General features: G+C 37.1%; 16 protein-coding genes, 1 long non-coding RNA gene and 2 other non-coding genes across 24 annotated transcripts; 10 read left to right on the top strand and 9 right to left on the bottom strand.

Annotated features, from left to right (window-relative positions):
- Nucleotides 1-31,986: 31,986 nt before the first annotated feature.
- Nucleotides 31,987-33,741, bottom strand: LOC110382360 (SOX domain-containing protein dichaete). The gene has a single exon (XM_021342971.3). It carries the CDS (start codon nt 33,384-33,386, stop codon nt 32,649-32,651), a length of 738 nt encoding a protein of 245 aa, XP_021198646.1. The 5' UTR covers nt 33,387-33,741; the 3' UTR covers nt 31,987-32,648.
- Nucleotides 33,742-56,000: 22,259 nt separating this feature from the next.
- Trnar-ucg (transfer RNA arginine (anticodon UCG)) lies at nt 56,001-56,073 on the top strand. Its single transcript has one exon. It is a non-coding gene; the product is annotated as a tRNA-Arg (tRNA).
- Nucleotides 56,074-59,111: 3,038 nt separating this feature from the next.
- On the bottom strand, nt 59,112-60,320 carry LOC110382421 (transcription factor sox-2). The gene has a single exon (XM_021343022.3). It carries the CDS (start codon nt 60,041-60,043, stop codon nt 59,375-59,377), a length of 669 nt encoding a protein of 222 aa, XP_021198697.1. The 5' UTR covers nt 60,044-60,320; the 3' UTR covers nt 59,112-59,374.
- Nucleotides 60,321-62,998: 2,678 nt separating this feature from the next.
- Nucleotides 62,999-63,117, top strand: LOC126053552 (5S ribosomal RNA). The gene has a single exon (XR_007510375.1). It is a non-coding gene; the product is annotated as a 5S ribosomal RNA (ribosomal RNA).
- A 7,941-nt stretch (nt 63,118-71,058) lies between these two features.
- On the top strand, nt 71,059-81,514 carry LOC110382351 (transcription factor SOX-14). Of its 2 annotated transcripts, none has more exons than XM_049852386.2 (3): nt 71,059-71,519; nt 79,207-79,528; nt 79,811-81,514. In XM_049852386.2, the coding sequence occupies exons 1-3, from the start codon at nt 71,317-71,319 to the stop codon at nt 79,976-79,978; spliced, it is 693 nt and encodes a 230-aa protein (XP_049708343.1). In that variant the 5' UTR covers nt 71,059-71,316; the 3' UTR covers nt 79,979-81,514. The 2 variants fall into 2 exon arrangements, with proteins under 2 accessions (XP_049708343.1, XP_021198633.1); XM_021342958.3 differs by having other exon boundaries at nt 71,061-71,519; nt 79,207-79,513.
- A 16,588-nt stretch (nt 81,515-98,102) lies between these two features.
- On the top strand, nt 98,103-98,787 carry LOC135117008 (uncharacterized). Its single transcript, XR_010276575.1, has 2 exons — nt 98,103-98,297; nt 98,560-98,787. It is a non-coding gene; the product is annotated as an uncharacterized LOC135117008 (long non-coding RNA).
- Nucleotides 98,788-100,911: 2,124 nt separating this feature from the next.
- LOC110381967 (peroxisomal ATPase PEX1) lies at nt 100,912-113,112 on the bottom strand. Of its 2 annotated transcripts, XM_064035198.1 has the most exons (13): nt 112,862-113,112; nt 112,256-112,474; nt 110,978-112,085; nt 110,512-110,752; nt 109,856-110,009; nt 108,734-108,902; nt 108,264-108,412; nt 106,550-106,737; nt 106,076-106,135; nt 104,103-104,289; nt 102,940-103,098; nt 102,317-102,435; nt 100,912-101,894 (listed from the first exon to the last, which is right to left on the bottom strand). In XM_064035198.1, exons 1-13 carry the CDS (start codon nt 112,952-112,954, stop codon nt 101,807-101,809), a joined length of 2,934 nt encoding a protein of 977 aa, XP_063891268.1. In that variant the 5' UTR covers nt 112,955-113,112; the 3' UTR covers nt 100,912-101,806. The 2 variants fall into 2 exon arrangements, with proteins under 2 accessions (XP_063891268.1, XP_063891267.1); XM_064035197.1 differs by lacking the exons at nt 100,912-101,894; nt 102,317-102,435; nt 102,940-103,098 and having other exon boundaries at nt 104,151-104,289; nt 106,063-106,135.
- Nucleotides 113,113-113,757: 645 nt separating this feature from the next.
- Nucleotides 113,758-120,476, top strand: LOC110381127 (G2/mitotic-specific cyclin-B3). 2 transcript variants are annotated; one of them, XM_021341344.3, is made up of 8 exons: nt 113,758-113,925; nt 114,137-114,446; nt 115,020-115,291; nt 116,080-116,293; nt 116,752-117,006; nt 117,304-117,459; nt 117,845-118,019; nt 118,307-120,476. In XM_021341344.3, the coding sequence occupies exons 2-8, from the start codon at nt 114,147-114,149 to the stop codon at nt 118,468-118,470; spliced, it is 1,536 nt and encodes a 511-aa protein (XP_021197019.3). In that variant the 5' UTR covers nt 113,758-113,925; nt 114,137-114,146; the 3' UTR covers nt 118,471-120,476. The 2 variants fall into 2 exon arrangements, with proteins under 2 accessions (XP_021197019.3, XP_021197012.3); XM_021341337.3 differs by having other exon boundaries at nt 116,077-116,293.
- A 304-nt stretch (nt 120,477-120,780) lies between these two features.
- Nucleotides 120,781-133,403, bottom strand: LOC110381142 (uncharacterized). 2 transcript variants are annotated; one of them, XM_021341356.3, is made up of 4 exons: nt 133,027-133,403; nt 126,714-126,813; nt 123,823-124,004; nt 120,781-123,601 (listed from the first exon to the last, which is right to left on the bottom strand). In XM_021341356.3, exons 1-4 carry the CDS (start codon nt 133,131-133,133, stop codon nt 123,274-123,276), a joined length of 717 nt encoding a protein of 238 aa, XP_021197031.1. In that variant the 5' UTR covers nt 133,134-133,403; the 3' UTR covers nt 120,781-123,273. The 2 variants fall into 2 exon arrangements, with proteins under 2 accessions (XP_021197031.1, XP_021197041.1); XM_021341366.3 differs by lacking the exon at nt 133,027-133,403 and adding an exon at nt 132,784-132,997.
- Nucleotides 133,404-133,838: 435 nt separating this feature from the next.
- On the top strand, nt 133,839-138,842 carry Mppe (Metallophosphoesterase). Its single transcript, XM_021342457.3, has 6 exons — nt 133,839-133,964; nt 134,217-134,432; nt 135,088-135,250; nt 135,569-135,820; nt 136,280-136,505; nt 136,744-138,842. Exons 1-6 carry the CDS (start codon nt 133,948-133,950, stop codon nt 136,935-136,937), a joined length of 1,068 nt encoding a protein of 355 aa, XP_021198132.3. The 5' UTR covers nt 133,839-133,947; the 3' UTR covers nt 136,938-138,842.
- Nucleotides 138,088-140,478, bottom strand: LOC110382283 (phosphatidylinositol-glycan biosynthesis class W protein). Its single transcript, XM_021342869.3, has one exon. It carries the CDS (start codon nt 140,235-140,237, stop codon nt 138,927-138,929), a length of 1,311 nt encoding a protein of 436 aa, XP_021198544.3. The 5' UTR covers nt 140,238-140,478; the 3' UTR covers nt 138,088-138,926.
- Nucleotides 140,479-140,636: 158 nt separating this feature from the next.
- Nucleotides 140,637-144,619, top strand: LOC110381838 (uncharacterized). 2 transcript variants are annotated; one of them, XM_021342261.3, is made up of 5 exons: nt 140,637-141,150; nt 141,355-141,380; nt 141,477-142,023; nt 142,150-143,913; nt 144,424-144,619. In XM_021342261.3, the coding sequence occupies exons 3-5, from the start codon at nt 141,639-141,641 to the stop codon at nt 144,477-144,479; spliced, it is 2,205 nt and encodes a 734-aa protein (XP_021197936.3). In that variant the 5' UTR covers nt 140,637-141,150; nt 141,355-141,380; nt 141,477-141,638; the 3' UTR covers nt 144,480-144,619. The 2 variants fall into 2 exon arrangements, with proteins under 2 accessions (XP_021197936.3, XP_021197927.3); XM_021342252.3 differs by having other exon boundaries at nt 141,239-141,380.
- Nucleotides 144,619-176,818, bottom strand: LOC110381852 (adenylate cyclase, terminal-differentiation specific). The gene is made up of 6 exons (XM_021342277.3): nt 176,660-176,818; nt 149,285-149,399; nt 146,324-146,536; nt 145,925-146,164; nt 145,472-145,675; nt 144,619-145,280 (listed from the first exon to the last, which is right to left on the bottom strand). The coding sequence occupies exons 1-6, from the start codon at nt 176,668-176,670 to the stop codon at nt 145,128-145,130; spliced, it is 936 nt and encodes a 311-aa protein (XP_021197952.1). The 5' UTR covers nt 176,671-176,818; the 3' UTR covers nt 144,619-145,127.
- A 6,089-nt stretch (nt 176,819-182,907) lies between these two features.
- On the top strand, nt 182,908-199,302 carry LOC110380971 (TBC1 domain family member 20). Its single transcript, XM_021341140.3, has 9 exons — nt 182,908-183,155; nt 183,329-183,457; nt 183,979-184,085; nt 184,505-184,642; nt 191,325-191,527; nt 191,940-192,156; nt 192,522-192,631; nt 192,980-193,180; nt 198,329-199,302. The coding sequence occupies exons 1-9, from the start codon at nt 183,005-183,007 to the stop codon at nt 198,354-198,356; spliced, it is 1,284 nt and encodes a 427-aa protein (XP_021196815.3). The 5' UTR covers nt 182,908-183,004; the 3' UTR covers nt 198,357-199,302.
- A 415-nt stretch (nt 199,303-199,717) lies between these two features.
- Nucleotides 199,718-207,463, bottom strand: LOC110380981 (phospholipase A2 group XV). The gene is made up of 6 exons (XM_021341151.3): nt 206,988-207,463; nt 205,874-206,248; nt 204,220-204,447; nt 202,220-202,391; nt 201,699-201,821; nt 199,718-201,238 (listed from the first exon to the last, which is right to left on the bottom strand). Exons 1-6 carry the CDS (start codon nt 207,073-207,075, stop codon nt 201,010-201,012), a joined length of 1,215 nt encoding a protein of 404 aa, XP_021196826.1. The 5' UTR covers nt 207,076-207,463; the 3' UTR covers nt 199,718-201,009.
- A 606-nt stretch (nt 207,464-208,069) lies between these two features.
- Nucleotides 208,070-211,766, top strand: LOC110380987 (uncharacterized). Its single transcript, XM_021341163.3, has 6 exons — nt 208,070-208,255; nt 208,339-208,453; nt 208,529-208,614; nt 209,140-209,275; nt 209,682-209,806; nt 210,079-211,766. The coding sequence occupies exons 1-6, from the start codon at nt 208,244-208,246 to the stop codon at nt 210,208-210,210; spliced, it is 606 nt and encodes a 201-aa protein (XP_021196838.1). The 5' UTR covers nt 208,070-208,243; the 3' UTR covers nt 210,211-211,766.
- Nucleotides 211,767-211,934: 168 nt separating this feature from the next.
- On the bottom strand, nt 211,935-229,734 carry LOC135117030 (cilia- and flagella-associated protein 43). Its single transcript, XM_064035343.1, has 31 exons — nt 229,556-229,734; nt 225,914-226,077; nt 225,719-225,817; nt 225,436-225,598; nt 224,989-225,199; nt 224,747-224,875; nt 224,358-224,551; nt 224,065-224,167; nt 223,740-223,991; nt 223,397-223,532; nt 223,033-223,196; nt 222,482-222,635; nt 221,667-221,882; nt 221,174-221,385; nt 220,965-221,111; nt 220,440-220,621; nt 219,771-219,987; nt 219,194-219,314; nt 218,889-219,007; nt 218,412-218,579; nt 217,942-218,115; nt 217,282-217,409; nt 216,605-216,799; nt 215,989-216,114; nt 215,493-215,598; nt 214,868-215,026; nt 214,404-214,517; nt 213,982-214,125; nt 213,473-213,625; nt 212,984-213,120; nt 211,935-212,557 (listed from the first exon to the last, which is right to left on the bottom strand). Exons 1-31 carry the CDS (start codon nt 229,618-229,620, stop codon nt 212,419-212,421), a joined length of 4,791 nt encoding a protein of 1,596 aa, XP_063891413.1. The 5' UTR covers nt 229,621-229,734; the 3' UTR covers nt 211,935-212,418.
- Nucleotides 229,735-229,974: 240 nt separating this feature from the next.
- Tweek (tweek) lies at nt 229,975-275,455 on the top strand. Its single transcript, XM_064035069.1, has 62 exons — nt 229,975-230,157; nt 230,276-230,505; nt 232,358-232,501; nt 232,768-237,885; nt 237,968-238,113; nt 238,199-238,710; nt 238,886-239,066; nt 239,285-239,446; nt 240,088-240,213; nt 240,531-240,630; nt 241,349-241,405; nt 243,150-243,242; nt 243,529-243,623; nt 244,053-244,131; nt 244,434-244,511; nt 244,798-244,892; nt 244,941-245,019; nt 245,409-245,525; nt 245,871-246,019; nt 246,547-246,727; nt 247,049-247,216; nt 247,351-247,536; nt 247,952-248,163; nt 248,462-248,591; nt 248,829-249,059; nt 249,326-249,608; nt 249,802-249,936; nt 250,411-250,578; nt 251,017-251,194; nt 251,488-251,682; nt 252,043-252,189; nt 253,013-253,231; nt 253,620-253,742; nt 254,121-254,264; nt 254,620-254,719; nt 254,853-255,070; nt 255,303-255,407; nt 256,433-256,718; nt 256,942-257,058; nt 257,288-257,367; nt 258,009-258,232; nt 258,549-258,683; nt 259,803-259,942; nt 260,323-260,485; nt 260,871-261,035; nt 261,545-261,701; nt 262,121-262,358; nt 262,597-262,804; nt 263,012-263,271; nt 263,468-263,615; nt 263,692-263,771; nt 264,061-264,178; nt 264,643-264,800; nt 265,226-265,421; nt 265,897-266,093; nt 266,500-266,640; nt 269,580-269,738; nt 270,342-270,524; nt 270,868-271,059; nt 271,673-271,803; nt 272,102-272,250; nt 272,549-275,455. Coding segments are annotated over exons 1-62 (14,895 nt in total). The 5' UTR covers nt 229,975-230,155; the 3' UTR covers nt 272,733-275,455.
- A 1,115-nt stretch (nt 275,456-276,570) lies between these two features.
- Nucleotides 276,571-287,367, bottom strand: LOC110381166 (ubiquitin-like-conjugating enzyme ATG3). The gene is made up of 7 exons (XM_021341398.3): nt 287,141-287,367; nt 286,109-286,297; nt 285,356-285,469; nt 284,777-284,938; nt 280,044-280,202; nt 279,152-279,279; nt 276,571-278,839 (listed from the first exon to the last, which is right to left on the bottom strand). The coding sequence occupies exons 1-7, from the start codon at nt 287,210-287,212 to the stop codon at nt 278,686-278,688; spliced, it is 978 nt and encodes a 325-aa protein (XP_021197073.3). The 5' UTR covers nt 287,213-287,367; the 3' UTR covers nt 276,571-278,685.
- Between the last annotated feature and the right edge of the window lie 991 nt (nt 287,368-288,358).

The following is a 288,358-nucleotide window of genomic DNA, read 5'->3' as shown; positions in this document are numbered from 1 at the left end:
ACGAGTGTGAAGTACCGTTTTGTTGGTTTTTATTATTTGGTGGGTGATTATTTTTGGTGGGAAGTGTAATGTTGAATGGTGTGTTGTGTTTTTTTGTATGGGAATATGGTTTGCTGTCATCGATTGCATTGTCACTATTACCGTATTATGTATCTGCATTTTACTGGATTGCTAGGCCCTTAAATTTTTTGATAGAAATAACTTACATCAGAATATTAATTCGCTTCAGTTATTTTAATGATTGCATTGCCATTTAGTTCTTTTCTGTTTACTTTTCCGCTCTTGTCATTTGCTCATATATTTTGGGTGTTCAGCAGTCATTAGTTACCAACTTTAAAACTTTAAAGCAATTAACAACAACTATATACACGGTGTCTATACAGAATATGTATAAACCAATATTATCTATTTACGACATGGTCAATATTTTAAATCAGCCAATACATAATCACAAGTCCACCAAGTACTCAAAATCTAGCAATAAAATAAAATCGCTACAAGCCAGTTTACACCACACTTACCCGTCGCTTCCCACTCGTGTGCTAAACGAAGCTAAAACCGTATTGTTCTGATCATAGTTTAAGGTTTAAGTTACCATCAATAATGGATGCACTCATTTTATTGAGGGTAGTGTTACGTAGTCTGTTTATAAAACGCAAGTTTTTGAATCAGTTTTAAGTACATTGCTGACTGAGTACTGGCTAAGGCCCAAGTACCGGCAACATAAATGTCAGTTTTTCTAAAAATAACTTTTACTTTGAAAATTCATAGTAAACAGTATGTTTTACGAACTTGTGGGAACTTTGGCCTACGTCATTTTAAACCAAACTCGGTTTCGGAGATATACTCCCTGATAAACACAGGTCTTATAGAATGAATAAACGCAGCAATGTATCACCTCCATCTCAAAACTCTCACCCACCAGTCGCCCACAATATGTTCTATAAGGGAGTTGCACTAATCCGTTTTAAGGGGTGAAGATTCAATTGGAACTGATTTCGATGGTGCTCCAGCGATATTTGTGTGATACGCCCCTTATGTTTGTTGGTAATCGATTAACGTATCGAGAGAGAATCGAGTTTTTTGGAAAAAAACCGAACCGAAAAGTGACAATAATCGGTAGGTTAGGTGTAAGGGATCTGTGTGGGATTAATTTGTTTTGTCTCCAAAAATTTCATTATTTCCCCGTTCATATTAAAAGCGGAAAACTACGGTTGGAAGATCATCAGATAACCAGCGGACGGAGCTACATAAGAAAAATCTGAAATCAAAGTCCGGACTATAGAAATTAAAGCTGTATTTAATGTCTTTAAAGTTAAAGGCATCCTTCAAAATTATGTCCATCTCCAAAAACATTCTACAAATCGTTTGCTTAGAACCGTCGCACGCACCTGTCAAGTACCTTCAAAAACAATGCCTAAGACTAATGTCCCTATTCCACGTACTCGCAGTGTAAAGTACGTTTTACCGTTCAGCTGACTGCTCACTACTGAAACAGAAGTTTGACACATATTGTGTCCATCTCTTTGTGTCCAAACGACTTTTTTAAAACCCTTCGTTCCACTTTGGTCAGCAATTTGTGGCAACTTTACAAATAATGGGAATGTATTAGGAGATAATGTTGGTGAGGCCTTTGTGTTATTTGGAAATTAAGGTAATGATGTACCTACAAGTAGTAGGATTGAAGGTAAAGTTGGTGTGTCATTACAAAAGGGCAAAGATTACACAATTGTTTGAACTAATAATGAAGGTTCTAATGTTCAGAACATTTACTGTATTTCCTGAATCCAGATCTGATAAATCGTGAGCAGAACATAAGATTGGTTAGGTCAAGAGATTGCCATCGAGGTTCACTGTGAGTTCTCGAAAACCAATATGTTTGACATCTAACCAGTTGAGAATACAGCAAACAAAGTACTGCCGAAGTAGGTAGGTACCTAATTAGCAGCCCAACAACCAAATCCTTCATATGACTCACAAAATTCATTTTCATCGGACCTCAAGCAACAATAGCGGTCACTTGGTTGATTGAACCAAGAAAAGGCTTTCACGCTGTTGTACGTGCTGCATTAGCATCTGTGGCGATAACATCTGAATGACAAAGCCTGTGTGAGCGTGTAACGCGGCTGAGCTCGGCTATCTTTTGTCATTACAATCACTCTGACACTGGTGAAGAGAAACAGTAGGTTCGTTAAAATTATCTGTTGTAAGTTAGCCCTAAAATCTCTAGTAGTACTATCCGCTGGTCTCTGGACACAGGTCAATACCACATACGACTTTTCCCCATCGAGTATCAATGGTAGTTTTGTACGTTCTCACAGCTTGACTTGCATGCCATAAAATCCAATAGTAAAACGGTGTATTCATACATAAGAATCGAAGTGAGTTTTTGCTTTGGAATTTAGTTAAAATGAATAGTTTAGTATCAGTACACTCATTAGTCTATCAACGAACTCTCAGTCTACTTTCATTTTGGACTATCTACTTCTAGCTCTAAATCTCTTGTTTCAATGCCTTCCACTACTTGTACTACTGTATATTTTCCACAGCGACCTCCGGAATCTTGTCCCTTTGTTCTACCAGCTACCCGAGTTAGCGTCGCCATCCTCGTTACAGACTTTGAAAATTAACGAGTGACTTTGTCCACCGACGTCTCAATTCTCTTCTTATTGTTTGTTATATATAGTGGTATTGTTAGAACTACATGTTCTAGCTTGTACTGTACTTCAATGGTGTTTGGTATTCATGTCTGATTGTCTGTTGTCTTGTTTGTATTATTGATATTAGTTTTGTTGGTTGTGATTGTTGGCTGATATTGTTGTGATGCTTGCATGTGATCTTCCTCTCTTTTTGCTCTTATAATTATCATAGATCTCGCATATGTTTGACTTCCTTCCTTGTCTCTAAAAGCAGCTGACACAGTGAACTCTACTTCTTTTTCTGCCCGATTTTAAACAATACTATTCAAATCGAAATTTCTTAAATAATTCACCGTTTAATTTGTGTGCTCATGATCGCTGGATCACGCGCACAATAGCGCTGTTTAGCTGTCATTCACGGCGTGCACAATAGGGATGCGCTTAAAGTATCCGTTTTGCAACAATGCATCGAATAGTGTTGTTTGTGAAAAGGTCTGACGATAAGGGTGATTGCTATGGAGCGTTCGCAGAATATTAATTGTTTCGTTGATTTTGATGGCCTGATTAGATGTTGATGTGTTTTTGTTTTTCTGTGGGTTCTTGTGTGATAAATTTACTTCACCAGCTTTTCTCTTTATCAATATTTGCCAGAAAAGTAAGTAAATCTTCGTCGATAATAAAGTTGGTACTCCATAAATTGATTTCGACTCCAAAAACTTTAGTTTTAGTTTTCATCAAATACATCATCATCTGCCTCAAAATGTGAATAATTTTTCATACCCCAACCAATAAAGATTTAGTAATAATTTTGAATGCAACTGTTTTGCCAACAGTACGTACCTATGGGAAGAGGATTAGAGTATCCAATGTCGGCGTGACGTCATGAATGTAAAATTAATACCGCGAGACATAACGCGGCCTGACATACTCAATCGTCGGGAACGTATTAGTATAGGGAGACTGGAGAGAGAATGGAATATGTTTTGTTACTATAGTAGAGATAAAACAAATAAAGATATAAGAGGCACAATCGATAGAAGTTAAAGAAAGAAACAGAAAAAGGTAGAATAGGAGCAGGCTAGAAATGTATGATAGCTATGATTTGAATGTGGCAAATTACAATTTTTTATTGCATTTTGATTAGAATAATAAAGGTATATTCCGTTGGACCTAAAAGGAAAGGAAAAAGGAAGCAACAACTCGCAAAGAGGCCACAATTTAAATAAGTAAAGCAGTTAACAATAAAAAATAATCACTTCAAGTAAATGAACCCATCACACAAGCCAGCAATTTTCGCTACTTTCCTACAATGCCTGCGCGTGACCCGAAGCGCGCAGCAGGCGCTCCCCCGATAAGGAACATTCGAGAATTTACGAGAACTTCCCATGATGGCCGCCGGCGCGAATTATGCCGTGGATATAGTGATACCACGCACGCAGCCACGGAAGGTGTCCACTTGAAATTATTGTGCTAAATAGATTTATATTTTTGCTAGGTGTTTGCTGAGGATTTACTTGCATTCCTGGATTATATGCTACTGTAGGTTTTTGCTATGGTAATCTAATGGGAAGCGGGTGTGTGCTTACGGTAAGTGAATTGAAACAAGTGACTTTGTTTTTTGATTATTTTAATATCTTCTTCTTCCTCCTGCCCTGTTTCCAAGTTATTTGGGATAGGCGCAATACGTACTTACCTTTCATTTCTCTCTGTCAGACGTCATACCACCCTCTCCCTTAAGTATCTGAAAACGTAAAAAAGAAGTATTATTGTTCAAATCTTAGTTGTTAGCTGAAACTACTATTCAATGTACGCTGAAAAAAAGTTTTAAATTTTCAAGCTCAGTTCTTTCAATAAACATACAAACTTTTATCAATATTAGTAAGCATCAAGCCGAGAATGCCTTTACTATTAAGTGACAGATGATAATGCGAGGATTTGTACTGTGCGAGTCGTTTGTGATGGTGATTCTGATTATTGTGGTGTTAATAAGTGGCGGCAGTTAAATTACTTCTAGACTACTACTGCATGTAAAAATAGAGAAGATTTTTTATGAGGACAATGAAGTATCTTAGGAGATAGTTTGTCCAAATAACTCTACACAGTGCTCAAAAACATGCAAAAGTTACGAAAGTATTCCAGTTACTCTTTGTAAAACATTGATACTTAGTCAGTCATCCAGTTAGCCTGGAAGCCGACTCCAACGTGGTTAGAAAGGCACATGATGATGATGGATACAAAAACATTAAAATTGAAAAAGAAATATCAGAAGACATTAAAAATACATCCACCAAACATCAAGGGCAATTTAATTTCAATCGATTACAAATGTAATTACAAAAGAAATATCGTAATATTCAAAGAAAACAATAAGTTATCTAATTGAAAACCTAAAAGCTTAAACTACACTTGTTTCACAACAATGAACGAACAAAAATGCAATCCCGTGCCATGTCAGTATAAATCTAAGAGAAAAATACTAACTTGGGCTTTTATTACCCGAAACAGACCAATACCAAAAACATTCTAACATTACCACCCTCACACAAAGAAAATTCTACTCTATTACTAAAGCTGTAAGGTGCAGAATGAGGTGTTAAGTTACTGTTGTGGCTTTTACGACAAAACTTTTAATAAATGCATAATTAATCACTTAAATGTGGTAACAACCCCAAAATGGGTTTGTCCATACAAGGCAATAAAGGAAATGCTACTTAAATGTCTTTTAGCATCGTTGTATGCGGTTAAACTTTGCCATAACTGAAATATTGTTCAGAATATCACGCTTTCCTTTAGGTATAAAAAGTTTGGCATAGATGGCCCGTCTATGCCTCCTACATTCTTGGTCCTTAGAAGATAAATAGACCTGTTAAAATCGTGGTCAATAAAAATTCGTCCTTGAGATCAGATAAATCTTTCAAAAACAATTATGAGGTTCTCATTTAGGACGTTTATATTTCTTAGGTAGGTCTAGTTAAACACTAGTATAAAGCTGCATCCAATAACTCTGCTAACTATTCTAAGAGGAGCAGGATAGTGCTTTGAAATGAAAAAATGCTTACTTTTTGTCTACAATTGCGATGATGTAGAGGTAAAAGAACCAAGAAAAACTATCTCTTGGCGAAGATTAAAAAAACAAAAGAATGCCAATAAAACCAAACCGCATAACAGAGCCATAGTCTTAAATATTACACCTTACCCTTTGTTTTGCAATCCACCAGAAAATATACAGCGAGCGAAACGCAAATCACTAAATCACGGGCACCCATCAGAAAGCATCTTTGTTTCCAAACGTTAAGAGAGATCCTATAACGTTGCGGTCAAAAAAGATGCTCTCGAAAATCTTCTTCTGCGAAACCATAGAACCAACAAACGGAAAAACATAGGAAACTAATCTTTATCTCCCTTAACTTAAGGTGTGTTCACAAACTATAACCCTGCAAAATACAATTGGCATAACTTTATCGAAGTCTGCCAAATGAAGTCATACGTCATACGCGTCAATCTCGAGTCGGTCGGTTAACCCGAACGAGCCGTGGAGACGCGACGTTTACGACACAATATTTCAATATGCTTACGAGGGGTTATCTTGTTGTCCGTTCGTATAATCCAATGTGTGGGTTTGTGGGTGTGTAATTAGGTTTCGAAATCTCAACAAATATGTTTGGGGTGTGATGAATTTATATTTGACGAAGAGTTCGTGTCAACGTGTTGACGTTTTGCTGATTGAAGAACACCTGAATTTTAAAGGCACAGAACTTTTAGATTTCAGAATGTTGAAGAATTTGAGGATTTGCATATTAAGATACTAGAATCAACATTGTTTAATAAACTTATTTTTAATTTTATCTTGAATTTTACTAAGTATTTCTATGTATGCAATTGCAACCACAGCAAGCAAAAATGGGGTACAAATACCAGTGAAGAATATCTAATAATGCAACGAGCAAATGCCATTGACCAATCAGAACCGCACAAAAACACACAGAAAACTTCAAAAAATTTAGCCCAAATTTCCAAGAATCAAAAGGACCATCCAATCAGTCGAAATCCCTTTACAGGCAAAGTTCTACCGATTCCCAAAAGCGTATTGAATCTGGGTTGTACTATAAACAGCGAAAGGTCCAAGCTATGGCCCGTCAAAGCCGTCCAGGGCAAATGGGCACTAAATCAGTGCTAATCCGACCATGACATCCCCCGCCCCTCAACCGTCTTTGGTCCTCACAAAGGGAGGCAGGCGTTAAACAAAAATCCTGTGACGAAAGGCTACTATTACAATTTTAATCTTCAGTTAGGGAAACTGTGGTTAGAAATCGAAATAAGTTAGAAGTAGAACATAAAGTTAAAATGACCGGAACACGTTCTAAAGAGCTCGCACCTAATTCAACAATATTATCATCAAAATAAAGAGTTTATGTACAAAAATCTATCAGGCAAATCCCGTCATGCTGCATGGCAACTAAACTTACCTTGACGATCAACAAATCTTAACCGCTTACCAACGGTTGAAGCCACGGTGCGACTCGAAGATCGTACCAAGAAAAACACTCAATGCCGGCATAAATCTATAGTCGCATTGTACCCTGTCCGCGGACAACGGGCTTATAAACACGACCAAAGCTGCCCAGACACGTCAGGTGGCCGTAAATACCGATAAATGGCCGTAAATGGCTTTAAATAGCTTTAAACGGGGATAAGCTATTTATCCCCCAGTTGCCGTTAATAGAACGAGCTATCGGTGTCATTAATTTGTTCGGTAATGGCTTTTGATTCGCGGATGTGAAATTGTTGGGCTTTTTGGTCGTCTGTTGCGAATTGTGAATGGAACTGAGATGGTGTGGAGAAAATGACTGCATTGCTTTCTAGGGATGTACTAAAAGGTTTTGACGATTTATTCTTACGGAAAATAGACAAGAAGAAAAAAGAAACAACATTTTCATTGTAAACGTTTTTGTCTTAAAAAACAGTATTCCCAAAGATTTTTTTTTAACTCCAAGTAATAGCTTTCTTACATGACGAGATATCATCAATTGCTTCATCCCAACACCAATATTGGGTCCAATGTTTGAAACCACAACAATCCACCATGTTTGTTAACCAACACGTTCGATAAGTTTCATTATTTATCTGCCATTGTTTGGAACACATAAACACAGTGCTTTATGGGCAAAGAGTCAGTTTCCTAACATCTCTTTAGAGGCTATAAACTGTTTAAGGTTGCGGGAGAATTAAGTTTTTAGTATTGGCACGTTGTGATTTAAAGGGCGTTTTAGCTGGATTAGATTGTAAAGTAACAGTTTTGGAAATGGCTACAGTAAAGCTGCCTAAAGAAGCTTGTTAATAAAGATAAAATATTGTGTTCCTTAAATAGACCAGTTTTTAGGATGTCTTACGAACTACTGCCCAGCAGAAGTTTATTAAACAAACGTGATTATTTCACGCCATAAGCCATATATCGAGAACAGTAAAATAAAAATGTACAGTTAAAAACATTTTTATCTTACCTACCTATTGCTATTAAGTCTTACCTATTTTTCTCTCACAAATAAATTAACTTTTTCAACTTCACAGGACTTTCCCAATAGTTCCCAATACATCTAAATAGTGAGTAGCAACATGTTCTACAAACATCGCATTGTGCAGGGCGCGACGTGTCAAACGCAGCGGCCATCTTGGAAAATGTCGTGATTTCCTTTTTCGGGGCAGTTCTAGTGCCGAGCAGTATTGTCGTATTATAGACTGCATTATGAATCAACAATCATGGTTAGGGTAGGGTGTAGCGGAAGATATGCGGTGGAGAAGCGATCTTTTTTTAAGTAGCTTGCAGCTGTACTTTTCGGTAGAGTTATTTGAAATAATAATGAGTGAGTGACTGCAGAACACTGTAAATACGTCTGAATGGATGAAAAAATACACAAAGTTTTTATAGTTACGAATGGTTAATCGATTGGCGTAGTGAAGTCTAGCTCATCAAAATATATAGGAAGCGATGCTCATACATAGTTGCGACGTGAGTGCTAAATATGTAGGTAAGAGAAAATAAAAACATTTTCTTTTTACCAATTGATTACATCTGTCAGAATATTGTAGTATGTTCTTACTGCCACATCGCATACCAATAGCTATAGCCCCGCTTGTACTATACTCCCAGTCGAAACCATTACTCCCAAAATGACAATGAACTAATGTCATAATATTTGAAGGAAACCTAAAGGCTCCGCTTTTTCTAGCCTCAGCAGTGTCAACACGGCACTTCCTGTCAAAAATACTGATTAAATAACATTTTTGTATGTACATATTCAACAGGCGCCGGTAAATATCGTCTTCTTTAGGCGACCATTTATATAGTACAGCTTTGAATAATATAGATTGTTAGAAATAGCTTTCTATGGACAACGATGTTATGTGGTTTTGTGAAAGTCGTTTTATTTAGATTTGTTGTTGATACGTGGAAAGTTAGGGATATAATATGCTTGTTATATGGTATTATACTGTTGATAATATAGTATTCTTATAATAGTATTTAGTATGTAGTGTTAGGAAAGCCCGGAGTGTGCACGTGGATAGAAAATAAAGGACGATGACGAAAGAAAATGACGTATGAATTGTCTGAAAGATGATAATTACTGGAAATGATGTTATTTATGAGAGAACATCAATCGAAAATACGGAAATAGCAGGAGAAGGTCAAAAAAACCACTGGAACATGAGCTTATCGAAACTTAATTAGGTATGTAAAAAACGGTATGTAAAAGACGATTGACGTTGCAAAATCTAAAAGATTAAATATAATAAAGACAATAATCAGAGATAGTGACTTCGCCTCAGTTTCGTATGTGAGGGCTGACAGACAAACACACCCACGTGGGTGTAAAGTGGCTACTACACACAGTCCTTGGTTTGTTTAAGTAATGGACTATGGCGGGATATGCGAAGAGACAGCGAAATGTGTGGAGAGGATATTTTTCTTTAAGGGTAAAGTTCTTAATTATTATTAGTTTTTAAGTTCTCGATAGTTTTTATTATAACTTAAGCATTACGTCCAGGAAGAAAGCCAATAAAAAGAAAACTATCTTCAAATTGAACTGCCTGTACAAGATTTTCAGAAGTTCTACAGATACAATTAGCTAGGCAAAGATACAGACAACCTTATAAAAAAATCATTTGTAAATGCACTCCTAAAAAACCTAGTGCTCGTGATTGAGCTTTGCATTTGCGTTATCTGACCATTAAAACCGACAGTTAATAAACTTCTGTATTCCCAACAATATCCTAAAAACCATGGGCAGTTCGATATCCTCAAAAAATATTAACAAAGTCCTCTCCACACCCCTATTCTGATTTCGGTGGCGCGTACTACAGAAGTCGTCGTATATTTTGTAAACGTGTGTCCTTCTGAGAAGCGTCACACTGCCTCTAAGTAGGGTTATCATCATTATTTGGCTAAATTAACACTTTTAACCAAAGCCAGTCCACCCCAGTTTCCTGTCTTTTAGGAGGTATTTGTTCTATTTTTGTGTGTACTAATTTTCACGCTATTTTTGCCGTATAGGGTGAGCGGTCTCAGCATCAAGTATATTCAGTTTTAATGTTGGTTGAAAACAAGTAATAGGTACCTAATTTTGACGAAAACATGAAAGTTTAGATCCCAATGTTATTTACACATTATTTATGACATAATCATAAGAAACACAAAGATGCCGACGAATTCTTCGAAGCATGATCTCTTAAAGCATCTTTTCAAAAGCAACTAAGCTTTGCGCACCAAAAAGCAACTAAGCTCAATTCTCTAATTGTATAAAAATTTCATTATTCTCCCCAACTATAGGTAAATCATAATTTCTGCAACAAACCGCAAACCCAGTACAATTTTAACCCTCACCAACAATACTATCGTCACATCATCCAAAAATTCACAAAACCCCAGAAACTGAGACTCTAACAGACAAACAAATAAGCGTTAACTCCGCAAGATCTAATTCCTCTCTTTATCCGATCAATTAGCGTAGTAAGAACAAGCCTAGCGAGGCACCCGTGTTTGCCCAGTAATTCCTTAACAACTGATGTTAATAAACGAACAAACACCATGTGTAATATTGGGAGCTAACGCTTTTGTTTCTTGGAAAAATGGCTCTAAAAATGATTGTGATTTTGTTGGTTTGGGCTACTTGTAGATGTATTAAAAATGTCTTTTTTTTTATTACGGCAATCCATAGTGATGATGACTGATTAAAAGTTGAGCAACTGATGTAAACAGGCCTACTTAAGACTGCTCTTATACAATTTTGATAGCAATGATAATCTAGATATCGCATTCTGAACTTAACAAATCATCTATTATGTGATGCAAATGGGTTGTGGTATAGTTTTGATTTGAACATTTTCGTAACATCTAAAGTCGAAGAAGCTAAAATCTGAAAGCGACTATCAAACAAATCCAAAATTAAACTGCCACCTACAAAAATCTGACCAACAGATAACAAAACAAGCAAATTAAATTTCAACAATAGAATATAATAGCCAAATCACCCACTCATTCCCACGGCCATTTTCTAATATGGCCGACTGACAGATGTCATCAAATGTCAATACGGCTAAACAATGGCGGCTTTGTGATATGAAACATGTTGAGAAATACTTTGTATTGTCATCTGATAGCATTGATTGGTGATTATCCATTGCTGGCTATGTTGGGTGGGGATTGAGGTATTTTGGTTTGATAAATCGTTGAGTAAAAATTAACTAAGAAAAGTAGGTATAGGTAGATATCATCCGTAACAATTTTGACAGTCGCTAAGGGTAGTCAGAAAGTCTGACAACCAGTCTTGACAAGGGGTATCGAGTATTCGCGAGAGACCGATGCGCCTTGTACAATACTGATCAGCTACATCTAGCTCAGGCTGAAAGCCGACTCTAACATGGTTTGGGAAAAGCTTAGGCAGATGATGACTTCTTACTCTTCAAAATACCAACACCTCAAACAATTACAGCCACATTCCAGCTTGATGGATCGCATCACTAAATCTTTACTCGCCACGTATAACGCAAGAACTAAACGCAATCGCTACAATGCGTTTATTGAAACGCAACAAAAGAATGCTTTACACGTTAACTAAACGTGACGTATTGTTAAGTACTGCGATTAATTAAACGTAGCTTGTTACGTAAAGTTTGTTGAAGCTGTGTAAATGTACTACGAATCAAAGTTGGTTTTGCGTCTTACTAATGTTCAAAACTATATGCTGAATGCCAGCGATCAGATATCGTTATTATTTGAATGTGATCCCTTCTGTTCTAAATAATTAAGTCTCCGTTCAATCTAGTCCTTTTTCGTGAGTGAGTGTCAGACTCTTACTGACTGGTGAGTTTACACCATGTTCCTTCTAGAACCCTTTGTACAAAGGTCGCGGTAACTTTAGCGAACAATCCCGCTTTCTCGTGTAATTTGATCTTGACTCCACGTTTGACCAAAACTTAACTTTACTCCTAGATAGAAGATAGAGAATGTAAGATTACTTGATCATCATGAAACAGCCAACAATATTAGATCTTCCCTTGCTCTAATTTCTCAGCTTGACTATTTTATTAATATAGTAGAAAACTAGCTGTTGCCCGCGACTTCGTACGCGGATCCTGTCCCTTATGCCAGCGACTACGGGGTCAGCAAAATCAAAGATCTAAATAGTCTGATATTGAATTTTAAGGGACCGAAGAGAAACGTTCTATATACTTAATTTTTGTACTTTAACAGCAAAAGCACAGCAGACTAAACAAAACGCTGAGAACTGAACCGCAATAGACGTGACCATAGGGATAAAAGTAGTGATTCTAATTAGTCCGCATTTGTGTGTGGCAAAAATATTACACAAGTATTATTACGTAAAAAAACATTAAATATGTAGATGACAAAGTCGTGGTGACTTAGTGGAAGTCGTGGTGGTTTAGTGGGTAGAGAACCAATCTCTCAAGTATGAGCGTGCGTCTTTGATTCCAGGTCTGGCAAGTGCCTGCCAATGCAACTTTTCTAAGTTCATATGTACTTTCTACGTATATTTTGGATACCAATGACCGTCATTTGGAGGGGATGTTAAACTGTAGGTTCCGGCTGTCATTGAACATTCTTGGCATTCTATAGTCCCGAGGTCTGGAAGAGACATACAATATAATAATGAGATATAACGCAACAAAGTCGGAGAGTGGCGGCTCGTGACGCCACGTCTAGGTATGTAAAATTTGTACTAAGCAGTGAATTCAAGCGTTGTTGTATCTTTGTTATTATTTGTTTGTGAAAAGAAAAATACGTGTCTAAAAGACGGACTAATTACTTTTTTGATTCACCATACCTCTTTCATAACATTCATTTCTATACATTTCAAGTGTAGTATTGCTCCTGAAGTTCCACATCAGGTGTTCCAGATTTTCGATGTTTATACGTCAATAGAGAGTGCATCAGATTGAACCACTTTTGCTAAAACGTCATGTCTTCATATGCTATAGTCTAGCTGGGCTCCTGGAGTTCCACATCAGGTGTAGGTGTGGTTCAATTTTTATAAGTCAACAGAGAGTGCTTATCAGGTTGAACAACTTTTGCTAAAACGTCATACCTCTTTAAGCTATAGTCTAGCTGGGCCCCTGGAGTTCCACATCAGGTGTTTTAGATCTTCAATTTGTGTAAGTCAATAGAAAGTGCTTATCAAATTGAACAACTTTTGCTGAAACGTCATACCTGTATATGGTATAGAGAAGCTGGGCTCTTGGGGTTCCACATCAGGTGTTCCAGATCTTAAAATTTATTATCTCAGCTGAAAATGCTCATCACATGAAACAATTTTTGCCATGGCACCATTTTTGTATCTCTACTAGTTTTGTTGGTCTGTAGGAGTTCTGCATCAGGTCTTCAAGTTTTGAAGATAAATTATAGCCTATATGTTGACCAGGCTTAATACTGATACAACAAAGAAAAAATCATTGAAATCCGTTCAGTAGTTCGGAAGATTAGCGTGTACAAATCTAAGAAGATGTATACAAACTTTCATCCCCTATTTTATCCCCTTAGGGATGGAATTTATCAAAATTCTTTCTTAAGGGTTGCCTACACCATAGTAGCTTTATGCATGCAAAGTCTCAGTCCGATCGGTTTAAAATTGACAAAGTTTCATACAAACTTTCATCCCCTATTTTATCCCCTTGGGGGTAGAATTGATCAAAATCCTTTCTTAGCGGATGCCTACGTCATAACATCTACCTCCATGCCAAATTTCAGCCCGATCCGTCCAGTGGTTTCAGCTGTGCGTTGATAGATCACTATGTCAGTCAGTCACCTTTGAGTTTTATATATTTAGACATTGACACCAAACAAAGTCTAATATTTAAAGATGTCATAGAGTGTTGACACTAATTGAAACTTTATATAGATCGTGACGTCACAACCGCCGGAAAAAGTTTGTATTATTCATTTACAAATAAATATGACAGCTTCATCCAACTAAATCAGAGCTTAACTCTAACTATAACGTTAAATTTTATAACGTTACTTACGAGAAATGATTTCACTTAATAAGAATTGTGAAAATATTGTTAATAAAAGTCCTGCGTTCTTATTATCACTGTTGAATTAAGTGTATGTGCACACTATAATTTTTTTAGTCGACCAGTAGTTTGTTTTGGGCTCATAAATCAGTATGAAGATGTAAATAGCAAAGATTATGTGTGTATTTGCCGGTATCAAACCAACTGAAAACTTTTATTGAAATCAAGATTTTCTCCAATACAGTATTTTTGCCAATCATCGGGTTAACTTTCAGCCGACTGTTTACTCTGCAGTATTGCGTTTACTCATAAGAATTGTGAGTGTATTGTTAATAAAAAGTCCTGCATTCTTATTATCACTGTTGTATATAAAGTCTAGGGCTGTCAATCAAGTTGAATAATAATAAATAATAATAAGTGACGTGAAATCAAAAGTTGTCCAAAATCGCATCGGGCCGCGATGACCCAAACTAACTATGTCGACCAAAATCCCCGGCTTTGTTTTGTCGTCACGACGTCCGTCACAATGCGTTAGAATACTGAAAGAAAAGAAGCAACCCTAAGGTGTAGGGTGACGATGATTTTGTTTGTTATTAGAGGACAGTTTGGTTGATGTGTGTGATGTGTTGACTTAATTTTGAATTGAATTAAAAGGTTTGAAAGTAGAAAATACTGAAAATACGATATTTGAGTATGTTAAATAAAATATATTGCAATCTCAGTCATTTTCAACCCGAAGTTGCTAGTGACACGTTATATTTTAAAACATAATTATTTCATTCATTATATTTACTCACAGATATACGTAAATAATATCAGAGAATTTACTCACAGATTTTAATGGCATAAAAAGTCGGGTAAATTCTTTCTACAGCACTAAGAAAAATGTCCCAAGAAATCCCCAATTCATACTCACACTACCAACCCTCAAACGCTGACCCGTCCAACTTCTGTTTTTGGACAACAATAGTCCTAAAATAAACTATCATATAATATCAATAATGTGTACAGACACACGGACACATGTATTTTAAATACGTATTATTTAAAACCAGTTAAAGGGGCTTTTTCCTTTGTCGTTACTGTTTCAGAAACGTCCGATTGAGATTCCCATGCATTTATTTGGGGTAACAAAGCTATCGATTTGTTGGGGTAAGTAAATCATGTTGATTCTAAATGTTCGTGACGTGTTTTCTTAAGTTTTGACACGGCTGACGTTTATGTGAATTTGATTTTAAATAGATTTGAGTTGACAGCTCGTTTTGTTAAAGAGGTGTAGCTTAAAAATTGACAGTAAATGCAAACTGCTAAAGATATTGTTCGTTATCTGAGACATACGATAGAAATTATTCTAAGTTAATCATCTCAGGATTTTACTGTCAATAAAGTTAAACGGGATAACCGCCTACGGAATAACCGTCCGTAATTTTAAGAAAACCGCTACCTAAGGACAACTTGCAATAATGTCCTTTTCGGACAATAATAGTTTGCAATTATTTTATCTTCAGTTTGCACACTTGTTCATTAAGAACCTCTAACACAATCACTATAAACATTATTACTATAACCAAAAACCACCTTTATGGCCACAAGGCCATAAAAGACACACATTTAGGTTCCAATAAGACCTATCATTGTGCGAAAGCCATTAAAATACCCTTCAATCAATTTTTACGAGCGATATCACATAAAAATATTTAACTGTTTGTTTGCACATCATATTAGACATTATGCCCAACAGTGGGGTACATGCGATGTAATGTCATCCTTATATCTCGGCCCATAAGACCGTTATAATATATTTTTTAATAAATTGTGGTGTAAACGACCCTCGCAGCGTTTGTAGGGTTAGATTAATTAGTGCTAATATTTATGTAGTTTTGTTTGAATTGCAAAGTCGTTAAATAGTGTTGAGGTGTTTAAGTACGTGGACGATTAAGTTAAAAGAAAAAAGCTGCAGTAAAAAATAGTTTTCATGACATGAGATTGAGACAGGTTTTTTGACCACTTTGGAAGCTGAAGACTAATTTTGCTCAGAATCTACAGAATACAAATTCACACGTACGAGTATGGAGCATGACCATATCGATTTTCCTTACAGTCATTTTCAAAAGCATTCCAATAAAACAACTACCATTAAAATAACAGATGCATACCCATAACACCCAGTAGCAAAAACATATTCATAAAAATTACTTCTCAAACCATCTGATACATCTACTTCAGATAAAGAAACCAAACCATTCTCATTTGTCTTACCAAGCTCGTAATAACAGAATTATCGGCCACCATTGTTCGGTAAAGGGCAAGAAACAAAAAATATTATCCTTATCTGATCGACTGCTACATTAAAACGATACACGTCTTAAGACGATGACCATTACTTGTCATATTTACAGAGAGGGATTTTGAGTAATGATAAAAATAACATGTTTGATGTTTCAAGAGGAAGATATTATTAACTGCACCTGCAGTTAGCTACCTTTATGATTATTCAGATACGTGTAAAGATTCTGGATATCCGAGGAATAAGGAAAAAAGAAGGTTCTCTGTCTGACAAGAATATTGATGAAGAACAATTTGGTTAGACCCTTCGTGTACCAGAATTTGGACCAATTACTTCTTCTTCTAAGCACAGATGCTCAAACAGTCGTTTATACTGTAACAGTCCACACAAAAATCCTAAGAAATGAAAATTCTCTTAAGTTAATACAACCCTGCCCAGATCAACAGAAACCCTCACACCTACAAACCAGTCTAACTTCAACGTCACAGCTCCAACTTTCTTCTAAATCCCCAACAAACAAGACCTACAGTGAACAATGATATATGGTCGTTAAAGCATTCGTTTGAAGCTCAATCTTGATGCTGATAACGCTGCCTGGAGCAAGGAGTGTCCCTTTGTGAGCACGTCGATCACTGATCGATTGAAACGGATCGGAATACGTATTAAGATAGTAGCGTTGTACTGATATTTAAGAGTATGTTGTTATGAAAAGCCTCCGCTTTCGATTGTGTCAGGTTCCCTACTTAGCCAATCTGGATGGTGTTATTCAGAATAGTTCCTTTGATATGACTTAAGGAAATGATAAAGCAAATGCTGTAGTCGATTTTTATTTTCGACAAAAAGTGAAGCTTCTATTTAGTCACAAAGTCGCTAGTGAAATCGGATTCAAAATAACAGAAGCATGACAGTCCAAAAAAATAACATAACAATACTCTTTCATCTAATTGAATAAAATCACAATCTAATTTACAAATTAGCATGCCGCTACATTTGATTCACGGCAATTGTATCCTTTACAAGTTCACAATCTCGATCTTACATAAGTTTGACAAAATGACAGGCACGTTAGTGGTTGGTCGCTAAATGACATTGTCGCTTGTATGCTTTTGTGGCAAACAGCCCCATTATAACGTAGCCGATGCAAATCGACGGATAAAAGCAAAGGCTTTGGACGACACGATTGAGGAGATGGTGCAATGGATGAGGATGAAGCGGGTAATTAATTTTCTGAAAGTAGCTTGTGCAAAAATTGAGCTAGAAGCAATGTTAGAAAATGATGCTGAAACAGAGGTTCGAAGAGTTAAACTAATTAAGATATTTGAAAAGTGTATACGATTGTAGTAACAATTCACATTTAAGTCAGTATGATTATATTTTTATACCATATTGCTATTATACCTACTATCATTCCGCAAGCAGAGAAATACAAATAACAAAGACCAATAAAATGTTGATGCCTCATATTCAATAACCAGGCTCATCGCTACATCTCAAAACTCAAGCCACAAAACTTTGAAGAAAAAACAAATTTTATTTTTCGAGGCGATTAACAGGGACCGCTAAAAATCTATCATATTAACACATGGCGAAGTATTTAACATGGGCATCGTACTATTGCCATTGACGACAATATATAATTGTTGGCTAATAATAGGTGGTGTTGCGTGTCTCTGTGGACATTGTACAATGTCGCCTATTCAAGCTTCGAGGATGTTGGCGGTTTCAATTATCCTTTTCAAGAGCGTGATGATCCTTTCAAACTTCGCTATTACGATACTTTGTACGTTTTCATCTATAAATGAGAAACCTGCTTTCACGTAACCCTTTTCAATATTAAAGGCTTCGAGTCTTTGTAGTATCCTTTTGTTTGGTCTATAATCAGCGATAGAATTATTGCGACCATTTTATACACATTACATTTATTAATAGTATCAAAGCCTGAGCCTGGGGATAAATGTAATAACATTTATCTACATTGTCCAAGTAATCAAACATATCTCTTGACGTTTCATCTCATAATGAGCTGTCTGATGAATATTCAAATCGAATAACAACAAAGTTGACAAAGTATACGAAGCGAATGATGTGCCAAAAATATTTAGAAATTATTTCCACTTATGAATCTTGTGAATAATCGAGTTTTCGCACAATGTACGTCAAGCTCATTTGCTTAATTGCTTCAAAATCGCAACAACAATATAGATATCAGTTGCCAACGCTAATATTTTCCAATAGCCTACACTTACAGGTACTGACAATAGCAAGGCGATTCGTCAAGCCCAAGTTTACGTAACTTTACTAATAACGACATTAATAACAAGCGTATTTTTTGACACAAATTGTCGAACACGCTCGTCAAATATTGTAGCAAATTACAAACATTCTAGATCGTCGGTCTTATAATTTGGACCTTATGCTGTTGTGATAATGACTTTTCCAAAATTATCGGCGATACATTTAACGTTGTCAAGGCATACTTCGTTAGTAATTAGTGCGCTAACTCGGCCGACACGAGCGTCATTGTCAAGTGCTTTATGACATCCGCGTTTAGCTTTTCTGAATAATATTTGTGGATTTTTCAGTTCGTGTATACCTCATTTGTAGTTGGTACAAAGGACACAATATTTTTTGACGACAATAGTACCTTTGAGCGGAGTTTTGTAATCTTTAACAAACTATTTTGTTTGAGGTCAGGTTGCATCGCTGTCTCTTTCAGCTGACGGCAAATTTTTCAAAGTTACAAAATGCTGGTCATTTTGCATGGAAAGCAATGGAAGACAAAATATGACACATTTTGGAACTCAAAACCAATCGTCTCATTGAAAACTTTCCACACGTAATAAGGTGATTCATAATGTAAATGAAAGTAAACACTAGTAGCCAAAACTAACAAACGTCCAACTTCAGATCCAATCTCCAAAAAAATACTCCAATCACTTTCGCAAGTTACTTCAAATGCAAAACAACAATCCCTAAAAACCCAGCACCCACTTAAAATGTAAATAGCTGACCAAGCTTTTAAGGAGCTACATCTATAACTGTTAAACAATCAATCTTCGAGAGACCCTTTTTGCATAGACTTTGAATTTAGGGATAAACGGTCCAGTCACGCCCGTCCAGTCTCTTGGGTACGAACAGTTTAATGCATAGTTGGAGATTGTGAGGGTGTGAGGTTCGATTAGGATCACCATTGTGATAGCCTTGGGTTGGATGAGCCAAGTTTCCTGAACGACCATGAGTGTGTATTTTGTTTGTTGGCTATCAAGTGTTTGGTGCTTAAGTGATAGTATATGGAACCAGTAGGTGATTTTTGAAAGTAGTTTCAGTTCGTTTTCTACGATTCCAAATGAATTGCTAAGATTTATGAATTCATCTTTGTTCATAATGAAACTTAGCTTAAAGGTCCATCTGTGAGATGGACCTTCCTAAGCAAATTGTTCTTACAAAGGATAAATGCATATTAATATCAACAACTTCAGAAACATGCATCTCTTGTTTCACGAACACAAAATTATTGATCGACCACAAGGCTAGCAGAATCAACTAAACTTAGTTCTAAGCGTTCAATTTCACATTTCCTATTAAGTGTGACTAAGGAAACCTAACCAATGAACCTATATTTGTATATAAACGTGATCATGAATGTATTCACCTCTCTAACGCAAAGGTAGATGAAGCCACACAATACACTGTACGCTTTGATTTCAAACATAATTAGCAAGTGTAACAATATTTCCCTAGTTTAATAGATGTGGAAAGCAAAGGTGAAGAGTTACATAAATGTGCAAGGGTAATTAACAAGAATTGAATATTTATCTAAGAAGAATTTCTTTCTTTAAGTGTACAATAAAGTATAAATAAGAAGTAGAATATGAAGAATAGTGAAGGATTTGTAAAGGACAAGGAAAAGTATAAAAGTATTAAACCATATATCATACATAAAAGTATAATGTAAATGGTAAAAATAGGTATCAACCAAAACTCATATTTGACTCATCGCTCGACTCATCACCATAACCAAATATTATCTCAAGTCTCAAGTACCCAAAATAATAACATCAAATACAATTAATATCACTTGCCAACACGTCCTCAATAAAATAAATACAAATAATCATAAAAATGATCATTAACACGAAGTAATTTCGAAACAACCGGAGAGATTAATTCGGCGTGTCGTAATTTTTATTGCGATTCTCACAAGCTCCCCTCCGGGGTCATTTGCATAAGAATCGTGGACCCCCTAGTTGTCAGACTCAATATGCGAATGTCTGTTTATCTGCTTAATTGTATTTGCCACCATATAATTGATGCTGGTCGATAGGATTGTTTAAGTAGCGTGTTTTATATTCATTGTTGTGATTGAGCTCGTGGCTAAGTTGTTATGTTGAGGTGTACTTTCCGCGGCTTGAAGATGGATGAGCCACTGTTGAGATGGCGTTGCACCTTGGAAATCATGTTAATCCAATAGTATTCCGACGTATTAAATTATTACATTGTGGTAAGATGCTAGAAAGTCTTACAGCCTGTCTGACCAAGGAATGTCACTGGTACTATATGTGGTAACATATTAGTCTTATCTTAAGTAGCTTTAATCGTCAAGTAAATATACACAATATCATAAAAAAATGCTATCTCTGAATATGTATATTTTTTATAGAAACCACTCTGTAACATTGGTTTATAAATATCACATGGTTTTGGTCTTCTTCTTTGTAATCCGAGGTTTTTACGTCATACGAATGTGGTATCCTTTCGACGTGCCGATATTTTTACGCGTAATCGGATTTCCGGGGAGTATTTTTATGTAAATATATAGTATTTGTATCTAAATAAGTATATACCCACATAGAATTGTTTACTCTGAAAATAGAAACTACGTCAGCTTGTACGAAATTATTGCTTGTGAAATAACATGATTTGATTTTGAAAATTTCATAAACATATTTTTAAGCTTCCTGTTTCAGTCCAGTATATCATCATGAAGAACTCTTTCTTAGTAAAACCTCATAAAAACCACTTTTAGTATTTGTTTGAACAAAGATTCTAAATCCAGAATTCTAAGACCTGGAAATGAAACTTAGAACAGTAGTAGCTTTACTTGCAGATTCCTTTTTTCATTCTTTAAGTTAACTCATCTTCTACCAAATTCGATGTCTCAAATAATTCGCGTTGATGAGAGCTAAGAGAGAGTAGAGAGAGAAGTTCTCTTACTATATTCAGATATATCAACCTGGAGACGATATTAATGTACCAACACTCTTTCTAATCCAATTTACTTACCCCTTAGCCGACCATATTCTAGACCATTTCAAGCCTAACCAAATTGCCTTCATTACCCTCAAACATCACGCTAACGATGCGTAGAGGGGGGTATACCGCAAATTGCTCACGAATGACTTGTCACCAAGTGTCCCGCTTGAGTGCTACTGAACCAACCTATGTGGGTTTAGGTTATATTATGAGGCCAAAAAGAATTGGCATGGTATATTGTGGATGGAGATTTGGGCCATTGATAAAGAGACGATTCGCAATAGTTTTTTGTTCGGTCCTCTTTTTGGCAAGCAGGTTAGGTGTCAGATGTTGTATGTGTGGTCCTGAATACTCTCTCTATCTCTTTGAAATCATTCTTTTACGATTGAAGATCTTAGTCATCACTGGATGGTCCGCTTATTGCAAGGATGTGTCTGCTATACCTATATAGGTACTTTCCATCGATATCTTGTTACACTTGTCATGACGAAACAAACTTCAAAAACTGTGACATTTTGAAGATAGCTTCTGTACTAGAATCATTAAATTCGCCTTCTAAACCAAAAATTCACAACAAACATACAAACATCCACCATACAGTTCCGAAAGCAACCACTCAAACCGTAACAGAAAACATGAACACTTGAAAAATTCATAATTTAATTCACAATATCGCTTACAAAACACAATGTGGACCAAACGAGACCACTCAAAAACCATTGAATTTTCAAGCGAACACACATAGGTATCGCCATTGTTAACTCCTATTGTTCCTGGCTCGGTATCATTCATGTATTTATTATATTATTAAAAAGATATACAACGTATATTAGAGGTCTGTATAGAGGTCCAACGGACCGAAAGAAGCGGTGCTATCCGGTTCTCAAGAGGAAAGGGATGTGCGCTATTAGAAAAAATGGTTGGTATAAGGTTGGCGAAATTATGACTTGAGACAATGATGTTTTTTACAAATTTAAAATACATAAGGCTTTTATTCTCAAGCTTAGAACAAAAGCGAAGAAAGTTATTATAGAAACAACAAAGGGTTTGCAATCAACACTCGGGTAATAAAATCAGCTCAATAACTTTCCCAAGAAAATATTATTCGATCAAAAGAATTATTAAATTCTAAATCACAATCAAACACTTAGCCATTACAACGGATACAATACATACTACAGCAAAATACCTCATATTTCATACAAAAATAACTAAACAATTAACAATACAGCTCATTGTAAACGATAGCCTGCATTCAAGAGCCGCACAAAGAGCGATCATAAAAATCATTCTAATTATATTTACCACAATATGAGCACTCGATATATTAACTTTTTGAAAAAGAAAAACAAAATTAATGATTGCGACTAATTCGCAATAAAAATGCCACATGCGAACAAACATGAGTATGGGGGGACAATTATTACAAATTACGCACACTACCCTTAAAACTCGAGTGAGATTTGCATTGAATGGTATTCACGTTTTTTGTTGGGTATTTTTTACCCTTGCACTCAAAAAGCAACCTTTCTGTCCTAACTTTAAAACACACTATGAACATACACAACAGCAATAACAAAAATCATTTTTCCACCAAGCACCGTTTCAAGGGTCATCTTAACATCTCACCGCAAAACCAAACCTAACCCAAGCACACAAAGCTGAAAATCATTTACAAAAACTGTTATGAAATCACTTGAATATTAAAAGTCTTGGTAATTATTCAGGAATTCATCCATCATTAATCACAGCGAAGGGGGAAGGAGGGAAAACGTTGTAAAAATGATTGTTGAAAAGATAAATCATACAAGACACTTTTGTGACGTTTATAGCCATGTGGACGCGTGACGTCACATCCTGATGCTGATATATGAATTAAATACAACGTTGATGCAATCATTAGTGATAATTATTATGAATATTTATTTGTACCTACAATAGCAGAAGTTGTTGGTGTCAATGCATGTAATGGTATTGTTGAAGGAAATCTGCAATTCTTCGCGGAGGTTGAAAGAATATAAAGGATGTTTTATTGCTTGTGTAACGTGTAATAAAATAGTTTTTATAACATCAATAGGTTTAGCTTTTGTGGCATGAGAGGTAAGTTAAAATAAGACTTGTGCCAACAATATATTGTGTCATTCAAATTCTACATTATGTTCGTATTTTACGCTCGTGTCAAGACTACTAGTATATTCAGATTTTATATCAACGTACATTACCAATAGACACATGACTTCATTCTTATGTCCATTAAGTTCAAAGAAATAAAGCAAAACTATGTCGTCGATAAGAACGTGCTAATGACTTTTAACTATACCTTTACAATTGTCCGTCGAAGATATTCAGAACTGCTTGATTGAAATAAAGCTCATACTTCAATCATGACTCAGCCAAGACGTTATGCAAACGCAGAAAACAATTAAAGTACAAATTCAAATACACTTACAAATATAATTGTCGATCAACACAATACAGATTACACTACCATTATATTTATCGATATAATAACTGCTGTTAAAATGCACGTAAGAGCCTTTGAAACTCCAAATGAGTCCGGGTCAATCACTCATTCACTCCTGAATGAACTTGGCAACATTCTAGACCCGAATTTGGTGAATACTATTCATCCTAAAACATTGTAACAATGGGATAAATAACCATTGGAACACCGTATACCCATTAACCCGACGCGTAACTGTCAGCCGAGAACTTTAACAATTAACATAGTCCAATAATAGAAACTATAGCACAATGGACCTCACTACAAATTAATTTATTCATATACAAAGGTCAGCAGCCGAAAAAAGGTAACACACATGAATTTGAACCCAATAGCTTTGGAGACAGAGTCGAAATTTATATGGATGATGTACTAGTTTATGGTGGTACGTAAAAGGTTGGCCTGAGTTTTACAACATAAGCTTTTAGGGCTATTTTTGTTTGTGACATGTAAGTAAGGGAAGCGTTTGGTATACTTTTTATTATAATAATTGTGGGACACAATAATAGGACTGCGATTTTTCATTGCGACACATTTGCGGAGCTAATGCGATTCGCGACAGTTTAATCGTTGTTAGCGACAAAAGCTTTTGGTCGCGCTCAATGCATTTGTTATTGTGGTTGTTTAAATATTGATTGAATAATGCATTTTAATTGAACTTGCATTGCTTTGATATTGCATTATATTATTCGCTCTCGTGGTGGCCTAGTGGGTAAAGGACCAACCTCTCAAGTATGAGGGCGCGGGTTCGATCCCAGGTCAGGCAAGTACCAATGCAACTTTTCTAAGTTTGTATGTACTTTCTAAGTATATCTTAGACACCATTGGCTGTGTTTCGGATGGCACGTTAAACTGTAGGTCCCGGCTGTCATCGAACATCCTTGGCAGTCGTTACGGGTAGTCAGAAGCCAGTAAGTTTGACACCAGTCTAACCAAGGGGTATCGGGTTGCCCGGGCAACTGGGTTGAGGAGGTCAGATAGGCAGTCGCTTCTTGTAAAGCACTGGTACTCAGCTGAATCCGGTTAGACTGGAAGCCGACCCCAACATGATTGGGAAAAGGCTCGGAGGATGATATATTATTCGCTCTCATTTCATTCAATTGTTTTGTAGGCGTACTTAATTTTTTTATTTCATTTAAAGAATGAAATGGAAACTTATGGTCTTTTGTTAAATCATCACTTTTAATAGCCTATTAGCCCACATCCAACACTGCCCGCCACCTTCTTCAAATCGTCTGTTCCCCATACAACAAGATATGCAGCTTAATCTAAAAGAAAACTTATTATAATAGTTAGTACATGATGTTTGAAGAAAATATAATTATATTTAAGAAAAAAATCTCAAAAAAAAACAAAGCGAAACAGTGATAAAACTTTCAATAAAATTGATAGAACAAGCAGCATTTTCACCTTAATAATACAGCCACACTCCATGAAAATATCAGCCAAGCTCTTCAATTTCATTACACATCTTTGCGACAAAATCAAACACATACAGAGTCTTGGAGAAAATCGATGGCATTAAATTCAAAGCAAGTCTCGAAATAAGGGGTTGCCGTACAATATAACGTATGCCTTATTTGTATGTACTTTCAATAGGTATTTTATTTTTATTTCTCTCATACTAAGGGTTAGAGCATATAACGAAACGGAGCCGACATGAGCACAAACTTCATGTGAAAAGTCTGCCAATTGACAAAAGGCTAGGCAATGCAACTAATAAGTAGCGTTAGCTCACTAGCATTTTCGATTGAAAACTTGAAGCAAATTACACGTCATCATCATAGCCTTTTAATCGTCCTCCTGCTGAGAACAGGCCTCCTCTCACACAGAGAAGGAGTAAGCGACTCACTTGCTTGCACATTTCAAATATTAAAGTTCAGGTTTCCTTTATCAGGGAGATATTTTCCTTTACTATATACACATATAATACACAGTTTACACATATGAATACAAAATGTCTTGTGCCTAGTATCTTTGCCAAGGGGTAGAACTTCGTATCTTTGGAAAGCAATGACGTATCCAGTTGCTTAAACACTCTAAGTAAGAAGTAGGGGAGTAATCCACGCTCGCGTGTTCGTCTTCTCGGAAAATAATGTTAATACGTCGTCGTTTTTTTATTATTTCTTATTTTTCTCTTTGTGGTATTAGTTGCAATGGTTTTGCGAATTGTTTTCTATGTGTATATGTTTATTTTGACTGTTTATGCGGTTTACTACGGCTGGAGTCTTGTAGACTCCATTTTTATTGTCGCAAACATTTTTATTGTCGCCCTGAAACTGTTGATTCTAAGTTTCATGTTATTTAAAACAATATTGTTCTCAGAAGTACTAAAACAGCACTTTACCTATCAGTTATTATCAAAAACAGAACCCCGAAATAAAGATTGCAAAATCTCATTAGTGCAAAGTTTTAACAAAGCTAGTTTAACCTTATCAAGCGCTACTGAAATTCAATGAAAGCTGTCCAGGTATGAAATCTAGAATTTCTTAATCAATTAAAAATACACATCTGAATAACTACAATACGCTAATCATACAAAAAATATTTCTTAACCAAATTAGCCACAAACCGAACAATTTTAAACAAATATCTTTGTACAAGGCAACGGGCACAAAACCTCCGCATTGTGCAACCTCTTTTGATAAAATACAAAAACCTTCATCTTTGCCTAACTAACTATTTAAGCTACACAAACTTTAATTAATCTTGACAACGCCATTGTACATACAAATATCATTTATCAATATCAATAGGTATCGACGCGAGAAATTTCCGAATCACGATCGAAGTCCCATTATTGCAGTTTATTTTATAACTGGCAACACTGGCCGTCAATGCTTTTGTCTTGACGACGTTTTGTTTGTGCAATTGACAAGTGAAATGTTTGCGAATTATTTTGAAATCGGATCGTTGTTTCTTTTTTTGAATGTTTAAACCGTGAGTTTGATTGATGATGTTGGTTGTATGTGATCGGAGTTTTGGGAAAGCTGTGGTTGGCTGTGTGGTCTCCATGATGCTGTTAAACGGTAGAGCCAATTGTCGCTGGGATGTTCCATGTCACAATTTTCAGTGACTATGAGTGGATTCTTAACTCACTGAAGAGAATAAAATCTTAGTATATCTAGTACATTATGCAAAGTAATTACATATTAATACCTAGTCAAGTTTTAAATATGTTTTACTTTATGTCCTCTCAAGAATATCTAAGTTACATGACCCTCATTCAACTCCACGGTGCTCCATCTTCGTACACTAGCTACTTCAAAGTCAAGAACGCAACTACATTTTTCGTCAGATTTTTCTAACAAAAGCAGGGGCTAGATTTCAATTATTTGCCAATCCGTTACCTGTACAGTGGTTCTGACTCGATTGCCTCCCGTCTGGCTGTGCGCCGGAATCGAACTCGGGTCCGCACAATGAAATACATCTAAATAAATAACACGGACTTCGCATTGTGATGCCGTCTCCATACAAAATATATTTTCCCTACAATACCCGCGCTGGGAATGGGGAAAATGGGGCACACTCGAACGGGAGAAAATGCTAGAGCGCTGGCAACATTCGGGCTTAATTCGTGATTCCATTTTCGAAAATTTGAATATTATTGGGTATTTTGTGGCGGGAGCGACCAATTATAATGCGTGGTTTTCGTAAAATGGAAAGAATAACGTTTGTTTTCTATGGGAACAAATATAATGACCACCATAAAATGCTTTGATACCCTAAGTTTTGTAACCAGAAATATCTACTGAACACTAGAAAAATAAAGTCTAAAAATGTAATAGTACCAGCGATTTTAGTCACGACTTCACTTTAAATTGTATTCGACCACCAAATTTAGTAAATGATCACCAACTCTTGACGACCAAATTAATGTATTATTTTTGCCTAAATAAGTCACTGTGATTGCCATAAAATGTAGGCTTATTACCAAATAAAGTCTTATGATGCCATATTATGTTATGTGTCCGGCTTGCAATGCATGCATGAGTGTCAGTATGACGAGTGACAGGGGAAAATGGAAGAAAATGACATATTGCGCCGACCCCAAATAAAATTGGGAACAGGGCAGGAGAAAGAAGAAGAAGAATGTGTTTCTCAATACACTCCCTCGAAAACACGCTCTTATCGCACTGTTTACAGGCATGCAATAGACAATTTTCCACCCTAGTGCAGGAAAAGGGTCCCCATAATGTTATAACTCTTATTGTATCAGGCCGAACTTATTTTTTTGGAGTCAGTTTACTTAAACAGGATACAAGATGTAAAAACTTTGATTTTCATTTTATATTAAAACGCTGGTATAATTTTGATCATTTACTACTTTTGGTGATCATTTACTACTTTTGGTGATCATTTACTACTTTTGGGATAACAATGATTTATTTGGACTCATTTTGCTTAAATATTTGGTGGTATAATTTTGGTGATCATTTACTATTTTTGGCTTACACATGATTTATTTTGGAGTAATTTCACTTAAATAGGATAGCAAAGTGTTAAAACTTTGGTGATAGTTTTACATTAAAATGCGAGTTTCATTTTGGTGATCATTTACTATTTTTGTCTGCTATTTGTTACTATATCTGGTGATCAGTTAAACATAAGCCGTTTTCTATTTTCCTACCGAATAGCATTTTTCGTACGATCATAACAGTTGTCAATTTTAAATGAAAGTAAACATTTTAAGTATCAAGACATTATTACCAAAACAAACGAAAATTCACGAATAATAATTAATTAATTGAATAAAACACTAAATATTAATAAAGCAAACCCTCTCAAAACCCCTTAAATATCAAATTAACACAAAATCTTCATTAATTGACAAATTAATTTACTTTTCGACAGACGAATCAACTTGACGAATTCGTCGCGAAAATCGCCGAAACCCTTAAAGGACCGTAACTCTAAACAATGACCTACCAAACTAATGATTAATTCAAAAGTCGTTGGATTCCTTTCAGATTGTGGCAACGGAACCGGCGGTGACATCCGCTTGTTATTTTATTGCGATAAATAGTCTGTTAGCCATTAACACCCTATTTTATCTATATGGTTAATCACTGTCAGTAGTACCTAATATGTACTTACAATCTCCACGTGAGATGAACAATTTTTTTGTATAATGTTTTTAAGACCTTCAAACATTATGCGGGATTCAAAGGTAACTTATCTATAAGTAATGCATTCGCTTTTATAAAAAAAATACTTATAAGTCTGTCTTATCATCATCTCATATGCCTTTTCCTAAGTGTTATAATATATCTACAGTGTTATAATATAGTGTAAGTATCTCTAATAATACCTACATAATTCATACCAAGTCTTCTTTAAAAATTCAATACCGTTATCACACTTTACGGCAGCACTATTCTACACAAAGTAGATACAAAAAAACATACTTTCACAAAAGCCCGTATCATACTTTTCAAAAACGCTACTCTTCTAATCCGCTACCTTTACAGCCCCATAATAAACGCTGAGGACGGTATAAAATAAAACAATTGATTTGAAAAACGCCCCCGCACATGAAAGGGTTCCTTCCTAATTATTAAATTGAAAGCCTTGTTCTATCCCCACTATCTGAGGGATGGGATAGAATGGGACTTTGTCAATTGAGACTGATGTAGAGGTAAGGTATAGTGGCAAATAGAATTAGGTGAAATAACTGACTGTTTTTATACGGACCTAATATTGATCAAAGTTATATCAATACTTATGAGCACTTGAAATAAAGTTTCGGTCGTTTTTGTGATGTGTCTCATTATTTAATTTTAAAAAAATATCAACTTAAGGTTTATTTACTTAGCGACTCAAACAACCAATACTTGAATCGCTTTAATAAAGACAATTTAATTTTGGGGCTCGTTGGATATTTCTTAAACATAATGATTAAAAAATATTGAGCCTCACACGTATTTAAAAAATAGTAAAACATGACTCCTGTATAATTCACCTATTTCATTTCTAAAAAAGCAATATTATGTGAAGAGAAAATAAAGACGTGGATTGATCCTTCTTTTAAACACAGTTGCGTTAGTGGACGCGTATCGCCATCTATCGGGTGGTGCTGACAAACAGATAACGCATGTAAGGTTTTAACGAAAAAGGTAAACATAATTATTTAGATTAATCTGAGTATAGTGTGATAGTATTAATAACTACTACCAATAATGACTTTATTTTCGTAATGAAAGATTTCCATCTTACAAAAAAGAACCCCAAAATGTAATGTTAATATTCCTAGACATAGACTAATAAAGAAACAGACACGACATAATCGACACTTTGTATAAAAGGATTAAAAAACACACGACACAATAAAATATGGCACAAACTATATCTTTGTAAAGTTATCAATCTTTTTCTTACAAGTTTACCGAAAAAATAATTTCGGCATTGTCAAACCCAAAGCCGGTTCGTACACGTTAAAAACCTTCTTTAAAATAATATTGAATGACTTAAATAAATATACGTAATCATGATTAATTATGCAGTGCAATGACACCAGGCTTGTTTTTGTGAATTACCTGTAGGTGTGGACTTAGTATAGCTTTGATACGCGGCGACTCTTGTGGCTAAGTTCTTGTCACAAAAATCGTTGTGTCTTAGTGTGTATGTGGCTATGGATATGTTGAGTTTGTACTTTTAAAGGAGTTTAATCCATCAATTTAGCAGTTCTGGGGATAGTTAACAATAAGCAAACTAACTTTACCTTGTTGCATAATTGTTGTAATCCTTTCGCAAATGCATAATAATTGTTGAAAATGTTTAAAAGCATCACTCTTTGCTTAGTTATTGTATGTATGATCCTCCATGATTTTACTTACGGCTGCTCCATATCTTCTTCAAAATTTGTTGCAATATTGTAATAAAAACCCCATTGAAACAAATATTTTTCAGTTTAAGGAGTCTAATTTAATCAGTATCTTAATTATTTTATGTAAATAAGCTTTATGTTGATAATATCCTTAGTTTTTAAAATTCAAAAATCATATTGTAAAGTTGCTTTTGCTGATGCCGTCGGAGTTGATAACTCGATGTTGATATATTTAAATTGGAGTATATTTTTATAAGTTTGAAAAGTTGTTCTTTTAAAAGTAGTTTAGTAATTACATTTTCTATTTTTATTCAAATATTTAAGAAAAAAAGTAATTATTTTTAATTGTGTCATACTTACTTAATTACCTTTAAAAAAATGTATAACTTCAAAAGACCTATAATAAAGTTGCTCCACGTACGTACCTTTGTGTGTTTATCATTTAATATCAATCATTATACCTATTCCCAACAACAATCAACCTATAATCCCAATTATATCAACAACAACCCACAACTCACTCTATTTTAAAAACTTAATTAAAATCATTTTGATACCGATTATCGTTAATAGGAACTGAATGTCATTTAATTATATAACAACGATAAAGTTCAAGTGTTGTCGAGTTCAGGAAGTCGAACAAACTTAATTAACTCTAAGCCTGTCAGAATATCTGAACACATAATCAACAGTTATTGAAATATGTCCAAACTGTTTTGGAACCTCATAGTAATGTTTGTGAATAGTGTGAAGATTGGAGAAATTAATTATGAATATTTATATCATTCGAAAGTTCCGTAGTTGAAGACGGAATTCTTCTAAGCATCCATTCCTTTATTAAAGTCAATGACTGCTAAAACCAATCAACAAAGTGACTGTTAATTCAATTAATTCACTTCAAACTCCAAACACGTCAAACAAAATTAAAAGGGTGTCAATTAAAACGATAAAGTAAAATAAAAACAATTTCGTGTTTATTTTGTATGGCATTTAACAAAGTTATTTTCTCAAATACTATAATACATCGTTGGTACTGACATCGATAATTCAATTAATACACTATTATATACATTTTGAGATGTACCTACTAATGACTTAATAATAAGACAACTAGATCTTAAATTTACATCTAAAGTTGGAACCAATAAATAAATTATTTAGGAAAAAGTAAAGCGAGACAACCCTGAAGTCACGGCTAAGAAACAAATAACTCAACGAACGTTACGTTATTACTAAAACATAATACAGGGCTGACACTACACGACCTAACTATTCGGCTACATGAGACACCTATTGAAAATAATCTCTTTTTGGTACCAATCTCACTTCACATAACTAACGAACCTGCTACATTACCTTAAATATTTATAGATGCATCAAAAACAAAAGAAATCACAGTTCAAACTGAATTTGCCCCTCGCGGGTCTACACCAACATATTTACAAGCCACTTGATATGATAATCACTTTACATCATCAATCGTAACTCTAGGAAATAAATAATGTTCATTACATTGTTGTTCACAGTCTGTTGCACTTAAACTGCTGGATCCGTCTCGTGCGGGGTTGCCGAACCTCGAAGGGTGGGACTCCTTCAAGGAAGGCAGGTTGGTCTTCAATATATGACGGAGACGGGCCGCCTCAGCTGGTCGTCATGCGGGCTGTGCTGCGTGGGGGTGACGGGCGACACCGGCGACGACGGCGCGGCGCCGTACTGCGGGAACAGCGACGAGGGGAAGGGCTTCGGCGGCGCCGCCGGGGATGTGTACAGCGACGAGTAGAACGATGACACCACGGCCGCCGCTGACGACGACACCGTCGGCAGCTTCTCCGTCGGCGCCATCAGCTTGGAGAACTGCAGGTGATCCAGTTGGTGTGGGAAGTATGGTGGCACGGCGGAGTATGACAGCGCATCCAAGTGGCCCACTCCAGGAGCTGGGCCGGCGAAGTATGGCAACGGGAAGCTCGGGAAAGCACCGGCACCGGGAGCTCCTCCCTGCGTGGGGGGCTTGGGCTTCCTGCGGGGCCTGTACTTGTAGTCCGGGTGCTCCTTCATGTGCAGAGCCCTCAATCTCTTAGCTTCGTCGATGAATGGACGCTTCTGCATCTCAGATAACAGCTTCCACTCTGCACCGAGCCTCTTCGAGATCTCTGAGTTGTGCATTTTCGGGTTGTCCTTAGCGATCTGGCGCCTCTGCAGCCTAGACCACACCATGAACGCATTCATGGGTCTCTTGATGTGTCCCTCGGACTGCGGCGAGGTCGCCGGCAGCGGCTGCGGTGCACTGGGGTACTCCGGTAACATGCCCGGGTGCATGGAGAACGCGTACGGGTGATGACTTAAAGTCGACATAGCGATTAAACTTTTAATTACTTAGTCGAGAGTTCTGTTAGAGCATTAGCTCTATGGTAATGTATGGCACAAAGCGGTGAATGAGCACAGACGAGGAGGTGATTGTGTCACGTCGAAGACGGACGATAGACTGGCGAGTCAGTATCGGGGCCTTGTGGGTATCGGAGCGCGGGAGGTGGGGTTTCTGGGCGGTGTGGCACGGGCCAATGGGCGGTGGGCTCGCCCCTCCCTCGGCTGGCGGCGTCTCGCTCGCGCTCACAATGGGCGCGCGGCTCTCGCTCCGACGCGACAATAGAGCGGCGTGCCGTGGCGCGGAACTGGTGTGCAGCTGTTCGGAGCCATGTCAGCGACTGAATGCGGCTCAATGCATGATGTAACTCTAGTAATAGAATACTTTACACACTTGTATTGTGGAATTTGGTTGTGTACCAAATAAATGGTTGATATAAATAGACCACGAGTGAACGTTTGAATGTCACCTTTTTTGTGCAAAACTCGACAAATTCGCTGTAATAAAACGTATGAGCTTTTAGGGGATAAGCGATTAAACATTTTTTATTAGCCGGTGAACGTTTAAAGCTCATCCAAATAAAGCGATTCGCTCTCGATGTTTATGTTGTACTTATAATTCTCGTTTGAGATGTAATCCTCAATGAGTATTAAATGGTATAAGACTTGTATTGCGCCATTATCATAAAAGGGACTATCTTTATGATCTTGGTTTGAAAGAAACCAGTATAAATCAGCTGCTCATCTCAGTGAAGTTTTTACAAATTTCACTATATTTAACAAATTATAAGTCGTCGAACCGCTGACAATTATGATTATGGATGATGAACTACATTAGTCAAGAGAATATTACCTAAGTATCTGACAAAATATAATTTCGTTGCAGAGAAAGATGATAGGTACGAGTAGGATAATTTCTAATGTCTATCTAAATCTTTATCTACTGGCGAATAGGAAGGTAAGTATAGGAAAGTCGTATTTTATCGAAATAAATTTAATTACAATATAATTCTATAGCCAAAGACTAATAAAAACGGGGTTTCATATTTCTTCATTTATCCGATCGTCTCCTTCCAAAGGACCTAATAATAAATGTTTGGTTTTGGATATAATAACAGGCTGCTGCGTTATGTCAATTATTACTTACCAACAATATCAAAGTCTTACAGGACTTTCAAACGTCAGTAAGTGACATCACAGAAGCTCCGTTTTATTTGTCTATCTATCCATAGCTATGCTGACACTTCGCGGATTACAAGCTTCAGCGATCGCAACGAGACATTTGCCCTTGACCATGTTTCGGGGATGTTAGCTTATAGATAGGTACTTGGTGTAGACAGGTAGGTATACCTAAAGATACCTACTGTAGGTACCTACTATATAAAATTTGGTTTGTTGATACATACAGGTAGGTTAGTAAGATGTAAAGGAATTTAAAATGGGAGTCACACGAAATAACTTTTTGTTTTTACTTATTTTATTGTTTTATTAAGATGTGTGTGTGTGATAGGGATGAAATTGATGTTTTGCTTTTCATCCGATCATCAGATTGCAATTTCACGGGGGGATACTGTATTTTACATTTTTTTGTTCCGATGTTGCTCTCTGTTGTTGGTTAAGGAAAAACAGTAAAATAATACTTTGGCTTGGTTATATGTCAAATAAGTAACATAAAGCCAGTGGTCAAAATGTTTTGGAAGTTTTTTAACTCTCCATGGTTATTAAGCATACTTAGTATAAATTCCGATAACTTATTTTGTATCGTAGTAGGTTTACAAAATCCAATAAGATTTCAAAATAACGATTTCCAGTTAGATTATTATATACCATTGGTTATAGCTTTTATGGAACACTCATTATGTTTTTAGCCTATCAACTACTATAAGTACACTATATCCATATGGTCAAGCTCCTGAAATTCAAAGATTCATATTGAATGGCTTAAAGCGTGCCGTAAGTATTTCGGTAAACCTTTTTTCTCAATCAAATAAATAGGTAAAAGTAGATGGAGAAAAATGTTTCAGGTACGGATATGTCATCAAATAATACTGAACTTTTAATTTAGAAACGCTGATAGTCAAACATATCCAAGTAAATAACCTTCCGTCGAACAAGCCTGTTTTCGGAGATCAATAGATTCTATCTACATAGCTGAATCCTTATGTTCTCTACTAAATCAGAAACCAATACCTAGCCATCCTAAAAGTATATCCTATATAAGTAACTCCACTATTTTAAGTAGTAGGAGTCCTGAGTGTTAAATCAAAATCCCATCAAGTATACTTAAACTCAATTATAGTTCTCAATGTCCCATAACCTGATAATCCATTCAACATATAAACGGAAACACTAGCAAATGTTTCACACGTTTATGTTTAAATCGATTATTTATAAGATAGTCGTAAAGTGATCGTTTCACGCGCGAATCGGACACGCTTTGTGCTATTGTTTCAGGAATTACAGCGACACTATACTGTGCAATAACTAGGATTATACTTATAAACACATTCTACAATCATAAAATGACTTTTTCATTATCAGCCTGTATACACTTTTAAGACTTAAGTATTTTAATTGCTGCGCAAATATCAACCTTAATGTCTAAGAGATAGGGTGCAGTTTGAGTTGTCGGTTGACATAATACAGGATGGCCTTTTGTCTCAACGAAGATCTAAAAGTACTTCCAAGAAATCTTTGATAATAAAATAATAACAAGCTTGAATGTGAGTAATTTCTATATTTTATAGGCGAAACTTTAGTTTGTTCGCGTTTTGTACAAACTTTATTAGCTATCAAAGTTTTTGCGATTCAGCTAAGTCGTAAATCGAAATGGCTAATGGAAATTAATAATTTCCTTTTATAGACAATAACAGTTACTTAGCTGGTTTTAATTGCTGCGAAGACATTTGAGACGAAAATAAACACTATTGTCGTACTCAATTATAGTTAAAATTTAATATTTGTTTACGAAGAATTGAGTTGTATGGAGTGTTGAAACCTAAAGTTGGTAAAAGTGCTTAAATCAAAGCCTTGTGAGATACCTTTCTCTTATTTACCAAGGTTGTTCTTTAATCTGAAAATCTGTATTGGTAAATACTTGTAGGTATGTGTAAATTCATCACAGTCATTAGTAGTAGTTAACTCAGTATAAAATAAAATAATACGATGGATACTATTGAACATTAAATTGATGCATACCTACTTTAGTAGTATGTATTTGAGTGACAAGCTATAAGCAATAAGAATAGGATTTTATTTGCTGTAGGTACGTAAACCAAAAAAATATAGGGTTAGCATTAATACTCAAACAAATTCAATATTATATAGGAAAACTTATAATTCTTTCCCCATGTTATAGAAAGAAACCCCTTTTCGAAATGTTAAGGAAACTGAAGATTAGGAAGCGAACCGAACCCTTCTGGTAGTTTCGTCCGTTATGATACTACTAACGCCATCTATTGGTGTAAGGCGTAAATGGCGGACTAAGTGAGCTTTAAGTTTTTGAACTATTTTTTTTTTATTGTTGCAATGTTTATGTTTAACCTTAAAGTTAGGGGGGAAAAATATATTTTTAATGTATGTTAATAAATTAAATTTAAATTAAAGTAGGAGTGGGTGGTCATCAAACGGTACGCTAAAAGCTATCAATGTTCTTACAAAAAATATTAAAAAGACTTTGACATGATATTTAGAAGAAAAAAAATTTTCAACATTTTCCTAAACAAGCGTCAAAGGCTATTTAACTTTTTTGTAATAACACCTATCATAGGTACACCTACATACTTTTTTTCCTAAGGTAGCTGCTTGGCGTGTGCTTTTCAATAAATATTAGCGAAAAAGTATTCAGGCAATGCTGTAAAATTAATCACCTAGCCATTTAAAAAGTTATTAAGTAGTTTACTTTATACTACACTAATTTCTTTTTCAAAAACTAACACGAGCCTATAATAAAAAATCCTAACTCCCAATAAAATAAAAGTGAGTCTTATTTTTATAATATTATTGTTTAAAATTAAACAATGACACACAAAACATGAAAACAATAAAAATTAACAGCTAAGATGTTTTACTAAATTATTTAATGAGTTTTGTCAAATAAAATAAAGTGAGTACAATAATGGACATTATTGAGTGTTAAAAAAAATACTTTTGATTTGCCGTCAAACTATTTCAGGTAGTATTTTAAGTTTAAAAAAAGAGGATTAAGTGATATTTAAAGTTCACTTGAACAGCTTTTATTTGAGTGCTTTACTTTACATACTTAGGTATGTAGTAAATTGTCTGCAAAGTTTTTGAAACTACCGAACTGTCTTATCAACAATGAAATAAACATAGGTACCTATTGGCACCTTTACCTCTTTTTAAGCAATCTGGCAAAAAAAAATAAGAATATGATATCCCCGTTTACTTTAACCCCTTTTAGCGTTCATAAAAAAAATATATACCTACCTCTACTTCAAAAATTCACACCCAGAAAACTAAAAAAAAATATGTCACCATATTTCCACGAAAAAAAAAGGCTACACAACACACATCTACACTAAAATTCCCCCAGCAACACACCCAGTACATAAACACCATTAATTAAAACCGCAACAAGAAAAATACATAACGTGGATAAAAAAAATATTTTCACAAAGGGCCGTCGCACCTAATTACTTAATTCTCAACACCGACTCAATACGGGCGCCTGCAGACATGACCTGTATCAAGGAGTAAGGAAATATATGTGGAGATACCATAGTGCAGGTAGGTCACGCGCCTTCTTGTAGGTCAAATTCGTACGGTGATTGATCAGTTACGAGCGAAATAATGCGGTGTTTGTGTTCTTTGAGACGATTTATGGTAGTACTAAAAATGGTCAGGTCCAAACAAGGCGTATAAGGGCGAAAACAGTAACGTTTCTCGTCCCTAGCTCACCCGCATGTTGGCAACGCTTCTTACTTAGGCGATTTTCCGTCATGGCACCTCCGCTAGTCATTTTGTTATCCATGACCTGAATTTACCCATCTCACTCTACCACATGAAAATAGAGAGGGAAATATTAGCTAGTTAGTCTCCGAATGCCGTTGAGTCTCGAATAGTGACAAAAGCGGGGTGAGCACAATATAGGCTTAAAGCCTATTCGCTCCATCTTCCTATTTTAATTTACGCAAATTTCCCATGACACTTCACCCGACATACCATTATGGTTTGTTTTTTTAAAAGACGGGTGGCATCGGGGTTGGTTGATCGACGGTTATACTAATAAAATCGAGGCAACTGTATTAACAACACTAAATTATTTTGGTAGCGATTTACCAAATCCCGAGAAAACTTAATTGGGATGAAAAACAGTACAGACTGGTTTAATCAACCCGTAGAATTTAAATTACTGTATTTACAGAATTATAAAGAAGTACCAAAACTCACCCTATTTATGCTAGAAGTATTCCCAGTACTGGTGTTATATGAGAAGCCAATTACATGGACGGCCTGCTATAGCTTGCTATCTCAAATAAAACATACAACATGGAACAATAATAACAACGACAGAATATCATGCTGCTACAATTGTAATAAACCCACCCATAATTGTACTATACCAGAAAACCAACACCCTTAAACCGCGATTCTTAACCTCCGATCATCACAGTGTCACCGATCCTTCCTGCATCCTATATCCTATACGTTACTTCATCTGAAGCTATTATCTCTCGCCAAGAATGCACTCAGTTAATGACCCCCAATGATAATGGTTCATTGTTGCGTCCGCGCAGGCAATCTCCATAGTGCTCGCATTGTCGCTACGAAAATTCATTTATAGATAGGTTTTTTAATAAACTAATGAACGGTGTGGGGTGTTTTTTTTTATTTTATTTTGGTTGTTTGTTTGTTCTGCGGTTTTTATGAGGTGTCGTATTTTTGTCTGCTGATTTTAATAGATTTTAGAATAGAGTCTATATTTGTGAGAATTTTGACAGAATTTTATATTTTTCTGTAATACATAATCTGCTGTAGTTGCTTTAGAACTTTTTACTTGTTCCGTAGCGACAATAAGAATAGCCAACTTATTTCGGTGTCTAGCTTTAACATAGTTATTAACTGTTTAAAGATTGTTCACTTTATGTATATCGCATGTATTTACACCTAACTATAAGTTACAATGCTTTCCTAAAGACTCCTATAATCTTCATAGCTATACACACCGTAAAAGGAAAAAACCATTTGGTTTTTGTTTCTGTACTTATAGGTACCTTTATACACTGTCATGACAGTCGCGTGTTTAAGTAATATAATAATTATATCCATAAAACTCAAAATGGGATACGATTCAAAATCTTCAAGGAAAACAATGAACAAACAACCATCATTAAGAAACAAAACACTTTAAACAATACTAAAACAAAAACTTCTAAAGCTAATAAACGCCGACAAACAGACAAACAAACGAAAAGACAAAATGTCTTCATAACCGCAATAAACATTTTTGTTTTCAAAATAACGGTTTGTAATACAAAATTACATAGGATCAAGTAATTCTACAGCACAGCATACAAGGAGTTTGGTCATAAAAGTGTGTATTGTCATGTCAAACAATGACTTTTGTCAGATGTCAAAACAAAAAGCAACCGTTTCGAGTCTTTAGGCGGTGGACGCAAAGACCTAACCGTTCGATTCCCAGAATGAGTTTTGTCAAACAATTTGTTTTAATAACTGCATAATATTTGTTTTGGAAATGTATTAGTGGATTCGTTCCAGAGGTCAAATATTCTGTTAAAGGGAACTTTGCTGAAGAAACCGCTTTGTTTTATGATATAACTTTTACTAGCGGCTTCGTTTGTGATATTAAAAGTTTGAGAATACTGTTAGTGGTTCATTGAAATGTGATGATGATGTCCTCCTAGCCGATTATCGGCTATGGCGGCTGTTCTCATGTAAGGAGATTAGCCAACTACGCAGGACATATTATAGTGCACGAGTATTTGCGCAGACACAGGTGCACTCACTATTCCTTCACTCTCATAACCCGATGGGACGGCAATCCGACACGACCGGTAAGAGATCAGGCGCAGGACCGACATTTACGTGCTCTCCGATGCACGGGTGTATCAATCACCAGCTTCCAGACTCCGGGCTGCTTTGTGAAAGTCTTCTAAAACCCACAAAGCGATTTCGGCCCGACTCGGGAATCGAACCCGAGACCTCGTGCTCAGCAGCCGCACTTGCGACAGCTAGACCAACGAGGCAGTTAAAATGTAAAATTGTTTATTAATGTAAACTATTCAAATAGTTAAAATGTATTAACTATTTGAATAGTTTAATTTGTTCCCATTAACGAAACAATAACCAGTTTATGATTGAAGCACTGAGCACAGTTGACAGTTTTCTTTTCATTCGGTTATTGGAAATTTCTCCGATGCGACAATCCCTCTAACTTAAATAATATCTCAAGATTGAATTGTGGATTTTTATTTACGTAGAAAAAATCCTAATCCTTCGTTAAACTAAAGAAATATGTAAAACTAACGCAGCATACGTATGTAATTATTTTCACACCACTATCTTAGCGGGTGCCAACGCATTTTCTAGAAACACAAAACATGGTGTGACTTAATCAAAAAATATTTTAATTAAAAAAATACATCTCGCGTCTAACTATCAAAGTTACATCTCTTTGGAACTCCGCCATTTTTGCGCGACACAACTTTCTAATTAACTCAACGAGACAATGGAAAGAGCGACACATACACACAGAGGGACTGAGGGTGACGAAACGGTAATATACCCTTAATATATATAATTGAATCCACAAGCAAAAATCTACCTTAACTCTAGGACCTAAGATTGAAAATCGCCTGACGTGACGCTTGTTAAGGGTTGTCGTTCAAGAGAATTCGTCAAACAAAATTTAACTCTAAGATATAAAACAAAGTCAACGTCTGTGTGTTCAGATATCAAAGTTTGTAGGGTTGCCAACAAGTTCGTTATGCACTTAGACAATTATTGTACGCCCGCGGCCGAGTGAGACAGCCCTAGGTCCTTCCGCTGTCGCGCCTTGCGAGCTACTCTTAGTTAATAAAGCTCACTCATTAGGGATTCGTATAAAAGAGGTTTCTTTGAAATATTTTTGAAGTGGACAGCAGTGAAATATTGGTACTCGGATGGTGGACATGGGGTACTAAGATTACGTATTTTAATTAAAGCTTTGGTTTTTCTCCGCTGTTCAATTCTGTATTTGACGCAAACCGTTATGTTATATCTTTCTTACTGGAATTTAGAGATAAGCAATATCGTTTTGTTGTTTGGACAATATATTCGTTTTGTCACAAAATGATGGGAAAAAGTATTCACCAAATCCGGTTAAGTCAAAATGACTATCCAAACGAAGTTTTAGACGACATCATACTTAAGCAAAAGTACAAAATTATACCTCGGCAATAAGTAACACAATAGCAAGCAACATTCGTCGAAATATTTCTCACATCAAAATAAACATACAACTCATAAAATTAATGCAAAATCCAAACAACATTACAGCTTCGAAATTTCTAATCCGTATGCAAACAAATTGAAATTCTAACGCGATCCGCTTAGAAATGTGGTCAAATACTCGCTGGATGGACGGACCGCGTGTATCTATCGAGGCGAAATCCGAATGTAACCGGTCTAAAATCCGCCGAAATCCGGTCGGATCCGGCTGGATCCGGCTTCGGCCAGAATCCGGTGGATCAACATCGCGGAACCATTGTCGCGTACAAGTGCACGAATCAATGCGGCCGGCGTTTAGTTTGCGATATATTGGATTTTGAAGTGACGTTACATTTTAGCCAGTAACTAATTAACACAGATATACGCTGAAACGTCAATATTTCCTACTATTTGTGGGAACTGGTTATTGGCAGTGAGACAAATTGGGGCGCTGTAACTGTAAATTCAGTAATTAGCTGTAGTTTTATGTTTTACAGATTTGAATGTTGTGTACTTAGAAGCTCATTAATTATTCGACTTATTATTAGTACACGGATTAGTTACACACCTGAAATTATTTGTTTTATTTAAGCGTGATTTTTGAAGTACCTACTAACTGACATAATAAAAGGTACTTTGGATATGTTCTTACACTCTTGGTACAATTTGGTCCTCTATTCACGCACCAAAATAAGAATAACTAAAAGAAAATGCATTGTGCTTAAGCACTGTGACTGATACCAATACATTTTATTTTTAAAACCACACAGAAACATTTTCAAATTAAACCACACACTTTGAATCACAAAAACCATTTCTAAACCAATCACAAGCAAGCAACAATATGTAATTACCAAGTTCCAATTATCAGCGAACATAAGTCAAACGCAATCGTATCGACTAATATAGGCGACGAATCAAACGCGCGACACAATAGTCGCGCGACGTTGCGACAAAATTGCCTGTTTTCACACGTTCCTGCTAATGATTACATGTTGGTAAACGATGTTTAGATGTGTTGGGGTGCGTTGTGTCACGGGAATGGTTGATTGAGACTTATTCATGGAAGTCCCAAGATTAATAGTCAAGCTTCTTTATGGAAGCCTTAAGTTAGATTCTTTGGAGTAAACAATAGCTTACCTATGTAAACAGAATGATTTTGATCCATTTTCAACCAGCGTTTTGTCGACAGAGAGGTGCGTAAGCCTTAGTTTCTTAATATCTTAGATTTTTTTTTCATATCGCGGTTTTTTTATATTATTTTTATACTTTATAGGTACTGCCATTTCTTTTTACTCAATTCCGTTGAAGTGCGTTTCCTGATTGGCATTTGTGTTTTCATAGGAATCTATAATATTGATTTGATCTATTAAATCGTTATCATACTAATTAAATTGACAGAGACTCTTGTGTTCATGTCCATATTTTTACCATTCTACACTAAATAACCATCGAGAACCCAGTTTTTGCTGCCACCAAAATCCCGTACCGCATTACACGTAACAAAGGACACACACTCACCGTGGGCGTACGCAATAACAAATAGCTACTTGCGGTACAGACGTATGATCAGATTCGTCGGCGCAAATTAGCTCTCCCGTTTGTTTCGGCGCCCATTGTCGCGTCTGTGCCTTTGTGTCGCGGGTGTGCGCCCAGCCTAATGCCTGGTTTCTTGTTACTGTTACTGTTTTTAAAACGGTCCCTTTTGTTGCGTTTTAGTGGTTATTTATTTGGTTTGTTTGGTGGTTAATTTAGTGGGTGTTATATGTTTGTGTGTTTAGGTGATTGTTTATTTTTTTGGGTAGTTTTGAATGCTAAGTTCATGTAATTCCATTGTTCGTCGTAAATTATGTGGCATTTTTTTGTATTGCGATTAACAGTATATGTTTGCTTTGTTATAACTTTAGAAGTTATAATACTTTCAGTTATATCTGAACAACTAAACATCAGTATTTCAGTTATCCAACACTGTCCTGCACTACAACAAGTAATTCCCAAATTAGATATGTATTTCCATAATGCAAACAAATGAAAATAATTAATCAAATCTGCAATCGAATATCATACGTAGACGCTACATGCTACGCGCATTGATGTGAGAAAACCATATTGCTACGAGCGTAGCGCTACGAACGCTACGATTACTCGCTACGAATAATACGGACTATTACTACGCTTACTGAGTATATCAGTCATTTGTATAAAGATTAATTAGTTTAATTTTATGTGTCAATCAGGTTTAGTAGAAATAGTTTTGATTTCGGACATCGAAATTTTTATTTTTAGAACGTTCATTAGATGGCAAATAATCTAATTTGCGGTATAATTATATAAGTCTTATTAAAAATGTTTGCCTTTACAATTAACAAATCAGCACTATTTTTGTCTGTTTAGTTACTAAAAATACCTTTCATTTTATCCCCATCAAAAAAATATAGTATACATTTTCGATTTCAAACACCACAAGTACTCGCATATTCCCACTACCTCAAAAAATAAAGTCTCACACGATAAAATAATATTACACACTCATTCGACAATTGTTTAATTGTTTCGAGAATCGACTCGGTATAATCGTAATATCGATTACATGTAGTACTCGAGAGCTCTCGAGTCGAGCACGTTGTTCCACCCCTATGCGAGTTGGTTTTGTTTTCACCCCTATTGTTTGATTTAGTGAGATTCGAAGATAACAGTTTTACTAAACTTTTGTATGTATTTAAACGTGAATAACAACAAAAGTTAGTAATATCAACCTTATTTGTGTATCACTTAAGTCGATTTTCGCATGGCACTTCAAACTTTGAAAAGTCTTATGACAATTTGACTAACAATTCAAATAGAACTTTATGTTATTACAATTAGAGTTGATTTTTGTTTGGTTATATTCATATTTAAAGTAGTTGATGTATACTCAAAATAGCATTGTTTTGTCGGTTTCTTTGGCCATATAATGTTATTTGTTTTATTTAGATGTGCTGATAAGATTTTATTGAAATGTAAAAGTATTTTTTTCTTTTAAAAGAAAGACAATGTGAATGTTTATAGTGAAATAAAAGGAACTGGTTTATTGAGTGTTGCCACTTGTTTAAATTTAAATGTTACCTGTTGTAAAAAGTTGTAATTGTTACTCTATGGTTTGATTTATTACATTGAATTGTAGCTTAGTTGTTAGCAAACAGTAAAAACGCACTTTTATTCAAGGATTTTATTTATTATTTGTGGGAATTTATTCGTTCAACCATGTAATGCGTAGCCTTCCTCGTTAAATGAGCCTAAAACTGACAGATTTTTTTCAAATTGGACCCTTAGTTCCTAGGATAAGTGTATCCAAGCATACAAACAAACAAACTTTTCAGCTTTCGTATTTCTTCTTGACCGCTTCTTCATTCTAGCCATAACACTAGGTAGCGGTAAAGCGGTTGCATTGCGTATCTTGAACTTGGAACAGAGCTAATATAATTATCTTAATTTCTATAAACCTGGACTATTAAGTCTGAAACCAATAACCCGCATTGAGCAAGCGTGGTGATTAACGCTCAATCCTTCTCCGTGTAAGAAGACGCCTGTGCATAGCAGTGACGACGAATGTCAATAGAAGATTATGTTTTTAAGTTTCCAAAAAGATTTTTACACCCTGCATCCACTAAATCTTCTTAGCATAGTTCTTCTTAAGCATAGATCCTTACCCAACTTGCTTCTCACCTTATTTTTCATGAAAGCTAGCCCAAATGGCAGTAGTTTACGGTCAGGCGGAGTCCATTCGGGGAGCAAATCGAATCACGCGGCAAATTTAGCGCTAATTGAGCACACCCGTGGGAGCTGCCGCTGTGAGACGTCCGACTACTAGGGTGACAATGTGATAAATGTGGGATAGAATTAAAAAAAAATACAAACATTCGAATTAATTACTTCGATCTACTTTGGAAGACGGCTGAAAACAGGATTAGCTTTACACAACATTTTGATAATATCAAAAAGTCAGCAGCTTCTATAGCGTCGTAAATGGATTTCTAAAAGGATAGTTCTGTCTCAAATATTTTATCCAAATCGATTTAGTGGAGGAGACAATATAACTTTCTCATTTATAAAACGACTTATTAGTAAAGAAGTCGTTCAAGTTGCAACTTTTAATAACAACCCATTTATCTCAATAATAGCAATAAAGATGTTGCTACCGAAACGAGACACTATAATGTCTTGTGATCACAATACCAGTAGCTAAAGATAATCACCTTAAATAACGTTCATTAAAACTACATTATTTTAATACAAAGTAATTGAGAAATCATCGCAGAAACTGCTACATAATTATTATTTATTAAAAATAATAAAACAAACGAGAAACAGTACGAAAATGCAATTATCTTGAGTTAACGTTCGTTAAAATTGCACCGTACTTTGATTGGTTCGACAGAAATTGTTGCAAAATTATTTTTTATTTTACACAATTCCAATAATTGGATTTTTTTTTGGTACTGATTAAAGTTTAATTATTTTTGAGTTTATTGCTACATGTTTTGAGTGATTTAAAAGAAATATTACAAGAAACCTTTATTGTTTGTAAAAAAACTTAAAATCAATCTTAAAATAAACTAGTCTGCAAAACAGCACTTATCGAACGCCAAAATTTTCAAGAGACAGCCCCAAAATGCCTACCCTTCACCTTCTTATGTTTTTTTTTTTTGGAAGAAGAAATGGTGCAACAAACTCCCCAACAACAAAGCAACAAACTGGGTTACATTATCTGTTTGCTCTAAAATATTTCACAAGCCATACCACAAAAACCAAAGCCAACTTTCAAACACAAAGTACCAAGATATATCCACACAATACCACAACGCATACTCACCCTACACTCCCTGGCTCCCTCTAGCGTCAGTACCAAAACAGAGCCCCATGAGAAACACCAAGCCACTTGGAGATGTAATCGCGCCAACTTTTTGTTCTACCAATTGTTTTGGGTCACTATAGTGCCATAAAAGGTGGTACTTCAGCTTGGAGTACCATTTCAAGTGCCACCGATACCGTTTGCGAGTTTAATTAGGGGTGACTTAAGACTGACTTTGTGTGAATTTTGACTTGTAGGTTTGTGTTGTGAATTTTATTTTATGATTGACGTTTATTTTAATAAAACTACGGTACTTACTTTATTTTTAGGCTAAGATTCTTTCAGAGTACATAGCTAATCATTTTGTTTTGTCATTCTGGAACTTTAAATGTCCCTGGTTTGCTAAACAAATATTTTTAACCTACCGACCTTTAACCATTACAAAAGGAAGTACTTAAACTACATACTCTTTTACTTATAAACTTTACTGTGTATTTCAACAACTATTCTATCTTTGGATTTGTTTACTAGAAATAAAATTATAACAGTAGCTCCATAGTATACATCAAATTCCTATTTCTAGTATAACATTAAACAGACGAAAAGTAATTAACCGACTTCCCAAAAAGGAGGAGGTTCTCAATTAGGCCGGTATAATTTTTTAACTTATCGCCATTAATACACGACTATACTCAGTATGCCTCTACTATGCTTCACAATAGTGCTGAACATTAACAGCAAACAATTTACAATACAAAAAAAACAGTAACAAAAACAAAAAAATACACAGCCGTCATTCAAAAAGGACGCGTCGGAAACTGAAAGATGTGAATATTGAAATACCGATACAAGTTGACGCGAAATCGTGACGTCACAGATAAGCCAACTTTTGCGAACAACGTATATTCAAGCCTGCTGGACGGTAGGCTGTGTTGTTAATGTTTTAATACTGTGGTGGATAATGAATATTGTTTTTCAGGTGGTTTTCAGTGTGTTGTGGTTGCATCTATTTTTCAAAGGACTTTGAAAAAGGATGATTTTGTTGAGTATTGAAAAATTCGTAACTAGATAAGTAACTGTGGCATTTCATAAAAGCTGAAAGATACTTATGTGAGTCCAGTGTACATAATAATACGTAACATAATTATGCATAGAGCCATTATTTTAATTACCATGTAGTTGTAAAATATGGCAATCTATTTAGGTAGCAAAACTACTACTTCACTTCGATGAGGTTGGCTCCTATCAAAAAAGCTACCGCAAAGTTGCATTGTCGTGACAAACGAATCGCTAAAACGGCGCTCGTGCGAGTATTTTTCAATATAATCACCAAAAATCGATTTCAAGTCTTGAAATTGCAACTAATTTGGCAGTTTTAAAGTATGAATGACATATTGTAGTTTAATTAGCTTTAAATGTCATAATTTTCTGCTAATTGGACTAAAATATTAATTTGGACTCAAATATGATTAGGTAGTACTCTCATTTACTGCAAAACTTATTCACATAGTAACTTATGATAAATAGTCATAACATTGTCACAATCCGCTAAATATCTAAGTAGGGGTTACTTAAAAGCAATAAATCAATTAAATCGGCGTATTAAGTCGACGATGAAATCATTACCAGCACAATAAATATCATGCGAAAAAGCCATCATTATGACAAACAGACACACCCGCACACATTTTTAACAGAAAACTTCAAAAAGGAAACCTTTGTTAACATTCACCATTCTTATTAAATAACCACCACATTTCTATCAATCAAGCGAAAACCAACCTTAACACATCCCATTAAGACCTATAAGAACTGCTTAGAAACCTTTGCAGATTTCTATGCCATTTACTGGTGATTAAGGTCATTTTGATCCTTATGTAGTGGAAATAAGGGAAAGAGAAGTGTTTGTGTAAGGTTGTGGTGTCGACAAAGACGGCTTTCATTGGGCGGATGCAGGTTTTTTGACAAATGGCCAACTGGACGATTTGTCTCGTGTAGGGCGGTGATGCCAAAGACTAAGTTAAGAAGTCAAAGTATTGGAAAGAATGGCAAGACATTTATTGACACAACCATACAACATTACCTGCTTAGCCTTTTCTCAGCTGTGTACTTCTTGCTTCCAGTCTTAATAGATGCAGCTGAGGTACCAATGTTTTTTTAGGAAACGACTGTCTATCTAACCTGGGTAATCTGATTCTCCGAGGCAAAACTGGCTGTCAGACTTTCGAGCTACTGACCACCCGTAACGTTTGCCACATAATGTACCTCTACCAAATTACCGATTTAACACACCTACCTAGCTACCTTTCAAAATACGGAGAAACTCTTCATTACAAGATTGTCACCGATCCACGTACCAACTTAGTTAATAAAATCATTATTACCAAACACTAAGTGCTCTCTGAAGCATCAACAATTTAGGCACAAACTGACCAACTCACTCCGTCCCTTCTCTCTATATCCCATCTATGCGAACCGGGCAAGCCCAGTAATGGTCATAAAAGGATGTTAGGATATTATATCATTTTTCCTCGAGCACAATACGGAATGTGTACACCGCCATTTCCGGGCCCTAATGCGTTCCACATTCATATTGTGTAGTATCTAAGACTTTTTGTTGCTTTATTTCTGTGGTTTTCAGTACCATATACAAAAGAACCATTTTTCATAGAATACCAACTTAATGTTAATTTTCTTTCATAAATTCGGTAGTTTGGAGTTTTGAGCCGATTTTCTTTTAATTGAATGGTTGTGTCACTTTCAAAACCGACTTTCCGCAAAGCAGGAGGTACTCAATTATGTTTGTATTTTTCTATCAAATATCCTTCAAAAATCTACCTAGAAATATCTTTTATCAGCATCATAACAATTTCTCCGTCCAGCTAAAAAACCAGTCACCTTATTACACAAAAAAAAAACAATAAGTAACTCTACAGCATTCAATTCAATCTAATTTCAACAAAACTGAGCAATAAAGTCACAATATAGCCACTAAAATTTTACTATATCCACATTGTAGCGTCCAGTTTAACCGTTCATTTAACTAAAATGCTATTTATTGGCCATCCCGCAGTGAATGGGTTAAGACAGAGTTGCTTCTTCCAATTCAATCACTTTGTTTGTGATTGAAGACTGTATAGTACGTTAGGGTTGGATTGGCTTAAAAACCTTGTTTAATGTTCTTTTTCAAAGAAAACCTTATTCAAAATTTTAATGTTCATCATCATCAGCATTTTTATCAGGATACTAGCTGACCCGGCGAACTTCGTACCGCCTAATTATTGGAGGCATATTTAGTACCTAAGTCACAAACGACACAATACTTTTTTTTCCTTCTTTGCACACCGTTTAGACCTACCCTGGACTACGACAACCAAAATCAGCTCAATCGGCCCAGCCGTTCTCGAGTTTTAATCAGACTAACGAACAACAATAAATAAGGAAAGAGGCATAGAAGATATGCCTCTTTCCATAATGAGAAGGAATGGCTGTTAACTACCACGCTTATAAATACAAAATGTACTGCAACTTCTCCCAACTAAATGAACGCCTAAATAAAACCTTATAAAAGTAGTTTCGTATTTAAGAGCTACGAAATTACAGACAAATATACTGCAGTCTTTATTAGGTACACTCCCCTTTTTGCATCGTTGGTAAAAAACTCCAAAGACGCCATTTTCTTAAACCGCAGTATAAGTACTGAATCTTAACCACTCGTAGTAAAATCCTTGGAAGCCACTTTGTCCCTGAGTGTCCCTGAGTCCTCCCTAAGGGATAATTTGCATTATACATTGAACTTCATTGTCTGTATCACTTAGATAAGTGACGAGGGACTTAAGCGTTTTATTGGTCACTTAGGAAGCTGTGGAAAGTTTATTATTTTGTAGTAAGAGTATGTGATTGAAATGTTGTGTTATCTGGTCAGATTTTTTTATTTATTTTCATTTATAGGTATTATAAACGCGAATGTAACAAAGTCTGTCTATCAGTCTGTCTATCTCGCCAAAACGAATAAATTTAGTTGACTAAAGTACACTTGATTGGCGCTTGTTTTTTGTGTACTTTGTGTAGCTATGTACTACACATTAACACTATTACCACTACTTACATATCTTTTATTATACAAAACTTGTAGAGGTATAATGCTTGTGTGTAACTTTTCAACAGTTACTAAAAATAGCCATTCATTCGCAAATAATTCAATACGACTACCGCTACAGCCACAAAAGTCAAGTAAATAAAAAAAGAATAAATAATAAAAAGCCTGAAAAACATTTTCTATAAATTACACTAAAAGCCAACAGTAAGCGGTTTCGTTTCAGACAAACTTCAGTGAATGATAAACACAATATTTCACAAAAGTATGTTTATTATCACAGTTGGCGACCCATTAACTGTGATATAAACATTTTTGAAAGTATTTTTTGTTACCAGCTATTAGTTTACCCGTGGTTTCACCCGTGTAGCTCTAATAATGAGGAATATTTTCTTTTTGAAAATGAGTCATAAAATGTTATCCACGACACTAACAGTTTCCACTCTTAACTTTTATTCGACCAAAAGTATGTTTGTTCTCATAGATCAGTATGAAGATGAATGGTAGTACACACATTAAAAAAATACAGGTACTTAATCGGTATCATACCGACAACTTTGATTGGAATTTAATTCAAAAATATATAATATATAGAAGCATTAATCTATCTATGAAAATTCACTTTGAATTAAGCATCTGGTTGTGAATATTTACCAAAAACGTAACAGACCTATTCACAAATCATCTAAATCACACATTAACTATCAGTTTCAATAAAGGCGTAATACTTAAACGGCCCATTACATACAATAACTACATTAGTGTCTCAAGCCCACTGGTACGAAAGCTGCAATGACTCGGAAAAAATTATACAATTTTCCAATCGATTTGATGGTCAAATGGGTTTCCTATCACCCTTGTGAGTATCGTGCATGTTTAGTGTTTATTACTAGGGGGAAGGGACGTGATAATTGTCGATTTGTTCAGTAAATAAGATAATTTATGATGGGCTGGTCAGAAAAATCCGGTAATTTGCAGTATATGACACACGCACCGAATGCTCGGTATTTAGTATTTGCAGTAAAACTAACAAAACTGTAAACTACGTAACCTCATATTATTTTACTTATCTCTACACAAGAAGGTTAGCTTGATTAAATTAATAAAAGTACAAAAAATCATGTCTTACATTATTAATTTTATCTAAAGTACAAAGCAAACATTTCTTTATTTCTCAAACCTTTTACAATCACTCGTGTCTTTATAAATCAATAACAAAATAAATTGTTACAAATAACGTTAGCACCATTAATCAACAACAACAACAACGCATCAAATCAATAAAACCGTAATTATTTTGACTGGAATTAGTGTTTATTTTGTCCATGTTTGAACATCTGGCGCACTGGGCGCACTGTGTTTAAATTTCATTGTCTGTGCTTTGCTGTTGTGGGGTATTTTTTATTTGTTATCTTGTAATGGATGGGTGAGCATTAATCGAGTGAAATAGAATGTTTAAGGTTAACTTACAATGATACATATGCAACATACATAGAATCAATATGCAGAGAAAGCAAAAAAAAACAATGTGATCTAAAAATATCAGAGGCAAAATATCGTCAAAAAATTTTACAATAATGATACCTGAACCCTCTACAAAACGAGTAATCTATTTTATCTAGTTCTATTTTTAAACTAGATCAAAATATTTCTTATAAGTAATTCTTTAATTTAAGCTCAAGTACTACAAATGATTCTATTTATCAAAAACCAAATGAATTTTCAAGACCTCATAATAACTAAAATATTATTGTCATCAAAACTTTCATAACAAATCCACCATCTTTAATATATGTCACGGGTCATGAACCATATTTATATGAGGAGAAGACACAGCCACCCTTTTAGAGGTCATATAAATAACAGCACGTTACACAGGATGGCACAAACATGTAAACAAAAAATGATGCACGGAGGTTCTTGGCACTCCACATAAGTTTTCAGTAGGGCTGCCAGATACGAAGAATTTTATGATATCTTAGTCCACATTTTCATTAAACTTAAATAAAAAAATACCTACTCCACATTTTTAAACTGAACTTAAATCGATGGCAATAACCGATCTGTTCTTTTGCTAGTGATTTTATAATGTTTAAAATACTAATTAATAATTTTCAAACATAAATAAATAAGGCATAAATACAAATAGAACACTTATTGATTACCTGTAAGATTCAGCCAAAACATAGAATAATTACTACATAATGCTTTCATTGTTCTTCATTATATTCGATTGACTACTTATTTTGTGATCAAACTCCTATTTTAACCATAAAAGAAGAATAAAATCTATAAAATAAAATCTTCAAAAACTCAGTTATCCCAAAAATATTAGCAAAACCCTGCTTACCCTCTCCACAGCCCTAGTTCCGAGTCATTTGACCCACCGTTAATACGTTTCCGTACACAATTCATTTTGTACACAAGAGCAGCGTTTCTGCTCACTGTGCGGGCATTAGACCACGCATTATAAGGGGACAAAATACTTAAGAGCAAGTTAGATATAGCAACCAATTGTGTCCCTATTAATGGATTATGTTAATGAATCGATTTTTGGAAGTTGATGATATTTGGATATAAAATATTGTTCTGTTGTGATGGGTCTTCTGCTTGTGATAAATAAATGTAATAATGTTAGACTATTAGAAGAGTTTACTGATAATATCTGAAAATATGTTGAGTTATGCTCCAAGGATTGTATAAATCGTTTACCTTGTTCCACAAAGTTTTTGGAAGTGAAATCTTGGAAAGTGAAATGCAAAAAATCCACACTAATATATCAAAAGACAAAAACATACATGAAACAACATAGGAGTGTATAACTTAAAAAAAACGACAAAACCTAAAAATTTACAAATTAAAATAAAAAAAAAACCTAAGAACGTGCAATAAAACATGTAGCAACCATTATCCTTCAACCCATAACTACACACTGAAAACCTTGCACAAAATAATATTGTACCTATTCATAAACATTTCACGCCTTTGCCAAACGCTCGGGAACTTGTTATGGACGACAAACGAATAAAAATACCGTGTAACTGGCAAACTTAGATACAAGCATACACCCAAATGTTACGGTTATGAAGCATTGAAATTACTAGATATGACAACTCTAGGTAACTATTTGAAGAAAATATGATGAAGTTATCAACAACTAGATTCGTCGACCGCGCCCTGAAGGATCCTAACACGTTTCCAGGGCACATATTTCCACGCCTTTGATCATAATTGGCCCAATCGTTTTAGCATTAAAAAAACTTCCACATAATTTAAGGATACAGTTAAATGGAAATAATGTAAATCTCATTGCTGAAAATAAATATTTTAATGGTATTCATTGGCTTCTCAATGTAAAACGAAGTAAACGTAATGAGTAAAACCTAGTATAGTTCAATCTACCAAATGCCATTCGCTGCTGAAACTGGCAAATGTGGCGAAAGGCAAGGAGTAATTACCAAACCTTAGTTCACAATTTGGCCTAGATTTTTACACTAGAGCTCCTCTTTTTTAATCTATGGGCGGATAAAGTTTCAAAAGGCGGAATTGTATGCTGGCAACACTAACAGTCAAATCGTATCTTGCAAACTCCTTTACATCGGAGACCGTCCCACATTCAGCATACAACTTTTGGCCCATTTGTGACTTGTATGAATATACACAGATATCTTAGCGACAAACTTATTTTTTCACCCCTGGATCTACACATCACCCTTTAAGGTTAAGGTAATAAGGTTCATATTTGTGTGGCTGGTGGTGTTTTGCCGGAATAAGACAATTTGTTTCCACCATACATGGAAAAAGCTGGATTCTCATGCTGCGATTCATCCATCATTCATTCTTCATGTGCGGTGTGAAAGACGTCTGTGACGATTATGACGTGCGCTTCGGTGTGACAACGGCGAATGCTGGCGTCGACGCCTTTAATGCCTTTGTGTTAAATGCGTTTTTTGATTGTCTGCGCTACGTTCTAAGTTTGTTGTGCCTTGAACAGTTTTGTCTAGGATTCTAAGTTCAAAACGGTGCTTCTTTTAAACCTGCACAAGCGAGTTTCAACTTTAGTCTTACATTTATAGAATCGAAAGTAGTTTAACTTAACAAATCACATAAAACCTTCTAAATTAAACGCTAAAGTGTAACGAAGCTTTGATAATACGCAGCAGTTATTCGTCAGAATTGCATCTCGTGAACTGTACCAAGCTAAAGCAAGTCGTTTTTCTTTGGCACAAGGTTGAATTTCCCTCGCTCCCACAAGGATAGTGCTTAAGCCCAGTGAGATAGGTGTTAGACAGTTGTCTAGCATTGTTCTTAGCTCTTACAGAGATGTTTTGGTTGAATACGTCGCATGATATTGAATGACGTGGCTCTGAATGTTTGTGAAGGTACCTTTCAAAAGGATATGCAGTGTTTTTGCTTGAAAAGCTGATATGGTTCAGCCAAATGCTCAACAAATGATGTGATGTAATTGTTGCTTAAGTCTTGCGAAAACGTTAAGTAATGGCTAAGTTTTCAAGTATTGCATAAGTCTTTGTCCAAGTTATAAGTCAAAAGTAAACAAAATAAAAGCAAAACGTTTACAATGAGGTTTTCTTGTTCTATTGTCTATGTTGTAATTTTTGTAATACTTAGGTATTATTTGGATTTTTTGGAGCTAACGAAAACTTCGAGACTTTTCAAGGATTGGTCATAAAAGCTTTGGAAGGTGTATAAACCTATCCAAATACGTAAAAAAATGCTTAGAAAAATCATCCTCCTGAAAAAGGCAAAGTATGAGTATGGGTATGTTGAAATAACCTCGAGAAGCCGAAAATACTACACTTGATAAGTAAATAATAAACCTAACCATAATGTATAGTCAACCAGTTACATGGTTACGAATTACTATTGTCATCCGTAATATTCCGGTATTCTGTTGCTGGGCAGTGACGGATTTCAGCAAGTGCCCCCATTGAAAAATAAGCGCAGAGCTCCTTATATCTTAGAAACAACGAAAATGAAATGTCAATTCTTTATAATATAACTTTTGGAAAACTGAGAATAAACATCAGAGCAAAAGTAACAACTAGATAAATAAGACTTATTCATTGGAACAGCTTTTCATAAATGCAGCTCATCCTGACTAGGACAGCCGAATGTAACCAATAGGCAACTATGTATTTAGAAATCTATGCCAATAGCTAATTTGTTCCACAGATATAGATTAGGACTCTATGACCCACCTAGCAAGGACCGTGTGGCCTAATGGATAAGGCGTCGGACTTCGGATCCGAAGATTGCAGGTTCGAGTCCTGTCACGGTCGTAAACAAAATTCATTTTTTTTTGTTGTGTTTCAAAATGACGAAAATGCTTTCACGAGGTTTATAAGTATAATGGTCATAAGTAGATTTTATTTTCCGTCTATATGGGATAAAACAGATGTCACAAAATGTTCAATATCATCATAAAATATATTTTTTTAAAAGAAGCACTTAAAAACCCGCGTACTTTTCCCTAATCAATCTAAATAAAAGACTAGATTATTCTAATTCTCACACAAAACCACGTCACAAACCCTTAATTGACGACTTCGAAACTCCGCTGACATCTTTGAAAGTTTTCAGCAAATCTTTGTAAAACTGACGTAAGCTGAAACACGTTTTTTGTTTTAGAAACGTGTTTCGGAATCACGCGTATCGACCTCTGACGTCACGTCAATATTTTTACGTCAGGTTTTTTTTTTTGTTCGTAGTACGCTGGCTAGCGTATTCTGGAAACGTCATTTTGGCTGTTTTTTTATTAGTTGTTGTTTTTGGGTTTGAGTTTAGCTTGTAAGTATAGGTAGGTATACTAGGTATGTTTAAAAAAGTGTTGATGGTCAGGGTTGGTAATATTCGAATAGTTCGAAAGGGTTACCACGGTTCTAATGGGTTTTAATCAGTAAGAGTCTGACACTCCCTCACGCTGCACCCACAGTGGGAGGGGTCATTTGATGATTTTCCAATAAAAAAGGGTTGGTAATGCTTAGTTAATGTAGGTATTATTGTATTGTGCATTTGAATTTGACCACTTGAAAAAGTACTGTAACATCCAAGATTCGAAATAATAAAGCACAGACACTCACTGTACTACTCTATACTACTTTTAAACTTTAATAAGCAGAAAACAGAGATAAACTCAAATAAAACTCATAAGAACAACAAAATAGAAAATACTAGAACACAAAATTACTAGAGAAAGGGCCATTTCTGGAATATTCCGCAGTTAAATGTCAAGTTGTTTATTAAGGGGTTAAATTGTAGAAACAAAATAATCAATTTACCTGTGAGGTTTCTTTAATTACTATTTTAGTTACTACTGAAGACTTTTCAAAGTTTCAGCCTGATATAGAGCTGATAATACCAACTGTACTGACGGTTCATTTGCATATATGTACATTTAAAAAGTTGGGTGAAGCAAGCTGAAAACGTTTTTCATGTTTACTATTTCATCAAATTGAATGTGAATAAATTTGTTTTACCTAAGTGATTTTCTTTGCTAATCAACAAACTATCATGGCATTTTTGATTTCATGCTACTTACATAAGACAGCAAAACAACTATGACGTGTAAAATGCCAAACCAAATATTAATAGCCATTAAAAGGACTACAATTTCTTCTTTGTAACCTAGTGTTAAACTTTGTATTTTTTATATCCTAAACCCTAACCTAACCTTTTTTGAAATCCTAACACTGTATTATTTATCTATTGTACCGCCAGCTCTATATAAATCTTCAACAATCAAGTTTCCAATTAATGGAAAGCTTATTATAGAAAAATCGTTTCGCCCCGACACTGAAGGGGCGTAACAATAATAAATTTAATTTAATTAAACACAGCTTTGTAAACCCTGTGATCTTTCTTCGATTAAATTGCTAATAATCATTCAAAACCTACGATATCTTATAAATGGAAATTCGATAATTTGTGATTGCTTATTATTGTTTGTCTTGGTTAATTTATTTTGGTATAGAAACTTGGGTACATAACGGCCTACACAATTCTTGCGTTTTTGGAAGTTCTGTAGAGGTAAGCCAACTTTGATGATAATATTCAATATCTTGTACCTGAATTATTAAATAACTTCAGGATCTTATTGTAGTATAGGGAAATTCACCTTGGGAGTTGAATTTTGAATTTTGATTTACCTGATTGTGTACAAGCTTTGACAAAGATGATAGCCAACGATTGCCACGTTTCTTGGTATTTTCTTTATTTTAACCACACCAATTGGCTAATATTTATTTCGTAATTAGGTATTTACTTTCGTGTTTGTCGTTACATAAAACACAACTTTATCCAAAATGTGAGAGAAAATCGTTCAAACATTTGATTCCAAAATATTCGCCAAAAACAGCCCTACCCACAAAATACCAAAAAAACAATGATTCACAAGATTATGGTTGCCAAAAATACTTCCCGTACGAAATGAATCAATTACATTATTTTGACGAGACCATCAATCTGAGAAGTGTACCGTCATTGGTGGTACATTATCTCTGGCGCAGCTTCCGACGCGAGATGTCGCCGAAGAAGGCGGGTGAGCTAGGTGACGGGGGAAAAATTGTAAAACAGATGTTTGTGCTTGATGGGGTTCGGTATGGTTGTGTTTTGTGGGTTTTTGATTTATTTTTGTGATGGTCTTCTTAAGTAGTGGGGTAAGTATCTAGTGACCCGTTGTTTAAGATACACAATAATTATGATAAACTAAATTATAGCAATCTTAATATTACAGGAGAACTTTAACGTGGTCTGGTCATCAATAACCACATTATATAAAACAATCGGTCAATAATGTAAAAACTGTATGTTATATGCTAATGTAATCCCTGGTTAGAAATTGCCTGCTACCAATTTTCATATTTCAGGTACCTAACCAATAAGAAAAAACTCAGTTTAACCCTCAAAAAGATACTCAAGTAATCAGATTGCCGTCGCTTACTGATTGTGTCATTAAACCGTTCTATTTAGCATACAATCACATTTCGTTTATATTATTGTTTGCATATAAAAATGTCCTTTGAACATCACTATTACCACAATAAAACACCATGCGACACATTATTATATCATTTGTCTACCATTAAGTATTCCATACGGAATTATGCAGCGAAAATTATGCCAGTTCAATGATAAAAATGTGGTAACCTGTTCGTATTTATTCCTCTAAATATTATGTGTTGTTATGAGTATAATTTAGCTTTTATAATGTCATTTGGGGGAAATTAATGTTATAAATAGCCCATTTTGACTCATTACATACAATGCCATTGATTCATAACTATCGCTAATTTTGAATACCAAAACTTCAAAATAACATAGCCAGTTGAGTAGAAAAACTTTTACTACAAATAAGAATGTTCTAAAAAATAAATACAGTGCATCTTAACATGTGCTTTGAACTGAAAACGAACGTCTTTGAGACATTAAGAAAGCTACAAAATTCATAGATTAGGTAACTAAAGTGCACTAGCTTTACTTTTAAACAAAACTAAAAAATCACAAGCAACGAAAGGTTAGCTGTACTTTCTACGGCTTAAAATTACATTATGGCCTCAAAAAACTTAAAAAAACAAAAGACGACTACTGCACCCCAAACGGGTAGTGATAAGAGATCCTTGTGACGTCACCGGGCACGTAATGCAGGTCCTGATAAGCCTTCACCATCATCTGCTGGTTCACAACTGCAAAAGGCCTCGGGGATATACTCTCAATCGATGGCAGAGGCCTCAAATCCAAGCTGGGCAACGGTTCCTCCTTAGGCCTCATAGAAGTAGGCACAAACGTCGGCTGAGGTATCGAAGGCACCGTGTAGCTGATCATATTGTTATACACAAACTGATCTGGATACGAAAGCGTTTGATAACTCGGCTCTGGTCGCGGCTCCACTTCCACAAAAGTTTCCCTGGTCGTGTAAAGTGCTGGATTGGAAAACGCTGCTGTATCCAACCTATTCTTCCTTCTCGGACGGTATTTGTAATCAGGATAATCCTGCATGTGTTTGATCCGTAATCTCTTTGCTTCGTCAATGAATGGCCTCTTCTCAGTTTCATCCAAACTCTTCCATTCTAGGCCTAAGCGTTTTGATATTTCTGAGTTGTGTAGCTTAGGGTTCATCATCGATATTTTCTTCCGTTGCAGTCTTGACCAGACCATGAAGGCGTTCATTGGTCTCTTTATGTGGTAGGGATTGGAGTGTCTTGATAACTTTGGTAGATGTCGCGGTGATTGCTGCTCCAATTGATATGCCATTGATGTAACGTCATTTGTCTTCAGGCGAAATTGCTGATAAAGGTGTGCCGTTAGCCTTAGCTATCAGACAAGTTTTTGCTGCTTTTTGTAGTTCGCCATTGCCGAAATTGTCCACTTCAAACCACAATACCTTATTATCAACAACGTCTTCACGTTCTTCACTTATTTAGCCAACATGATCACCATTAAACAGTCTTGAATGCGATACAGAATTTAGAGCATCATAATACTCATCTCCGACACGTCCGAGCATGCACTGATGGTCGGTATCAAAGCGGGTTATGCCTGAATCGTGTGATTAGACCAACAATGGTCCGGTCACAATTGGAATGGACAATTTTCCATGTATTATTTGGAGTTGAATAAAGAGCGGTGACAATGCATTGATTGCTCGCAAATTGTCAAATGATACTCGTCGTATGTTTTGTGTAAGCCGCGCCTGCTCACCCAATGTCTATTAACTGTACGGTGGACAAAAGCTGGTTCGAATTGATTTATTTGAAATTAGAGGAATGGAGTGTGAAATGTGCTTTTGTACTGATGGAATGGAAGACAAGAGTAAGTATTGATAGTCGAATCAAATTAGATAACTGTAATAAGTGATTGTCATTTTGGTGAGTTTTTATTGCCATAATTAACTTCATTTTCATGAAATTAAGTGCCTATGCCAGCACCACCTTAATTTTAGAAATAAATAGTTCTGTAATGTTATCAACCGCCCATCATGATATTGGAAGCTCAATATGAACAGCCATGAGTCTCATATTTAAGAAAATGTATAAATTAAAACTTTTCCGTTTTCCGACGCTTATGATAGCGAATCAATTTCTTGAGACATCTTCCTGTACTATTTTCAGACGGTACCTTACACGTGGCTTTCATTACGTGTAAGGCTGACGCTACAGGACTGTTATCTTCTTACAGTCTTTTAAAAAGGACAGAACAGAGACGACTTGCTCTTCAGAAAGTTTGTAAAGGTCAGAAGGTGAAAAAATCTGTGCTAATGAATATTTAAAATTGTGGCGTTGTGGTCAGGACTAGGTAACTGGTTTCAAAATCGTCAAGTTTTTGCCAAACCTTAGTTTTGATGTTCTTGAAATTATTAACCTTTTGAACGCCAATGTCGGCTATAGCCGACATGAGCAAGCGTGCCCTGTGCGCCAACGACGGCTATACTCGACAAAAAACAGGTCGCAGAAAAATACAAAATAAACCTATTAAATCATTACTTTTATGTATTTTTTAGTAGATATTTAAAATTAAGATTTTCGGGCTTGGCGTACAGGGCATAGGAATACCGATATGGCGCGGCGGTGAAAAGGTTAATGGCTCAATAAGCTCCTATTTATACACGGATCGTTGGTTAAGGCACATATAGCTTAGGTACTTCGTTTTCTTTCATAGTATATTTAAGTTTACATAAACAATCGTGCTCATATTTAAGGGATTTATTTTTCTATAGTCCAATTAGAATACCATGCTCTCCAACCATACGCCATCTTTGTATTAAAATAAACTTCTTCAACCCCACTACCATCAGTTCACCCTAGTTCACCCCAAGACATTCGTCCCCAACAAATTTTACACTGCGTTATTCGTACCAAAAAAGTTCACTAGATGTCGCTACTAGCAACGTGTTTGATCCACGCCTTGGATTTTGCAACAGTAGTCGAATAGAGAAACTAAAGTACTTTGTATGCGATTGTCCATTGTGAGGCTTCAGAATGAATTTTAGGAGCGGCTAATCCTTGCGACATAATGGTGCTTTGGTGGCCATTGATCAATTCAACTGGTTTTATCGTCAATTCATTACAAAAGGCTTGGTTTAAGCAATGGTAAACCTACATAATTGTGATACACTCAATTCAATTTAAATGCTGAATTCAGCGGCATAGTTGATAGTACTTATAGTTAATTCAAAGTAAGCTTTATTCTGTTTTTCTATTTATTTATTTATTTATTTAGGCACACCAACAACTTATTTACAAATACTTTCACATATTTACGTTTACAATTGTAATAAGTCCTACGTAAATATGTTAATTACAGGTGCGCACAACGTTCAAATTAAAAATAACTAAACCAAACTATGCATAACAAAAATAATAATAAAAAAAAGAAGAAGAATCGATAAGAGGCAAATGACAAGGTACTATTCAAATTGGTCAATTTTGTGCAAAATTTAATTTATATGAGGCATTTACATTGCGCTTAAATTTATTATAGGGATCATGGAAAATGTCAAAATTGTCCGAGCTCCCGCACAAAGAGTTATATTCACTTATTATATATTTAAATGACTAATAACAAGTAAGTAGCGAAACCCTAATAACTTCTTTTTTGTAAGTAGGTAGGCTGAGGCCGAGTTCTACCATTTTTCTTTCACGCGACCTTCATTTTCAATCATTTTATTTATTTCTCATCATCAAGTACAAGAGGTACCTACACGTATCACGTACTGAGAATATCGCTAGAAATAAAAAGAACTGAATTTGCTCTCACCTTTTCAAAATATTTTGAGTACAGCGCCATCTATTCGTGTTTTGTATCACTAAGTACAATGTCGGGAAACAACTTACCTTAGTAACTCTAAGTGTGACCAACAGATGGCAGATTATTGAAAGTTGTATGTACTGAACTCGTAGAGGACGCTAGTTGTATAAATTCAGAAGCTTTCATGTATAATAATTAATTTGATATGAAAAAGGAAAACAGTTCAACTCTTTTTAGTTCACCGAATCTTTTGAAGACAACGAATACTAAAATTAAATGTTAATTCTTAATGAATTAGTTAGACAACGACAAGTCACTTGATTATCATCATCAGCCTAGCTTTTTCCCAAGTTTTAAGGATGAATATTTCTTTAATTAATAAATTTTCGGCCACTTTAACTTTTTCAATAATAATTCGTAGAATATCGTATGATTATGTAGCTATCTTTTAATCTTTTACTCGTCAACGTCCATACCACGTTGAAAGCACCGGTTCTCGTCCGATCACCGAAGTTAAGCAACATCGGGCGCGGTTAGTACTTGGATGGGTGACCGCCTGGGAATACCGCGTGACGTTGACTTTTTGCTGTAGATTAAAACTATACTTACTAAAACTCTTTTCTTTTTGTTTGCTAGCTTACCTTTAACCATAATTACAAAAGCACAAAGACTCACAAACAGGCCAAGGGTATTTTCAAAACATTGAAACTCATCCCATATACCCTTTCTCTGGATTTTCTCTTTCTATAGATAAAACTACGAACCAAAGCACTTGATTACTCCGAACTACAGATCTACAATGAAACATTTTACCATTTCTCGATTTTCACCTTTCGCAGTGACTCTGTAACCAGAAATTCACGTCAACAAATAAAGCAGTTGCGTACCACCAGATAAATCCCGTACCAACAGGAGGCGACTTTGTAAATCACGGACCGACATAAAGGCGAGTATTTAACGCCATATTTATGGTAATAAGACCGTTGCCGCCATAATGGAAAATACAAAAAGCGTTCGCCCCGACCGTCGTAAGGCGGGCGGAGATAATACTTTTACATGTCACGATACGACCGCGATACGATGTCTTATGATTTTATTTAACACTTTAAAAATTTTCGTTATTTTTTCTACTAAGAACAGCTCTCGTCATTTAACATTGTCTCTGAAGTCAGCCATTTAACAGGCACCACGTTCAATAGTGTTTGGTAGGGAGTAAAAAATTGCCCCTTATTCAGTGATTACCAATATTTTCAAATCGTAATACCTATCATTAAAAGATCAGCACACACTGTAATCTTCATCGATTTTGAAAAAACCTTAATAAGTTTTTAGATTGACTGGAGGCTGGAAGTGTGCTTTCTAACTAGAATAAGAGCATTGTCAAAACGTCTTCAAAGGTAGCCTCTCCCTAAATGTGAAACATTAGGTCTTTCCACCGCCATTTGCGTAGCAGGCAAGTTAGTGTCCAAGCATGCCTTTGGTGTACTTGAACTTTGAACTTAATATGAAATATATCAATTTGAAATATTAATTTTATTTTTTACGTAAAAATAATATTTAAGTAAATATTGATGTTAGCTATTTGTATATAATTATTTTATTTTTACGTAAGTAAATAAACTTAATACTCGCCGAATATTTCAAAGGTTATAGCCGTCGGCATCACGTCACGACCCATTTAAAAGTCGTACACAATAAAAGTCCGTTTTAGTCTTAACTTATTGTTATTGCAAGTTTTAAGCCTTAGTTTTATGTGAGGATCGGCGGGCCTGCATCTATTTACTTTATATAGATTTATTGGAGGCGAGCCAAGAAATGACTTTACTTGAAACTTAACGGTTTAATGATGAAATACGGACAGTTTGCGGACGATGGACGATAAGATGGTGTGAAGGAACAACAGACAGTGTTTTGTTTTACCTTAAAAAAATCTTTCTTTAACTTGCTTCGTTCGTTGCAGTGGTTGCTAGCTTGAGAAATAGGTTTGGAGAAGTGTCAATGGTATCATACACATCACACATAAACGCATAAAAGCACATACTTAACGTATTTCTAAGATTTTGTTGTTGTTTTGTATTGTTTCTATCAGTTCGGTTTGCTATATCGTTTTAAGACAAGTGAGCCAATTAAGACTTCTAAACATGATGTCCCAATAGAAAACACTATATGCCATCACATTAGCATACCTTTTTCAGCACATACTTAATAATAATATGTCCCAACTTCAATAGATCAGTCTTATAAACCTAAGCAAAGCCTTCAGAAGTGAAGGCAGTCAAAGCACGGACGGACAAACAAACAAATATAAATAATGCCGGCGAATAGAAAGGACTGAAATGTTATTCCTCCGCTCGGTATAATAGAATAGAGGTTAGCGCACATTGGTGGATATCCCGGGATATTTCTGACGATAACTAAAAAATTGGCATTAAGTTGAACATAGTTTGAATTGCTTTGTAAAACGGCCATTTTGAGGTTTGTGAAATTTCCATGCGTTAAAAATGAAACCATGGCTTTTAGAGAGTTAACAATTATAAAGAGGCTTCCTTTGATGATTAATAACTTTTTGGTAGCTAACCAAGCTACGTAGCATGATGAAAAAGATAAGTACTGCAAAAATTATAACTCCACATTTTAATTTAATACTAATTTGTGCGAATCCTTATTAATAAAAATGCGAAAGTGTGTTACTTTATTTACTAGTTGTTTCACTCACGCAGATGTCTGAACCCATTGCGATATAATTTGGCATAAAGACAGATAGTTACTATAATATCTAATGTACTTTTAAAATAAAATATTTCTCATATCTTCAGACCACAACCCCTTGTGTGAACACAACAGCAGTCCCTTTTATGTCGCTATAGATGCGATATTTTTATTTCCTAGCCGCTCAATACTGGCGCGATCCACTCCGCATAATACTTGTTTAATATTACACTATGATAACATCTTATGGTGTTACATGAACGTTAACGGTGTGAGGGATAAAATTGTTATAGAGTTAAATTAATAGGGAAGTAGAGAGAAAGTAGAAGTATGTGGATGTTAAAGATATAATGATTGACATAATTTTGTACGCCAAGGCGGTTTATTATGTACAGGTTTTTATTTCTTGGTTTTCAGTAAAAATCGCTTTTAAAATTCCAGATCATTGTTTCAACTCGTTAGCTGCTACGTTGCTACAACGCTACGAGACGCTACGGTATGACTACGATTTTTCGTAGCCGATGTTATTTCCTTAGTTTCTTGTTGGTTTTAGGGTGTACTCTCACTCTGTAGTTAAGTATATTTTTCCTATTTACAATTAAGTTATATAAAAGTAGAGCAAATAAAAACCATTTGATAATATACTATAGATTCTGTCGAGGGAACTTCTTCAAACGCAGCCTTTATGTTATTCTGATATCATCATACCTACTTTATTCTGTATTTTTGCAATTTACTTGCAAAAAGAAGAGTAACAAACATAATCCATACATCAATAATCACACCATTACTTAAACAATACAAACCAAAGAAGCTTGATACCAAAACCAATTACTTCCATAAAACAATAAGAACCAGCAACCATTGGCTCACGTCTACCCCCGCAGCTACAATATACTGAGGCACACGTTACGCCCAGCGGTGGACAACACCACTAAACACTTTATTGTTTACGATAGTATACCCTTTCTTGGTAGGAGGGTAGCCTTTATTCGGAGTAATATAGCCTTATTTAGCATTGTTAGGAAATGGTATTGCTGTGAAAATAATTTTGAAGGTTTTGATTGTGTTATTTTAGGTGGAAAACAAAAATCCTTACTACTACTATTGACTATTTGTACAACCGAGTTACGCAGAAGAAGGTGTAATAGTTAAGAGGCAATATTAAAATAAATTTATATTAGGATTATAGAGATTATAAATTTCAGATTGAGAATGAGATCCCAGAGCAGCCTGACATTACTTATTCTCTCACTAATTAAACTTATGAAATACAGTGAGTTTAAATGGTCATTAGGATTTTGATCAATTAGATGAAGATAGATCCAGACGTTATTTATTTTCTACATTATTTCCTGACTAATTAAACATACTTAGAGGTATTCCACGACATACCGTAAGTTCAGGATTTCGTTTAATTTTGGTCTATTAGATATTAGAATATCTTTTCCACTGAAAATCCAAATAATGCCAGTGAAAACCAAAATAGTGTTGTGTGGGTGTCGGTATCGAGTAACAAAATTGTCGCGTAGTGATGTGCGCGCCGCTGCACCAAACGTTATTATATCGACGTCGAGCCGTACCGCGGGGTGATCATCGATGATTCGTCATTGCAGGAAATTAGCCTTGTTTTGAATATTTTGATGAAAGTATCCTGATCTTACAGGTAGCTAAAGGAAGTCATTTAATACTTAGGATAATAATTAGGAGTGTTCAAGTCATTTCAGAGCAATCATTTAAACAAAACATGAATTAAAAACTTAATTGAACACAGAACCACTTGATAGATTACTAAGTATAACATAACTTAATAAGATCATATCGTGAGGATTTCTATAGGTTTTTTCATCTTTTAGGATATTAAGTAGACAAATGACTGACCAACGAAAATTAAAAGCCATTTCCTCAAAATCACATTATAAAAAACCTGATATAGGTACGTAACAGTATTAAAATCGAAACACCGTTTAGCCGACGTGCGATAAAGGTGGGTATTGTGCCACAGAGGTGGCTGCTGGCCGTCTGTAGCCCGGGGCGAGCGCAGCCATGCGGCAAAACGGTACATAACGCGATATTGTCGCAAACACGACGGATTGTTTATCGTACATGTACGTACAGAAGTGTTGGAAAATGGGGGGGAGAGCGTTTGTCTTTTGTTTTTTGTAAAATAGCTTTCTAAGTGGAGAGATAAAAATCCTGCAGAAACTTGGAATTAAAAGTCTAAATTCACCAATCAAAAACATGAGGACAGATCAGTCGACTAGCCGTAGATATTGACCGAGGTTAATTATACATACTCCTTCAGGGGCTACAGGATTCTTTGAAATAGTTACCGCGGCCCTGCTACATAAATGGCTTAAAAAAGAGCATAGTAGGTTTTAGTCAGTAAGAGTCTGACACTTTCTCACACTGCACCCACATCGGGACGGGAAAGAAAATCATGACATGATTGACAATGTCATGATTTTCTTTAAGTAATAAAGTTATACTAAATTAAGATAACCACATTCTTTTTTCAACTTACTAGCATCTCCTATTGCGTATTTATTAAGCAGAAGTTTAGCAACAACATATACCTCAAAAAATGTTACACCTCGCTGTTCCCACCAGTACCTGACCTGAACATAACCGAATCATGTCGTCCGCTCTGTTTCAATTTCACATGCGCTTGCCAATCAAACGCCTGACACCGCCATAATGACATTCTCTATAAATTACATCACTATATACGGCTTTTATTTTTTATTAAAAACGTGGGGCGTTAAAGGGTTGGTTAAACTTTATTTTTAATTAGTGGTCCGTGTAGGGTTTGCTTTTTTACGGCCTGTTGTGTTTTGGAAAATTATTCGTTGTAGTTGAGTCATTACATCATATTTTTGTTGAAAGGTTGTGGATGTGTGTAATGATACTTAAAGCAGATATAGTGGAAAGATAAATAGGTACTATGGTAAAGTACATTTTTGGCCTATTTGAATAAAGAAGACGACCAAGAACGACGAAGAACCGATGTATGTGGCAGACAAGATATAGCTATAAGCAATGTTACCTACTTGGAAGATGATGTCAGGGTAGAGAAGTATAATAGAAGAAAAGCAATTGTCGCTTGTGCTGTTATACCTAATATTTTTTACATACCTAGTTATAGTACTACAACAGAAACTTTTCCTTGCTTCACACTTTTCAATTTTATAATCAGCAAGTATTTAATATTGGATATGCGTTTCCATTCTCTTGTCTTCTGCAGAATAGATGAGTCTTGTACTAATCAGACTTCATCCATCCTCGGCTGCGTGTCACTAAGGCACTATCCCGGTAATTATAGGTTTTCTGATGAATCTGAATTCGTAGGTAATGGTTACATTATTTGCCTCTATTATTTTGCATTGTTTAGTGCCCCTTTTATAATACAAAATTATGTTATCTTACATTGAATAGAGTTTCCAAAGAGTTTTTTGCCGGTTCTTCTCCATAGGATCCACTATTTGAAACCTACAAAGGCCCTTTTGAAATAACAACTTCTGTCTTTGGTCTTGGACATTACCTTCACAGCACCATAACATAATGTTTACAGTTTCTTCAAATACAGCATTCACCCACAGTATCCACACACCCAGTTTGAGGAAATGTCCATATGGCCACAATTATGAACAGAGACACAATTAAGTACACCATGCATTATATAAAATTATCTATCACTCACTCCCTTCCTGTTCATGTCACCTTTCAAGCAATTTATCCATCTTTTCCTAGGTCTTCCTCTAAGGTGTTGATATCATAATTTACACCAACTTTTGCCCCCACAAACACAGCACACACCTCTTTGATTCACCCACAGTATCCACACACCCAGTTAGTTTGAGGACACGTCCGTATGGCCACAATTATGAACAGAGGTGACCATTAGAGCGCATTCAGGCAGGAATTGTTTGTGCCGCGGCTTGTCTCATGCAAATTGGATACCGTAGCCGTCTGTACTCGGGATCGTGTGTTCTCATATATGTACATGTATCTATGTATTGTTGTTTGTGTGCGTTTTGGGATAGGATGGATGAAAATTTCAGGGTGGTTGATCCTTGCTATTAGAGTACCCGAATACTTCAAATTTTAGTCAGCCGAAAGTGTATTTGGGCCCATAAGGAAGTGTGAAGATGAATGAAAGTAGGTACGCACATTACAAAGATGTATGTACATCAGTATTACAAAACTTTGCCAACTATCGGGTCAACTGTCCGCCGACTGTTTAGTCTGCAGTGTGTGTAGATACTTTGAATATAATGAATGGGAAAGTAACTCTATCTGTTTGACGCACTGTCATGCCCAAAGTGTAGAAAAGATTTTAAAAAAATCAGTCGTCCCTGAGAAAGGACATAAGGTTCCATTTGGGTAAGGTTTATCCGGGTTGGGAAAGTAGTTCCCTTGAAATGCAAATGGAACCGCGGGGACCAAAAAGTGTGGCTATATAACAAAGAAATTAGATAGGTTTATTATCATAAAAAATCCCAGTGTAACTTGATAGACGCACTTATAAATGTAAGTAGTCTTGTGTTTTGAGAGCTTGATTATGCTATAGGAAATCAATTTTACAATAATTATTTGTACATATTAACAACAACAAAAATTGTGCTGCAGTTTTATTGAGATCTTCAATATTTTTTAAACATACATTCACCAAATTAGTTGTTCTGTTTGAATACACAAACACCTACGAACACCAAGTTCACATTGAAACACAGTGTTTATATTTGTATTAAAAAAAAAAAACGAACTCTTTTATTATTAAAAAGAAAATTAAATGGGTAAATAGAAAAAAATATATTAAAACTTCAAGTTCCTGATTAACTGTTCTAGTTAAATTATGAAAGTAAAATAAATAAATCAGATACATTTAAGTAATTAATTTCTTCTGCGAAATAGCGTTACAAAGGTTATTATCATATACTTTCTTCTGTGTCCTGTACTTTCATTTATAACATCTTGGTTAATATCTCCACAAAAAATTATTCAACAGATTTTCATAATCAGTAATTAACGAATACTAAAAGAGTAACAATTATCTTGTATTTGGTTTAAGGATGCTTATCACCTCAAAAGATTAAAATATGTACTTACATAAAAAATGTGTTACCTACCTACTGGTCTTAATAAATCTTTTTTAATTACCTTATACTACTGATTTTTTTTAATAAAAAAGTGCATTTCTGTTATAGTCACTTTTGATAATTTTCAACAAAAAATAAGGCACCAAGATAAAATACATAACCGTCACTACATCGTACTGATGTATTTCTACAGGACGAAATAAGTAGCCGTAATAAAATAAGTTCAAATATAATTAAAACAGGTAGAATTACATAACATTTAATTCAAAAACATACTTTGAATAAAACACACTACATGACAATATAGGTAATCCATTCCAAACACACTTAACATTACATTCTAAACGATTAAACGTAATTACATCGACATCTTCAAAAACCAATAAACCATCAAAGCGATCAACAAGCCGCCTCAACATTCTCCCGCCAGTGTGAACCCGGTCTAATGTCAACAATTAATTTGTGCAAATCACCGGCCGCGCTCTGCGAATCGAATCAACATTCGATTGCGGCGCGTTCTTTTTGCCCCAAGATTGTGGTTTAAAAAGAAATTTAATCTTGCTAATAAACATGCAAACACGAACGCCGCTGCTACCTGTTGAAGCGCGCGAGACAAACGATTCCTCAGCCAATCACGACCCAGCGGCCGCCCACGGACGCCCTCCATTGGCCACTCACTTTAGAGGGGGGAAACCCAAGGGGGGACAAGGCAGAGTTCGCCGTTAACATGACACTAGCAAGAAAAGCGCCGCATTGAGCTTTCGACGAGCTTTTCACAACGCGCGCGGGATTTAATCGGTTCGCAATATTTTGAATGTAACGCATAAATTAAAAATTCATAAAAAAATACTACACTGAATACAAAACTGATATAAGTTCGTTTTCGAAAATAATGCGCGTGCAGTACCGGTGTGGCGTAAATTGATTTTTTTGTAAAAGTTGTTTTTTAAAGCCGTCAAAATTGATCTAACAATGTCTCTGGGTAAACAGCCCAATGACCATATAAAGAGACCTATGAACGCCTTCATGGTGTGGTCGAGGGGGCAACGTCGGAAGATGGCGCAAGACAACCCTAAGATGCACAACTCGGAGATCTCCAAGAGGCTGGGAGCGGAGTGGAAGCTGCTGACTGAGATGGAGAAGAGGCCGTTCATCGATGAAGCTAAGAGATTGAGGTGAGTTAGTGGAATATTCTTAAGGATACATAAATTTTAATTTTTATTGCATCATATTTTTCTTAATCAGCTACTTGAAAAAAATATTGGAGCCATTACAAAGAAAAAGGAAAATTTTAAATACTGTATTATGTGAACGAATCAGGAATGCATTTTCTATTGCTTTATCGTACTTTTCAACGTTTATTACTACCATTTCTCTAATATTCAAAATTCGGCTTTCAACTATGAAATAATTTATTCGTTTTATGATGATTGTGTAGGTATTGTACAGTTTATCACGAGGAAATAGTAATTACCTATCCTTAACTAAATTTAAAAAATTAAAAGATCGCAATGTCTACCAACAAAAAAAAATAACATGAACTTCAATTATCTCTATACTTAATTGGAAAAAAGCTAAGCAGGTGACTGTAATCATCGTGCGATTATTTTGTAAAATATAAGAACCTAAGAATAACACATAAGTGCTTAAGATTTTTCATCCATTCAACCGTGACCTTTTATTATTTAAGAAAAGAATACTTTCCTTCATATGATCAAGCAACTATCTATTTAATTATGACGTTTTAACCCTTTACTACTCACGCTTGAAACCGAACAAATATTTGTACACAACCCCAACTTTTTTCAACAAAAAAATCCAGATAATTAAACTAACTTAAAGAAACCACACACAGTTAACCTTTCATTTGTTAAGCAAACAACACTCTTAAGTATTTAATTTCTCTTCGCATTCATTATCTTTTTAATTTCATATCTGTGGGCAAACATTTAACAAAAGCCACACACCTTATATTGCGTTATCTGTGGAACAAAAAATTAGTATTTGTTTAGGTATACCATTTCTCTACGCGGAGGTTTTAATTGTTTTAGAATTATTTTTATTAAATGCACTACTTGTATTTATTTCTTCAGTGAATATTCATACATACTTACATCTTTGATAGTCTAGTTCCGCCAGTAGTTTTACCCAAATGTCATAAGAATTACTCCGTTCACCTGGATAAAAATTGCCTAGCCTAAAACGCTTACTCGATGAATGGGTTATCTCACACTGAATTATTTTTTCAGTAGTTACTGAGATTAGCAGGTTCATGATATGATCCTCTTTATCGGTGTATAGGTAACTGTATTGCCATTGTTTTACAAGGTTTTTCTTCGGCATGCATTGCTTGACAATTTGTTAAGCTAATTACGTGCGAAATGCATTGTAGTTCCGGTTCGGTATGAGACAAACTTTTGGTTGGCTTATAGTTTGATAGGACTCATGAATCGGTATGAAGATTAATGGTAAGGCGCGCATCACAACGATCGGATATAAAAGCCGGTATCGGACCGACTAAAAAGTTTCGAGTTACTTAACAATTAGGTACCTCCACATTAATCTAACAGCCAACCAGGAATGTGGAAATAATTATGGTATCATTGCCTTTTTTGTAAACCTGAACTACACTTAGGTAAATTCGTAAGCTTCAAAAACATTGATACCTGTAGCCACATACCATCTGTCACTAACATAGCTGCTGGCTGACTATTTCCTGCATCCGGATAAAACAGGGTAAAAAAGTAGCTTAGGTGTGCTATTTTGTATACCTACGCTACATTATTTTTACATTTAACCAAAATCTATTCAATAATTATTAAGGGAAGTATTTAAAAACATCCCCACATTCAAACTTTCACGTTTATAATACATATTAGTTTAATTAAACAGACCGTTTAGCGACACAATTAAATGTGTGAACAGGCGCCGCCGGATGTTTGACGTTCTTATCTCTTGATAGTTAGATATAGATGTGGGCTTTTCTTACTGTGTTTGATTATTTTATGTTGATGATATAATACTGCATTTGATGGTAGGTTTTTAGAGTGTCAGTAGTTTTGAGTCTAGATATTTTTGGGTTAAACAACAGGCTAAATAAATCAAGCCAATTCCGGAAAATTGTTTCTGGATTATTTGATAACCAGCTGCCGGGACTTTCTTGCTGCACCTGGGTATACGAATATACATATGTTATGTGCAAGATACATAACTGTAAAGTTTCATCAACATCCGTTTCGTATTTTTTGCATGAAAGGGAAAACATCAATTTAATATTTATAGGTACCTTATGATATTGTAGATCCAAAATCGTTTTATATGTATTTTGCTCAAATTATTATAATGAAAATAAATCAAATTAAATTTTAAATCGATAAGTTAAAAAAAGAGATTTTGATAATCTCTTAAGGTGCAGCCTGTACCTACTTAGTGGAAAAGATACTTTTTTCCTTATCTATTTTTTTCAAATAAACCTACTGTAGTATTTCCATGGAATAATACACTACTTATCTTTCAGCATTATGGTACCTATCAGTTTTTATTGTGAGTGAATCATTCATTCATTCTTTACAGTCTGTGTGTACTTTTATCTTGAAGTTGTTTTCTCACTCAATACTTGAGTATATTTTTTCCAGTAATTGATGCACTTATTATCTAACAATATTAAAGATAATATTTGTTCTTTATTAAAATAACAAAGTTTACAACGAATAAGATATCTGTTGATCATTCCTTAGCTGCCCATATTCAAAGTCAAAATCAGTTATTGAAAGTACGCTAGTTAGATAAGCCAATTTTCACATCAATACCTATCTACGTATTTACAAGGGACAAGACCCCACAAAAAAGCATCTCTTTTGCCACTTTCCAGTGTTATGGCTGGAAAGAAGACAGTGATGAACAAACTTCCCAGCAACACAGCTATCTATTACAACATATTTTAAAATTCCAGCATTTAAATAAGCGTATTAATAACTGGAATTCACTTAGTATTCTACGCATATTGGGGAACTAAAAGTAGCGAAAACCACTCAAATCGGAATTAGAGTCCAAAAATTTTACCTTAACAAAACCTGGTCCTTTCGTTCGCATAAACACAATCTGGAACCCTTTGAAAAAAGGAACTCAACTACGCATCACAAATTGGCAACAAATCAATTTAATCTGTCCATAGAGGTCGGTGAGAGGCGACAATTATCTGTTATTCATTGTAATAATATCTAGCATTGTTGGGGAGCCTTATCTGGGGTTGCCAGAGCCATAAAAATGAGCTTATGTCTCGAGTCTAACTCGGGTCGAATATAGAGCTGATGTTGCGAAATCGGGCTTAATTGTCTGGTGACTTTTGTCTGGGTTCTAAAAGGGTTTAAATATTTTTGTTATTATTGGTTGATGTGTTTTTTGATTGTAGATTTGAAAAAAAGTTTACAATTTTTTAAAGCTGCGTTTCGGAAATCAGTTGATCGTTTTAGAACTTCCTAAAAACCTTTTCATTTAACAATTCTTATTAGCTATATTTTTTCTGTCTATCTCTTCACAGAGTATTAAAATTACCCTAAATGCAGACTTTGTTTATCTTATCTATTTACCCGTGTGTTTAAACTTTCGAACGCTGCATTTTCTTCATCATTTTTAATGCCTCTATATATTTTCGTTATGATAAAAAAAAATGGTAGAATTTGAATTGATGAAATGGAAAAAATAATAAGTAATCTATTGAAATTAATTCCTTTGTTACTTTGTTCTTTAATACAAATATTTTCGCATTAACATTTCTATATAAGATAAATCAGTAAGAATTAATTTGTTAGGGTACAGTTTATTAGCGGGGCGCGCGACTGGCACACCCCGCGTCACTATTCATTTGTTGCCCATATCTTACTTAAATGTTAGGGACTTCACGACAAAACTAAGTTAAATAGAAGTCGATTTTAATCTTGAGCGAGCGACGGAAATCTGATACCTACACAAAAAACAATCTTTGAGTTTGTGTCGTCATATTTTTCACATCATCATCATGATTTTTTAATTTTTGTGATCCAGGAAAGCTATAGATAACTAATTAATCGAGTTCATTTTACTCCTGAAAGGTTTGATCACATAATGATGAGGCAGAAAACCACGGTTGGCCCTGTTTTATTATAATTTACCTACACTTTTCAACACGGGATATTTAAACACAAAATAAATTTACCTAGCAATAAAATTGTTTCTTAGTTTGCATTTGCATTAAGTCGATTCAAATCCTGCTAATTATATGTGAAAGTTTCTACGTCTAGATGATTGATCCTCAATCACGCTCAATCTTTGTCGTCTGCACGGAGTTTAATGATGACTGATACTGATAAATCAGACTTTTATGCGTGTGGTATAATTAGTGCTCTCAGGAAGCGATTGAAGGAAACGACATAGTTTTAAATAGTTCGATTAGATTAAAATATCAAAATCTGGCACACAAAACATTTATTATATTATAACAATTTAAAGGCGTTAACGTAACATCCGATTCGATTGTTACAAATCCGATAACAAGACCTCCATACCCACGTGGTTCAAACAAATGTGTGCTCAATCACCTTTATTCATCATTTATCGACAACATACACGTTATCTTTAACAAATAAGTTAAAATAACTGTAACTTACAATAACCGCTTTGTACAGTGAGGTGACGCTCTCATCGACAATAAAATCAATTGATAAAGAATATCTTTTCAGTGAATGGTAGTTACAGGATTGTGGGCTGAAGTCATAGATTGAAATGGTGTATTTGTTAAAGAAATATTGTTTGTTTTAAACGTTTTTATGCGATTGTTATACGCAAGGTTACCTATAGAGACGTAGGTTACTTATAGCTACGAAAATATTCAAAGTTTAAAAAAATGGCTTATAAGCTATTGGTTGTAATAAGCATTGCACCTTTGAATAATGCTTTAAATATTGGCTCATTTACCCTCATTCTACTTTAAAGCATAAGTAATTACTTACAAAACCTACATAAAATACTGATTTAAGGTTAGGAACAGATAGGCAAATCAAAGGCAGTCCGTAGATGTTGACATTGCAAAGTGTTCCTATTTTTATCAAGTTCATAAATCCGTATACAGATGAATGGTAGTGCACACATTACAATGATCTGGTCTCCGGCCAGCATAAGACCGACTGAAATTTTTAATGGGCTTCCCGATTACTTTCAAAATTAACTATCAATCAACCACCGCGTGCAATTACAATTCCAAATTCACCTACAATCCACCTACAATTTAATCTGCCGTGTGCGAGGGGTTTAAAAGATAGATTTCACGTTGTATCGTGGCAGTTTTTAAACACCTTTGACCAGTCATTGATCTTCTCTTGTTACAAATGGCCAATTTTCCGAACAAGATTCAATCAACACCAAACCAAGAAGCTACTTATAATAAAATTCAAAAGATTGCTCAATAGCCCCAGACATTTCTGACCGTTATTGAGTCCTCAGATTATACAGTCCGATCAAACAAGTGATAAAAATAAGTATGGAGGCAAACAGGCGCGCCTTACACCATTGTCTGACCGATAACAGTGGGAAGACACCATGGCGTCCCCTTGCACTGTCACTTACATCAATACTATGGCTTATTGATTTTGTAACTATATTATTTGATAGAATTTTGGAGTTCAAACTGGGTTCTCTAGTTTGTAGTTTGGGTTTTCGAAAGCTGTTTTTTTTTCGGTTTTCAAATTGAGTCCTGTCTGTGATTGGCACATCTTTGGAAGTCTTTAAGGCAGCCGAAGCCAGAAAGTTTAACAACGAGTTTTACCAGGAGGTCTTGCTTATCGGGTTGCCCGAGTATTGAGTAACTGGTTGAGGAGATCAGATATAAAGAGGCAATTGGTCCATGTAAAACACTGGTACTCAACTGCATCCGATCAGACTGGAAGCTGGCCCAAACATATTTGATACATGCTCGGCATATGCTAACTAGTTACGGCAGCTCTGTTTTGAAATTGCGAAGATGCAAATACGGGATCAATTTCAGCCGACGTATTGAAGAATGAGGATGATAAACTGTTTAAAAATTAATAGTTACTGACCCCAAAACATTAATATGTAGCAGGTTCAAGATACAAATAAGGGCAAACATGATTTTTATAAGAACTATCTCGTCCCTTCTTCGAAACCCCCCAAAATTCTTAAAAAAAATATATCGATTCAACGTACAATCACACAACACTATCTAAACCAAAAAGCATTAATAAAAAACCCAATAACTTCTTATTGACGTTCCAAATTCAATAAACACATAAAGCGATCGTTGATATCGAATCATGTATAAATATATCGATATTTACCGAATTCGATTAGTTCCATAGAAAAAATACGCCAAAAACGTGTTTGATAAAAATGCTCCGATAAGTTTTTTCTTGACCAAAGATATTGTGATATTTTCCTTGACGATATCGTGTTTATTTGGTTAACAAACTGTAATGAAAGAAGTGATAGTGTGAGTTCGATGACCTCAGGTTTTTGGTTCCAAAGATAGGACAGTTTCTTTCAATACTGATAAATGTGTTTGGTGTGAATAGGCTGGCTACTCGTCTATGGAAAATTTTGAGATAGGATAAATAGGTGATTTTAAAAATTGATAATAGTAATCGAAACTTGTCATAAAATTACGTAAAGCCAACAATATTATGACAAACAGGCAAATAAGCTTTTAACTCTTCCTCATATACTTATATATAAAAAAAACATGTTACAGTTAGGTACAATCTCACTGCCAAGATAAATCTTTTTTCATTTCAAGGGTGTTGCGAAGTTGAGATTTCCTACATGTTGCGACATTCATACAAAAGACCATCTACAGAGCGTCACCTATTGTGCTGCATCGCTATTAAATGGCTAGAAGTACTGTCATAGTCACCGTGATTAAACATATTGAAAAACATTGGATCACATTATGTCATCATCATTGCCTATCCTGAATCATGACATGCGCATTTAGCCATCAATGCAATCAAAGACCTACAGCTAATAAGTCAGACAAATGTAAACACAGGCATTAATAGCAAATTAAATAAAAAAATAAATCTAAATCCGCTGCACAATCAGACTCAACAAACAGTCGCATTGAAACCTCAGCGCAATGACGAACTATCATCCGCCCGGCGTGGTCCACTCGAATAATTACAATCGACTCGCTGACAATCGCGATTCTATCACAAAGCTCGCATAATCGGACGCTGTGTCGACTCATTCCCAACACCACACGACGTAAACACACACCCACACACACCAAAATCAACTCTACTCCATAACAATACAATCCAATTTTGCTTACATTTGAAATGCACATAGTGCAGTCGTATACACAGATACCCGATTGTGACTGGGACAATGCAATAATCCGCGCATTGTTGAATCGACATTGTTGTTTTAAGGGCGGCCAGGCGTTCGCGACAATTGCACGCTTTATTGCATAAATAATAATGTTAATATTAATGTTATATCGCCCAGCGGCGTTTCATTGTGGCATTTTGACGCTAAACTTATAGTATTGTGGGGCGAATTGAGTTATGCATTCGATTTCAGAGGCATCGGATATCTTCCGCGTTTGTTTTCGCTGGTAATACTCGAAGTGTTGATGTTTGCTCGAGAGCGAGGCCGCGACGTGAGGGCCAACAATTGTGACGTGGATAACGTTTATTCAGAAATCGGGCTCGCGGATTAAAAAGAAAAGAATATATGTGGCATAAAGTAGCCTTTCCACCTGATTGTAAAAACTTACTATATTTTTTTGTGCCAAGCAACAACAATGATTCAATAGGACAACAAAACATTTAGCATAAGGTCACGATTTTAAAATGATTTTCTTTTTCCTAGGGCACTGCACATGAAAGAACACCCCGACTACAAATACCGGCCACGACGAAAGCCGAAACCGCTTGTCAAGAAGGAACCAAAGTTCGGTTTCGGCATCAACGGCCTGATGGCACCGGTACCGAGACTGGTGACTCCTTCGGTACCACACCCGGTGCATCCACAGCTGCATTCGATGCCTCATCACTTACTGCCGGATAAACCTGAGTTGAGCAGAGCATTGTTCCCGCCATTGCCGTACCCGTTCTATCCCTTTGCGAAGCTACCTTCAGATGATGGGAAGTTGGCTGCTGAGTTGGCGCATTTGCAGGTAATCTTCAGTAAGGTATTGATTTGAAATTTTTGCAATTACTATTGACAACTTGTCTAACTCACCTCACCCTTTTAAATGCTGTCCATGTTCTGTCTTACATATCTCTTAGTTACCACTCTACCTTGCTACCCCACATTGATGAAACATCTAGCGACTAGATTTCTTTATAAAGGGACTTCAAGTTTTTATTCTAATTATTTACCTGAAATATAAAATAGTATGTATTTGAAATGAACTCTTGGGCGGTGTTGGCCTAACATTATTATGTATCTAAAGCTCTCATTTCTTCCGCAGGCACTATACGGCGGTGCGCTCTACAGCAGTGCTTTGTACAGCAGCGCCCTCTCCCCCTGCGGCTGCCCCCCTCGCCGGACCCCCTCCCCTCCCCCCGCTGACGTCAAGCGCCCCGTCGCCTACGTCCTCATGAAGAGCGACGAGGAACCTCCTCAGCACGTTATCTGAAGGCCGGTCGCGCTCCCGGCGAGGGTCTGGCCCTCGCACTGGGAGCGACCTTCCACCTCCGTACAGGAGCGCGAGACCAGCTCACCTGACAGTGTCTAAGACTGAATGGAAGGACTTATTAGAACAAACTCTGTGAATAGGGATGTGACATCGATTCGGCCTTTGAATTGGTTTCGGCGATAAAGTGATTTCAAAAAAAGAACAGTGTTTTTGTTTTTACCGGCCAGATACAAATAGCTGCGAAGTATTGTATGTGAAGATGGAATGGTGCTGTTCGTGAGTATGCAATGATGATGAACTTTGTGCAATCAATGTTACTGTTAATGTGCAATGTACCTTATTTTAGTTTCTCGTGAGGAGCACCTCGCACTTTGAATAGATAACATATCATAGAATTTACTCTTCAACTATGTACTTACTAGACGTTAGTTAGGCGAATTAATGTCAATTTTATAAGAAAGGAAAGGCAATTGGAGACTTTCAAACTGTGTTACCCAGATTTTCTGTCTTGTGCACCAGAAAAACAATATGTTTTGTAACATCTTTTATAGTTTACCTCGTTAAATACACCCCGTTTTATTTGTTATTTATAACACTAAAATACTGTATCATTTTTAGTACCGTCACAGGATTTGTCTATAAATAAATATATCTCAAACCTAATGCATCAAATGTATGTAATCACTAATAATTGTAGTGCAATAATAAATGTAATAAAATATAATCAAAAACATTCATAATAAAATAATTGTAAGACTTGGAACACGATTAAAGTAATTCTCACCTGTAAGACTATCACTCTTCTTTATCGATATCTTCTTGCTTGTCTATACCACTTATCGATAGTGCATGGAAATATCGATATTGGAGCGTCACATCACTATAATGTGAATTATAGTTTTTGTAAATAGCACTTGTATGTAAATAAAGTCGTTATTTTGGTTATAATATTATGTATAGTGAACTTAATATTTAAGCAAATAATGTTCGTTACAAAATATTCAGTTCGATTATCAGGTTACCTACTTATCTCGTAAAACAAAATGTAATCCAATCTCGGTATATGTTTCTTTTTCTAATTTGTTCATTTTTATAAACAGTAAGGAATCTTAAAATCTTATGCAGGAACACAGGTATTTTGAATTAATTTTAGAATTTTTTGTTTATACTTTTATTTAGGGCTCGAAATACAAAAATAGGATCTACTTATTTTAAGTTTTCTTTAAACTTTTTTTGAGAGCAATGTATGACAAAGTTATGTAGCGTCTTGTAGCATCGAAATAATTTTATAAGTTTTATGTACTTAGTTCTCCCACCGATAACTGTTTCTATAATACATGTGTATTATTGAATTGAAGTTAATTGCTATAACTTAATAGTTATTAAAAAATGTTTGTAAATTAATTATTAGTGACTTAATTATTGTTGATATTATGTTATTGTTGAAATTTAAGTTTTATAGGTTTTTAAAGTTTTTAGTTGTATTCGAAGAATGTTTGATTTTTATAATGATACGAATAATAAACGATACATCGGAATAAAGTACTTTCGTTTATTTTCCTTCCGTTTAACATAATCTCTCAACTTAGTTGACAAATTAGATACTTAATAGGTAACTCAAGTTATTGAGAAAATAATTAACTCTTAGGAAGAGAGTTAATGATTTTATTTTGACCCAGTAGGTAGGGTACAAGAAAAACAAAACTTTTCAAAATTATCATAATATTCATAAGTTGAAGAAATAATCTAAATTCCTTATTCATCCATTTGGCTGATCAACCTTTTTTACGTGCGAGATTACAAAGAACAACACTATCGAAAAGCTTTCCACAGTTTCCATGGTTACCAAAATCCGCCATCTTTACAACAGAGAACATTTCTTCCATTCATCAAGTAAACAAAACAAAACTTTACTCCTACTTACAAAAACAACTGAACTTCACTTTAATAAAGTTTCCAAAAACAATTTGACAAAGATTGGACCTCCTCTCGCCATGTGTTCTAGAACCACTTGAAGAGTCAGTGGCGCATAGTTCTTTAAACAGAGGGGCGAGGGATTAAATATACTACATACTCAATTATCAGCGAATAAACACCCAAGTGAGAAGGAAGGGGACGGAAGGGAAGGATTTCACGGTTTTTAGTTTAGTGATTTAGAAGGAAATTCAGTTGTTTGAATGATATGGCCTTCTTTTGTTCGTTGTTTGAGATCTGAGTTTTCATATTATGTACATTATTTCTGTAATTTAGTCATACCAGTAGACGGACGGTTCTGGCTTTCCTCGAGGCGACTGACCCCCATTACTGATGCCTTGGTAGGAACCAGGCAACCTATTATGTGAAATGGCCAGACCAAATCCGGTTACCAGTCCTGTTGTTCCCGTCGACTCTCTTTGGGAAAGCAGAAAGTAAGTACCTATGTGTTTCATAATTCTAGTCCCTTGAGAACTACTCCACGCACTTCGCTAATGAGCCTTCCTATATAAATGAGCTATCTTGTACTCAGTGGTTTTAAATTCTACCAGTAGTCCCTGTCAATTGATTCCACCTGAATTATCTTATAAAAGAAAACGTTGAATAAACCTTATCTAACACAAGTGCCTACTAATAATATGTGACGGAAGACCTCGTAAACAAACATTCTAAATCTCGAACCAACATGAAATTTTTACTCCCCAAAAAATTCAAAATTAAATCACTGCAAAAACCGTTTAAAAGTCATCGATGCGCGATAGTATCCAGTGCAACTTATCGGCAATTAATATTTTATTCGTGTACAATAAAAAGACAATAATCACAGTTTATGTATCGGCCGGGGGCGATTAGAGGCGCGATCGCCCCGGGGTACTGCTACTGGGAAAGGGTGACTGTGAGTTGGGAACTGAGGTAGGAACAGACTTGTTTAGAGTACTACCTATTTGTGTCGGGTTTAATATTTTTTTAAATAGGTTTTATCTTAATTATAAAAGAAACAGTGAGGTATGTGTTATTATCGCAAGTATGTGAATCATTATATCCGTTTAAATCTTGAAAAAATACCCAAACACATAAAACAGACATGTTGTTAAATAGGTAAGTGAAACATATGGACTTTAGGAGTGTGTAAAGTATGATATGACCAACGATAGTATGACGATTAAAAAAATGGAGGTAGAAAATATTAGCTACGCCCAAATACATTGGGAACAGAACAATAAGAAGGCGAATTCGGTAACTAGAATAAGTTGTAAATATGTACAACTAAACAGAATGAGAAAGCCATACTCTTGCATTTAAAGATTACGATATTATTATAAACCCTGCAACTGTGTTTTTTTGGAGAATACACATACAAATGTACAAAAAATCAGCACAGACTTATCCCACTTTTCACCGACACCATGGGCACCCGTAACCCCACAAATAAACACCCTTTAGCTGCTAATTGCGGAGGTGGCGCCCTCTATTACATTCACCATAACTCCATGGCTTTACAGATCGCGTCAGATTTATAGCCGACAACGTTTTATTGTCCAAAATGTTATGGTTTTTCGAAATTATTTGTAAAAATTTTAAGGATGCTGTCAAATAAGGTGGGAGTAAAAATATTTATCAGGCAAGTATGGATGTATTTTCTGACGAGCAGATATTTTTAAGTAGATAATTAAGACGAGCTTAAAACTTGTCTTACAACGTTTTCTTTATAAGTACGCTAACACAAAACTACAGTCCTGACTGGCGAGCACTTTTTCTCTAAGTGGGAAATAATTACATGATCCTGGTTATCAATGGAGCCACTTTGTGCTATAAAGTTTGAGTTTAAAAACAGGCAAAAAGAGACATCAAAATAATCCTTCTTTTTAAAAGCACTCTTTGAATGAAATTGATTGAAACAAGAATAATGTTAAACTAAGATTCATTCTTTGCACAACATATTTATAACATTTTTCCGTTCCCTTATCTCCTATAAGGGCTGACATTTACATAAATATGTTTAGCTACAAACACGGTTAAGCTTTGGAGATTAAAAATAAAACTAGAAGAAAAATGCAATCCGCCTCCGGCCACAGACGGACAGATTGAAAATTATACTCAGGGATATTATATCAAGCAATAATCTACAACCTGGTAGGATTCTATAGCTTTTAAAATAAACGTACCTATTAAACTTGTATAGAAGACTGTCTCCCGTAAGTAAATGATTTAAAGTGTAGGATTCATGAATGTCTGGTTTTATTGCAATGAATTAAAATTTCATAGCTTTTATCTACGGTTAGTATACCATAAATCCATATACACTATATCATAGACACTATGTTCAAATGTACAAAGTTGAAAATACGTTGTTATGTAATATACCACTTCAGCAAATTGCGGTACCAAGGCGTCGCGACACATAACAAATATAGGTATAAGAATTATAAAAATAATATTTTTGTTTTTTACTATAGTTATATCCTACATGGTAATGAAGTCAGTATTCTTATCTTCTTTTTCCACTTCGTTCTGTCCTTAAGGTTACACTCACACTGATTGGCAATCTATTGTCTTTCAGCACCTTCTCCTTATGGACATGCCTCTATAAGAAAAACACAAAATTAAATATTCCAGTATCATTCAATTTCATAAAACAACCAGTTCTCAGCACACAGTAAGTACAGCGAACAATACTGACAATGACAGTGATTCGTCAGTGGAATCTATCGAGAGCGTTTACCCGACATTCAGGGAGGTTCAGATCAACTGCTAGTAGCTATTCATGTTCAATTCATGCGAGAAAGTGAGATGTTAGTGATAGATGCTATTTTAGACCTGTCAGTTTTGAAGATGGAAATTAAATGATTGTGAAAAGATGAAGAATGAAAGAAGAAAGGGAATACATTTATTTTCAAGAACATGAGGGATATCTACTGCCAAAAGGAAATGGGTTGATTTGAATGATAAACCATTCAAAAATAATAAAAACCAATTCATAACAATTGCACTTGAGAAATATACTTAGTTACGATAAATGGTAGTTTCTACGTCTGTAGTTTATGCTATTGCCAATGAAACATTGGTATCTTTACATAATCACGTAAAATAAGCTTTCTTTTGTGAAATTACACTTGATCCTCGTATTTACCTAAGACCAACAAGTCTCAATTACTTTTAGCGCCAGAGTGTTGTAAACCAAAACCCAGTAACCAACCCAACTCCACCAACATAATAAAGACATCATAAACAAACGAAAAACATTTCAAAAAAAGAATACACTAACAAAAAAAGTTCCGTCAGCGGGTGTCATGGCGTCGGGGGCGCATAATGGCAATTTTTCGTATACACAGCGTCAATGCGATGAATGCGAGATGTCGCGTAAACGGCCGCCGACGTGCAAATTTGACGCCTTTGTGTCGGACGGCCGCGTGCGTGACCTGCATTTTAGCTTACAGTTGGTTACCATGTCGTTATGGACAGCAGTCGCCTTTTGGGAGGGTTTGACAGAACGAGTTGCCTTGGACACATCATTTTGATGATTTTTATATCTGTCAAATGAGGTCAATGCTAATTACTTTCTTATTTATTAAGAACGAACAATCGGAGAGATCTACGTTGGTGAAGGATGGTCTTTTGATTTAACAAACGAGGAGCCAAACCAATTTGAAATGTAGCTATTAGGTACTCGTATTAGGCAACTCCCTCGTTGGCCTAGCTATCGTAAAGCGGGGCTGCTATGCACGAACATATAGATAACAGAATTAGCTGTGAAATTCCTGAAAATAATCGTGGAAATAATTGATGAAAACAATTAAAAAGTGACCTCCAAATAGCAACTGTCACCTATTGCCATGACCACACGTAATAAGCTCTGGCTTTCAATCATAGCGATTTCTGTAGTCACTTTGTCGGGTTATTTGTTTGTGCCCCGAGCGGCCCGTACTCACGGAATGCGAATCAAAGGGCTCGGGTTCTACTCCCGAATGTTGCCAACTGATTATTTGATGTGTATGTGTTCAGGATTGTTATAAGTTTTCGAAGAACTGTTGTGATAGAACTTTTAGTGGTTTCTGTCGAAAATAGAAGCCATTCAAACTATGTAAGTATTCAATTCATCTTATTTTTCATTCTGATTTGTCCCGAAGTAATTTGAGTTCAATAAATTGTTTTCCACTTCCATTCCTCTCTTTCAGCAGTCATATTAACATCTACAGCCTTCTTATGTAAGTGTTTAATTAGCACACAGAGTGCATATTCTTTTAATCAAAATAATAGCATTGACTTACCTACCCTAATGTTTCAGATATAAAGTTCAGACAATATTTAAAATAGTTTATATATTTAGGAATATTTTACACTAATGGAATTATATATACAGAAAAAATACCAAGATCCTTAATACACCTAAATAAAATACTCAATATGATATTAGATTCTTACATCAAATTGTGTAATACGAATGTAAGACCTAATCAAAACAAACTAAAAATTGATAAAAACACGAACTATTCTCAGCACCCCCAGCTGAACATACAAAAGAAAACACCTAACACGAACAAGCTTAATACCAAAAAAAAACTAATATTCAAACATTGGCCGATAAGTTTTATTTGCTTTAGCGTCTACAATAATCTTCAGAAAGGAAGCGGTTCACGATCCGATACGATAGTGTCATACAAAGGACCTTATTTCCGCTGCAACTCTGCCTATGAAAAACCACATTATAACCTCTACACACCAAACCAAAACCCACTCAAAACTCAACCTTATTTTTTACGTAACAAGGTCTATAATAATGGGGTGTGAAAGTATGGTTAAGTTTGCAAAGGTGTATATCGTAGTGAAAATAAAAACTGAGCAATTGATAAGTTTTTGTGAGGGCGTTAGGTCGACAATCAATGGTTGGTTTGAATAGAAGTAGTGATACTTGAGGTGTGATAGATTTCTGCCTACGCGTGTAATGCCTTTGTGAGGATGAGACTTATTTATTAAGTTAACCATGGTAACTAAAAAAATATTAGATATTATTTGAGACGCAATATTTTACTGGTTCTAGCATTGCTCATAACGTGTAAATAAAATAATATAGAACAGCCAGCGATTCACATAGGTACGTACAAAAATTACAAAATAAAACCTATCTACTAAGATCATCCAACCCTTCCAAATTAAAAAATCTGCTTTAAAAAGCTAATTTTCTAACTGATTCTGACACAAAACTTTAACGCGTCTTATATACCTACTCACCCATCTTCAAAGCTAAGCTAAACGGAAGAGAGGCGACAAAAACCGACGTGGAGCGATAAACCAGACAATAGAACCTAGTGTCCCTAACAATACTTCGTTTGTGATGATTCTTCGCATAATGGCGGGGTGCAAAACGCCCTGTTATTCGATAAAGGATCTTTTATTACGAATTGTGGGCGGGTAATTGAGTTACTGCCTACACTGTTTTGTTAGTTCTGTTTATTTTGTTAGTCTGTGGTTAATTAGCTGATTGTGGATTTGTTTTGTGTTATGTTGTTGTGGCGTTGGTAATATAGCTTTCAATAATAATTACTATTTAATTTTGGAACTAGTTTTGCCCGCAATTCTACCAGCTTGCAGACATACCTTGTTGTGTGGTGTGGCCCATACCTTCCTGGCTTTCATTCATTACATAGTCAGAGTTACCTCTTACCAACCTCAAGTTAAAATCTTTGCCATGTATGGCTAGATAACTATCTCAAAGAAGCCCAGTATGATAGATAACCAGCATATTCTAAAACGAAAAATATTCTCACCCCTTAAAAATATTTCTAGGTACTGAAAAGACTTTCCAATAAGTATATCATATGTATACGTTATACGACGTCACTTCAGAATCCTATAGTCCCGATACAAAATAATATAAAGCGCGCATTGTGCGATCGCTTTGAGGACTCGTAAGCGTTGTCGCACGAATGCGCACGATCGTGCGATTAACTGCGACTACAAAAACGCACGACAAAGAGCTCATAAGCATATACGACAGTCTAATCGGATGAGCGTATAAAAGTCTCGTGTTCATAGTCCTATTTGTGTATCCCATTGCTTGTGGACCGAGATGTTTGGGGCACTGGAAGTTGTTGAATATTGGACATGTTTAAATTTATTTGTGTATTATAAAGAAAAACGTTATTTTTTAAGAATAACTGTAGCCTTAGAGTCAACTCCGGACCACTTGATCTTTTGACACATTTAATTATTAAAGGTATCTATGTTTGTACCTGTTTATTTTGGCGCCCAACGTGGGACGAGTCATTCTCAACCACGCAAACAACAAACTTTAAAATCAAATTGCCATTTATTACAATTGCAATTGTTACTGTGCTTATTCTTAATCACAGTCTTCATCATTAGGAGTTGCAATGAGAATTAGGTTAGTTACAGGTTTACCTGTGTTTTTTTACAGTTTAAGTCTGTTCTGAAAATACAATTTAAGTCTGTTCCACAGCTTTTATTTCATCTGCCTAGCCTTTTCCCAAGTATGTTGGGTCGGCTTTCAGTCTAAGCGGATGACAATACATAATATGTTTTTCGAAACCCTTATGATTTTCTTTTATCTTGATTCCTGTACTAGATACACAAGATTTGCAAACTCTAAGTAAGTACGCTCAAGCCACATCCAGCAAACAATCATGAACAAAGTGACCACCTTACGCCGCAATGGATGTGAAAAGAGCCATTCTGTCCGAATAAAAAACGTCCCGGACCAGTTGGGGACGCAACTTAGCTTTTTAAATCTCTTTGCGATTACGTATCGTGAATAGCAAGGGAATCTTTTGGAGGCCAGCTTGACAGATGTTGCTATATGGATTTTGGTTCAGTATTAAAATACTGTAAGATTATAGAATAGTAAGAATTGTATGAAGTACCTATATGTTTTATAATTAAAATTGTTTTTTTTCTCTAAGAGTTCAAGTAACATTCTTCTCGTTTGTGTTTGCCAAATGAAGTTGAATAAATACAAGCGTCGTTTGAAAAGAGACATTGCAATAATTCAACCGTTCCCAAGTACAAACCTTTTTTTCCGCAAAAAATGAAAAGAAGACATTCCCTATATTTTTTCGCGGGCCATACAAAAATATCGGAGGTCAAACACAAACAAAACATAAAGGACTGAACGATAGAAAAGCAACAACAGACAATATAGACGGTCGGTTTCCCCTGCCAAAGAATGGCACATAAATAATAGCGGTAAATAAGAGTAAAAATATTGAAAAGTGTCATGGCGGGCAGAAAGGCGCGCGAAACTTTATATCCTTGGGTTTCCGGCCGCCCGCGCGCCAAAATGGCAGAACGGATATTCGTGTATCGGGATTCGGTACGCGATCGCTGTGCTGCAAATAAAAGAAATCGGTTTAGACAATGTTCTATTTGTTTGGATGGCAAGACGTTTGTGTGATTCTTTGGGTTTGTAGAGGTAGAGTTGAAGTCTTGGCGCCCAACGTGGGACCGTGTCTTGGTTTCGTAATTTAGTTAAAATGGTAATTAGAAAGAGCCCTTAAAATTACTTTAATTTGTGGTTTCTGGCTGAAATTTTTAAGTGTGATAAAATTGACAATGGAGTTGTGATAAAACTAATTAAAATCAATTAAATAAACCCAGCATAAACTTGCCAATCCCGGTTTTTATAACTGGAACGTAGATAGGTACTCAGACCTTTATTTTGAACCCAAAAATAACTTGATTTGTACGACGAGGAGCTCGCGGCTTACCCCTCTCTGTTTCGGCCATATTGATTTCTTTCATTTTCTTTTTCCACCCAAAGCGGACCATTTTTATTCCTATTTGTCCGCCATTCACATGCTGCAGTTCGTCCAAATTTCATTTGGATAAAACTCCTATGCAAGCGGTTTATGTTTCAAACTTTGATGAGAACACTGTTTTAATTAAAAATGTAGTTTGCAAACCGAAATCATAACCTTCTTAATTTAATATCCGATACTGGCCAAAAAACATTAAAACTTATGAAACAAAACGCCATTATCTATGCCCCGTTCGTGTCCGGAACCGCAGGGGAGCGCGGGAGATTTGAAATTGGAACCAAATAGGCGTTAAATGGCGGCGTGCGCTGTCATAACGTCATTTGGCGTTCATCAGCGAGCGAAACAGCATCTCAGTTTGGTGCACGTTTTATTAGCGTAAGGAATAGCGGGGCACACTGACTCGGAAATTGAGATTTGCATCGGGGAATATACCGGGGCGGTGATTGCATTTTCTTTGCGAATGCAGCGTCATTTAATTTCGCTGGAGGCAGCCGCTTGGTCTCGCTAAATTGTGTCCTGTCTACTAGTAATTCTGTCGTCTTTGGGTGACATAGTTTAGTTTATATCTGACTGCGCTTATGAAATGCAATTAAGAAAGCTCCGTTTTAAACTATACTAACTTATTCGTGTAAATTAATAAAAAAAATTACAATAAACAGCATATTTTCACTTTTTACTTCAAAGAAAGAAAGAAGAAGAAAGAAGAAAAAGTATGTATCAGCATGACTCTAAAACATGAAATCTCAGTCAAAACTGTTCTCTGTAAAATGCCAAATTACCATTTCAAAACACAACCTTACCATTTAGAATTCTAGTTTACATTTTCAAGAACTAAAAATAACAAACTTCCACTCAACTTTTGAAAAGTTCAAAAACAAAATATGAAACTGAAGTTGGAAATCTGTAAAAATATGAAATTGAATTCATGAAGTGGCGTCGGTTATGAATTGCGCTCAGTGTAACATTCGAATGAATCGTGCGCAAAATAGAACCACAATTGTGACGATAAAGACGATTTCTGTCTGATCCGACACACCTTATTAACGTGGGAAAGGAAATATTCAGAAGGAGCAAAAAATTAAATATAGACTAAGGTAAAGAATCCATGTTTGATAAAGTGATTTTCGAAGCCTGAGAAATTGTAATTTTGTTTTCTTTGGATCTTATCTTTCTTACTTCATAATGTACGGGCCGTTCCCAATATTCTATCTATCTGTTTTTTTGCTAGCTAGAGATAGGCTGTTACTGTACAAGACGTGGAAATCACAGTTATTTCATCAGCCATCTTTATATACTTTCTGCTCTGAAGTAAGGTACCTAATGACTTTACGCTATTCAAAATATGACTAAGAACAGCAAAAGATTCTAAAGTGCGTCGTACATTTTGACAGTTTGGTTTTAACTTTTGACGATAGCTCTACTAGGGCATTAGAACTATGATTGAATATTGCAAATTAAGTCTCAAAACTTGCTTGGTCTGATAGAATATTAAAAGATTCATTCTCTTTACCGAATTGGATCTTCTTTACGTAACTGCTGTATGCTATTACTTTTCGCATAAAACGGTGAGACGGCGAGGTTTTCTTATAAATTACATTACGTTCCGATCGATTCTCTGTCTCGTGTGCGAACCTCGCTGTTTTCTTCACAATCTCTATAATAAAAGGAGATTTTTATTGATTCCTTTCTTAATAATGGAAGCTGGTAAGAATGAGAGTGCTAAAATGCATCACAGATAAAATCTCTTTAAATATTTAAATCGATAGTTTAATAGGCATTCCAGTTTGATTGTTTACATCTGGTTACAGCGAGTCTAAAAATCAGGAAAATAACTTCCTTCATAAAGATTGCCAATTCTGTCATGTGTGTTGCTTCCAGTCTAACCGGATCATAGACATAATATTAGTAAACAGGACTGCGCATATAAACTCAAAAAACGAGCCGAGTGAAACAGTTAGTACGGAGGCTGTCTGTCTCTTTCTAATAGGGTGACTATGAGATTAAGCTATGTGAGACAAATCCGAATTTGCTAAGATTATTAAACACAGATTAGTATTGAAGTTTTAACTTACGCAGTTTGTGACCTTAAGATACTAATAAACGCTTTTAATAATTAGCCGAAATTAGCAGTATAAATGCTGGAAGATTCGAAGTAAAGACTGTTTTTTTTTGTATTTCTACTTCATATATAGACTGCTGAGCAATTTATGTCGCCTTTCTTCATTTTTTGGGAAGCTATAACAATAGTACAACAGTTTTAAAATCCATCACCCATATTTTGACTCGTTACAAGAATTCATGGGCACCCTAGTTGTTTGGTTTACGAAAATGTTATTATTAGCTAACCTGTGGAACGATATATTGCAACCACCATAGGATTCACTTTTGCAAGTAGAAACGCAACACTTTTTCACTATTTTAATAGTTTACATTGATTTAATACAAAAAAATATAAACAAAATTTTAAATGCTGATTATGCGCCAAGAATGTTCAGGGTTACCGCTAGAAAATAAAAAAAAGCAAAATAAAAATTTATGTTGTTTATGTTTTAATAATAAATACGAATAAATTAATGCGATTGTTATTAATTTGTTGACTTACAATTGTTAAAATAAGATAAAAATATACCTAAGTGATTCAATTGTTTTTTGGGAAGACAAAACTTTTGATCACAACATTTTTTTATGCTGGCAAGGTGTTAGAAAGAGACAAACAGCCTCCGTTCGAACTATCCCTCTCGGCTCGGATTTGCCTCTGTGTATTATGCAACCAATTTAGTACCTTATTGCGTTAGAATAGAGTTCATTTTGGTAAATATATATTTTGAGCGTGCGCAATCTTGTTTAGTAATATTATATCTATGAACCGGATTCAGCTGAGTACCAGCTGAGTTTTTTTTCCGAAGTCAAAAATCATCAAATGACCCCTCCCGCTGTGGGTTAGCAGCGGTGAGGGAGTGTCAGACTCTTACTGACTAAAAACCGTCGTGTTCCGTCATAGGCCTTTTATGTACCAGGGCCGCGGTATCTCTTTCGAACAACCCGCAGCCCCGATAACCCGCAGCCCCGGTACTTGCCTGACCTGGGATCGAACCCGCGCCCTCATACTTGAGAGGTTGGTCCTTTACCCACTAGGCCACCACGACTTAGGGCTATTTGCATCACTTTCCAAAAATGGTTTTACTATTGAATCACACGATTTTTCAAGAACCCGTAGCGTGGGTGCTCTTCAAAATAAATCCTATACCTATAAAAAGCAAAGATTAAATAAAAAAACTCACTCCCCAGAGATTGAGCAGACGGGAGGTATCCATTTTGTATAAATTAAATTGAGTTCAATCTTACACCTCGCCTGAAACCAAATGCCTAGCCGCCGTGAACAGGAGCATTTTACCGTATTTATTTAATCTATGGACTTTTTTATTTGCATGATTTTTTATCTGTTTGGCTGAAATTTTGTAAGAGTTGTTTTTCATACCAAAGATACAATTATTTACGTAGAACTTACACACCATGAAGTCTTTACTTCAAATCGAAAATAAAAATCAATGAAGGAAAGAACCCTACGGCGTAATATTAAAAGTCACAACACTAACGCCCCCACAAACACAATTACACCAGCCGTCGCCACTTAGCTGAACAAACTTAAAAATCGTCCACAAAATCAAGCGTAAGACCCTCGTTATAACATTAACAAAGCGTATAATTTAACTGTCTGTTTGTGTAACCGCCACGATCTCAGATTAACGCGCGATAAATAAATACTTAACGTTTTAATCCATTTGCGGGAGCGATCTAATTCACTGATATATAAGAAATGAGAAGAATGGAGCCACAATGCGGTGACTTGGTGAGGTAGATGGGAGCGGTTTTGATACTTTCGAAGAATTTTTATGCCTCTTCATTAAAAATCTGGGAAATAGTGACTTGTGGCAGAACAAGTGTTTTTCTTACGAAATAGATTTTCTATAATTATTGTTGAAGCGTTGTCACTCCATCTAAAGTTTATTTAATAGTAATATTTACATTGTTTTTAGGGGCTGTCTTTTGTAAACGTGGCCGTCATAAAGTGCTGATTTTCAGCCGACTTTGAATAAATCTTTTTGAAAAACTTCGGCAATACTATGAGATTTACAAAATGTAACCAAAAGTATCAAGACTATACTCCCTCACAAACCATTGTTCGACCACAAAGGTGTCAGCGATCAATTAATACGGTTTATTGAGAACTGAGCCAACATCCCGCTGAAATGAGACAAAGCTACTGGAAATAATTATCTGTTGTCAAAGAAAATAACGCTTTCAGTGTTGCTATTTACTTACGAGACAAAGACGGTGGAATAATATCTGTGAGAGATAAGGTTTTGTGTCGTTTTTGGTGAGAATTATCTGATTATGAAACTAGCATTGTTAAGTTTTTCTTTCTTGCAAAAAATACAGCAAGGATTCTAGGATGCCGCTAAAGAAGTGGTTTTAATTTAGTTTATCATATGCACATAGAGAAAATTAAATAGTAAAATTAACCTAAAAGTATTTTCCAGCTACAATTAAATATTCCATTCTCTATAACTATGTTCTATCCTAATGAATACTAATTACTACATCATACTAAAGCCACTCACGAATATAAAAAAGCGGAACTCAAACAACTCACTTGACGTTCACCAGATTTTTAAAAAAGAAAGAAAAAATTTGCCAAACCAGCCACCAAGAATAAGAAGTAATAAGCAGTTTTCTTTCGCGCCAAAATTGTCTTCCATAATAGCGTCGGCGGGAAGATAGCGTTGCCGCCATAAAAAGAGATAAACGACCGTTCTCTCTATTATTTTTGCTCTTTAACAAAGGGAATGTGTGCACCTGCTGTTGTCTCTTTCTTACTCACTGCCTTTACATTCTCGTTGTCTCTAACGCGAGTGAAAAACAAAAATTTGTCCCAGCACCCACCCCCAGCGCTAATGTTCGCGGAGTGGCGAAGGAAAGCGGCCACTCTGCCTCCTTTATAATTTACTTGAAAACCTAATACGTGTCAATTAAAATTTTATTAAAACCACAAATTGAATGTACTTGAGTGTGTATGTTAGAGTTTATTAATATTTTAATAATGTTGCTGCTTTATTACGAGGTTAGGTTTATTGCTTCCGATGAAATTAACGTTTTAGTTTATTTACTTAAACATTTTATATTGTGCTCTTGTAAAAAAAATATTATTTTAATCCAATATAATTAATTAGTATATCGCATACTATCCAAGACAGTTGAGAAAATCATTAAAAAATGTTCTTCGGTCGGGTTTTTCAAGTCGGGCTTTTCCGTTTTCTTGTGATGTTTTTTTAGAAAATGTACAATCATTTAACAGTAAGGAAGCATATCTATTATTAGAATTCAAGGAAAGTTAACCCTTCAACAGTCACTTTTTGTGATGCAAAAGGACTTCTTCCAAGAAAAGCAGCAGAAAAGTATTTGTCTGTTGAAGTTTTCCTGTAGACTGTTTATATGTATTGTCCTCATCACCAAGAACGAACCAGCAACCAGCCAGCACCAAAACCCATTAACCTAACACATACGACCTCAAAATTCGAACTCTCATAACTATAACACTGGCATAAAACTGTGAATAGACTACAAAAAATTTATTACTTGTCTGTGTGAGTGCGAAGCATTGTGTGGCGAAGTGGCTTTGTGTCGCTATTCTATGTCAACAATGGCGCCCTGTTTTGGCGGGAGAAAAAGGCGGGAGCGCCGTTATCAGCGGCGGCCATTATGGTGGCTTATCAGAGACACTTCCTGCAAGACTTCGCCCCTTTTTCTTTTACGGTCACGTCTGGTTCAGGTGAAGATAGTGCCTTCAGTTTTGAGGTTCTCTGTTTAATTTTTAAGTGTTTTGTTTATTCTTTGTAGGTTGTAAAGGAGCTGGTTTTTTCTTGGACGAAAATGCATCTGTGGAAACCATTGAATAAAATGTTGTGCTAATAATTTGTTTGAGAAGAATTTAAATCTTTCTCTGTTATATTATATATTTTATTTGATGGTGTTTTATTTTATCAAGACAGAATGAATATCCAGTAAGACTAAAAACAGACAGACTAAAAATCAAACCTCGAAACGCACCATCTAATCGACCCAAAATAAAAAAATCAGATACGTAACGTAAAGAAAACCTATAAATATTTGATTATTCGAAAAAAGTATGAATAAAGTTCAGCGCCCCAACCAATAAAATATCACCTTATACGCTTTGGGGCTCCACCGATCCTTAAATGCTCACTAAATACACCATTCGGGTTGTCAAAATGTAATATAAAAGTGCTTTCAATAAATAAGATAATTTAGGGGGTGCGGTGGTGCGCGGGGGAGGGGCACTGAATGAGCTAATTAAGGCACCAAACGAAAGAAAACGCGAAGAAAAGCTGAGAAAACTCGAGGAAAACAAGAATATTCCGGGCAATGAGAGGGGACGGATTTGGGTGATGCTAGTTAGTAGCGTTATTTTATTGTATGTGAATACAGAAAAAGTTCTGACAACTACGTAGTGTTAAAATGTAACTAAGGATGTTTTTAATTACAATTAAAAATAAAATGCCTTATTTTGAAATGTGGTTTGGATTATAAAGTAACCTTATTAAGCAATCTTTGAAACCGAAGGTTTCGTAACCATAATAAAAAACCAAGTTCGTATCTTTCAAGTCAAAAGCCCAGAACATTATGGGCCTTACTACAAAAACTTTAAACCCTGTTTTACACTTGTCTAATAAAATTTTGGCTGCAAAATGAACCATATGTCAAAGTCATAATTTGTCATTTTTTTAGACAAGCCATAAACTGACGTTTAAAAGTTTTTGTGGTAAGACGGCATTTGTTTGCTTTGCACTAAGTAGTAATGTTTCGTAGCTTTCGTAGCGGCCTACGAACGAGCCTACGCTCGGCGTAGGCTACGGCAGCCTACGCGATGTTTGACTACGTTAATTAGCTACGCCTTACTACGCTCCTTTAGTTTCAGAAAGACAACTTTATTAGCTTTTATCCAACTGTTCGAGTTTAGTTTTTGCTAAAACATAGTCTTATATCAGTCAACGTATTATAAATGCCGACTTACATAATATATTACGCTGCTATTCGATGCTATTAACAGATCTACTGCAAAATTACAAGAACAATTTTCATTAACTTTTAAGTTTTGACCGACTACCAAACATTTTTACATTTACATTATCGCCTAATCCAAAACTCTTGCTTACATCTTAGTGACCACCGTAAGTTATAGTCTAAACTAAAAGAAAAAATTCTTAAAAATATATTTCTCCTCCCCCCAAGTCCGTCCCTCTCGAAGAAAGCGTCCGTGTCCTCGAGTCTGAATGGTCCGCTAACAAACTCTTTCACAAAAACACAATAATTACTTTAAGCCGAATAAAAACTGCTTTCTTTGGTGCGGACAAGGGCCCTAATTTCACCTTGCCACCTCGCCTGACTCGCTTTAGACCTTGCGCACAAAGACGCTTTATTTTCCTTTATTTATGAAATGATTCGTCCTGAATTTAGAAGGCAACGAGCCTTTTTGTAATGCTTTAAGGATGTTGATTTTTCCGGACGACTGGTTGATTGATTTATCGGCGCGTTGGCATTTGTTTCTGTTTTTAAACTTGTTTTAACTGTCACACCGGTCAAAAGACTTATTTTAAAATAAGCAGGTAGGTATAGTCTGATGTCCGTTCTTGGTGCAGTTGATAGTTGTTTTCAGTCTAAACGGTATTTTCCCTTGAAAACCATCAACTGCTCAGAAGTGAAAGGGGCCCTTTCACTAATCTTCGATGGTGCTCTCTATATCTGTACCTACTTACATTTAGGTCCAGTCTTCAGCAAAGGTTTTTGCTGAAGGGTTGCTTAAGTAGAAACCTACCAAATAAAATGTAATCTGACTGCACAATTAGAATATAGGTACCTCTACTTAACTGAACAAGAAATATAATTTACATACCTACATAATTTAAATTAATTTAAGTAACTTTTAAACCAGGATACAAGCAGCCACTTATTTCCAAGATAAGTTATCTCTCACAGAGGCGTATGCAAGTGAAATATACTCCAGCAGTTAATACAGATTTAATTCATTAAACAACTCGTTACAAACGCGTGTTAAGCTATTAAATACCGCTCAAAGTTTACAAGATGGCGAACATGGAAGTTAGTTTGTGGAGCGCGGTTTTTGCTGGATGTGACTTCTGGTCGACAAGTTTTAGAAGAGATTTCTATGACTGAAACAAGTGCACATAGAAATGAAGCAGTATTCAATTTATTACATTTGGTAAAAGGTAAAGGTGTTGCATTTGATGAAAGATCAAGCTCTGCTTACGAAATGGTTAACATATGGTTTACTTTCCAGGTAGGGTAAACTGGGTACGGTTGTGCCAGGGTACGGTAGTGACAGTCGCAGTTGTAACGAAACTATACGTAAAACGGGGGAGGTTGTGAGGGAGAAAGACGTGGCTCACAAGCCTAAACACGTTCCCCAGTATTGCGTTAGCCGGCGCACGACGTTGACGTAAGCAGGAGCCCACATTGCTTTTCAACAATCAAAAGTAAGTATTTTTGTTCGATTTCGTTTCCTAATTACTGTTATTTTTATACAGATAGATTATCTTGTTATTTTTTTCTTTAAAAGTTGAATATTAATATTTAATTACAAGTGATTTCTTTTTACGTAAAGTATTTGGCAAAATCATGGCGATTTTTTGTTTTCAAAATGATGCGTTGGGTACGGTTGTGTCAATTTTTTTGGGTACGGTTGTGACGAATATCTTTACATATAATAAATCTCATATTATTGTTTTTTGCTTTTAGATGTCCAGGATACGTTTGCGGAAGACCGAAAGAGCGCAGTGTGATATCAAAAAATAAAAAGATGCCGATGAAGAAGTGAAACAAGGGATTTCGTACGTGTAGCTCAAGCTACAAGCCTTTCTACAGCTACAAGTTTGAACAGAGCAAATGTTGTTTTGTTGATTGTTAAAACTATGTTTGTAAGCTTATTATGTTAAACATTTCTACAATAAAAGATATTATAGACCATTTTGATATATGTTTATGCATGTCACAACCGCCCTTGGTATGTGGCCGGTTGTGACACTTTCCCATTTTTTTTTAAATTGATCTTATGAGTAATACATTGTATTAAGGAACAATATATGAGTGTTTTTACGTACACAAATGTACAAATTGCGATACAAGTTCCTTTCCTGCGAGCTAATTAGTCAAATATCAAAATTATTGGTGATCAAACGAAAATTGGCACAACTGTACCCAGTCTACCCTATTTCTTAATATTATAAAATATCTAATTTAGCCATTTGCACATCTGAATTTGTATCGATTTATGTATCGTACATGGCGCAAGTACCTACGTTTTTTTTCAATTCACATCAACACTTATACATCCCTTTACTAAAATCGTAGAATAAAGCGCCAAAACACGTTTCGCACTCATACCTATACCTACAGCGGTACTCACCACATAAACATAGTCAACAGTACTACCTACCTAGGTACTTGGTATCGCTACCAAGTAGCTAATAGACGGCTAATCTTTGACTATTTGTAACTTCTTCCTATCTTAACCTCAAGTTGTGTACCTACACCACAGTCAGCAACATATACAAACCCTTTATAACCATATCCAGTAAAAACCTATAACACATCTATGTACCGCGAAAATTTCGCGCCAACCCGCGAGCGTCGTTCCAAATCACCGCTCAATCTAAATTATTGTGCAAGTTACGAACTAATCTTAATCAAAACTGCGCCAGCGGTTAAGTTTTTCAATAAAACATGCTTATCTCCCGTCGCGGTGTTAAACAGCTAATTAGATACAGCGTAGAAAAGTTTATATGTAAATAACTTTGGTAAGTTAGGTGCAACATTATTTTACACAAGAAGGTTGAGGTTTGTTAGTACATATTTGGGTAATGAACGATTAATCGCTTATAAGTCGCTATGGAAAAATAGAAAATCAATTGTCTCGCGTATGTCTACGCTCCACATACTTAGGTACAACGGGTTAAGCGTCAAAAAATATTTTAAATTGCTTAAATATTGTGAATAAATAGGTATTGTTCAACTGGTGTCTATCTTTCTGTTTTTTTTTTTATATGTTTTATAGCCTCATTTTGCAGGCTACATAGTTAGGTAAGTAGGTGTGTTGTAAATAGCATTTTACAAATCAATCAGACCAATTTCTTTGTAAATCATATCGCTACTTCTTATCGTATCTTCTCTATGGAATAATTCAAATATGAACTTGAAACACGAAGGAAAAGCCAAAAGTTCAGAGTTGTGACTTGTGGGTGGACTAGCGACATCTATCGGGAACTAGTCGAAATAAGTTCCTTACACTACGGGACTTTTCCCGCGATATTACTTTGATTTTCAAGCTGACAATGCCTGTAGAATAAAAATGAGAACAATGCTAATAAACACCTTTTTAACCGACTTCTCAAAAAGGAGTAGGTTATCAATTCGAATGTTTGTATGCATTAACAAATGAAATGATAAATAAGCCACATACAGGTATATTCTTTTTTACAGATAATTTCATTGAACCATCAAGCACCTAAACTCATTTATTTGATTATTTATAAAACTGTCGCTATCAATAGATCTACACTTTTTTCAGTCTACCCAACTCATGATGACTACATTTCAGCACACTAATCGCATTCCAATACAACTGCATTCCACTAGGCAATCAATTAGATATTATCAATATTCAATCTCCTGGCAGTGCTCTAATTAACAGCCGCTCGACGCCATCTTAACGGCGCCTGATAAAAGTTACCCCATCAACTGGCAACATTATTATTGCTATCTGTGAGTTTGTGCGGGAATCTGCTGTAGTGAGCACTATGAGCAGTTTGAGGTTTTAATACAAGGAGGCTTTATAGGTTTTGTGATATTCGTTTTGCACTTTTGTTGAATAGTCTCGAATTGCCAGTTAGCTTTTTTTTTGGCTGGAAATAGAACAGTCTGACCGTTTTTTGGTAGTCAGTACTAACATGGTACAAATCGTGGTATTTCCATTGAAATCTGTTTATATCTCTAATCTGTATAAATAATCAATCTTTTTTTTGTTATCATTTGAATCTTCAGTATTTTCGTAAATTAATTCTGATTAAAATGTTGCGAAATGAAACCACCAAATTGTAAAATAAAATACCGATTTATTTCTTTCAATAAATTAAACATAAAATTCGCAACAAAATATACAAACAAACAAACTTAAGTATTTCCGCTTATTTATTAACCCTAGCACCTACTATTACTAGTTTACATCACAGCTTAAAGCACTTACTAAGTTAACAACTTAAGAGCCTGTACACACCACGTTTTTTAAAACGCACGTTTGTAGCTTTACAAAGGTAGAAATAAGATCACGTTTCAAAAACGCGCGACGTCAAAAAACACGGTGTGCATAAACCTTTACTTTCCAACATTTCAACAAGCTTAGATAAAATGTAGATCTAAAGAATAAATATGTCTACATCATCTACAAATATATTGATAACTGATTTTGTATAGTAGCAATGAATATTTGTTTTTGTTACTATTAACTTGAAAACAAAATCGAACCTCTTTTGAGAAAAAGGTGGACACCAAAAAGAATATTACAATTTACATTACCTACGTCATTTTAAGCTAGCAGTGAATATTTTATCACATTTCATTATTTTATTAGCACTTCACATAAATCAGCTAGCTGTGCAAAGACTACACGTTTCTACAATACTTTAACAATACTAGTATACCTAAGTACGTTAATAGGCACATGGTAAAAGCATGGTAAAGGTGAAAACCGATATTATCATCTTGGCTAAGTGGTAGGCCCCGCCCGGTTGTCATATGAACTTCTGTGTAAGTTTTTACAGGTAGTCAGATCCCAGAAAGTCTGACAACCAGTCATATCAAGTGGTATCGGGTTGCCTTTTTCAAGTTTTATGTGTACTCAGCTCTTAGTTTTTTTATTCAAATCTATTGAATTGGTCTATTGCAATACTACGTTATAAGGCGTTTTATTTTATTGTTTAGTGAATTTATTTTAAGCTAGCGTGACTCTCTGCTTCTGCTGGAATTTGGATATTATCTTCTGTTCATCTGTCAAACTCTCGCCTCGGAATCTCTTATATCTGAAAAAGTTTACATACATAAATAGCGTCACCTGTTTTAATTTTTAATAATTTTTGCCCAGCAGCGGGACAGTAAAGGCTAATAAATTAAAAAAAAAAAAAAAAAAACAATATTTTTCATGAAGTAATAAAAGTTAATTTTACAATGACTCAAAATACCGACAAGAAAATACCAAATTAAACTACTACTACTATAAAGAAGAGGTCTTGAATCTTTTTTAAAAACCTCTTCATTCAGAAAAGAGAGTTTAATGAAAGATTTTTTATGAAATAAATGTAGAACTTCTCTGTTGTGTTACCACCGATATATACTGATATTTTTTTTGCGTCCATAGCACAATCTTATCAATAACCTAAAATGGCTACATGGCTAAAAGACCATGCTGTGAAAGGTGTAGGTACCGACATAAAGATAAACTCACATCATATCGTAGAATAGTCTCTGCTGTATTGACAGAGAAGGCTTGGTCTCAGCTAAGGCACTCTCTATATCTTCCTTATACACCACTACAGACTCCATCGACTTTTCTTCATTCGCCGTCTAAAAAATGGTACATAATGCATGTTTGTTTAAAGAGCCGTTGTCATAAGAACCGTACTGATTCAAAATGAAATAAATTCAAAAAAATACTTATTCTATTACTGAATATTCTGACTTCATCATCAGCACATTCGAATATTGTATTGAAGTGTCATTCGATTCGGAATAGCTTATAGAAACTTTTTTTAGAAGAGGACCAAAGTTTTAAATCGTTTTAAACAATTTGTTAAAAATGTCTTTCGTTTTTGCGAATATCTCTAAACTTATTAACATTGTAGTTTTCACTGTACAATAATATATGCCCACTATTTACAAATAAACGAATAGTTTAAAAAACTATAATACACGCTTTTATAATGAAGTTTCTTAGCCAGTCATGTACATATTGATATCAGAAGGCAGAGAGTGTGCAAAATTTCATTCTAATCAAAGACTTGGAAAAGGAAGTGGGTTTAATTAACTTTCCTTGCGATACGCGTGTTAAAAAATACTTCGTCCTCTTACCAATTGCGTTTCCAGCCTAGTTAGTTGAGCAGTAACCAGTATGGACTTGAGGTCTGCCGGCGAGTAGCCTTCAGTCCGAGCCGCTAAATCTTGCAAATCCACTGCCTCGTCTACTTGGACGCTCTTCGTTAATGTTCGGAGAACTTCGTGCCGGCCTCGCTGATGGAGAAGAGTGGAGTTTTAGATAGGACGAGATATTACTGTGTAATTTTGCTGATTAATTGATGTAGTGAGTGACGAAAAATGACCCGAAAAATATCGACATCATTCATTTGTGAAAACGTGAGTATACATACATAAAATAATGCAGACCTAAGTTGTAATGCAAGAGAAGTGTTGAGAGACGTCCACTATTGTACATAGGACTCCCGTTTCTGTTAAAGACTGGTTGGGGGCTGCCCACGTCCAGTGCCTACCTGACGTTTGTCAGACGGCGCGCAGCAGCGCGGGGTCCACGAGGTCGGGGCGCGACGTGGCCGCCAGCCGAGCTAGCAGCTGTTCACTGTGACACAGTACTCACTTGGTCAGGCAGCGCGCAGTAGACGTGGCGCTGCAGGCGGCCGGCGCGCAGCAGCGCGGGTCCACGAGGTCGGGCGCGACGTGGCCGCCAGCCGAGCTAGCAGCTGTTCACTGTGACACAGTACTCACTTGGTCAGGCAGCGCGCAGTAGACGTGGCGCTGCAGGCGGCCGGCGCGCAGCAGCGCGGGTCCACGAGGTCGGGGCGCGACGTGGCCGCCAGCCGAGCTAGCAGCTGTTCACTGTGACACAGTACTCACTTGGTCAGGCAGCGCGCAGTAGACGTGGCGCTGCAGGCGGCCGGCGCGCAGCAGCGCGGGGTCCACGAGGTCGGGGCGCGACGTGGCCGCCAGCCGAGCTAGCAGCTGTTCACTGTGACACAGTACTCACTTGGTCAGGCAGCGCGCAGTAGACGTGGCGCTGCAGGCGGCCGGCGCGCAGCAGCGGGTCCACGAGGTCGGGCGCGACGTGGCCGCCAGCCGAGCTAGCAGCTGTTCACTGTGACACAGTACTCACTTGGTCAGGCAGCGCGCAGTAGACGTGGCGCTGCAGGCGGCCGGCGCGCAGCAGCGCGGGGTCCACGAGGTCGGGGCGCGACGTGGCCGCCAGCCGAGCTAGCAGCTGTTCACTGTGACACAGTACTCACTTGGTCAGGCAGCGCGCAGTAGACGTGGCGCTGCAGGCGGCCGGCGCGCAGCAGCGCGGGGTCCACGAGGTCGGGGCGCGACGTGGCCGCCAGCACGGGGCCCCGCGCGCCCCCCTCCGCGCCGTCCAGCCGAGCTAGCAGCTGGTTTACTACTCTGTCTGTTACTCCAGTTGAGTCGTGACCGCGTCTGGTCAGAAGAAGAATCCATCTCATTATGCCATTGCATAAGCGTAAGCTACACTCCCATCACTACTTTTATATACTCCCCATATAACTTCTCCCCTTCGTACGCCTCCTATATACTCCCCGTGTACTACACCGCTGTACTCCCTTATATTAAACTTCCTTCTTCCTAACATTCCTAAACTTCCTTTCTTCCCCATAGTACTTCCAAGTACTCCTTTGAACCCTTTGGACTTTACGTACCTTTATGTACCTGAGTATAAGAATGCGAATGTATTTGAGTTTCAGTAGGATACCCAATTACCCAGAACCTTTTGATCGATCCTGTGCTTAACCTTCTGATCGATCGAGCCGTGCAGCTCTTAGGTACTTAGCCACGAGCTTGCAACGTCTGTCCCCAAAATTTTTGTTCTCTCTGAGTTAGTGAATCCTTACTAATATTATAAATCGGAAAGTGAGTTTGTTTGTTTGTTTGTTTGTTTGTTCCGCTTTCACGCCGTAACTACTGAACCGATTGCTTTGAAATTTTGCAGACGTAAAGTTAGAAGTCCGGATTAAATAATAGGGTACTTTTTATCCCGAAAAAAATAGATATTCCCGAGGGAAAACAAAAATATTGTTTGCTTGATGGATGGATTGTAGATGGCGCTGTGTGTCGTTTAAAACAAGGTAATATATTGCAAACGAATATAAACATGTAAATTTAGAAGCTAAATGATACGATAATGAATCCCCGAAAATGAGGAATTCCCGAGGGATGATGTACAATTTGTTTAATCGTTTAAACTGTTTTTTTTTACATCTACTTATATATTGCAAACGAATATGAACATATAAATTTAGAAGCTAAATGATACGATAATGAATCCTCGAAAATGAGGAATTCCCGAGGGATGACGTACAATTTGTTTTATCATCTTAACTGTTTTTTTTACATCTACTTATCCTGAAATAACTATAATTCAACGAATTACTAATTGGTATAAGTATTAGTTAAGTTATTTAGTTCTTGAGGTAAGCGATAGATGGCGCTGGGTGTTTTTAAAACGTGGTAACGATGTGTTTTTAAAATACGTAAGAAGTGGAATGATAGCTTTTTAAAACGTGGTGACGTTGTTTTTTTTAAGATACGTAAGAAGTGCAATGATATCTCGCGCTTTAACCTGTAGCTCATTGTTCAATCGCGAGCTTCCCGATAGCTCGATAGATGGCGTTGTGCTTTTCTGTATCGCGGTGTTAAGGTTCGCCGCGAATTAGTCTTAAGGTGTTTTGAAATCAGTGGGGCCCAGCAGCGCCAGGGCCAGCCGCGGCTGCGGGTTGTTCGAAAGAGGTACCGCAGCCCTGGTATGGTATATAAAAAGCCTAGGACGGAACACGACGATTTTAGTCAGTAAGAGTCTGACACTCTCTCACCGCTGCTAACCCAATGCGGGAGGGGTGAACCGAATTCCACGCGGGCGAAGCCGCGGGCGGAAAGCTAGTACAATATAAAAGAGTACCTATTTACGAGCATACAAAGAACGTCTTATGAAAAGTGTGTCTATAAATTCCCAGATTAGTTAAAACAAGGTGATACTTCAAACTAATATAAATAAAAAAATATATTATGATCAACCACTACCATTAGCACAAATGAATTGCAGAATGTGATTTACAAGTAACTACCACGTCTTTACCAGAAAATCGTTACGTTATTAATTTTGCAAATGAATGGAGCCTTAAAACACAGCAGTTTATTGTGAGGTGTAGAAAATAATGAAGCGAGGTGGACACTTACAATAACAACTTACTTGGGCGCGAGACTGTCGAACTCGTCGAAGAACAGTATACAGGGCCTCTTCATGTCTGCCCTGCAGGGGAAAATAATGTATTCAAAACACTGTACCAATAGGGCTGTTTGGATTAGGCATTGTGACATAATTATGAAGTTAATAATCAGACTAATTGTTTGGGTCATTTTAAGAATTTTATTAATTGATCATCCCAAAATGTCCCAAAATGTTGCTCTTCCGTCAACCATATTCAAAATTGGTTGTTTATCGAGCATCATCAACTACACTGAATAAAATATAAATGCTATTGAGTAATAAAAATTTCTTCCACGTAGCATTTGTATTTGGGTACTGTCAGATTTTTATTTCAATATGATTTAATAGACCCCGAACGATCAACGAACAATCTGAGATGACTCAAGGAGCCATAGACGTTTTATTCGGTCGCCCGGAGTGGTGAAGTTACTAAACAATATGTAAAGGCAAACTTACTTGTCAAAAATATCCCTAACAGCCTTCTCACTCTGTCCGATATACTTGGAGAGCAACTCAGGTCCCTTCACAGTGATCATGTTCATATTCGTGAGTCGGGCCAAGCACGAGCCGATGTGGGACTTGCCGGTGCCGGGCGGCCCGTATAGCAGGATGCCGCATGATTGAGACGGGAATAGTGCTGGATACTGGTGTGAAGATATAGAAATGTGTTATATATTGATAAGTCGGGTCAAACACGAGCCGATGTGGGACTTGCCGGTGCCGGGCGGCCCGTATAGCAGGATGCCGCATGACTGAGACGGGAACAGTGCTGGATACTGGTGTGAAAGAGATGGAAATTTGTTATATATTGGTAAGTCGAGCCAGACACGAGCCGATGTGGGACTTGCCAGTCCCGGGCGGCCCGTATAGCAGGATGCCGCATGATTGAGACGGGAATAGTGCTGGATACTGGTGTAAAATAGAAATGTGTTATATTGTCTTCAGAAGTTGCAGGGTTTCTATGGTTCCTATCATGGGTCTAACTTTTCCTCACGATGTTGGGTTCGGCTTCCAGTCTCCCTGGGTGCAACTGAGTACGTGTGTTTTACAGGGAGTAGGAAACTGCCAATCTTACCTTCTCAAAATGTGTCCCTCTCTCGCCCCCGCGGTCTAACTTTTTAACCATAAGTTTAAAAATATGAAAAACATCTCAAAAGTGGATCTTCATAAAGCTATTATAGGAAAAAATACCCGAAATAATTTCCGAACTAAGTTTGCAATTTTACCAAATAAGCCAGCATTTTTTTTTCAATTCTTTTTCTTCTTTTAAACGTATCTTTTCCAAACAATAAAATCATTATCAGAATCGATTAACGCAATCCAAAATTACGACCGAAAACTCAACATACATAACCCGTCTCTAGCTTCAGAATTTCCCGCATTAGTTCAAAATTTCCAACTAGATGGCGTTGATCGATTTAAGCAAATGCTAGATCGCGCTATGGTTTCGTTACCAACATTTATAAAGGTTTCCGATCTGATTATTTTCTGGAGCAGTTGATAGTTCCTGTCAGTTCGTACAAATAACGCTTTGAAATAGACGGACTTGAAACTGCTCCAAAAACGACGTAGCACTATAAATCAATTCCATATTGTAGACTTTTTCCTGGTTGAGAGAGCTGTAAACAGCCGCCTAACCTGAACAATAACATTCATCATCATCATCGTCAGCGTTTTTATCGTGTCACTGCGGGGCACAGGCCTCCTCTCATACAGAGAATAATTGAGCGTTAATCACCACGCTACGGAACCGTGACCGTGGCCCGACACTCTCTTGGCCTGTTTTTTTTTTAATTGAAGTTTATCTATCTGGATGATGTGATTGGTGATTAATTAATATTGTATGTGGATCCTTATCTGATCTTGGAAACACACATTGTGGTAACGATTCCTAGTAGGTAATTTTGTTATCTGTGGAGATTTGTCATTAGCGGTTGATTATTGTATTGTTAAATATGTGATATTGTATTAGTCTGTAGGCCTTCTTAAAATTAAATAAAATTAATAAATACCTACCATACGTTGCATACGTCAGAATACTTTAAATAAAAACAATCCCGAATTTAGCTGTAATGTTACTTTGCCAGTTGCCTGTTTAGTTGGCTTCGAAAAAATGCCTTGTATTTCAAGGCCTACAAAAAATGATTTTATTTCATTAAATAAAACTCACCATAATAGGCCAGAATATGCACTCAGTGAGCTCTTGCTTGACTTCCTCCAGACCTCCGACTGGTCCCCAGATATCGAACTCGCTAGCCTTCTCCTCGTCTTTCGTTATGTCTTCTACTAAACGAGGCTTGGGCTCATTTGGGTTCGATTCTAGAACAAAATAAACGTTGCATGTGAATTTTTAAGTAAAACTGGATTTTTATAAAAAAAAATACTGGAATTTAGTTTTAATGGAAACTGCCAAAAATAAGACTTAAATTCAGTTAAATATGTCAGAAAAAAAATCTGTTTCGCAAGAGCAAGTAAACGATTTTTAATGAATAGGTGAACCTATAAATATTTTGGGTACTAGTATTTCACAGTTCTATAAAAAAATATATATTAAAACTTATAAAAAAAATGCTTTTCCGTCAGATACTATATGCAAAAATTATAATTTTTAAGTAATAAGTACTACTTGAATCCACTTACTTTTCTTCTTAACAGCTTTAAATATCTTCTTGTTCAAATAATCAATGATATCCCTAACGCTAAAGCCGGCGGTATCCATGGCCAGTTTGATGACGTCATCGTCTTCTATCTCAAACTCCTGCCGTATCTTGTCGTTGAGAAGGTGCTTGAATAATTCCGTTCTTTCTGTCTGTAAACGGAGAAATGTATTAATCTGCTACATTGAGGTTTCAAATGCGATAGGAATTGAATATCTTTAAAGGCAAAAAAGTTACGCCAAAAAGAAGATTAAAAAAATAATCTATAAACATTATTTTGTCTTTTATCCACACCAGTTTTCCACACCAGTATCCAGAAAGTTTATTACTGAATGTATTTTTTTTTTAATTTTAATTCTCAAGAAATAAAATAACCAAATAAATTGACGACCCCTTGTATGCTTATAGTTAGATCCATCTCTTATTCTGAGATATACCCCTTGCCACACTGTTTCATTTTTTTTTTTTTTGTATACTACGTGTTCTTTTTCAATGAATGTATGTGTGGCTAAATAAATGGTTATTGTCTGGTTTTAATTTATTGTCCTTTACATATTTTTTGACAATTACATAAAAATATCGAATTTCATTTCAGATTAGCGGCAGTCAAGTTAAATTGAATTTCATAAAGGTTCAAACATTTGGATTTAATACATATGTTGTTATACAGGAATGAATTTTATCCAATGCGCAAACTTTGACAATTTATAGTTAAATAAGTTTTGTAGATACGTATATTTTTATTTTGTAGTGTTTTAGTACAAAAAAGAAAAGTTATTGATATCGAAAGATGTTTATTTTGTACCCGATAGTACGGTGTCGTCATAGTATGCACGGCGGCAACGCGAAACCGGTTTACTGACGGAGCTCCGCTCGGCGCGCGTAAGAATAGTTGGTATCCATATTTTGCTGATTTTAGGGCAGACAAAAGAATGAAAAAATTTTTTTTACTGATGATGCAGATATGTTCTGTTAACGATTCTGGACCACCAGTTTTTTTTTTGCGCACTGCTTAAAATTCATTCCTGTATTGTAATGTGCGTTCATAAAATAAATAAAAATAACATTAAATCTCTAGGACCATTAAATCAACATAAAACCTCACCTTCTCCAACTCGGGCACGTCAAACTGTGCCGTAAACAGCGGCTTCCCGCTGAATTGGCGCAGCGTGGGGTGCAAGTCTTTCATACTGAGTGATGTCATTAGCACGCATACTCCTGAACATGTTTGTAGGAGGTGCTTTATTACTACTGCTAGTCTGGAACCAAAAAGTAAAAAGGTTTAAAATCAAAAGGTGTAAAGGATGCAGGCGTAAGAAATGGTATTGATTTTTTTGACAATACGTAATAGGACACAGCATTATTTTATTTAATATATGACTATATTATCATAAGTTTTGGTTCATAACAAATATATCATAACGTGTTATACCTACTCTATACTATTTGTTAGAATTTTCTTGAGGAAGTACATTGGGAAACTTGAGCAAAGACAAACAAAAGGACGAAGTAGTAAAGTGACATTATGCAGTCATATGACTTTGCAAAGAGCTGCAAATGAAAGGGCACAATAAGCTCGCAAAGTGAACGAAGGGTAGTGTTTCTTTGGTCAACTTTCCCATGTACTTATTCAAGAACCTTGCGTGTACCTAGTAGATAGGAGGTATTAGAACATACAATTACTCGGCATCATATGCATTATGAAATTAATTATAGCACGGCCTATGTATTAACATTTTATATGGATATAAAAAAACATACCTCTGATAATAAGCAATATCCTGAGGCGAAGCGCCTTCCATATTCGGCGGCACTAAAGCATCCACATCATCACATATAAGCACAGCTGGACTATGTTCCTGACACATCAGTATAGCCTTCCCAAGCACCTCAGTAATGTCCTTACGACCTCTGAGAGAACGGCATTGTAGTATGTGCGACCAGACAGTCAATTCTTTTTGGATTATCTGGCAGAATGAAGATTTTCCTGTGCCACTTAGACCTATGAAAAAGTTTTTTGGTAAGATTTGAATAGTTCTTGCGTGAAGGCTATGTGCTAAATATTAGTTTGCAAATCTTGAATTTTAAAATGAGCTTGTTTTGGTATTTCTCATTTAGAAAATACGCAATATCCAATTCAAATATTCAAAAAAATGTTAGCCTAGCATTTATGTCGAAAATAAATTGATGATTACCTAATACAAAAATATTCCATCTTGCCACTTACCAGTAATTAAAACATTACTCTTGATCTCAGAAGCACCTTTAAAAGTGGCCTCTCTATGTATCTCAAAGTTAACATGTGCCAAAACCTTCTCAATCAACGCCTCCATAGATTTCATTGACCTACAGTAATTTTTATAATCATAATCCATCTTAGACATGACAGCTTTTGGTAAAGCCATATCTGTCTCACTAGAGCACTTAGCAGCTACCGTACAGTTCCTAAAAGACCCTGGATCTAGCATTGTAAACTTCAACTTATCCGGTTTTACCTTGAACTGTAAAAATCCTGGTGTTATTTCTGTATTCTGCTTTATCATACCATTGTTTATAAGGAACCGCTTGCCAGAATGTGTGCTTTTTATAACGCAGTTCTTGAATTTTTCTACCACATCCATTTCTGACTGTATCTGATCTGAATATGTTATTATGTCTATGTGTTCCGGTTCTTCAATATTGTCAGCTATTAGAGTGAAGATTATTCTCATTCCGTTCTCAATATTAATTATAGCATTTAAAGGTTTTGGTATAAGTACTGTAGGTATGTTTTTGTTATGTACCTCCCTGCACAAACTTCTGTATATCACAGAGTCAATTGGAACTATTTCTACACACACATCATTAATTGAAACATTATTATTCTCACTATCATCATCGCTCTCATTTAAAATTGATGGTATATTAGTCATTGTAGCAAGTATTATAGTTAAATTCTTATACTTTTCATCTATAAAGTCTTCATGTATGAATACAGTGTATGGGTGTATCAAATTCTTTTTGCCATCACTGTCTATGGGTACTGCTCTTAGAACTAACCTTTTTGCTACATTTAAATATGGAGCTAACATTCCTTTGTTTATAGCACCTATGTTTTTAAACTGTTCATTATCTTTGGGAACGGGAACATTGACTGGTGTAGAAGGGAAAGGATGTATGCTGTTAAAAGCATCCATTTTCACAATAATTTGGCTATGGTTGACAAGAATGCCTGTCTGTTTTGGTGTGAACACTATTGGTAAAGACGCTGAGATCCAAACTACTGTCTTTTGATTAGCTACAACTAGTCTCAATTGGTCTAGTATCCGCATTTGTAGTAGTTCTACATTGTGTTCCTGAAAATTAAATACATTTTAAGTTCAGATATTGACACTTCTACATAAACTTGAGAACATTTTTGTATGGCTGAAAAGCATATCTATACTGAAATTTTCATGATGACTTGCAAATTTTAACTATCAACTTTTTATGTAGTTATGTCACAATTTAAAAAGTTACAACTTACTAATATTTCCTGGTCATCAGGACTATCAGTCTCCACATACAGCTCATTCAGCACCTTAAGATCTGTGTACGGAGACACAAAGACATCAGCCCCCTCCTCTAGCCCCACCATCCTGCTGTATATAGGATTGCAGGCTATGTGACCTTCTGGAACACCACTGTTGAACACCACCCATAGTAGGATCTGCTTGTCTCTGCAGAGAACTTGGACGCATTGTGTCTGGAAGGAGCCAAAACATACTGATAATGTTTGTGTCTACACTAAATAAGTACCTGTAGTGTAATGCTTAAGATATTAAGCAAACTTATTAATAGAACAGAATAGTACATTCATAATATTAATTTAATACTTGTAAATGATGTTCTCTATCCCAAGGCAGGGATAAGTTGGTTATAATTAACAGCTCTGAATAACGAATGCCAGTTATGGATGTTCAGTTCTTATAAACACAAGCATAAAGAACAATAGATAGCATTTTCCCAGGAGTAAACAACATTCTAACCTCATTGAACAATCAAATTACCTTTTACGCAATCTATTGTTTTAGTACATAAAGACTTATGTCAAAGCACCTTTGCATAAATATTATGAAGTCAAAATTCTCACCTGTTCATTATTTGTGCTGTACTTTGGACTGATATAAGCAAAGCAAGTCTTTTCATGAGTAAACGTTACTTTAAGCTTGACGCCTCCCAACATATTGTTTCACACGTTGTGGCACTTGCATAAGATGCGTTAAGTCTGTAAAAACAATGCTTTTGTTATCACTGAATTAATATTTTTATTGGAAATATCACAACAGGGAGTACAATGACCACAACTTATCAATCGCGTTACAGTGATAAATATACCTTGATCTTGAGCATACACGCATTTCAGCTGATTGTAGAATATCCTTAGTTACATACAAAACTTCACTATATTTGACCATTAAAACTATACTTTAAGAAGTAACATAAAACGAAAATCATTTTGAAGATAACAATGACACTAAATACGTTTATATCAGTGCATAAACTATCTTCAAAATGCCTTTCACAGTCAGTCAGTAATGTTCCAAATTTTATCGAATTTGGAATGGAACGCTTTAGAAACTGCATGTTTGACATTAACGTTCCTTTATCCGTAGGCACTTATTTTCGGGATTTGAGAAATCATTCAGCAATTAATATCGTTGCTTCATAATTGAATCATATATCATTAAAATCTATATCTGGAGTCATTTCGACTACCGGTGTTACAATTTCTTGCCTAATATTAAAACCACCCATAATTTATTCACCATTACCTTCAAGTAAAAGTAGTTCACAAAGTTTGACTAAGAAATTTGCTGTTTAATATAATGAAAGTAATTGAGGACAACAAAAATAATTGTACTATGAGCGAAGATAAAAATAAAATCAACATAATTATTTAACATCTCAAACTCCAGAAGATATACTCCTAGAACGGAACGTAGTTTTGCATCCTCCCTCCCCATTGGTTTACCGTTGGACCAATAAAATTTCAAAGTAGTTCAACGGTTTTTGAAGACGTTTCATCAGTCCGGTGTCTTGTTGAATTTTATCTTAAAATTTGGATAAAAATTATCATTTTGAAATTAATATCAGGCCGTGCAACTTCTAAAGTAACCACAATTCAATCAAAACGGCCACCGCCGTTTAATTAATGTGAGTACAAAATAAACGTTAGATAACCGTTTGACGCTGTCGGTCGACGTTCGCTTGTTTTGCCTCCATTTTCAGTCGTTAGGAGTGTCGATTTTGAAACGCTTGTTTACGTTCATCGTTATATACCCTTTTGGGACCGTTAAAGAATTGTTTAATCGTGTGATTTTTACAACGTTAATGAGTGCACGTGATAATTGTGGGATTGTTTCAGTACTACCATAATGGCGCCAACAAGGTTGGCATCGAAGCCGATCGGCGTCAATGAGAACTTGAATGGTTTACTGGGGCATGGGATAACGACGAGGAGTAAGCAATTAGCTTCTCTGAAGACTCATAAGGACACTTTGAAGGGTCCAAATAAGAGGAAAGCCGATAGTCCCTTGAAAGATGTTACTGCAAAGCGGGCGGCGTTTGGGGACATCACAAATGCCTTCAACAAGACCACCGCGTTCCAGGATAAGGACAAAGTCATGGGGCTGAAGAAGGTTACTGTGGAGAGCAAAATGCTCCCAATCGTTAAGGTTTTATTCTATTTTTTTCAACATTTTTTAGTAGAGGGTAGATCCATTCCTTGTAATGATTTTCTTGTGTGTTAAAATGATGGTATGAGTCGTTAGAATCCATGTGGTTTAATTTCATGATCATAACAATTTAATTTGCAAAGGTAATATGGGTCAATGAACTTTCCCTCCAAAAGTTTTTTGCATGATGTGTGCTATTTTATCTTTGTATTTAGAACAAAACTTCTTTAAAACTAGAGTTCTAAAGTAAAGAGATAGCTTCTCTTATAACTGGGCCACATGATTATGCTCAAAATTAATATTAATTGAGCTAATGGGGCCAAGGTCATCTAAATGTTGTGCAGAGATAACAAAGTTTTTAACTGTTATTGCCTCTTACATTTTGTTTACAATACATGCCACTTCCTGCCATATTATTCTTTCTGTATTTGGTATTATTTTTCAATTTTGAGTTACTTTTTGAAGACAGATATTATTATTGAATACATGTCCTTCAACAGTAGTTCTCATCTTGTCATCAACACTTAGTATGTTTTGAAGACCTGGTTGGTAAAGGAGCATTTCCATTTTCAGAGTATCAAACCACAGACAACCACATTGAATGGTAAGACCTCCAAAGCAAAAACTCTGCAGCGCGTGGCCACCAATGCCATAGACGCTGTGCAGAAGCACTTTGCCAAGGATCCTCCTAAGCCAGTAGCAACTCGGGCACAGAATGGCATCCTCAAGAACATTGAACAGAAAAAAGACAAGAGTCTTAATCAGAACCAAAGTCAGAACTCTGCAAAGTCTGCAAGGAGTGATGTATCTGAACCATCACTGTATATGACAGCTTTAGAAACTACGTTAGTTTTATTTTTAACTATTTATTTTTGCCATTACAGTTTTCTAGCAAACATTTCTATGAATCAACTGCATATTTAAGCCCTTGTTCATAAAAATGCTACTCTTTGAATTAATCTGTAGTTCATAATGTTCATCTTAAAGATATATTTTTTGGGAGATATTTAACACCTGCTTCTTTTATTTATTTTAAAAGGAATCAAGTATAGGAACAAATAAGACAGTTTATGCTGTTAACACCATAATAGTCAACAGCATTTGTGTGTATCTCTGAACCCAGAAATTACAATTGTTTACCATTGTTACAGGAAACAAAACTTTAATGATAAGAACTAAATTGCATCACTGTTAGTTACATTGCATGTATTTATTTATTATCAAACTTGCATAACTTTTTCCTTACACATCACAGTTTTCAAATGATGATGAAATATCAGTGTAGTATTTTAGCATGATGATTTGTTTCCTGGCTGCCCAATATTCCTGACCTCAATTCTATGACCTACTTACCAACAGCACTCAATCAGTTACATGGTGATTTTGTTACCAATTTTCTCTAGTAGGCCCATCTTCCAAGTTATGCTACAAGTACCTGCCTACATTACATTCAGTATAGGTTAAAATAGTTTTGTTATTCACATTTTTAATTAGCCTTATTATGCATATGTAGGCAAAAACATCTCAATTTATTGTCAAACTTTTGTCTTCTGTTTTTATTTGATAGTATAATCTTACAGTAACTACACTTGAATGAAGTATCAAGTATTAATAGCTCTTCCCTCTTTAGCAGCCCCTCAGAAACCTCCAAAGAGGAATACAAGACAATAAGTGAGAAGCTAGACAAGGTAAACCTTGATGACACAGTCCGTTCCCTGGACGAAGAGACTGAGGAGCCTCACAAGACACCCTTGGATGTCGCAGACTTTGACAAGGAGAACTGGAATGACCCCTTCCAGGTCTCCAACTATGCTATGGATATATTCAACTATTTGAAGAGCAGAGAAGTGAGTAATGGTATCTGATTATAAGTTTATGCATACCCAAACATGTATGATGTAACAACAGATTTTTGTGTCATAATTTTACTCTTTTTACCTGTGTTGATGTTGACACAGGAAGACTTACTATGATTGTCTGTCATAATTTATCCTTTTTACCTGCGTCGCCGCGTCGGTGAGCTTTTTACATACGCCCGAAATGTTCAGGTCAACTTTAGTCCTTTCTTCTTACTGTCCTCTATGAAAAAATATATGTCAGATGGATAGGTAGGTATAGTAGGCACTCACAACAAAATTCCGAGCCCAAGAAGCCCAAAACCGTCGCGCACCTCCGCCAACCACTGATACCTGAAAATGGTCAGTCGTAACCGCCATAAAGTTTTGCGAAAACGTTACGTGTATTACTCACTGACACATTCATCTTGTACAGGTATTGTTTGCCTAACTCGACACCTCTATTTCAGCGCCTATTCCCCATCGATGACTACCTGCAGCGGATGAAAGGGATCACGGCGTGGATGCGGGCACTGCTCGTGGACTGGATGGTGGAGGTCCAGGAGAGCTTCGAGCTGAACCACGAGACTCTATACCTGGCCGTCAAGCTGGTAGACCTGTTCCTGACCAGGTCCACGAAGACGCAGCCAGAGAAGGACCACCTCACGAAGGAAGAACTGCAGCTGCTCGGAGCTTCTGCACTGTTTATTGCTTCTAAGTTTGACGTGAGTTTCGTTTCTTGTTCTTCATCTGAATTTATGACTTGTCTTGTGATTGATTGGGAGTGATTAACTTCATAACTTATCCATTTACTGGTATGCATGTTAATTTATACTCAGGCCATCCACATTAACTGTATGTCTCACTAGTCAATGGCGCCGTTAAAGCCGCGAACAATATTGCTATAACTTCAAAATATTTACTAAAACTTGCTAAAAAATACTATTACCGAACCCCGCGCTAGCAATGCTATACCTAAAACTGTAACACCATCCCTTAACTTCTATTGTTCTCTTCAACAGGAGCGCATCCCCCCTCTAGTGGATGACTTCCTGTACATCTGCGACGGCGCGTACACGTTGAGCCAGCTGCTCAAGATGGAGATGAACATCCTCCGCGTCGTGGACTTCGACCTCGGCATCCCGCTCTCCTACCGCTTCCTCAGGAGATACGCCAGGGTCAGTAACTATGTGTACTCAAGATACCTTCTAGTAATATGATTTAACGATTTAATGGTATTTTGTCCACATGTGTGCAGAAACTGTCTTCTCAATGTTGCTGAAATGTTGAGTGGTTCTTTGTTTATAACACGCACTTTTTTCAAAGATTTAAGGCACTTCGCGCACTTGTCGTAATGTAAGCTTATCATTGGCGCGTTCAACAAGAGCAATGTGAAAATTTTCAAATACACTAAGCCAAGTCGCAGGGACTCCGCCTCTTGTGCGAAATGCTTTATTCTCACAGAAATCAAATTGTGCAGTTGTAATTTTTGTTTTCGTAACATTTTTCTGGCGGTTACACAGGGCAGTTTACCACTCATTCAAATCTTCTTTTTGCCTCCAGTGCGCTCGAGTATCGATGCCGACGCTAACCCTAGCGAGGTTCGTGCTCGAACAGTGCCTACTGGAGTACAATCTTCTGGAACATTCGGACAGCAAGATGGCCGCCGCCGCGCTATACCTCGCGCTCAGGATGAAGTCCATCGGAAACTGGTCGCCTACCCTACAGTATTATACAGGTTAGTTACTACTTTTGATTTCAGCTACTGATACTTCTACTGTTGTTCGAAAGAGTCCGCGCCTCTGGAACGTGGCTGGAAGGCTCCAGAAAAATCATGGCAGGGTTTTAGTAAGAGTCTGACATTCACTTCTGCTTAACCAGCAAGAAAGTGCAATTTGATGATTGTCTACTTCCTAACTAAAGCTATCGGTACTCCTAGTATGCACTACTAATTATTAAGCACACCGAAAAACACATATGAAATCTCTACAGAACATTTTCACAATTAAATTTCTGGTATCGCAGGATACACCGTGAAGGATATCCTCCCCATCGCGATCGCACAGAACGCGACGCTACACAAGAAACCAAAATCCGCCATCAGCACAGTGAGGAACAAGTATTCGCACACGATCTTCTTCGAGGTGGCCAAGGTGGCGCTGATCGACGACGCGGCGCTGTCCAGCTGAGGCCGGCTGCGTGGCGCTTTACATGCAGTGCAGGCTGTACTCAGGTGGGTCCCCATTCTCTCATAGATGCATTTGTAAAGTTGAGTGTATATTATTCGGGAGGCTAGTGGACGGACGATGTCTGACTCAAGGCGGTGTACATAGAATTCGCGCTTTTTCTGTGTTTTCGTATTTATGTAATTTTATTTTTTTGTTGTTGTTTAATTTTCTAGCTTCATTACAAAGTTTCTTATTCTTAATTGTTAACATAAATAACTTTTACGCTTGTGAATGTATTCGGTGTCTCGTGAATTGATTAACATTTTGATTTTTCACAGTGAATTGTTTATGAATTTAATCGGCAAGATAGTCTGTGACTTTATTACTAATCTTTTTAATGAATCGAATTGACACTATATTTTACAGTTTATGATTAGATGTAATTTTTTATAATAAATTAAAGTGATCTTGCGTCAGACTGAACTCGGTCCGCGCTGCCGTAGACTAAGAAATCGCAATCGATAACTTGTGTTACTTAATTATTGTTATGTGCTGTCGTGTTTGAGATGTGTGAACGCTTCTAATGTTGCGAGTAGCTCGTTCACGAGAAATGAATCAAAACGGACCAAAATTCGGACCCTTGAGCGAGCTACAGACGGCCATCCAAAAAGACCAATAAATGTAAGGTGCCACATTGGCTCATTAGTGCTACATTGTATTTGTAAGTAGTGTGACTAGACAATTTCCCTCGGGCTACACCCCGGGTAGGTGAAACACTGCCATTAGATGAACGTGTAGTGGAAAAACTAGAACAATTAAGAGTTTGTGTTAACACACGAATTGTTAGACTATGGTGTGAGTTGTTTATGCGAAGTTTATTTACTTTCGGTAAATTAATGTAATAAAGACTGAAATGTTTGTTGACATGATCGAATGGAACGTCAGGCTGACCTGGCAAATTTGTTTGTCAAATATGTGCCATATATCGCTATGGCTGACGAAACTCGGAACATTTGACTAAGAGGTGAAGCCTCAATAAATAACACCAGTTGAACGAAACTAAGTTTCCACAAAATAAAAGCATTTAAATTAATAAAAAAAAACTGAAACCAAAATCTCATCATGTCCCGTCTGACCTCAATAGAATTTTTACCAAAAATCAATGCCTAATAGTATCCACATTCCAATATTGTTTTACTTCCGCCTCGCTGCTTATTATTTAATTTAGAATAACGCTGTCTTCCTATAGTGAATTATAGGTGTTAATCGGCTAAATGTATTAAAAATGTATATTTATCTGAACTGTACAAATATTGAACACTTTGATAGTTAATTTTCCCGGACAGAGATTTTCGCGTAACTAATTTTGAAAGTTGTCAAAGTGTATATTGTGTACATGAGCGCTTTCGCTTTTACGATAAATATGCAATGCTTACTTAGGTTTCTCTTATGACTAGGATTTGTTGAATCTTTAGGAATCGTAAGCCTTTGACTGTACAGTCGCGATCATAAGTGTTATGCATAAAATCAAAAGAATCCATAATGAATTTAACTACTCGTGCTTTAATCATATCATTAAGAAATAGTTTTAACGGTTCTAGAATTTATATTAGGGTGTATTCTATCTTTGCTGTTATTGACACTTATGTCCCGACGGTACTGAGGGTTCAACTAGCGCCGGATGTGTAAACGTTTTTATACATAATATTATGTATTCTTCTTGGCAAGCTTTGCTAATACTCTTTTAATTATAACTATTATTAATGGATTTTGTAATGTTTTAATATAATTAATTTACATAGTAATTATTGTGAGATTATTCGCATCATTTGTCATATGTTTTGTAATTTATCACATTTTAAAGAGTACAAAATATTGGAATGTTATAATAATGTTGTTCGTTTAATAATAAGTTTTAGAATAATTGTCACTTTGAAAACTGTTTTCTTCTTGATAACATTTGTCGTCTAATTATACAAGGTTAATGTAAAACTGACGTGTAAATAAAAGTGATTTTGGTTTGGTAATATGATTTTGATTTGTTATATTGCAAACCCAATATGTGTAATAAAATTAAGTAACTCAACCTTTACAAACTAATATCCTTTAAATTAACGATTTTGTGTGTTAGTTTCATATGCTAACATTATTTCACATTAATACAGTTTTTCGCAAATAGTCGAAGGTAAAGGTTGAATAAATTGATGTCAATGATGACCCAGGGGGTTTGTGTCATTACCACCGCACGCCAAGGCCACGCAAGCCAAAAGGCCTAGACTCAAAACGAAGAACTGAGTCTAACAGTAAAAACCATATAAATAAAACCAAGAAAATTATTCATGTTGTGATTTAATCACACTTGAAAACAAAGTAGTTTTTTCCAGCAGTCAAACCTGACGTCTTGACTAATTACATACAAAAAATTACGATACAATACCTACTTATACATAGGTACTCTCGGGACAAGATATCGTGGGCATATACCTGGCCTAACTTAATATTAGCACAAACTATATTAACAAAATGCATGAACGGGTTACGATAGCAACCGTGAGGTATTCCAAAAAACAATTTAAAATTATGTCAGCATCAGTAGATTGTAGAAAACTGTTATAATACATCAATTTTGTATTAATCACAAAACAAATTTCTGGCTCATTGATATAGAAATAATTATAATTTTAAAATGTAAATGAGATGAAAATTATTGGGAAGTTCTATATGGAGGTCTTATCAATAAAATTATTAAATTAAAATATAATTTGCAGTCTGTTAGAACAAGTGATACAGGAATTGCTTACTGGCTCTGCTGCATCCACATTGATGATAACCAAAAACTATTGTCACTAATGTTTATGATGATGACTGATATGGTCCAGGCAACATTTTTAAATGTAAATTAAATAACATACCAATTGAAATTCTATGGTAAGTATAATAATACAAATAATTTAGACAGAATACTCGACCAGCAAGATAAAGCTACAACTCCATATCCAATTCAAACTTAGAATTATTTTTTTCTTCAATAAAATGTTGCCATAACTCCCATCAATGCGGATTTAATGAATAACTAAAGTTTCTACAACCTTGTCCCTAAATAACAATTCCCATAGATCTATAACCATGTAGACAAAAGTTGGGTCATCTAGAGCTAAAAATATGTAGATCACATTTCCTAAGATATCAAATAGTCAGATAAGGCGATGTTATTTCTACGGTAGTTATACATGTTACGGTAGTTCGGAGGTTATTATTGAAATTAAATATTGCACATCGTACGGACATGAGCGAGCATGGCCGGAATTCGTTTAGAAGTGTCTTTGATTCAGGCAGTTGCTGAGTTATTTGAAATTGCAGCTGTGAATAGTAGAAATATGAACTGAATTAGATTCTAGTTACAACAAGATGTATTTCAAGATAAACAAATACCCACTCTACTGAAATGATTCAAAATCGTTAAGCATCACTTCATGTCAATAATCTTCTTTTTACTTGTCTTGCCTTTTCTACCTGCATAAATAAGACACTTCTACAAAACCGTAACATGTAAGTTCACCTATATAACTAGTACTTGCCCTAATTCATGAGGTGGCACAATAAGACTGTTAATCATTCACTTTGTCAGTAATGGTGACTGTTTGGTTATAAACACATTATAACTTAAATTTAAATTAAGATCGGCGGATTAATTCAATCATCAATGCGGCTTGCATAGCTCCCGAATGCAATTTTATGAAAATATAAGTATAAACAAGAATTATTTGTGCTATTGATTTAAGTAATGATGATTAAAAAATTATTAAATATTCGATTACAAAAAAGTGTAATGATCAATTAATGTTCCAGAAACCATGCAAGCCACTCCACATTACGACAATAAACCTGAAATCACAGAAATATTTGACAATATCAACCAAAAAAAACCTTTCAATATTTTCTTACCAAGTGTAAAAGCACGCAACATATTGCCGCAACGCGAACGAGATACATTTAAATACCAATGACTATAAACATAACTACGAAGTTATCGCTTCTGCAATAATACCTACACGCTTTCGAGTGTTCACTAAGCTAACTTATCGATATAAATTATATACATTACGCGTTCTATACACTGAACGCTTCTAGTTATATTTACAATAAAGTTTTGGATGCTTTGGCTAACAATAGGGCACTCGCTTAAGTCTGTCTCGTCAAGTTATTTGGTGTGCTGCTAAATAAAATATCGATTTAAGGACTTTTAAATAAAGGTAAACAATAATAGTGGTGTGACATAACATCTTAATTGTTGTTGTTGACTCCAGCCAGCCTCAAAACAACATTTTAGACATTTTCGGGTAATTGAAAAATAATATAATATTCTAAAGTGATAGGAAATGATATTTAGCAGAACACCAAGCCATAAGAGACCGCTTTACAGTTCATTCCTATAAAACTACGTTAATAATTTCAAGTTCGTAGGAACCAACGTGATAGGCTACTGTATTGGAACAAATACACGAATTTGAACCCTATGAAGAGTAATACTGGGCTTGTAATAGCTCGCTATACCTCCACGTATAATATTAGAAGCCGCATCAGTATCACAGAGCCATTCAAACCCGTAGCTTAAGAATTTCAGTCGAAACTTTAGCGCAAACACTATCCACGACAAACATTAGATCTTAATGGTAATTTTATAAAAGCTACTATTCTAAACGCTATAAAATATAAACGTCCACGTAATAAAATTGGACAGTAAATCCGGACAAGTTGGCAAGAGATATTTCGATAATTTGCGCGAAAACTTCAACTGTGAATTCTGTGGTGGATTACAAACTATTAGCTGGGGTTGGAGGATTTGTGGTTCTGGGGGACATCTGTGGATTCGTGGGAGCACTCGTTCATGGGTTGCACTCGAGGGGAGACCGGCCTGAAGGTGCACTCGAGGGAGTCGGAGTCGGGGGTGCCGGGCGTGGACGGCGTGAGTCTGTCGGACGTGCACATGCGCTTGGACAGCGGCGAGTCGGCCTCGTCGCAGCGCCGCTTGTTGGGCAGCATGTTGGGCCGGCTCACCGGACTGAAGCTCGACGCGCGGATCGCGATGGGCGATAAACTCCGCCGCGTCGTGTATTTCCGTGTCGGGGAAGGGGAGACAACAGGTGAAAACCTGGAATTGATGTTTGTAGTAATATCAAACAGGGTAATTTTAAACATTTGTGAGTATTTGAGACAATATAGGAGAAGGCTGCATAGCCAAACAGACATTAATTCCTGATAAAATCCAATGTCTTGCTTTCCTAATTTTACCATATGAATCTGGAATTTCATTCTATCTGTTGGTTACAATTCAAAGAAAGAAGCAAGTTGAACCGTAATTGAGATGCTTACCTAGGTATCCTAGTAGGTGAATTAGCGAGTCCGGCCACCAAGGTCAGATCCTCACAGGACTGCCCCATCTGCATAGCCGTGTGTATCTCTCTCTCGTGCGCCACCTCGCGCGTGTTGCTCACGTCGGCGCACTCTTCAGCTCGCAGCTGGTTCACTCGGGGAGCCATCCGCGCCCATGAGCTCTGGGGAAGAGAAATATTATTTTAGAAACAAGTGTGTCAAATGGAAAATGACTTCTTTCTTTGCTATTAATAGCTAAGGTAAGACACCTCATGCGGTTCGATAAAAAATTCGTGTCTGCGCAGAATTTCATAGATATAGGCACCGTGCGTAAACTATAGATGGCGTTATAATCCCGACAGTAGAGACACCGTGCGAGTAAAAAAAGAAACTTTCTAGACCCATTGGTTGTCACTGTCTAGTCTGTAAATGTGATTTTACAATGATTAAAAATATAATATATAAAATACAATGATTAAAATTATAAAATATGGTTTTCTACCAATAAACAATGATCGGCAGCGTGGTCAAAATATATCAAAAGGCCAAAAGCTATTCGAGTCGGGCCATGTTTTTGATGTCATAGAAACAGTTGGCCAAGAACAAGAAACAATATTAACTGGCAAAATTGTTGCTTTGACAAAAATTTCAAATGTATATGATGTTAGGATAACAGTAAGTACCTTTTTTAAATTAATTGTTATTACAATATCTTTAGAAAATCATTATTTCTATTTTTAATTTTTATCTCTGTCCTTTCAGCTTGATTGCAATAGAAACATTAAAAGTGCAACTTGTAAATGCAAAGCAGGTCTATCAGGACAATGTAAGCACGTCTGTGCCTTAGTGCATTACGTAAATTCTGCAGAAAGTGCAGAATCGAAAACCAGTTATGCACAACAATGGGGCAAACCAACGTACCGACAGTTACTGGGTTATGATAAAGGAGTGATAATGGCAGAGTTATTTCCAACTCCACAAATAAGTATTAAAGTATTACGTGTGTTTTACAACTGCATTTGTCCATTTAATTCTTTTATCCCTAAGCCATGGCATGTGAGTACTATTAGTAGGGAAATAGTAAAATTTTACACCCTTGGAGTTGTTTTTGGATGTATTGCAGCATCCAGCAATACAACAATACATTTTGATAACTTAAATTAGCAAAATTTAACACGAATATTCAGAATTTTTTTCATGGTTTGATAGTACAATTTTTGACACTTGAGGGAAAGTTTCGGATATAAGTCACGAGATGGCAGGGTCATCGCTACGCACGGTGCCTATAGAACATCACCATTCACCATACGAACGCATACGAACGAAACGCGAACAAATGCTTTGATTTGAAGTATTGATATGATTACACCAAGTACCTAAAGAATAGTGAAATTTGGCACACTCAGTGCCGAAATAAGAGTAGGTATAATAAGATTAAATAATGTATTCTTGCATAAAAGGTGAATGCACTAAAAAATATACATAGATACGGCAAGTTCTTGTTATGTAAATATTTATTTTCAGTGTATGCACGTTATATGTTTTTTCTTTGAAACATTATTACACGTGCGTGAATAATTTGTGTCCTTTGAACTGCCGCGTCAATCTTCTTTTGACAAAGCCTTGCGCAAACGACAGCCAGGGCTGTTATGTTTTTATCGGAAATTTACAGCGGTTTGCACGCAAAAAAACATACCGACATTTTTCTTGGATGATAATGAAGTAAAGATCTCGTACCAGTGGCGGATTAACCCTATAAGCACAACAAGCACGTGCTTGGGGCCCCTGTTCTCCAGGGGCCTCCATCCTCTGCTGGCGTTTCATTTTATACCTACATTTTATCGAGATTCATCCACAATATATCCGAAATCACAAGGCGCGAGCAGTTCGGGAGTGACCCTTCATACACCCCCGCCTCTAAACTTGATTGGTCGCAGTGCTGTTGATTGTTGTACGATCGCAGTGATTTTTTTTTTCAATTGTGCAGTTGTTATACAATTTTTTTTCGGCTTCTACTCATCGTTGGGCAAAGAATTAATAGGCAACGATAGCGTTCCGAAGTCGCTATCGTACAGTCGTTGGGAAGCTCACGCTGTAACTACGAGTGCAATATAACAAACATATCCGAAAATTTTGGATGCTTTAGATCAGTGGTCCTGGTGGTGATAGGCTGGTGGTGCCTGGAGGCATTCCAAGTGGTCCGCGGACCACCGGTTAAGTCCGCGGACGTTGTTATCGATCTTACGTTATCCATCTTACTTGTCCAACAGAAAGAAATGAAGGTTTGAAATGTAGCCCTTTTACGAAATTTTAGTTCTGAGTCTTAAAACATAATCAAAACATTTGTCAACAAATTAAAAGTTAAGTACCTTTGGGCTACATTGTACGTAATTTTGGTTCTGAGTCTATAATAAAAATAATTAAAATTTCGCGCTCGCTTCGCTCGCGTATTCAGAAACGATGTGCCTTCGTTTTTGCATTTGTCAACAAACAAAAAATTAAGTACGTTTGGGATAAATTTTACCTCCGTACGAGTCCGAAAAAAATTTCGCGCTCGCTTCGCTCGCGCATTTGAAACTACATGTGCATCACGCTCGCTTCGCTCGGTCAATTTCTTCAACCTTCTATTTCCATTTAAGTAATAGGGGGTCTACACAGGCTCTGTGCTTAGGGCCTCGGATACTCTTAATCCGCCACTGTCTCGTACCTATGTGTTATCACGAATGGTATGGTCAGGAACTCAGGATGTTATAACGCAGGTCAGCATCAGGTGAACCCAAGTAATTGTGTTAAGTATGCCAATACTCTACATTGATAATTTTAATGAACTTAAACGACTCCTATTGAGCTCATAAATTCTAAAAATTCATAAAGAAATAAGTAATACTTACAGCTACATTGACGGGCGAGGTGACGGGGCCGAAGGTGCCGCTATGCCTGCGCGTGCGCGTCAGGTTGTTGTTGGAGAACATGCTGAATATTGACGTGTTCCTGTAACAATACACGCATCTATGTTACATTTCAAAATAATCCAGATGTACCTACATGCCTAGACAAAATTCAATTGAGTATTTAGTGGAGGTTTCAGGTATGTTTTTTTTTGCAGTTGCATATAGCCCTTGAACCCAGCAAATTCCATCAGGTGTCACAAGCGACCAAAAATCTAAAAGGATACTTTACATCTTTTAAAAACATTTAAAAATATTCTCATCATCAGTCAATTTCAAAGGAGCCATAATGTTACAAAGTAACATTTAAAACGATTCATTTGAAGAAGCAACAGAGCATTGTACGTAAATTCTCGAGACTGGACAATTTGCATATTCTATTACAGATATCGATTCTACACCCACATCGGTACAACGAGTAACCAATGGACATGTCGATTTCATGGAAATTTTGTGCAATCTTGCACGCTACTGCAGGGGAATTGGTATCAATTGAGAGCGAAGCGACGCGGGCGGTGCGACGCCGCACTCAATTAGACTATAAAGCAGAGGCTTTCCGATAGCGCGCCAATGATCCGAGTGGGAAACCATGGCATGGAAGCGTCTAAGGAATGAACGAAATATTTTTCGAACAGTACATTGAGTGTAGGTACGACGAAAGTCGTGTTACTCCTAGGTACCCCTTACGACATAAGCCAGCTGGATCTGTCTCTTCGACTATCTTGATAAGATTTTAATTTAAATGAAATGTCTGCAATTCGATCTAATCTGAGTTAGAAACTGATATGTCTGATCCGCTGCAATTTATCAAACTGACAACTGAACATTATGTTTCCTCCAAATTAAGTCCCCATGTCACGAACGTGGAAATCGTCCCCCCAACGGGATTAAACTCCGCAGCTAGGCGGAAATCATTGCCAACAGCACTGTCCAATACTGGAGTGTATAACGGCTTATTTTATTACAAGATGATACAGATTTAGAACACGCCAGAAAAGTCGCCACTTTATGTACCAGCCTACGTATGGGTAGGTACTACAAAACCGCAGAACACTATTACCCTAAAAACAAAGACAGCATACTAACAGACTTAGTAACTGCGCAGCTATGAGGTCGACGACCGGGTAGGATTATAATCTATCGCCTAGAAAGACCTACTGACTTTGGAAGATAATTAACGCAATAAATATTATAAGTGCTCAAGAGATGCTCTTTTGAAAATGACTACAACTTGGACCGTCACAGAACCCTTTCAAAATAAACTACCCACGTCAAAAGTTTTGGCGAACAGCAGATTTATACCACTGAGAAAAAATTCAGCGACATGATCGTACGACAAATCGCAATGTCGCACGACAATATGAATAGTCGCATGTCAGCATCTTGCGTCACGGTGGGAGGATAGCCAGAAAACGTATTGGCGAAGTATCCATGACTAAACTTTTTAGTATCCTACCAGACTTCTGCGTATAAATTTTATAGCATTCGATTAAGATTTTTTTATTACCCCTTAGGGCAATATAAAGCGAGGGCGATACTATTTTATGAAGGAACTCCTAGTGTTCTTAAAAATTTACGGATGACCCAATTTTTGCAGCGATCGAGCCAATGTTTTGGCGAAGACTTTAAACGATATAATTTGTTTCAGTACTTTTATAACAGGCGTTTTCACTCCACTGAGAGCTCATTGTGGCACCATTGCTTTTCATTGCATTTCACTACCTGCTCATAAAGCATGTATAATAAAACTTATATCAGGCCTCTGTCACTCGACGTACTTGCGCGCGATAAATGCCTACCGCTCGCTGGGTTACCGGTAGCCCCACGCGGCTCAGGGCGCACAACAGTCACACGCGCCGCGCGCGCTCCAATATTATTATATTTATTTCGTGGCATGTTATGCTGTTGGTTTTTATTAGGTTTTTTAAGCTACCTAACAAACTGATGGATTATTTTGAGTTGTTTTGGTTTATATGCAACTATTGTAATATTTAGAAACATTTTATATTTATGAACTTATCTAGTAGGTAATTCTATTTTTTTTTTTAATAAATTAATACTTATCTACTTTATGATTTTAACAACAGAGATCATTAGGTACTTATTTTACTTTAGATACCTACTTAGTTATATGAACTGTATTGTGAGTTTTGTAGCTCAAAACACATCTCAAGTGTAAATGGGTATAGTTCTGGTCCAACTTAATGACGACTCGGAACATTACGCGTGTCGCTACGCAGAAACCAATTTTAGGTATGTATCAACACTCGACGGAGTTGTACCATATGGGGTATGGCACTTGTGCTCGAAAAATAGTTGGAAACCGCCTTTGATTTTGACGAAAGCTTTACTTAAGTACTTACCTATGCTTACGTATTAGGTAATATTTAGTAATATGTACCCATACTCCATTTTAGTAGGCAATACAATAGTTAACTAAAGAAAAATATTCTTGATATTACTTTTTATTTAAAAACTCAGTTTTAAGAAAGGATATCTTAAAATAAGGGTAACTTTGTTTTCCTACTTAAATATTAATAAATTGTAAGAAGCAACCCTAAGCACGGCCACGGCACGGTTGCGGTCACTGAACTGTGCGCTATCGCATTGGAATAACAATCAAGCGCTCGAGCTTTTAAGGTTCATTTTATAACGCAGCTAGGAATTTGTAGGTAGTTGGGGAACTTGTAGGTGCTTATAACAGTAGGTATGGACTTTTTTGTATGGAGTGATTTATCTGTTACGTAGTAACTATTATATAATCTGTGCTTATATTCCGCAGGTGCGTTTGTCGGTAGGCTTATGGAATAAAAGCTCTTGTAGCCGAAAGTGTCGTGCCATCAAATTACTTATAGGTGTTATAAACAAACCTTTACTGCAAAATAAAGAATTATTTGGAGTATTTTGTGCCTCTTTCACACGCGCTCATTAATTACGATATGCGAGGAATCTACGATAATAAACTTTAACAAGGGGATCGTCAGCGCGAAATTGCGCCGTAATCCATGGCACTTTTCTTGGCATACCCAATTAAACGAAAATAGATCTAAATAAACAGCGTGACATAGTTGCTTATAAAACACTTATATTCAGTTACCATAACATTATACAGATATCGGGTCCGTCGTGAGACAATAATAACAGACAGTGTTGCGTGCTCCAATAACAATTACTGTTTATAATACTATTTCATTTCAACTATAGTCGTTCGAGTGTTTTATCTATCACGATCTTCGTATGACATGCCTGCTTGCATGTTTTGAAGGACCACTACAAACGAATTTCGTGTTTTTCAACTTCTGATAAATAAATAAAACACGTGGCTTTCAATTCTGTGTAGCTCGCATCTTGACGCGAGGTATAAGACTCAATCGATGTAAACGAGCTTCAAAGAGAATAATGAATTCAATGCATTATGCTATGAAAGGTCGCTCGGTCTCACAATTCATTCTGAAATTATATGAGATCGGATGCCAACGCACTCACAAATTACTATGCAGTCCTATTCAGAGATGTTTATCGTGAGGGATAGAGAAGACTCCGTAGAATTAAGAAAAATGAAAACTAGTAATTCAAAACGCCACGCAACATACGTAAATGTGAGCCACCAATTTTCCCGATTTTCTAGAACAACTTTAGACTGACGGGATTAAACACTGAATCCACGGTAAATTGACTGTGGTCTTATGTTGTGACTTAAATCCTAACACATACCTATTACATACAAAGTCTTAACATGATGTTAGAAACTGACGTTCTATGATAACTGCACATAACAGACTGATTATCACATTTTGTCACAAGAAAACAATTTACAAACAGGTTTGTTCTGCAATTTAGCGGTGCTTATTGTAGTAATTAAGTAATAGCTCAAGCCATGATCAGAGGTTCTCAAAGTGGCAACATGTGAACCTTGATCACAAGTCACTACGCGTATCTCACGATACACCATATTACGCTGGCATATATCGCGACAACTTAATCGCATTATATAGACAAACAAAAATAACACCATATTTTTATGTACAGGTGGTACTTCGTCAAATGGTCAGAAGAATAACAGGTGTACGTTTGAAAAAGTTTGAGAAACTCTGACGTAGGTGATAGGCCAGAGTTTAATTGATATATTGGATCCTACATCGTTGAAAACACGGATTACTAATTGTCAACATGTTGTTGAACCATATTGATACAAATGCAGGAAAAAGTAAGGAGAACTTTTAGATAAATGTATAACAAAAACAACTTGTAACATGCAAACAAAATGCAAATAATTTTACATTATTTATAGCAAAATAATTCATAGTTTTCGTTTGCTAAATCTCCACAATTCTGCTAAACACGATTCTTCTAATCATCATCTAGCTAGGCTTTTTCCAAACTATGTTCGGCTTCTAGTCTGATTGTATGGAACTGAGTTACTCAACACAGTTAACCGATACCCTTGGATAAAACTCATTCTTATTAAAAAGTAATAATAACATAATAAAAAGCACTAGTAAATACCTCATTTTAATCAGAATTTACTCTTCTAAAAATTTGCCATTATTCAAGTGAAGCTTAGTTTGCTGTATGCAGACACAAAAAGATTATAACTATTTTAAGAATTAATTAATATAAGTAACTAACTGGTTTTTGTACCTACATTACACCTAAAATATGCTTACCAAGTTCAATGATAATAGTCTTGAACATACCAAGCAATTTATCAGAAAATGTGATATTTATCTAAAGAAATATATTTCAGATAGCATTGGGAGATAGTGTTCAAAAGAAATTGTGCTCTTACTAATAAATAAAGTTATGTTTTGCATGGTGATTCATTTACACTACTGTAAAAAGAGGAAATTTTTGTTTGTTTGCTTGTATGAAACATCAGAAATTAATAAATTAAGACCGAGAAAGGTTACACTACCATGATATGCCCTGATTTCTAAAATCAAGTAAAGCTGCAGTCAGAAGCTAGTATTTTTTGATCCAAGATATATTTCAAAGCAAGCATTTTAGTCATAATAAACATATTTTTACAGATTATTTACATAGAAGCTTTTTAAATCAACCATATAAATAATTTATCTATTAAAATATGGGCCCACCATATGCATCATAACATGTACCCAGAAATGTCTTATACATGCAATAAATTCATAGATTATATTATGTTATTGATTCTAAGAATATTAGTTAGTTACCATAGCAAGATAAGTGGGTGGTACAATAATATCATGACTGGTTGATTTTCAGATTATTTACAAGTATTTTATTTGTGACAAACTTGTTCTGGGACTGTGTAAACAAAATAAGAGTAAAATTTTGGAAATCAAATAAAATTATAATTAAGGATCCATCTTTTACTACATTATCATTCATATTCCAAATTCGGCTTACAATAACACTCAATTCTCCCAGTGATTTTTAACACTGAAGGAATATGAATCAGTCCAGTTGTTATTGAGATGAGCATTTTCATAGAAACAAACTCTTCAGCTTTATGATGTTAGTATAGATTTTTAAATACCTAGGTATATCAGTACTGGTTTTCATTACATTTGGGAAGATTTTCCACTGCTTATTTATAAAATCCAGTGACATTGAAACTGTTCATAAATAAGATTATCTTGTTACTGTACAAAACATTCAAGTTGTCTATTATCAATCACTACATAAATCAACAAAAATAGCTTGGAATGCATTAATTTCAAGTATCATTCAATGTAGGTGTTGATGAGACAAAGTGCATTTTAATTACCACATTTTCTACCCATATGGAAGTTTATAATTGGGTACTTGTATATTCTAATGGGGCATAATACATTATCACATACACACAAACCTCCTTAAAACCAGCAATCACTGATATTCAAAAATAGAACTTATAAAAATATTAACACTATCATCAAATGAAACTTAATTAATTGAGCTTGATATAAAAATGTGTGGCAGAAAAAAACATGAAACACAAAAAATAATAGCAATATAAAATTGATAGCTCAGCACTACCTGTAGTACTTACACATTGTCAACACATCACAAGTCAACACTGAAAAATGACGCCAAGCACTGCACTTGTACCATAACAATATACAACCAACCAGTAATGATAATATTATACTATACACCGTGAATAATGCACAAACATCGCTAAATACGGGCACAGCACCCACTGGCGACCTCAGCAGCTGTCAAAAATAGGTAAGCAGCGTAGCAACAACCGTATCACCACCGTTCGAGGCGTGTTCTATACTGATTACTTTACCTGGGCGCTACGTTCGTCGTGGGCGATGTGGCTGCCGTAGAGGCTGCCTCATTGATTAACGGTGCACTGCTGCACCTTTTTAATATGTTAGGAGCATCCACATCCATTATCTTAATGCCACCATTCGTTCACTGACGTACTATGTAGTTATATGCATCGGGATTGCCGAAACGATTAGCCCCCTACTGTTTATGTAACACTGTAAGTGCACTTACAAATAGTCTAATTAACTAATCACTCTACTGTTACAACTACATACATGTTATTTATTACGCGTAAATGAAAGGATAACACAAAATAAAATGAAAATACGCTACTCGGAAAGCTAAAAAGTGGCTCGAAGCTGACCTGTCAAATCGCCGCAATAGAGAAGCGTTCATACTTTATTTTTTATTTTGATGCTATCCGATTCTGTAGTAAATACTAGAAGCATATGAAACAAAATAGATGAAAAGTATGAAATCGTTAGCATTTTGCAAAATAGCGCTCGCAAATGCTAATTGAGTAACACAGAATTAAATTTATCGTAAAATGATTGTGAAACTGTTATATTTTTTCTTTAATTATGAATGCTTCTAAACTAATGTCAACAATCATTCAACTTGGGCGCTCCGTTTCAGTCAGTTTTTGCATAAATAAAGCTTTATTGTAACACTAATATTTTGTTTCAATTTAAGTGTTATCGGGTGTCTCAATTTTAAAATTTCAACGTATGTTGTTCTGTAGTATTTCATTACTATCTTTATTTTCATAACAACGTTAAGATTCAGATTTTTATGCTGGCCCAACTGGTAAGTAAACTTTTCGTAAAATGGAACTGCTATACTTTGTTTTGACTTTTGGGTTGCGAATATTTTCAATTTTTGAGATGAAAGCTAAAGTTAAATTATAAAAATAACAAACGAAAATTTACCAGGTAGAATGTATTTAAGGCGAAGGTGAGTATATGATTATTTTGTATTCGTGATTTATTTTGAACATTTTTATTTATGATTCATATTTTTTGAATGCGATCTTATCTTTTTTCGGAAATTATATATTTTCGTAAATGAATGTGCCTTAGAAATAGTTGGGATATATCCTGACTAGCTTATGCTAATTCAACACAAAAGTTTAACAAAATTTACTTTATGTTGTAGCTAAAAACATGAATTTACGCATGACTAACTTTATATACTTTTCGATTCCAGTACCACTGTGAAATATGTGTTGGCGGCTGTTCTTGGGGCCGTGATCTATTGCGAATGGTTCATCTACCTCGTGGAGCAGCAGTACTGGGTCGACCTAGAGTGCCAGGACCATGACACCTCTTGTACTAAGATACTGTTCATAGCTGACCCTCAGATTCAGGGTGATGAAGCTGTCCCACCTCCCTTAAGCTACATCTTCAATTGGGACAGTGACCGGTAAGTCCAACCGTCCAAACAACTTATCTTTTACCTTATTCTTGAGTAACACTCACAATTCCTTATCATATTTGTCCTTCTTTTATCTGAGAATTTAAAGTAAGATAAAATGTTATGCATCACTTTTTATCTATTACCTAAAACTTCAATGTCTAGTAACTGCTAAAAAGGAATACCCAAATAATTTTTCACTGTAAATGATTGACAAACTTTCCTATCTATTAAGGAAAATAATAAGTTCAGATTAGAACAGCCTATCAATAAAATATTAATAACCAAGACATTGGTATTAATATTACTATAGCATGATCAATTTTGAACAATTATAAACAGTTAAAATTGATATTATTAAGAGATTAAATAGAGCACTGATATTAGTTTCACACACCAGAAATCTTTACCCTTATCCAGCCTAAGATGAACTTAAAGTCTTAGTGACAATTTTATTCTTCTAGTCAAACATAAACTACTACATAAACAAGCTCTTCTGTAACTTATTACATAAACAAGCTGTTCTATCTGAATTAGTGCTAGCTTTAAATTATTCAATGTCTTCAAGGATGAATGTTCAACCCTTTTTTATATGGCATTTCCTGATCGGCGGCTGTGTATAGCTAGTCCAGCTACTGATAGATCCCTTCATAAAATATTTCAGGTACTTAAGATCAACGTTCAAGTCAGTTGTGGATTACTTCAAGCCGGATATCCTGGTGTACTTGGGAGACCTGATGGATGAGGGGTCCATAGCCACCATGCCACAGTTCCATGGCTATGCCAAGAGATTAGCTAACATATTTGATTGGGATTTTCCTGCAGTGGTTAGTATTGTGGCATATTTCAATTTGAATATCGCAAACTACATTCATGCTTTCTCAAATCAAGGAGACTAAATCTGAAAAGGTGCTAATAAATTATCTAAAGAGAATATTCAAAATTAACTTTGAAAATGTAAATAATTTTATGTAACCTTTGATGATAAATTGATAAGTGTAAAAAATATTCATCTTGTTTTATTCATCAATCTGCGGTATTTAAAAAATCTTCTAAACGACATTGACGTATTACAGTGACTTCCAAACAGTGGCAGTGCATACTACTAACTATGTATAATTCATAAACATTTATTAATTTCACAGCAAGTCTGGTTACCAGGAGACAATGACATAGGCGGAGAGAATGAGCCGATACGTCGCGACAAAGTAGAAGAATTCGAGAAAGTGTTCGTCCAGCCCTCCATAGTAACATACTCCAACGTGTCCATATACAAAGTGAACGCTATCACATACACATTCCCACAAAAAGCTGATGAAGTACCGGGAACAGATAATAATTTCAAAATTGTGGCTTCACACTATCCTGTTACTATGAGGACGATGTTTAGTAAGAAGGTGAGGCCATTGTCATTATTTTTAACCAAATAACTTGTATTAAGAAGAGCTCGTCAATTAAGAAGTGCTAAGTCAAAGCCGTGCAGATTGTTCATCATAGAAGTTAAGCATCGCTTGCCGCAGTCGGTCCGTGGATGGGTGACCATCTTGTCATAACGAGTTCTTCCATGTTTCGGAAGGCACGATAAACTGTCAATTGAACATCTTTGGCAGTCGTTATGGGTCGTCAGATCCTGAAAGTCTGACAACCAGTAACCTCCACCAGAATCAGGAGGTATTGGATTGTAACTAGGTTAAGGAATTTGGATAGGCAGTCGCGCCTTGTAAAATGGAACTCAGCTGCATTCGGTTAGACTGGAAGCGGCCCCCAACATGTTGGGAAAAGGCTTGGCATCAAAATCTGTTAACTAATATTGCATTATCAAAATCCTCATTAAAACACCATATTTATCTCTTCAGATAATAAACGCAATAAACCCGAAAATATTCTTCTGCGCCCACGACCATGAGTCTAAGTACGTGAAACAGAATAAGGACCTCACCCACCGGGTCACCACATGGTTCAACATACCCAAGTCGACACTCACCATTACGTTCAATGATGACACGTTGTATGAGATATATGTGCCAACTTGCTCTTATAGAATGGGCACCAATTATATTGGATATGGAGCTGCTGTGCTAGGTAAGAACGCTTTTGAATTTACATTTACATATTTTAATAAACTACTGAACTGTTTTGAGAAATTCTTTCACTATCCCTGGACAATATAGGCTATATTATTGTAGTAAATATATATGCCTAAACCTTCCTCATGAACTGACTTTATTAATGAAAGAAAACCCGCCATTGCCGTTTGAGTATTTTATTTTACAATATATTTTATAGCATTAGAATTCATAAAACTATTTTCTCCTTTCAGAAAACAACCAAAAGCACATGAGATACACCGTTTTCTGGTCTCCACAGAGGTTTCCATTTTTATTCTTTTACCTAGCAATACTGGTGATATTATTCCTCTACTGCCTTGTATTCTGCATTGCCAAACTAATCTATAGGAAGTCTAAACCGACTGCAAAGAGCGCGGATATGTCGCCATTGTTAGAACGACTTTAGCATTCGCCCCAACGAATTGAATATAAATATAAAATGTATTTCAGATAGCTTGCCCTTAATAGCGCTTTAATATTTGCAGTCAGTGACTTTAAACATATTTAAATACTAAAATCGCTTAACTAATACGTAAAAAATCACGGCCCATGATAAAAAAAGTCGTTGCAACTACAAATATAAATAATTTAGGTACTAAATGGAAATACGTACAAAAATGTATTAATGACAAGTGAATTGATGGTTGAATTGAATTAGTAATTTCCCAGTTTAAAATTTAATAGTGACTAAATAAATAGATATGTAGTTATATATAAAAATATTTCCAGTAGTAATAATGACTGTGCATCGTGCTGTGAGTAGCAAAGCCGTTATTTGCGAAAGATTATTATGTAGTTATTAAATTAATAAAAAAATACTTAAGGAATTGAATTGAACAATATGTCTTATGGAATATTTAGTCTTGAACTATAATATATTATTATGCTAGCAGTACTAATTTCTGAATTTAAAGAAACATGGACAAAGGCCCTCATTTAACAGCTTTAATTTACTAACAGTACAATTAGGAATTAATTATTATTATGTACAACATATAGAGTTTCTTATCCAGTGATTGCATAGTTCTTTGGATTTTTATGCTGTTTGTGGCCAAATTAGGGTAACAAAATATTTTATGTTATGTTTAGTAGCTTTTATCTATATGGGCTGACTTAGACATAGGTAGTACAGTCCATCAAATAACTTTGCATTTCTGAAGATATCCATTATACAGGCGTCGATAATAATTATTATATATACCAACGATTTATAACATGACAACAGTATGCTCCCTTCTATACCTATCTTCAATATTATTATGGGTATATAATACACATTGAGGATGGCTCATTCCAGTCTACAGTATTATGTTAGTGACCGCTAGTACTTTTTAGATTCTAGATTTTAATATTAAACCCGTTTTGAACGATATGCAACTCTTGCAGATAATAAATGACATAATTATGTAACTATACTCTCTTGTTTTATACAATATTTTTTTGATATTAGGTACTCAAGGGGACTGCTAATATTTTCTATATTTTCCTTAGAAAACTGTCATGACAATAATTTCAATATACTCTTTATATAAGTTTGGTGGAAATGAAAGACTAGGTATTAACGAAATTATTAAATATTTTTTATTCATTAACAGTCTATGTAGAAAAATATAAACGTTAACAAAGTGTATGTACATATGGAATGTGTGTAATATTGTTTTACAATAGCATTAAGCATAAGAATGACAATTATGTGCATATAATTTATATTTATTACACTAAACTTATTTCTAAATAATTGCCAGTTTCAAATTTCTCTACCAAATAAAAACCACTTTTGAGAGTCACACTGAATATTCCTAAGTAATGAAACGGGCCAAATAGCTTAAATTGCTATATGTATAGATTTGCTTAAAATTAGGAATTGAATACCTAGTGATTAGTTTGAATACTGTACAACAATGCAATATCTTACCATTCTTGGCATTTACAAAACCCTTGCATTTAATATTTTTCAATATATAAAAACTTATACATTAAAGTAAATAAGTGTTACTTAACAGTCTTGCTTCATCCATATTTAAATAAATATAATAACACCAACTTCTAATATTTGTTATATAAAATTATAATATACCTATAGGTAAATTCATAATTTTTGTATATCCTTATAGGATTACTAAGTTTTATAAACAATTTGCTTCAAATAGGCTCTGTCAACTGTCCCTCTATATGCATTTGTATTAAAATGACTTTATTTATTTTTTCTAGAACTTGTTAAATGTTGTTCTAAAATTGTATTAATTAATATATGCATAATGAATTGCAGTAATATTATGATGATTTATTAAAGGTTTTCTGTTAAAACTTGCATTTATTTCACAACATTACTTCCAAGCCAGTATTTTGTCCAGTTTACATATATAGAAGCCTAGTTGGGATTTTATATAGTTACTTAGATTTTTAAACCTAATTTCTTCAAATAAATTGATATAATTAATGTGACTATCATATAAATATTTAACACCACAAAAGTGGCTAGACTGGGTACTAGTAAAGTTCTCATAGACAGATTAACGGCTCCTGTCAATAAGTTAGCTATGAGGAAATAGGATAATCCATTTGTATTTATATGGGACAGTATTACCGGGACACGGAAATTACTTCCCTTTTCCTCAACTAATACTGTTACAAAGTACAGTATACATGACATTGTAATCAAAAGAGTGTCTATGAATATACAGTATCCTGCATTTGCTAAGGTTCGTGACGATGGCCGAACAAGATCCACTGAATATGTTAAAACCCACATTATTATAGACCCATAAATAAGCTTTAATTGTGTTTCATGTTTTGTGCTATTCCTATCAAGTAAGATGTTTTTTACTAGTACACCAAATATGTAGATAGATACATAACCTAAACAAGATGATATCCCTTCACGGTTTGCAGAAATAAGAGAGTTTCTTGGGCTATCTCCAAACACCCAGCCTTGAAGACCAAGATATAATGCAAATTCATGTACAACTAACAATACAGAACATAAAAGTAATGAATGGTTGGAAAAATAAAGTATAATAGTTGATAAGACTTTACAAACTGCAATCGTGAAGAAAAAGTTCCAATGGACGCCATACTCTGTTACATGTTCCTGATAATCTAATTGTTTTACAGACACAAACCTCCCTATACCAAGAATTACTAACACAGCTATGGTTTTCATATTCCCTTTTACAATTTTGCTAAAACTTTCTTTATGTATATCTTTATGGACCGCTCCACTGACTACAACAAACAGCCCAACACCAGTATCCATTAAACTGTGTCCAAATCTTTCAGTTTTAGCTAGAGGTCTAGGGAAATCTTGAAAGTCTACAGCTAAGATGCATAAAGCTGTAATAAGATACGTCAGTCCTCTTAGACACGATATTAATGGTACCCTGTTATTTAGAAAGACATTTTTTGGTGCAAATTTTTTGGCTATATTTGAACATCGATATATAAGATTGCTTAGCAATACAACGAAGATGATGCAATTCAAAGTGTTAATGTATTCTGGTAGTACGGTGTGTGCGATTATCATGGGTAATACGATGACAACATACTCGTAAATATACTGCCGGCCAAGTGGGAACTGCGATTTGATCGCTATGTAGATAGAACATTGTACAGTGAATAATATACAAGCAAATGTGTGCAGCGGTGTAGAGCCGTGGTTATTCTGCATGAAGGATTCATGGTACGTCTTATATTCACTCGCATTCATTGTAGCTTGATCACCCAGCGCTGATAAGCGTTATCTTCGCAGAAGCTATCATGTAAGCGTTTATATCACTTAAAGTAACTTCGTCTTTACATAAACACATTACAGAAATGCGTGGTTTTATTTATACGTTTTCATTTATCCCAACTTGAAACAAACAACTTAAAACAATAAGTCTATTCTATCAATTATAACCTCTAAACCAAAACAAATCGACATCACTGTCAGTGTCAAATAAAGTCAACTTTTTTTTTAATCTTGGCAACTCGCTATAGAAAGTCAACTTAGAGAGTAAACAGGTAAAAAATAAATTGCGATCGATTTGGTAGTCTACATAACAATTTGTTTTACATCAAAACTTCCAAAAACCTCCTAGTAAATCATTCTTCCGTAAAAACGTTTTTTTGTCTTTGATTTAAATAATTACGTCCCGTGATCACATCAAATTGATTGACAGCTAAAGCTATCACATGAATACCACGATGGGGTACCAATACCAGAAGAAAATGATTAAAATACTTTAAATCATCAAGATGTATCAACAAAATTTTATATAAACATTCTGCACCATCAAGAACATTTTCTCATGCGACTGCTTTGCAAGAAATTTCAGCATGCTCGGAAACACATCGTCAACGATCTCAGGGACACCAATATTTTTAGCAAAACATGTAGAAGAATTGCATTTCAAGCTTCAATACTTATACTGGGAGGCGTTTTCATTGCCTATTTGTACACATTATCTTTAGTTTTCCAACATTCCGTAGCGCATTTCTTAGTAGTCAACTTTTCTCAATTCGGAATCTCTACTTGCAATCAGTATTACAGTATTCTACAGTTCCTCTATTTAATGGTGATTTTAGTGTTTTCAGGAAATAAAAGAAATTTCCTCCATTGTTCCAATTATTCATTGAAGGTATCCAGTGCACATATTTCTGTACCAAATTGGCGTATAGGTACCTAGATTGACTCGCTAGATTTCATAATTTGCATTAAAATTTCAGAGCAATTCGGAACAATTAACTAGAAAGTCCTTGAGAAAACGCGCAACAATTATGGCTGTCAACTGCTTATGGTTTTTCCTAGACAAAACTAAAACTTGTTTTTTAACTATTTCTAGGTTCGTTATGCAGATCGCAGCATATCGTAAGTTTCAGTCCTTCACTCATCTACCAGCAATGTACATAAGCAACTGCTTACAATTCAAATACCTACCTACCTATTAACAAAATATTTTTTCAGTTACTAAACCTGAGGACAAAAAGAAACTTTTAAAATCAAGTCACGCATACGGTTTCAACGATGTTGAATTTTCGTTTAGCGAATTAAATACAAAACATGAAATGTACTTACACCATTGAAACGGAAGCGGCATTGTAAGATATAAAAATTTTGTTCATATTAATGAGCATTGAGAAGTCAAAAATGAACAATAATGAATCACCATTAAGTCAAAATGACGAGAAATTTCTCGCGGGCGCTCAGTCTTATTCTTCCGTTCCACGTGCTTCACGAACTCCTCTGCAGAAATACGAAGATATAGAAACGAGATCACAGAATGATCAGTGCTGCGCGTCAAGCAATAGCAGACTAAGAAGGAATAATTCTACATTTAATAGGTTTAGTTGGAGTCATTTGTTCTCCTTTCTGCCTGCGTGGATGAAGAATGCAAGTCCTACTGGTCCGACTGGTTTTGATTCGGCCGCGGAATCCAAGTCTAAAGTAAATGTTCCAAACCAAAACACGACCCATGTCCAAATGTGTCATAAATGTACACCAGAGAGTCTGGGTAAGTATTTTAAAGTTCAATCCTAGAAGAATAAACAATCTTCTTTCATAATGCAATGGTTTTTACCATAGTTAGGAGATGACTCTTCTATATAATATATAATCTTATATTTTTAACGTTCCGCAGGACAACAATCATTAAATCATGAATTTTCATACAGAAAATATCCTAAAAAATCTTCATTCGAACGCATTATCTGCATAAAAAATTTTGATGATACCTCCACTATCGATCAAAGGGGTTGTTGTAACCCTATGACTACGGGCACCGCCTCATCAAGATCTTGTAATTCGAAACTAATTCAAGTTGGAATAGCTGAAGTGCCCGCACATAGAACAAAGCGTAACGCATGTATATGCAAGCAAGAAACACAGAAGGCGCCCGAACCAGAAAATAGCTCTTGCCAACAGTCTCTATCAGAAAAAGTGTGGGAATATTTACAGTCGTTGATCTCCTCTCACCGAAACGATTGTCCACGTTGTAAAAATAAACGAAGCAACGATGGGCGTTGCCCAAACCTAAAGCTAACCCCTCCAAGCTCACCATGTGGAAGTCCTAGGCCACCTTGTCAGAAACCTGAACCAACATGTCCGAACTACAAACCACCATGTCCGAACTACAAACCACCATGTCCTTACAAACCACCATGTCTGCAATCAAAACCGAAACCCAAGAGCTCAAACTCTGGTTCCTGCTGTATCAAGCGTTCCACTGATTCCAGTTTATGCAAAGAGTCCGTATTAGAGCTAGTTAAAGAATATGTTAAACAAATTACATCTGAACACAAAAATACCTGTCCACTTTGCAGTCAACAGCCTAAATGTTGCCAACCCACAGTACCGTCTTGTTTGCGATACATGCTGGAACAAGCCTGGGATTATATTAAAAAGACTTGTGAATATAATTTTAGTAACCCAGTTCCTCCTCCTCCTGCTCTCCCTCCTCCTACAGTGCCTCCTTGCCCGAATCCGGGAATTTTAAAATATACAACTTCTAAATCGGCGTGTGGTTGCGGCATCTCTAAACCAGACAGTGCAGACAAAAAGGCAACTCAAAAGTGTATTTGTTCGTCGTCGCCATTGCCGCCAATGCCGCCAAAGCCGTGTAGATCTGAGATGGAGGATACTCACGAACGTAGACCTTGCTGCACGCCATGCTGCAGGCACAATCCCCCAAGTATACAGCCGTCGCAATCATATAATGGATCCCATGATAAATCTTCCTGTTTGTCTCAATCAAAAGCCAAAAACCAATCGATATATTCATATAATGACTTTCAAACATATAATGACATTCTATCATATAATGACCTTCAATCAAATAATGACCTTCAATCAAATAATGACCTTCAATGCTATGATGATCCGTTTTGTAAAGTGAGTTTCAGTAGGTGCCCCTCTGCAAGTATGTTAGAACGTGAAATAATTGGTTACCGTAGTAGCACCGAATGTGGAAGAAATAGGAAACGTTCAAACGGCATGCAAGGTTTGAGCCTAACTATGGCCCCAAAAGACCACAAATTCTGCACTTCCCCCAATGATTGTAAACATGCAAAATCAGCTCTTGAGAATACGGAAAAAGAGCAGGTTGCAGAGGACTGTGACGAGACTTGTTCAGGACCTTGCAATGTTCCAAAATGTTGTGATATTGATAATTCCGAGCAAGAAGCGCAGCCTCCTGTGCTGGAGTGTTCAGGAAGCTGCTCGGGACGGCAGTCGCAACACAAGACCGTGCTGAGGACAGAGCGCGACGAGGAAGCCGAATATGAAGCCATGCTCGAAAAAAAATTTGCAGAAATGGTTGCAAAAAAACTGGAGAAGGCACAAGAAGTTTGCGATGAGGGATGCGACTGCTTGACTTGTATCGCAACCGCTGTTACTTCTCACAGAGGTATTGTCTGATATTTATTTATATATCTATTGGAGAACATGATAGTTTTATTTCTACCTAGCTTGTGGCAGCTGTTTCACCTGCTTCTCGAGGAAATGTTTACCAGCACCCGGTTAATAAGTAGCCTATATAATATTCCAATAAACATAGGCCTTTTTTAATGGGTAATCATTAAATGACCCCTCCCGATAAGTATCCAGGATGAGGGAGTGGCAGACGCTTACTGACTAAAAACCACCATGTTCCTTCTTAAGGCCTTTATGTAGGTACCAGAGCCGCGATAACTCTTTTGAATAATCCTGGCAGGCTTTGGCCCCGGTGGGCTCTACTGGGATATATACATATGAATACCTAAGCTTTATTAGGTACTGCCAAGTTTCATCTAAATCCATTAAGTCGGTTTTTCGTGAAAGAAAATCAAAAATCCATTTGCACCTCGTCCTGGCTCAACGCCGAAGGTGTCGAGGTTCTGTTCTCGACAGGACTAATCATGTCATTTGTTTGTTTTAGGTCGTGGTGGATCGGATAACCAGAAAGATCCACACAACTACAGATATTATTATTGAGATAATTTGGCAAGAAGATCATAAGTAATCCTCAAAAGCGATTGCTACATCTTTGGGCCGATTGCTTACATATTTTATAATCTCAATGATTAAGAAAGACAGGTGGTAGAGTGCGTAATCTTTCAATTAAACCAAATAATTCGAATTTTCATTTTTTTTTATTTCTCTTATCTTGTTTACGCAGAGACTAGCTTACAACTAATTTGTGACTTATTGTACAGAAACATAAATAAGTTTTAATTAAAACTTAACCTTAAATTATACAGTTGTGATGGTACAATAACAATCAAGAGTCGATTGGAGAGTGAGTGAAACGATAGTACCTCACGAGTGTCTACACCAGTTTGTTCTAACTTAAGTTTATTTCAGTGGCTCTTAACAAGAGTATCACTACAATTTATGAGCCATTAAATGCTTGCAACTTTACAAAAATATTATGACATGAATATTACAGGAGTTTTCGTCATCAATCAAAAAATCGACATAGATTTTTAGGATGACATAAAATCTAAGTATGTATACAAAATCTACTCAACAGAATAGTCAAGAGCCACTGAATAGAAATGGCTAATCCAATAGATTATAAAAAATTGGCAAATTAGATCTGGAGCTTACTGCCAAGGGTTGGCGTCTAAGAAGGGAGGTGGTTTAGAAGTCGAAGTCGTAGGGACGTTGGGGGCGCCTCTGGACTAGCGGGATGTTCACCTCTTCGGCGGAGCGGAACACCTGCGGCGCCGGCTGAGCACGTTGCGCCGGCCGCTGCTGCAGTTGCGCTGGAGGCGGTCTCCTGGGCTGCTCCTCCTGACACAATACATTACAGTCAGTTTAGGAAATTCGTAGCCTTGTTTGCCCAAGACGAGTTTCAGTCCATACACGAAGAAAATAAGATCAAGAAACACTCAACCACGTCTTAAAGGATTAAAAAAAACATGGCCAACATCAATTTTACTTCAGAAAATTTTGAAGGATATTAGTACTTTAAGTGTATTTACCTCTTCTTCTTCTTCCTGTTCGTATCTGTCGTCCCTGTAGACCTCAGCGGGGTAGTACCTGTCGGAGTACTTGAGGGACACGTTGGGCTTCCTCTGGACCTCCTCCTCGTTCACCGGCCTGTACAGGTACTCGTTCACGAAGTGGTACTTCGACGACTTCTGACAGATGTTGTCGTGTGTTGGTGGCATGCAAATCAGGTGGACCTGGAATCAAGAGTTTATTGATGTCAATTCGTTTTGTAGAATTTAGAAGGGTACTTTTAGGCAGAGTTTAGAAACACAGTATGATTAATTCTAGACGTTGCTGGTAGCATTTCCAAATTATGCATTTAGCGAAACTTCGAAAGATCAATCAGTTCTTAGAAAAATCCTTTTGCTTGACGTCGAACTCTTGATTTTTTGTTGCCGCCTAAATTATAAGGCTTTTAAGATGTTTCTCTCTTGATAGCTTACCTGGTGGAACGAGAATCCGTCGGGACAGACCCAAGAGTGCTTGACATTATCCTGGCAGTAGTGGAAGACCTCGCAGTTGAGCTCCTCGTCGGCATAGTACCCAGTCTGTTTGTTCACGCAGTTGAACTTGGACTGCTGCAGCAGTTGGGAGAGGCGGTCTGGTTCTTCCTTCTCTTCTTCCTCCAACTCCTCCTCAACGTCCTGGACTGGACGCTGCTGAAGTTTTGCGGGGCGTTGGTCCTGAATTTCAAAGACGGGGTTTTCATCTAATTTGACTATGTTTCATGTGTTATGTTTAATAATGGTCAACCAAACCATACAGCGGTGGGTTGTATAAGGTTCAATGTTGATTGGGAAAATGTTACAGACTTGTGTAGTTTGATGTCTATTCGTAGTTACCTTCCTATGAGGAGCACGCTGAGGCTGCCTAGGTTCCTCAACATACTGCTGCTGAGTGGGTCTAGGCTGCAGCACGTATTGCTGCTCTTCTTGTTGCTCCTGTTGTCTCTGGTAGCCCGCCAGCTCTGCGAGTGAGGGCGTCGGGCGGAACCCGCTGGGTAACGCGTTGTAGGCTGTGGGCGTGTATGCACGTGGCCTTAGGTTGCGGGATTCCTGGAAACGTTAAAATGTGGCTTTAGTTGTGAATAATAAATATCTTCGAAGTTGTATGATCTTTGGGAAATAAAAGAATAAATGAAGAATGAAATCGTTATAATTGCCATTGAATAATACTAACCTAACCTAACTAGGTACGGATTCATAAGTCCCTGAGGCTCAATACTCGGCCCCTTCCTATTCCTATCTAACAAATTATGACACTTTTACATGTTCCTACATAATAAACATTAAAAACAAAAGCAGTCTAGAGACAATAAATTCACACGTGTACACGCATTAGCAGCTAATTTTTCCGGCCAATTAAACTCGCACATAATTAGTTTTTTATTGCATACCATTGAATAAAAAACTGGAAGTAAGTGAAGCAGCAACGGCAAAATTACATAATTTACGCAATTACCGGTGTATAATTTGTATTATAAACAGTTTCAATTGTTGGCGACGCGTGCAAAATTCGTTGCAGACTTGCAACAATTGTAATGTTGTAGGTAAAAAAAGGTAATGTGAGGTATATAAGCGTGCAATCGTGCGAGACGACGGCGTGTGCTATCAGGTATTATATCACTGTTACATGTTACCAGATCCGGGAGAGAGGACTTTTACTCGTTAATGAGTTCGACTTAATAATTTAATTGTAGCGGTTGCATTTGAAATTGCTGTTCATTGCTCTGGGCAACGTAATCTATAATTTATTGATTGGGAGCTAAATTGTTTTGTTACAGAACTAATTATAAGTTTACAAAACGTGTAAGACGTAAGTATTAGAGTGTAGTAAATGTAAATAGATGTAATGTAAGCCGAAAATCGATCTCAGTGGCGTGCACTTGGAGAGGCCTATGTCCAGCAGTGGACTGCGATAGGCTGATGATGATGATGATGATGATGATGAAATGTAAATAAACTAGAGTAGGTACCTAGTAAATGAACGTAAGTATGTATATTAGGTATCGTAAATTACAAGATAGGTCCAAGGAACAGAACGGAGGTACGGACACAAATTACAATTTATTAAATGTCTGGACCTCGATTGCTTGTTGATAAAAACTTTGATATGTCTGTAAGAAATCAGCTTTAAAACTAACCGCGTGTTTCCTGATATTTGCATGCAATCTGGCTCGTGTGTCTAAACGAATTCAAACGAATACATTATAATAGGATGTTTGCATATTTCTCACGCGATTACGCAAAATAGACAGCGAACGTGGAATTGTAGCTTAGAATACATCATTAGGCTACCTAATATTCATTTCCGGAACGATAAGGTAGCGATAAAAAATGGATTTGGAAACTTTCTCGCCAAAATCGAGAAAATGGCGTCTTAGGCACACGGCGACATTGTTTGGAAAATGTAGAAAAAAAGAAGAAAAAAAAGTAAAGAGCAGCTTTCGACTTTCACTCTCAACGGCCTTGCTATGCGGACGTTGACACTAAACAGCGTTAGAAAAATTGCATCGTGTAACACGGCTATATTGTAACATTCGAATTTCGTATTCGGTCACGACTCGTGGCTATTTGGCGGGAAAACCAATTTCGTTTAGTTTTTGTTATCAGCCGATTTGCTTTTGTTATTATTATCAAGTTTAATGTTATTAACAGTGCTTTTAAAGGTTGTTTGGACCATTTTAACATTAAAAGCCTTCTAATAAACTCATTAATTTTCATTACGATGTTAGAATGCGAACGACGACTTTACGAAATGTTTTTCATTTATTTATTAGCAAAGATAGCCTTCTGTTGTGTTTCAGAAATAATGTTCTCGTGAACTACTTACATAGACCTACTTTTAATGTTTTGTAATTTTAGACGAATAATTACAAACATATTTAATTATTCATTTAACGTTAGAAATTATTGAAATCAAATTCGTATTCAATGAACATATAATAAAAATATTGAATGGCCGAGAAAGATTTTGTGCTCAAATCAATAGTAGCGCACTGAATCACATTGTATATGCAATAATGCAACCGCATGATATCGTCTCATTACCGTCATCCATCACTTTAATGGTTAATGTCTAAACCATGCAAAAGAAATTGAAATCATTTCGCAACTCACAAAAAAAATGTTTCACAACTCCCGTGCCCAATTTTACCCGAACTACTTTGGGTTCTCCTATGCACCTGGATCAAAAGTAGCCTATACTCTTCCCCGATAAATGGGCTATCCATCACTAACACATTTGCCCCACTGCTGGGCACAGACTTTCAGTTATTAAATTAGCAAGGATATATTCTCAAAGTGGACCTCGTGAGTCATTTAGGTGCATTTAGTCCAATCTCATTTTGATCTAGATAAAGAAAGCGACAGACGCAAGGCTAAGTCGTGACTCCGAAATCCGCAAGTGAGCTGTTAACCGATTGATCGAAAGATAGCTGCGATCAGCTGTTAATTATATGTTGGTAGTGCTACTGATGCATATCTCAGAATTGGAGTGACGGAAGACATTCACTGTATAAACGAAACTAATTAAAGAACGTATGAACAGGTAGTTAATGAAAGGCTACAATAAACACATGATGTGTAAGCAGACGTAGAACAAAATAAAATAAACAACTAGCCCGAATAAAAAGTAGCTAGCCTTCATCGTTAAAAGGACTACCTTTCTAACACTGAAGGAATTTTTGATCGGACCTCAAAAACAAAAGACAGCCCCCAAAACGCCCACTCTCCATTTCTTCCTATATTGCGTTAAGAAGGAATTATCTTACAAGTAGAGGCTTTTGGATTTTCGGTCCTTACCTCTTGATCTAAAGCTAGTTCATCACTGTCGTCAACTCCAGCATCAGGTATGCTGTCATCGTCTTCTGCTGCGAACGCCACGCCGAGCAGTAGCAACGTCAACAAATATCTCCACCTGGAACAATAGTCAGAGCCTTATGAAAAACAAGCTTCATACATTTATGATTGCTAATAGGTGCATTGCATACGCGAATACTTTCCTACAACATCAACTTTCCTTTATTTGCAAGCTCATTCTAGTGGCTTGTGATTCAATTAATGTTCGTACATCGCTAGTTCCTGTATCCATCTCACTATTAGCCACAGCGAGCACATGTCGGAAGAGAATTGAATTAAATTTCACTTTCGTTCGACGTTAACTTTATAAATCTCTGAAATAAGTGTAAAGCATGTACGGTAAGATCGGATTCTCGTTACGTAATGGTGGCAATTTCTCCAAAATGGACGCTGCAGTTGCTCAGGCGCAGGGCAGTTATGTAATACGCGATTTAATTCGATGACAGCGGAACTGGTTCGCACACTAAATGGTCAAGCAGGTGTAAGCGACCACAAAGACCTCGATTGCGTATACGCTCCAATTTACTGAAGATTTTAGCGACTCAGTGACAAGATAATAATCCAACGCGAACGCAATTATGTTATATTATATATTTTATATTATTATAATATCGTTAGGTAGGTTTGACCTTCTCGACTTTATGTCGGTTTAATAGGTATCCCGTTCCGCAGCCCGCGGAAAAAAAGATATCTATGTCCCCCCTAGTCTGTTATTAAGTATATTGTATGTATTATTTATTATATGGTGTATATGTATTATGTAGTTGATGTGTTAGTTTGCGTTGTTCTTATCCTTCTTCTTCCTCTTCTGGGCTGTGATGATGACGAATGTTCGGTGTTAGATGATTGCTGTGTGTTCTGTTCCTGGATGGCTGTTCCCGCTTGCGTGCTTGGTGATGGATGCGTGTTTTGTGTGTCTGGTGTTTGTGTGTCAGTGTGTGAGTGTTGTTCTTCTACTGTTCGTACGAATACTGTGTCTCCTAATACTTTGCTGAGTATGATAGATGAATGTATGGCTGCTTGTTTTTGGAGTATGTGAATGTTAATTGAAGCGTCTAATTGGTCTATGTATTTTTTTATGCTTTTTGCAACGATGCCCGTTACGCCTACTACTATCGGAATGACAGCCGTTTGTGTATTCCACAGCCGGCTGATTTCGGTTTTCAGAAGATGGTATTTGCTTAATTTTTCTATTTCTTTGGCTCCTATGTTGTAATCTGACGGTACGGTAATATCTATTAAATATGTTTTGTTACTAGTTTTATCTGTGTATATAAGGTCTGGTCTATTGTGTGTAACAGTGACATCGGTTTGGACGGGCATTTCCCACATGATTTTGGCTGTTTCGTTTTCTTTTACTTGTGGTTGCACTAGTGTTTCCTTCCACCAGAGGTTGGCAACTTCTATTTTATGTTTTTTAGCAAGACACCAGTAGACGTATTGGACAAGATTATTATGTCGTCGAACATAGTAGGTCCCCGCTAATTTTTCGCAACCAGATATAATATGCTGCGTAGTTTCGTCTTTAGTGACGCAGAGGCGGCATTTTCCGTCTACTGGTTCTTTCAATATATCGCGCTGATGTTGTTTGGTCATAACGGCTTGATCCTGTATTGCAAAAATGGATGACTCTATAGTTGGTGGAATTTGTTGTTTTTTAATCCATTTAAACGAAAGTTCTCTATCTATATTAGCTTGATCTAGTACTTTTTTGGGAAACTGTCCGTGTAATTGCTTACTTCGCCATACTGTATTTTGTTGTTTAATTATTGCTTCTTTGATTTCTTTGTCTGTGTGTTGGTTTCTTTGTGTTAAGTGTAGCTGTGTTTCTATTTCCTCTGCTTCTTTTATTATTGAGTATTTAACCCTATTTTTATCGTGTTTCGTTATTGTTTCAATGAGATGGTCCCTATTTGTATTGAGGTATTTTTTATATTTAAGTATTTGTGTTTTGTACATATATTCTACATTTAAAAGTCCTCTCCCTCCTTGTGCTATTGGTAAGTAAAGCCTCTGTACGTCTGCTTTCTGTTGGTGTGCCTTATTTATTGCTAATAATTTTCTAGTTTTTATGTCTATTGCTCTAAGATCGCTGCTTTTGTAGTTTATTATTCCGAAAGAGTATAGTAACACTGGAATTGCATAAGTATTGATGCCTTTAATAAGGTAACGGGATGTGAGTTGCGTGTTTAGTAATTTTTTAACTCTTCTATAATACTCTTTGGTTATTTGATCCCTAATAACACTATGTTCTATTTTTCCTGATTCATGAACTCCTAAATATTTATAGCTATCACCTATGGCAAGTTGTTTGAATGTATCCCCACTTAATAAAATATGGCCCTCTCCTATTGTGCTGCTTCTCTGTCCTGAGTCTATATGTAATATATTGCATTTATCAAGCCCAAATCTCATCCCTATGTCATTTGTAAATATCTCTATACTGTCTAATAAAACTTTCAGGTTGTTTCTACTGTTTGTGTAAATCTTTAAATCGTCCATGTAAAGTAAATGATTGATCCAGTAACTATCTCGAAGTTTGTACCCTTTTAATTCGTATTTGTTAAGTATGTATGAAAGAGGATTGATTGCCAAACAAAATAGTAAAGGAGAGAGGGAGTCGCCCTGAAATATTCCGCGTCTGATGTAAATCGGATCCGTGGTTATGGAGTTTTGGGAGCCTCGCGCTGTCATCACTACTCTCCACGAAGGCATTGAGAGTCTAAGAAATTTCTTGACTACAGCAGGACATTTGTAAATGTCCAGGATCTTAAGGAGCCATTCGTGAGACACGCTATCGAAAGCCTTTTGGTAGTCAATCCACGCCATGCTCAGGTTCTTGTGTGAGCGACTTGCGTCTTCTAAAATGGCCTTGTTAACCATGAGGTGGTCTTTGCATCCCCTGGCACCGCGCCGACAGCCCCTTTGTTCTACTGCCATTATGTTGTTCTCATGGCAGTGATGGTAAAGTGTGTTAGCTAAGATGGAGGTTAACACTTTGTATATGCTTGATAGACAAGCGATAGGCCTCCAATTTTTGGGATCTTCAGTGTTTTCATTTTTGGGTATCAATATTACCTGACCCGTCGTAAACCATTCCTCTATCGCTTCCCCCCCTGTAATTAAATTCGTGAATAATTGTGCTAAATATTTATGTGCGCTAGTGAAATATTTTAAATAATAATTTTGTATCTTATCTATTCCCGGTGTTTTCCAATTAAGTAACTTCTTAACTGCAGTTTTAACTTGGTCTTCTGAAATCTCTTCTTCATTTATTGTGGTAACCTCATTTGATGAAATTTCTATTTCCGTAATCCAATTGGCCTCCCTATTATATTGTACAGGTTGTGATAATATTGATTCCCAAAATTGTTGAACACTTTCTTTACTAGGTATATTTACATCAGCGTTGCTTTTAGCTCCTAAACTTCTATATAACCTATGTTCATTTTCTTTAAATAATTTATTTTGTTCTTGTTTTGTATTCATAATGTCGTACCTTTTTAGTCTACCTGCAAGTGCTTTTACTTTTTGTTTGATGATTTCTGTTGTGTTGTCGTGGTCGTTTTCGTTTTGAATGTTGTATTTAGTGTATAGTTTGTCTTTTATTTTTTGCATTCTACGAGTATTAATTTCGCGTTTAATTTCTAGTAGTTGTCCTAATTCTTTCCTAAACTTTTCTATTTTAGTTTTTATTCTTCTTTTCCAAGGTGGTTCTGATTTTTGTTTTATTGTGTCTTTCGGTTTAAAAGGAGTTTGATTATTGTTAATTATTAGAGTTTTGGCGGCTGCATAAATGACATTGTTAATTTCGCGAAGACTACTGTGGGTAATTAATATACTAGGCAAGTATTTATTCAAAGTATCTAAGTTTCCTATAAATTTCCTATTTATTTGTGCTTTGGGAAGAATTAAGCGTTCTGCTAGTGGTGTTTCTTTCGTTTCTGCTAAAACTTGTAAGAAATGTAAGATGAGTGTATCCTGATCCTCATTTACTTCTACACTACCGGTCAGCTGGTCTATTGTTTCTACTTGTTCTAGTGTGTGTTGTGTGTGCGGGTTGTGTAGTATGTTTTCTGTTGTTGAGTGCATTGATGTGTGTGGCGTGTCTTGGTCGTTATGTATGTCTTCTGGGGTTTCTATTGTTAGTGTTCCTTCTGCTTGTTTCTGTATCCTATCGATCAACTCCTGGGAAATAAGTTTCTGTTTAATTACGCTACGAGCCTGATTTGAGAGTGTGTTTCCTGTGAATCTGTGTATTTTTGGGTTGTTGGGATTTCTCTCAACAAACAGTGACTTAAGCCTCTCTATATACCCTGAACCTCCTGAACGTGCCCTAAAGTAGCAAAACATCAACTCGTGCAATTCCTCTGTCGACCACTTTCTTCGTCTATCATTGTTATTTACGGTATTTGTGGTCGTTGCCGATGAGCCGGCAGAGTGTGTGAGCTCAGCTCTACTCTGCAAAGCTTCACCAGCCCCCTCCCCGCCCCGATGGTCGGCTGTAGTATTTTCGGGTCCCCCGACTCTCGCCCGCCTGTTCAGCGAAGAGCCGCTGACGGTCCGTATGCTGTCACGTCCAGCGTCAGCTCCAGACGTGCCCCGACGATCACCCTCGGGCAGCGGCCCTATGCGTTCTACATTATTAAGTCTCTCCATATTACTGGGTTACCTGACCTTGTTAGCCACGTAAGTTTTCATTGTACGTGTGTCCGCCCCCCACGTGGCTCGGTGTTCAGCTCGGACGTAAGGCAGGATTTTGGGGGGCTTATTATATATATTATATTATAATAATATAATAATTATTATTATATATTATTATATTATTATTTTTTAAAATTTTGGAATATTAAATAATAAATAAATCAAATATAGGGATCATAAATCTTCGGCAGAAACCATTGTGTCAAGCAAACACCCTTCGCGAGGCTATGCCCCTTATTGCGAAGTTGATCTCAACCTCAATTCACCATCCAAATATTTTTTTTTTACATTGCTCTGTAAATCTGATCCCAAAATTATTATCTGATTTGGTTTTGAAAAAAAAATATTTGGATGGTGAATTGAGGTTGAGATCAACTTCGCAATAAGGGGCATAGCCTCGCGAAGGGTGTTTGCTTGACACAATGGTTTCTGCCGAAGATTTATGATCCCTATATTTGATTTATTTATTATTTAATATTCCAAAATTTTAAAAAATAATTTTGGATAAGATGTTTAATTATATCACGTTAGGTGAGAAACTTTGATAACGGTGACTTATCCCTTCATCTGACACGTTAGCGTCCGGCGAAGTTGTAAGTTGTCAATACAGAGTTTTTCTTCGCTTGAAAAGTAATCCCTTCAGGACGGGTGTTCACTTTGAATATCCTTTGCTATTAGAAGCACGTTTCGAGGCTTTTTGCGTGGTTTTGCCGCGAAAAAGTTCACGATAACATGTTTTCTTACAGTGCAGTTTGGCACACTTAAGTAAATAACTGACATGTTATTGTAAACTATCCCGTTGTGAGGGACGTGTTTTTAATTTCCACGCATAGGTCAGTTTTCGGTTAGATGTAGGTAGGTAACATTTGTATGATTGTCCGCCTATAGTTGCGCTTTTGTGATAAAGTTTCCACTTTATCCTAAGGGCGTAGCTCGTGTAACGTAGTTAGAAACTCTTTCATTTGTAAGGTTTTATTCGTTAGATATTTTTGATACTGACCGGGCAATCATTTCAAATGTATTCGATTTGTTCCATAGAATAAGTTTTTTATATTGAAGGATGTCACTTCACCCCCGAGTCAGAAAATAAACCAAAGTTAAAGTTCCTTTTAATGTTTTAATTGAAAATCCTGAAGATCCTCGGTTCCTGGCGCGCCACGCGCTACAGTACTGACAGAATGCGGTCCTAAGTTGTTCACATTTCTAAGAAATTCCAGCAAAGGTCTACAGCTTGTGATTAAGTAATTTATGTGTGAACTTGGCTTAAGCCATGTGGAGTATTTGTAGCATGTGTGATATTTCCTGCAATGAGCAGCAAAAATCGGAAGTTTGCACTTTCTAAAACATTTAAATCCACTGATATATTTTATTTGCTTAACTCAGACGGGTATATATTGCGATATTCTGTCAGGCATAACACGACGATTTAAAATATCCATGAAAAACATAAACCGATCAAGCAGTCTCATCCAGATCAGGTTAATGTAAGCCGGTCATATTCTCCATTGCATAAGTTGCCCAAAATGAGAGATTCTGGTCATAGCAGGCCGGAAAAAGAATCGTTGTTAACCATACAAGTAGGGCTGCCATTTCGAATTTCGCCAAACCCGGACAAATATTTAAAAAAACCCGGACATTTGGCGTAAATCGCATTTTTTCCCCGGACGAGTCCGATTTTTTTGTTTAATAAAACAAGACCTAATTTTTAATATTACCATATTACTTAAATTCAATGAGGCCCTTCCTTACATGAAAAGTCAGGGCCGTCTCTAGCTCATGTAGTACCTAGTATTGAAAGATTGTGACTTAATGTATTTCGAAGGTCATAATTAAGGAAGCTCATATGGAAACTAGGAGTTACCTTCTTGATAGGTTAGACAAAAAATGTTGAAAAATACAAACAACTGTAATCTGAAGTCGCCGCGAGCGCGAAAATTTTTGAGTTTTGGGTCACTAAAGCACCTAAACTTGTATAATAAAAAAATCCGCAAAGTGAAGAAGCCGCAAGCGAAGCGAGCGCAAAATTTTTTGAATATTGGGATATTAAAGTAGCTAAACGTAAAAAAAAATTTGTCAAGAAAAGAAGCCGCGAGCGAAGCGAGCGCGAAAATTTTGGAGTTTTGGGACACTTCGACTTCTGCATTATTAGGCGCCTGGGTAATTCGCATACCCAGGCACCATAGGTTAAGATGGCCCTATGAAAAATGTCCGGGTTTTCCCCGGACACTTCTTGAAACCCCGCCCGGACGGCCCCCGGACGGCCTCCAAACGAGGACAAATCCGGGGAAACCCGGACGGATGGCAGCCCTACATACAAGGAACGTAAAGTCCGAACCTTTTAGTAGGTCGTCAACATAGTCGTCAGTTATGGCTCATACTTTAAGTTAAATGTTGCATTACGCTGGCGTAACCTTTGGGTGTGGTCCCTCGCCATTTACTCATGTAATTAATGTGACGAAAGCTGTGCAGTGCTAAAATTTATATTTTTCGATGTCAATACACTGGTAGGATATAAAGTTATATAATAAAGCTTGTTGTTGTCACATGTTTTACTGCTATTTCTTTATGAGGTGAGGTATGAATCAGTTGTACCTAAGTATTTATATAAATAGATACGGATGTAGGTAACCAATTGATTGCCTTATGAAGTAACAAATTATGATAACAAAGGTTTGACAATTCACTGGAAAATCTTTGAACTTTGAGAATAGCCCTTTGATCCGCGGTATAAAAACTGTAAGCTACTCAAACGAACATTTCTTTAATATGTAGTTTCGCACATTTTTTAAAATTAACAAGACACGTATCAATAACGGAAATCATTAATCTAGCAATTAATTGAATGCTAGGCTCAATGATCTTAGATATTCACGTTTTCCCGATAGATCTCCGTAATCGTGTGTAAAAGCTGCCAAGTATGGATATGAATAAATCAATGATCCATATCGGTGCATGTGTATTTCAATATGTCAGTTCATTATGAAATAACGAGGTAAATACTTTAGAGTTACATTAGCTTTTGAGCTGAGGGAACCTTAGGTCTAAAATCTTTAGGAAGCTAGCCGATCAGAGTAACATCCACATTTAGAACGAATCCATGTTGGATAAGAAGTTTATCTAATCCTGTGCCTATTCATCCAATTCTTCATGAGATAAGTCTTACCTACGTATATCTAATTCAAAAGAAATATAATTCACAGCTTGACGTATCAAATAAAGCAGCGTTTCCCATTTGGTGGGTCGCGACCCGGTACCGGGTCGCGAAAAAAAAATACCGGGTCGCAGCATTGCCTCCATATTTTAAATAAGTACCTCTAGTAAGTATCTAGCATCACACCCACTCTTAATAACGACAACAATTAAGTATAAAAAGTACCTTTTCAGTTGCCGAAATTAGTAAAATCTGCGTAGCTGTGTACGTTTTCTATTGCATTATTGTCCTAGCAGGTAATAAACTCGACCGTTGGCATGTGGCTAACCAAGCAATAAATTTTTAATGCCTTTTGTCACAACCTATAAATGTGAAGCAGGGTTTTCAACACTAGTGTACCTCAAAAATATATATGGAAACAGACTTGAAGTCGAATCAGAGCTCAGGATAAAACTTTCAATATACTTATATGCGTTTTATTTTGCCTAATACGAAGCGAATTTGTGTTTAATTCCTCGTTAAATTTGAGAAATTCTCGAACAAACACTACTTTTATGTCCCAAACTCAAAAATGTTCGCGCTCGCTACGCTCGCGGTTTCTTTACTTTCCACTTAAATTTTTTATCACATGCAGCTACTTTTAATGCCCCAATACTCAAAAAAAATCGCGCTCCCTTCGCTCGCGGCTTCTTCACTTCACAGTCACCTTTTATTATATATGTTTAGGACTTTTAGTGATCCAGAACTCAAAAATTTTCGGGCTTGCTTCACTTTACAGTTGTTTTTATTTTTCAACAATTTTTTAGTCTACCCAAAAGTCTGGCAAAAAGGTAGCGTCGTTTTTAAGTTATTTTATTAATTAGAAAGTAACTTCTAGTTTCCATATGAACTTTCTTATTTACGGTACTACTTTAAGTCCCAAAATTTTAATACATAAGCGCCAGCACCAACAAAGAGTTATTTACGTTTGGGCTACATTTTAAGTAATTTTATTTGAGTTTTAAAATATAACAAAAAATTTCACGCTCGCTTCGCTCGCGCGATCAGGAGCTATGTCCCCGTGTTTTTGCATTCACCAACCAGCAATAACTTATGTACGATTGGGCTACATTTTACGTAATTTTTGCTTTGACTTGGTCACTATAAAAAAAAAATAGTGTCGTATGGGTTTGAATTGCAGTTGGAGGGCGCCGTAGAAATCTCGCCCAGGGCACTGGTATAGTTAAAATCGGCACTGCTAATACCTATTTCAGTGGGTCCAAAATCTTAAGTGGGTCACGAAGGAGGAGTATGAAATTTACCGGGTCACAGCAGAACAAAGTTTGGGAAACGCTGAAATAAAGCAATAACGATTAAGCTAGCCAATAAGCTGACTGACCCACTGACATAATTCTTAATAAACATTTTATTACAATTGCTATTGGCCAATATCGATCATAAGGAAGCACTTACAGCGAACTTTCGCATTTAACAATAAGATCTTGACCTTTTATTCGCAATATAAACGTAGTTATAACAAATTCTTTTGTTTTATTTTATTTAATAGTAGTATTTGAGTAGGTACTGGCCATTTCCGCGTTGGTTTAGCCCACGTAAGTCGGTATTGTACCTCCTTTACTAACCTACTGCTATTGTTTTTGCCACTCTGGCATAGGTGCAGCCAGATATATAAGTATGTTGGTAGGCTGCCCCTTCTATTAAATGTTCAATCTATGAGTTGCTACTGAAGTAACGACAGCATGGTCAGTTTTGGGTTCCTTTCACAATATTAATTTCAGTTAAAAATGGGAATAAAACAAAATGTAATAATTTCCACATTCAAGCTTTTAATTTTGTGATTACTAAATGAATTGTTTGCTGAAATATTTTTTACCAATTAGTGTCTTTATATTGCGTAGGATTGATGAAATTTTATGATCTTGCCAAATTGTTGAGCAGGAAAATGATCAGTTGTTTGGCATGTTATGACTAACGTAATTAAGTAATAATTAAGAGATATATTTTATTGCCTATCAATCTCTGTATGTCAAGGGATACAGGTGTCCGATAAACACAAGTTTGGTAACAGTCAAATGTTATTCAAGACATGGCAACATTCAAGGCACGTTCCTAAGTTTTTATCCTCCTACAAAAGCCATAATTTGCTAACATTACGCCGATTGTTAACGTAACAAACCAATTCAGAACTACATATTAAATCACTCAACCTGTCATCGAATTCGTCAGACCAGTAGACCGTTTCAATTCCGAAAAACTGTTACAGAACCAAATAGACCAGAAAAACGTCTTTTGTACCTACGTCAACAACACACAAATGCGAGCTGCTTTCTCCACTAGATTCTTCGATTATTTAACCAACTGGAGCCGCCATGAGCACAGAACACCCCGAGGGCAGCCAATGCATCAAACAGTGATACTTATTCATGCACTTATGCATTTTTGATCACTTCGCTAATAAAAGTGTGTGCATACGACAAAATTGTCAAACATGGTGAACAAATCATTGTGGGGAGGTACCGCAGTGGCGTCTCCTGTTGGTTGAATGCTCCAAGAGCAGAACCATCGAATCGTGAAATGGAAGCTTGCGCTGACTCTCGTGGACCATTGGTCGAGTGGTCGCAATAGGTGTTGGTCTAACAATGGTAATGCTTGCCATTTGGTCCGTGACGAGATTTGGCTAATACACCTGTGTGTGCGCAATCTTAGGGGTGACTCATTTGGGGAAATTCTTGCTGATTTGTTAGTGCAAGGGATTCTTTCATACCACGGACTTCCTTGTCAGTTCTTCTTGAGATCAACTCACTAGAACCGCGCATCTCGCTATAGCATATCCGTTTGAAACAATCTGGCGGTACATATCGTATATGTCTCGACTATATCTGTTAATTCTCTTTCCACTGCTACATAGGCTTAGGTGTTTCGAATTTATGAAGTAAAACATCAACAAGAATTCCATAATTTTTCTCATTACCACTAGCCCATCTACAACGATTATTATACTGATTACATGGCTTTGCAGTTCTCCTTTTATTAACCGACTTCCCAAAAAGGAGGAGGTTATCAATTCGGCCGGTATGTTTTTTTTTTTTTCTATGTATGTACATCGATTACGCCGAGGTTTATTGACCGATTTACGTGATTCTTTTTTTGTTCGACGCGGAATAGCTGCCAGATGGTCCCATAGTCATCAGGTCAGGATCTGATGATGGAAACCCTGAGAAATCGAGAGCAACCTTCAAAAGTTGTAGGCAAACATAGGGTAAAAAGTTGACACTCAGATGTATGCCTGAAAGCACTATTCAACAGTGAAGGTTTGGAGCTGACCTGATGATGGACATCAGAGAGGGTCGAGGGAACTCGACAACTGAATATGTAAACTACCTCGTGTTTGGGCTTATAATATTTGTATTGACGAGATCTTTGCAACAGTGAAGGTTTGGAGCTGACCTGATGATGCAGACCAGAGAAGGTCGAGGGAACTCGACAACTGAAAATGTAAAATACCTCGTATTTGGGCTTAAAATATTTATATTGATGAGAACTTTCTACTTATATGGATAGTGACAGCTATTTGTATCACTGAAAAGCTGTAAATAAAAAACTTTTTTACAAAAAAATTAAACCGACTTCCCAAAACACTAAAAAGCCAAAAAATAACTAATTTTAGGTGCATCGGCCTAGAAGTCGGTGGCAAAATTAACTTAGGCACATCCTTGATTAGACACCGACTTATAGGCCGATGCACCTAAAATTAGTTATTTTTTGGCTTTTTAGTGTTTTGGGAAGTCGGTTTAATTTTTTTGTAAAAAAGTTTTTTATTTACAGCTTTTTACTGCGTGACCGAATGGTTCTCAAAAAGGTCTCGTGTTAGAACGTCATTTTTAAATTATTTCCATTAATATTACAGCCTGTTACTCTATATCGTGATCTCGTTCAACATGGTCAAGTCTAATTTACACGATATAACAATGTAGTCACACCAAAGTCTAGCTATTGTTATAGTGAACGAGCTCGTGAAGTAATGTATCACTATCACTCGTATCCGTCCATCGAAGGTCAGAGCTTGGCTAAGCTTTTCTAAAGCGCGGGCGCACGCTTGGATTACATTGTTTTCAGATTTGTTCAGGGCTGTCATGAACTAAATAATAGCGTAGTAGGCAGTAGGTCCTTACCTACTAGGTATGATAAGTATAAGATTATCACCAAACTGTCGATTCTAGATTATAATTTGCAGATTTAACTTTAGCAGTACTTAATTTGGGCAGTTCTTAAGTCAAAACTTCCTCCGGCATGATGGTGGGATAGAAAACGCAATAAAGCGGTAAGAATGTGTTATTGTGTTATCTATTACATAATACAATGGGTTATATAACGCATTATAGAAAATATTTGCAGAGTCAAGAAATATGATGCTGATTGATCAAGCTTTTGCTGCATAATCCGAATAAATTATGTTTTTGCAAGCTAAAATTGCTTTGTCATTTTATAATTTCTCCGTTATGTCTGTATGCATGAAACTTTCAATCCGTGATAAATATTTTTTTATGTACCTACATACAAGCAAAGACTATAAAAATACTTTATGTGTCGTCATATCTGTAAGCAAAACCAATAGTTTATTTTATAAGAATCGGGTAATAATCTAAGCGACTGGCAACCCTAACTTCGGTATAGTTCGGAAGGCTGCGCGCGCGCATATCGTGCCTTCAGTTTCATTGTCAAGTATAACGCAACGCTCCACGGATCCGTTTCGTCACTTTTAATTACATTTCGTGACAATGATCTATTTTTGTATTTTTTACAAATATTTTTCGACCGTTATGCAAATATTTTGCGTTTTTGGAACAATTTTAAGTGGATTGATCACGATTGAGTCATTTAAATTGTTCGGTCAATTATTGGAAGTTTGTAATACCATGCCGTGGTATTACCTATTAAAGTTTGTTCTTTTTTAAAACCCATATTTTTCTTTTGATAAGGCATTTTTATTAAGAGCTAAATGAGATAGGTGTACGTACGTATCTACTCAGACGCATCATATCATTGCTTTTAAAAGACGAACTCTATGGCATTTAAACGGAGTTCTTACCTAAGTGCAATGACCGGTAACCTGGCTATACCAAGATATCCTTATTAGTTATATTACATACTTGTCAATTTCTATCGTCTAAAGTACTTGTGCAAGTTAATACCTAAGTAGTACCTATCAGAGCTAAAAATTAACACTGTATCATAAAAAATGTGATTTTTGCGTTTCGTAACAGTAATTCGCAGTTTTTTAATAACTTACGGAAATAAGTGTTACAAAATTGCAACACAAAGAAGTTGCGAGTGATTTTCTTGTTTTTAAGGTGTGTACACACTTGTGTAATGAACGAAACCCGTTTAACTCGTCAACGTGATGTGTAATCGACAAATATTATGTCAGAGGCTTTTTATTACGATTAATTTGGAACAAATAAACAGTTCATTGCTCTTTTAGAAGTTAACCTTTAACAATTATATATAAAGTACCTAAACATAACTAAGCTTACTTCATTAAAATTAAGCATAGACACTTAATTTTATAAATTGCTTGCAGCTGTGTAAAATACGTGTAAGAAGGCTTTAAATTGGCAAAACGTATATCGCTGACCTGCTTTATTTACTAATTGGAAAGCTAAGATTAGATAGATATCTACTTAAGTACAACACATGAACTTTGGAGGTAGATGCTGGTGTTAGGTTTCATGAAATGTGCCTATAACTATTATACCACAGGTAATTTACTTCAACCATGTAAATAAATAACACTAACGTGACATTGGCTTGTCAAACACGGATTCTCCAGAAGTATTAGTAAAATATCTCAAGTGGCTCTGCAGCTACCTGGAGGCAAGCAGCACAGGTGTTGTGTGACCAAAAAGTTTCATAGCCCTTCAATATCTAACCTACCTATATTTTTTTTAAACTCTTACACGGATATTATTCTAACTGCCATTTTTATGTAAGTACTGGATAAAATACTGGTAATCTTTAATATACTGTCCTGTAACGTATAAACAAGCTGCGTCACTCCCTACGATTACGTTGATTAAACAGAAGCGCGTCATTCGCATCGCGTGTTGATATCATATTGTGTACAGATTTCACTTTCTATTGTGTAATAGACTCCTTGGTTAACACTTATTTGCTGTCAGTTGAAAGAAATGCTGACAGATACACGGAAATGAGATTACTGACGCCGTGCGTGATCGAGAGTAGGGCAAGTCTAGGGAATTCAATAAATCATATCGACATATTTCTTTGATTATGATATAAGGTCTAGGAAAAGAGACACACATCGTGCTGGTTCCAATTTTGAAAGCGATGTGTTTTTCTTACAGAGCTATCCAAAAAGTAAATACTCTATCAATCGTGAATTATAAATTCATAATAATACGGTTGGGAAATGAACAGCTATTTATAGATATTTAAAATTTGTATATTAAACAAATATTTTGCTAATTTCAATTCTAATAAAGCTATCAAATAGCATTAATATTCATGTAAATCGCATTCATTTTGTTAAACGGAAGGAAAGTGGTTTGACAACACTAATTTCTTTATGCAGATGAGAGTGCATAATTTCAACGAAAATAAACCAAATCAAACCACACTACATTCGCAAAAAAACTTTCGTTATTGATAATTTTGACATGTCATGTTACATACTAATACCTAACATTACCAACTGGCTGATAGTAATCGCTAATGTTATTTCAAATTCAAATTGGTGTTTAAAACACCAGATATTTAAAAGTAGGATTAATGCAAATATTACCAATAATGACTCTGTGATCCAGATAAAGAAGTGAGCAATAAAAAAAATATCAATAAAAACAAATCAATTTACTGGTTCGTCACTACCACCAGTGTGACCCCGGCCTAAGAACTTCGTGTAAAACTATGTAAGAAGATTCTAATGTGGTTATGCGAATTAGTTGTCATTACGTCTAGATTGTATTATGTGTTCCGGCAGCTGAACTCAAATGATATTAACTAATTTAATTATTCGCAGTTATATGCGAAACTGCGATTTTTGTGCAGTCGTTATTCGGATATGGGACTGTTACGTCAGAAATATCTCATTATCTAAACATAGCTTACATTTGGGCTTAGAAAAAGATGCTATTAAAGAACCTAAACTCTAAAAAGATCTTAGAAGCAACCTCTAGGAACTGGGAACTAAAATAACATCAAACCTACTTATATCTGTCATAACAGCAACTGTCCAACTAGCAACTATTAAATCCGTGAACCAATTAGCATATTATGCAACAGACAGATCTAAATCTCGTGTCTCAGAGGTCAATTAATCAAATTAATCACGACGCATGCGACACGATAGAATATAAACACGACATACTTACATTGGTACCGCTACAGTTGTACGCAGCATATGTGCGCAAGATCAACGACTCGTGTGATCTATTTACTACGAGTTGAATGCGCGGGCGCACCTATGAGTGGACTGGTCACTGCACGTGTGGTTTGGGGTATTAAGGTTGTCAGTCATTTTGAATGCGTCTTTATAGTCAATGGGTTTTGAGTTTTACTATAGGGACACCTCTTTTCATACCTATGTGAATAAATCACTGGTTAAATAGATTGAATGGACCAAGAATATCCTTGTCATGTTGACCTAATTTAAAACGACTTTTAGTCTGAGAACAAAAATAATGTATCCACATTTTGAAAACACAGTCTGGAATAAAATCTGAGATGAAGATAACTTATGGAAAGGAATAATATTTATGCTGCATTGATCCTCAACTTTTGGAGATGAGAGTGTTAGTATCTGTGGTACATTTATATTTCTTCTGTATTAGTTATGGTATCACTCTGTTGTCTATTGTCAAGGTTCTCTCTCCTCGCCACGTTTGTTTGTGTGTCCTTTGCATATTAAATATTAAGTAATAAGTAATAATGTACGTCCTAGGTTATATTAAAGTGAAAATAAAAGATGATTAAAAACAAGATATTTATTTTAACATGGTAGCAGAGCGTGGTTGCTAAAATAGAAAAAGATGGCTTCGAAAAATTGTGATATAAATATTCCCATATTCGATGGCACGGATTATAGTAATTGGAAAATACGAATTCTCAAGTTTCTGCAATTTAAAAAATGTAAGGATGTCGTTATGAGAGCGAAAACTGAAGCCGACAAAGTTGAGTGGGACGACAAAGATGTCCAAGCAACGAATTACATATATAGTGCAATAAGCAACAAGCAGTTGGAATATGTAAGTGAACTTGATTCAGCCTACGAAATAATAAAGAAATTCGACCAGATGTATTTAAAGAAATCTACAGCGTTACAAATAGTGTGCAGACATAATCTCGAAAATATAAAATTGAAAAATTACTCTGAAGTGTCTCTATTTTTCGATGCGTTTGAAAAAGCTGTAAACGAGTTAAAACAAGCAGGTGCAGTGGTATCTGAATCAGAAAAGCTGAATTATATGTTAAAGGCACTACCAGCGAGTTATAGCTATATAGGTGATCTGATTGATGTCTTGCCGGAGGGTGAAAAGACAGTAGACTATTTAAAAAGCAAAATAAAGTTAAAACATACAGAAAACGTAAGTGAAGTTACAAATGATACATCAAATACTTTTAAGGCAGAAACCAAGCCATCATATAATTGCTATAATTGTGGAAAACCTGGTCACCTAAGCCGAGATTGTAGATCTGTAAATGTATACCGTGGTCGAGGACATAGTTTTTATCATAACCGAGGACGTGGTGTTTCAAATTATAGAGGACGTGGTTTGCCAAATTATCGTGGACATTCATATAATCATAATAATCATAGAAGACGAGGTTCAGGAAATTATCACCAGAATAGTCCGGAAAATCCAGGTAACAACTTTCACGCTACTATTGTACACAATACTTGCACAACGAAGGAGAATAAGCCAGAGAATGGTCAAATAACCTGGTTATTGGATAGTGGCTGCACAGACCATATTATTAATAGCGACGAGTACTTCAATACTTATGAGACATTAACTAAACCTATTAAAGTTAAAATTGGGGATGGAACAATATTAGAGGCTACAAAAATTGGCAACATTAAAGTTTATTTTTTAGTCTGTGGACAGAAATCTGAAGTGACTTTGACAAATGTATTTTTTGTAAAAGAAATGAGAGCAAATTTATTGAGTTATTCTAAAATTACTGATAAATATTCAATTACATCAAGAGGAAAGTTGACAAAAATTTACGACAATTATGGAAAGGTTATAGCAATTGCAATTAAGGATGAAAGACTATATAAGATGAAAAGTTACATGTGTGAAGAAATATCGCAAGTAAATATAACTAAAAAGGATATGACAATAAAAGAAAAACTACATCGTACTTTGGGCCATATAAATTTTAATAATTTGGAGTTAATGTGTAAAAATGAATCATTAGAAGGATTACCTAAAGAGATTGAATATGAATATTTAAAATGTGCCATATGTATTGAAAATAAAATGCATAACCTACCATTTCAAAATAATCGCCGAAGAGCAGAGGGTATATTGGATATAGTACATACAGATTTGAATGGGCCACATCAGACAATGGGATATAATGGAGAAAAATATTTTTTGAGCTTTATTGATGATTATAGCAAATTGGTCAAAGTTTATTGTATTCGGTCAAAGGACGAGGTATATGACTACTTGGTGCAATATGTTAATGAGGTACAGAACTTGACAGGAAAGACAGTAAAGGAACTACGGTGTGATAATGGAAGAGAATATATTAATGCTAGATTGTTTCAGTTCGCGAAGGAGAAAGGAATGATTATAAGGCCTTGTCCAGCATATGTTCATCAGTTGAATGGAACAGCAGAACGGTATAATCGAACACTAATGGATATGGGTCGATGTCTTTTAGCGGAGGCCAAAGTGGAAAGAAGATTTTGGCCAGAAGTAATTAAAACAGCTGCTTACCTTAAGAATAGAACCTTAACAAATACTATAGAGAGAAAAACTCCATATGAAATATTTTTTAGAAGGAAGCCATCTGTTCAAAATTTAAAAATGTATGGAAGTAAAGTTTTTGTAAGAATTCCGGAAGAACGGAGAAGATCTAAATGGGATAAGAAAGCTGAAGTTGGAATTTTACTTGGTTATACTGATACTGGATACAGAGTGTTGATTAAAAACAGAGTTATTATTGCTAGAAATTGTGATATAATAGAGGAAGATGTTAAATTATGTGGTATTGAAAATGAGGAAGAAAATAATAATGAATGTAATACAAAAGAAATTGAAAAGGATAATAAAAAGACTGAGGAGGAATCAGATAAGGTAGAAAATGATGAAACAAGTGTAATAGAAAGTAAAGATAAAGAGCAAAATAGACATTCAGCAAGACAAGTCAAACCTCCAGTTCGTTTTGACGAAGAATTCGGGTATTATTGCATATACTGTAACTATTGTGATGCTTCGGCACCATCTAATTTTCAGGAAGCAACTTCATGTAATGAGGCAATGCAGTGGAAAGAAGCAATGAATCGAGAGATGGATAGTTTAATGAAAAATAACACGTGGACTCTAGTTAACAAACCTCCCAAGGACAAAAAGGTAATAGATGTAAAGTGGGTGTACAAGAAGAAGAGTGAAAATGAGTATAAAGCAAGGTTAGTAGTTAGAGGTTTTCAACAAACAAACTGTATAGATGACACATATTCTCCTGTTGCTAAAATGCCGACACTTAAACTATTATTGTCTTATTGTTGTCAAAATTCTTTAATTATACATCAAATGGATGTGGAAACTGCTTTTCTTAATGGTAAAGTATTATCTGAAGTATATGTGAAGCAACCAATTGGCTATGAAAATGGTACTGATAAAGTCTATAAATTAAATAAATCATTATATGGTTTAAAGGAAAGCCCCCGGGCATGGTATGAATGTTTTAATGATTTCTTAACTAATTTTGGTTTTTGCAGAAGTAAATATGACTATTGTTTGTATGTTAGAAAAGATAACAATATAACTGTTTATATTCTTCTATTTGTAGACGATTTATTGATATGTTGTGAAAGTGTAGAAGTTATTACTGACATTAAAACTAAATTATCTGAAAGGTTTAAAATGAAGGATATGGGTAAAGTAAAAAATTATATTGGTATTGAGATTGAGTACATGTATAATCAAAATAATGTCTTAACTTTGAGTCAGAAATCTTATATAGAGTCATTAGCTAAACGGTATAATATTGAAAATTCTAAATTGTTTAAAACTCCTATGGAAATTAATTTAAAATTGACACAATGTGATGTAAATGAAGATGTTAAGTATAGAAATTTGATTGGTGCACTTTTATATATTAGTTCAGGTACTAGGCCTGATATATCCTACAGTGTTAATTATTTAAGTAGATTTCAAAACTGTTACAATGAAACACATTTTAAGTATGCTTTGAGAGTATTAAAATATTTGTATTTGACAAAAGATCTTAAGTTAACATATTGTAATAATAGTAACACTGATATTGTAGATTGTTTTGTGGATGCTGATTGGGCAGGAGATATTTTAGATAGAAAGTCTACTACTGGATTTGTCATTAGATTATTTGGAAATATTATATACTGGAAATCAAAGAAACAAAGTAGTGTAACAAAGTCTTCAACATTTGCTGAATATGTAGCCTTATCAGAAGCAGTAACAGAATTAAATTTTCTTGTTTGTTTAATTAATGAAGTCTTTACTAAAGTTTGTACACCAGTGAACATTTATGAAGATAATTCAGGAGCTGTAGCTATTTCAAAATATGGAAACTTTACAAAGAATTCTAAATATATTGAAGTTCATTATCATTTTATACATGAAAATGTTAAGCAAGGAAGAATTAATGTTGTAAAAATAGAGTCTGAAAATAATATTGCTGATATCTTTACAAAAGCTTTGGGAAATGTTAAATTCATTAAATTTAGAGAAATGTTAAATTTAAAGTAGTTAAAAGTTTGTTAAAATTGATTAGGTATGACATAATATGGTATGGTATGATAAGAAACTTTGTGTTAATGTTTAGAAATATAAATGTAAGGAGGCGTGTTAGTATCTGTGGTACATTTATATTTCTTCTGTATTAGTTATGGTATCACTCTGTTGTCTATTGTCAAGGTTCTCTCTCCTCGCCACGTTTGTTTGTGTGTCCTTTGCATATTAAATATTAAGTAATAAGTAATAATGTACGTCCTAGGTTATATTAAAGTGAAAATAAAAGATGATTAAAAACAAGATATTTATTTTAACAGAGAGCATGAATGATGGAGCAAAAATACTTGCAGTGGCAACCTATTTCTTGAAGAATGAGGCATGAGAAAAGCTGTGAAACACAGCGGCGCGGCGATAGCCTATGTTAGCCTATGACAGCCCTAACCTATGTTAACATTTACTTTGTTGATGTAGGTATAATATTAACATAATTGCCGCCTATTGCACGTGTTACAAGCCTGAGATTTAAGTGGAGGCTAATTATTTTGCATACCTCTACGTACTTAGCTATTGCTACAGTTTGATGTAGACTAATTCTTGAGTAGTGTTACCTAAGAAAGTTTATAAGCCTTTAACGACATAAGCACGTTCTTCCAGGTTTCTGAACTCTGTATTACTAAGTCCTGGGGATAAACAGTTTTGAAGTCATGAATCAATATTAAATGCAGTAACAGGAATGCAGTCTCCTCTGCATTGATCCGAAGTGGCCAGAGGTGACGTAACACCAGATCGGCTCAGGAAAACTCGCTGGCACATTAGCATTTCACCGCCTGCCCTCAATATCGTACGATTTATGGAATTTCTCAATATCCATCTATAACATGCGTGCGATTTAATCACTTTACCTTTAGCTAAAGACACTGCAAGGTGTAAATTCGATGATGTAAATAAAACAGTTTAAGAAAACCGACAATTATAATAAAACTTGCTAACCTGCTTACGAAATGTTGCAAAACTAATATTTTCTCTGTAATAGTTTACAATAACTGTTTTTCCGGTACAACGCACAATAGTTGTTATAATAATGCCATTTTGCAATAAAAACAAATGCACTCATCAATGAAAGGGTTTCTTGTAACAAGTATCAAAATAACTGTCTATGGTGAAATTAAGGCTTTAATCAGCTTCAATTGTTATCTGATTCCATTATCTGGTCAACATTTACCTAACACCTGTTCTCATAAAAAGCAAAGTCATCATTCTAGGCCCTATGATCGCAGTGACAATCCCACTACATAGTACCATATAACGCAACACTTGCATAATGAGCAATCAATCGGCTTCATAGGCAATTAATTGAATGGTCACAATCGTATCGTGAGCATTACGACAGATGACATAGATGAAGATCTAGTTGAACCTGTTCAGTGACATGTGTGTCAGTGTCGTCACGAGTGTGCTGATGACCAGTGCCAGGGTTAACACGCATTGCTATATGTTAGTAGGTACAATACATACGCATGATAGCTGTGCAATTGTAGCCCAATAGAATTTTGAAAGCCAGTTACAATGGGATTTGCCTTATTTGCTTAAAAGCACAGATACAAGAATCATCTCCAATATAAATTCATAAGTGCACGGAAAAGTCTTCCTTAGATTTGGACACAAACCACGATTTGAAATGATTCAATTTGATCAGGATCAGCACATGCATAATATTAGTTATCTAGCCATGACCAAGTGATTTAGCTAAATAATTGATCAGACAATTTCACACATGGAGTAGAAACATGCTTTGTTAAATTAACTACGCGTGCCGGTCCGCAGCAAATAACGGTGTCAATTGGCAACTTTTTCCCATAGTTCTATTCAATAATAGGCTTTAATTGTTTGTCAGGTTATCAACGACATCTACTAATAATGTTCCTAGTTGCCTCATCAGAATTCAAACATATCTTGTGGATGACTGAGAGCTCTTCAACCGTCTGTAAGAAGCAAGAATGCAATGCTACCTGTCTAGATCGTCCTTAGATTAAAGAAACTTGAAGGCTGCTCATTTGAATGTTTTCTCATTATAATTACGACTTTGGCTCGCGTGTCGCCGTTACAAGAATCCGTTTCCTCGATTTTGGATGGTTTTATTATTTTCGGATCGAACTTCCGAACGGTTTCCCGCCTATTCATTTGGTAGTTTCTCATCCTATTTCCTTCTCATTATCTTTTAATTGAAGGTTAATTTTAAGTATAGAAAGCTTGTAAACAAACGTGACGTTTATATCCTGCCTAGTAGTAAAGAAGAAAATGGTAAAATCTCCGGAAAACACTGATCCATCACTATTTTAACTTAATATTAATAATTAGTTTTACGACAACTCCGACATCGCCATTTATTGCTGTAAGTTTAATGAATTATTATCCAGACGTTTTAATATTACGTTAGAAGTAAACGATTAGGGATTGCACGCAAGTGCACGCACGCTAGGAAGTCTTCAATAATTACAAATTACGCCACTATCAGAATGTACGATAATCGTTATAAAAATGAAAGTTATGCGTATAATTCAATGCCAGAGGATAAATCAAATAAATCAAATTGTAAATGAAACAAAGCTTATTTGCACTGGTAGGTCTAAATAAAGTTTAGTATTGGCTAAAGCATTTGAATTACTGGACAAGACGGTTTGATGCATAAATTAATTCGAAAAACACTCCTGTTTTTAGATTCAGCGGTATTAATATCCTGAACTCTCGTTTTAGCCTAGTAGTACTAAATATGTATGAACAATATTATATTGGATGATTCTGTAAAGATAACATTTACAGTGATTCCCCAAGGAACAATTTTGGGACCACATGAATATGACAGTCGAGCAAGTTTTTGCACTGGTTTTAATAACGTTAAGTAGCATTTTACACCTAATTAATATTTATAGAACACCAGTGTAAACTCCATAACTGTAATTTTCAAGCAGATAAAACAAAATTACATAATTAAACACCAAACAATGCTGACACAGAAACCATCTTCCTAATTACCACCAACGTTCAAAATTACGTGTTTATTTAATACAAATATGTAATACGTGTACTAAGTATACATATTTCACGTAATACAAACTTATTACAATGTTCATAGGCCGTATAAAGTGGAGTCGCGTCTCGCGTCACCGTCGCCCGCGCCGGTGAGACAACGTTACGCAACGAGCCGTTCTATGTGAAAATGAAAACCATTGGGATTTACAACACTGAGAGTAGCCAGACCTGTCTAGATGCTGCCGATAAAAATTAACTCGGTAAGCTTGACTGAGGAGTTCCGTAAAGGAATGATGGCGCTGAGAATTGACGTGATGGCTTTGTTTATTCGATTAAATAAGATTTTGATGGTAAATTGATAGAGAAAAAGTAAAACTACTTCGAAATATGGAAACTGTTAAATACACGGTTTAACAAAATAATAGTAATAATGGCTTGTAAACCCCATAATTAAAAGCATAACCGCAACATTCAAGAGATAAACATCACCTCTTTAAACCTAAACTTATTTGCATCTGCAAAAGCTATTCAATTAACCACAAATGGTCTGCATCAGATCGATTTCATCAGCTTATCGATACGAGCAGCATCTCGATTCAAGTTGTGTAACATCACTTAATCGTTTATCTTTAGAGGAACTACGCACAATATCCTCACGACATCTCATTGTCGATGGCAGAGTAAATCGAATGGTCTCTGGTATAAACGACCGTGGAATTGGTCAATAAGGTAAGCATGAAGGTATGTCTAACTGGTGATCAACCGTGTTGCGCTTCTTGCTAAACAGACAGATTTATTAGCGTTGGATAACTAGAATCTGTATCTATGTAATAGCTTAACGGGTCAATCGTTAATGCTAAGGTTCTTTTACGATCCATCTAACTTTTCGTTTCGCCGAGACTACTGAGTTCTGAGAAAAGCAAGTTAAACCGGCTGTCTCGGCTGTCTTCATTGAGGAAACATTAAGCCAGACATTGTGGGAGTCAGGAAGGAAACTCAAGCAAAATGGATTCTGCTGAATCTACATATTAAGATTAGATTCCTACTATAGCTGTCACACTTGAAAAAACACTTTTTCCTGCAATTAAGCAATTTTTCGTAATCGAAGCTCTCTTTTGAACTTTGTAATAGATTCATTTGCAAGAAGTAGGTAACAAGTGGTTACAAATTGTTTTATTCCGACAAGCCATTAAGATGAGATTATAACTGAACGTATGCAAACTACTTGCAGACAATGGTTGAACGTGGCCCACATACTAGAGGTGTTAAGGACCGTGCTCATGATATGAATACCTACGTTAAACTTTTCTATTACAAAACTTTTACGAATGGTCAACTTAAATTGCTAGTTCTATTAAGCGTAACATTTACTACTAATTTTATCTTTCATTTACCTATTCTTTAATTGCGAATTAAACTATGAAGTTGAGTGAGCCCCCAAAATTTGCTCTAATTGCATAGCTCTATTAAAATTACAATTACCCTAAGACTATCCAGTATCTTGATGACAATCTTAGTACTCAAATTGGTTGATTATTATGAAGTTGATCAACATTCCAGCAGATTATGCGGTTAATTAGCCCATCTTTATGCTTCACGCCCTTTGCAAGCATACCTGATTAGGGGTGACAACGTGAGGCAAATTGACATTCTATAGCCATCAAAGAATAGTGCTTCTACTTTCAGGACACAGACACAGGACAGGAGATTTCCCTTCATCCCCTGTTTTTTATGTTGCTCCCCTTTACAATGAGACTAAACCAAGGGCCATCGCGTTAGTAGAAAATGGGCTGACGAGCTGCATCCACTTAGACTGTAAGCCGACCCTGTTGAAAAAAGGCTAAACAGATGATAATTTTGCAATCTGCTGTAAAGATTGCACCGAATTACCGTCCATACAGTGAGCAACCTCCTTCACAAAGCGCAGTTCAGAATACGAAACACATGCAAAGCTGAACTTGTTAGCTTACGAGGGGTTACGCAAACGCTTTCTTCATTGAAAACATTACATAGACAAGCTATTGACTTGTAAATGCAGCTTGCGCTCTGAACTATTTCTGTGTAGTTTTTGTTCTGAGTTACAAATTGGATACGATTATGCGACTGTTTGAACTTTAGTGTCAAAAGGTTTGTTTGTGGTGTCAGGAACTTCGTTAGTTAGGCAATTGATATTAATAGTTACTTCTGTGTCGCTCTAGATATAATTAATAATTAAGTATATAGCTCCATAGAAGATTGATCTTGTATAATATTTAGTTATTAGGCATGTTTCTGCCTGCATATTAAAATATTAGTTACGGCAATTAGGCTTCAAATTAATTGGAAAATGTAATTAGTTAGCCACGACTAACTTGACGCGACTCATTAAACAAGTTATGGTCCAATTAGGTTATATTTTAGCCAAACAAGTTGTAAAACAAATCCTTTCTTAATTAATTATGATTTATAAAACACTAATTGAGCATTAGATGTCATCTTTGCTTCACGATCTCAATAAATCAAGGTTATTGAAGCACCTGGCTTGTTAAAAATATCGCAAGTTTAAACATTTAATTATTCATAGATTTTTTGTTTACAAACTCCTTAGTAAATTGCATTTAAAAAAACATTACAAATGTCACCGTATCTATGACTTTTCGCAACATTTTCCCGCCAATTTGCTTATTTTGCTATGATATGTAGATAAACATTGCGAAAATAAATAAAAAATCTTTGATGCAATTGTGTTACAAGATAATTTAAATATTTAATAGGTAATAATTAAATAGATCTTTCAGAGATCTTGATCTTGCGGTCAATAGCTGACCTACAAAGTTTATTAAAAACATAATAAGATGTATTAGCAACGGTCAACTATTCAAATAGTAGGTACCTACTGTCAAATTGTTGCTACAATACTTGTTTTGGTGACCTTACTCTAATAACAGTAGTTTTCATATTATGTAAAAATATTTTCTTGGTTTAAAAACCGCAAGGAATATCTAATTATATAGGTAGTTTATCCAATTGCAGTAATTATTTAAATCCTTGGAGGATCCTGTAGAAGCAAAATGGACGGCCACAAGACCACAGACAAAGTCACGGAGGCTCGTGACAGCTCTTGCATAACATAAATAAAGCGAGATAAGTATCGCGGTTCCTCTGTAAAAATGCATTCTAAACATTGAATGGCAATTCCAAATTACCCATAAAGTATCCAAATCTGATATCGCCCATAATTTTGCAATAAAATGTCGGCTTTGATAAAATGTTGCCAAGTCATTTTATATCTGATCCCTTTTCCCCAATTTGCATTTCAGGCAGGGTCTTTTTTTTCTTTTACCAAAAAGGTTTAGCTTGTAGGCTTGCAACACAATACGAAGGATCCAAATCTTTTTTTATTGTGCCAGGACAGGGGTCAATGATTTATAAGTGCTAAAATGCAGCTAAATGTATTTTGTATGTTCATGTGAATTATTATTTGATACTTATTGCTCGTATCGGTATCATTCTTACCTCAGATACAAATTAAATTTATTTAATCTTATTTCTTTCAAATATTTCTCCGATTCACGAAAGTGACAAGCTAACTAATGGTATTATTATTTTTGGTTTTGTTTTCATATGCTAATTCCGTTAGATGTTCTTTCCTCGAACCGGACAATGTGACCGAAACCGTGTATTTATATAACATATATACTACCTATTATGTGAGACATAATACCTATTATTTAGACTAATTCATTCACCTTTGAACGAAAGGATAACATGGAAATAATTAGAAAGTGCATTATAAAAAATGCTAACGTTGTGGACAGTGGCGCAACGTTCGAGAGACTACCGTCAAGCATTAGTTAGACTTGATGGAGTTAACTGATAGCTACATTAATGATTTTACTTTTAGCAAATCCAATAAAAAATATCACAACCACAAAATCCGCAATCATGCTGTGTTACAAATAACAAATATTTCGTAATTTTATAGTAGAAACAATTAAACTCATTTCGTATTTGTAACAAACATTGCCCATTCAATATTTTGTTTCAATTTGAAAGCAATCTCAGTTACCCACTGTCTGCGTACGCAATAATTACAAGTCATAGTGTTGTATCATGAGACTGTAATAATGGTTTATAGAAATTACGCTAACCATGTAGGTACGAGTGGGTACAAAACATTCAGTTCTGCACTTACTGCCAATGAGACTAGAAAGCGAGCGATTTCTCGTGATTACATAGAAATTAGGTATGTCACATGATGATTTGTCGATCACATTGTTTGTAATAGCTTTTTAACTAAGTATTAAAGCTGTTCGTGGCTTCGATTTTCTTGGTAGTTTAGTACAATATTAACTTTAACTTTTGATTTCTTATTTCCAATGCGGTTAGGTAATGTAATTAATTATCACTAAGCTTTTCCTCACTCTACGGGTAATTTTGTGTTCCTCATCCATAAAATATTTTTAAATAATAAAAAATAATATTTACCTCATTTCCATTGTAAATCACTAATAAAAATTATATCCGCAATAATTTGCAACACTAAAATGACTACACGTCAAAAAGGGCGCGAAACGGACGAAACGCAACAATGGCGGGACGGGACTCGCGAGACTGTTCGACCGCTGTGCTTTCTCCGCGCTTTATAACTTGCAGCCGCTGGCAAGCACGGGGGGCCGAAGAAATGAAACTGTTTGGCAATTGTACGCGAAACTAACAAATTCTGTAAAATACGAATTTATTTCGCGTAGAAATAGTTCGGTTATTATTGCGATTTGTTTCGGAAGCGTTGTTTATGACGTGACGTGACTTGACGGTACGCGACGCTAATAGTTTGATTTATTTAGCTACTGCTTTTCTAAACAAAGAATATTGTGCGTAGTTATCGTGATTCATTCATAAATTATGATTACTATTTCTAGTAATAGTAGAGTAGTTCAAATCAAAATTATTTTTGGTCAGTATGATAAAATTGATATCAAAATTCATTAACGCCTGCAATCACACAAATCCTGTCCATTAGCAAGATGAGACTGGGAAGGTGTTTGGAGAAAACTGCTGATGGGAAGGTACGCCTTATCTGTTACCATTTTTCTCCAAATTTGTTAATAACTACTTATTTTACCCTATTAGATTGGAGGCCATGAAATAACTGTTTAAAGACGGGGGAGTTATGGCAACGCTGGTGCTGTCACCTTAGAATTACTGGTTGCTGTCGTGATTTTGTAGAATTAAGCTTATTGCGGATAAGTCAAGTTTGAGATGACGAATTTTGACACAGAATAAAAAAATACTGGCTGAAACAAATTACCGCCAGATTCCTAGTCGAAATCATGAGGAAAATTGTATGCTTATTTCCATTGCTCCTAACATTAGGTAAATAGGCACTGTCCTAATAGCCCCATAGTTCTTAAATTGCCCACTTAAACAGCAGGTTATTATCCAACAAACTTGTAGCTTGCACGTGTTTATTACATGAGGCAGTTTTTAACCCTCGCTGTCTCTAAAGAAAGGAATCGTAATTCGTGGCACAATTTTACTTATGTACTTACATGTACACATATTACGTCAGTTTTATCGCATAATGGTTCCGAAAGAGGTTTCGTTTTTTCCGTGCATAGCATAAATCACTCGGGTTCGTTTGAGTTCAGATGTCGTCGGCACGGTGACCGGTTTCAGATACTTTTGATTTTACGAATCATTTAATGGTCGACTGGTCAGATTATGCACTAAAAACCATAAAATCTGTCGGTCCGCAAATAAACCGGAATAAGTTAAGTGACCGAGGCAATCTTTGGTTTTCGAAGAAGCAAATGATACGTTTTATACGATGAGATATTTTAATGCACTTATGGTGGAAAATAAAATAATAGGTAGAGAATAGAGATGCCCTGATGATTATTACGATATATCTATCGAAGTAATAAGTATTTGGGTAACGCTGGCTTTAGTTTATCCAAGTAATTATTAGAGGTATTCCCCAAGGGCCTATTTTTGGACCATAGCATATTTCATTGATTATCTTTTTCTATTCTTATTCGACAGCATATAAGTGCTACACGCATTTAGCTTTTATTTTAATAAGATATAGGTACACAACTTATAAACGTAATAAATATATCCATTAATTGTATAAAATTTTCTTTCGCAGTTATACAATGTTACATTATCTGCAGCTAAAAATCGTAGCTTATAATATTTTACACTTGTTATGAAAGCACAAGTGGTATCAGAGTAAACATTGTAGCTTATTTACGTATTCGTACGGTGACTCCGCGAATTAGATTTGTAGTTTATCGCTTCGGTTAGATAATATCTGTATGTGTACCACAGCTAGCCATACTGAGTTGCTTCTATACTAGTTCATACTTAAAATAAATGTAACTTACTAACCGATTTTTGTGATATTTTGGAATTTATTAGAACCGGAAGACGAAATCACGTAGACGAAATCATGTTTGTAGCTACTCCATTCTTTAGTTTTCAGGTGTAATTTAAATATTAAAAAGAATGAGGAAAATAACTCATTATTCAATAATATTGTAGAAATTAAGCATAGCTGTGACGATTTCACAGCTGATTAAAGTGGAACTCCGGGTTGTTTCGTCAGGGTAGGTCTAGTTGTTCCTTGAAGGAGCGGATGAAACCAAGGACAATCTTTAAAGCAAATTTTATTTTATAGCTATTTAATTGGACGTCTATTCTTATATAGGCAGAGCGTAAGATTGTGACAGTGCGTCTCTCCTCGGATAAAAAAATAATCAAGAAAGAGTTGCAATAGCCGACTACTTGCAATTCTCAATGAAGAAATAGATTTAAACTGTTTTGTACCCGCTCTCTCTTCTCAGTTCAATTTTATTAAATAAATATTCTATTAAATGTGCTTTCTAATCGATCTACATAGAAAAGTGACCGAAAATTATACTTGCATTTCTTTTTAACAAAAGTGAAAATCATTTTTGGAGTCACAGTTGCGTATCGTCAGAATTTGTAATTTATCAACATCAAATGTATTCGCATATAGATTGGTTGACAAAAAGTTTTAATTAAATGATTTCAGTATTAATTTGGTTCCATTACCGTATGACAAGGTTATTCAAAGTGGGATTCGCGAGTGACAGGAGACTGGCCTGTACCATGGGCTGCAATGGGCCTGTACCATTGGACATTACTCCAGGGTAGCGGGTGATAAGCTTACATTCTATTTGTAGGCCTTTACCACAGATGATTAAATAGTTAGATTCTACGTAACCGTTACTTCAAGTATGCGTGGTTCACTGCTTACGCCTAGTAGGAATCCCCGAGATATTTTTTGAGAAGTGTTATCAAAACAATGCGTAACTTTCCTACTTATTTTATGTAAGTGCACATTAAATATGAACAATAAGCAGCATCGTCTAATGTGTTCGCTTATAGCTTCACGCTTTTGTGCATGATGACGAATTCGTTTCTACGTGGGCCCGTGGGCCAAGTCTAATTTAATTATGTTACATCATAACATAGGTAACCCGCGTTATCTCGGTAAACTGCTACGTTATGTGGGAGACTGGGCATGTAGGTGGTTGCCCACTAGAACAACAAATTCAAAGTATAAATATAAGCCCTACCATTTACCATTTGACGAGGTCATTAGGTGCCAAAGAGTTCTTCCAAAAAGACCACGAACCTAGATTTTAACGGGATGTCGATTATATACGCTTGTCATAGAACTGCATACACGGATTTAAGCTAAAGCTTCTTTTCAGTCCCAATAACACTAGTAAGATACTGTCTGAAGATCATTAGAGCAGCTGTAGCTCCATCATTAAATGCCTCAAAATGCATGCCCGCCCCTATGACCCCACTGCAAATGCTTGGGGCTTACCTACCTAGCGGTTAGATTCGATTCTCGGAACTGTTGTTACGTTCACAAAAATGATATTTCGTCGATGGGCGAGCCGATTAAATTGAATCTAGATTTCTAGTTTTAACCTTGAAATACTTAATTGCATTGTAGGACGCTCACGTTATCAGGCTGCCTTTATTTATAACATTTGCTGTCCCAACGCTGGACTTTCGTAATCATCAGTATTGTATTGGAGTGTGAGTATCATGATCATTTCAAGTGAATGGAGAAGGACCTTGCCCAAAGAAATGATTAAAAAGTTTAGTCATTGTTCTATTTTTGCGTGGGTAGGCCCAAGACGGGTTGCAATCATACTGTAGTCATTATGCATTCATTCTGATGTGATAATGAGGGCTTTGTTTGTTTTTTGTCTGTGACTTACAGTGAAACGGTTTAAGCCGTTTATACGTTCAACGTTGGCTGTTTGACATAGTGAGTGGAGATCGTTTTAAGATATGAAATCCATTATGAATAATGTCACCGGAGCAGATGGAGTCATCAGATTAGCAGTCTACTGTAAATCTGTTAGTCATTTATATGTACAAGAAGTACGCATCTAATTAAACCCTCGGGAAACCTGTAGGTATAAATACCCACCCAATTTAGAGATGAGACATGGATGGATGAATGGTTAACGAATGACGACTGATTCTATATTATTCTATATTTAAGGCGGGCCAAAAGTTTCACAATTCCTCTGTTTTAGTAAGAAATGGTCAGACAAAAACTGTGACCTACACCTGAAAATTTAGAAACGGAAATCAATTAGTAGTCAAATTATTTCCTATTTATCAAATAAGGAAGTGGTGCCGCTAAATACTATAGAAATAAAATAAATAACAAAACGATAAACCAAGCTGTTTGCATGAAACGCATTTTCGTGAGAGCACTCACGACTTTAAATCTAGTCATAGATCAATTCTAATAAAGAAAAAAATATATACCTATATTTTTTGGGCTTTGGTTGGTTGTAACATGCAGTCTAGACGCGTTTGCCTTCAAAGGTCGCATTGACTCATTCTTATGATTCAGAATAACTTCTTTGCGTATCCATTTCCATAGACCTTGTGAAATCTACTCGATCGAACCTAACTACTTAGGTTTCCTACTACTTAGGTATACATAACAAAGAAAGTACCTTTTGCACGATTGGAATAAGGAAGGGATTATTTTGATTGAATATGTACACTCCGTACACCCATTAGTTCTTACTGGCCATGCCCATAACAACTACCCATACGGCCTAGGCACCGTTGACCGTTTATGTTGCTCCTGCGCAACGCCTTACGGATTTCCGTTAGCATTATCACGTTTCGTGCATCTCTCTCAACAAATATGAAGGGGTTCTACGTGGATTCTACAAGCAAAGTCATTGCCTTAATAAGAAGATCATGCAGTCAAGCATGTTTATTTTACAGCGGCAGTAGACCATTGAGCTTGATGAACAACATCATTCGAATTGCATAAAACATAAACTTGCTATGTAAAAGTAACATTACAAAATTCCTTTCAAAACACCATCAGTAGGTAGACTCCTACCTACGTTTCTTTGCGATTCGTAAAATAAGCTGAGGGCTCGTCTCGCATTTTCTCTAGTCTGTAAAGACATGTGCAACAGGGACAAAAGTAAAGACGCAGAAACCTAGCCAACTTGGACTTTTTCGTGATCTTCGAATAGCCTGACTGACTGTCTTTAGAACTCAAGTTCTCATTATGATCATGACTGCACCTAGCTTCGTAAACAGCAAAATCGCGTTTAAACTTTGCAGCAATATCATTCGGTTGTTCTTCTTCAACTATCGGTTCTTCCTTCTCTGGTTCTTCCTCCACGTCTTGGTCTTGCTCTCTTTCCCATGACGTAAGAGGTAAAAGATATTCTTCAATATTGAAACTGTGTTTAGATGGTGTTTGGGACTGACGGATCAATGTCGCCAAATTGACCATGGAAGAGCTATCGGGCTGGTGAAGTCCATCTCCAGGAATCAGGTTGCCCACTTTTTCTTTCAAGTCACTGCTGGTTAAACACAATTTCATTCGGAGCACAGTTATATCGGAATCGCTCGGCCATGATATAACGTCCGGTAAAGGACTCTTATGCCGTTTTGATCGAAGTTTCTTAAATTTTTTCTTATTGTCACTCTCGGATTTGGATTTAGATAAGCCAGATTCTAAGCTTTTGGCTAAATTCGCAGAGACCGTACTATCGGACTCTGAAGGAAGGTTGAAGGCCACTTGCCGTGTATTGAAATTTCCATTTGCTTTTTGTATATCTATGATGTCTTCAATTTTTCTAATATTTTCATTAGCAGAATGGACGTCCATAACGAAAAGTATTTTTGGCCATTTATTATTTTACAAATTTTTAATAATGTTATTGATCCAATCAGGATGGTCTACTTTGACAATAACTTACTAAAATTGACTTTACTCGAAAGAAAGAAATTGTAGTAAGCATAAAATCATACTCAGGAGACCTTTTCTTCTTTCACATTACAATGCAAATATTAAATCTTATACAGATGATGGAGTTACTGGAGTGAGTCATAATTTATTTACAGATATATGAGTACATTCGCCATAAACCATAATTAGTAACCGTTTCTGAAAAAAAGTTCATTTGGTATCGTCAAAGTCTGCATGAAATGAAACGATATACGGTTGCGTTCATAAACTTAGATAAAATATGTTTACTGCTTTGATGAAACAGGTAAAGATAATTCTTTTAAAACAGTAAAGGTAATACTTATTTTATATGTTTTGATATAATGTAGCAGTGAATACTATACAAAATATTTATAAAATGAAAAATAATTACCATAGTTAAAATTAGAAGTAATGAGTTTGCTGAACGAGTTTTAGAACTTGACATTTTTCTCAAATGTCATCACATCGCCCTATGGGGAAGGATGGTGTAATGTTTTCGCTCGATTAATTTTTAACTTTCTACCATGGAATCTAATAATACCGACACCGATATTGGTGATAAGTGTAATTCTAACGGCGACTGTTCACCGACGCCCAAAAAACAATCTTTCGACTTGAATAACGCTAAAAATATTGATGACATCTCAACGCCTTCCGAGTTAAAATTTGATGAAGGTATTGTAAACAATTATTTGGTCTATTTGATTACTTCCTATTTGTATGTGTTCCTGATGTAACAACCTATTAAATCACTACTATATTAGTGTATGTAACTTGAACGTCTTATTAGAAAATGTGAGTGAAAGTCGCAGGTGCATAATTTTAATGTCAAAGATAATTTTGTTTAGAACCTGATTACGAGGACGCTGAAGTGAAGGAGAAGAAGAGAGATATCGAGAAATGTTTAGAGAACCCGGACTGTGTGAACTTGGAACAATGGCAGAACTTCGCGAAGGGAAAAGCAGGGTTAATCAGTGGTGAGTATGATGTAGTGAAGATGAAGAAATTGTTTACGTTGCCGCCGCTAACAATGCCCCCGGCTGTCGTCATGCACTACGTATATTTATAGCTAGAGATAATGCATTGCAGTTACAAACAATGCTTCATTTAATACACACTTTTATGAAGCTTTTGTAAAAGATTGTTGCTGTAGCGCCCCATTTGAATACTGAAAGTCATTATTACTTTTGTTGAGTAACCCTTTGAAATTCATATATTTTATACACTTACTTTACGAACTATTAATGAAATAGATTTTTTTCATTACCCATGCATATTAAAAATAATAATTATAATGAATCCGTAAATGTACCAAAGTTAATGTGCCCATATGCAATATTTTAAGTTAATCCACATTTGTATTTATTTTCCTTAATCCACTTTTAACTTAAGAACTTACTCATTCCGGATAACAAATGTTTGTAAATAAATCATTTTGATGTTTATTTGTAGTATGAAGGAAAACAAACAGTATATTGACCTTTGTACTTCCTTGTAGATGACTACAGAAGGAAGATCTGGCCGTTGCTAGTTGGTGTGACACAGGAAGAGATGACAGAACCCCCGTCTTTGGATGAATTGTCCACACATATTGAATATAACCAGGTACACACATTGATTTGATAAATTTTCAGAATATGCTTTTTGTAATAAGGGCAAAATAATTTACAATATACTTTGCTGACACCAAGGAGTACCGTTCCACCTACATGCAGGAAACACATAATGTAACTATGTAAAAAGTAGCATATCATATCACTGGTTCTAGATTGTCCGTTTATCCAAATGCATTTAAATTGATTCAGTCATTTTGGTGTGAACATGTGATACAATATACATTTTCGCATCCAAATGCATTTAAATTGATCCAGTAGTTTTGGTCTGAAATTAGTTACTAATTTTAAATTAGTAACTAATTTCAGACCTGTGAAAGTAGCTACTAATTATTAGTAGCTACTTTCACAGTAATAATATTAGTAAAGTCACAATAAATAATGTGACTAACTCGAATATTTCTTTGTCAGGTGGTGTTAGACGTGAACCGTTCCCTAAAGCGGTTCCCCCCAGGCATTCCGTATGAACAGAGAGTGGCGTTGCAGGATCAGCTCACCGTACTCATACTTCGGGTCATCATGAAGTACCCGCATTTGAAGTACTATCAGGTAAGAATTTATTTTAAGGCTGGTGGTTATAAATCAACATAAAATATTCTGTTTTATTCTATTAGTTGGATCTGAAACTATGCCGTGATGCCGTGTAGCGACGGCTATGCCGTGTAGCGACGGCCATGCCGTGTAGCGACGGCTTAAGAATACATATGTCGCTACCCCTTCTTCCAGTGGGTGTCGTAAAAGTCGACTAATGGAGTATAAAATGCACCAAACACCAGTGCAAGAGAAGGAAAACTCGGAAAAAACCCTCTATCAACCCGTCTGGCCAGCGTGATAGCAGTAGGCTAAATACCTCTATGAGCAGCACAAAAAAGCCACGGCCCCTAGTTCCCGGCAGTCCCGCTATTCCCGGTCACGGTGGCGACCGTGGTTACGGTGGGACAGGGGGTGCGAAGAATCTCCGGGTTACGGGAGGCCACCAAACAAAACTGACTCTGGCGACGTACAACGGCCGCACGCTACGGCTTGACTCGCATCTGGCGCAACTCGAGGTGGAACTTGGGAAGATTAGGTGGCACATATTAGGGTTATGTGAAGTTCGAAGAGAGGGGGAGGACACCATAACCCTCGAATCAGGTCACCTAATGTACTTCCGAGAGGGAGACCAACAATCCCAAGGTGGCGTTGGGTTTCTGGTTAATAAGTCCCTAGCTGATAACGTTGTGGAGGTGTCTAGTGTGTCGAACAGGGTAGCGTACCTTATCTTAAAGCTCACCGACAGGTATAGCCTCAAGGTAGTGCAAGTGTACGCACCGACCTCGACACATTCAGACGATGAAGTGGAGGATATGTTTGATGATATATCAAGGGCCCTCCACTTCACTACAAAGACCCATTACACCGTTGTCATGGGGGACTTTAACGCTAAAGTGGGAGTACAGATTTGCGGCGAATCGGCAGTAGGATCCCATGGATTTGGAAGCAGGAATCATAGGGGGCAAATGCTCGTCAACTTCCTCGAACGTGAGGGGCTCTTTTGATGAACTCTTTTTCAAAAGCAGCCCCAAAGGAAGTGGACGTGGCAAAGCCCCGACACTATGACTAAAAATGAGATTGACTTCATCATGACGAACAAGAAGCACATATTCAGAGACGTGTCCGTGATCAATAGGTTTAATACCGGTAGCGATCACCGACTTGTCCGAGGCTCTCTGAATATCAACTTCAAGGCTGAACGTTTCCGTCTGATGAAGGCCAGGCTCCGACCAACACTGCTCCAAACCATGACAGGATCTGAAACGTTCCAGTCAAATTTGGAGAACCGATTTGCCGCCGTGGAAACCACAACAGACGTTAACCAGAACCACGAATATGTGGTTCGGATCCTCAGGAGGAAGGTTCGAGATTCTGTAACATGCAGCGTAAGGGCAAGAAATCAAAGCTTTCGGAAGAGACATTAGGGCTTATGAAGAGACGACGTGAAAACCCGCCTGTCACTTCGTCAGCTAAGCGGGCTCTAAACCAAGAGATCAACAAGCACGTACGACGCGACCTCCGGTGCTCCAATACTCTTGACATTGAAAGAGCAATTGAGCTGAATCGGGGTCAAAGGTGTTCGTATAATCTCTTGGAAGAAGCCACTTGACGAAGCTGACCACAACAAGTGGAGAAGTCGTTTCTTCGGTGCCGGCAGTCCTTTCGGAAGTGGAAAATTTCTATGGCCGGTTATACGCATCGCATGCATCTCGACCTGATCCCGGAAATGAGGATTCTAGAGCCACATTAACGCGCCATTTCACCGAAGACCTGCCAGAAGTCAGCAGTGGCGAAATCGAGATCGCTCTGAGACAGCTCAAAAATGGAAAAGCCCCTGGCGAGGATGGCATTACAACAGAGCTATTAAAAGCAGGAGGAAAGCCCGTACTGGGGAGCTCCAGAAGCTTTTAATGCCGTCCTGTTTGAAGGAGAACTCCAGAGGCGTGGAGTAGGAGTGTTGTCGTCCTGTTCTTCAAAAGGGAGACAAAACCCAGCTGAAGAACTATCGACCCATTTCCTCCTAAGCCACGTATATAAGCTGTTCTCAAGAGTGATCACGAACCGACTTGCGCGAAGACTCGACGAATTCCAACCACCGGAGCAGGCTGGGTTTCGAGCGGATACGGCACCATAGACCACATCCACACAGTGCGGCGGATTATACAGAAGACCGAAGAGTATAATCAGCCCCTGTGTCTAGCATTTGTGGACTATGAGAAGGCCTTTGACTCGGTTGAAATCTGGTCTGTTCTGGAGTCCCTGCAGCGTTGTCAAGTAGATTGGCGATACATCCAAGTGATGAGATGTCTCTACGAAGCCGCTACAATGTCCGTCCAAGTACAAAATCAGCAAACAAGGCCCATACCGTTGCATCGAGGAGTGAGACAAGGGATGTTATTTCCCCGAAACTGTTCACTAATGCAATGGAGGATATGTTCAAGACGCTGAACTGGAAAGGACGTGGCATCAACATCAATGGCGAACACATCTCTCACTTGCGATTTGCTGACGATATCGTCATCATGGTAGAAACGCTGCAGGACCTACAACAAATGCTGAACGACCTGGCTGAATCTTCTCTACGCATCGGCCTACGGATGAACTTGGACAAAACCAAGGTCATGTTCAATGAACATGTTCTACCGGAACCGATTGCGATACACGGCGCCGTTCTCGAAGTTGTTCGGAAATATGTATACCTCGGGCAGACATTGCAGTTAGGTAGAAACAACTTTGAGGACGAGGTGAATAGGAGAATTCAGTTGGGTTGGGCTGCATTTGGGAAGCTACGTCGAGTCCTAACATCGTCGATCCCACAGTGCCTAAAGACGAAAGTCTTCAATCAGTGCGTCCTACCTGTCATGACTTACGGAGCCGAAACGTGGACACTGACGGTACGGCTGGTCCACAAGTTTAAAGTCGCTCAGCGGGCTATGGAAAGGGCTATGCTTGGCATTTCTCTGAGGGATCGCATCAGAAATGAGGTAATCCGTCAGAGAACCAAGGTCATCGACATAGCCCACCGAATCAGCAAGCTGAAGTGGCAGTGGGCTGGCCATATTAGCCGAAGAACCGATAACCGTTGGGGTAAACGAGTTCTAGAGTGGAGACCACGCCTCGGCAAGCGTAGTGTAGGACGTCCTCAGGCACGGTGGAGTGATGACTTGCGCAAGACGGCTGGCAGGAGCTGGATGCGAGTAGCCGAAAATCGATCTCAGTGGCGTGCACTTGGAGAGGCCTATGTCCAGCAGTGGACTGCGATAGGCTGATGATGAGATGAGATGGATCTGAAATAAATCTGAGTGAGTCATCTATCCTGTCGTTAGATAGACACAGAATAGGTTTTTTATTGAATTATTATTTTATTATTGAACCAAACCTCAATAGTTCTCATCGTAAACAACTTTCATTTAAATTAAAACATAAAACTAATAAAAGCTACTGCCATACTGTAGTTAGTCACACCAATTAACATTCCAAACGAGTTTCTTTATTGTTTATTATTTACACAACAAAACTGGGTTTATTAAATAAAACCTATATTTCAATAACTTTGTTCCAAATGGCTTTGACACATACTTTGGTACATAGTTCACTATGACATCAAGATGCATCGAGTCTATTTAAATTTGAGGGGTCTCAATCAACAGGAAAATGCCACTTTTGATCAAACATATGTATGTAGATACAAATATATTCGATAAACTAGGCCATAACGAGATTGTCTTGTGGTTTGTGGTTTCGGTGCAGACACGTTATGTAGCCTAACATAATCAATCACGAAACTTGAATTTAAATACTGCGAAAAAATATTTATTTGCTCATAGACATGATACTATTGCATATTTTCAGAAGTAAATTAATAAACACTAAAAGATTTCGTTGTAGAGGCTTTTTTTCATTCCTTAGCATAGAAAACTTACAAAGCCATAGGATACATAGATACATATTAATTATGTACACCAATTCACATTCAAAAAACTTTTTAAACGGTTTTATTTAGCTCACCCCGTTTTTTTATGTTTAGGTGACAATGGACGGTCTTATCGCTAAAATATAATTATCTATATGCAATTTGGTGCGAACACTTCCTTAGCCAAGTCGTAGTTAGCGTCCAATTCGGTTATTGAACCTTCATACACAATACTAATCGGGTCGAAGCTTATATTTGGTCAGTAATCGTCATAATAGAATAAGTTGGTTGGCCGTGTGACCTGCATATCAATTTCCCTAAACCAATTACTTAAAATATTGTATGACTGATATGACTCATTGCCAGTGTGTATGAAAAGTATACATATCTAAATGGTGCAAGTGAGCGGGTGGTGCAGCGATGGAAATCGCATTAATTTAAATGGTTTACACTTCGTAATTTTCCATACAAACCGATCGATTGATATCTGTAAAAATAGCAATCAAATTATCACTTTCTCTACCTGGAATACGGTTCAAATTGGAATGGGATGATATGAAATTAAATTCGATATATACGCAAAATGCCATGCAAAACGCCTTATCAAAATTCAATTGGATAAATAACTATACGGAGGGAACAGAATACCCGAACACTTGACAGCAAATGTTCCTGTATCCAATTTCCTGCGCAATAAACACGAAATTCCAATTACATATTCTCCTCGATTTGCCTCGAACTTGGCACGCAATCGCAGTTCAATATAGTTTTCCCGAAAATCAATTTCATTTGTGAGTACAAGTCAGAGACGAAAATAATCTTAGTTGAGGATGGTATATTAGACATCGTAAAATGACTCTTGATGTCCAGTTGAGGACTTTCTGGGAATTGTCTTCTAAACACCAAATGTTTCTTTCCCTATTGTGGACAGAAAGAAATGGACATACATATATATTTAATTGACTTAGACACGATGACATATGAAAAAAAAAAATATTTATACCATCATTTCAATAATGTCTGACGAGATTTTGACCCGACAGCTGTAAGGACGGTGCTGTTAAGACATATGCATAAATTAGCTAAAGAAAGCGGATGACAGCTGTAACCTTGATACTGCACTTGTCGTTATCAGTTACACAATACTTCATGTTACGCTCTTGTTTACGTGACTTGATTCTAGTTTATATTTTGAACTTAGAAATTCTAGTTCTAGAGTAGCTTATATGAAAATATAAACTGGTTTAACGCCTTCCCTTTTACAGGACATCCTAACTAATATTATAAATGTGAAAGTAACTCTGTCTGTCTGTCTGTCTTTTCTTCACGCCTAAACTACTGAACCGATTTGTGTGAAATTTGGTACAGACATAGTTTGGAACTTGAGAAAGGACATAGGATAGTTTTTATTTCAAAAAAAAAATATAAAAATAAAAAATAAAATTTATTCCGGACATATAGCGCCATCTATTGGTCAAACCAAAAATATGCCGGAAGTCACTATATCATGCGAACGAAGTCGCGGGCAAAAGCTAGTACTCTAATAAAAAAAAGGATCTGTATATTGTAATTGTAAAGAATTCCAATAGCTATAGGGTTGCCTGGTTCACTAACTTAGTTAAGGTAAAGTGGGTCAGACTGGCAGTTGTTCCTATGTAAAACACTGGTACTCAGCAGCATTCCGTGGAACCTACGGACCCAAATATTGCTAGGAAAAGGCTAGGTCAATGATAAGAATTCTATACAGGCAAAAATTAGAAGGGCTTATTTATTTTTTTCACTCAAGAAGTAAGCGAAAACAGCTTGAACGCAAACATAAACAAATTGCGCATACCATAATGTTACGCTTTTGTTATTTTCTCGGTCAGTGATCTAACCACCGCCGCCAGTTCCTATAGATAAGTGTAAACACGGCATTTTCTTAATAACTAGCAATCATTATAAAACTATTGCACGGAATGTACCTATTGTAAGGCTGTTTACATACCAACGTGTCTAGAAAGAAGGTGCGAAAATTACCACGCATAACTTTCTTTTTTGCAAGATTATAAAAGTGACCGTATTCGGCACTGTTATCGATTCACTAAACTTTTCTAGACTGAACACCGTTTCTAAATCTGGAATCTAGATTAAACGCTTGTCAATTAAATGACTTGTAGCCAAAACTTGTAGAAAGTAGTGCAGAATGTTCTTTAGATATTTTTAATAACCATGTAAATAGTGTGAGGTCATCTTTTTTACAGATTTAAACTTCTAATGAGCTAATTTCTGTTTGCGATGAGGTAATCAGGGAAGCACGGATATAAAATTAATCGATGACAAGTCTAAGCAGATACTTATAAGCTTATATGCTACTCTGGTAAATTTCAATATATTATGTGCTGAATAGTGCCACATTGGTATACTATTTCGTGTCTAAAGGTACCTATTTTACGTCTCTTATAAAAATTGTATAGGTTTGTATTTTCATCATGAAGTTAATAATCTTTTAAGCCTTGAGTCAATGAAAATATCGATAGGATCGACCTTACCTGTTTCATAGCTATTACTGTGGAATTCAAATCGAAAGAAAAAAAAACATTATTTTTTCCCCTTCCTGGCCAAACAGACATTTAGGGATGAACTTTGACCATATAATACTTACTTTTAGGGATGCATTTTTTTTAAATTATTTTCTGTATGAACCTCGAATCGTTGATAATATTAATAAGGACGTCCCTTGTCTGTCCATAATACCATAACTTGACTTTGAAATTCATTTTCTTTATATCTGTTATCTTCCAGGGCTACCATGACGTAGCAATCACTCTCCTCCTAGTCTGCGGAGACAGGGCTTCGTTCCCCCTGCTGTGCCGGCTGTCGTACGGTCCGGGGGCTCCGCTGGCGCCCTTCATGCAGACCACGATGCAGCCCACGCAGCACCTGCTGAACTATATGCTGCCAGTTATTAGCAGGGCTGATAGGAAGCTCGCTGAGTGTTTGGACAAGTGAGTGGAGTTTGGAGATGAAAAGCTTAGAAATTATGAGACTTTTTGATAAATGAGAGAAGATTACAGTCTATTTTCTGTAAGAAGTATACAAAAAAGTAGCTTAACTACTATTCTTGTGTTATGACATTAAATATCAGATTGTCGTTTTGGATGACGCCTTTAAAATCGTTTCTATTTTGTGATTTACATCAATTTACTTGGTCATTATTTGGAGTCACACCATCATTTTATTCTGCTAGACGTAGACTCTAACATAACATAACAACCCACATTTAACTTTCGAAGAATCTGTAAAGGCGAGACCAGTATGTGGCACTGACTTTCTCGCGCTTTGAAACTCGCCATAACTTTTCATAAATCAACTTTTTACTAACACTCATAACTTAACCATCTATATTCTCTCTTCCAGAGCACAAGTAGGCACGATGTTCGCGCTACCCTGGTACCTCACCTGGTTCGGTCACAGCCTGAACAAGTACACAGATGTGGTGCGTCTGTACGACTACTTCCTCTGCGCCCCCCCACTGTTCCCGGTGTACGTGACGGCCGCCATAGTACTGTATAGAGCAGATGAGGTGCATAGCTGTGAATGTGATATGGCGATGCTGCATTGTTTACTGTCGAGGGTGAGTGGGAATCCTTCATTTGTTTATGAGGCTAAAACATTTTTGAACAGTTCTCATCGAGTAGCTTTGCCTGTCCGAAGTTGGTTACTAATCTTGAAAGTGACTTCAAAAAACACCTACGAAGCAACAGCGTGATTTGGTGAAGACTGTAAATAAGAAAAAGTCATAGTTACTTGTTTCAGTACCCCTAGCTGCTGTTGTTATCGCTACTGTTTAGTGATGTAGCAAACTTTGGCTGATGTGTTATCGATACTATTAAAAACTGCGCTAGTCGAAATTAACTTTCGTTTAAATGTTTGTTGGTTTAAATGTAAGCGACATTTCCTACATCTGAAAAATATAAGTTTATTTTGTAAATGTTCCAGTTACCGGACGACTTACCTTTCGAAGACATCCTGGTGACCGCAGAGAAGTTATACGATAACAACGACCCCACTGATCTCGAACCTGAAGTCGCCGCGCTAGAGAGGAGAGAGTGAGTTTGTTTTGTTATCGATATTTTTGTTAGATGTCGATTTTATACCGGTTTGACTAATTGTCGTAACGCGAATACCTTTATTTTTTTTTAAATTGCTAGTGTGAGACATAATAATTATATTCAAGCTGAAAGTCTGCCACAGTTTCTGTACATCTTCAAGGCAATCAGATTAGTCAGCTTTACAGGATATATTGTAGTGCACAAGCATTTCCACAGACATAGGTGCACTCACTGTTCCCTCGATTTCGGGACGGTATCGACTCATTATTTGTAAAAGATTAAAAAAAAACATGCAGTGTACCTCTTTTCAAGACAATTTTTAACCAAACCTTTTCTCTCTTACAGAGAAGAACAACGCAAACTAGACGAAGAACGTCTAAAACGCCGCCAAATCGCGGCCCGCAACCGCAACACACTGACCTCCCGTCTCCGTCGCTACGTGCCGGCAGCGCTGCGCCGCTTGCCGCTGCCGCGCTACGTGCTGGCGACGGCCACGGTGCTGCTGGGCATCTACGTGTACTACCGCCCCGACCTGCTGCTCAACAGGTAGCGCCACGCTTATCAGTTTGTCTTCTTCCGCCTTTAAGTGTATGTACGTTGTTGGAATGTGACCCGATTTTTTTGCTGTCAAGTGTAATTTTTTAAATTGGGTTTGATGCTAGGCTGATTTTTTCGTGATTTTTGTGTAGGGTCTGTGCTATGCTTTGTGGGTTTGTCAGTTACAAGCAAAAGTAAAGATTCGACTTTGTAAGGTCGATACAAAAGTTATGTGACATTTTTTTATTTTTGTTTGTAATTGATAAATATCGCAAGTATGGCGTTTGTATGTTCAGTTAATTGAATTGGTTACTCTCCGCGAGTTGATTACAGTCCTATCCTTTTCAAACGACTTCTCTAAAAATAGAAAATTGATAATAAATTCAAATCAAATTATAAGCTATTTAATCGTCTAATATGTTGGTTTCCTAAACTAAGACTTGCAAAAGTGTTCACTAAATGTAATTACTGTTAAAAATAATAATAAATATTTAGTGAGCAGTGCAAGTAAGATGATAATAAAATAATTTATTTCTTATCTTATAAATTAATATGAATTAATTTTGTAATCTATTCAATATTACGTTGGATTTATTGATTTCAAAATTGAAATTAATTTTAATCTAAATAATTATTATTTATGTTATAATATTTTTATGTGCACTTTCTACTACTTTAAAATCTTGCGTTGTTCTGATATTATGTCCCGTTTATTTGCGAAAGTGGTGTTTGTAAATACATACACATTGTCTATGTATGCGCAAATTGGTGAGCACTCAGTAGTGCCCGAGTGGCCCACTTATACAAAGACAATATGCACGTATATTCACACACACAATTACATCTCACCTGCTTTCGTGAAATAAAGCTTATAAAAAGTCAATTATGTTCGTTATAAAGTTTCTGGTTTGATCTCATTTCGGTCTATTTCCAACAACTGACGTACTGCTGATAACTCACACTGCTATTCATCATTATAATATTACCATATACCATAGCTATGTAGACCACATACATGCTTTATATTGGCATATTGGCACAAATGTTGGCGTGATTCTGTTAATGCAAAATTAACCTTATCTCTAGAACAATAAAGCTCATTTTAAAGTAATGGAAACACGCGAATGTTGGGCTATGATATACATATGTCTAGTGATGTGCAGTGTGCAGACATTTTATCGATAAAGTAAGAAAAGTCGATAAATTGTGTGTGTTTGAATAATAATTTTTTAATGAAAATTTTAACTGTTGAACAGATGTAAAAGAAAACTATTGAGTTGAAATTGATGGCATAATAATTACATGGCTTATAGTCATTTTACATCAAAAGTTTTAGTTTATTGTTACCGAAAATTTAGTAAAGAATGTTACAAGGAATATGTATGGACACATACATTATGCTTTACCATCAACCCACATCATTATTTTATATTGATGATATTGTAAGCACTCTATTGACTTCAAAATTAATTTTCTACAAATATTTTTTTTTTTCAAGAAAATTGCAGGCATAATACAAAAATATTTCAATAGTGTGTTTTCCATAAAACATGGTACCTGGGCAGTGTGGGTGTCACGCTTATTGGCTTAAAGACGGCGGACAAACTGATGTTAGAGCAAAATATGCTCTAATACGTACGGTGTAAGGGACAGATTGGATCGGCGGGTTTGCTAATGTTTAGATGCGGTAGATTATGTGGGGATGGTCTGTTTCAAAATTATCTTCAATTATGAGAATCCATTCAATGTGAAATGTGGATATCAGTGTATCAATAGAATTTCGTTATTCAAAGATCTCGTTACCAGTACTAAGTGGAATAGATGAGAGGAGAAATTCTATTCAATTCTATTGGTTGTTTCCAACCAATAACACTCCGCTCCGCTTTGTTATAGCCTGGGCCTTAAAACTCTTTCAAGTTATTGGGAACTTTCTTAAATATTTAAAGGACCTTCTGGTTAAAATGTTATAGTTAACAGAAAAACATGAAGACACATTGAGGTAATTTTTAAACAGACCTTAGTTGGTATAGAATATTTGGGGACAGAGAACACGTCAAAAATTGTTGTTTCTCTATTTTCCTATTTCAATGAAGTTATGTCGTCTTCGTCTTCTTTTAATTCTTAATGTCGCTTTGCTTCTTCCATCCTTCACATCAACGCTTGAAATATTTATTTGTATTTAGAAATGCTTCTGTCCCCAAGTTTTCTATATTTGTTAAGTAATGTTAGCCCGTTTGGCTAAATGTTCGTATCTGTGTGCAAAATAGCAAATAATACTCGTGAAAGTAAATCGTAAATTTTGTAACTGAGGTAAAAAAATATTTGCAATAGGCTATGGCATCTATAGGTGACAAGCTTTCACGTGTTTCAAATGTCAGCAGGAAAATAATTAAAAAAAAAGAGGTTGGATATAGGGTTTATAAATAAAAAGGTTCATTGATAAACATTTAACCAAACGTGTTAATCGTAGTAAGGTTTGGTAGCAATAAGACTTAAATAAATAACTTTTAACAACATTGCCTTACATGTGTGCAAGCGTGCGTATGTATTGCAGAATACTTTAACTAATACATAGATAGGTAGATACTGTTGATAATGTATGGGAGTTTTAAATTGGCGGTAATTTTATATGTTGTATAGTGCCTCTTTATATAGGTTTTCTTGTATAATTAGTAGCTTGAGGAATTGAGAATTAGTACCTATCATAAAAAGCGGTAAAACTCTGTGTCATAGCGAACTAAACTCTGGATTATTCTTTAAAAAATTACAATAATATCTATATGCAATTAAAATAAAATATTTTTTCTTCCCTGTTAAAATTTATAGAATAATCTTTAGTGACTAATTGTACAAGAACACCATGGAAACACTTTTTATATAGCATCACATTAGGAGCGCCATTTTATAGAGTTTTATAACGTTTTAACTCCAAGCTTTTGTACAAGCGTTTTGTACAGTCGCCATCAATAACATACGCTTTAAACGCAGGTTAGAAAGTGCGCACTAAAAATAAACAGCGAAACTAAAAATAAACCGCGAAATAACAAAATTTTAAGAGGTCTTCTTGACCTCTTATGGCGTAGGAACTATGAAATGATATTAATGTAGGAATCGAACAAATATTTAAACTTTAGATGTAATGAAGTGATTGTAAGTTGTGTGGTCTAAAGATTTTAATAATTTTGGTTAATTGTAAAAATTTGGGATTTAGTCATCCATGCCTCACACTGTAGTCTTTTCTATTTATTGTACTTATTAAATTTTCTTGTTTGTATATTTATTGGTTGAAAATGGAATCTTTAATAAATTATTGTCCTTTATTTCTTTTGGGTTCCAGTTTTAGCATTCGTTGAGGCACAAAAGTCAAAAAATTGTTTGTATATTGGATTGATTTAAAATTGTTTGTGTGTACATTTTGTTTAGAAATGTGATATTCCCTTAATTTTAGTGTAATTAGGTTAACGTTCGTTCATTCCTCGCTAGTTGGTATGTCCTCACGATCCGTCGTGAACTTCAGAGGAATATAAGCATTTACTATTAATAACTGTTATTGTATGCACTCTAGAACTGAAACACTTAATGTTTGTTAAGGTTATGAAAGGAGAAAAAATATAATATTGTAAAAACTAAAAAAAATGTGATGAACTTTTAAAATAATAATGCCAACGTTGAAGACGAAATTTTTATTACACTGTGGACATTCTATTGCAGTGTGATAAATATTTTGTTAATGACTGTACTATAATGATTAAGTTTAGTTTCTTTTATGGTCGTTTTGGAGGAATCTTTTAGCTTGACGCTCTCAAGAGTTTTAAGTTCAGTTAGGTACCTAATCTAAACAGATTGCCATCTCCAGAATAAGTTAAGCTATATTATACCATAGTTAATGTATGAGGTCTATATCTTGAGCAAAAGGAGGTTCGGCAAGTTATTGAGTAGTAAATAGGAGTACGTGAAGCTAAATTATTTCTCCTAAACGTCAGCTCATGTAAATATTTATATGTATATAACATCCAGTATAATTATGTTTTGTTGTTCATATTGTTTGCAGTGTTTGTTAACGTTTTAATGAAAGAAGTGAGATTGATTGAATCTGAACGGTTAGGATAGGTGTTTCTCATGATGCGAGTCTAAATTGTTACCCATTTTGTCACTCTAAAGATGAATTCAAGGAACTGGCTGTCGTTGAATTTAGTTTTAGATTTTGGCGGCTGACTGTAGTTTATCATACGTCATTTTATTTTTATTATTGTTCAAATATAAAATGTTTACTAACCATATTAAACATACATATTTAAATTATTTTCTAATATTTTTTTCAAAAATCTGGTAAGCAATTTGGGTCTTTGGTAACTAGTCAGCCGCTTCACTCTAGTATTATGTAAATAGCTTTACAACGGGGCTATGTAAGGTGTATTTATTTAGTGCATCGAAATTTCTTTTTGTATACCGCTGTACGAAGGGGCGGGCTTACACCCGTGCAACGAAAAAACGATTTGTCGATATCGATAAAATTGTTTCACGAGTGTGGCCCACCCCTAGCATGGTTACAAAGTTGTCTATCCGGCTGATTGATGAAATGCGAAGTTAAATACATGTTTATTACTGATTCTTGTGTTTTATTCCAATACTTCGAATTATTAGACCATTCCATAGCTGTAAATACATACCTATCACATCTATTTTGCACACAGGTACTTCCCTACTTCATTTTACTAACAATGCATGCACAGGGTAATTGGGAGTTGGTATCACAGCAAATGTACAGAAAGTGCTAAACACTCACAGTGCATCTTTGAGTGTCCAGACAGCACGCATTATCTCGAAACAGGGGGAATTCTGACTCTTTTCTATCTGATTTACAACTTTCTTTTATGCAACGTTAAATGTAAATAAATAAATATTGTTAATTATTAATTGTTGTTTTGAATTCAACAAATTGTGAAAGAATATTTTTAAAGGGTTCTCATAATATTTAACAAGTTTTACACTAAGGCTAGACTTATAAATAAATAGACTGGGATTAAAAATAAATGTTACCTCAATTGATCTCTGATCAAAATATTTTCAGGTTTTGCGCATTTAGCGTTATACGTTCTATATTTAATTCATTATTTCATTGTCCCTTTGAAAATGCTTTGTTTTCCCACATTACAGAAGGCGCGAGAACGGCTTGGAATTATGACTGTATGTAACGCGAACAGGAATGAGGTACAAAATAAAATAGCATATTTATCCGGGTTCCTGTTTATTTCTTTTAACAATCTCACATTGTATTTTCAACCAATACATTGTAATATATGTAATCTTTTCACCAAGTTCTTTGCTAATTATTTAAATAAAACACCTTATTTTAATATGGGTTGATGATTGCTCGCAGTCTTCAAGAAATGTTTTTATAAATTTTTAAGTTAGTAAAAGAAAACTAAATCTTTTACAGTTTGTTACTTAATAAGTGAGTTGATTTGACTGCGAGCTTATATTCTGAGATGTAAATGAATGGAGAATTAACTACTTAAAGCTAATATTATATAAATATTTATTTGTTATTCCACAGCTTAAGAGAAGTGTAGAAATTGTAAATTAGCACATCGTGTTACTTAATTCGGGGATAATTGTAAATTAAAAGTCTAATCTACCCATTAGACTTTTAATACATATAAATGTTGAGATAATGAGTAGTTTTTGGTAAAAAAAAATCGTTTATAAACTCGTTACAAATACATATATTCGACATTTAAATCCGTGTACTCTTACAAAAGTAAAAATAAAACAATTCATCAATTAATATCGTACATACATATACATTGTATATGTTTTAAAATCAATAATAATATGAATCAAACAATTCGTAAACACAACTTTACAAATGGTTGATTACAATTTCTCGGATTATCTTTAAAAACAAACGTTTGAGATACTTTGGTTTATATTTATTTGAACAATGTTATTATCTCAGAAAGAGTATTTTACAATAATTTATGAGTATTTCTCGTACTCGTGCATGTTATCAACGGTTTTGAAGTAAAGATAAAAATAAATACGAGTTCCCTTCGCATTTATTTTTCGTTAGCAGGTTGAAATTTTATGTACATTGTAGGATTAAACTTAATAAACAAATCATATACTGACATACAGTTTTTCTTTTAACATATTTTTATTATCTATACACCGAACCATTTTGCTGACAAACTATAATTTTTTTTACAAGGGTTTAAGTTATCTGATTATTCCAAAAATAACCCTAAGTTACAAATTGACTTTTCCCAGAAATAAAATAGTAAAAAAAATACATAAAAAAGCACGTTTTTGTCATGGTACGAATATAAAATAATGTCAAAATAAATACAACAAGTAAGAAGTATCACAGCCGTGAAGCTTGGCTTGTCACCTAAATATATACAGGCTAGTGAATCTATACGAGTATTCGTAAAAATAAACCCTTAAACAATTATAAACCTTATTACTAAAGTGATAAGGTTCCATTTTCTACTTAAATGTTAAGTTTTGAGAGAGCTTAGATGTAATGGTATATTTTCTGTCAAGCAAGACTATGATTTTGTTTTAATATTAGAATGTAGAATTATGTAAATATTTAACTCTGTTTTAAAGCATTACAGGTAACTGGCAAGGAATGCAAGTATTTTATTTACTACAATCAGATATAACTATTATTCTTAAGTCTTCTAATATATGCTGACTGTATCTACTATACTCTATCCACGGAAGCAAGAGCTAAAAGGTAAACAAAGAATGACACTTTTTCAAGATGGCGGTATAACCCGACCGATGACAAAATCACAGATACTGCGAACATTTTACACAAAAATGTGACGTTTTGTCATCGGTCGGGTTATACCGACATCTTGAAAAAGTGTCATTCTTTGTTTACCTTTTAGCTCTTGCTTCCGTGGATAGAGTATAGACTTTTTCTTACTCTTTATTTACAAAGCAGATCCCTATGTACAAAAGTAAAGAATATTTATAACATAACAACTTTTATCAGTATAAAATAAAAGAGTGGAATCGTATTAATAATAATTATCTGCTTACGAAGACACTGTAGAGCTTATCAAGACTCAGTAAGTATTTACTCGTTAACATTACTTTTAATGTTAATTAAAATCATCATTCCTCTTACTAAAAACTTGCTATCAACTAATATTTTTTTAATTGGTGTTTGCAGAAGACATAATGACTAATATCTAACAAGATTCAACCGTCCCCTTTTTCCCTCCTCATAATAGTATGCATTGAAAACTCTTCCAAAGTCTTTAACTAATTGTTATACACACATATCTTAAGCATCCGCTTATTCATCAAAAATAATATCCTAAATACATCGGAATTCTCACTCTGAGTCACAAACACTTACTTATGTAAATTCATTGTAAACAAAACGACTTTTAAAGGGATTTACATAACATCTGTACTATGTTTACACAGCTGCTTATTTTGTTTTGTTGGATACGCTTATCTTAGGAAGTACGATTTTCAAATTCGAGTCTCAAGTATTTTTGTTTATCAGTACAGATTTTGTCTAACAACTTTTCAGCTCAAAAGTATGCTACTAGTGACTTCACGCTAGTCAAAATATATGACCAACTAAGACTACTCAAGCGTAAGGCGTTAAATTGCTAGCTTCAGAGCATTAAAGTTACATGAAAACCGAAGCTATTTTCCCAAATGATTCACTGCGATTCACAGCAATACTTTTTTAAACAAAAACTGTACCTAGTTTTTTAAAACGATAATATCAACTGCGATTCAGTCCCTTCACACATCAGACCCAGTATAAATCCGTTTAAAACATATAAAAACAAACTCGAAACTTACATTCAATTCTTCATAACGAGCTCAATATAATCCAACACTCGTTTATCATGCAATATCTTGAGGTGTTCAGCTCCGGGCAGCGGGAGGGACTTGACCGGGTTGCCGTTACGGAAGCTGCGCTTGCGCCAGTGCTCGCACGCGTGCAGCGAGCGCAGGTTGACGGTGCCGTCGCCGTCACCCATGGAGAGGGTTGGGTAACCGTCCAGCCAGGTGCCTGGCTTGTATACTAGTCTGGGGGTTGATAAAATAGTATGAAGATCGTTGTTTGGAGGAAGATTTGGTTATTGTGTTATAATATGCAAACGAATTATGCAAATTCTGAAAAGGATAATGGCCAGATAATTGAAAGACTACCTATTGCTGGTGACACCACTCTTAATGATGACCAAAACCACTGAAACTATTTTATATTGTTGGTAGCTAGGTTTCACCGACTTCCCAAAATGGAGGAGGCTCTTAATACCGTTGCTTGTTTTGTAATTAAGCAAAAGTATTTAACATGTTCAACAGTGGCCTAATACAGTACAGACTAGTAAAGATAACACAATAGTAGTTTAGGACAGAAAGATTTTTTACGGGGAGTCATTTAAATGATCGGTGGTTGATACCCACGGTCTCGTAAGATAACAAAATAACGTGTAAGATGATTTTACGCGAGTCCTATAAAGAGTAGTTTGTTATAAACACGAACCTCTCAACAGTGGTGATGTTGTACCCGTATATGCAGTGCACCTCGACGCCGGGCGCGCTGAAGTCCTGAGTGTACTTCTCCGTGTCCTTGCGCATCTCCCACGCGTCCGGCAGCTCCATGTCACTGGGGATTTATCAAAAAAAACATTGCTGAATACAATTTGGTGCCGGTTAGTAGTAGAACCTGAGAAGGGACAAAGGCAATTTTCTAAGGCATGATGATGGCGATAAGCGTGAGTGAAACCGCAAGAAACAGCTCGTTTTGCCTTGGTGTCTTCTTTAGTATTTTCACTTTCACCTTCAACAAGCCAGATTAATATTATAAAACCTAAGTCATATAAGGATGTTATGGAGTTGCTAAAGTCGTTATACATTTTCCATTATCGACTACCACATACAATACAATAGGTATATAGGTACATGACTCTCTCGTAGAAGATAGTCTCAGATGAGCTACTTAACGGAAATTTCTTTACGCGCATGAAGTGACTAAAGATTACAATACAAGAATTTCATACTCACGTGAACAGCTTCTGGAAGTCGTTAATAGTGTAGTTATACTTGTCGGTCTGCACGAGGACCTCTGAAGGCTTCCAGAAGAGCGGCGAGGGCAGCAGCCACGCCAGCGACGGGCACGTGATCTGCTGCGCGCGCATTATGCTCTCGCGCAGCATCAGGCTGCCCAGGTCGTCGCCTAGCAACCAATACAACAGGCGTGAGTAGAAATAAGGTATAGATGTTTTCAAATGATAAGTTAATTTAACGAAAAATATGCTGTCTGTAGGAATAAAACCATTGTAAGTTAAAGAAAGATACATATTTTTTTCTGTAAGTATTCTAGATTTACTACGCAATGCTTTGTTTGAACTTCAATTATATCATTAAAACATACATTGATAGCTACTTAACAGGTAATTGGAAAAAATAAACGTTGTTCTCCACTGTAAAGAAAAACCCAACACTTTGGAAATTCTCAGTAATATTGCATCAACAGTATTTAGAAGTTTTTTCCCATAATTAGTATCTAATCTATTATCTACATGCTATTCAACTTACTCGATATCAATAAGATACTTTAAGAATTAGCCTTTATATTCCTACAATCTTAATTATTTTCTACCATGGTGATTAATCGACCAATTACTCAGCATTGGTAATTCCACAAACGGCAGTATAGTTAATACAATTACACTTGGAGACAGAAATCAATGGTCATTCGGGTCGCTTCACATATTCACACCGTGGGGACAATATGGCTGGCAACAAATACTGATCAGAACTTCCGTTGACTCACAGTTGTCTGATGCACAATATTTTGCAAACAACACAGTTTACAACTCGCATTGTTCAGTACTACGCTTACTACAAATTACACTGTCGTGCAGAAATATTGACACGTCTTGAAAACCTGACTCATTCGTGAGAAGCTGAGGTCGGCTGTTGTTATTTACTTTAGTAATAAAAGTAGTTATTTATTACAAAACCACTTATTGGTCATTGTACTCTGATATCTGATACTTGATAATATCTTGCACAAGGACGATGGATGAAATGTGGTAAGGTAAGAGTGAAACTGCTACAACTTAGGTAATAATGAGCATAACTTTAGTTTTAACTATTAAATTAAATAATAATGGAAATCAAAGGGGTACCATCCTTATTAAAATGATAATTGTAAAAGGGACAGACAGTCGAAAGCCTGAGAAAATACATAGGCTACTTTTTGCCTGGGTGCGGGAAGTAGTAGAGTCGCAGGGAATCGCTAGTCCATATATAAAATCACAAACATAAGTTCAAATGCTATTTCCGTATGTTTGCAGTGGATGACGTCACGGAAGCAGGTCAAGGGCGATACATATCGGTGTTTACAATTGATAAATAGGCATCAATGTTGGAGGCTTGTCGCACTTATCATTGATACTACGCATTATTTGCATACGAATATACGATTCCAGTCTTTATTTATTTTCGTTACCCAAGGTGAAGCTTTTTTAAGATTTTTATGGCCTCGGTGGCTAATTATGCTGTTAGTTATAATTATCCTATTAATCTTTATATTATAAACCCAATGAATTTGTTTGAAAGCGCTCATATTGCAGTGTTAGATAGCCCATGTATCGAGGAAGGAATCTTTTAATCCGACAACATAAAACTGGTATTTGGACAATCATTAAACACTAGCATTAAATTCAAATTAATGTTGTTACAAAGGTTATTTATTTTATTGAGTGTTTACAAACAATGAGTAAGCGAAACTAACTTGAGAATTACACGGAAGCATAAACATCGAAATGTGAATGTTTGGGGGAAACTAAGCGCGGATTTTTGTAACTCACTCAAAAGTAAGCGAATAATGAGATAAGGAAGAGAAGGAAACAGCGTACATATACCCCGAATTTTCATTGAAAACTTTCTTTAATTTCCTTGTAAGAGCAGAGTATAATGGAAGTAATATTAATATTGTATCTACAACTAACATGGGAATCACAAATTGTACAAGGACTTATCTAAGTAAAACTTACCTATAGCAAAAACTTTTACAGCCTTCATAGACCCGCCCCACGGAGTAGACAGCGAGATGAGTCTCCTTATATACTGGTCCTTCCATGCTTGAGGCTGCAGCCTCAGGAAGTGCATCGCCATCAGCCCTCCCATGCTGTGCACCAGCAGTGTCACTGACGACTTGTTGTTCACTTCGTATGTGTTCTCCACCAGGGCTTTGAGATCCGTGAAGAATTTCGCGTTCTCATCTGTAAGGAATATGTTGCTTGAGACTATGGTATAAACTATTAAGTAATTAAGCTCTGGTTCTGAGTCCAGACATGGCGAGATACTTGAGAGTGGTGAATAAAGTAAGCGCGGGGCCTGTAGCACATTGTAGCATGGCTCTCTTTAAGTAGTTAGTTACTAGATAACTAGACTATCAATAGGTGAAAACACAGCTCAATTGTGCGGTGTCCCATGCATGCTTGGGTCCCGTAAGAATTGCTACTCTTGCTTTATTGTCATTCCGTCACTAAACTCGTAAGTCAGATAAATAGAAGAGATTTGTCGGATTTGAATTGAATAGATAAAAGTTACGTCTTAATTTTATCTATAGTCGATTAGAAAGCGACAAGGAGGCAGACTGTTGTTTTATGGGTCTTAATTATTTATTGCTTTTATCAATATAATAGGGTGGCTGGAGCCTCCCTGCCTCGTTGGTCTAGCTGTCGCAAGTGCGGCTGCTGAGCACGAGGTCTCGGGTTCGATTCCCGAGTCGGGCCGAAATCGCTTTGTGGGTTTTAGAAGACTTTCACAAAGCAGCCCGGAGCCTGGAAGCTGGTGATTGATACACCCGTGCATCGGAGAGCACGTAAATGTCGGTCCTGCGCCTGATCTCTCTCCGGTCGTGTCGGATTACCGTCCCATCGGGCTATGAGAGTTAAGGAATAGTGAGTGCACCTGTGTCTGCGCAAATGCTCGTGCACTATAATATGCGTATCCTGCGTAGTTGGCTAATCTCCTTACATGAGAACAGCCGCCGTAGCCGATAATCGGCTAGGAGGACATCATCAGGGTGGCTGGACTCTCTCATAATATCTACTTTACTGATACTTAAAATCTTTAGCAGATATGCTGGGCTAAGTGTATTCAAGATCTAGATGCCAGATTTTCTATGGTAATAGAAATGTTTTATAAAACAATACCCAAAATGAGAACAATGACAATGTAAAGTTCACCTGAACTTCTACAAACAGTAACCACAAAGGAACTTTGCCATTTAGGCTACCATGTAAATGGGTAAGTAGGTATGAATGTAATTGAACACCTGATTAATCATCGCACAATGTAAATACCCAACCATTGTCTAGAATTTGAAACAATCATTCAAACAGGCTATGAAATATTTTATGACTGGGTCTGGTAGTAGTGAGCTTTTAGTGCATGTTCTTATAAGTATTTTAATTTATTAAGATTTCATAAGCTATAAACTAGTGAGGAATGTAAGTGATTTTGTTATCTTACAGTTTTAACACTTATACTAGTGTACCATATATGGTAATTAATTTGCATAATTGGTTTATTTATCACAAGAAATTAAATATATCATGTTTAATATGTTTACCATTTTTCTGTTTTAACTTTTTCTGGAAATAGTCTTATCATTCTAATTATGTAATTAATAAAACTTACTTGGAGCCTTTCTGAAGTCATATGGAGCACCGAGGATAGATACATTTCTCTTGTACCCTATCTTGACGAGTGAATCTGCTATAGTGTTGAAGTATGCTCCAGAACTCTGGTGCGACGGGTCTAACCATTCCACAGGCTCCGGGTTACCCCATCCCGGTATCCGGATATCAACCCCATCTGGGCATTTTGTTGTACGAGTAACATTGTCATATTCTAGCTTCAAGTTGTCTACCCAGCAGTCAATAACAAATGGTACGAGAAGTTCTAGGTTTAGCCATATGTTGAAGTAGTCGGGAGATGTTTTGGCACAGATGTAGTGAACTACACTTGTTTTGTTAAGTCGGGCTTCAAGTTGGCTGCCACCGTCGCCAGGAACTGGTGAATAAATAAGTTAATTTAATTATTTATAAGGTTCTTTGTATTATTTAGATTAAAGACTAGAGATGTATGTAACCCAACATTTTTGTATTTATTTTTTTTGTTTGTGTTATTTTTTATAGAAGTACCTACCTTTGTGCGCTCGAATCATTTATGTTAGTTTTAAATATTGTTTCTCAGTAAGTGAATTATGTAAAATTCTTTATGAGAAATAAAGTTGTTCTAAACCTAGATGTATTGTTTAATTTAGGTGATAATAATCTTATACAAAGGTTGGAAATAGCGAGTTTGTCTTAAAAAAAAGTATTATTTTTACAAGTTGCATAAATAATTGAACAAATTGTAAGTACATACAACCATCCATGATCTTTAACCTCAGGTAGACGGATACAAAACTAGTGTGGCATTTATTGCATGTACATAGCTATTCCTTATTTACATGCAAGTCATCACGTTTGATCAATATAAATAATACATAAACCTTAGTCAGCTGATACAATATATCTTTAGTAAAATAACAATTTGATATATTTGTTGCTAGTAGGTACTTTGTACCATTTATTAAATTATGATACATAATTTCTTATGTAATAAAGGTAAAAGAAACAGTAAATATCCAATAATAATAATGGCAGCTAAACATTTCATTAGGCCTACAATGTAACATAGGAAATCTAGTAGTCAATGCACTAAATCACATGAATATTCTAGAATATATGTAAAAACAACAACTTACTCAGTATAACAGGCGATAGGCCCAGCGAGTTCCTTGCCAGTAGACCGTAAGTGAACAAAATGAGAAAACTTAATTTAATACTCGTCATTTCCCACTGGATCTTTAAATAAAACCTAACGAAGCGTAAACAGTTATTTATAGTTTCACGCACTACGCGAGACACGTCCGACCGCAACCGCGATGTTTTTAACTATTGTCTGTATTGCCGCAATACCGTACCGAGGTGTGCAGTGACGTAGCAAGCTGCTGGATCGAACGATCAGCTAAGATAACTTGAAATTGGCGGGGGTAAACGTACGACTGATAACAAAGGTTAAGAACCATGCAATCAGTCAGTCGGTCAGTGTTTATGTCAATAACATTGTCGTGATCCGGGAGGAAAAATCATTACATGTCATACAGGGGACCTCAATTATTTGGCGATTCTGTATTCAGTCAGGGAACATTGTGATGAATGCTAATGTCAAATCGTTCGCTGAGTGACACTGACAGACAAACAAACAAGTAAACGTTCCGTTTCGTATATAACGTATAAAATTCATTCACAGTTATTTGTGACTGAATCAAGCTAAAATTGAATTTATGAGTAGAAATTTTAAAAAGTCTTGTACGAATGTTTATCTATTCGGAGACAAATACGACATATTTTTCTGTTTTCCGACCACAGTTCGTTGTCTGACATGTTTAAATGCTAGCACGCCGGCTTGCTACTCTGTTTCAGAAATCAGGTTATTAAAATTACGGTATTTTTTATTATTAACAGATATAGACACGAGCCTTAAAAAATCTGACAATAATACAATATCTTACACGTATAATGAAACGCAAAATTTTCCGCTTTTCAAATTCGTTCAGAAGTGTTTATTTTTAATAAAATGCCTTTTTTTATATCCATCTTTTCATAATATGATTTAAAGCCATGAAGATAGCTTTTTCCTATTTTGATAGCTTTTGGAGCAATTTTAAATGAAAAATAAAACAAATACGTTTTATTAAACTTTTGTGTATTGCCTAAAATGCTTCGAAATTATAATGAAATTTCTGATCAAAAAAGAAAATCGTCAAAGCGCAGGCGCGAATACTTCAACTATTCAAAAATGGACATTTCCACTTCATCGTAGTAGTATGTACATAATTTGTCTTTAATTTTATTCTATAGCTTAGGATTTGTATTAAATAAGTATTTAAAATGTTAGGAAAACGTTACATTAAGGGAACAAAAACAAGCGTCTTTCGCTTTCGTGTTAATAACTGAAATGTTTCTGCAGGTATGTTGGTCTTGGGTGCACCACTGCACATTAATCAATAAATGATGAATGAGACTGCTTTAATCCAAAATGTTTGATTACAGGGTCGTGTTATAATTGTTTGGTTATCTTGGCTTATAGGAGGTATTTGCGGAGTTGTTATTTTGTTAGTTATAATTTGTTACTGCCGCCTAATGCCGCGTCATCAGAAATCGTTTGGTAACTAATTCGGATGTATTTTTTTATACATTCTTGTAAAGATGGATATTAACTGTAGTTATATTCTTTTTACAGATGAGCAATACCTTAAGGAAAATTATGCAATCAAAGAAAATCATGCATATACTAGTCAGGAAAATTATAGGATGAAACATGCTGAGGTAAGTGCTTCAACGTATTGAATCCAGTGGTGAATATACCGCAGTTCGCATTGTGAGCATAGATACTTATTTCTTCTTTTGAGATACTCCCTTATGTGCTACCCCTATGTCCTCTCCTTACGTATCCACATTTTAAGTACGGACAGCTTCAAAAGTCTCTCTTCAAAAATTTAACTGCTGTGTTGTCGATAACTGGGATAACAAGGGGTGCAGAAGGTGTACATAAGGCAAGTAAATTAGGCGACTAGGTACAGACGAGAGTGCATTGACCTACCTCTATCTGTCCTTAAAAGGTCAAAGTTTGATTGCTAAAACTAAACAGATTCGAGAGATTTTATTCACAAGGGAGTTTATAACAATAAATCCAAAGTGTATTCAAATTTTTTTATAAATGAAGCTTGTAAGCTTGTAATCATGAATGTGGAAGCTTGTTAATAGTAATTAGCACTACTTACATATATTATTTAATTGTGTTTAGTCCTGTAAGCTGTCTGTAAGATTAAATAAATGAATAAATTTTCCCAGGTACAGATCCAGCGACACACTCGCCCTGTGAGCTACGCGGGCGACGCGGGGTGTCGCGGTGGGCGCGCGGCGCACGGGTACGTCAACCGCGTGCCCGACGCAAGGGAACAGTGTGTGCAGTACGCTTCTAGCAGCAGTTAGTATCCATACTATTATACTAATCTATATAATAAAAAAATATTTCACCTGTTGGGAAGATACACTATCCCCGAGTAGGTACCATAGGCTATATTATGTAACAGAGCAATTTTCCCGGGGATGCGAAAGAAACCGCGAAAAAAGAGCCAATATTTGTTATTTATTCTGCTAGTTTTTTTGTGCCAAGTTCCACTCCACTCAATATATTTTACACTTGATTATTTTATACTTCCTTACTTATATCAATGCGAAAGTAACTCTATCGGAGGCCTCACCAAATAACTAAACAGGTGCTATAGTCTGAGAAAGGAAGTTGGCTTTTAGCTAGGTGCGGAAAGTAGTAGTAGTTATCTAGAAAGGGATGCGTGGGCAACAGCTAATGCAGGAAACAATTTTTTTTCCAGTGTTGGATGAAATAGACAACGCGGCAAACATAGACGCTCTGAAGACGAGGTCGCTGCCTGCCTTCCTCCGACCCAAGCCACGACCACTGTCCACAGAAGACGACCTGCAACAACTTTATGCTAAGGTAAAAAATACAAATATCCGAATTGAGAACATCTTCTTTTTTAGGAAGTCAGTTAAAAATACTAGTTTTTGAAATCAGCCATTTCGTTAAATAAGGCAAACGTTTTTCCCTCTCTGCCGCTTTACCAAGGCATAGGGATGTAAAAAAGAACGAAAGACAGAAGTTAGATTACACTGTTCAATTTGGAGGACCTGGCTACACACATTAGTGAAGGCCCTACATCCATATCTGATTGATAGCATATCTAAAAGAGTTCAATGCACTCATTCCAGGTGAATTTAAGCAAGAAATACAAGAACCGCATGCGCAATGAACACGCGGCGATCATCGCGCTTAGCAAATCCCACAGTCAGTTCTTTGATGCAGACGCCGTCATCGTCTACGACCAGAGAACAGCACTTTAGGAGGTACAGCGGACAAACAGACGAATAGCACGAAAAGGCAAATGTATTGATTTGAGTCTCGAAATTTTAGTCATCGAATTGATGGACTGGTAATTAAGAAATTTTACTGCAGTCCTTGAATTTATGTTTAAGAAAATTTAACGAAATATTACTTGTTATAGACAAATATACAACATGATTAGGACAATTTTATTATGAAAATGAATAGCAAAATTATTTTATAGGCTTCAGTTAAAATTTAATACGGCGCGGCCTAATAGCCGGGAACCCGATATGAAAAATATTAATTTGGAAATCAGTTGCATTTAGGACAAAAAAAGACTTAAAGAAATTGTACAATAATGAGAAGCCTATATCTAGCTAGACCAAAAACCTCACTAATCCTAAAAGGGATCAACAAGGGCTTATAATAATGACTATACTGCCCACCAAGCGCATTTAAGTATTTAATCCAAACGGGAACATCACATTAGCGCACAAGTTTTATACTAGGACTTTTAGCCAAAAGACCGCGGTCTCAGTAGACTAGTAGACCATTACTAAAGTCGCTCAAAACCTGCAAGTTTCCATTCTTAGAACTTTGATGGATCACAGACCAATAAAACATACAAGGAATAGACAATCAGAAAATTGTAATGACAGGATTTTCTGTTTCAAAATCCGAGACCCTACATATTTTACCGGATTTCTCGATGAGTAGAAGAAAGGATTTTTCATACATATAGGATCTTTGACATTTAGTATCTTCCAATTACCTACCCCTCCCTGATCTTACATATCTCTAGCAGTATTAAGTATAATGTACCGTGTATTAGAATTTCTACCGTATTACATAGTTTAACGCGCACAGTTGTAGCTGTAAACAAAACGTTTGAAATGCTTCAAGAAAATATTAATGAGACAAAAACATGCCATAAAATATGATTGATGTTCACTTATCTATTTCTTGAAACATTTCAAGTGTTTTTCAAATTCTTTGTATTTCCATTCGCAGTTTGATACAATTTCACATCGGAAAATATATTTTCTACAAATAATTTTTTACGTAAAAACAGTTTTCAAAATTGTTAAAACGAAAAAAGAACGATTTTTATTTTGAATAAATGATATTGGCGAAATTGTGATGGCAAATTGTGTGATAATTTTTGAAAACGAAATTGTGGCCTAATTATAACTTTTTTATGGGATATCAAAAAGTACAGTCGCCGACAAACCCTCTGAAGAATTTGAAGCTCAATACAGACAAAAAACTTCTTATCCTCTATCTATGGCTTATCTTCTCAGGCAGCCTAGATCTATAGAACGTTGCAGCGTTTGTGCCCGACTGTACTAGACTTCGTTATTGCGTGTGCGCATACAGGCTTTCTTGCCTTAGCTAAAAACAGACTAAATAACTGAAAATCTCCATTTATCAGAGGAATGTTGTGTGTGCACCACAACAAGGCGAATTTCTTAAGTTGTCTATGAATGTTGAGCTGTATCGAACTATTAATAATTGAATGTATTTTATCAGTAACCGTAGATTTGTTTATGGAAAATAAAGGTTTTTGTAATCATTGCTTGGTTTGATTTCAAGTATCACCTTCTATACCCATTTAACTAAGACAAACTTCAATGCATCTGAAACATCCAATCAAATCGAAGAACTTCTAAAATAACATTTTGCCCTTTATTTGAATTATTTAATTAAGAAACATATAAAAAGTAAATACCTACATTAATAATTAAAAATAGGTAGGTACATCTAAGTGAATAGGATTAACAGTACATATTCATAATTAAAAAACTAATAAATAATAACATGATACAAAACAAACACACATCATAATATTACAAAAATGCAGCACAAAAATACTCGTTGGAATGAGGAACGCTGTTTTCGCCCTGATGCACCTTCTTTGGGCCCGACCACTTTTTTGTAATACCAAAAATCGTTGACGGATGTCCCAAAGAACCCGAAAACCTCCTTGGTTCACTCGTAACTGATAGTTTTGGGTATGCCCATCGTACGAATGTTACCCAGGAGAACGCCTTCTCCACTCTTTCTTCGTTCATACGTTGCGTTCGGGCTACCTGCATAATGGCATCACCGCTCATCTTCCCTTACCTACTCCGTGCTCCCAAATTAACCAAATATAAGGGTGTTTTGACGTACCTAGCAATAGTTTCAATGGATAAACAGGTCAGTAGGTGCAAACGATCAATAGGTCAATAGGTGCGGAAGCTAGCAAGAGTAGGATAGGTCTTGAGACGTAGCAGTTCCAACTCAGTCTGAAGCATGACGATGGTGGAGTGGTTCGCTTGCACGTCGCGGATCAGACGACTACGCATCACGAGCGTCTCCATCCTGTGAATGGGGGAAAACTGTAGCTGATCGTTAGATTTTGTTGTCATCTTAAGCTGTATGAAAAAAAGGAATTGTTAAACTCGAGGTTACAAAAGATGTCAAATATTAATGATATAGAATGATATAGAGGTACGTTACATTTAGGTTCATCGTTCATGAAGAAGTAAAGACCATTTTGAAGATATGATATCAAGTACCCTACCTCTATAGGTACAGGGTCCTGTTCCTTAAAAAAGAAATCCCTTATAAGTTCGCTTTGTTTTGTTCCCGTATGTTTTATTTGTCCGTCCGTTACCACCATTTATTTTGACTACGAGAAGTAGCCACATGGGTGTACAGAAGAGCACTTCACAACACTATTTCCTTCTTTACCTGTTCCCCTGTTTCCAACAAAGGAATGAAAATAAACTATGATCCAAGTATTACCTCTTCTTAAAAACGCGTCGGATCCGGATAGGCTCGAGCGCGTCTTCATTGAGTCGTTTCTCCGATACCTGCACGTTGAGCTTCGTTATCAACTTCTCAACCTTGGCGGCTGCTGCTTCTATGCCTAGCAGTTTTAGCTGAAAATTACGGAACATCAGTTAAAACTATCTTTCATCGGAAATAGCTGTTCAAAATTAATTATACACATGTGTCGGTAACTTTACGTTAATTTCAGCGGTGATCGAGACCTTTCTGAATAATTATTTTTCGCATAGAACGTACGGCTAACGTATAGCCGTACTTTTGTTACTGTTAGGTACATGCTTTTCTTAGGAGAAAAGATTTATGGACATTCGCCTCCGTAAACGCAGTTTCAGATCTCCACAGGTCCAGAAATAATCACAATACTAGAAGTGCCTTTTCTAGATATTTATTTACACTTCTTTACCTGCCAGCTACATTGGTAACGTTTGTCTGTATGTCTGGTACCTCAAGTTCTCCAGCGCGGTGTATCTGCTCGTTGAGGATCTTGTTGACGGCCACCTTGGAGGCCTCGTTCTCCTTCTCCATGCGCACGTAGTCCTGCTCGTCCGTGTAGCCCAGCTCCTTGTTCTTCAGGTAGAGCTGTAGCTCTTTCGGGATCTAAGGGTATGGATGGTGAAGAGTACATTTTGATTGTAAGTTAATCTACGTATGTACTTATTACTCCCCTATGTATGTTTTCCCTTATATATTCCTGTTTACACCCTTATGTACTCCCGCATTTATTCAACTTCACAATTTAGATGTTCTTATTTATTACACTTCCCTTATGAACTCCCCACCCCCCATGTTCTCCCAAGAGCAGTTCCCACCTATGTATTCCGTCATGAACCTGAATTTAATTAATGTGAATGTATGTAAATTCTCAACCATGTCGGACTCGGAGTCTCTTATGAAGGCTGGATCCGCCATAGTGACGTGTCTTGCTACAAGTTCCTACAGTAATAGTTAGTTACCCTGAGCCTCTGATAGGAATAGAGTTCCTGCTGCATGTGTCGCAGCTTCATCTTCATCTGCGCGTGCTCCCACTCCTTGGACAGGATGCCCTTGCGGAAGTCCATCTGTTTGCGCATCATGCGAAGCTTCATGGCACCCACTTTCTGTTCATAGGAAATCAAAAAGCGTAGTGATTACATTGTATCAGGCTACGTGTTCCTCACGACCAAAAAGAAATCTCACTGTTTTAAAAGATGCGTTCTCGACAGTCAATGTAAGATCGTGATCAAAAACGATGTGAGGCAATTGCTAATCCATACAGTTTCTGAATTTTATGAAACAAGTAATAAAACTTGCTGAAAAAACTTCTGAAACAACACTTTTTGGGAAGTCGTTCAAGAATAGCAAACTTAAAAAATATATTTGAAGGGCCATACGTTACCAGTATGAGATTGTTAATCTTCTCGATGTCCTCTTTAGGGATAAGCGTCGCATCGTCAAAGTCTTCCATGTGACCAGTCGTCACAATCTCCACCTGCCCTGCTGGCAGTACCAACTATAACAATAGGTACGTTATACGTAATATCACGTAATATGAAACCACATAACGCAGTATATAATGAGAGCTACCTTCCTACCTTATAGAGTATCTCATAGAAGATAGCGTTGATAAAGATAACAAGTCATTTATTCAAAATAGGCTGAAAATCAGCATTTTATCAGCCCTTCACCACTTCCTATGTGTTTTAGCTGGGAAGAAGAAGTGGTGGAACAAACTCCCCAACAAAACAATTCTATCCGTATGGTTTGAAGAACCGTATACAAAATATTATTATGTGACTTTGAAATAAATACAAAAAAATATACGATCCTTACGAGTATATGTATCAAGTAGTAGAATTATACCTGTATAGTTTTGTTCCTAGCGTCGAGCTCGACGTTCTCCCGGTGCAGCACGATCTTGGCGTGGCAGGTGGCGAGGTAGCTGCGCCGCGCCTGGATGGCCTTGCTCCAAACATTTTGAGCACTGTCCACGTACGTCATCTCTTGGACCAGTGCTCGAATCTACGGAAAAATGGTTCTTTGAGGGTTTAGGGATCGATTGTTGGGTTGGATCCCTAATTGAGCATTGCCTCTTCTGGTCGGGGTGCAGGGGGCTAAGAGAAACACGGAGTACGGATACTAGATATACTTTACGTAAACTGCCAGAGAGAACCGTTCACTCGGACCAGTGCGCAATAACTGTCCGTTGCTAGCATGCCTCACGCTCTCACACGTTTTTGCTTACCTTGCACTCTGCCATACATACTTACATGTGTACCTACATTACTCATTGCCCATTAGAAGATTCATCATCCTCCTGCCCCAATCCCATGCTTCAAAACCTTAACCTTACAACATGATACTAATTCCTCCCTCCTCATCACACGCTCATACCAAGACAGATATATATAATTATTTATTCTGTGAGGATCATTCATTTTTATTCAGTCTGATGGTTTATTTAGATTATCTATTATAAACAACGTACCCTAAGCTCGTTCTCAGTCTTGACCCTTCTTAGCTTGTTCATGGTGGTCCAAATGTGTTCGTCCATTACTGTCGGCATGTTGCTGATCTGCTCCAACTGCTCCATCCTTTATCAAAGTAGAACTGTTATATGTATGACAAACTTATGCAGAAGGGGTGATGACATGATAGATGACGAATGATGAAGAACGACAAAGGGTTTGAGTCTGTTGTAAATTTTTGACGTTAAAAAAATGCTGTTTTGCAGCCAAGTTTGAATAAACGATTTGTGATTTGATTTGACGAGATACACCAAAAAAAGATTGAAAGGTGACATAAGTAAGAAGGAATCTAATGTAGGTACAATGAGAACGCAATCATTTGTCGATTGCCCCAAATAATTGCGAACCAAGGAAAACGAAGAAGCAAAATCAGAAAATGTTAAAATCTGATTTTGCGGAGATTTTTGTAAAGATGGGTCTAATGATATTGATGGTGAGTATATGGTGATGTGGTACCCCTTGAGGAAGTCGACGCAGTCAGGATGCAGCAGCAGCGGGCGGACGCCGGAGGCGACGGCATGCGCCAGCTCGTACAGCACGACAGGGGTCAGCGTAGCACGCTGGTGCCACTTCGGACGCTTCCTGCACAGAGAATAAACACATAATTGCCTGGTCTAGCTGCTGCAAGCGCGGCTGCTGAGCACTAGGTCTCGGGTTCGATTCCCGGGTCCTAAACACGTATATGTCGGTCCTGCGCCTGATCTCTCTCCGGTCGTGTCGGATTACCGTCCCATCGGGCTATGAGAGTGAAGGAATATTAAGTGCTCCTGTTTCTGCTCAAATGCTTGTGCTAGCACATCCGCCCTAGCAGATAACCGGCTAGGAGGATATCATGAATAAATACATACAGATCTCGTTATGATTAACCATTTGAAGTCTTCCCTAAACGCAGTAGTCTTTTGGCCGTACATTTTGGCTAACGTGAAAGGACTGTGGCCAATTTAAGAGCGGCAACTTGACGGAAATTTTACCTTATTTCTGAGAAGTCCGTTAAAAAACAAACCTTCAGCAATGTGGCCCCTACGTAGTGTATTTAAAAAACTTGTTTTCTCGTAGATATACCGAAACTTACTTGAAGAACTTATAAGCCTGTTCAATAATGATCGGCGATAGATCAGGGAAGTGGTTCTTGAAGGTTTTCTCCATCGTCTTGTCCTTAGCCACGAGCACCTCGTACGCGGCCTGGCAGTCAGTACTTTGCTCCTGTATGGCTTGTAGTTCCACGTTCAGCTCTTCCACCTCGCGCTCGAAGTGAGCTATATCCTCCCTGGTCAGAAGAAGCTACTTTGGAAACCTGATTGTTCTGAAGAGAATTCTACCAAAGGGAAACTGGGTTGAGGAGGTCAGGACAGTCTTTCCTTGTATGGCATTAGTATTCAGCTGCCTCCGGTAAGACTGTAAACCGGACCCAACGTAGACGGAAAAAGGCTAAGCAGATGATGATAATCAGAGACCAAAGCTAAGATTATATTACAGACCAACTAGCTTCCGCCCGCGGCTTCACCCACGTGGTGTATTAATCCGGGGTATCACCTATCTACATACCAAATTTCAATCAAATCGGTCCAGCCGTTTTTGCGTGAAAGAATAACACACATACATCCATACATTCTCACAAACTTTCACATTAAAAGTAGTAGGATTCGTATTCGGGTATTCATAGGATAGTATAGGATTGGAACAGACCGTAACTACAATAAGCTTATAAATAGGTACTTACAATAATAGACAAATGTTTGTTGCAAATACCTCATAGACTCTATTTTCTCAGCCATCTCAATCCTGTCCAGGTTGGTTCTGCGTAGGCGCATCAGATTGAGATTTTCTTGACCAATGACAGAGTCCACTTTCAGTTTTGTTAACCACGTCTCTCTCACCTATTGACAGAATGAGCTGATGAAGATTTTCTGACTCAAAGACATTATTATTATTACAAGTGAAGACTTTATAGTATTATCACAGATTACTATAATAGTTACTGTATCATCTTTAACCCATTTTCTCAAGTTTAATGCTAACTAAACTTGTTCCGGTAACATTAAGGCTTGGTATCGATGGTTACGGATAAAATGTCAGTTAATTATCTGACAGTTAATGTTATTTACCAGATAAAGGCTTCTCCAGATAAAGATCTTATAATTTCTGCCAGATATTCTGTCAATTGCACAAAAGTCCGTTAAAGTTAAAGCTTCTTTAAATCTATTGCCGACTCTTTCTTTGTCAACAATATAAAAAGTGTCAGCAATAGATTTAATGAGAACTTTAATGGAGCTTTGTGCAACTGATGGATTCGATCCGAGACCTGTGAATTATATTATAGTTTCTCTATAGAAGTTCCTGAAAGGTTATCTGACAAAAGTGTCACCAGGGACTACTTTAGTAACTGGTGAAACTGGTCGTTAGTTGTACCTTCTGGTTAAACTTGACGATGCCTTCATTGAGCACTTGCGACAGCTTGGCGTACTCAGCGTGCAGCATCTTGCGGTACTTGTCGCGCTCTTCGTTGCGGAACGCGACTTTCGCTTCGTAGTCGAAAACTAAGCGTAGGTCGTCTTCGTTGAAGTTCTCTGGTTCTTTGTCTATCTGTGTAAAGAGTGGGCAATGAATATGGTTTAATATTAAACATTGGATAAAGGCAATGCACAGATTCCTAAGTTTTTAAGCCTCTTTATAAACAAACAAATTAGAGAGGTCTTTTTGTCTCTAGTTAGACTATCAAAAAAGGATTGAGTGCCCGTTAAGGATTAGGACCGCATTTCTGCTCTCAAAATCAGTCATCAGATACCATGCCATGTATGATATTAATGCTCAATCCTTCTCCATGTGAGAGGAGGCCTGTGCCCAGCATTGGGATCATAAAAAGGCTGTAACGAACTTACCATGCATTGCGGCATCGGAATAGGTTTCTTGATCTCCTCATGCCACAACTTCTCGAGCACTCCGTCCATCATCTCCATGAGCGCTCTCTCGCGGAAGTCGTCTTTGGGCCCCGGGTCTGGTGGTACTATCACTATCTGGCTCGGGCTTATGTATGGCTCAATCGAACACTAAAGACGAAAACACTTTCTTAAGCTTTGGATCAATCAATTGGTTAAGAATTGTTGTATGCTTTAAGAGTCCCCTGATAGAATATTTTTCTACGACTTTAATGTCTGAAACTTATGCTAAGAGGGGATTCTCGGTCGATAGGATCAAGTTGATTTTTGAAGATTTCCTTACGTTATCAATTTTGCCAATGCACACCTGCCGAAAGCCGCATTAAGAATATCGTTAAAATAAATTACTTATGCATTTTAATTAACTTACTAAGTTAACAATTCCTTAAAATAAATGACCTAGCTAGACATATCTCTTACCTCTTCAGGCTCCACTTTAATAAGTTTTTCCACATGTTCCTCTTGTCTCCACTCCGGATCTTTGATTTCTATCTTCAGATGATGGAAGCTTCCTCGCAGATCAGACAGTTTATTGAGCTCTGGAAGATTCCAGTCAAATTTAAAGTTCAATGCAGTTTCAAATGAATTTAGATGTTGTTTAAAAAAGTCCTTCTACTGTCAAATAATTTTGTAAATCGGTTTGTATTTCGGAAAAAAAAACACTCGTGGCTTCAGTTAGGTCATAAAGGTAAAAAAATAGTAGGTATATAAGAAAAATAAATAACCTTCAATGATGAAGCGTAGCCTCGAGTTCCTCTCAGCGACGAGGCTCACCTCTCTCTTTTTCTGGACCATCAGCTCGTCAAACTGCTTGTTGAACCAGAACCTCACGTTTTGAGTGTTCAACTGCAAAACGACATAATCAAAATTGGATAATGCTAATTTATGTTCAACTTCATTGTCATCGTCACTGCAATTTGTCATGGATGGGTTATCAATTCCCTTAATCTTTCTGCCTGGCAAAGTTCCAAATGCGACGTCTTATCGAAACCCATTCAATGGAACCGTAGGAGAGTTAGACACCCGCGCACTAAGCAGCCAGGCTGCTTCAGCCAGAATATTTGCGCAGCCAGTTATAGCAGCCAATCATCGAAAGTCATCTTTTTAAAGTTCGGAAACACGTCTGGCTGCTATACTAGTGCGTGGACACTGACGGTGGCAGCCACATACATTTGCCTACACCCGCTGGCTGCCGTGCGATCAGGAGCGTTGTGTTGGTTGCCGCAGCATACAACGTTATGTTTTACTAGCTGCCGCAGTCTGGGTGCCTAGTGCGCGGGGGGCTTTAGAGTGCATGGTAACCTTGACGATGTGGTAGAGCCAGTTCATTTGCAGGAAGCTGAAGGCCTGCGTCTGCGGCAGCATGTAGGGCGGCAGCGGCACGAGGCGGTGCGCGTTGGTGCCGCTGAGCACGTGCGGCTGCACGGCCACGTCCACCGCCACGTCCGCCGCGCTGTCCACGCTGCGCCGCGCCTCGCGGAACGAGTTCGCCGACTCCTGCTGCTGGTTGCTGCGGTTTCTGTATAGCACCATCACAGTATAAATCATATAATTCGTGCACGGCCGATTTCAGCCACAGCGGCAATTCTCATATAAGGAGATTAGACTTTGGAGTTAGTATTTGCGCAGGCACAAGTGTACTCACTATTCCTTCACTCTCTGCACCCGATAGGACGGCAATCCGACACGACCGGAGAGAGATCAGGCGCAGGGCCGATCAATCAATCAATTATTATTTACTTCTCATAATCAAATACATGAATTTGGTAGTTACAAATTGCATTAACTTAGAGACTGGTGTCCGATTTAGATTAATCTTGACGAATAACTAGAGAACACCAGCCTTAATCTCCGCCGAAACAAAAATCTTAAATCTTTGAACGTGCTTTAAATGCTTTTGCAAAGCTTGCCACTACAAATATTCATTTATTCAAAAACAATATAATAATTAAAGACAGTAAGTATTCTCACCCGCCAACACTGGCAGCAGAGATGACAGCAGACTGCGCGGGTAATGCATCATCCAGGGAGTGTTCCACCCAGGGTCGGAACAGGTCGTGATCGTTCTCCATCTCTATTGTACGGAGTGCCTCGATCTGCTTGAGTTCGGGCCACGCGTCGCGTTGTGACGGCAGTATTGCAAAGCTCTCCACCTGAGCGAAGTTGGGAATCTAGCACTTGTTTGTTAAGTTAATGTTAAGGATATTGCAATTGCAGTAGTGTAAAATTTATAACTTTGTTAAGAAGTATATTGTGGTATCTCTTAATTGCGTAATGAATGATAGCGGTATTTTGTTCCACAATTTAGGGATAGGTACTGTTTTATTAACCAAATGAGCATCAGCTTTCAAATTACCGCCGTTGTTCAAATTTGCATATAGACCTCTGCTTATGGTATGGTTATCATTGCAGTAATATAGTATAAACCACCCTTACTTCTTCAGTGTTGAAAAATAGCAACCTTTTCTAAATGACATAAAGATAAAAACTACTTACATGATAATGGCTGAATATAGCGAAGAGCTTGACCCTGGGCTTCAGCATGGTGTCCCAGCACGTCTTCTTGATCCACGCCGTCACTTTGTCTTGTGCGCGGATGCGGGCTTCCGTCATCAGACGGATCTCTTCACGTTCTTTCTCGGCCTGTGGATAGCAGTATGTAATATGAACCTAGTTATTGTCTTTGAAAGTGCTTCAGTATTTACCGCTTTGAGTCTCTCCTTCTTGGCTTCCTGATGCAAGTTGAACTCTGATAGCGAGAGCTGATGCAGCGGTCGCTCGTTTAGATTCTCTTCCAGAAGAGTAACCAGCTTGTGTTGCAAAGAATCGAACACTTTTAGAACCTCGTCCCGTTGACGTTTATAGTCCATAGATTCTTCGTGTACTTTCTTATCTTCTTGTACGTCCAGGTAGTTCTCTGTAAGATGTTGAAATGATGTAAGAAAGATACTGGTTCAGGGACCTTATGTATTTTCAGTTTATTGTAGAAGATTGTTTCTAGCTAGTGGTTGGAAGTCAAGATTGAAATACTGCTAAATTCAAAGTGAATATTCTGTTGTCTTAAATCTGCTGTAGATTAAAGGAAACTTAAAATTCCTTAAACAAAACTCTTTTAAACCCAGGGTTCGACATGAATCTAAATTGAATCAGTTCACAAGTTCTTTTTCAGAAGTTTATTTGATATACAAGAGCACTCACTATCAGTAGGATATATAATATTGATGGGTTTATTCCGGTAGTCGTAGACGACCGGTGGGGGTGGGGTGTGCGGCATGTCGGTGTGTCGGCGGCGGTGCAGCGGCGTCAGCGCCATGGTGCCGCCCGCGCTCACGTGCAGCACCATGCGGCCCTCGGCGTCCGTCACGGCGGACTTGATGCCGCCGCAGTAGCGGTGCGTCACTGTCAGCTTCACGTCTACACAACATCACATCAGAAAAATGTCTTGTTGTATTCAGGCTGTGTCAAAATACACTAAAACACTGGTCAGCTGCATCCGGTTATATTGGAAGCCGACCCCAACATAGTTGGGAAAATGCTCGGAAGATGATGATGTATTCAGGCTGTGTATTTCAGTGACAAAATTAACAACGAACCTAAAAAAAAGGCAGAACAGAACCCCAAAACTGTTTTTTTATACAAATTATTATTATAATTATTATTTTATATAAATTAGGGTAGATTTAGGAAACTTGCAATATCAAAAGCAAGGACGAATGAAGCCCTTAGAAAAGATTATGAGCAGATCCAAGCGACATGGTTGGAAATTCAGATTACTTACGAGAGTAATGAGGGGAGGACCCTAAATGAGTACATAGGGATACTAGGTACATAAGGAATAGCTATAGATGTGTTAGGGGTAATACATAAGGGAGTAAACAGGTATGGGGAGTACAAAACAGAAATGTGCGATGTCACAAGTCGCTGTTCAAATAAAAAAAGTTGCTAGATGGTTTGCCAGTAATGTAAATAAAAACCACGGTAAGATTCTTGGAAAGCCTTTTAATAAGACTTACCATATGAATCGGGGGCATTCGGCGGCCGTAGTATGACGGTGCCGTCGTAACCGAAGGTCAGCAAGGCATTCGCGCTCCGGTAGCCATCGAACTGCTTGATGTCGTGACCAGAGTCGATGATGGGGCCCATCTTTACGGAGACAGTCATGCCTTTCTGAAAAGCAATTTACATTTTTGTGTTTTAAAATTAAAATAGGAGGTTACATACGCCACCCATCTTATAAGGATATGAACGATTGATAGATTCCTGTGGAAAGTAAACTGTGTAGATAGAGATACAAAAAAGCAAATAAGTAGTTTAAAAACCAAAAAACACGCTTTTTATACCGTTTCCTAGCTTGTCGTATTGGCATAAGAACTCAGAACGCCAAATTTCATTCTATCCGAAGACCTGGAAGTGGGTCAAATTGAGATTCCAAGATTTTCTTACATAGTTTCATACATACAGGTCGACCTAATAAAAGCATGTTAAAAATAAGAGGTAAGTAAAGTAAATCTACAGAACATTATCAGTAGATGTTAGGGATACTGTGAAAGTAGCATGTCCTCACGTCTCCAGACAGCTTGAGCACGTGCATCTGCTTGCTGAGATGCGGGATGGCGAGCATGGTGTCCTTGGTGCTGAGCGGCAGCAGCCGGGAGTACGGACCCTGCATCTTGCCAGCAAACTTGTTGTCTTTGCCCGTTTCAGCGTTCACGCAGATTATGCGCTCCCCTGGTAGAAGACGTTGGTCATAAATACTTCTAACTTTATTTTTCTTTAGTATATTTAAAAATAGCTCTAGGTAAAGACCAGCAATGAATCTATTTCAGTGTCAGTGCAATTAAGCAAATTCAAGAAACGAAACGAAAGCAAACTTAAGAAGGTTCTTCTTAATAAAGGTTAAAAGTTCAAAAAGCTAATTCAGTGTTTACCAATGCTATATTTCTCGGAGAAGAGCACGAGACTGAAGCAGCGCATGTCATTTCCCACCTTCATGAGGAAACAGTCTGCCAAACCTCGGCCCAGCTCCGTGTAGCGCATCAAATTCAACTTATAATCTTCGGAAATCTAGATAATGTTAAAAAGGTTAGCTAGAGTGAGAGCACCTTGGAGTCCACATTATATTATATGAGAATCTTCTAGACTAATGGCTAAAATTACTGCATCTTTAAGTGGGTTTTTCAAGTAGCGATAATTTTGGATCCGGTTCAGCTTTACCAATCTGCCTTTGGGACGAGGACAAAGTGTAAAGAGTGTGTAGCTGCAAAATCTCACCTTAAAAATAAAGATATGTCCCGCCGACATAGCGGCGGCAACTAAAAATCTTCCGTCGGGAGAAAACGCCACCAGCGACACTATCTGATGCGTCAAACTCATATGGGACTGTTTCTTCAGACCTTTCTCAAGGTCAAAAGTCCGCAGAACTATACCAAAGTTGCCTTGTAGGTCACCGAAGATCGCTAACAATGGTTCTACTGGACTCGCTTGAAATGATACGTCGACACCCTTAATTATTTTCATGAAGACCTAAAATATCCAAAAAAATATCTAAGAGATGAAAATTGGAACTCCAAACGAATGTTACAGAGGAAGTTCTCACATATTTCTGATCGTAGGTCTTGAAAATGCATAATATTCCGGAATCGTTCATCAATGCGGCGTATTGGGCATCAGGCGCTAGCAGCTGGACCTTAGTAATATTTCTGTAACATAATAAATGCATTGTGCCTGGTCTGCTCACCTATAATTTAAGTATGGGACTTTTTTAGAAATAACTAATATACCGAATACGTTAACCGTAATGGCTTTTGTTAAAAAAAATATAGTTAAACCGAGTTAAAGTTGATGTTGCCGTTTTTCAGTACTGAAGCTGTTAGGCATTCAAAAATGTACCTCTGTTTGACGGTGAACAAAACAACTTCGATCTTGTCTTCAGAATCCGCCATGATCTTATAGACGAAGCCGTTATGTGTCCACATGGTGGCCATGTCACAGAATGAGTTACTGACCAGGCGCTCCACGTCTTCTTCTGGCACGAACGTCCACTCCGCCTTCCAAGTCTTACCGTCTTTTTGTTTGCGAAGGAACTGCATGTTGGGATGGGAATGGAAATGCGTTTGTACAAGAAAAACCGAAGTATTAAGAAAAGTTGACAATAATCGACGCAGTTATTAGGACTTTTTTTACACGCTTATTTCGTTAGATACAAAACCCAAAAATATATCTTCTCAGTTTTTAACAGACTGAAAAGTCTTAAGTATTAAAGTTGTTAGTCAACTCACCCGTAAGTTATTATCCGGTCCGTAGATGAGCAAACCATTGAGGAAGGAACAGATACTGGTCTTCCGTTCACCTTCCAATTTCTCTGACCACTCCAGTGTTCTGATCATGGCTATACCGTCCGAACCCATCTGTGGTATCAGTATCTTACATAAGTAAAGTATTCATCATACCACAAAACTGTAAAAATCTTGTAGACTTGCTCAAGAGTAAAATAGCCATAGTGCAAACTTCAGAGTCTTACATTGTACAAATTAGCCCTAGCGTCAATAGCATAAAGCTGCCCTTCCAGACTCCAGCAGATGTCGACGAGGACAGGCTCCGTGGCCTCCCACTCTTGCACCTCCTCTTTGGCCCTCTTCATCAGGAAGCACTTCTTGTAGCAGCGCGCCACTTCCCACACAATGAGGCCGGCGCCCCAGCACTGGCACAGCAGCATGTGCGTGCGGCTAGCCCTGGGTATCATATTTTATGGAGTTAAAGTAGCAGAGGACATCATAAGCAAGGAAATAAACAACAACTGAAGATAGCAACTGATACAGACAGAATATTATGTTACTTGTGAGATGATGGCAAATAGAAGAGTATAGAAGGAGAAAACATGCTGCGCTGACCCCAAATAAAATTGGGATAAGGGCAGGAGGATGATGACAGACATATAAATGGTTCAAAAGTCACAGAAGTGGCTCACATGTAGATCTGATTGCGCCGTACGGGGCCGGTTTCCACGCTAATGAGGCGGTTGTTGGTACGCCAACACCAGATGCTGAGCACGTAGTTTGGGAAGCCGCTGAACCCAGCGATCAGGTCACTCTCCATCATGCAAACTGCCTTGTACCTTTTCGCATCCGGGTCTGAAATATCGTGGCGACTAGGCTTTAGGGATTATCAGAACAAAGGGTAGATCATAGGAATGGCGGAAACCTACCTTCATAATTTTCAGTTAGGTTCAAGTAAGATCAACTTTAGTTTACCTTTCAGTTCGGCCAATAAAAAGAATTTAGGATACGTCATTATAAGTATTCTGGGGTTCTTCGACTTCTCTGCGAAGGCGAACATAAAGGATCGATGACCTGAAAAAAAAAATGAAAAAAGTAGAAGGCTGAACTTGATTCCCTTCTCTCTGGAGTGATTCTACGTTTTTAAAACTGTTTTATTTATGTACGTACCAGCCAAAGCGTCGACGCCATCGCCTTTAGCTTGGTCGTTAGCAACATAAACAATTTCAGTATTCATTCTGTAGTTGAAGAATATAATGTAAATGTCGTGGGCGACAACGAACACGTCCTTGCCAATAAACGTCATCAAATCTAGACGGTGAGGGTTGACCCATCTGAAGAACAAAGAATTATGGTTTAGGATGGGTACACCAGCATAACGATAGGGGATGACAAGGTGAATGGTAGACTGCCTGTTGTACCAAAAAATGGCCAGGAGTTAGTAGGTACCTACTCATATTCTGGCATATTCTGGCAAATAAATAAATTTGCCAGAATATGCCAGATTTCTCATATTCTGGCAAATAAATAAATTTCATTTCATTTCATTTCATTTCATTTCATTTCATTTCATTTCATTTCATTTCATTTCATTTCATTTCATTTCATTTCATTAAACATACGAGTAGCATTGAGTTTTATCAGTTTCTATAATTTAGAAGGAAAACGAAGATAGGCGAGTTATGCCCGATTCGTCATTTTAGTGATTTGGCATCCATAAAAAACGTGTCCCAGTTGGTCATTCAATAAAATATTTTATTTTGCTTAGTCCCAATTGGTCATCCGTACTTTATTTTGTAAAAAGTACTGTCAACAAGATAAGCTTTACAATATTGTAATATGTTTTTTTTTATTTATTTTGGTTATGTTTTTTCCGAATATTGCAAGACGCTATTAATAAAATCGCGATTTCAAAGGCGTCACACACCGCACGGCCAAAACCAAAGTACCAGGATCGCATAAATCAGATGAGTAATATACCAATCAACGAGTGTCCATGAAACTGCCCACCGTGTACTAGGACCGCATAACTTAGGAGTATAGCAGTCAAGAGTGTCAGGATTTTACGTTTTTTCCTAATTGTAGATAAATATACCAATTTACACCATCATTCATCATTTTTATGTATACAATCTCTTTGCTAGTTATGGGCCCCTGGTACTTTTGTTACCGGCACAAAAAGTATAGAGTCACATTTTCGGGTTTATAAAATGCCCATGTTGTCTTCACCTGTGTTTTAATGTAAGTTTTATTATATTTATATGAGAGCTATACCTTTACCTACATCGAAGTTTTTCATTTAAAATTTCTTCTAACACTTTTATTTCTGACGGTACTCTGATACGTGAAATTTTATGCGGGTGACGAATCGGAACTCAAAATTTAAATATTACATTATTTATTTTGCTCGAATGACCAATTGGGATTTGGTGTATGGAAAAAATAGTTGGTGACCAATCGGTGCTAATGACAAATTGGGAATAACTCAGATAGGCAAGTACCGAGGTAGGTAACAGTTATTAAGTCATAATATTTATTTATTTAATTTTCCTGACCGCAAAATAAGTTGCATCATAAGGCCGTAATAGCCGTTGCAAAAAAACAACAACTATAGTTCGGCCGCTCAGAGAATGCGTTTCTGACACATCGCGATTGAACTGACGACGTAACTTTGTAATGGCGTTGCAGTACGATAAAAATATTTTTGCTGGTTGTTTATCGTTTTAACAATTGTTGAGCATTAAAACAACATTATTATATCAATAATAATCAATGAATGTTGTAATTTTGTGCCAAATTGAGTGTCAAATAACTTGGTAAACAATATTTTTCTAAATCTATACTGCGCTATTACAAGGTTATGTCAGCGCTTTATATTTGTAGTGCTGTGCTAAAAATAACAGGCAAGTATCGTAATCTATTCTGGTTGATGGTTCTTATACAGTTATACTTATAATATAAAATAATACGTTTTGTTTTTCTTTTTAAGAATTTGAAAATAATGGACTATAGGATAACTTTTATGAAATATAAAAATAAAACTATGATCAAACTGAACGCGCGAAAGAAAGTAGCATTTTTATATTTAGGTTGAAAATGGTAACCCCAAATGGCATCATGGGCCGTCATTTTGTGACGCTAAATAGTCATTTGTTGTCGTTTCGTGCGCTAAGACTAAGTGCCCTGCCTCATTAGGACGCCAATGGCGACGTCGCCGGCTACGTATCCAAGCAGTTAGTATTGAAATGTATGGAACCTAACTCACTTGGCGACGGTTTGGTAACGTCGCCAAATTGGAGGCGTGGCCACGAGCTACAGTTCCCTATGTGGCTTCTGGCTACCGTGGCAACTTGGCGACGTGGCCACAGTAGCCACAATAATGTACACGGTAAAGCGCACCTCCCTCACACAGTCGCCAATGTGGTCGCCAGTCAGCTTGCAATTTCTTGAGCGACGACGTAAACAATTGACTGTCGAGACGCTATGGCCACTCGACTTGGCGACATTTGGATGCCAGAAGTAGCCAGACCTGTGCCGCTGGCGACGTCGGCATGGCGTCCCAGTGAGGTAGAGCTCTAAAAACCTGATTTTGGAAGATTTTGACCGAGATATCAGGATTGATTCTGTTATTGATAATACCTAATATACACGTAATATACACGTAGGCGAAGATGATGATGAAGACACCACCTCCTCAAGCGAATCGGAGTCTGATTAACATTCTGTACGCACATTCAATTCAATGTACTTACTTTATTGCATAGAAATACAGATTGTAACTTTGTAACAAAGAATAAATAAAACGCGATTTTATTATATGAATATTACCTTTTTTTGGTTTCCACTTAAATAACTAAAATATAAATTTTAAATGATTCCGCCAATTTAAAACGAAAATAATCTTAAAATAATGCGGCGGTTTATTTTGGGGGAACGGTAACGAACTCAGTCTTATGTTGTGCCCATCACTAGTCCTGACTAACTGATAGGTGTCAGGAACGCATTCTCTGAACGGCCGAACTATAAGTAACTTGAGCTAATTTTGTAGGTCCCAACTATACATAGGAACATCTTCCTTCTTTGTTGAACGAGTGATTCATTACATGAACGCATGTTGCAGCCTCTAAGTATAAATTCTTGATAATCAAGAACAAACATGTAATTGATTCTAATTGCGTTTGTTTTTTTATCGCCCTAAAAGGGTGACTCATGACGGAGGGCTTAACCGGCCCATTATGTTGAGCGTTCAATCGTCTTGTACGTTCCATTATGTTCTTGATGATTTTCGTTCCCATAATAGTATATACAAAGAAACAGATAACTACCTAAATTATTTAAGTAGATACATATATTTAGGTTCAATATTCTAAATTAATCAAATGCTTTTTTGAAGGCATGTTTTCTGTCTTTGATCAGATTTCATTTTGGTCCTGCGCCCGATCTCTTTCCTGTCGTGACGGATTGCCGTCCCATCGGGCTATGAGAGTGAAGTAATAGTGAGTGCACTTGTGTCTGCGCCAATGCTCGTGCACTTTAATATGTACTGAGCTGGCTGATCTCCTTATATATGAGAACGGCCACCGTGATCGAAATCGGCCGCGGAAGGCATTATTAGATTTCACCTTTATCCGTTTCTAGCCGGATAAAAAGTAGCTCATTCTCCAGAACCTATCTATGTTTAATTTATGTCGATTCAGCCGTTAGGCGTGAAAGCGACTGTACCTACTTGGTCTCAACTCAAAGTATATTACTTTCGCATGTTTTATGTTAGTAAGGATAGGCACGGATAACATTATTATAATGTAGAATTACCTCACGTTTGGGTCGTATTCACCAACATCTTCCTCGTTTTCTTCTTGTATCATTTGTGATGTCATTTTGGATGATCTTTTGATTGAATTTATTTGAATTTAATTTTTTAGCACGATTGTGATCAGCTCTCAACAACAAATAAATTGTTTTTGGTGGTGCACGATGCTAACTAAATTTTAATAACAGTAACAGCTTTCGTTTCCAAGCGACATATTTTTTTTGTATTTACCGCTGCAATGGCAAAGAAGGTAAGTAATAAATGGTTTAAAAAATCTTTTTTCATTGATTCCAATTAAAATAGTGCACTACTTGATGTGAATTTTAAAATTAAACTAATTAACAAATCTTAAAAATAACAATAAAATTCATATTTCATAAACTCTGCATGAACAGACTCAGATTCTGAAGCAAAAGTGAAACGAAACGTAATCGTCGGATCGGAGAGCTGTCAAAGTTCTGAACCACGGATGGGCAGTGATTTATGATTTTGATAAGAAAGACAGAAAAATAGTATTAGAAATGTGTATAGTGTATGATTTTCTAGGGCAGTTTAATTGTATAAAATGTAAAAAGTGTCAGTGTAATAATTAAACCACCATCATGTAAGTTATGGCGATTTGCGTAGCCTTGTAATTGAGTGATGTTTATTTTCTTATTTAGAGTTATTTATGAAGGTTTTATTATTGTTTGATGATTTTTCCGTGTTATGATTGTGTGCAGGGAGAATTTCACCGGGTCTATGGATGATCCGGTGGCGCAAAGATGGAATTCGTCATCAATAGACTTCGCGGATTTAACAATAGATAGAAACTTTGCCCTCCTGCTAGTGTCGCTAATATCCGCGATACTATGGATCGTTTATATAACGTACTACAACAGCCGTGTGCTGGGCTACATCCTGACCAGGCTCATCAACAAGTTCTATTTCCAAGATGACAATTTCAAAATAGGTGAGTGACCCATTTATTTGTGCACCTAGTTCATGTTCATGATCAAACTATATTTGATTTCTAGGGAACCCACACATGCTCTCAATTACTCATACTGTGTGGTTGACAATTTAATATAAAAACATGACTTATAGTTTTTCCATAATAATCAATAAGTGGGTGATAACATTCAATCACTTTATAAATATGTTGTTGTTAAATTCCTTTGATTATTTTTGGCTATTGGTACACTTAGTGCATAAGAGAGGGACAAAACATAGATAACATACAAGATTATCAGTTACAGATAATGAAACAGGCAACAAGTAATGAGTAATCAAAATAATGACAATAGACTCTCTACACTAGAGAGCTATTAAAATGGAACTTAAAAAATAGTAATCTAAAAAGTATGATTTCACTTCAGTTAATAATCTGAACCTACTGTAAATATGTATATTGTCTTGTATTTACAGGGCCTGTTCACTGTTTATTTACATAAACATAAATTATAATTAATCATGCCTGTGAATAGAATTCTTAGATAAACTAAAAAAATCCTAGGATAGAAATATGTCAACTATTTATAGCAGTCATATTACTATAAGGAAGTATTTATTAAATCACAATAAATAGAAGAGCTTATTTGCAAAATAAAACGAAAATAACACAAAATTCTCAATTCACATTACAATTTCCATTTTAAAATTGATCAGATGTGTGAAAATTACCCAGACAGAATAATCTACATTAATTTTTTTTAAGAATGACATTGAAGTGAAACAAAATTTTATCTGTTATACAAAAGTAAGGATGTATTAAGTTGCATATTTTGTATATATCTGTGATGAACTGATAGATATCTAGGTGCGTCCAGTGTTTTCTGGGCCCGCTAGTATAATATAATATTAAAGCTAGTATATAATACTAACGACCCGCTCCCGCTTCGCACGGGATAACAGTATTTCCCTAATGTTTAATATATGTTATTACTAGCTGTTGCCCGCAACTTCGCCTGCGTGGGCAAGTTTCATACAAACTTTCATCCCCTATTTTATCCCCTTGGGGGTAGAATTGATCAAAATCCTTTCTTAGCGGATGCCTACGTCATAACATCTACCTGCATGCCAAATTTCAGCCCGATCCGTCCAGTGGTTTCAGCTGTGCGTTGATAGATCACTATGTCAGTCAGTCAGTCAGTCACCTTTGAGTTTTATATATTTAGATACATATAAACCTTCCTCTTTAATCACTCTATTTGTTAAAAAAAAAATGCATGAAAATCAGTTGCTTTTGAAAATTTTAAAAAGGGACAAAGAGATAGAAAAAGTGACTTTGTTTTATACTATGTAGTGATTAAAGAAATAAAATAATCTATACAAAACATATGAATCACACCCATCTGTTTGTCTGTCAGTTTGCCTTGTTTAACAGCAAAACTTGCATAATGTTATCAAAACATAATACAAAATGGAGAACATTATTAATGTTGATTATTCAATGACTCACACGATTATGATAAAAAGGATGCATTTAGAAAGTGACCATGAAATATAATTTACTATTCAAATTGTAATTTATTAATGTGAAAGTATGTATCATGTGGAAAGTATGTCTATATCGCTCTGTTGAATTATTTATGTTCCACTAATTTTGACATATTTTGATCAATTAGTAAAAAAGCCAATAATTTATGTATTCAAATTAGGCCGAAAAGTATTAGATTGTGAATTTAATACAAAACCTTTTACCTATATGATTTTCCTGTGCATAAGAAGTGCCGGAACAAAATCCCATTGTAATGGCAATAAAATTGATTGTTTTACAAACATATTGATATTGTATTAAGGTATGTTTATGTGGTTTATTTCAGGGTCGTTCACCCTCAACGCCCTGTCTGGTAAGATAATGTTCCGGGACATAGTGTACATCAACTATGACTACAGCTTGCGGATACAGGACGGCTACTTGATATTCAGGTGGTGGCGCTCCTATGTGCCTAAGGATGTTTCCGAAGGTATGTTTATATAGTTTTTAATTGTTCAACTAACTAGGTCCGTAGTCATTCTTAGCTAACCTTATAGACATTTTAGAAGGTTTCATCTAATTAGGGTTATAAGTAACAAAATAGGATTAACAGAAATTGATAAATGTTAAATGTCTTTGCTATTACACGCGCAAATACATGCGTTGTTGTTAATGTTAATGATTCGTCCTTGCCCTACAGGAAAATGTTCAATGTCAACAAATGCTAATTAATATTACGTGTCATTAACTCCGCAGACCTGTCGCACTCGGACACGCGGCTGTCAATAATGCTAAACGGCTTCGAGCTACACTTCTATAACCGCTGTGACTTGTACAACGAACTTGAGAAAATATTCGGTCTCGAGCCTGTTATCAAACAACAGAATGACGACGACTATACCGACCGCGATAAGGCTATGAATGACGCGAACGAGAAGCGGAGACGAGCGCAAGAGACCGTGAGGTCCGAGGCCGCCATGGCTCGCACGTGGCGTGACCTCATACCCGTCATCAAAATCGATATCTGTTCAGGAAGAGTAGTTTTCGGTAATAGATTAGTCCCAACCACGTTGTCTATAAGCGTCGAAGAGTCCCACTTAGTGTACAGTACAAAGCCCCCTGCCTCCAGTTTAGATCACCTTATGCACTTTGTCAAAGCCAAAGCCGAAAATTGCAAAGTGATGCTTGCGCCTAGTCCTAATTACACGTCGATGGTTGACGAACCGCCGCGGTATATGGGAGAGGGATTCGTGGTAATGAGCTCCAATTACATCGAAGTTTACTTCTATATGGACGAGCCAGGCTTGGTGCCCGAACAACCTGTTCTGCTGCAGTTAGCTAATGGAGATATTGTAGAGTCAGCTCCTCCGATCTGGGGCGTGGATATCAAATGTGGAAAGGGAACAGACTTCAGCTATGGGCCCTGGGCGGATAGACAGAGAGATCATCTATTCAAATTCTTCTTCCCACCGAATTATAAAAATTTAGAAGTAACGCCTCAGCCAAAGCCTGGAGACATTAGACAAACGCAATCCTTTGATATAAGATTGTCAACTCTAAACGAGGCCACAATTGATATTCTATTTACGAAGAATAAGGAAACTAACGCGGTGCATATAAACATTGGTGCTGGTTCATACCTAGAAGTAACATTGCCATGGATCGTGTTACAGGACGGGTACACGACCAAAATAACTGGACAATTGTTGCACTTGGAAGCTACCACAAGTCTACAGTATAGAAGCTTAGCTGAGAGTGAAACATTAGAGTACACTGTCAAATGCCACTACCCTCTTGTATGGAACCACCATCAATGTTGGCAGTTAAGTCTGACAGGTTGTAAAGCCACGACACACCTCGTCTACACACACATAGACTTCTTTCAAGATCTCATTAACGACTGGTCGACGAAAGCTCGGCCAGACATCTTACACTTTGTACCTTATACCTGGAAGATATCGTTGCTACTGAAAGAATGTGAAGTAGTGACGGTAAGCAACCAGTACAACTGGATAGACTGTAGTTCTACTAATCAAGAAAACAACCACGTCGCATTCTGCGGCGATCTCCTCGACGTCTCATTCGATTTGCCCTTCATTGATTTCTTGCCAGATTTTATTCCACTTAAGATCTGGGTTCAAGGCGAGGCAGTGGACATGAGTCTTTACTTGCCCGAGGTGAACACATCAAAGCTACTTCTTTTATCTCTCGATAAGAATATGAAGCTAGTTCCTTGCAGACTAAAAGCTTCCAAATGGAGAAGAAAATGCGTCAAGTCACAGGGTTGGGTGGATTGCTGGTCCGTCCCTATTGTGGCGCTAAGCGTCAGATATAATTATCATCCCATTCCTCCTTTGGGCCCCGAGCCTCAGGCAGACATCACTACACCAGAAAAAGAAGAAATTCTTTTGTCACCGATGAGAATACCAAGGATGAGGAAACAACCCCAAATTAATTGGACATTAGATGGAAATAAATTCGACAGAACAACGTTACCACCTGATAAGGTCAGCGTGGAACTTGAAGTGGGACCTTCCATCCTACTGGCGTATGGAACTATTATTACAAGCTTTATGAATTTACTAGAAAATATCTTTGGTGAAGACCAAACATTTACTGACATGCAAAAAACCCCAAATATGGAAACCTTTTATTGGTCCAGTGATAATACAAAACTAAACGATAAGAGCAGTGTGAACCAACACACTGAGATATCAATAGACGACTCCACCGATTCAAGTAAGGGTCCTTTCGACCCTCGACATTACAGACCTTTGGACGTGACAGTGTCCATTATAATCCACGATATACAAGCGCACTTAGTTAAAAATTGTAGTGAAAGTGAACCGCCTTGTCCAGTCATACTAATCGAACGATTTGGCTTTGAAATGGACAAAAGTTTCAGAGAGACCAAATTGCAACTTCTACTAAGTCCATCAATATTAGTATCTGCGAATAACTTGTCTCGGTCGAACCCCACCAACTCGGGAGCCTTGTATCAGGGTCACTTGATGCTCTCGTCCTTCCAACTGCGAGGTAACGGCTTCTTCAGCGACACTAACAGAACTGTCGAAGAGGATACTGTGGAGTACGCCTGGATGATGGAACTCCAGCTAGGTCAGTTGACTGGGCGCCTTACACTGCCCCAACTATACCAAATCATATCATCATTAGAAACCTTCCTGCTACTCATATGTGATAGCGAAAACGAATTAGTGCCTCCCAACCCTGCTAGACAATGTCATCACGGATTAAACAATGTAATGTGTGCAGAAACAGATCTTACGTTAAAATACAGATGTCCGACAGCAAATGAAATCAAATACAAGATGATTCGAGTCGCGATTGATCTCATCGACATTTACATCGCTGATTCCAACACTACGCTACAGACGTGGATCTCTCCAGTCAGACTAAGCTTTTGCAATTTACACGGTTCTGGATTCGGAACGGGCGTGACTGGTTTACTGCCAAATATAAAATTAGCTCTCTACACTCAAACTAATATGCAAGCAAATACTCATCACCACTCAAATGGTAGTAACAATAGCCAGAATAAGCCGCCTGAAAGTGATAACTGGGTCGGGGTCGGCTCAGTGGCCTTAGGCCCTCTACTTATCGAAGCTGCCTCATCACTGCCCCAAACGCCTAAAAACCTACATTTAGTTCAACAAAAGTTCTTGAAACTTCACGACGATAAGACGAAACGACTTTGGTTCTTGTGGCCAGTTGAAGGAAAGAGTTCGCAATGTGGTTGTACCGGAGGATGTGCGTTCTTCGGTTCTAATAGAAACGGTCCTAATTTCTTGAAACCTAACCCGAACGACTTGAATGAGGGAATCAATGTGGCTATGTTTAACATAATAGAAACGACGCCGGGCGAGTACGGGTACGGACAGAGTCTGTTACATCAGGGGCAACTTGTATTCCATACGCCGCCATACAACAGTCTGAATGTGTGCCTGCAGCCAACTAATGTGGCCACTTTGATACCATCGCCTTTACCACAAAACTTAAACAAGTCCCCACAAAGTGCTGAGCGTCGAAGTCTCACAAGAAGATTCTCTTACACAAGCATGAGCAAAGGAAGTAACAACCTTCTGGTTTCTAGTACGAAAAGCGATGTTCCTTACGCTCGCTTAGTAGATTCATCCGTGCCTTTGGGAAGTACTAAAATTGATAGTGACTCCAAACTCAACAAGAGTATATTGAACGTTCCTCAGATGGAAAGCAGTGTTTCAGATTCTAAGTTAGCGCTAAGTTGCGGCGCCAAAGATAATGCTAATGTGACGGGTAAGAAACCGGCTCCAACTGATACAGAGTCGTTTGTTGTACCTAAAGTGCCTGTGAGAAGCGTTGCTGTGTCGGAATCGCATTATTCATTGAACTCTCAAGTACCACCAGAAGACACCCTTCCCGCCGAGGTCCAGAGGACCATGTCTATTACAAGCGAAAACCATTCCGAAGCTTTTTTCTCGGCTGACGAGGACATGTTCCCAAGCCGGTCATCTAGTTTGAAGCATTCCTTCGGCAGTCGCCATAGTAACCCTAGAGATAAAAGCTCCTTTGGTATCAACGATATTACGAACGAGAAATGGACCAGTTCAGCGCCCAAGTCTGAGGCGGTAGACATTCCTGATACGATAAGTAATTTGAGCACTGGCGTACAGCCAGATTCTGAAAGTGGTTCTGTGTCATCAACATCCTTCATTTCTGCTATCTCTTCGCAAGAAGATATGACGCTGGTAAATCTTCACATGCAAACAAACAAACCTATAGTAGACTCACCATTACTAATGGCGAGTTACATGCATAACTTACCACAGTACAAATGTCCTAACTGGACCTGTTGCTCCCTGCCAAGCGGGAGCGACGTCTTCACATTACCACTTTTCAAAAGAGCCGATGACGGCACCTTAGTTTACGTCGGACAAAAGTACCTGCCAAGCTTCGAACCAGTTGGTAAAATTAATATACTCAGGCTGGTATCCAAGAAAGATCATAATAATCAAAACCAGCATGGGCCTTATTCCAATTTGCCTCCACATTTTAACTCTCAAGTGAAAGCTCATCCTTACCCGCAAGGCTGGTGGGATGTTCAGCAGACCGTACAGGACAGCCAAGAGAACACCACTGAAAAAAGTACCGCATCGACAGTAACGACCACAAGTGATTCTAAAAGCGGGCTATTCATCAAGCTTCGAGGAGAAATCGATATAATGCTGACCCCACTTGTTCTAGAAAGTACTCAGAAATTCGTCGAGTCCCTTACTCCGGTACTAGCAAATATACATCCGATAACAGTGATAAATCATTTACGTCTGCTTTGTATCTCATCAGTGTCAAGTGCAAATGTACTGAAACAAAAGCAGTACGTTCAGAACTGGCTGCCGCAGATGCAAGACCGTAGCCAGTCCAACCTGGTGACGGATAAGGACGACAAATGTAAACTTGCAACGATACCTCATTCGAATGTCTACGAAGAGAGCATTTGTGAATCTTTGCAAGCGACGGTCACCATTCCCAAAGTCAACATGATCTTCATCCAATCTTCAGTAGTTGAGGACATGATATCATTCTCAGCTTTAGACAATATCCAGGACTTAACATGCGTATCTCTATTCGGAGTATCAGTGGAGAATATCATTGCCAAGTACGTGAGCACGAGGAAGAATTTGGAATCTGTGCAATTGTACTACAGACCTACGTTAAGAGCTTTGGGGAGTAAGAAGTCGTTTGGCATAATGAAAGGCCCACGTGCGTTGATATCTGCGCAGACGTCTGGAAAGAGACGTGGTCCTGAGAGAGGGGAGCCGGTTTATATTGAAGCTTCGCAACAGCAGTGTGAAGATACTACTATCACTTTGAATGTCGGTAAGTAACAATACCCAGATTTTGCTTATTGTTTCTTATTGGAATCTAGTGTTTTGTATTGATGACTCATTTTTGTTTGTAGGCAAAGTCCACGGTCAACTCCGGCGCATACGCAACGAGTCCTCTCAACTGAAAGACGTCACAATCACGGGCATACCGTGTCAACATTCCAAAGTGTCCTTCAAGTTCATTCGTGTCGACTCTTGTGCTAAGGGATGCGAGTCCATGGTAAGTGGAAACAAGAAGCTTACTGTAATTAAGCCCTGTGGTTGAGCAATAAGGTTGATTTTAATATGTCTTGTTTTATTCGTAGTGTTGCCAAAACGGCACAGCGACAGAAGCCCAAAAGGATACACCCATCGGCTTCATCATGTTCGAATGTGGACTCGAAGGCATCTCAATAAAAGTGTCCAAACATTCACAATCCCACAAACCACAGACTCAGACTGAAGAGAAGAAACCTCTTAGACCTGATAACGAGAGCTGCAGGGAATCTGTCAAGTCTGCTGAAGAGACCAAACCTGAGAAAGACAGGAGTACTAAGAGCAGGACTTCGGGTATCGAAGACCTGTTCAGAAAAAGAGATTCTAGTTCCAAACCTAGTACTCCGAATCTAGGGAGTGCTCAGCCTCCTCCCGTGCCCCCTCCACCTGAGCCGTCGACTCCTGGGCCTGAGGAACCGTCGAACAATGACAGCACTACCACCGTGGTGCCTCTCAAAGACAATGGGAACACATCATCTTGCGCGATAGACCTCAAAGTGGTTTGGTTTAACTTCGCTGCTCCTCCGAGGACTCCTATTACAAAGAAGATTGATTATACCAGGTAAAGAAGACTTCTAATACTCATTATTTTAAACGCTATCAATTTTTTTTCATGCATAAGGTGTTACTGCTGAAATTTGTATATACGCAAGAAAATCTTTTGAGAGACTGAAATAGATGTTAAGTTTGATAAGAATACATTCCGAAATTACTTTACGGCCCTCTATCTTCTCCAGACTGGACTGGAACCTCCTAAGCACGGCGTCTCCCGCCATCAACGCGTGGATGAACCCGTGCAACCGGCTCGGCATCCGCGTGGTGGCGCTGTACCGCGCGTACGCGAGGCGCCTCACTGCCACGGCTGCCAGTCTCATGGCTGCTGCCTTGGATCTCGCGCCGCATCATACTTTGCCTAAGGTATGTGGTACCGAGGAAATACCTATGGGTCTTGAAACATCAAAGCCTAAATATTTAATTTTATTTCATGTGCTATATGTTATTGCGATTTCTTTTGCTCTATTGGTGTTTTCCTCAGCATAATAAAATTCAATATAATAAATTTTGAATAACCTTTTAATCAGTCTATTGCCTGTTATTTTTTTTCGTCGAACTAATCGTCGTATCCTTCTCAACAGAGTCGCTACGGCCGCCACACGCCGATGGCTAAGCAGCTTCGAGAGGAGCCCTCCCTACAACTATGTGCAGTGTTACTGCGGTATGCATTACAAGCTGACGCCGCGGCGGTACAGGCTGACTTGGCTGAACGACATCTGCCGTCGCTGTCTACCTTGAGACAGGTCAGTTATATGTCAATGTACGCCCATTGCTAAGCAGCTTCGAGAGGAGCCCTCCCTACAACTATGTGCAGTGTTACTGCGGTATGCATTACAAGCTGACGCCGCGGCGGTACAGGCTGACTTGGCTGAACGACATCTGCCGTCGCTGTCTACCTTGAGACAGGTCAGTTATATGTCAATGTACGCCCATTGCTAAGCAGCTTCGAGAGGAGCCCTCCCTACAACTATGTGCAGTGTTACTGCGGTATGCATTACAAGCTGACGCCGCGGCGGTACAGGCTGACTTGGCTGAACGACATCTGCCGTCGCTGTCTACCTTGAGACAGGTCAGTTATATGTTCAGGGTTAGGAATAAAGGGTTACTGAAGACTTGTTGTCAGGCTTGGTCTCAAGGGCATTGATGCAACGTAATACTATTTCGTTTTCGGAAGAAACAGAAGTTTATTTTGGGTTTCGGAAACTAGGGCTATATGTAGAACCTAAGTACCATAAAATTATAATATTTGCGATTTCTAGTGTAACCACCGTCTCCATATTTCGCAGCGGATTTTCCGCCAGGTTTTTTACGCACGAAACATTTAGAGCGACTATGATCCTCTATCGTATCATGATTGATGTCTTAATGAGGTGTTTTATTCCAGGGAGTGATAGTGCTGAGCCGTCAATGGAAGAACATCCTGTACACACCACTACTGCTGGAACATAACTACAAGAGCAAGGTTATGAAGCCGCTCAATGTTACCTTCGCGTTACCTGATCTTTTGGAGGTAAGTTTATGTGGTGAATGAGGGTGGCCTCAAACAGTGTCCGGAATTCAATGAAATGAAATTAATTTATTTGGCCAGAATATAGGTACATTATAATATGGTCGATACAATTAACAATATTCAGAATCTATTATTAATAAAGGGCATATACTAAGCCATCCTAGCTGAGTGAGGCCGCCCTAAACGTTACAGTCGATAATTAGAAATCCGAACTGGGAATGTTAAAAGTAAACCTGAGTGGAAATGTGGATATAAACACAAGGACTGTCTCGAAATGCTGTCAGTAGAAAAAGCTTATTTTCTTTTACTTTATTTAGGATTCAGTAGAAGGATGGCAAGAGTATCCTTTGGAGACAGAAGCTTTAGACGAGAATTGTCTGCTTCTCAACATGGACGTCGATAAAGTCAACCTGCCTGGTGAGTACCTTCACATCTTTTTACAACATGACACAGTTTTACATTCAAAGTAAATTGGACGTTAAAGGGATAACAATTAGGTTCTATTTCAAAGAACTGCAATTTCAATATAAGACTGTGATCTTTGTATATGAATTGTTTGTCAGATGTTTGAAGTAAAACCTGATGTGGTTTTAAGTATTATATAAAAGTTATAATTTTGCTTATTTATCGAAATTATTATTAAATTGTATTATACAGTATATATCAATACAATTATGCCACAATAAAGCCAAATATAAATAATATCAGTACTGCTAAACTCACAGTATCTCGCAATTGGCTTTTAACTGATATATTATTTTAGAATATTTAATGAAATTAGTTTTATAGATTACACTTAATTATGATCATATTATTTAGTTGAACTAAACTCAATTCAATTGAATCGCTATCGCAAAAACCATGTAAACGCATATAGCCAAAGATTTGTGAAAATGAGAAAAATGGGAGGGGTTTGTAATATCACTCAGTTTTTTTAACTGTGATATTTACTACGCCCTCAAAAAATTGGAGTATTTTGTAATATTTATCATTTAGTTATTCAAAGAAAACATGGAACATTGTCTCCTTCGTATAACTTGACTAGAAAAAATCTATAAAACTAATTTCAATCCATACAATGATTTTTATAATTTATTATACTACATAATTAACACGACCTCGTTTGTGGGTGAAGCGTCCGGCGCGGCGGCTAGCCCGCGACCGCACTCGTTCCCATCCACGCCGCCCTCCGGTTCGTACACCTGACACTTTGTGTTGTGCTGCTCATTGGGGATTTGTGAACCTTATGTCTTTAGTACAGACTTCAAATTTCTTTACTACAACTTTTCAATGTTTGTCAGAAAGATTTGCTTACGATGTTAGGTTGGGACTTGTTTCTGAGATGCTACGGGATTTTATGTACCTACTCCTTAATTTGTCAAAAAGTTTTTGCTACTGAATTGGTGTTTGGAAGGAACATTTTTTGTTGATGAAGTGTATAAATTGGCACAATCAGAAAGCAAAGGTTTCATCAGACTTGAGTGTTTGAAGGCACATTAAATATAGGAACGTCTCGATGCACATCGCACTAACACTACACTGGATTTCGGTGTTGCACTGAATTTGGATGTGACACCATGACGTTTATATTTAATGTGAATCGTTAACAATTACAAGAGAGTTAAAAAGTTTTTATTTTTCTACGGTTCACAGGTCCCCAAAGTTTGAGGTTGTTTGTTATGCTCCCTCAGATTTACCTCTTTGAGCATATAAAATTGTAGTGTTCCTGTTTTCTATAATTCGGCCTATACTGTACAAAATTTCAAAGTTTTCTTTTATTGTGAGAAAGATAGTGATGAAACGATTGTTTATTTTCTACATTACCATAGCATGATATCATCTTAAGCAGAAAGTCTTGTTGGCACAAACCATGTCGTCATATCGAGTCACTAATCCATAAAGTTATTTTATTTCAATGTTAAAAAAGCGGATAATCGATAATTTACAATCGTTTCATCACTATTATAAACGATTGCATAACAAACGGTCTCACAGCGTGTGTTATGCGTTTCCTATTATGTTTGTCTTGACTGTTCACGACGGCATGAACTGATCATATACCTACCTACATATACCTAAATATGTCACTATATATCCTTATATTCAAACGATGTTAAACCTTGCTAACTCTCATCGCCAATCCTTCATTGATATTGCCGTCATAAACTTTTCATAAAATTACCATAAAAAGTGTTTTCTAAGTCATTCATTTTCCGTTTTTTTTCCGAAGTTTTTTTTAGTGGTGTTACCCTTGCCTGATCTAGTTTTGTTTGTCTATGTATGTGTCAGACATTTTCCTATATTTAACTGTCGATATTTCATCAATAAATCCTGTGCTTGTTTTAATTAATTATGAAAGGATTGGCCGTCGCTTCGCTTTCATGTCAACCATTTATAAATATGACTTATAACCGCTGAAGATCAGCTTAACTATAAAGCTATATACATATTTCTAAGCTATATATGAATGTATAACTGTCTGGTTCTAACGCTATGTTTATGTTATCGCTGTATACAACGATGCACCTCTTGTATTCCTGCTACGACTATACTTCTATCTATACTTAAGCTATTCGTTACTGCCAGAATAATCGTAGAAACATTTATTGAAGAATCAGGAGATTCTTAAAGCAAAATGTGCCTGATTAATAAATTGTTTTTCCATTAAGATTTGATCCATCTAAATTGTCTAAAGTCAGCAAGAAAATAACGTAAAATATCTGATACTTTGTCATGATACACTAGTTTTGGTATCGTTCATTTAATTTGGATGTCACTGCAATTAAATATATTCATTTTACAGTGACTATAATTCTTAAATCTATCAGCCAGTTGAATGTCTCACAATCACCTGTCTTTACACACCATGTAGCACAACCTTTCAACCCCTCTTATAGTTAACCCCCTACATGTACATTGTGCTAATGTCCCGACAGTGCGCGGTGCACAGAGCAGCCGCGCGAGCCTGGTGTTCCCCTCGCTGCCATTCTCCACCAGGAAGCCCGTGTTCCATGACGACGCCATCGCTAGTGAGTAGTACATTGTGCTAATGTCCCGACAGTGCGACATGTGCACAGAGCAGCCGCGCGAGCCTGGTGTTCCCCTCGCTGCCATTCTCCACCAGGAAGCCCGTGTTCCATGACGACGCCATCGCTAGTGAGTAGTACATTGTGCTAATGTCCCGACAGTGCGACATGTGCACAGAGCAGCCGCGCGAGCCTGGTGTTCCCCTCGCTGCCATTCTCCACCAGGAAGCCCGTGTTCCATGACGACGCCATCGCTAGTGAGTAGTACATTGTGCTAATGTCCCGACAGTGCGACATGTGCACAGAGCAGCCGCGCGAGCCTGGTGTTCCCCTCGCTGCCATTCTCCACCAGGAAGCCCGTGTTCCATGACGACGCCATCGCTAGTGAGTAGTACATTGTGCTAATGTCCCGACAGTGCGACATGTGCACAGAGCAGCCGCGCGAGCCTGGTGTTCCCCTCGCTGCCATTCTCCACCAGGAAGCCCGTGTTCCATGACGACGCCATCGCTAGTGAGTAGTACATTGTGCTAATGTCCCGACAGTGCGACATGTGCACAGAGCAGCCGCGCGAGCCTGGTGTTCCCCTCGCTGCCATTCTCCACCAGGAAGCCCGTGTTCCATGACGACGCCATCGCTAGTGAGTAGTACATTGTGCTAATGTCCCGACAGTGCGACATGTGCACAGAGCAGCCGCGCGAGCCTGGTGTTCCCCTCGCTGCCATTCTCCACCAGGAAGCCCGTGTTCCATGACGACGCCATCGCTAGTGAGTAGTACATTGTGCTAATGTCCCGACAGTGCGACATGTGCACAGAGCAGCCGCGCGAGCCTGGTGTTCCCCTCGCTGCCATTCTCCACCAGGAAGCCCGTGTTCCATGACGACGCCATCGCTAGTGAGTAGTACATTGTGCTAATGTCCCGACAGTGCGACATGTGCACAGAGCAGCCGCGCGAGCCTGGTGTTCCCCTCGCTGCCATTCTCCACCAGGAAGCCCGTGTTCCATGACGACGCCATCGCTAGTGAGTAGTACATTGTGCTAATGTCCCGACAGTGCGACATGTGCACAGAGCAGCCGCGCGAGCCTGGTGTTCCCCTCGCTGCCATTCTCCACCAGGAAGCCCGTGTTCCATGACGACGCCATCGCTAGTGAGTAGTACATTGTGCTAATGTCCCGACAGTGCGACATGTGCACAGAGCAGCCGCGCGAGCCTGGTGTTCCCTCGCTGCCATTCTCCACCAGGAAGCCCGTGTTCCATGACGACGCCATCGCTAGTGAGTAGTACATTGTGCTAATGTCCCGACAGTGCGACATGTGCACAGAGCAGCCGCGCGAGCCTGGTGTTCCCCTCGCTGCCATTCTCCACCAGGAAGCCCGTGTTCCATGACGACGCCATCGCTAGTGAGTAGTACATTGTGCTAATGTCCCGACAGTGCGACATGTGCACAGAGCAGCCGCGCGAGCCTGGTGTTCCCCTCGCTGCCATTCTCCACCAGGAAGCCCGTGTTCCATGACGACGCCATCGCTAGTGAGTAGTACATTGTGCTAATGTCCCGACAGTGCGACATGTGCACAGAGCAGCCGCGCGAGCCTGGTGTTCCCCTCGCTGCCATTCTCCACCAGGAAGCCCGTGTTCCATGACGACGCCATCGCTAGTGAGTAGTACATTGTGCTAATGTCCCGACAGTGCGACATGTGCACAGAGCAGCCGCGCGAGCCTGGTGTTCCCCTCGCTGCCATTCTCCACCAGGAAGCCCGTGTTCCATGACGACGCCATCGCTAGTGAGTAGTACATTGTGCTAATGTCCCGACAGTGCGACATGTGCACAGAGCAGCCGCGCGAGCCTGGTGTTCCCCTCGCTGCCATTCTCCACCAGGAAGCCCGTGTTCCATGACGACGCCATCGCTAGTGAGTAGTACATTGTGCTAATGTCCCGACAGTGCGACATGTGCACAGAGCAGCCGCGCGAGCCTGGTGTTCCCCTCGCTGCCATTCTCCACCAGGAAGCCCGTGTTCCATGACGACGCCATCGCTAGTGAGTAGTACATTGTGCTAATGTCCCGACAGTGCGACATGTGCACAGAGCAGCCGCGCGAGCCTGGTGTTCCCCTCGCTGCCATTCTCCACCAGGAAGCCCGTGTTCCATGACGACGCCATCGCTAGTGAGTAGTACATTGTGCTAATGTCCCGACAGTGCGCGGTGCACAGAGCAGCCGCGCGAGCCTGGTGTTCCCCTCGCTGCCATTCTCCACCAGGAAGCCCGTGTTCCATGACGACGCCATCGCTAGTGAGTAGTACATTGTGCTAATGTCCCGACAGTGCGAGTTTTATTCCTACATTTGTTCCTGATCGCGCTATTGAAGCGGCGATGTATGTTGTCGAACGAAAACTGTGAGTGTAACGTAACTATATGGGCACGAGTTAAAAGTCAGGACTATTTTATAAAGGTGAGTTAATAAATTGAAGAAATCAGAGCTAGAGTACATTGCTGCTAATTACCTCTCAATATCATCGTGCATAATGTCAAAATAAAGTTGTGAAAGTATCGATACCTCCTTACAATTTTGTCACAAAAACGTATCTCTATGTAAATGTTATTCATCACGTTGACTTCTCAACCCCCACTCCTCAGTAGATTACGGGACCCTAAAGGAGGACCTACCGACAGTGGGGTCCAACCCATCCCTGTACTCCCCACACGGCAGCGATGAGAACATCAAGAACGATCGCGCCAGAGAAGACCTGTACCAATGGATGGCTAAACAGGAGCCTATCAAAGTGGTAAGTTTTCGTAAATGCATGCTCAAATCGGGATCTTGATAATAATTGTTGAGTTACGGCTTGCGTATTTACTTACTAAACACATAATAAGCTTTTTATTGTCCCATAATTATTGTTAAATAGATTTAAAACTGCCAATTTCAAAATTATTGAGACATTATGCTGTCTCATTTAGTGGGTAGTGACAGAAACTTATATAAGTATGAAGTTTTACGTTCAATTTGTTTAAGTGAGTAGTTACACAAGTGGGTCAACATTTTAATTCAATCAATCCAAAAATCTATTTACTTAAATGTCTGCATGATCCGTAATCACGAAGAATCTCTCAAAGTCAGTTTCGAATTTAGTTTTGTCACACCATCACGTCTATAATACTTCTAACAAGGTTCAAATGACACCTAAAACTGACATTACATGAAGTTTGTATACCATTGCATGACACACCACACGGCATGTTCTGGGTTGATCACCTAACTCGCAATGCCATACCATACGGTGAAGTACAGCACGCGTCTCGCACTAACCAGGAGGCAAAGAGCAAGAAGCCAATAATCCCCCCTTCGAAGATGAACCCGCGCGCCGTGGCCGCCGCCATGCCTGCCTGCAGTCTGTACCCGCTGCAGGGATCGCTGATGCTGCTGGATGCTCATCTCGTGTTTCAACCGTTCTTGGCAGCGCTGGGTGTGTCGCCGCATCAGGTTACGCAGGGTATGTTGGTTTTTGTTTTTGGTTAATGGTTTTCAATGTTCGTTTATAAACTTTTGTTTTGGTAAAAAATCTAGTTATAAAGGAATTAAAATTAAATATTTTAATGCAGTATCATTTTGTTTCGCGGGCATCCACTAAAGGCAGAAGCCTGACGGGCTCATGACCTTTCTCTTGTTTTTACTGCTGGCATAAGCCCCAATATTAAAAAAGTTTTCTTGCAACACATCAAAAAACATTTTTAAATAATTTATATCACCTTCTAGACATTTTGCAGTAGAAAAGTCATCTAACCAGTGCAATATAATAATCCCCATAAACCAGGTGAATCTAAAAACAAGAGCGGGTCAGGCGAGGGCGGCAACAGCGGGCCGCCAGCACTGGACTCGCTCGGCTCCAAGCTGTCTCTCGTCGCCTGGATGGACATGTTCCGCATCGACATCGTCGTCAGCGACCTGGCCGCTAGGGCCAGTCGACAGGCGAAGGGGAAGAGTGAGTAGTGTGATGTTGTATTGTAAGAACAACAGCGGGCCGCCAGCACTGGACTCGCTCGGCTCCAAGCTGTCTCTCGTCGCCTGGATGGACATGTTCCGCATCGACATCGTCGTCAGCGACCTGGCCGCTAGGGCCAGTCGACAGGCGAAGGGGAAGAGTGAGTAGTGTGATGTTGTATTGTAAGAACAACAGCGGGCCGCCAGCACTGGACTCGCTCGGCTCCAAGCTGTCTCTCGTCGCCTGGATGGACATGTTCCGCATCGACATCGTCGTCAGCGACCTGGCCGCTAGGGCCAGTCGACAGGCGAAGGGGAAGAGTGAGTAGTATGATGTTGTATTGTAAGAACAACAGCGGGCCGCCAGCACTGGACTCGCTCGGCTCCAAGCTGTCTCTCGTCGCCTGGATGGACATGTTCCGCATCGACATCGTCGTCAGCGACCTGGCTGCCAGGGCCAGCCGACAGGCGAAGGGGAAGAGTGAGTTCTGTCATGTTGAGAAAAGGATAAATTCGAATAAAAATAACTTTTACTCACATTTAATTAACATAATAGATAAATTGGTTGGCAACAGTACCAAAAATTATGATCGAAAGGATTTATAAGGTGGTTTTCTGTCCATATCTGGAATTATTGCAAAATGCTGCAAAAGCGTCCATTATCCAAGTTCCTTATTTCAGACTACTATGTACGACCCATAAAAAATACGATGTATAATATTCTTACACTTTTTAGGCAGCCAAACCCACGCGACAATTCCATCAGAAACCCCTGCCTTCCTTTGCGAGAAGGTGTCCATCGACGTGGACTTGAAGAAAGTAGCAGACATGGCAGTGGACGACCTCATACAGCGACAGAACGTGCTGTACATATCGAGGGGACAGCTCAAGAAGCATATTAGCACTATGCTCAACTTCAATATTAGCATACGGTTCATTTCGCAACAGGTTTGTTCAAATAGCTCAGATTTTTTAAAAAATACAAGACTAGTGTACATGAATGGAAGTTATTGTGTCCAGTCTTGATGCTTTGGTTCAATAGAAAATCTTTATTTTTGTTCATCAGCAAAATTCGTTCCGATATACAGGAGCAGTGACAATTTCTTTGAGAGAATGAATGATTGTATTTTTTTGATGATCAGCTTTTTTATCGTCCCACTTCTGGGCACACACTCCTCACACAGAGAAGAATATATCCTTCTGTATATTTCTACCAGTTGCATAAACCTGCATGTGTGTTGTTTAGGTGAACATGCCACTGCTCCGGCTGCTGCATCAGATCAGCAACATGTACCAGAATGTAAAGGACACGCAGATAGAACTGCGCACGCAGACCAAGATCTCGCACCGACAGAACAAACATACCTCGTCTTCAGGTAAGGAACTATTGGCTTTATTTCAGCTCATACATTGATTTCTAAGTAATTATTATTATACTGGTTTGAGTAGAAGAAAGTATTCAATAATAGTACAACTTAGTTCAAATAATAAGTTGCCCCTTCCAAGTTGGACACTAGTAACTGAAAACTTTTTTCGACTTTTCCGTTAGATAAATTTTAAGATATATTAGATGTAATATTCAGAAAATAACTAATTAGCTTCTATCTCTCCAGTATCAGACTTCAGAGAAAACCTAGTAAGCGTGACGTCCCTAGAGAAAGAAGTACAGTACGCGACACTTGAACCCAAATGGGACCTCATGGCGCCCACCCTGACTCCTGAGTTGGGGTTGTCAGTACCGCAGTCTCTGAGTCAGCAGAAGCTCAGTCAGCCGACCAGGCCCAGGCCACAGTCTTTCGCACAGAAGTTAAGATCTACTGGCAAAAGTGTGAAGGGGAAGCTTGGTAAGTGTTGCCAGTATTTATTGTGTTGCAAGGTCAATTATGTGAAAGACTTCATAGATTTTATGACGGATATGATAAAATTGAACTAAAATTGCTATTTTCATTTTGGTTTGTTCATTGTACATTGTTCGGTGTAACATTCATACAACACATGATGTCATATTTTAGCATTTGAAGGAACCTGCGTTTTATTAAAATTTCAGTTCTCCAAACACCCATTTAATTTGTTATGAATGAAATATGAAGACATGCATTCATTACTGCAGGCTACAGCTCTCTAAACGAGGGTGCTCACACACCGATGTACGCGGCGGGAGTAGGTGCAGGCGCGGGCCGCGGCGCCGGGCCCCACGTCACCGCCGGCACCCCACCAGGCCCTGGGCCTCACGCATCACTAGGCTCACCAGTGGGGCCCGGGCCGCACGCCTCGCTCAGCTCGCCGTCAGCTGACGCGGCCGATGGCAAGCTGGCTCCGAGGTGTTGGCGGACAGTGTATTTACTGCTCGACTTGTATGCCAACATGCCTGATGCTGAGACTATTACGCACAGGTAATACTTTCTATTCATCTAAATAATATTTTTACAAGAATAACTTCAAATATACTTCGTATAAAAACTATGTTTTACAGAGACTTTACAGATTCAATACTACTTCGTTTTGTCAAAAAATCATACCAGATACTAATTATAATATTTTTATTTACTTTTCATAGCCATATTATACATAAATCCCTTCCCACAGGTTTTCCGTAACGACAGACATTCCGGAACACTATCGTCACAGCCGGCCCGCGCGGCCGAGCTCTCGCGAACAGAACACCAGTAACTCGTCATCCAGTGCTGCCAACATGGGCATGGTCGTTGTCGGTGTTGCCAGGTAACGAAACAAGTATTAATACCGAGTTGAGTTCTTATTTTTGTAATTATGTACACACTTGGTCCCCTTAAAGCAGGAATTGTATTTGATAAGGCATCTTGTTTATCTGGTACAAAAATCTATGGTACATTCACCGTATATAGGCGCGGTAATTATTGTATGTGTATGGGCCTCTACGAAAGCTTATTCGAACACAAGTTAGACTACGTCACGGCGCCACCGCCGTTCATAGCCGTCGTAGCGTCGTGATATTTGAAACATGGAATATTTGAATAGACCCACATGTAGCTGCTGCCTGGACCGGTAGCTTTGCCATATCATATACAGTCAGCTCTAAAAGTCGCTCTGAACAACAGTTTTGGTACTTTGGATTTCGTATGGCGACTTTTGGAGCTGACCGTACTAGTACTATCTTATTAGTCCTCTTGTTCATGGCACGTTCACAATTCACACATTTGTCATCTCTTCTCCCAGGATTCACCGCACCCGTCTCCTAGCCTCCCTGTCAGGGCTGAAGCTGGAGGCGGAGATCACGTCGCTGCAGGCGTCGCTGTCGGCGTCGCGGGCGCGGCAGTGGTCGCTGAGCGGCAACCTCGGCCGCACCATGATCGTGCTGCTCGAGGGGCTGGCGCCTAACCATCAGTATGTCAAGTCAACTTGTTATTATTTAGCTGTGTAGGATGTATCAAGATCCCGACAGCGTCTGTGGGGTGTCATCAAACCAGCGTTCCTCTTATATGGGATGTCATCAAATGAACCTACCCGCTGTGGTTGCAGCGTGCGGGAGAGTCTTGCTGAGTGAAACTCGCCATTTTTCTTCTAGAGCCATTTATATAGGTCGCCAGCACCATAATAACTCTTTCTGACAATGCCACTGCCTCTCGCAATTTGGCTTGAGGACTATGTCTTCCAATTTGTGTTTGTATAAATTGCTTAATATAAATGCCTCTTTCAGGTGGTATGTTTCCATTTAGACGTCTAGTTTAGTATTAAATTCCTAACTCTAGAGACGTATTTGTATGATAACTTTATCAGTGCATGTGCTCTTGCTTGATTAAAATCGTCATTTTGATCTTTCAGAACGGTAGTCCGTGTAAGCGTGGGCAAATCACAAGCCCTCTACGGCTGGGAGGCGGGGCGACAAGGTGCCACCGCCCTCCTCAGTGTGGGCGGAGTTAGAGTGGACCTGCCCCAACATCCCGTGGCGTTACACGGTGTTATGACTCGGTCGAGTCGACAGCTGTCAAGTACATTGCAGGTAATGTTTGACTTTTCTATATATATATCATATATGTGCACGTACATGTAGTATGTATTTGTGTTCATTGAAATAATAAATCTTTGTTTGATCATTTATTAGAGAAATATAATATAAGGCGGAATGTTATTAAAATGTAGAAAGTTACATATCCCTGTTTGATTCGCGTTAGATCAGATAATCAGTCCAAAATTGTATATGAAACACTGTGAGCACATTCCTGAATTATTGGGAATGGCTAGCCAGATATTGATTATTCAGCATTAATTTCAAACTATTCTCCCTTTACACAGGAACTAGGTGTAACCCGCACATCATCCCGGCTATCCCGCGCGGGCCCGGGTGGTCCAGCAGGCGGGGCGGGGGGATCAGGATCATCATCAGAGGGTTCCCCCGCCCCCGCGCCTCGACCTCCGCGGCCACCTCGCCCGCCCCCCGCACACGCGCTGCTCAACCCGCTGCATCTACACTTCTCTATATTGCTGCAGGTAACAATATTACACTATACTAACTGAACTTTAACTAAATCATAAAACTAGCGATCCGCCATCCTAAGCTTCGCACGGGTGCAATGCAATGCTGATACTAAATACATATAAACCTTCCACTTCAATCAGGCTATCTATTAAAACAAACCCCATCAAAATCCATTGTGTATTTTTAAAGATTTATAAGCATATATAGGAACAGAGAAAGCGACTTTGTTTTATACTATACAGTGATAAGAAGCAGTTTGTATATAAATGAAAATGATGGATCGATTGTCTGAAAATTGCTGGCTTACGTTACGTTACTTGTGCCGTCAGTGTGTGAGGAAGACTTCAGGGTAAATTCAAATACTTTTTCAGAGCCTGAGCATAACGGCAGCTCTCCTGCCGTCACTGCAAGCACAGTACAAGATGGAACAGGTTCAGAGTTCCGGCGTGACCGGCAACAAGGCGCAGTTCACTGTGGAGTTGCAGCAACACTCGCTCAGCTTCGTAACCAAGCTCCAGGTAGATATAGTTAATAATTAACTTGAAAGATTAGCACTAGAAACGTATATTAATTCCTCACTTTGATAGTGCGGTAATAGGCGCTTTGTGTTAACAAGAATGGTCCTAGGATTCAACCCTGTGGAACTCCCAGGATAAACATGGATCTTGTTGATTTTTTGTTTCATTCACATAAATATTTTTTTATGATCTACTATGCGTATGCAGAGGCTGTAAAGTTGACAGTAATATTTTGATCGTATTATGTACCAGACTCACCTTACATGCCATTAGGGCTTCCAATCCCGCACCTCGTGCTCGATCCCGGTATTGGCGGGAGTTGGAATTCAAATCCCACGGGATCCCGGTATTGGCGGGATCCCGCATATAATTATGAAAAGTATTATGTGAGGCAAATAAAACAATAAATTAATCAAATTAAATCAACGTAATTTCACTTTAATTAACGTTAAATGAGATCAATCAAAATACACTTCAATTACTGAGATCAAATATAAAAACACAATCAAGTACAATATAAAAATAAAAACAGTTTCAGTTGAATGATAAATAATTATTTAGTTTCTTTCATATTTTTTTTATCATTCAATTGATCCCGCAAATCGAGCGGGATCCCGCACACGTAATCCCGCAGCGCTCGGGACTAAAAAAATATGCGGGATCCCGGAATACCGAGATCTCGGTATTACGGGATTGGAAGCCCTACATGCCATGATGCACACTATCAAAAGCTTTGCTCAAGTCACTAACACACCAAAGAGGCCAAAACAACAATGCCATCTCCACTCTCCCTGCATTACTACACAACCACCTCCTCCCCCAGGTCTCTGAAGCCAACATCCCAGCATCAGCAGCAGTCTGGCTACCAGGAGTGCATGTAGCAGGCAGGGTGCTAGAACAGCGAGGAGCTGCCAGACGCGAGGGAGCGTTACTCCGCGCCGGACGTTATGTCGCAGCGAGTGCAGATATAGGACTGTTTGAACATACGTTATCTACTGATCTGCTGAACCATCTCGTGTTTGTGCAGAAGGTGTTTATGAAGGTATGTGCTGGTAGAAGTCTTCTATTTGTATTATCTAAGCAGGCTGAGTGATGAAACAACACGGAACTGGGATAGCAAAATTCCAGCTTCGTTCGCGAACAAAGGCTGCAATTTCGAGAACTTATTCGTTACTGTTTGCTATAACGAGTAGACCAGAAAATACATTTGTATGCATCGCGTTACAGTGTGATAAACTACTGGAAACTTACCTTAAGATGTGAGGAAACTTTGCTCTATGGCTTTTGAAGTCACCCGTTTCTATGAGTTTTGTTGGTTGAAGTTGTTTAACATATTATACATTCCGAAATACTATATGAATAAAACACTTCCTCTTCGGCTATACACAATCAAAACTCCAACAATAACATATTATATCATGGTATTGCAGGAAGTTAACGAGGTAGTACAGAAGGTGTACGGCGGTGAGAAGCCAGTGCCGCTGTGGAACGAGGAGGAGGCCTCCACCTCCGCGCTCAGCAGGATACTGTTCTCACTTACTATTAGAATCAAGGTAGGCTAACATTCACTATACATAGTTTCTTGCTTACTCCATGCTCTAATCCTATCATGTTTTTATAATTATGAAAAAGCCCTTGGTCTTTTTGAGAGACTTCTGAATTAGGAGGACTTCAGGAGTCTTATAAAGATACTGCAAGAAAAACCAATGAAAACACTTTTTCTTTGAATCAAGTACCTTTTGAGTTTCTCGGCAGTTCTCCTCTATAAAACCCACACTTTGGACGCTGGAACTCCTTTAGAATTTGTAGAAGATTTCATAGGTTAATTTGAATAAAATTGAAATGAGTTTGACGTTGCTATTCTATCGGGACAGGACATTTCATTGAGCCGATTATAATATAACATATACTCATATTTGCATATCTTCTAGCGCATCCAACTGACAGCGACAACACCCAGCAACTCGGCAGTGCGACTAGAGACAGGAGCGGTGGAGTTCGAGATATCCAACCGCGTACAGAATGTACAGCAACCCACAGAGCCGCATGAAGTTAGACTCTTCGCTAGGGCACAGGTAAGCTGATATTTTAATTTACTGTACACAGAAGTAGACAACTATATTCCAAGTAGGCACTTAACTACAGATTTTCTTTTAAAAACTCAGCTAAAATTGAGATGTAGCTAAAAGTCAAAGATAATACAAAAATAAAACTTCCATAATCAACTGAATTATTATTGTAAAGAAAAGTTGATTTGTTTAAAAAGTTTATTTTTACATAATTATGTAAACAAAAACTTGAATGAAACAATGCCATATCTCAGTACATCATTAAAATGCGAGTCTTCTCACTACTTCATTTATCAATCGTATAAACACCATTTCGTTATTGCCTAGCAATCGTGAATCTAATATTTGTATTGCTGTGCAGGTGGATGTAAATCTCAGCTTAGGACAGCTGATCAGAAACGCGATGTTTGAAGAGGCAGAACCCGAGTTCCAGCAGTATGCTTTCTTTAACACTAGGATATGTAAGTTTTTCATTTCTTCTTATTAGATAATACTCAATAACTTCAAATATTTACAAATGAGTTTTGTTTTTTTGCGCATAATTAGCGCATTAACACCTTCCATACATTAATTAACACACTATTTTTGCCTTAGCTATGCGCAACGCATTCCAAGACGAGATGGTATGTGGGGACGACAAGGAGGTAGTACTAATTACCTTGAAGCGGCCTCTCATATACATACAACCTGTCGCAGTCGATAAAGCTATACTCGTATGGCTTAACTACAAGAACGCCTATGAGTATTGGAATGAAAAGAGACTCAATTTGAACAAGGAAGTGTTGACGGCTACACAGCAAGTCTTTGAGAAGGTATTTGAAATTGAAATTGAACTTTAGTGTGATTGGTATATGGTTGATTTTGGTATGAGTTAACGTTGAGCTTGATACTTTTCACGTCTACGCAGTAGGTCTTTGAGAACGTATAGTGGTGTAGAATATTGGAAATTGAACTTAAATGTCATTGGCATATGGATGATTTTGCTATGACTTAATTTAAAACCTGATGTGTATTTGTAATTTTAATTTAATTTATATTTGCCAGGTACAACTGACGTCACAAATTACAACGCCACACCTAAGCACGTTGTTCTTACAACTGAATGTCGATGATATTGGAATATGTTTGCCGCTAAACCAACCGCCTATGGTGAGTTACTTTTGCACCTAGTTTATTAAAATTTATTTGATGTTTTAGTTACTTTAGCATTTTGATTACATTAACGCTTGCTATAGGGTTAACATTAAAATACCAAAAATGTTTCTATGACTAAGAGATCCCATACCAAAGAACTGTAAAAAGTTAGTATACACACATCCGATTAAGCACTTATTTGCAAATTTCTAGAGATTATGATGCGGCTTTGTCATAAATCTTATTTATATAGATGCGTTGTGGTTGATGTCATAATTTAAAACAGGAACAGTTAATCAAATTCGAGTAGGTAATAGATGCCAATATTTGAAGATATTATAAGTGCTACTCTCTTCTTGCGTCTAACTGATACAGTCAGAAGCAAGGAGAGAGTTGCGCTAATTCAAATCATCATTTTGGAGCGGCGATATCATTTGAGCTGTGGAAATGATATAAGCTGGTTCCTGACAACGTACTGTGGCCGTATCTCTGAATATAACTCGGAGTATTATTAGTTTGAACGCGTTTTCCCGAGGCACTGGTAGCGTGGCTAAGCACCGTGGAGATTATACATACAATTAACTCCGATACATTCAAATCACTGCTCGAATAAATTCAACAATAACCGCCTTGATGTTACTTGTGAAGCTTCGTCGCTCTTCAGGGATCCTAATTAGTGACCAGACAGTCAGAAACCGCTTGCGTGAACTGGCCGGGCACAAGAAGTATACGTCACTGGATGGCAATAACGCTTGAAATCATGTTTGGTAGTCTATCTTTATAGTGGTGGAAGATTGGATTAGAGACAATCTCAATACACAAAATGCTGAGATGATTTTGTCAGTCGTCATCGTTTTTTTGTACGCGCAAAATTGCAGTTAATGTATGATGCAGTAAAAAATTTTTACAAAAATATTGATATACAGATTTGTATACAGTTGTGATGTAATAATAATAATATAATGATATTTTTATTTAAATTTCTTTACAGGATAAATAACATAGTCTTAAATATAAGGTTAAATCTGTATGCGGTACAGGCTCGCTGGGGGCTGGGCCGCGGCGCGTGGGGCGCGTGGTGCGGCGAGGGCGAGGCGCGCGGCGCGGTGGTGGTGACGCTGGACGCCACCAACATCGGCGCCTGCTCCTCCGGGGCCCTCGTGTCCAAGGGCCGCTTCGTGGGGCTGTGCCTGCGCTTCGCCGACGACTTCGAGGCCTCGCTCGACGACTGGAAGCCGAGGCCTGATGAACCCAGCCTCAATGTCTGCTGTGTGTCCGAGGGGACCTATGAGGTCTGCAGTCGGACTACTGCGGCTAAGCATAACGGTAAGTACCAGTGAATAATATAATAAAATGATTTTCAAGTAAACCAATCTGACTTAAATGTGACAAAATTCATCACTCTGTAATCATATATTGAACTTCTGTCTGATTAAAATACAATTTATATTTTCCATCTTAAATTACAAACAGCAACATTCGCAATATTAGTTTTAAGCTAGAATATAGTTCAGTTTTTGACAATACAATGTGTATTAATACATTTCAGAAAACGCCAAATGGTTCCTGAACGTATCTTGGCAAATGGAGGGCGTTGACATACACTTGGACGTGAACGTCGGCAAACAATTATCCGCATTGGGACACACGCTCACTATGTTGACAGGTAAACTAAATATTTTCTCACATACAAACATTTATAAACCACCTATGTACTATGTTCGAATAATACTTTTCTTGCATTTTTTTCTTTGTAAGTTGATCAAGTTATGTATATACCTCTACTTTTTATTATAACCCCTATGTATCACTCATGATCGCAATAAATATTTGAAGATATATGAGCTACTATAATGCTTTATTTACCCTAACGTATTCTCCTGTTTTGTTTTCAGGATATGAAGAAGAAGATCCACTGAAAATGGACTACGAAAGTGACTTAGATGATGAGGCCGATAACAGCAAAGACTCACAGGTATGAATCATCACTAAGACAAACTACTATAGATTTGTCACCTTCGCTACATCTTTAATACTAGCTTATCCAGTGGTTTCACTCGATTTCTGAGCAAACCGGTTCCTACGCCGTTTATAATAGCTCTGATATGTGAGCTACATTTTCAAGATGGCAAATTACAAAATACGTTCATCCATTTGCGCTTTATAAAGTTAGATTCATTATCGTATCATTTAGCTTCTAAATTTACATGTTTATATTCGTTTGCAATATATTACCTTGTTTTAAACGACACACAGCGCCATCTACAATCCATCCATCAAGCAAACAATATTTTTGTTTTCCCTCGGGAATATCTATTTTTTTCGGAATAAAAAGTACCCTATTATTTAATCCGGACTTCTAACTTTACGTCTGCAAAATTTCAAAGCAATCGGTTCAGTAGTTACGGCGTGAAAGCGGAACAAACAAACAAACAAACAAACTCACTTTCCGATTTATAATATTATATAGTAAGGATAGTAAGGATTAGTAAGGATAAACTTCGCCTTTGTAACATAAGGTTAAAAGCTGTCATTTTCATCAACATCAACCCTAAAGCCATTAAAATAAAGTCCATTTTCCTATTAACTACAATAATACATATCTTTGCCTACCAGGAGAGCATAATCCTCCGCCGCAAGTACACGGACCACCTGCCCGCCTTCGTGTTCGACACCAGCATCGACGCCAAGAAGCGCTCCAAGCTCATCGAGAAGGAGATGAACGAGCAGGCCAAGATCATCAACGACCTCCGCACGCTGGGGGCCAGTCATACTACCATAGAGTACGAGATGAAGAGGCTGCATGATTTAGAGGCGCTGGTGTTTAAGGATTTCAGAAGGTCAGGAAGTTAAAAGATTTATTGGTGAATTATGTCTTATTTTTGTAATTTTTCATAAGCGTTGTCGCAATGATAATTTTAGTTTAGTGTCATATTTTTTCCCACATATGTACAGATGCTAACATCATTGTGCTTGTATGTCTGTAATAGATTTTAAACTGTATCTCTTAAGTATTAGGTTTAATGTTGAATGGAACAATTTTACAGATAAGAGTAGCTTAATGTATTAGTATCTTTATACCATTCAGATGGTTAATACAATTTTTATAGGAATATAATGTATAGCAATTATAATTATGTTTGTGTTTGTTCCCAGGGATATGATTCAAAAACTGCGTCGTCAAAGTGTCCGAGCCAGCTCCATCACAAAGGGCAAGTTGGGACTGGGGTCTAACAGAAGCAAATCATTTGTAGTGCCTTCACCACCGCAGGAGAGGAAGGACTTTGAAGGGTAAATATTCACTTTATCTACGTCGAGGAACATTATCTATGCTGATGACATGGTGCTGCTGGGCCCAACGGCTGGCTCAATCAGAGAGATGCTGCAGACTTGCGAGAGGTATGCAGCCACTCACGGTCTGCAATATAATACGGGTAAAAGTGAATACTTGATCTTTGAGGCCCCCGGGAGGTGTGTGGCGTATGAACCTGTAATCTCACTAAATGGCAGGCCACTCAATAGGGTTAAACAGTTTAAGTATCTAGGCCACTATCTGACCGTGGACCTCAAAGATCAAGTAGACATTGAACGTGAACGCAGGGCACTAGCAGTTAGATGCAACATGTTGGCTCACAGATTTGCTCGTTGTAGCAGAGGAGTTAAAATCACTTTATTCAAAGCTTTTTGTACCTCGTTCTACACGGGCGGTCTGTGGGTTAACTGTACGCGGAAGGCTCTAGACGCCCTGCGGGTACAATATAATAATGGTTTCCGGCTGCTGTTGGGGCTGCCTAGATACTGCAGTGCATCGGGCATGTTCGCTGAAGCACGGGTGGATGATTTCTATGCGCTCATGAGGAAGAAGGCTGCCTCGTTGCTAAGCAGATCTAGGTCCAGCGCTAACAGCATCCTACAAGTCTTGGCCGACAAGCATGACGCTCCGGTGCTTAGGCATTGGATCGAGTTGCTTGTTAGGCAGACACTTAGCTCTTAGGTAGGTTAGGTAGGTACCCTTAGTCGATAAGTTATAGTTGATAAGATACTAACAATTGGGCCATTGTAGTCATCAAAAATAAACGCATTATTATTATGTAGTAAAACGTCCGAATACTGATAAGACTGCTTCAACATCATTCTATCTCTGTCACACTTACGTAAACTTCTGTAAATACATATTTCTAAGCAGTACGCAAAGTTAAGTAACGTCTAATTATGTCGAAGTAAGGTCGTCACTTTAACCATTAGCTTACATTTGGTTTAAGCAGGCAAATATTATTTGAGTCAAAAAATAGTTATTCTATCAATATTTTATTTGTACAGACCACTGTACGGAAGATAGAAAGGAAACCTGAAACACTGATACTTTATACTGCGCCTTTACAACTTTAGTAACTGTACCTAATATTGCAGTGCCGGGGAGCCGAACCTGGCCATGTCTCCGGGTGTGGGCGACTCCGGCGAGACGCTACTGCTGGGCGACGAGGACAACCGCCTCGCCGACATCATTGAAGGCGGCAGCTGGAGCTCCATGGAGAGTGAACCGCTTACTGGTAAGCTGAGGAAATTAGGATGGATGGTAGACTAGTAATTTTTAAAATGAAAATTTTATTTTGGACGTTGGATGTAACATATATGAAGTAAAGAAATGATTGTGTGGTAGTACTTTGTTTAGATTAGTGGAATTTCTCTCAGATTTTTTGCGGAACTAATTTCTCAAAATCTGTCATTGCAATGCAACTCTGAACACACTTAAGTCTGTTATGTGATATTAGCGTAAAATAGTTGTTTTATATTGGACATTAGCTGTTCCAGATAAAAAAATACCTAGTCTTGTTTACCTGTGTACCATATTTTTTCTATTCGTTCTTTATATGTCAACGCTGCTTAGAATAAAGTCATAACATTAGTAAAGATTGTGGCACTTCCCCAGGACCATCTCGCTCAGCGTCTCTCCGCGGCCCCCGGCCGGGTACAGGTGGATCCCGCCCCCTGGCCACCCCCAGTGTGCAGCGCCAGAGCTCCCTCCCAGCACACCCTGACCACTGGCCTGACGAGCTGGAGGGGGTCGAGCTAAGGAGGAAACATGAACACAGGTGAGAGAAGGGACAAGAAACACCGATGGAACGGGCAAAAAACTAGAAAAAAGATATCACATATTTACTTTGCCATTACAGATATAACTTAACCTAATTCGACAAAGTAACTTGCCAAATCTTTAATATGATAATTTACTGAGTGCAAACTAATTGAACCTCGAAACTTTTAATACAGAATGTATATAAAATCGACATTAATGTTAACAAAATATACATTGTTGACTCTCTTGCCAAAATTGTAAGGAATGTTTCCATCGATAGGTTTGCCTTTTTCTACTATAAATATTTTAGAAACACAACTAATTCCGTAAAATTGAAACCACTACTTTTATATCACAAGTGCGCCGTTGACTGATCATTTATTGTTTTCTTTGTTTAACAGCAGCGTACCACAATCCGAAGGCCCTAGTTCCGAGAACAAGACAAGCAAAGCCAAGACAGCGGAACCGAACATCGACTTCGAGCTGGACGTCAAAGTGTACATCAACAGCGGCAAGTGTGTGCTGCACACCAAGGAGCCTAGCAAGGAGGATGATAGTATTAAGATGTGAGTCATTTGTCTATACTTCTATTCTAATAATATAGGTGGAAAGAATTGATTGTTTCTATGTTGTTTTGTAGCGAATAGGCTACGGATCTAGTGAACAAATTTGAAAATGCTTCATTATTCCCAAGTAATATAGGTTATATTGTAATAAATAGGTTGTATTGTATCTAGGTACGGGAAGAGGTTTCCTTAGGATGCGGTTGAAACCGCGTGGAACCGCTAGTTATTAACAAAATGGGAGCGTGAGTTATCGGTAACGTTTTTGGCTTTAATTCATGACGTTTTGAGTAATGGCCAGTATACTGAGTTATATTTCGAAACATGGACTGTTTTTAGTGTACTCGTAGATGTTGAGGTTAGAGCATCTAGGTTTCACCGGATATAGCTACTTGTTATAGGTTATATGTGGCTAGCATCCCCTTATTCTTGGTTACAACTAGGTGTAGCCGCACAGCCGTAGCTTTCATTAGGTATAACCTATTTAGTACGTGATGTCTTGTATGCCACAGTGGTCGCATGCGCGTGGGTCGGTCTGCGTCGGGCGGGCTGGCGGAGGGCTCGGGCGCGGGCGGCTCGCCCACTGCGGCCCGGCGCAAGCAGCCGCATCCCCGCCACCAGCCCACGCTAGACCTCACTGTGTTCCGCGTGCCTGGGTTAGATCTTAAGGTATGTACTTATAGGATTATATGAAGAGTGAGTCCTTATTTATGTACTTTCTTTCATTATTTGGGCTTGTTGCCGGGGAGTTTTTTGTGCCACTTATTCTTCGCAAAGTCATATATGAAGTGGCAAACAGTAAGGAGCCTCTTTTTCTTGGTACACCAACGAAATTACACATGGAAAAGATAAAAAAAAAAGTATAATATGTATTCCTAACTTAACTATGCTATTAAAACCGGTAAAATATTAAATAAAAAATTTCAAGTGAATGAATAAATGATTTATGTAATTGACTTTTGAAATCGTGTAAATAAATAAAATATTTGGAATAAATGAAACCATAATGAATTTAAAGCTTGATCAAGGTTATTCAATTTATAAGATTTTATTTCTATAGACACTCGAAATTGTTTGATTCTAAACAGGTGCATTACGAATCAAAAACACTACCCGAAGAGGCGACCTCCCCACAAACCGTTCCCCCACTTCCCTCCCTCAACGTGGGGGCACGTAAAGTGGGGGTGAAAAAAGCCGCACTCTTCGCCTGGATCACGCTGCAGAGCATTCCTGAGGAGACCATCATCAGCCCGCATATACTGGAGTTCTTGGAGCAGACCTTAGAACCTATTCCGACTAAGGCTTCTTTCTCAACACCGACGCCTGGTAAGTATAATTCATTTAAGTCATGCACTGTTTCCATTGATCAGAATATGCTTTATCAAATCTACTAACTTTATGTAGATTATAGAACATATTGTTCATCAATTGTTTTTGTACTTTTGAACTTCTTGCGTTCTTGAGATCGAGATCACAAATAAAAGACAGTCAATCCCAATTTGAATATTTGAGAGACACGAATTCCATTTGTAATCAGTTCTAACCGGTTCTTTATGTATGTCAGAGGCGGAGAGCGGTTCCCGTTCCCGCTCGGTGGAGGGGGCGTCGTACGGGCAGTACGTGTACGCGTCGTTCCCCGTGGACGTCATCGTGCACTTCCACATGCAGCCCAGCACCTTCCGCTTCAGCTGCCTGCCCGCCTCGCGCGTCGAGTGCCTGCTGCAGCTGCCCAGCCTGCAGATCGTCTTCAGCTCCAAGCGAGCCAGTGACGAGTGAGTATAGATATGGACCATCTAGGGTCAACAGCGACACTAGAAGATACCGATTACTACGGTAACTGAAATGCAATAGCATGAATTGACGATCACGCTATCCAAAACTCGGATTTTTCAACAGCATCATGTTGCACTGGAAGTCAATGTGATAAGTCTGACATCCCACAAAACCTACATTCTCTAATTCTTCGAACAACTCCACAGGGAAATGGCAGAACCAGCAGTCGCTATGGGCGGGTTAAGCGTCACCGGCTGTCTGGCCGATTTCTCAGTGAACATGTTCCATCCTTACGGCGGCAAGAAGTCCAGCCTCAAGGAAGCGCAGTGGTCCCCCCTCTCTGACACCGAGAGGAAGGACTCCTTGAGCATTAACGTCGAGTTCGTCAAGTTCCACCTGTCTAGATCCAGGAAGTTGGACTTCCAGACTGATCAGGACCAGTCGAAGGCTACTGTCAGGTTTTCAAGTGAGTAACCAGAAATGTGACATTTTTATTTCGTTGAAAAACTAAATAATTTTAAATAGAAATGATTTTAAGCGATGACGCAGTAAATATAAAAAAAATATATTAAGCCTTAATATCAGTTATAAGTACATACATAACAGCAAAGTAGTAGAATAAACTCCATACACACAAGACGTTGACTTTTCTCTTTCAACAGCGATCGTGGACGTTGGTTCAGCGTGGTTTAAATATGACATGCGTCGTCTGGGCGAGATCTTAGCCTTCCCTAAGGCGTGGTACAGACGGACGATTGTAAGGCGCATGTTCCTTGGAGACCTTAGTCTACACGACACGCGCGATCATGGGTAAGTAGAACTGTTTTTAAAGACAAGAATAATTTTATGATCTGGCCATTTATTTATTTTGATTATTTTTGTCCAGAACTTCAAGCAACGCTCCAGTGTCACCCGTATTGCCTCAGAGAGAGAAAACTAAGACTGTTGATCATCAAAAACCTAAAGGTAAAATCTAGTTAAATATTATCTTATACAAACTATTGCGCAAAATTTGTACTAACAACGATTTTTTGCGCATAATTTGTGCAAAATGTGTGTTATGAATCACTGCAGTAAAGTTTCAGCGGGGCCTGTCACATTGCAGCATGATGTTTTCGAGTAATTTTTCTTTACATATAAATATTGTGTGTATATGTTTAAATCAAATTGAAAATACTGCCTTGCGCATAATTTGTGCGTAGGTGCGCTATGTTTGCGCAAATTTCATTATCATAAATAATTCTTCTCGGTTTAGAGAGTAAAGCAGCTGCGCCAGCGATGGGCGCGGCGTGGGAGACGCTGGTGCTGTTCGCCGTGAACTTCACCAAGCTCAACGTGCACATGAACATGGGCAATGTTATGGGGAATGTCAGGTAATTAACGAAGATTTGTATTAAAGTAAATTATGTTTAATTAATTAGTGTTGTAATACCTTGTGGGGAGGTATTTGGCTGATAGCGTTAACTTTGATGTTTTTTTGTTAAACGTAGACTTCATGATTGACGATGTTCCATCATGATGAAGTTCCAGTTAAAATCTTATATAACTGCAAAATCCTAATGCTACGATCCTCGAACCATGGTTAAATTGGTTTCCTTCTATTCCGTTACATACTTACACACTAGGTCGACCTAGTAAAAGCGTGTGGATAACTTAAAACTGCATGCTCTGGACCGACGTAACAAAATTAATGGCGGGTCGCAGTCAAATATCGAGCATAAGTACGCATACCGTCTTCGTGCCTCCACAAACAAGTAGTGAATCGTAGCAACCGCAACAACTACTACGCGCTACGTCGTAGCAGGCGTAGCTTCATCAATGACTGGTTTTGGCGTAGTTGGCAGAGCCGCGACTTCAACTGCTCGGGGCGGCTGTCGATCGGCAGCACGGGGCACCGCAACATGCTGCTGGGCGTGGCGCTGGCGGGCTCGGAGCTGGACGCGCGCGGCGGCATCGTCGGCGGCGCCATCGCGCTCTCCTCCATCGACACTTACGGTACGTAGTGTTGAATCAGGTCTATCCATGGAGAACAAAATGACTAGCGGAGGTGCCATAACGGAAGATCACCTAAGAATACTTTCTTATCATATGCTCGCCAAAATGCGGGTGTGCGGGGTACGAAGAATGTCACTGTTATGACTCTTATACCTACACCATTTTGGACCCGACCATTTTTTGTAATACCAAAAATCGTTGACAGATGTCTCATAGAACCCAAACGCCACTTTAGTTTACTAGTAACTGGTCGTTTTGGTCATGCCCACCGTACGTATTTGACCTAGAAGAAGGCGCCTGACCTACCTGTATTATGGCATCTCCGCACATCTTACCTCTTGGGCCGCGTACCTCTTGGGTTCGTTGCGCGATAGGTTCTTGTCTCTCACGCTCCTTTAATGCGGATATGTACCTTCGTAATACAGTGCACATCGAAGAAGAAGCAGGCTGCAACCCCGGGCACGTGTGCGGCGTCCGACTAGCTGCACTGGAGCTGCGGCTAGAGTACATGGGTACTCCAGTCCTGATGGCGCGAGTGTCCCGCCTACAGGCTGCTCTGCGCGACGAGTGGCTGGCCCGGTGTCGCCAGCCGCCGCATCACCCGCATCGACCCACCTCACGGTATGTGATAGTACCCCACCCACAGAGCCTGCACTACACGTAAACGCCTGGTACACAGAAACCCCTGTAATCATGGCTACAGTCCTGGGTAAGCATGCTTAAAGATATGAGAAAATAAACATGCAGCGAGCAGTTGAAAAGGACGCGGACTGGTGAAGTCGGTTGGTACCTGAAAGTTGTGATAACAGAACTGTTTACTTTTGTATATATAATAAGCACTCTATAAAAATTGGCTACGCAGTATTGAAATTTTTTACTGACAAAAAAATTCAAAATCTTGCTCCCAAACTGCTATGACAAACGCGATGCGCAACTATGCGCATCGTGCGCTTACTATACTAATCACTGCGTAACTAATATGCACGATCTCTCACTAGCTGTCAAGAAGAGGAGGACGGGTAAGATCAGATACACTGATTGCGCAAAAACTGCGCTAAACACACCCACATTTGTTAACCTAATATTCCCTCACCAGGCCTGCGATTATCCTGACGCATGGGACACTAAGCTGGCATCAGCTCCAGATCCTGATGTCCAGGAGTACTACTCCAGACCTGCTGAAGATGCAGTTGAAGCTTGAGGAGTTCTTCACGCAGCAGTTCAAGTCTAGCAAGCGAGTGTTCAGCTCGCTGCATCCTAATTATACCAACTCGCGACGTGATCGACGGGAACGTAAGTATTGAAAATATTGTGCACAATTTATGTAATTTTCAATAATGGTTACTGTACGTAAGTTATAATAAAATTCTCTCACTTCGTTTCACATTCACACCAAAATTACATTCTAAAATTGTTCAGTTCATTGTGTAGCGTCTAAAATGACCAGTTCTTTATAGCAAAAAAACCGATTCCCAAAAAACTTAATAATAATAATCTATTTTGAACACCTAGGTTGATGCTGGGAGGTATCTGTTTGACATTAATTTCTAAATTGCATGCCGACAGGCGAAACAGCTCACTTTATAATGTATGCTCCATCATGTCTTATGTGCTTATTACCTATGTTTGGATTATAACTTTGACTTTGATGTCACTTGTTGCGATTTCACGCCTTTAAGTTATGTTGTGTGTTTACCAGCACCACCGGCAGCAGCATCGGCTGGCGAGGCTGGGTCAGCGCCGGCTCCGGAGCTGCGCCACCACCGGCACTGGCAGGAGGTGCTGTACCTCGTGTCCGGCATGCAGCTGTCCACGCTGCCCACGCCGCTGCCAGCTAATGGTATACTTCTCGATAAAATTAATGACGACTCATAAGTAATTTTCTAGCATAGGAACCAGTGGCGAGGCGTCCTTATAAGCCGATTCCCATCGGCTTCCCTTTCGAATTTCAAGAAAGAAGCATAGGTATAAGTTATAATATAGGTATAATTAATTTAATCATTTAAACCACACAATTTAAATATGTAGGTATAACAAAACGCCTACCACCGTAAAAAAAATTGTCTATAAATTACTTGAAACATTTTGCTCCTCCTAAACAAGCCGCGGCTTCCTCCTCCATACAAAACTACGCTTGCGTGACGTCATCCACGCCGCGCCGCGCTATGTTCGCGGCATAAGGGCGAGCGGTAAGCCGGCTCACGGAGCGGGTTCCACCAATCAAAACTCGCGAGTGAACGAGAAAGAACGCGTCAAGAGTAGAGTAGCTATATCTGTCTACGCGCGAGTGACAGCGCTTAGAGCCCCCAAATATGTAAACAAACAAATCAGACAAATTCACTCTCATTGTTCTTATTTTGTTTTAGATAATACCATTAACAATTAGTTCTTTGTATTACCTACTTAATTGAATTTATTAGTGTGTGTATCATTTGGAAATAACATAGGTAGTTCATGTGTATATGTTACCGTAAGATTACAAACATCGTTAGATTACAATCTATCTCGAGAGATTGTAAACTGTCGAATTATTGTGAACCGTAACATCTGATTGCAATTTAACGCATTATTTTTCGCTATATTATAATCTATCGATGAGAAATTGACAAATTGTCAACTGTCCGAAAGCTCTCTCTGATTGGTCAGTCTTTTTGTAAGATCGACCAATCACGACCAGCCGTTCTGTTCCCATGGAGTTCCCGTAGAGTTAGGAATGAAATAGAGGTACCTACTGAGTTTTTTGTTTAAAATATAACACATCCCATATTAATTGACCCAGCATGGAAGTAAGCATGCAACATGCAGCAAGCATAACTTCTGTCACGGCTCCGGCGCTGCGGGGCTCCGGCGGTCCCATGCGAGCTTATCGTCGCAGATGGTTTTCACGCTCACCACCACAGCTTCGGCTTGCTGGCCGGCTCCGCCGGCCAGCCTCAGCCGCGGCGGCGAGCACTGAAACTACCTGCGCCTCAGCTTGCAGGCCGCCTCGCCCCTCCGCGCCTACGCGGTTTTGAATTGCACTCTAGGGGTAGGGCAGACAAGACTACGTTGAGTCGGTTTTGCAGCGATTCGTTTTCGTCACTAACTTCAATTTTTAATACAATTTTTAATTGTGTGTAATTTGAGTCTTAAAAATTAAGTACAATTTTTGATTTTATAAAAAATTAAACCGTCACTTATTTTTGCACGTCAAAGAGCTGTGACACCGGGAGTTGCAAAGAACATTGTCTTTTTTGACGTTCTACCAATCAGCGCGCAAGATGCATTCCGTTCTACGCCAGTTGACAATTTGACCGCTCTACATCGCTCTCGATCTTACAAAAAGACTGACCAATCAGGGAGAGCTTTCGGACAGTTGACAATTTGACAATTTCTCATCGATAGATTATAATATAGCGAAAAATAATGCGTTAAATTGCAATAAGGTTTACGGTTTACAATAATTCGACAGTTTACAATCTCTCGAGATAGATTGTAATCTAACGATGTTTGTAATTTTACGGTGACATATACAATATTTTATGTTAAAGTGTTTTAGTTACATTATGTCAACATAGATGGCGTTGTGCATTTTTATGCAAATCCTGAATCGCGGTGTTAAGATTCTCCTCGATTTAATGACCCTACCTGGGAATTGGGAATTTTATTAATTTTTTTAGTATATTTTTAGTATATAAGTACATAATTTTGATTAAGTAGTTGGCAGTATCGTTACTCCCCACTAATCTAGGGATGGGCAAATGGGGAAAAAATATCGATATATATCGTATCGATATTTTTCTGAAAAAATATCGATATTTTGATATATCGATATTTTTTGCCCAAGCCTACACTAATCCCCGCGATCGCACTGTGACCTGGTACTCAGTACAGTCAGTACAAATACAGTGTGTGTAGTGGAAATAGAGACCTACGTTGAAATGAGGTATTTTGATACGTAGACAGTTTGCATCAGGTTTCTTTTTAGTGTACCTACTCATAAAACTTAACTAGGATAGCACTTATCGCATTAGACTGTTTTCCGACAGTATTTACTTTAGGAAGGAACTTATTTTTCAAGGTTAAGTTTTGAGAATAAAACGTGTTAAAGAACTCGGGCACGCCGCTCGCGTGAATTACCTACCAATAATACGTCAATATTAAAATTACTAACGTCCTGACGGATTTACGAAACATATACCTACGATAAATATCAATGACTAACAGGCCGTTGTAAATTAAATACTTGAAATGTATTGTTTCTAGTGCCAACTTTTCTCAGATTCTAGTAGTTAATATACCTAACTAAAGATAATAAACTTTTATAGATATTAATAATCTGCCGAATTCCTCTAGAAAACATGTTCAAACTATCAGTCTCTCAGTCAGTGCTAAAAGGTGGACTGAGAAATTACCTCCATTACCTCTCCCCCCCATCCCTGAGTACTCCCCCCCCCAGTACAATTCTGTCACATCACATCGGCAACACTGTCGCATCACGCTCATGTGGCAACATCAAGCCGACAAAATTTTACCTCGCTGGCGAAATATTGTCAAAATTACACTACACTAAAAAAATACCATCATGCGGGCGACATGTAACTTTCCCATAAGATATGTTTTTCTGAAAAGGTAACCTCCTCATTTTTGGGAATTCTGTGAAATTTTTTGGTTGTCATCTTTCCGACTTCTTTCTAGCTCCACTTAACTAATTCGAAAAAGCCACTTACAAATTTTAATAAAATTATAGTGACAACAAGCGTACTTTGCCAAGCTAAAACCACCCTTATATCCATACAGGTACGGTACTCGGCGGTACAATGGAGCTACACGGCAGTAACATCTCGTTGGCTTGTTTCCATGGCAACAGCTTCAAGTCCAAGTCGTGGGCGCTGTTCAGTTTGAAGGACCCTTGTATCAGCTTCGCGACTGAGGCTCAGCAGGTCGCTAGTGAAGAGGGTATGTGTATTTTAATTTTGAACATTATTTATCTTAACCTATAAGTACATAATATTTTACTACCTAGTTAATTAAGAACATTCTCCTTGAGCAATAAAATCGGGACGATACTCAAGTTAGGTTATCGAATTCGATATCTCGATACGAATTTAATGTGCATATCTTTATTAAAAAGAAACAACAATTATTATTATTAATTCTGGACGAACATAATGTCATATTAGTAATTTATTATTCTATTATATTCGTTACGTCAGTAAAAATCTTTGTATATGCTTATTGATGTTAGTGTGTCACTGTACGAGATGGATAAGAAAGCGTACATTCACGTGAGAATATAATTGCATTATATGGACCATAAGACCTCGCGTTGATTCGATGTTATTTTCTCGTTGTCGGACAACCTTATAGTCTCCATTGGCACTAAGTTCCTTTTTCTTGGAGAAACTAATGGTTATGTCTCCATTACATTGTCACTATGGCCCCTATCTCCTGCTTTGGCTTATGGTCCTGCCCCCATTAAATCGACTATAAAACGTCACGTTGTATCGATGTTATTCTCTCGTTGTTACTAAGTCACTAAAGCCCCTATCTCCCCCTCAGGCAGCATGGAGGTGCACGTGGTGCAGAGCCTGACGGCGAGCCTGGGCTCGACGGGCAGCGGCGCCCGCGCGCACGTGTCGCAGGCCACCGTGTGCCGCATGACGCGGGCGCTGCTCTTCCCGCCGCAGTTCAAGACGCTGCGGGAGTGGTTCCACTACGCCTTCGCTAACAGCGAGATCGATGGTAAGGAACTATGAAGTTTTGTTGGTGTTGTTGTACAAATTGGAATGATTGGAAGTAGCTTTCTTTTTTAATTCCAGTGTTGAAATAATGTAAACATTTTTTTATCATGTAAACTTTTAACTATAACTGTTGCATATATAAAAAAAACACCGCGTAACTTATTATCGACAACCAGTGCCCGATTAAGCAAGCGCGGGGCCATAGTAAAATTGCTGCGGGACCCCTTTATGTGTCCGAAGCCAGGCAACTTCCTGCAAAAGAGAAGTTGCTATATACCTATGTCTAATCTGGCACTATCAACAGTAATATACATCATCGTAAATAAGGCAATTCTCTCCCACAGCCATCGAACTGTTCCCATCCCTGGAGCGTGAAACAAACACCAGCAGCTCAGGAGCGGGCAGTACCAACAGCACGGAGCGCAAGGCCGGTGCAGCCGACAAGCACGTGCGCGAGGTGATCTTCGCGCTGCCCTCGCTGCAGCTGCATCTGCGCACGCATCATCTGCAGGCGCATGCGCCGCCCACTGACACCGGTCTGTGCTAGACAAAAACTACAATAAAATATTCTAATATAATAAGATAGATAGATAGATAGAAATACTTTATTAGGTACACCAATTTTACATTTTTGATCTTAATCTAGTTAAGGTAGGTGACATAATGGGCGGTCTTATCGCTAAGAGCGATCTCTTCCAGATAACCTCAGAATGGATTGAAACGAGAAGGAAAAGATTAAGCTTAATTGCCATCGGATCGAAAAATAAAGAATGCTGAATTTAGCAAAGTTAACAAAAAAAAACTTAAAAGAGTTTGAAAGGCGTCTGTCTATCTCGGCCATCTAGGACGTCCACTGCTGAACATAGGCCTCCCCCTTAGATCTCCACAGGTTGAAAGCGTTGAAAACTACCTAGATCCTTCATAAGGTCGTCTGTCCACCTTGTTGGTGGACGTCGACGACTGTATAAGCTAGCTATTAAATTCGATTTAATGACTTTTGTAAATCTAGGAGCATTTTCATGCATTCCTAAACTAACATTCCAGTAAATGTTGGCGCCGAAATTAATTTTGCGCAAATAATCAAGCGCAATTTTGCGCAAACTTTGAGTGATTATGTTATATATTTAGTATATATTAATTGTTACACAGATGAAAAGCCGGTGGTTGAATGCAGTTTCATAACGGAGTTTGAAGATCACATATTCGTGTCAGTGGACGCTGAAGCTTTCTTGTTCCTACATGATCTTATTTCTTCGTATATCAAGGAGAAAGACAGAGTGGTAAGTTCTTTTTCACTTCAGGTATTTTATCTTTTTTATTAATAGGTTCAAAATAAGAGATTTAAAATTTGGCTGTCTCATTGTCATGTCTTTACATATTTTTGGATTATTCACCTGTTTTTATTTAGAGATTTATTTTATCGAGTTTGTCTATTTTATGTATTCATCTAATTTTTGAATAACGTCCCTCATTCAACTGTTTACGTCAAAAAGAAATAACACATAAATAAAGCAGAATACAAAACGATTTGTTATATATTCAAGAGAAGTGAAGTTAATACATGTGTGTTCGTTACAGATGCCGGGCGCTTCCCGGGCAGGCTGGGCGGAGTCGGGCGGCGCGAGCACGTCGGCCAGTCGGGCAGGGGCGGCGCCGCGGCCCGAGGGCGTCGCGCAGGACTACCGCGACTATCGATGTGTTACTTGGCATCTCGAGCCTACTGTCAGGTAAATCATTCTAGTATTATACCTCTAATATCCCAAAGTCCCTGATAACCCTTCACAGACTACTGGTAATATTGCATAAAATTTTAATCTTCACGTCGATATATTTTCATCTTTATTGATTATAAATTGGAAAATTGGATTATAATTAGTAACATAACTCACAGACTGTCGTCTGTCAGTTATAAACGTCAAAAGCAGCAAGAGTCTAGCAAAATGGGTTTACTAAACTGTCTAGCTGCGAGTGAAATAATCATACATTCAAAAACAGCTTTATGACACACAAACTTTCCCTCCACAGACTGCTGTCCTGGGCAGGCAAGTCCATCGAACCATACGGCGTGGACTACATCCTTCAGAAGCTCGGCTTCAGCCACGCTCGCACCACCATCCCCAAGTGGCTGCAGAGAGGAACCCTGGATCCTCTCGACAAACTCCTGTCTCTTGTACTACTCAGACTTGTGGCCATCGTGCCGCACAAGTGATATTAGACCTTACCGCTGTAGCAATACGGCGCACTTTACAACAACAGGTGAGGTTATTACTACATTATGGTTTCAAACAAGTGACTAGCGGATGATTTCTTTCTACCGTGCCGCACAAGTGATATTAGACCTTACAGCTGTAGCAATACGGCACATTTTTCTACATACAACAACAGATGAGGTGTTAACTACATTATTGTTCGAAACAAATGACTGCAGTGGATGAATATGTATGTACTACAGCTAGTTGCCCCCGTGCCGTTCAGGCGATATTGGTCCTTGAGACAATACAAATACGGTGCACTTCACAACAACAGGTGACTTACTTTCGACATTAATATTTTAAGAATATGTAAATGAATGGAAACGACATAATCCGGAATTGTAACACGTGGTTAAGAACACTGATATCTAGCGACGATCGAGCGACATATTGAACGAATTGAATTTGTAATTATAAAGTGCTTTAGGTTGAATTGCCTAGCGCTATCGAAAATAATGTGACATTATAATTCTTATAATTCTGTCCAAGGAATCCTTTTTATAATTCGACAATCTAAACATTCCTAAACTTAACATGGACTTTATAATCAGACGATAAGGTTGAAAATTGATAAATAAAAATGCTAAAATGCTGTGGTTGAGGGATCGAAAATGAAATGTAATAGTTATATTGAAACAAAGATGGCCTTTGGTGTGTATCTGTAGATTATGTAGACAATTACAAGTTTTTACTACACGTATACATGTAAATCTAGTTGAATTCTAAACAAAGAGTATATTATTCTTCGATGTATAGTAGATAATTGCGAAAAGGAGTTTAAAAACTCAATTTTCAACGAGAATGGATGAGTATGAGATTATTTTTTAATATTAACGTTGAAACATGTATGTGCATATACAGTTTTATATGTAAAATTGTGTATATGTGTACATAATCAAAATATAAATGATATTATTGTATTTTGAGATTTTGTGCTGCCTAGTAAATGTTTGACTTCAAAACTTAGACCCACAGATTTTAGCTAGGAAATTGAAATTCATTATTAAAATATATACTCCATATAAAGTATGATATTAACCAGTAACGTCTCTAGCATTCCCTTCACTAATAACTTTGGAAATACAAATATATTATATTCCAATTTTATGAGAAAGTACAATTTAATGTGAATTTATTAACATACACCAAAACAGCGCATTTCATTGGCTTACACACTTCATACTTGTAAATATTAGCAAATTATTTTATAGGAAAAACAAATATGTTTTGGTTCTATCACTTTACTTACTTGGCCAGTTTTTTTGCTTGTATAAAGTTATTTCTTCAACACTCCCTTTAAAAATGAACCCCAATAAGAATTAAGTAGATAATAAAAAAATCCCCTTATATGCAGAGATCTAAGAAATCAACACGAAATTCTGTTTTCGACATTTATAATTATGTAATTTTTATATACAGGGAAATCAATAAAAAATAAGTCTGCTAAGATAGCAAGATTGTTTTTTCTTACAATACGATGCTTGAATGCACTCTACATAGAAATAGTTTTCATCCAGCTTTATCATTAAAAATATATATTTCAGGAGTGAATCCTCGCACCTTTTAGCTGTTCCAATAGAATCCGCTAAGCAGTTTTCAACTTTATTTTATTCATACAATAAGGTAGGAAATTGCTTAACAGCGAAACTCTTAGTGCTGTTATAATTTAGTATTTTATTTAGCGACCAAAATGTTCCATCACAGTTTTAGTTATTATATCGTGTAAGGTGGGATTATTCTGTGATTATTGTGAATGCAGTTAGTTCGTAAGTTATGTGGATCGTGTTTATTGCCTTTGTTTTGTTGGGTGGGGATGTTTGTAGCTGAGAGCTTGTCCAGAAGACGTGTAGGCTTGCTAGTGATCCGTGATACAACTTATTTTGGCTCAATAAAGTATTGTTTTCTTAGTTTCTCTTATAATAATGATACTCCAAGCTCACCTCTTGTCAATGCTATCGACTTACCTCTTCTAGGCTGTCATTATAAATTATTTGTTTCTGTTTATAAAAATCAAGGGTATGTCATCCAGCAGAGTCTGACCAGAATTAATGTCCCTGTGACAATTTTCCTTTATGCAGTTCTCAATGTATCTCTCTCGCGACGATCGCCTATCTGGACCAACTCTCAGGATATTTTAATCACTTATTGACGTTAACTGTCACTTTTATTATTATGTGAACTTTTTTATTAAGTTTATATTTATGTATATTCTTCTGAGATGTTATTATTCCTATCAATACTAGTTTTATTTGAAAACTGTAACATGGGATTTTGAGAATCATTAGACATTCGGACTGAAGTTGTAAAATATTGTTATCCCATTTTGCAGTATTTTAATTAAATTATGAAGATTTATAATATTAATAATGCTGTTTATACAATTTAAGTTTGAATTTTATTATCATCCACTATTTTATTACTATTAAATAAACAAATGGTTCACAAATAAGCTACAAATTGAATATTTCACATTATATAAGGGGTTCTAAATGCTATAGTTTACTGGGATTGTAATACAAAGTAAGTTAATTTGCGGAAGAAGTTGTATTATTTTGTATAATAGCGGTAGCGGTTAGGTTTGATGGGCTTCGTTGCATAGTACTGATTATATTTTATTAAAGCATGGTGATTTGTACATAATGTATGTGATAGATATCAATAAATTATTATTAGAATTTAATTATGTGATTTGATTTCCTTTTTGCTGTACGACATTTTCCCTCGAAGATAAGGTTGGTGAAAATCACTGTTTTTATTAACTTGGTAAGTAATAATGTATTAACTTGGTATCGTGGAGGTCTCTTTCAGCAAAATAGGGTTGTTTCCAATTTTCGGAAATCTATTTAGATAGCTTCTAAATAATTTTAAGATCACCCTCTCTTTCATTTTTCGTCTCAAATCTTTTTATTTTTTATGTATTAAATTTTTTTCTATTTCTCTTAAAATATTGCTCAGAAAACGCTAGATCACGTGACTGTGACGTCAACGTTCTCTGTTCATTCCTTTCCATCTTAAAGCACATCTAACGAGAAAAAACTAACATACCAACTAATGGATTTCTTAATTTTTATAAAATAGCTACAAAAACTATAATATTTTATACATAGGTATAAATTATTTTTATACATTTGCACAAAAATAAAATACCTATAATGTTTTGAGTTGTGTACGCGGAAAAATGAAACGGTGCAAAGAAACGTAAAGTTTGTGTTTATTTATATTGAGGTTATGTTTGTGTCCGCGTTCGAAAATATTTGATGATTTTTCAAAAAACTTAAATTAAATGAATGTCTACAGGGTTTGTGTTGTGCGAGACTGTGGAAATACGACCATTAGTGCTCCAAATAAACAGTTCATCCACGTTCCGCTGAAAAATCTTGGTTATTGGCAAAGAATTGAGCGACCATAGAAGAGTCTACTCTTGGCAGATTGGAACTATCAGCTTTCATAAATCCTTTCTCCATAATTCTTTAGCAGTTATATCACTTAAATGCAATTAACACACAGAACTTCACAGAAGCAAATAAACAAAACATTAATTCTGAGGTTATTTTGATATGTCTGTCACAGAAAGTATGACGTCATCGGTCTCTTCTCGTCGTTTTTAATGGCGTGACGTCATAGGCTCTAAGTTAAGATTTCATAAATTAATTAAAAAATATATGGTCAGTTATAAATAATATGATATAGCTTATCGTGTTTCTAGTTTTGTGAACTTTCGGTGCATTTATTTATTTTTAACTAAATGAATACTAGGAAACAACCCTATTATGAAAGGTTCATGAATAAAACAAGTTTAATAGGCAAAATATGTTATATTATATAAAAAATAAACCGAATAGTGCATTTACATGTAAAATAACAATTATTTACCTAACCATACAAGTATGTAACTATAAAATAATATTACACAAAAGTCTATACGAAAATTTGAATAACATAACTTAAAATAATGTCTGAAAATGGTTGTTCTAAATAAATTAATAACGTTTGGATGTATACATTAGCCTCCAAGAATGACAGCGTGTATGATCGTCGGGCGCATTTTTATTCTAAGGGCCGCGTCACTCCGGAATGGCAGCGGCTAGCAGTCCAGTATATCGTTTTAAAAGCTTGATACAGTCGCTAGCAACGCGTGTCTTGTCGGCTGCCTTTCCGGTGTATCTCGGCCCTAAGTATCTCCTGTCATTCATAGAAACTTGATAAGGAAGTATAATTTAAAAATTTTCAATACATTCTGATGTGCATTTGTGATATGAAAGCATTTCCAATAAGCTTATACGAAACAATTTCAAACTAATTACATTGTTCCAAATTATTTTCAGAAAGTGCATTATCATAAACAATACATTTGTCAGTCGGTATAAAAGCTACGAATGATAACAAACAGGAAGCGCCTGTCTTACTACAACTAGATTATTTGCAATATAAGCTTAACGGGCACTTATCCAGAGGTAATTGAATCTGGCAATACTCGCTAACTAATTAATATATGATTAGTATTAATTATCTCTAAACTATGGCGCTAACATAGGAATGTTCCCAACAATAAACTGTTTGTACAAACTATTTGATTTGTGCCAGTTTTCAAATGTATTGGGAATTTGTCGACTTCGCTTCATAAGGCATTTATTTATAAAATTAATTATCAGGTGTGTTAAACTTCTAACTATGGGTATTTGTCGTGAATGGTGAAACTATTGGAAGATTACATTATATTTTCATGATATGATGTATTACTACAAAGTATTGCTTTAAGAAGAAGAAGACGAATGTGTTTGAAAGTTGTGGTACTACATACATGGCCATGTCATTTCCTTCCAATATAGCACACACATATTTTATCATAGACGTTGAAGTGATATGATCATAAAGCCAATCCTATGATAATATAACGAGAACATGAATGCATGATAAAGTACAGGCAAGGCCACAGGCAAAAGTTACTTAAAAATATTTGTAAACAAACAAATGCGGCAATTAAAGCTATTGATACAATCATTCACTGTTATTGCACTGGCTCAGATAAAATATAAATTTTCAGTTCAAAATAAACTCCATTCAATTATATTGTACAAATATAGCTATGATTAAAAACATCTCCAATTTGTAAATTTTTAATCACAATAATTTACGACATCGATATATCGAATAGCAAAGTATCGACTAAATCGTACGGGCCTACACTACGATATCGTACGATAATGTAATATTATAAAGACGCGGCAGTATTTTGTTTCCTATTCATAGCTTAATATCGATGTAAAAGGAGTTTTTTTTAGTTTTAATTATTGTACACGCAAAGTAGTCTGCTAATTATTTTTGTTGCTAAATTGTCTCATGTTTTCAGACCAGTTATTTTTATAACAATAGAATTCGCATTTAGCGCTATAGTTTTGATTGGATGAGGTTTACATAATTACATTAATGAAGATGTCTCTATTCCTTAAAAGACAACTGGAACGTTCATTTCTTACTTTTGTCTGCTACAAGCAAATTCTATTGTATCCAAACATATTGCTAAGGCACTCTACATACGAAACCAACCCACCGACTCTCATATAAAGCATGGCAACTCATGTGGCAGACTATTAACATTTAATGGGAAACCATCATTGTTTTGTCCAACTTTTTGTTCAATCCATTGACACGCCAAGCGCGTTATTGCGTAATTCGCAAATCCTTATCCAATCCTTATGAGTCCTACAGTAAGAAAGTAAATACGTCATCGACACAACGTTGCTAGGATACAGCCGGACACCGACACACGGTCGCTAGAATATGTGAGTAAAATATGAAAGGTCGCCAAGCATGTGACGTCGCCAGGATGTTTCAGGTCACCGGATGTGTGCGGTCGGCGGGTCGCGGGTAGAGCACTGCGTACCGGCGCGTGTGTGGCCGCGTCTCCGACTAGTTGATGGCGAAGTTCTGCGTGAAGTCGTACTCGATGGTGGGGATGACGGTCTGCACGAACTTCAGGAACACGATGAGGTAGGAGTGCACGCCCATCTCGCCGCCGCTCTCTGTCACCGTCTCTATTATCTTCTTCATTACTTCGGCGTGACTGGAATTGTAACAAAAAGTTGTTACTTGAAAGTATATGTTGAATATGAATAGGTATGTATGTTGTGTATGTATGTGCACCCATAATTGTCACCAGGATTAATCAGATGACAAATCTGGGGAGTCAAAAATTATGTTAAAAATCCAATTACAGGGCTATGGAACTGTTGTTCATTCAGTTTTAGACAAGAAATTGAGAATTAGAAGGTTTAAACTCCCTTTTTAACAGACTTTCCAAAAAGGAGGAGGTTCTCAATTCAGATGTCTACACATATTTTTTGTAGTTGTTTACATGTACTCTCAGTACACTTACCGACAAGGATGAACAGACGCCATGCTGGGCCCAGACAGGTGCGGGTGCGACTCCATGGTGACAGTCTTTTTGGCGTGGTCCTGAGACACGTCTTCGTACATCTGTTCCACGCTTAGAAGTGTGCGATCCTGGGGATACCACAACAAATAAATAAACACAACACATATACAGCTATACATATGAAACATCATATTAAACCACTGGTCTACAGGTCTAGTCACATACAGATAAGGTTCAGTCGTCGTTAATCATCACCCTTACTCATGGCAGATCTAGACAATATCAATTTTAGAATCTAGGTTTTTAATAAAATAAGATAATCTTAAATATCAATAATTTTATAAGCATAATGCCCCTCAGGAAACGTAGAAATGGAAAAGTTGTAAACGGGGCATTGAAAACAAAGAGTGTGTTATTAATTCATGGTAATCAAAGTAATATTCAGTGAAGGTCGCAATAAATAACAATGAAATTATCTCATTAGTAAGCGGTAAACACTGCTATATTTGCTACGCAGTACACGTAACTGAACCATTAATTAGCAACTAATTACGAGTTTTTTTTACAGGATTAATGAAGGATTCCGTAATTTTCCTAGAGGATTATTCATTCATAGGTTTTATTTTTGCTAAGTTCGTAAGTGTGTAAATTGAACCAAAATTTAGGAATGCGTGGTTGTTTACCAAATGCGGATACGTGGATACGTGATGCGGAGTTTTTCAGAAAATCCATTGAGCTGGTGAACAAATTGTTTGTAAACTTACAAGCAAAACCCTTATCACGCACTTTAGGATAGATTTTATGAAATGATGACTGTTCCGTAATTTTTCTTTGACAAAAAATATCTAAAACATTCTGAATTCCCTATGAACTATGTGTGCTAGGTCCTCACCTCGTCGTATCCAATAAGCCAGAGTCGCGGCGTCTGGTAGTATTTGTCGTACGTGATGTGTAAGTCGTAAGTCCGTGTGCGGATGATCTCGTCGCCGTCCGACTTCGACTTCTTGTCCGACTTCGCTTTGGGCTCTTTGCGCGGCGCTAGGTCTGTGGACTAGAGGCGAATATGCTTTAAGTCATCATAGTGAAAGTAGTTCTTAATTGCCAGAGTTGTGAATTTGACACCCATATCATGAAAAGTCGCTAAAAGCACGGAAATGCCCAATCTTTTTCATCGTTTGAGGAGTTTGAAGGCGAATAAAGGCAACCTTTTGTCGAAGTGCAAAACCAGAAATTATTCAAGATGTTAAGGACGCTTGCTCGGTTTCTCGCAAATATCAATTTTGCTTTTTTTTATTTTCTAGCGGTAACCCTGAACATTCTTGGCGCGTAATCAGCATTTAAAATGTTGTTTATATTTTTTGTATTAAATCAATTTAAACTACTTAAATGGTGAAAAAGTGTTGCGTTTATACTTGTAAAAGTGAATCCTATGGTGGTTGCAATATATCGTTCCACAGGTTAGCTAATAATAACATTTTCGTAAACCAAACAACTAGGGTGCCCATGAATTCTTGTAATGAGTGAAAATATAGGTGACGGATTTTAAAACTGTTGTACTATTGTTATAGCTTCCCAAAAAATGAAGAAAGGCGACATAAATGGCTCAGCAGTCTATATATGAAGTAGAAATATAAAAAAAACAACAGTCTTCACTTCGAATCTTCCTGCTTTTATACTGCTAATTCCCGCTAATTATTAAAAGCCTTTATAAGTATCTTAAGGTCACAAACTGCGTAAGTTAAAACTTCAATACCAATCTGCGTTTAATAATCTTAGCAAATTCGGATTTGTCTCACATAGCTTAATCTCATAGTCACCCTATTAGAAAGGGACAGACAGCCTCTGTACTAACTGTTTCACTCGGCTCGTTTTTTGGGTTTATATGCGCAGTCCTGTTTACTAATATTATGTCTATGGGTTAAAATGACAGTAATATTTTTTTAATTCAAAATGGCGGGCACATTTTTTTAATAATTTGATATTATGAGTAATCAATTAAAAGATTTTTGGGGGTTGTGATTTTGAAAATATGTATTTATTTCATGACGGCGAACTTTTTTTTTATGAAATAGTAAATTTTTTTACAGATGCCACGGCCTAAAAAATTTGGATATAGACCAAAAAAAAAATGTTGGAGTTAAGAAATAAAATAATGACACATTTTAGGTATTTACCCGACGGTAAAGCTACGGTAAAGCTAAAGAAGAGTTATGATTTTGACAGGCTATGTATGTATGTATGAGTGTGTGTATGTTCATATTTTAAAATTAAATGTTTTTTAATTTATGTTATATAAATTAATGTTTTTAAAATTCATAATTAATGATGGAAACACGACAAATGAGACACGACAACCGTTTTTAATAGTCTGCATCAAGACCGCCGTCACAAATCACCGATCCTCTCGAAATACATATAGAGAGTAGGTAGGCATAACCATAGACAAAAATATAACTTGGAAGTCACACGTAATAAACATAAAATCAAAACTATCGAAATTTATATATGCTTTCCGGGAAGTTAAAAAAACAACTAATTTACAAACTGCTCTAGTTATGTACTACGCCTATGCTTATGCATGGCTCAGTTACGGCATTATAATGTGGGGATATAGTACAGATGCCCCAACACTATTCACCGTTCAAAAGAAACTTATCCATATCCCTGGTAAATATACAACAGACAGATAGCTGCAAACCCCATTTTATTGAACAAAATATCCTAACTCTGCCGTGTATGTACATATTAGAAATATGCAAATTTGCTCACAAACACCAAGACTTTTACACCAAACGAGAAAACATACAAACAAGGTACACACTTAGACACAAAACACGACTCAACCTACCATCATCCCGCTTAAAAATACACTCTACAAGTCCTCTGGTAATGTCGGTAAAAATATATAATATGCTACCAGAAACAATAAAAAATGAAAAAAAACTCCATCTATTCGTAAATAAATTAAAAAAGTTATTATTAAAAAAATGTTATTATAGTGTCGATGAATATTTAAGTGATAAATCTCTAAAACTAGAAAAATAAAGTCTAAAATTTTAATTGTAATGTTAGTGTTATGTAAATGTTTTTAGAATAAGTTGAATTGTAATTATACTTAAGCTATTTGAATGTAAAGTCCTCTCCACATACGTATATTAAGAATATCTTTTGCTGTGCCCGACAGGGTCCACAATTGTTACCTACCAAATAAATGTTTACCACCTAAACCTACATTGTGGAATGCAATAAAGAATTGAGTATTGAGTATTGAGTTGCTACCTAATTGCTACCAGCTACCATCAGTTGCTACCAATTGCTACCCTCGTGGTTTTAAAGATATTCAGCATCCTAAGGTGACAGCCATTCTGATATTTTTTGACTTTTGGATTGACTTTTGGAAATGCACCTCAGAGGGTTTTATAATAAACAAAAAAAGCAAATGGTATTACCAAATTCAGGACCAGTTACAAGTAACTGGTCAAAACCAATGCGTATTTGCCGTATGGACTGGCAATGCTAAAATATGCATTTGTGGAACGAGACGACCAGTTCTGGAAGGCAGCGGCGGCCCTAGCCATTGCGAGGCTACGTGCGGCAGGTCTATGCGAGGCCCTTTGTCCTACGTGAAAAGTCTGTTGTGAGCTAGGAGTTATTTTCTTGTTAATAAAAGGACTTACAAGCGGCGCTACCTTCTAGGTTCGGCTAAAAAAGGATGAAAAAAATAAAAGAAGTGGAAAATAAAGCACCCGCGAGCGTAGCGAGCGCAAAAATTTTTGAGCTTTGGGCCACTAAAGCACCTAAACTTGTATATTAAAGAACGGTGCAAGGAATTTTTGAGTTTTGTGACATAAAAGTACTCTAATCATGTTAGAATGAACGGTACTGACAAGCGAACAGCCGCGAGCGTAGCGAGCGCGAAAATTTTTGAGATTTGGGACATAAAAGTACTCTAATCATGTTAGAATGAACGGTACTGACAAGCGAACAGCCGCGAGCGTAGCGAGCGCGAAAATTTTTGAGTTTTGGGACATAAAAGTACTCTAATCATGTTAGAATGAACGGTACTGACAAGCGAACAGCCGCGAGCGTAGCGAGCGCAAAAATTTTTGAGTTTTGGGACATAAAAGTACTCTAATCATGTTAGAATTTTTTTTAATTGTTTGTTTAAGGACTCTCAAATTAAACTCGGAATTAAGCACAAATAAAAGGAATCCGTGACTGGATCGAGAGCCAGTTGTTTTTGTTACGTTGGTGTTCCAATTTTTTTGTTAAATTGAGAACTCAAAAAGTAAACGCAGAATGAATAAGAAATAAATAAAGAAAAATATTTTTTTTCTTGGACCAGATATACATATACTTATGTATTTTTTAATTATATTTTTTTTATATTAGTGTATGTTGTAGCGCGAGGCCCCCCCAAGCGCGAGGCCCTGTGCGAAGGCACAGTTCGCACACCCCTAGGGCCGCCAGTGCTGGAAGGAAAACATGGAAGGACATTTAGTTAAATTCTACAACACCTGTTTACTTCCAGGACTGGTTGACCCACGACACACTACCTCTTGGTCTATGAGCCTTAGGGACCATAGTTCACATTCAAGAAAAATATTGACCGTTAAAAATATTTCTTAAAAATATGTTAATTTTGTCATTTTGTTTTTATATTTTTTTGGTTGTTTACTTTATTTTTATTTTATTACATTTTAATTTCTCACAACTGTTTTTATTTTCTTCCAAAATACTTATGTATAGAGGGGTTACTTAGTGCTGAATACCCCAGTACTCATTTAATCCGATGACAAACACATCACACAAAATTTAAAGATCATCATATCAATAAGCGTGAAACCCTTTACAAACACTAAGTTACAACTAGTTATAGTCGAAAAAAAATAATATAATATAAAAAATCTTGCAAGTATCAAATTTTGTTGAGTGATGTACAAAATCTGGCCAACAATGGCTTGTATGTGTGTGTGAGCGCAATGTCGTTGTGTTGTCGCTAGTTTACCTAAAATTGAGCGAGTGAGAAATGTAAAAGCGTCCTTAAGTGAATGTTTTGTCTTTAAGCATGACCACATGTTTTTGTTAAAAATATAGCTAGCATGAATTTGCCTGAGTAAACATCTAGAGAAAATCTTACACCAAGAGAGTTATTGTAGGTAGAAAGTATTGATAAAGTATATAAATAACATGATCAAGGTAAGACTACATTGTATGAGCTTTGATTACATATCGCGACATACGAAATGTAATGTGAACGTGACTGATAGTGGCCATGGCGACCAGATAACAGGGTCACTCATTATATTGTGTTTGTTGATACTCAACCTGTTCGATATTTATGAGCGGTTTAATGTTTACTGACAAGCTATTGCGTGGAGTAAATAGCCATGTCAAGTATATTATTAAAAGTTGCTGTTTCAACAGTTAAATCTAAACAAATAAAACAAATAAGCTAAACTTTTTGTCTTGAGCTCTCGGCGGAAGAATGTGTTTGCGCTTTGCGCATTGTATCGTCCAGCAAGGAGTCACTTCGTAGAAGGACCCAATATCTCACTTTTGTAACAGATGGTAGTCAAAACAGAAACTATTTTACTATTTCGAAAGATAGAAGTTATTACTTACCGGATCCACCTCATCCAGCAGCCCCGACTCCTGGAACTGCTCCATGTCTTCGGCCTCTCCGTCCTCATCGTCTTCATCGTCATCATCATCATCGCGCTCACCCGCCGCGCCCTCGCCGTCGCTGTCGCCCGTGTCGGCCGCGTCCAGTGTCATCTCACATACCTGGCCAAGGTTAACAAGATTATATTTATTTAACACAGTATGCAAGAACTATAAAAAAGAAAGTAAGTAGTTGTATGACAGTCCTGTTACAATCTATGCCAAGATCTTTTGGTAACAGTTTACCTCCTTCTTAAGTACATAGTTTTTAAGCACTGCAAGTCATTTTACAGATAAATTAAAATATTTGCTGAAGTTGAGAATAACAGTCAACAGGTAAATACAGATAGACAGTAATTTATCCAAAGTAATAAACTAGGTGAAGTTTTTTTGGACCACTTCCAAAAATTCTTTTACTAATTGTAAACTAATTTGACCTTGACTCAAATATTTATATATTATTATGCTTTTGCTTAACATATGACCATATACCCTACCTAACTTATCTATGAAGAATGAATCAGTGATTGTTTGTCATACCTTCTCTTCAACAGTGGGTGATCCAGCATTGTCATAGTGGTGTGTGTCCACCCAGCCGCCGTCTTCATCATTTTCATTCTCTATCACTTTCTCTTTGTCCTCACAGTATTCTATCTGCAATCAAATTGATAGTTTAAAGCTACAGTACATCATATCTGTATAGTTAAATACTTTAATAAGCTTTGTGGGTTTTAGAAGACTTTCACAAAGCAGCCCGGAGCCTGGAAGCTGGTGATCGATTCACCCGTGCATCGGAGAGCACGTAAATGTCGGTCCTGCGCCTGATCTCTCTCCGGTCGTGTCGGATTGCCGTCCCATCGGGCTATGAGAGTTAAGGAAGAGTGAGTGCACCTGTGTCTGCGCAAATGCTCGTGCACTATAATATGTCCTGCGTAGTTGGCTAATCTCCTTACATGAGAACAGCCGCCGTAGCCGATAATCGGCTAGGAGGACATCATCATCATCATAGTTAAATAGTTATTATTTACTTGTTTATTTATAAGTTGTGGTTACATGTTCTTCAGATTGATAATAATTTTAGATTACAGCATATCTTTTCAAGCATATAATTCCAAGTAACACTTATATATAACATGTTTGTTAACTACAACTTTAGACAACAGTCATACAAACAACATTAAAAGATCATTTAAGACTTTTTTTTCTTCTTACATACACTATGCATAACAACAAATGCACATAAATAAATAAACAAAAGAAATTGGTTCCTCCAGAAAATCTGTAACTTGATACCTGTTTACACCTCCTATAGCAGGGCACATTCCTAGTGATAAGGAACTGCTTATCACCAGGCAGGTACGGCCGGATCTTAGCGTCTTCACCCTTAGCCCACTGCCAGGTTGGACAGTGGTGCACCAAGTGGTCTCCCGCAGCCACAAACTCTTCGGGAGTTAGCACTCCTGTCTCTTGGAATTTTGACTCCTAGGAAGATGAGAGTTGCTTCTTTTATCACTTGTGTAATTATATGATAAGTTACTTATAATTTGTTGGTATATTATTTAATATTCCCTATTGTGCAATATGACTTTATTGTGTATGTAAAGCTGTTTATGTTAATCAAACAGAGATATGACTGTGTTTACTTAACAGATGATACATTCAAAATAATTTATTCAATAGTTCATTATTATTCTGCTACTTTAATTAACAAAGGAAGGTCATTTTGGAATTTACAGAGAGTATCTTTTTGCTACAACAGTGAATCATTTTATATTGTTAGAATTTTAATTTACTCCATTAAATGCATCATGTTTAACTTTAAGAATTTTAATATCTTATCTCATGTAAAAATTAGTTCATCTAATAATATGAATAAGGGCATTTCAGAAACAGCCTTACTGCTAGGGTCATCTTAAGTTCTGTTGCTATTTTTATTTGGCTTGAACTAAATAAATATTGAACATCTTAGCTTTCATCCATTCTAAGCAATATTTTGATTAATAATTGCAATGCCTAAATTTGCTCTTATATTTTGATGTAAATTACCAGAATAATTCAGCTAGACTAAGTACCTGATCTCTCTTATCACTTATATAATTTGTTTTTGTGAATATACTTTGAGCAATTGGACTGAATCAATAATTTTATTAAATAACTTCTACCTTTTCAATTTAAGCTTCAAAAACAAAGCAGCAAGAGTTATTAAGGAAGCATGATGAACAATGGATATGTAAGTATATCAATCACATTAACTATGTTGATCACGGTGTCGGCTGACTGTAAACAGTGATACGATAACTAATTACTGTGAAGTGGTGCACCTACCTTCAGCACCGGCGTCAAGTAGCCTGCGACTCCAAGTGCGGTGCCCTTCACCGAGTTAATAACACTCTGCATTTTACTACACTCAAGCAGAGCACCAGCAATGTGGAAAATTGGGAATCTGCAGTACTTTATCAACAAAAGTTATCACAATTCACGCAAAAGAACAACCCTTCGCAGTACAGCTGAATTCGATTTCGTTTGACATTGACAATGACATTCCAATTTGACATGTAACTTTTTTTTTACATGGCAATCTGCCGCAATGAGGGCTACCCATAGACATAATATTAATATTATATCTATGGGCCAGGCCACAACAGTGCGTTGCGGCGTCGCATCGCAAAAACAACATTGCACAGCTATGCGATTAATATGATATGCGTCGTTGATTTTTGCGATGCGACGCCGCAACGCACTGTTGTGGCCTGGCCCTATGGGGCTACCGGGCTACCGCGTATGAAATCGCCGATAGAGGCGCTTGTGTAGCGTGAGGTCTTCGAAACGTCAAATGCCACAGTTTGTTTACGCGCGAGGGTTTATATTTCTGATTAAATTAATATTGTGAATATTTAACAATACTTTAGATTAATTATGGCATATACAGATCAGGGTTCTATAAATGTCACTGCTTTGACACACTTTAATCTTTCGGAGACTTATGTTCGCATCTTTTTCGAGCAAAACGGCACTGCGCAACACTGTGGCATCGCCAATACGTTCACACTACAGTTCTATTGTATTACAGTTGATCTAATATAATCATCTAATGTAGATATAAGTTTTAGCGCTCATAATACGAACTTTGATTGCCATAGTTTTAGACCTCACGGTACAGTTGCGCCATCTGGTGAATCAAAAAACGGTAGCCCCCATTAACCCCAATTTCTGCCAGAGACTCGCGTGAGAGAGTGACGACACATGGGGAAAAATATGAAACAAACAAAAAACATAACAAAGAATAAATTCAACTTTTCTGGTGGAAGATATTGAGCCTGCAACAAAATACATAGTATTAATGAATTTACCAACTTATAACACAAGTAATAACTTTACATATCATATCTTTATGAAATATATAAATACTGTTATAATTAAAGAAGAAATAAATTTAAACAAAGCATTTAAGAGGGAAGCGCAGGCCACACACTAGGTACCAGCTAGCGGACTATCGTCGCGTAGTCGCGTAAGCGTCGAGTAGTCTACTCGAAACGAAATCGT

The sequence above is a fragment of the Helicoverpa armigera genome, chromosome 6, assembly GCF_030705265.1.
Source record: "Helicoverpa armigera isolate CAAS_96S chromosome 6, ASM3070526v1, whole genome shotgun sequence".
Classification (NCBI taxonomy): domain Eukaryota; kingdom Metazoa; phylum Arthropoda; class Insecta; order Lepidoptera; family Noctuidae; genus Helicoverpa; species Helicoverpa armigera.
The sequence above is the reverse complement of the archived record's forward strand: the minus strand, read 5'-3'. Positions and strand labels throughout refer to the sequence as shown.

Bases quoted from the DNA above. Each gene is read 5' to 3' on its own strand.
- LOC110382360 (XM_021342971.3), bottom strand. From the start codon at position 33,386: ATGTCGACTTTAAGTCATCACCCGTACGCGTTCTCCATGCACCCGGGC.
- LOC110382421 (XM_021343022.3), bottom strand. From the start codon at position 60,043: ATGGCATATCAATTGGAGCAGCAATCACCGCGACATCTACCAAAGTTA.
- LOC110382351 (XM_049852386.2), top strand. From the start codon at position 71,317: ATGTCTCTGGGTAAACAGCCCAATGACCATATAAAGAGACCTATGAAC. The intron at 71,520-79,206 runs GTGAGTTAGTGG...TCTTTTTCCTAG, and splicing joins GATGAAGCTAAGAGATTGAG to GGCACTGCACATGAAAGAAC. The intron at 79,529-79,810 runs GTATTGATTTGA...TTTCTTCCGCAG, and splicing joins TGCAGGTAATCTTCAGTAAG to GCACTATACGGCGGTGCGCT.
- LOC110381967 (XM_064035198.1), bottom strand. From the start codon at position 112,954: ATGTTGGGAGGCGTCAAGCTTAAAGTAACGTTTACTCATGAAAAGACT. The intron at 108,413-108,733 runs GTAAGTGGATTC...ATTTTGTTCTAG, and splicing joins TAAAGCTGTTAAGAAGAAAA to AATCGAACCCAAATGAGCCC. The intron at 103,099-104,102 runs GTGAGTACTGTG...CTTCTCCATCAG, and splicing joins ACTGCGCGCTGCCTGACCAA to CGAGGCCGGCACGAAGTTCT.
- LOC110381127 (XM_021341337.3), top strand. From the start codon at position 114,147: ATGGCGCCAACAAGGTTGGCATCGAAGCCGATCGGCGTCAATGAGAAC. The intron at 114,447-115,019 runs GTTTTATTCTAT...TTCCATTTTCAG, and splicing joins AAATGCTCCCAATCGTTAAG to AGTATCAAACCACAGACAAC. The intron at 116,294-116,751 runs GTGAGTAATGGT...CCTCTATTTCAG, and splicing joins ACTATTTGAAGAGCAGAGAA to CGCCTATTCCCCATCGATGA.
- LOC110381142 (XM_021341356.3), bottom strand. From the start codon at position 133,133: ATGGATGTGGATGCTCCTAACATATTAAAAAGGTGCAGCAGTGCACCG. The intron at 124,005-126,713 runs GTAAGTATTACT...TCTCTTCCCCAG, and splicing joins CCTCGCCCGTCAATGTAGCT to AGCTCATGGGCGCGGATGGC. The intron at 123,602-123,822 runs GTAAGCATCTCA...CATCAATTCCAG, and splicing joins TCACCTACTAGGATACCTAG to GTTTTCACCTGTTGTCTCCC.
- Mppe (XM_021342457.3), top strand. The intron at 134,433-135,087 runs GTAAGTCCAACC...AAAATATTTCAG, and splicing joins TTCAATTGGGACAGTGACCG to GTACTTAAGATCAACGTTCA. The intron at 135,251-135,568 runs GTTAGTATTGTG...TTAATTTCACAG, and splicing joins ATTGGGATTTTCCTGCAGTG to CAAGTCTGGTTACCAGGAGA.
- LOC110382283 (XM_021342869.3), bottom strand. From the start codon at position 140,237: ATGAATGCGAGTGAATATAAGACGTACCATGAATCCTTCATGCAGAAT.
- LOC110381838 (XM_021342261.3), top strand. From the start codon at position 141,639: ATGAGCATTGAGAAGTCAAAAATGAACAATAATGAATCACCATTAAGT. The intron at 142,024-142,149 runs GTAAGTATTTTA...AACGTTCCGCAG, and splicing joins ATGTACACCAGAGAGTCTGG to GACAACAATCATTAAATCAT. The intron at 143,914-144,423 runs GTATTGTCTGAT...TGTTTGTTTTAG, and splicing joins CGCTGTTACTTCTCACAGAG to GTCGTGGTGGATCGGATAAC.
- LOC110381852 (XM_021342277.3), bottom strand. The intron at 146,165-146,323 runs GTAACTACGAAT...TTTGAAATTCAG, and splicing joins AGCGTGCTCCTCATAGGAAG to GACCAACGCCCCGCAAAACT. The intron at 145,676-145,924 runs GTAAGCTATCAA...TCTTGATTCCAG, and splicing joins ACGGATTCTCGTTCCACCAG to GTCCACCTGATTTGCATGCC.
- LOC110380971 (XM_021341140.3), top strand. From the start codon at position 183,005: ATGGAATCTAATAATACCGACACCGATATTGGTGATAAGTGTAATTCT. The intron at 191,528-191,939 runs GTGAGTGGAGTT...TCTCTCTTCCAG, and splicing joins CTCGCTGAGTGTTTGGACAA to AGCACAAGTAGGCACGATGT. The intron at 192,157-192,521 runs GTGAGTGGGAAT...TAAATGTTCCAG, and splicing joins TGCATTGTTTACTGTCGAGG to TTACCGGACGACTTACCTTT.
- LOC110380981 (XM_021341151.3), bottom strand. From the start codon at position 207,075: ATGACGAGTATTAAATTAAGTTTTCTCATTTTGTTCACTTACGGTCTA. The intron at 206,249-206,987 runs GTAAGTTGTTGT...TTTATTCACCAG, and splicing joins CCTATCGCCTGTTATACTGA to TTCCTGGCGACGGTGGCAGC. The intron at 202,392-204,219 runs GTAAGTTTTACT...ATTGGTTGCTAG, and splicing joins TGTAAAAGTTTTTGCTATAG to GCGACGACCTGGGCAGCCTG.
- LOC110380987 (XM_021341163.3), top strand. The intron at 209,276-209,681 runs GTTAGTATCCAT...TTTTTTTTCCAG, and splicing joins GCAGTACGCTTCTAGCAGCA to TGTTGGATGAAATAGACAAC. The intron at 209,807-210,078 runs GTAAAAAATACA...CACTCATTCCAG, and splicing joins TGCAACAACTTTATGCTAAG to GTGAATTTAAGCAAGAAATA.
- LOC135117030 (XM_064035343.1), bottom strand. From the start codon at position 229,620: ATGACATCACAAATGATACAAGAAGAAAACGAGGAAGATGTTGGTGAA. The intron at 224,168-224,357 runs GTACATTTTTGA...ATTATGTTACAG, and splicing joins TTGTTCACCGTCAAACAGAG to AAATATTACTAAGGTCCAGC. The intron at 213,626-213,981 runs GTAACTAACTAT...CCATACCCTTAG, and splicing joins ATTCCTATCAGAGGCTCAGG to ATCCCGAAAGAGCTACAGCT.
- Tweek (XM_064035069.1), top strand. The intron at 253,743-254,120 runs GTAGGCTAACAT...CATATCTTCTAG, and splicing joins CACTTACTATTAGAATCAAG to CGCATCCAACTGACAGCGAC. The intron at 255,071-255,302 runs GTATTTGAAATT...TATATTTGCCAG, and splicing joins CACAGCAAGTCTTTGAGAAG to GTACAACTGACGTCACAAAT.
- LOC110381166 (XM_021341398.3), bottom strand. From the start codon at position 287,212: ATGCAGAGTGTTATTAACTCGGTGAAGGGCACCGCACTTGGAGTCGCA. The intron at 280,203-284,776 runs GTAAGTAATAAC...ATTCGCCTCTAG, and splicing joins TGCTGGATGAGGTGGATCCG to TCCACAGACCTAGCGCCGCG. The intron at 279,280-280,043 runs GTGAGGACCTAG...TGGTATCCCCAG, and splicing joins GGCTTATTGGATACGACGAG to GATCGCACACTTCTAAGCGT.